The sequence below is a fragment of the Acomys minous genome (genome assembly GCF_964271855.1).
Source record: "Acomys minous genome assembly, chromosome: 19".
NCBI classification, from domain to species: Eukaryota; Metazoa; Chordata; class Mammalia; order Rodentia; family Muridae; genus Acomys; species Acomys minous.
This window is the reverse complement of record NC_140499.1, coordinates 44,055,741-44,261,617: the sequence shown is the minus strand read 5'-3', so window position 1 is coordinate 44,261,617 and position 205,877 is coordinate 44,055,741. Positions and strand designations below refer to the sequence as shown.

Genomic DNA, 205,877 nt, shown 5'->3' with positions numbered 1-205,877 from the left:
GCCAAATAAACCCTGTTCTCCTCAAGTTGCTTTGGTCATGGTATTTCACACACACGCACACACACACACACACACACACACACACACACACACACACACACCACATTTTCCCCAAGACGGGCATGATACCTCATGCTGTAATCCCATTACTTTGCAAGCTGAGGCAAGAAGAGTCATGGATTCCAAACTTGCCTATGCATACTGAGACCCTGTCTAATAACGGAAAAGAGACAGAGGAGGAGGAAGAGGAGGGGGGGAGGAGGAAGAGGAGGGAGGGAGGAGGAAGAAGAAAGAAAGAAAGAAAGGGAGGAAGGAAGGGAAGGAGGGACCAGGAGCCAGGTGTGGCAATAGTCCCAGCACTAAGGAGGTAGAGGCAGAAGGATCAGAGACTCAAGACCTGCCTTGGCTACATAATGAGTTTCCGGCTAACCTGAAGTCCATAAGATCTCGGGGTGGAGAGGTAGTGAAGAGAGAGAAAGAAATAGGATCTGGGGTACCTGAAGAGCTCAACAGAACGATTGGGGGGTGATCAGCTAACAGACTGTGATGTGAGTGATTTTTGTGTGTAGCATTTACACAGAAAGCACATTTTACTCCTGTCATAAATTTAGTAACATGAGTTTCCTAAAATGAAGCGTTGAGTCTCTTATCTACTGTGCCTATATGTATTACATATCACTAATATGTATATATTAGTAAAACTAAATTTTAGGGTTTTTTCCTTCTTTTGCACCAATGCTTTTTTGTGCTTTTGATTTAATCATTTTTAAAAGAACACATTCTATACATGAGCTCTTTAAGGAAGCGTCCCTGAACAGCGCACAAAGAAATTTAGGCCACGGTAATTGCTGCCACCTTGTGGAAGGGTGAAGGAAGTTTAAAATCCTGTTGCTCCCTCAGCCCTCTCTCTGGTGGAGGCGTTCCCTGAGTCAACAGCCCAACAGAACAGGAAATAAGTAGATACCCGGGGGGGGGGGGGGGCTTATTCTCCAGTCCCCTGTGCAGTTCTTCCGACAATATACATTGTTAGAATGTTGCCACAGAAGACAGAACCCTTCTTGGGTGGGGTTCCTAGAGGAAATCAAGAGACTTTCAGGAAAGTCTGGCACCTTAAAGGGTTTACGCGGAGCCAGGCTAACTCCATGTGATGTGGCTTTCTGCTGAGAAATTGTTTCCTAAACAACATTTCCTGCTCTTTCTTATTCCTCACTGGCAAGAATGTTCGCGTTTTCTCGCGCAGTGCTAACAAGCCTCAGAACCTCAGAAGAAGCCAGGAGAGCCTTTATTTTGCCTCTCTGGATACACTCTCCACACACTTTCTTCCTTGTGTCCAGAAGGCTGGCCAGTGTACACGGCCTCTCTCCCTCTATGGTACACTTACTTCCTGTTTTGCTCTGATGATAAAGCGGTGAGGTACCACAGGCAGTAATTTTCAAGGAAGGAGGACCATAGAACTTCTGCTTAGGTCCCCGCTACCTGGGCCTTCTGGGACACACGTTTTCTGGCAATACAGCCCTCAATCTGTCCCTCCGTTGGGCCCTGAGGCAGTCTGAGGGTACTGCTCTAATCCTTATGATTTTCCAAAATCAGACGCACGCTTTCAAAATAATCTCCTCAAAACATATTTTTTTAAAGTTATTTTTAGTTATGTGTGTGTCAGGTAGGGCGAGGTGGGCTCATTTGCACGAGTGCAAGTGCCAACAGAGGGGCCAGAAGAGGATGTCAGATTTGCTGGCACTGGAGACAGTTGTGAGCTTACTGTTGCTGGTGCTGGGAACTGAACTTGGTACCTTTATAAGAGCAGTACACACTCTTGACCACTGAGCCATCTCTCCAGCCTCCAAAGCAGCTTACATTTAATTTTTAAAATTTGTATGTATGTGGTGTGTGTACATGTTCATATGTGTGCACACAGGTATACACATATATGTAGGTGTGGGTGTGTATGTGGAGGTTAGAGGCTGACGTTAGGTATCTTCCTTAATTGCTATCTGCCTTATCTATCCATCTATATCTAGATGGATGTTTACTTTTTAAATATATATATATTTACTTTTGAGATGGGATCTGTCACTAAAGCTGGAGCTGGCTAGACTCCTTGGCCAATGTGCTCCAGGAATACACTTGTCTCTACCTGGCTGTGCTTGGGACAGATGTCTAAATGTTGGGGATCTGAACTGGGGTCCTCATCTTTCACAACAGGCATCTGAGTCATCATCTCCCAAGCTCTTCTCCAAAGCATCTTTATTTGTGAGATTGGTTTCCTTCTTTCTCTCTGATATAAAAGCAGCTAATTAATTAACTGTTGAATATATGAATCCCACATAACGAATGAGTTCAACAATTCAGAGAATGGTGAGCGAATGAACAGGTGTTCTGCGCACACGGAGCGGATAAGGTACACAGAATGTATTAATAACTCATGCAGGAATTATGACATGACAACCAAGGAAATGAGTGACACCATGTGAAAATGTGAATGGAAGCACAATTAAAGAATGACTGCATAAGCCGGGCAGTGGTGGCGCACACCTTTAATCCTAGCACTCGGGAGGCAGAGGCAGTCAGATTGCTGTGAGTTTAAGGCCAGCCTGATCTACAAAGCAAGTCCAGGACAGCCAAGGCTACGCAGAGAGAGCCTGTCTCAAAAAACCAAAACCAAAACAAACAAACAAAAAGAACAGGACCATGTCTTAAATACTTAAACTAGGTTAATCTTAACCAATATCTACCAATATTGCACATACTTTAGGGTACTGTACACTGTTTCCACATACCAATGTATCATCAGTTTAAACATATCTGTTGCCTCACACATTTATCATTTCTTTCTGGTCAAACAAAACAAGACAAAACACCACCACCTAAAAAGAAACCTCTCCTCTAGCTTTTTGACATAGGGATCACTTTTAATGAATCTAGACCCCTACCTTGCCCCCAGGAGGCCCCTATTATTAGAACACATGGTGAGGAAAGGATGAATGAGTGGCCCCGTGAAGCTGGCTGTTTTTTTTTACATGGTTTGTAGAAAAAGGCATTCATGAGTTAGGCTGGGGGAAATCTCTCAAGGAAAAAAGTAAGTTAAATTCTAAGAAAAGCACTGCCAGTCAAGGCAGAGATTTCCTTACAGGAACAGAAAACAAAAGTGGCCTATAGCAAGCAGAAGGAATTAAGCTTTTTTTTCTTCCCTCTGGATAAAAACCAACAATGATTCATGGACTTAGAGCAAGGGAGCCATGAGACAGAAAGCCAGCCAACAAATGCTGCCATTAAAGCTCAACTGAGCCATGGATGAGAGAAGCAGAAAGCATCTAACGCCTTGTCTTGGGCTGGATGGCACAGTGAAAGATGGATGTAGTAATTTCCTCAAAGCTCAGCTCTCATCCATTAAGCAACTGGGTCACGTTGCTAAAAGACCACTTTCCAGAGGACAGCTTCACTGCCCTGTTCTAGACATGATACCCTGGTCAAGACGCCGCACTGCTGTGCCCACGCTAACACACGATGGGGCTAAAACTAGAAGGAATTTAAAAGTCAAAAAACACTGAGTAGTGAGAATTCTGGTTTCTTTAAAAGCCCAGTTATGTTATGTGAATACGGTTTTGGTCTGATCCCAGGTTGGGATATGGGGCTGCTTCAGGTTGTCCACGGCAGCTGACTATGGTTGCCTCATGCTATAATAGGGGAGAGATTTTTGCCAGCTGCAGAAAGGTTGATTCTGGGGACTCTGGAGAGGACACAGATAGCAGAGCCCTGAGAGGGCCTGTGGCAGCCGCTGCCCCTGCTGCTGCTGGCTCTTACAGCTGTGTTTGCCTTCGCTGCTTTGTTAACATTTACTGGATTGTTAGATAGTCTGACAATGAAAATTGGACTTGCCCCTAGAAACCCAGTCCCCCAATTCAGCTGGAAGCAGTCTAAAGAGGCCTAACTCCCCCCCCCCCTTTCCCAACAACCTTCTTGCTCTCCTAGTGTTGGGGTGTTGGAAGGGATTAGGGTAGAATAAGGATTGGAAAGGTAAAAGAACCCAATAAAGTAGCCTCAAAAAGTAGCTACAAATGGCGATCTGCAACCTTGTTTTCTAACTTCCCCCCCACCACCACCACCACCAAGTTCAAGTCCTATTTAATTTAAAAAAAAAAAAAAGAGGAGGAAAAGTGATACATTCATTTAGCTATGCAACCCAGGAAGCTACAATTCTCACACTAGACACTTTAAATTCTGAAAAAGACAAAAGGCTATCATTTGGGGAAAAGATCCTGGCTTTTGCTCTGTGAAAGGTTTGCGTCTGGGTTAAAGAGGACACTGAGGTTAATTGTCCCTTTGGGGCAAGAGATCTATTGGAAGAGATTTAAAGCCATAAAAGTTTCCCAGAAGAAGTAAGGTCTGCAAGGCAAAGTGGAAGTACCTTCTTTTTTTCTTTCTTTTCTTTCTTTCCTTTTTCTTTTTTCTGTTTTGTTTTGTTTTGTTGTTGTTTTTTTGAGACAAAGTTTCTCTGTGTAGCCTTGGCTGTCCTAGACCACTTTGTAGACCAGGCTGGCCTTGAACTCACAGCAATCTGCCTGCCTCTGCCTCACAAATGATGGGATTAAAGGCCCTTCTTATAGGATTCAGATAGGGGGGGGGGAGTTCTATGTCACATTGTTTATGAATAGTCCCCAGCTGCCAGGCTGTCCCTGATTTGTGGTTGGCAGGGGGAGGGGCAGGACTGGAATATTTTGTTAAAATGTGCCCATTATACAAGTGTGTTGGAGGGTGTGCCCCAGCAGGAGCGCTCTGATGGCCTGGAGTTTGGCAACTGGAGCCTGTAAAAGTATATGGTACCCGCCATTCCCCTGGATCTAGGCCCCTGAGTGTCTGTTCTGTGGGTTAGAGGGTCACAGACAGGCTCTCCCAGGTCGGGATGGGGACTTCCTATTCCTTTCCTGCAGCTCTAAAAGGCTGCTCCAAGCAAGCACATCCAGATTCACTTGTAGCCAAATATCCAACATTCTGGAAACCGTATTTCTGAGACTTTTGCTAAGAAAAACATCTTTCTAGTATAAGAAGAGGTAGAACAAAGATGTTACTGTCTGTGGCATTATTCCTACTCATATTTTATCAATTGTATTTATTGGTTTATCATCATCATCCTCATCATTGGTGTGTGTGGGTGTGTGGGTGTGTGTGTGTGTGATGCAGGGATGAGGGCACGCATGCTATGGTGCACTTGCCACGTGTGCATGTGGAAGTCATACAACTATTGTGCTTGGTTGTTAATATCAACTTGCCACTAATTAGAACCACCCAAGTAGGGACTGTCACCTGAAGAACTGTCCTGATGATAGCTATGACCACTGCAGAACTGACTCATCCAATTGTGCCTGGCACCTCCTGGTTTGCAGTCAGATAAAAAAAAAAGACGAGGGAGAAGGAAGTTCATCGTTTGCTCACTTGCCCTTCAGCACTCCCCGTTGCTGCGGCAGCTGATTCCTTCCCTGATATCAGAACGCAGGAGCCCTTCCAAGCTTCCAGCAGCCTGTTAAGACAGCAACTGCCCGCTGTTGGGCCAAGCCTGCAGCAGCACCAGTGTGAGACGACCGCTAGGGGGCACTCAGAATGCTGAGACCCTCAGCCTAAGGACCGAGTAACCCCTCCTGGTGCTCCGTGCTCAGACATGCTGCATGCGGCTGCTGCTGCTGTTGTTTTAAAGCTGACTTAAGAAGTGGGTGATACACACATATTTGGTATTTGATAATGGTATGTATCCTCCCACTGGTTAAGAACCATGACCAACACAACGCGGCAACTTTATGGGGTCTACACTTCCCTTCTACCTTTATGATGTTTCCAGGGATCCATCTTGGGTCTCCAGGCTTATGTGTTAACCACCTTCACTGCGGAGCCATCTCTCTGGCCATGTGCTTTGAGATTTTAGATAAAACAAGGAGCCATCTTGAGCATGGGGTCAGAGACTAAATAAGAATTGCAATTGCATTTAGTCACCGTCTGAGCATGTTCTTTCTATGAAAGAGTCTCCGGGTGCCCATGTTTACTGTGACTGATGAGGTCGGGTATGGAATTTTCTCCTTGTGATATCTTATCAATGCTCAAAAGATTTCAGATTTTGGAGCATTTCAGATTTTTAAAGTCAAAATCCTCAACCCGTATAAGCTGGAAAAGTAAAACGGTGGAAAAGAAAAACGGTATAAATGTCCATTTTTAAGAGACTGCAAAGCCAGGCCTTGGGACTGTGGCTTAATACACACACACACACACACACACACACACACACACACACACATGTATGTATCTGTATGTGGATATACACACATGAGTGCAGGTGCCTGTGAAGGCCAGAGGCATCAGATAGCTCTGGAATTGGATTTACAAACAGTTGTGAGCCTCCTGACATGAGTGCTGGGATTCAAACTCCTATATAAGAGCAATAGAGTTTTGTTTTTTTTTTTAACTCACTGAGCCATGTCTTCACCTTACCTTCATAGTAACTTTACCTATTTTAGAGGTAAGAAAACAGAAGCCCCTAGAGGCCAGTGTACTTTCACAAGCCAGAGATTGGGGTGCGGCTAGTCCAGAGTATAACGCCCATACATAACAAAAGAAAGGGTGCCTAAGAAGTGTGGATCTGGGAAAGCAGGCTACAGAAACTGCACACAGAGCCAGAGCTTGCCTATGGGATGTGGTCGGCACCAGCACACGGATGCAGCTAGACTAACGGCCACCAAATGGTAAAGCAGTATTCTCTGATGAGGAAATTGGTCTTTTGAGGAACTTTCTGTTTTACAATTGTCGAGTTAGGGGCTGGAGCAATGACTCTGTCGTTAAGAACAATTACTGCTCTTGTATGGGACCTGAGTTTAATTCCCAGAACCCATACGGTGGCTCCCAACTGTTTATAACTCCAGATTTGGGAGAGCTGATGTTCTCTTTTGGCCTTTGTGGGCACTAGGGATGTATACAGGGCAGGCAGAGTGTACATGCAGGCAAAAATCTCTCGCACAAAATAAAAATAAATCTTTTTAAAATCTGGTGTCAGTTTAAAGACATTTATTATTTTAATGTGTGTGGGAAAGGAGGCATGTGTACATCAGTACCAATGCCTGAGGGGGCAGAAGTGGGAGTTACAGGCAGCTGTGCATCTCTTACATGGGTATGGGAACCAAACCTGGGTCCTCTGTAAGAGCAGTACATGGTCTTATCCACTGAGTCAACTTTTCAGCCCAGTAGGTGTCATTTCAATGACTTTCCAAGACTTTGAAAATGCGATTGCAGGCTGTGTAGGATAAATAAGTTATATAAGTTAAAGATAGGAAAGATGTTTTCTCCAAGGCTGTCAAATAAAAATAGCCAAAACACTAAGAATGTAACATTTATATAATTCCCGATTGTGTCATGGTTCTTCTTGCTATAGGTAGTTTATTCTACACATGTGTAATAATATAAATGCATATGTAAAAAATAAAAAATAAATAAAAAGAGAATCCTTCGGATGTTATAAACATTAAAAAATATTATGGAAATTCTCTGAACTGGGAAAATTAACCTACAATTTCATTTTCCTAAAAGGAAGATTACACTGAAATATGGTAAGTAATTTCCATGCATTTTCAAATATCATATACACTGTAACAATATGTAATGTTGGCAGTTAGATGTCTTTAAATATAAGAAATAAGTAGAACATTGTGATGGTTTAAAAAAAAAGATAATGCTAATGCTATAAAATCAAGCAAAGCAAAAAAAAAAAAAAAATCAAGCAAAGCTTTAGACAGATGCCTGTTCCTCTCAGACCTAGACACACCTGTGGTCTTAGGTCCGTACAATCCATAGTGGGGTAGAGGTACCTTAATTAACAGTCTGGGGAACTACACTGTTTGGCTTAAGTGCTCCCCTCCTGTTTGACCTCACCGTTCTAGAATCTTAGCAATCCTGGCTGACATCACATAGTCCGGCTTCACAACCGGCTGTCTCGCTGTTTTCAGGGAGCTGGCAGAACTCTGTCAGAGAACGGTAGTCCCACTGGCCCTTTACCACTGCGTCCTTTCTGGCCTTAGTGCAGAGACTATCTGGCCCTCTGGGGAACCACGGTTGTAAGTTCCTAGGCCTTGCACAATACATTTATTCTCATAATTCCTATGCTGAGAACCAACTTAATACCATGCCAAGGAAACTCCGTTTTATTTGATATTGGCTTTTATCATGTCACTGAGTCATCGAAGAGAGCTCTCAGAGACAATATCCTGCCGTCCCTGCCAGATAGTAAGTGCTGACTCATGGGTAAACAGTCACAGGTCAATGAATCCTCCAGCCGATGGCGCATTGTTCTAGTGGAACAACCCAGAGACCCACTCACAATTTCCTGTGTTGTTTCCCCGGGTATAATAGCCAAATCCCACAATTCCATCAGCGTCTAAGCTATTTTTCATTTCAAAGACATAATTCACTTTGAAGAACTGACCCTGGTCACAAGCTCAGAGGCGGTAAAGTGTGAGAAGGCTAATAGGTCCGGAGGGGAAGCAGCAGTATCCCGCGAGAATGTGTTGGGTACCAGGTCACTGGCCATCCTTCTGGCACAGAGGCTTCGAGAGAAAATGCTTTTCCGCCCCCCACCCCCCCACCCCCCCACCCCCCCCACCCCCCCACCCCCCCACCCCCCCCACCCCCGTCCCCCCACCCCCCGCCAGGTAATAAGACTCAGGGAAATCAATTAGATGCTCAGATTCATGCACCAATACATTTCTATCCCAGGTCTCAGGGTTCTTGTTTTCCTGTAAAGCTCTCACTAACGTGAGCACTTCATTGAAACCAAAAAGCCAGTCCTGTGCAGGCAGCCCTGCTACCCTCATAATTAGGGCTGCACCTCGCTGTCTGTCAGCTGTCTGCGGATGCGTCAGAAGGCACGCTGGGCAGGGTTTCAAGGCATCAGCAGCTCGGGAGGCAGCACAAAGACTGGAGAGAGGTCCTTAACCACACCGAGTGTGATAGTGTTTGATGGGAGGATTCCCGCTGCTGCAGACAGATCACAGATCTGAACTCGCACTGCCCCCTGTTCACCTCAACACACCCTCTCCACGTTGGAACTTGGGACCTTTGCATTGTGCTTGACTTTAGGTCCAGGGTCTTGTTTTAGAAAGCTCCTGATGGGGTACCTGGGGTGTAAAGGGGTTATAGCAAACCTTGCTTGTACAGCTTTGGAGGTTAGCCCCTTAGGAGCCTGTGGGGTTTTTTCTGTGTTCGGAGATCTTCCTGTTTAATCTACCATACCAGAAGCCCAGGTAATCAGCTCTTCCTCGAGCTCCTTGCTTCGCTCTGAGTTTTAGTTTTTTGTTTGGTTGGTTAGTTTGTTGTTGTTGTTTTGATGATGGTGGTGAGTGTGTGTGTGTGTGTGTGTGTGTGTGTGTGTGTGTGTCTGTGTGTGTGTGTTTCAAGATGGGGTTCCTTGTAGCTCGAACTGGCTTTAGACTCACTATGTAGTCAAAGATGACCGTGAATTTCTGATCCTCTATCTCTTCCTCCTAAGTGCTGAGCTTAAGTTATGGTAGCAGGGCTTGAACCCAGGGCCTGTGTATGCTGGGAAAACGGTCTACTAACTCAGCTACCTCCCCAGCTCCCAGGTCTTCACTTCTTAGGGGATCAAGGCACAAGTCATGCACCATCTGGATCATGAGTATGCGTGCCTTGGAACACTCCTCATAATATTTCTCCATATGGGTGTTATTCACAGTTGAGGCACCAACGGGACACGGCTCAAGTGTTTCTGAAAAGGAGGTATATGGAAAGAGGCAGGCCAAGAGTGGTGGCACGGCATCTGGGGGAGGTCTGATGGCTCTCCTCCTTCCCGAGGACTGGTCCTCATATGGGCTAAGAATTGCTCAACAGGAAGGCTGCTGCACTTAGTCCGCGGTGCTAAAGGCGAGCTCACTGCTCTCCACTGACTTGGCTTTAGTTAGTCCATAGTTATCTGTTCGCTTTCCTAAAGGAAGTTAAGACTACCATTTTCTCTCTCTTTCCCTCACCACTTCTTCTAGCTACCTTGTTGTTTTCCTTAGATGAACCATCTAAAAGTTTATTTCTCTTTAACACACACACACACACACACACACACACACACACACACACACACACACACCCCAAACCAAAACCTTAATCTGAAACTGAATTGAAGGGGGAAAATCTTTCTGAGGTGACTATATCAGCACCAACTAATGAAATATTTTTGAACTGACTGACAGACACATCGCTAAGGAATAGCTATTCTGGGGCTGCACAGATGGCTCAGAGGTTAAGAGCACTTGCTGCTCTTCCCGAGGACCCAGGTTGGTTCCCAGAATTCACTCACAGTGGTCTGTAACTGACCCTCTCTCTGTCCTCTATAGGTACACGTGTGCAAAAATGCTCATACATATAAAGCAGAAAACTATATGTCTAAAAAAGATTAAAGGTGCTGGAGAGTTGCTTCAGCAGCTATGAACACTCGCTGCTCTTCCAAAGGACCCAAGTTCGGTTCCCAGCACCTATATCAGCCAGCTTACAACCACATAACTCCAACTCCAGGGGATCTGTCACCCTCTCTGAGCTCCATGGTCATCTGCACTTACCAGCACAAACCCATACACACGCACGTGTACACACACACACACACACACACACACACACACACACCTACCTAATTTTAATATACATTATAGCACCAGTGTGATGGTTCAGTAGGTAAATGTGCTTGCTGCTAAGTCTGATGTTCTGAGTTCAGTCCCCAGGATTCACATGGTGGGAGGAGAGGACCAACTCCTTCGAGGAGGACCTTTGACCTCCAGATGTGCATGTATATGTGTGCGTGCTGCTTGCTGCTCTTCCAGAGGGGACATGGATTCAATTTATAACATCCACGTGGTGGCTCACAATCATCTTTAACTCGAATCCCAAGGGATCTTACACCCTCTTTGTGTCTTTGTGAGAGCCGCACTCCCACCGCTTGTAACTCCAGTCCCGGCGAATCCAATGGCCTGGGATTCTGGAAACCAACCTGGGTCCTCGGGAAGAGCAGCAAGTGCTCTTAAGGCCTTCAGGGTACTAGGCACACACATGGTACACAGACAGACAGACAGACAAAAACACCTATACACATTAAATAAATACATTTTTAAATTCACATTTTTGTCATTTCAAACTCATGCACAAATTTTTCTGCCTGTTAAGTTGGGACTCATTTTTTTTTTTTTACAGTGTTCAGATAACTTCTTAAAGGAAATTATCTGGGGTTGCCAATATGGCTTATACTCATTTAAACTTACAAGGAGAGGAGTCCTCATTTTTGTATTGGTGTAAGCAGTTCATTACTTATAAAATTCCTATTTGACAAAGAAAAAAAATCACTGTATAATACCTTTTAGCTGATCCAAATATGCATAACTATATGATTCTACAAGTAAAATCATTAGACATGTCAACGTAAGGACTGCTGAAAAGCACAGTTAAATTTGAATTTCAATTGAACCGTTTCTGGACTCACTATACTATAGCCCATGCTGGCTTCGAATTCACAATTTTCCTGCCTTAGCCTTCTAAGTGCTGGGATGATAAGGGTGCCTCGTCAAACATGGCTCACATTTTCTTCTTAGTTATAAGCATGATACAAATATCACAAGAGGAAAAGAACTACTGCTTTACGAGGGTATGCCATGTTTGCTTTTTCTTTAAAGTTTTGTGTGTGTGTGTTCTATGTGATTCTCTCTCTCTCTCTCTCTCTGTGTGTGTGTGTGTGTGTGTGTGTGTGTGTGTGTGTGTGTGTGCACCTGTGTGTGCAAGTGTGCATATTCACAGAGTCTCAAAAAGAGCATTGGAGGCTCCTCCTCTGTCCTCTCTTCCTACTCCTGTAAGGCAGGAGATCTCCCTAATCCTGGGGTTCTCGTTTTCTCAGCTAAGCTGGAAGCCAGCAAACTCCAGTGGTCCTCCTGTCTCAGAGCTGGGAGCATGTACGCGATACCTGGCTTGTTATATGGGTGCTAGCATCCTCCTGGCTGTGCAAAAGGCGTGGCTTCCTAAATGATTCTTAGCCACTTAGCCATCTATCTCTCCAGCCCCTTACTTGATTTTTCTAATTGCGAAGAGATAAATAAAAGAGATGATGGTTTTAGGACATAGAATAGGCTCACCTTTGCTCATTAAAAAGTGTGAGTGTGTGAGTGAGCGTGTGTGTGTGTGTGTGTGTGTGGTGTGTGTGTGTGTGTGTGTGTGTGTGTGTGTGTGTGTATGATGTGTACACCTGAGTGTATGAATGACACAATTTGAATATGAAAGTAAGAGGGAAACATTGTGGAAGGAACGAGACCCCCGTCAAAGCCCTGCCCCCGCTGGCCTTCCTCCAATAGGCCTCACCTTCAAATAGCCTAGGCTCTCTTAAGTACTTTTTCTCTCTTATTTGCTCTCTTGAGAGTTAGCATATCCTATTCTGTCAAGTCTCTCTGATTCTTCGCTTTGTCTGCCTCTCAATTAGACATCACTTTCAAACATGGGTGCTTCTTTTTTTTTTTTTTTGGTTTTTCAAGACAAGGTCTCTCTGTGTATCCTTGGCTGTCCTGGACTCCCTTTGTAGACCAGTCTGGCCTCGAACTCACAGCCATCCACCTGCCTCTGCCTCCCGAGTGCTGGGATTAAAGGCATGTACCACCACACCTGGCTAACTTTACTTTCGTTGTTGAGGATTTAAAAGGGTGTGTGCTAAGGGCATGTCTGTATTCCAGGCAGAGTAGCCAAGTTGCTCAATTAAAATTCCTCACATATATGCAAAAGGAGTAAAAGAAACTCAGAGGTGAACAGGGTGCTAACTAAAACTCTGCCCAAATGCCCCAGGAGACGAGTCCTTTCAAGATGACAAACACATTTAGAATTGTCAGAAAGATGAGATTGTTCACTCACACAGAGCTTCAGGTGCCCTTGATCTCACAGCTGATGTACGAAATGGGTGAGGCCCAAAGTGGGATGTTTCAGATGGCAATCAGAAGCATTAAAATTTATTGTTCCAGAGGATTTCTTATCTCAGCTCCTCACATAAATTGTGTAAAGTCCCAGGTAGCAAAGTACCTACTCACACACTGGCGTTAGAGCTGTCAAGGCGGCTATCAAGCAGCCATCGCATCCAATAACAGCTTTGGTTACAGGAGAACATTTGAAAGAGAATGTTGTCAAGCAACTGTGAGATGCACAGGTGATTTCACACTCAGACCAATTTGGCGGTATTAGTGAAACTGGAGGTTAGGCCAACCCAGATTGCGATGTAGATCCGTAGGGTATGCACATTTCTAAGAATGAAGACGCCTCGAAATCTGATGCATCCCTTCACTAACGGCCCAGGTTCTTACACATGCTCACTTTATAGCTCCGTAAACTTGTCATGGTGCCTTTTCGACTAAACTGAGATGATACAGGCTGGAGAACGAATGAAAGGAGGTAAGGGACAACCCGTGTACCCAGGAGTTAGAAGGTCATGCCTTCCATCGGCCCCCACCCGCCCCCACCCCCCCACCCCCCACCCCCCACCCCCGTGCACAGGAGCAGCACTTGTGCGCAGCCTGAGCCAGGCCCGCTGGAGGCCGCCAAAGACAGCAGTCGCTAAGGCTGGTGTCACTTGGGCACAGGAGACACCACAGTTAAGGACCTCTGCATCCCCAGGATAACCAGCTTCCGGGATCTTGGGGCAGGGAGGTGGGAACGCCCATAGGGTGACGTCAGCACGCTGCGAAAGCCGGATAGGCGTGACATTAATGTGTCCCGAAGGGGCCAGACTCAGGCGGCTTCAGGTGACTGGAGGGGCTGGCGTGACCTCCACTCGTACTCCGTGCGCACGAGCTCCCACGCACGTATTGTAATGAGGTTTTTTTTTTTCTTCTCTTAGAGTAGCGTAATCTCGTGAGATAATTTGAAAAGTAAATCAAGTAAGGCATATCTACAAGTAAATTTCTCCGTTTCTGCCAGAACTGCAGATCAGGGACTAAGTCTGATTTCCAGCTAGGCAGAAAGGAGAGCTAGTCTATGGAGCCAAGGCCAGAGGTGGGCCCGGACAGTAGGTTTCACCACGCAAAAAGGTGAGGGTAGCAGAGCACAGTGGCTCATACCTGTCATCCCAGCCCGCGGGAATCTGTGGCTTCACCATCAGGAATTCGAGATCATCCTCGGGAGTTCAGGCTACATAGCCAGTTCAAAGCCATCTTCAGCTGCAGGGGACATCTTGAAAAAGGCGAGGACAAACACAGTGCGGCAGCTGTAGCCTAGCAAGTACACTCGCTGGCACCTGCCCAAACCTACACAGTCATTTTTTTAAAAATAGTTTTTATTTTTATCAGAATTACCCTTTTAATTCCTGCAGACTTCAAGTCTGGAATCCAGCCGCACGTCCCCGGCTTCACGTCTGAGCAGGCATACATCTGATTAGACGCTGAGTCAACCTCATAGTCCTTCCGTGGTATGTTCCTCATCAAATGACCTCCTAGTCCTTAAAATTATTCAGGGGTTAATAACTACAGTGCTCACCAGTCGCGTAGCTCACAAAGCATTTCCCGCTGTACCTCTTTCCGGCACATGGCTGCTGAGAGCTGCCTGGGTGTGCCCCACTCTTCTGGCTCTGTCACCTCGAACACAATACTTATTTGTCACTGTGAGGACTGAATGCCAGGACTCTCTTTCTGCCTTTTCCTGCCTAGCAAAGGTGACTTCTGAAATGGTGTTAGTTTAACCCATCAGGGTCACTGAATAATTAGGAGGAGAGACGCCCTGTACTGTCCTATGAGAGACAGAGGCTTCAGGAAGGGGTACATGCATGGACTGATATATATATTTGTGTACATACACAGACTGCTGTGTACATGCATGGACTGTTGTGTACATACAGAGACTGCTGGGTCCATACATGGCTACTGGAATCACAGCACACTCTAGCCTCTTTCAACTAATAACAGACACCTACAGATGTGAACAGAGAAACAAATTTGATCCCTGGCCTGGTGGACCTCGTAAATGTGGGTCTGACCATGTGCTTTTTCCCGGCTTCAAGTTTTTCCATTCCTGCTATTTGGAGAGTAAGATTTTAACCTTTCCTTTAAAAAATTTTTTTTTCTAAAGATTTCTTTTCATTTATGCGTAGGTGTCTGTGTATGAATGCATCGATGGCAGTGCTGACAGAGGCCGGAGGAGGGTGTCCGGATATGCCGAAGCTGGGCCTGCAGGCTGGTTTGATCTACTCAACCAGAGTGGTGGCGATCAAACTCTGGTCCTCTGCCATACTCTTAAATTCCAGCTTACGTCCTTTGCCATATTGCAAAAAAAACCTTCCTTTCAAGGATCATTTTCCCTCTTTCTGTGTGTCCCTATTGGCTATTTACAGTATGGGACGGCTACTTCTCATGTCAATGTGATACAAGCTAGAGTCTTTTTTTTTTTTTGAAGAGGGAACTTCAGTTGAGAAAAATGGTCCCGCAATACTGGCCGGTGGTGCACTTTCTTGATGAATGATTGATGTGGAAGCGCACAGTTCACTCCGGACGGTGCCACCCCTGGGCAGGGGCGTCCTAGGTGCTATAAGAAAGCAGGCTGAGGCAGCCAGTAACCAGTGTCCTTCTATGGCCTGGGCCATCGGTTTCTGCTCCAGGCTTCTACCCTGCTTGAGTTCCTTCCTTGACTTCCCTTTGTGATGGACCTGTTAACCTGGAAATCTAAGTGGAATGTATTTTTCCTTCCCAAGTTACTTCTGGGCACAGCAACAGAAACCCTAACGCAGGTGTGTGTGGAAACACAAGTCTACTCAAGTCCCTTCCAAACTCTGCCCGTCGAACCTGGGACGCCTTCTGCCCTTTCCCACTTTTACGTCTTTATGCTTGTCAAAACTACTTCTCATGCCGCCTGCTGGTAACTCCTAGCACGCTTGCAAACATCTTAATTACACGGTCCAGGTACAGTCTTACTCCTGGGCTGTCTATGAGAAGTTTGTGTTTAAATGAGGGCTAGCTTGTTGGACCCTTAATCAGTAAAAGTGCAGCCAAGCCCATGTGTGGGCTCCTACTGTAACTAATACAGAGTTCAAAGAGTCCGAAGAACACAGCGGTGCCGTGCAGGTCTATAGGTGTTTGCAGGGTTGCCTTTGTTCTTGGGGGTCCTACATGAGAACGCCTGCTTGGTTTTGCTCGCCGCTGGAGCTCCCGTGCCTCGTGGCCGCCATATCTCACTTCCCAAGCTGGCATGTCGCATCTCCCTGAGCGTTCGTCTTTCATGCTTACATCTCTCTTGGCTCTTAACTCAAGAACTGTGTGTACGTGCATGGGAGGGGCCCATGTGTCACATCACCTATGTGGAGGTCAGAAGACAGCCTTTTGGAGTTGGTTTTCTCCTTCCACCTTTGCATAGGTTCCAGGGATGGGATGCAGGCTGCCAGAAATGAGCAGCAGGTGTCTTTGCCTACTGAGCCATCTCACTCATCCTGATTATCTGATTTTAAAGTGACTTGGTGGGTCACCTGAAACAGGCAGAATGATCTCTCTATTTTAATGTCCTAAATTTAGTCATTTCCCCCATACACTGTATAAAGTAACAATCATGTTCTAGGGTCCGGGACTTGAGCTTGGTCATGGGCAAGCATTATTTTGCCTACCACATTCCACAGTTTTACTTGCTTACCTAGTTTGCCCACCCCCAACATTGGCCAACTGAAGAGTTTTCCAAAAAATCATTGTTCAAAGAGTTCACTTAAGAATGAGTGGGAAATACACTATGGAATACTACTCAGCTATTAAAAACAAGGAATTCCCAAAATTTGTGAACAAATGGATTGAGCTAGAAATGATCATAATGAGTGAGTTAATCCAGAAGCAGAAAGACTCAAATGGTATATACTCACTTATATCTGCATACTAGTCCAAGGGGCATGTCCCATGAAAGCCTTCACCTACCAGGAAACTGGGACAGAGGGGAGGACATCCTATTGGGGCTCTAGATGAGAGAAGCATGGGGGAATAGCAAAGTAGAAGGATCCAGAGGGTCCTAGAAACCTAAAAGTAGAACATTATGATAGGCAGATTTGGGCCCAGGGGTCCCGCTCAAACTAAGGCACCAGCCAAGGACAATACAGGCGGTAAACTTCAAACCCCTACCCAGATCTAGCCAATGGACAGAACATTCTCCACAGTTGAGTGGAGAGTGGGGTATGACTTTCACACGAACTCTGGTGCCTTATATTTGACCATGTCCCCTGGAGGGGGAGACCTGGTGGCACTCAGAGGAAGGATAGCAGGCTACCAAGAAGAGACTTGATACCCTATGAACATGTACAGGGGGAGGTAATCCCCCTCAGTCACAGTCATAGGGGAGGGGAATAAGGGGAAAATGGGAGGGAGGGAAGAATGGGAGGATACAAGGGATGGGATAACCATTGAGATGTAACAAGAATAAATTAATAAAAAAATTTTTAAAAAAAGAATGAGTGGGAATACACTACAAAGGCATCAGATGGTGACCAGAGAAGGGACCAGATGAAGTGAGTGTGGCCTGAAGAGGTCCATATCTTTTTTATACCCCCACCCCCACCCCTGAGACAGGGTTTCTCTGTGTAGCCTTGGCTGTCCTGGACTCACTTTGTAGACCAGGCTGGCCTCGAACTCACAGAGATTCGCCAGCTTCTGGCTCCCAGAGTACTGGGATTACAAGTATGCACCACCACGCCCTGCTGAGGCTGTTATCTTAAAGTAAAGGTCACTAAAGCAAAGTTTTTCTTGACTCTCCAGTCCTTCTGGCTCCTGCTCCACTCCCTCCCCACAAGGCTAACGAGTAAACTGGAATGTCTCCTTCTTGGGATGAGTCATAGAAGGGAGAGCCTCTTTCCCAAGGCAATTGATAAGAACCAGACTTGTACTTTCAGCTTTCCCCATAAGTCTGTCTTAGAGCTAGCTATAAAGTAACTCTCTGACCTACTGTGTCTCATAGTAGATTAGGAGACAGCTGGTACAGGAGGCATCTTGCCCCATAGTTAGAGAAGGAATGCCGCGCAGAGTTCAAGAGGAAACTGAACAGATGGGATTTGCTGGGTCTTCCATTCAGTCTAGTAGCATTAAGCCAGACACTTTTTTTTTTAAATCCAGAGTTCTACATGGCTGTCCCTGCTTCTTCCTGAAAATGAACAGTTTTCCCTGAGTCTTCCCCTGTCCTCAGTCTGAAGATGAACCCATTATATAAAACTATGACCAAGTAAACATGTTCTCTTGTTAGCCTGTCCTTCGGTATGAGGTTGTCAGCTGTACCCTTTATGATGGCAGAAAAGGGCTCATCCCTTTCCTGCCTCCACAAAGCCCTGCCTAGAGTTGGACCAGAGTTATTGTGTACTTTTGCCCTCTGATCTGTCTCTTCAAGATCAGAGAGAAGGCTTTATCTCCTGGGACAAGCTAGCTAAGAGCCTTTTCTCCTGTTTTAACAAAATATGAACATATTGTTTATATTAGGAACTTTAACTTTCATCTATCACATATTTTGTAATATTAATTCCCAGGCTGGCATTTGAGCCTTTCCCATGAGGCCTCTTTTGGTGAGACAAGCCAATGTATCACACAACACTGTAGCCACACGATGGTATCTGAGTATCTGACTCATGTTAGATATGTGAGTGGTGACTTTTGGTTTGGGGGGAAAGGGCAACAAAGCAATGTCAGAACTCCATGGCTTCTTCACTTCAGAGTCAGTCTTTGATCATAAGTATAGATGTGTGGTACTTCAGGGAGCCTCTCCATATATTATACTAATGAGTTAAATGTATAGAGAGTCAATTTGTGATTGCCAAATAGGGCCTTTTAATTTTATCATGGTCTCTGTATTTTGCAGTTGAGGGAAGGAAAAAAAAAAGAAGCTTTCTCTTCCTCCCATCCTAAATGTTTTCTTTCTTTTGCTTCTTCTTACATTTCTGATGAATATCACCATGAGTTTGGGTTTTTTTTTGTTTGTTTGTTTGTTTGGTTGGTTGGTTTTTTTTTTTCATTAATTCACTATGTTATAATCCATTACCATTTGTATTTATTTATTATTTTTGGATGTTCCAAACCTTGCCAGACTTGGCTGGCAGAAGGCCTTTTATTTGCTCCCAAAAACTTTTGACCCCCCTCCTGACCCGGTTTCTGTTCTATGTAACAGAGATTTCAGGCTCGCCTTACTCTTCCTTGGCCTAGATTTGAACTGCCATTTCTTCCAGTAGCTCTTCTTTTCTCAGAGGAGAATAATAGGGAAAAACCAAGCTTTACGTCAGAGGGGTGCTTGTTATAGCCAGGAGCCACTGCCTCCTGGCCTTTCTTGTTTCCATTTTGACATGTCCCTTTGTTTGGCAGGATGGTATTTCACCCTGGAAATGTACCTTTAAAAGTCTCCAAGGGAGAAGCATTTGGGCTATCCCAATACTTTTCTATTTCAAATAATGAGGAACCTTGTACCTCCGTTGCCTTAGGTCTATGTTCTTGACTCTTGAAGGAAGATTCCCACAGGGGAGAGTGCTAGACTAAAGGAAAGCCAAATGTAGTTTTGTTCCATTTTGTCAAGTTCCCCTCCATGGGGGAAGATGGGGGAAATGTGTATGACATCTACTGTACAACAAAGAGGCTCACTTATTAGAGGCATTATGTACTTGAAAACCATTGGGTAGATTTTAAGTGTTCTCATCAAGTCCCTTGGCTCGATCAGCCTTCCACAATGTATGCTTGTTTCAAGGCATGGTATACATTGTACATAGGTAGAGTTTTTATCTACCAGATAGGAAACAACTTTTGTGGGTTTGGTTTTTTTTTTTTACATTTTTTATTTTTAAAATGTGTATGTGCATGCATGTGTGCATGTGCACGGGTGTGTAAATGTATGTGTACATGAATGCAGCTATCCTCAGAGGTCATAAGAGGGTATCTGATCCCATGGAGCTGGAACTACATGAAGTTGAGCCACCTGATGTGGGTGCTCTTAATTTCGGAGCCATCTGTCCAGCCTTATCACATAGGTCCTCATGTGATTTATTGATTAAATGTAAATAGGAAGAAAAATCATGTCTGCAAGATATGCACCAGAGGTTAATTATATTTCTCTGCCTTCCTGGCTTTCCAGTATTTTAAGCTACGTTTCCGATGGAAAAAAAATTCAATTTTGTTAAACAACTGGTTTCCTGTTTCTTAGCCATGCTTTGACTCCTGCATACAGTGGAAGATCGTTTGAAAGCAAGAATTATGCCACGGTGTATGAGAGAATTACACCATCACAGACACACAATACAGAATTCTCACCAAGAATTGGGGCTCAAATATATTCTAAAGGCCACAGTTGGTGTTTTTCACAATTAAGGTAACTGAGGGTGGAGCTGTGGCTAAGTGGTTAAGGGTGTATACTGCTCTTGCAGAGGACACGAGTTCGATTCCCAGCACCCTCCTCAGGCAGCTCACAACTGCCTGTAAGTCCAGCTCTGAGGAGATCTTAGGTCACTAAGAATACCTGCACATGCAAGAATATACCCACACAGAGACAAATACATGCAATTAAAATATAAAATAAAGGCCAGTTATTGTGTTATACTCCTTTAATCCCAGCACTCAGGAGGCGGAGGCAGGCAGATTCTGTGGATTTGAGGCCAGCCTGGACTGCAAAGTGAGTTCCCGGCCAGCCAAAGCTACATAGAGAGACTCTTGTCTCAAAAAAAAAAAAAAAAAAGAAAGAAAGAAAGAAAGAAAACTCTTAAATAAAATATATATGGAGACAATGAGAAAATATATAGAAAGGTGTAGGACAGACGTCCTAAAGTTCGAAAGCCTTAAAGCACGTTAGCAGTTTTAGCTTTTGTAGTTCTTACTGTTAAAACTTGGTCACAGCGCCCCCATGTGCCCACACGTTGCATATTTCTGGCCTTCGAAGGGATTTCTCACACTAATGTACTTGAAATGAAAGTTGTAGGGCTATTTCTTTTACACTCGCAGAGTATATAGAGTATGAGGAGGATTGAACAGCTTTTAAGAATCTGTGTTTTGTCTCTGACTATAAAGGTAATACATAATCACAACACAGAAACACAGAGGCTAAGAGGCAAAGGATTCTGGGTTCAAGGTCATCCTAGGCCACAGAACAAGAAGACGGGGAAAAGAGTGGAGGAGGAAGGCAGGATGGCGACATGGCTCCCTCGGTAAAGCCCTTGCGGAGAAGCTGAGCTAGATCCGGGAACTCAAGGAAGGAAGCAAAGCAGAAAGGTGCCCAGCACGCCTGTAACATGAAAAGATGAGATCCCGGGGCTCGCTGGCCAAACCGGTCCAGCTGAGTCGGGAGACCTCTCCATTCACCGAGACACACTCTCAAAAGTAAGCGGGGATGGAGAGATGGCTCGGTGGTTAAGAGTACCTGTTGCACCATCATGGACCAATGTTTCAATCCCAGCAACTGTGTAATAAGAAAGCACCCTGTAAAATGTCTGTACCTCCATCTCTGAGATATTTGATGCCCTCTTCTAGTCAAATGTCCATCCCGTCCCCCCCCCCCCCTCTCTCTCTCACACACACACACACACATACACCAGGGCCAGTGAGATGTTTTAGCTGCTTGCCTTCAAGCCTGAAGACCAGAGTGCAATCTCAGGGACATATATATTAGAAGGAGAGAAATAATAATTTCAAGTTGTCCTCTGACACCCCCACAAACAAGTCATAGCATGTGCACTCACCCCCAAACCACCCCCCCCACACTAAGTTAAATAAGTGTAATTCTAAAAACAAATAAATAAGATATATATCTCAGAAAATAAACAAGGTGGAGAACAATTAAGATATACACTAGTCTCCACAGGCATATGCATCTGTGATAATAATAATAATAATAATAATAATAATAATAATAATAATAGTAATAGTAATAATGTTCTGTAGGGCACAGTGACAGAGGAGGTTAGAGGCTAGGGCAACCTAGAGTGCAAGATCTTGCTACAAGGAATGGAGTGGGGGAGGGGAGATGGAAGGAAAGATGGGCAGGGGAGGGAGAACTGGCTCTCACTGTCCGCTCACTGTACAAAGTTTAAAATACTCTAGCTATCCATAGTGCAACTGCCCGGGCACTGTCCATGTTTTTAGTTTCCACCTAATATAATCGGTTTTTTTTTTTTAAATTTTAAAATTTGAAATCGAGGTGTCTTGTAGAGATTAAATTTTAGGACAAATATAAACTGTATCTTTTGCTTTTAAATGACCAGAAATGAAACGACACGACCAGGAGGCGTTTCCTGTGGTGAAAAGCAAACGGTATCTTGTCACCACAATCTCTCCTGCTCTTTATTAATAGACAACTAAAGAACACAGAATGCTAGTGGGGAAATGCCTCAAAGTAAAAGAAAGCTAAGCTGGTTTCGGAACATCATACCATTTTGTGTAAATTAAGGGGCCTCTGTGAAGATAAGTTTCCTATACTAGGACAATTAATGTTTTCTCCAATGCAAGTAAACACTTATTTTAAAGTTATTTCTTCTGTGTGTGTCTGTGTGTGTGTCTGTGTGTGTGTGTGTGTGTGTGTGTGTGTGTGTGTGGTTGTTTGGGGTAAGAAAGTATGGAACATATAGATTCACAATTAAATGTACTCAATAACTTTAAATTTTTTATTTTTCTTTGAATATGTGTGTAATTGTATGCATACACACCACACGAGTACAGGAACCTATGGGAGTCAGAAGAGGGAATCGGATGCCCTGGAACTGGAGCTGTAGACAATTGTGAGAAGTCATGTGGGTGCTGGGAATCGAACCCTGGACCTCTGCAAGAGTAACAAATGCTCTTGACCTCTGAGTCATTCCTCCAGCCTTGTGTTCACCTACCTTTGAAAAGTAAAACGAAGGAAAGAGAACAAAGAAGAGAAGGGGTTTATTTAAGCAGAAGTAACCCAGACATCCCCAAAATTCCCTTTTCATATAGTGTTGAGGGTTTCACTGCAGGATGTTTTTGTCTGTTTGTTTTAAGATAGGATCTCAATACGTAGCCCTGACTGGCTGGAACTTTCTAAAGTGCAAGGCTCAAGGTATATGCCATTATGCTCAGCCTTCATTTGGACTTTGGAGTTATATAAATATTCTACAAACTCAAAAAAATTAATAATATTAATGCAAAAAGGTAGAATTAAACCTTAAAATTCAAATAGTAAAAAAAACAACTTAAAGTCAGCATATCTATAAAGCTAATCATACACGAAAATCAATGCACATGACTTTTAAACAGAGCATTGTGAATAAGAACAGAAAGATTTACCTTTAGGTAAGCCTTGACTTTCCCTGAGGGAGCTTGCTCAAGCTGGGGGGGTTGGCACAGTGGTTCTGTAATGTTTGGTTGTGTTGTTGTGTTGTAGGACAGCGTAGAGAAAACGTATTGACACTTTGGGGAATCAGGGTTCTGTGTAAGAGAGGGGAGACACAAATAAGAAATCGGTAAAATAAGGGAAAACTTGTTGGTCTGGATTCAGTGCAGAGGTATCAGAACGTGTGTATGTTGCAGGATATTTGATCACAATTATGAACCCCGAGATTGTGTTGTTTACTGGAAAAAAGCTATTTCTAGTTGCGCTGTGGCTCGGCCCTAGCACTCACCTTTAATCCAAGAGCTTCCTGCTTATTGTGAACAGGATTAAGTAAAGTCAACCACAGGTTTAGAGGCAGAGCAAGCAACCAGTTGACAGGGAGCGAACCTAGGAATAACCCATAGAGAGTAAGAGGAAGTCGGGTGCATGGATAGAGCGACACACAGGAAGTAGAAGGAAGGGACATTGAGTTTGAGGGCTTTTTGAGATGGTGTGGAGAAGGAGCTCTTCCTTTTTTCCTTTTGGGGTGTCGGCTGAGGAGGAACGTCAGCTGGGTGCTTTCTCTCCCTCCCTGACCTAGCAGGCTTTTACCCGGGCACCGGGTTCCTGAGTATTTAATGGTAAAATGAAATGATTGGCAGCACTGCCTGCATGTGTGGCGCCAATGGGTTCTTGATTTTACTTATCTACGTCTCCCTCAACCAGTGATCGATGTTCGGTTAAAATGAGCAGATAATAATCACTGTTTGGCTTCTAGATACATTCCCAACAAAAGAGACCAAAGATTTTTGGAGAAATGATTGATTCCAGCGCTGAGGAAGCCAGGCAGGGCAAGTCTCCAGGTAACCCGGAAGAAAGCCCCAGTGTTTCTCAAGCAAGGAAATACTCAGAGAACCTGTGGGTTGGACATATTCACTAGCTTAAAGGGTTTTTTCACTGGGAAAACTTGGGACAGTTTGAGCATCTGAGACTAGTGTCAGGAGAGCACACTGGAAATGTTTCTACACAGAAGGGTTTGCTCTGCCGCGTGTCTTCTCAGAAAGAGGCCAAAGTGAGCACTGCGCAACAGCTGGGGACCCTGTGAGTGGAGGCCTTCCTGCAGCCTTTTTTGAGCCAGTCTGGGAGAATAACTGGAACGCAAAGTTATGGGCCCGAAGCTCTTCTCTGAACTGAAGAAAATGAAAAAGAGGCGTAGAAATCAAAAGACTTTTCTGCCAGGCAGAGGGACTTGTAGCCCTTTGTTGCCAAATTAGAACAAGAGTCCAGTCTTTTTCTCTCTGCATGAACTTCGAAGAGTGTATCTGGGTCCCATGCAATGGGCTTACATGTATGTGTTTATAGACCACGAGGTTTTGATTTTACAAATTGGAATCAATGTATCGACGGAGATCAAATTTTAGAACAAATGCAAACCATAGCTTTTGCTTTTAAATGACCAGAAATGAAACTACATGTGTAGGAGGGGTTTCCTGTGGTCAAACAGTTGGTAACCTGTCACCACAATCTCGCTTTCGTGTTCTTAATGAACAGACCATTAAAGTACAAGGGTCTCTAGTGGGAAAATACCTCAAAGTGAAAGAAACTCAACCTGATTTGGAAACACCATACCGTTTGGTGTCAATTTAGAGGTGTGTATGAGAGTAAGTTTGTTGTACCAGGAAACTGATGGTTTCTCTATGGAAGCAAATACTTATTTTAAAGTTATTCTGCCTCTGTATAGAGCACACGCTCTTTGGCTCAGGCCAAGTTTCTAATACCCAATCATGTTGCACTATTGCTTCAGTCTCGAAATCTAAATGTCCCTTCCATGTGTGGGGTACGGGAAGCCTGCAATAGACAAAGCAGGTGTTCAAGGTCACCACCAAGTGCTCAGCCTAAAGGTCATCCCAGGCCACAGTCTGTTTGCTGTAGAATCCCAGGACTACTTTCCTGCTTTATGGAGGCAAATTCCAGCTCCAGGCAACTGAGTGGTCTGCCAGGAAGCGCGGGATAAGATGAGCAGTGAATTCTTTGCTATGTCGGGCAGCTGTTTAAGTTAGCTGAGGACTGGAAGCATTTGCCGTTTCTCATCTTCCAGTAGAGATTGTGGAGATTGTAGCCATAGAGCTTGAACTCCGGGAACACAGAGGGAAGAGCTTGGATAACATGTACAATGCACAGTGATGAAGGAGGAAGTCAGAGCTGAGGAATCTACAGTTCTGTTGAACGTATTGGGTAGCCAGGGAGAATTTAATTTTTCTTTTTTTTTATTTAAATAATTTATTCAGTTTACATCCTGATTGTTATCCCCTCACTTGTATCTTCCCATCCCCCTCCCTCCCTCCCTCTTTCACCCTATTCCCCTCTTCTAGGCTTGTAGTAGAAGAGGACCTCCTCCTGCACCATATGGTCACAGCTTATCAGGTCTCATCCTGGTAGCCTCCTTCCCCTTCCTCTGAGTGCCACCAGGCCTCCCCATCAAGGGTAAGTGGTCAAATAGGGGGCACCAGAGTTTGTATCTGAGTCAGTCCCTTCTCTCCACACAACCATGGAGAATGTTCTGTCCATTGGCTAGTCTGAACAGGAGGTCTAGGTTTACTGCATGCATTGTCCTTGGTTGGGTCCAGATCTACCAGATCTGGGTCCTTCTATCTCCCCATTCTCCTATACCTCTCTCACCTGGAGTCCCAACAGCAAGTCCCAGCATCTGTCCCAATCCCCAGCTGAGAGAAGACTCTCAGAGGGCATCCATGTTGGGCTATTATCCAATTATAAGTGAGTATATACCATGTGTGTCTTTCTGGGTCTGGGTTAACTCACTCAGAATTATCATTTCTAGTTCCATCCATTTGCCTGCACATTTCAAGATTTCCTTAATTTTAATATCTGCATAGTATTCCATAGTATAAAGGTCCCACAGTTTCTTTATCCATTCTTCAACTGAGGAATATCTAGGTTGTTTCCAGATTCTGGCTATTATGAATAAGGCTCCTATGAACATGGTTTAGCAAATTTTCTTGTTGTGTGCTGGAGCATCTTCTGGGTATATTCCAAGGAGTGGAATAACTGGGTCTTGAGGTAGCCCTATTCCCAATTTTCTGAGAAAGCACCAGATTGATTTCCAAAGTGCTTGTATAAGTTTGCACTTCCACAAGCAATGAAGGAGTGTTCCTCTTTTTCCACATCCTCCCAAGCATGTGCTGTCACTTGAGGTTTTGATCTTAGCCATTCTGATGGGTGTAAGATGGAATCTCAGAGTCGTTTTGATTTGCATTTCTCTGATGACTAAGGATGTTGTGCATTTCTTTAAGTGTTTTTCAGCCCTCCTGTATACAAATGAGAAAGAACTTAGGGAAACTATACACTTCACAATAGCCACAAGTAATATAAAGTATCTAGGTATAACTCTAGCCGAGCAAGTGAAAGACTTGTATGGAAAAAAAACCTTCAAGTTTCTGAAGAAGAAAATTGAAGATGACATCAGAAGATGAAAAGATCTACCTTGTTTGCGGATCCGGAGAATTAACATAGTAAAAATGGCCATCTTACCAAGAGCAATTTACAGATTCAATGCAATCCCTATCAAAATACCTACACATTTTTTAAAGACCTTGAAAGATCAATTCTCAACTTCGTATGGAAAAACAAAAAACCCAGAATAGCTAAAACAATCCTGTACAATAAAAGATCTCTGGAGGAATCTCCATCCCTGATCTCAAGCTGTACTGTAGAGCAACAGTGATAAAAACAGCATGGTACTGGCACAGCAACAGGCTGCTTGATTAATGGAAATGAATCAAAGACCCAGAAATAAATCCACACACCTATGGACACTTGATTTTTGACAAAGAAACCGAATCTATACAATGGAAAAAGGTTAGCATCTTCAACAAATGGTGCTGGTCTACCTGGATGTCTGCATAGAGAAAAATGCAAATAGATCCATAACTCACGCACAAGTAGATCCATGCACAAAACTCAAGTCCAAGTGGATTAAAGACCTCAACATAAAACCAGAGACACTAAATTGGTTAGAAGAAAAAAAGTGGGGAAGAGCCTGGAACTCATTGGCACAGGAGACAACTTCCTGAACAGAACTCCAACGGCCCCAGCTCTAAGGTCAGCAATTAATAAATGGCACCTCATGAGGCTGAGAAGCTTCTGTAAGGCAGAAGACACTGTCAACAGAACAAAGCGACAGCCTACAGACTGGGAAAAGATCTTCACCAACCCTACATCTGACAAAGGGCTAATATCCAAAATACATAAAGAACTCAAAAAATAAAACACCACCAAACCAAATAACCCAATTAAGAAATGGGGTAAAAAAGAAAAAAGAAAAAGAAAAGAAATGGGGTTCAGAGCTAAACAAAGAATTCTCAACAGAAGAATATTGAATTTAACATTCCTAAGCAGATTGTAGGCAGAGCTTGAATAACACTAGATTGCAAAATACTGATGTTTGAAAGGAGGTATGGCCACAAATGTTTTCAAGCATGCCTGTGGATACATGGCGATGGGAGAAGAGATCATGGAGGAAGAGTATAAAGGAGAAAGCTTATCTTTATGAATATACAGGGAGTGGCAGTTTTGGGGTACAGTGTCTACTGTAATAACTGATTCAGGTAAGGGTCAATGTTTTGGCAGTGTCCACTGTAACAACAGGTAAGAGTCATTTAGTGGGAGGCTTTTAGGGAACAAAATACTCACAAGATCTCAAAATATTTGTCATATCAAATGAATTTCAAATTACTTATTAAGAACTGTTTGCAAGCAGCTGAGTGTGGTGGGGCACGCCTATAATCCCAGCACTCAGGAGGCAGAAGCAAGCGGATCTCTGTGAGTCCAAGGCCAGCCTGGTCTAAAAAGCGAGTCCAGGACAGCCAAGGCTAACACAGAGAAAACGTGTCTTGAAAGAAAAAAAAAAGAAAGAAGGAAAGAAAAGAAAAAGAAAAACGAAACAACAACAACAACAACAAAACCCAAAACCGACAACAACAAAAGAACTGTTTGCAGTATGGAGAAAGTTAGAGGACACTACATAAAAAGAAGTGACCAAATGTAAGTGCCGCTGTGATGAGACAAATGGACATTGTAACTTCCTTATGGGTGCAGTGGGAGGTACAATTACATTCATGGAATACTCTAACTAAAAATGCTTGCCCAGAATCCAATTAAAGCATTAGACAAATCCAAACTGTGGGGTATTTTATAAAATACCAGAAGCCAGACCCAGCGGGCAGTCAGTTGTAATCGCAGCAGATTGGGAGCCCGAGGCAGAAGGGTTGTAAGTCTGTGACAGTCCTAACGATCTTGACAGCAACAGCAAGACTCTCCTGAAAAAGAAAATGTGACCAAAAAAAAAACCAAAACAAAACAAAAAACCAAGAGAACATTACAAACTAAAAACCAATTACAGTAGATCCTGGGTCAAACTAATTCTATAATTGATCATCAAGAGAAATTGTTATTATGGGCTGTTAAATAATATTTAATAATTCATCAAATTGTTTATATTGTAATGGCACTGTAGGTACACAGAGGTTGATGTGTTGGGATCATTGCAACTCAGAGAGAGAGAGAGAGAGTGTGTGTGTGTGTATGTGTATATGCATATGTGTGTATGTGTGTGTATGCATATGTTTGTATGTGTGTGTATGCATATGTATGTATGTGTGTGTATGCATATGTGTGTATGTGTGTGTTGTGTGTGTATGTGTGTGTATGTGTGTATGTGTGTATATGTGTGTATGTGTGTATGTGTGTATGTGTGTATGTGTGTGTATGTGTGTATGTGTGTGTGTGTGTGTGTGTGTGTGTATGTGTGTAAAGGGGAAGAGGCAGACAGAGAGAGAGAAAGACAGGCAAGCAGACAGACAGTACAAGATATGACAAAATTGTAATGTTGAGTAGAAAATAAATGTTCAATTTACTTTTCTTTCCACTTCTCTAAATATTTGCATTTTTTTAACTTGAACTGAGTCCTCTCCTTCCTACCTGTTCTAGAGTGACTCAAATTTGGGCACTGGGATTGGTGTAGATGAAAGGTCAAAGGGCATCTGTGAAAACAAGGAGTCTGGGGAAAGGAAGGTTTGGGTGTGTCAGATAGCAGCCAGACACATGATCTAGTTTATTGTGGGTAATTTAACTGTGATGCTTCTTTCCGCAGTGTTCAAAACTCAACAGCTTACCACAAGAACAGTTGTCTCTTATTGTCACGGTTGTAGTTGCAAAAACTGAGTCCGAGTGGTAAACAACAAAATAGTGACAAGGGAGAGTTCCCAGCCGGCTTGGGCTCTAAGTCCATGAGCAGGTTCCTTGTGTAGAAGCACGGGCACTCGGTGTCCTAAGCTGGAACAGGACCACAAGGGTCCCCACTCATCTCTTCTGAAGCCTGTCAAGACATTACTTTGGGGTTCAGGGCATTTTTTTTATGTTTTTCAAAAACCTTCTGCCTTACACATAATTCCAGGATGTAACTGAGTCCCTTGGGTCTTACAGCCTACCTTCAAGAAAGGAAAAGAAAGAAGAAAGTCAGCCAGGCCATGTTGGTGGTTACATTCCTTTAATCCCAACACTCAGGAGGCAGAGGCAGACAGATCTCTGTGAGTTCCAGGCCAGCCTGGGCTACAGAGTGAGTTCCAGACCAGCCTGGGCTACACAGAGAAACCCTGTCTCAACATGCAGCTCTTTCCCAGCCCCAAAAAGTCAATAGAAAGTAGGGGTACTGAGATGGAAGGCTCCCTCAAAGAGGATTTGTGGAATATCTCTGCACTTTTAAATGGATAGCTAGACAATTTAGAGTCAGAGCTGGAGAGACAATGGCTCAGCAGATCTGAGTTCAATTCCTGGGCCCCACATCAGGCAGCTCACAACACCGGCAACTCTAGCTCTGGGGAGTTGCAAGCCCTGTGGCCTCTGTAGGCACCTGCCCTCAGTGCACGTACCCAAACCCGTACACCATAACTTAATAAACAAATAAATAGAATTCAACAGGTTTGAAGACTCAAGAGAAGTGTATCCTAAGCTGGAAAAACAGGAGGTTCAATGACCCTGGGGCCGTCACAAGCTGAAGTGACAGACAGACATGGACGCAGATGTGGCTGCAGCAACAGGCGGTACCAGGTCCTGCAAAGTATAAATGGGGGCAGAATAATATAATCTGATTCTCAACTTCAGAAAACCCTCTGGCCGGGATCCTTGTGGAGGGTGTGGCCACGGATTGAGAGTGGATGGGTTTGCAATATTGTGGGAATGACAAGTGTTCAGAAGAAATGGGTTTTTAATGTAGAGTTGATACTCTTTGCTTCTGGATGTAGGACAAAAAGAAAAAGAGAAACTGTCTTCTGGGTTTTGTGGCTAAGAAGCATCACGGCCCATAAGTCATATTTGGATTATAGAAACAGAATAAACTGCAAAATCTGTACGAGCCACGTATTACTTAACTCACTCATAACACTTAATGGCTATCGTCTATTAAAAGCCTGGAAGTCATAGGACTGGGGTAGGTAACTGCGGTGTGCTGTTGGTAATAGTTGCTATGTTACTGTAAGGGCTTTTCTTTTTTCTTTTTCTTATTTGAGGTAAGTTTTCACGTATCCCAAGATGGACTCAAATTCACTGTGTGGCCAAGGATGGCCTTGAACTCCTGATTTCTCCTGCCTGCACTTTCCTAGTGCTGGGGTTACAGTCGCACACCATGGCACCAGCTTTATGCAGTGCTGGGAACAAACTCTACACTTTAGATTGCTAGACAGGTACTCTACCAGCTGAGCTACATCTCAAATGTCCCCCGCACCTGATTTGCTACAGGGTCTCACATAACTCAAGTTTACCTTGAACAGCTGTTTCTGCCTCCCTAGTGTTAGGGCTGCATGAGCTCATGCTTGGCTTCCTCTCCCCTCCTATGGGGCTCGAACCTACGACTTCACAAACAGTGGTTACCATGAAGCCATGCCCCCAGCTGGTCCCCATATGAATTCTGAGGAAACTAAACCAATAATATTTGTGAAAACCCTACTCTTCTGTTTAAGTCATCTGATAATTACCTTTATATGTGTGTGCTTTTTCAGGTTTGATGTAACTTAACCCAACAATATAAACATTAACATGAGTCATAATGGTTAAAACTGCTGGATGCAACTCCCTGTGACATTATATGGATTTGCTTTAAATACCCACTAGCACTGCCAAAGGAGAATTCTCCCGGCTGTTTCTTTCACTTTGATATAAGTGAAGCAGGTGTGGTGGTGCATACCTGTAATCCCAGCACTCGGGAGGCAGAGGCAGGTGGATCGCTGTGAGTTAAGAGGCCAGCCTGGTCTACAAAGCGAGTGCAGGACAGCCAAGATAGCATAGAGAAACCCTGTCTTGAAAAACCAAAAAAATAAAATAAATAAATAAAAATAAAAAGAGTTTGAGTCTAAGGGGCTGGAGATCTGGCTCAGTGGTTGAGTGCCACCTGCTTTTCTGAAGGTCCTGAGATCAATTTCCAGCAATCACATGGCAGGTCACAACCCTCTGTAATGTGATCTGATACCCTTTTCTGGCCTACAGGTATACATGCAGGCAGAACACTGTATAAATAATAATAAATAAATCTTTTTTTAAAAAAAGACTAGCCTGGGCTACATGAGATGCCATTTCAGAAAATAGTTCCAGACCAGAAGACTTCAATTCCTTTTTGCTCAGGAGCTGCCTTTGCCTGACAGCTCCTGTCAATTCTTCTGTTTCCTGTCCACCCTCCATGCTCCCATCCCCCACCCTGCCTGGGGTCATCTCCAAACCCACAGGCCTAGGTCCAGTGGCCTTCAAATGTGCTTTGATCCAGTCATCCTTGACTGGTGACGCAGTCCTTCCCTCTCCCACTTCCCGCTGCCCTCTGCCATTTTCCGGTCTCTCTACCCACAGGCCTGGTCCAGTTGAATGGCTAATCCAACAGCAGTTCTTGCACAGGCCATCACTAAAGGAAGCCGGGGCATCATACCACAGAGAGTCCACAAGCCTAGGCCGAGTCCCCAAAACCAAAATCAATAGGGGTGGCCAAGACAACCTGTCTCCCGTCAAACTCGCTTGTCTTTATGGAAGCTTTCTCCCTCATGAAAATTGCCTCGATGAACCCCAGGGCTCAGAATTTAAAAAAAAAAAAAAAAAAAAAAGAACAGTCATAAATTTTGTCAAAGAACTCAAGTAATTTAAAGAGGACACAAACAAAAACTTCACTGGACTCCAAGATAATAAAGATAAACTCAGTGATGCCCAAGACAATACAAATACAAGGCAAATGAACCGACGAAAAAGGAAGTATGTTTTGTTTATATTTTACTCTCTACTATGCCCTGGAGTAACTGTACAAGGGAACGTTATATTAGTTAGCTGCTATTTACTTTTGTCTGAAGAGTGTAAGAATTATGCTTCAGCTTTTCAGCCTCGCTGCTTCCAGAAGTCTCTCCCATCACTGCCAGGTCCACAGCACTGTGCTGCTGCTTCTGCCTCAGTGTATAACAGGCACAAGAGAAAAGTCCATGGTATTTAGCATTTCCGTGAATAAGTAGGTTCTGGCTGCTTTTGTCTCAGAAGCAGCTATGTGAGATGACAATTTGCTCCACTATAGGAACCATGTCATAATCTCCATGCTACCTATAGCACCATAGGGTAAACCTTAAATATATACAATACAATTTATTTAGGCATAAAAAAAAATACACAGATGAAGAGCCTAAAAGAATGCATTAGCAGAACAAAGTAAGTCTCAGTGGGTAGCCCAGCTCAATGGTAGAGTACTCACCTACCATGGTATGAGGCCCTGGGTTCAGCCTCCAGCACCATTCCACAAAAAACAAATACACTGTATAGAGGAAATAAATAAAAGTATAATAAAAAAATCAAAGAATGAGTATGCACAGCCTCTTTCATCTATTAGGAAGTATTTAATATCATCTTCAGCTTGTCACCTACTCTTCCCTCAAATTTGAGCGTCTGTGTGTGTGTGTGTTGTGCATATGTCTATGATGTGTGTACTGGTATATACACATATGTACTTTATATATATAGTCATATATGTGTACTATATGTAGTACTCTATGTATAATATGTACATATTACTATATGTGATATATATAATACATATTGCCATTTGTGTGTCTGTGTGTCTGTGTATGTGTGTGTGTGTGTGTGTGTGTGTGTGTGTGTGTGTGTGTACTAACTCATTCACCATGTTGTTGGGTAGAGAAGAGTAAGCTAGGGGAGAGAGTAGGCAGGAAGGGAAGGCTGGCTGAAGGGAAGGCTGGGCTGAAGGGAAGGCTGGCTGAAGGGAAGGCTGGCTGAAGGGAAGGCTGGCTGAAGGGAAGGCTGGCTGAAGGGAAGGCTGACTGAAGGGAAGGCTGGCTGAAGGGAAGGCTGGCTGAAGGGAAGGCTGGCTGAAGGGAAGGCTGGCTGAAGGGAAGGCTGGCTGAAGGGAAGGCTGGGCTGAAGGGAAGGCTGGCTGTAGGGAAGGCTGGGCTGAAGGGAAGGCTGGCTGAAGGGAAGGCTGGCTGAAGGGAAGGCTGACTGAAGGGAAGGCTGGGCTGAAGGGAAGGCTGGGCTGAAGGGAAGGCTGGCTGAAGGGAAGGCTGGGCTGAAGGGAAGGCTGGGCTGAAGGGAAGGCTGGCTGAAGGGAAGGTTGGGCTGAAGGGAAGGCTGGCTGAAGGGAAGGCTGGGCTGAAGGGAAGGCTGGGCTGAAGGGAAGGCTGGCTGAAGGGAAGGCTGACTGAAGGGAAGGCTGACTGAAGGGAAGGCTGGCTGAAGGGAAGGCTGGCTGAAGGGAAGGCTGGCTGAAGGGAAGGCTGACTGAAGGGAAGGCTGGCTGAAGGGAAGGCTGGGCTGAAGGGAAGGCTGGCTGAAGGGAAGGCTGGGCTGAAGGGAAGGCTGGCTGAAGGGAAGGCTGGGCTGAAGGGAAGGCTGGCTGAAGGGAAGGCTGACTGAAGGGAAGGCTGGCTGAAGGGAAGGCTGACTGAAGGGAAGGCTGACTGAAGGGAAGGCTGGCTGAAGGGAAGGCTGGGCTGAAGGGAAGGCTGGCTGAAGGGAAGGCTGGCTGAAGGGAAGGCTGGCTGAAGGGAAGGCTGACTGAAGGGAAGGCTGACTGAAGGGAAGGCTGGCTGAAGGGAAGGCTGGCTGAAGGGAAGGCTGGGCTGAAGGGAAGGCTGGCTGAAGGGAAGGCTGGCTGTAGGGAAGGCTGACTGAAGGGAAGGCTGGCTGAAGGGAAGGCTGGCTGAAGGGAAGGCTGGCTGAAGGGAAGGCTGACTGAAGGGAAGGCTGGCTGAAGGGAAGGCTGGCTGAAGGGAAGGCTGGGCTGTAGTGAAGCTGGCTGAAGGGAAGGCTGGCTGAAGGGAAAAATAGTAACTGGTAGGGAAGTGGATGCTAAGATAAGGCATGGCCAACCCCGTACATTTCTGGAGAATATCAACACTGATTTGAGGAACACTTGCTGTTAAGGAGAGAGTTTCTAATGACAGGAAATTACGGCTTTATCAATTTGCCATACCTTAAGAATGCGTACACTTACTACAGTAAGCACACATTACCCAAGCTTCTAGAAGTTTCCGTATTTTTCCAAACTGTTTTCTTTGAGTTCTGTATCATACTAAGTTGACTAATTCATATTATCATCAGGGACAAATGTCGCATTCTCTGCTTAGGTATCCTGCACTGAAATTAATGAGTGATTTAATTTTAGGACTAAATTTAAAAAAAACACACAGAAATTGTAAGGGAGGCTATGTATGAGGCTTTAGGCGTTTGGTGAAACTCAGGAAGGAACGCTGTCTGGATCTTTACATCACCATCCCAGAGCTCCCTGAAATCACAGACAGATCTTTCTACATGTTTCTTGTATCTGTTACTAGGCTTATTTAGTGTGCATGGCTTCTTGTTTTTCTAAGAACTTTCTTGTTGTAGTCTCCGCATTGCCTAGAGTTCCCCCATCCCTCTCTTACTTGAGATCAAACCCAGAGCATCCTGAATTGCTGGTAAAACTACTCTACCAGGGAGTTATACTCCCAGCCCCGGGGCTGGAGAGATGGCTCAGTGGTTAAGAGCACTGCCTGCTCTTCCAAAGGACCTGGGTTCAATTCCCAGCACCCACATGGCAGCTCACAACTGTCTGTAACTCCAAGATCTGACACCCTCACACCAATGAACATAAATTTAAAAAAATAAAAGAAAAAAAGAAAAAGAAAAAATACTTTAAAAAAAATACTCCCAGCCCCATTCTTGCTCTGGTGTGGTAGAAGCTCACTGAAGACGGAGGGGATATTCTTATCTTTAAAACAACATGGTAACAAACAGCAGAGGCCTTTCTTGGAGTCAGACACCCCTGAGTTCCGACCCTGCCTCTGCCAATTTCTCAGTTAAAATTAATGGGGAAAAAAAGGTGGGGGGAGAGCACGAATTTGAAAAAGAACAAGGAAAGGTATATGGGAGGGCTTGGGAGGAGGGAAAGGAAGCGAGAAATGGTATAATTATATTTTAATCTCAGAAAAATTTTTGAAAGGAAAGAAGTAGTTCACTGGAGAGATGTCTTAACAGGTAAAGGCACTCGCTGCCAAGCCTGTGACCTCAGTTCAGTCCCCAAGACTCACACGGTGGAACGAACTGACTCCTCAAAGTTTGGTTCTGACACCCCCCTATGCCTTAATGTAATAAATTTTAGAACTAGTTTATGTATGTATGTGTGTGCAAGATTTGGCTCATCTTGTTTATCCTCTCTATGTACTATACACCATGTATATAGTGTATATATAGTACATACATGAATAGGATATATAGTACTATACATGTATACTATATATAGTACTGTAGTGCTATATATATGTACTATATACACACATGTTCTATATATAGTACTATATATACCATATACACACATATAGTACACTCACATATATACACACTTACAGAACATATGTGTGTATGTCAGTTCATTCACATCTGTAGACTGATATGATAATGCTTATTTTTCCCCTCTCAGGGCAGTTGTAGACATTAAGTGAGAAGACATGGGAAAGTGTTTGCCTCAATGACTGCTCTACACAGGTTTAAACCATAGGTCACCATCATTATATGTTTTCCTTACTCAGATCATACTATAAAGCACAGAAGGATCGTTGCTGAGCAAATAATAGCTACAAGGAAGAAAGAAAAATGTAAAAGCAATCCAGGGATCCAGGACAGCCTAGGCTACGCAGAGAAACCCTGTGTTGAAAGACAAAAACAACAACAACAACAAAAAATCCAGGGGCTTTCACCCTTTTAAGATTCATTTTCACTTTTACTTACATGTGCATGTAAGTGTGCGCCAGGTATGTGCTGGCACCCAGAAAAGAACTGGGGTTACATGCAGTTATAAGCTCACCCAAAACTAATTAGGAACCAAATTCAACTCGGTTGGAAGAGTAGCAAGTGCTCCTAACAGAGCAGCCATCTCTCCAGCCCCACACTTAATTAAGCCTTTATTTCCCTTTGTCATCTTAAGATCTGTAACCACTGGGGCTGCTGCGGAGCTCAGAGGTATTCTTCTCCTCAAAGGAGGCTTGCTGCAGTGGAGAAGAGCAAAGGGTTCCTTCCAGGGCCTCTCAGAAGCTTGGCTCCTCTCGTGGAGATTCTAACTCCATCAGCAATTCCTTTGCTGCTCACTCTCCCTCCCCATCCCTTGGTCACGACGGCTTTGGAGAATCACCTCGTGATGGGACATTCTGTTGACTGGCCTACCGCCTGTGTAGGGTCCCTGGTAGCTAGACACCCCCTTCAATGCCATCTCATGTGAGGAAGTGTTTCCTCTCTCCCTGGGTGTCTTGTCCTACAATCACAGGAGGCAAATGCCCCCCTTGCTCCAGCCACCAGTGTCATGTCACTTCGCCCAGTGAACTGCAAGGTCTCTGAGAGCCGAGTCTGGCCCAGCTTCCTTTTTGGTCAGTACCAAGAGCGCCTGGGTAATGGGGGTGCTGAACTGAGTCCCCCTGAAGCAGGCCCTGGGGCTGCAGCCTAGAGCAGAGCACTAAACTAGGCTTTGCCCCGCAGGAACTGAGCTGAAGTTCTTTGTTTAAGACTCAGTTGGGGGCAGAGGGGTGTGTGAATATGATCGACAGACATTGAACGAAATGCTCAAAGAATTAATTTAAAAATATATATATATATATATTTTAAAAAAGACTCGTTGAAGAAAGTTACCAACAATAGATTTCAAAAGAGGTGACAGAATAGATTCTGTTTAGAAAACAAAGATTTCCAAATAGAAAACAAAGATTTCCAAAAGGTTAACATTAATCTTTTCCCTCTTTACAATGTAAATTTCTTTTGTTGTGTTTTCTCACCACTAGGGTATTACCCAGGAACAGGGTAGAAAGTCAATACCTGTAACAGCTGGAAACTATTTGGAAAAAAAAAAAATTCTGACTGTATAAGCAAACAGCTATTTAAACTTTACTCTGGTGGTCATACAAAATGAATAAACATTTATGTAGTTCTAAAGATGACTTTCAAATCACCCAACGTGCTACCCTTTTCAAAATTTACATTCTTCAATCTCAACGACCCCACAGTTTGCTATAAAGTTCCTTCCTCCTTTAGCTGAACAGGACGAAAAGCTCCTGAAAAGTTTGCTGACTCGTAACTTACTTTTTCCATTTTACATGGGGGAAATAAAACAGAACTCCCCTTTTCACTTCATCTCTGTCTCTCAAGAAGCTGACACAGTTCCACGGCCTCACTTCTGCTTGAAGAACGCTAAGGTCTCTCTTGTCTTCAGGCGGCTTTTCACAAATTCAGTTAATTTCCTGAACCCGTCATCCAGCCCTTCTCCGGTGACCGCACAGCAGGGTTGCACATACCAGTTCCGGTCGCTGCACAGCTTCTTCACCTTGAACATTCTGGTGATATCCTCGGCGCTCAGAGCTCCGGGAAGGTCTTGTTTGTTGGCTAATACGACGACCGGCGCGTTTTTGATGTGTTCATTCTTCAAAATGTGCTTAAACTCTTTGCGGGAGTCCTCCAGTCGCTGTTTGCCGTCGGAACAGTCCACCACGTACACCAGCCCGTGTGCGTTCTCACAGTAGCAGTCCCAGACTGTTCGCATCTTCTCCTGGCCTCCCACATCCCACACCGTGAGCGTAAACCCGCTCTTCAGCTGGACCATTTCCACGTTGAAGCCGATAGTTGGGATGGTTGCGAGAGTCTCAGCAAGCTTTAATCTGTAAAGCAGGGTAGATTTCCCAGCTGAGTCGAGCCCCAGCAGGAGAATGTGAGCTTGCTTGCCGTCGTGGTTTTTAGAGTTCAGCAGACCCATTTTGGGCTTTTTCCTTCCTTAAAGATCTTTTCTTTTGGCCAGAGACAGTGTGTCCCTTCCTGATCTTGCATGAAAAACGTATAGGAAGAAAGAGAGCAAGTGGCACAGTTGCACCCTGAGAGCAGCTTCCTGCCTTCGTTTATATTGGAGCTTATCGACTTGATTATAGGCAAACTGTTTTATTTGCGCTCCCAGCCAATCCTGAGGAATCTGTGGGAGTAACCAGCAGGTATCACAGTGGCTCAAAGGGGACATTCTTTGTGAGTGAGTAGGGTTAGGAGTGGCCCAGTGCTGTACAGCTTTATTCTCTGAGGTGTAAAAGTTTGGAGGAAATCAAAGACTGAGACATGCACACCGACACTCGCTGCAGAAATGGGCACAGCCTTTTGTTTCAACTAATATAAACTAAACTTTTTTTTTTTTAGAACGACCCTTCTCTCCAGTTGTAAGTAAGTGTGGGGCTGTCCAACTGCCTGGAGAGTTTATCTCTGGGTATCTGCAGATTACCACAGATTACTCACTAGGAACCTCCGAGCCCTTCCTGTTTATCGCAGCCTGGGTCTCAAGAGCCGAGCATCACTTCTTGACTCTTCCAGGCAACGAATTCACACTGTTCACAGAACCAGATCTCCCCAGGGAAATTTTTTTTTTTACCCAAACACTTTTCAATAAAATGGACTGATTAAAGGTGCCAAACTCGTATTTATCTCATCTTCTTCCCAATATATCACCAGAGTGATGGTAAAGGATAAAAGAGAGGTGATAGCGCATGCCTTTGTTCCCAAGCACTCAGGGAGGCAGAAGCAGGAGGATCTCTGTGAGTTCAAGGCCAACCTGGTCTGCAAAGTGAGTCGAGGACAGCCAAGGCTACACAGAGAAACCTTGTCATGGGGGAAAAAAAGAGAGCATATAAAGTCATCAGAGGTTAAGATTTTAACAAATATTCTAGAAGAAGATGAGAGATAACTAACTGGTCTAGTAGGATAGAGTTGAGGCTTGGGGACAGGGGTAGGGTGTGCACTGGACAGGGGTGTTGGGAAGAGTACACAAAAATATTCCTAAAACAAGAAGCAGATAAGATAAAGGAACTCAGAAAACAAAGACCAACTCCTGAAAACTTATTTTTAAAAGTAGATATTTTAAAGCCAGGCAGTGGTGGGGCACGCCCTTAACGCCAGCGGACGCTTCGATTGTGTCTAAGTCATGAACGAAGTAGAAGAAAAGGCAGAGGGGAGGACATGGAAAGTGTGAATACCAATTAAAAATAAATAGATCAATGAAACAACACAAGCAAGGCGTGTGGATCTCTGTTACTCTGAGGCCACTCTGGTCTAGATAGTAAGTTCCAGGCTAGCTCTAGTGCCAGGGATACATAGTAAGACTCATTACAGAAAGAGGATAAATAAGTAAATAATAAAGAAATGAATAGCCCAACGATTTGGGAAGGTGATTGTGGGCAGTTTGCTAAAAGCACTGGGCATTGGCTGGGACAGGTGGTGATGCGGTTGATGTGAAAGTGGGATGACCTGAATCCAGGTCCCCAGACAAAAGCCAAGTGCAGCAGCATGTGTCTATAACCCCAGCTGTTTGGGGAGTGGGGAGGCTGGGTGTGGAAGGTCACTGGCTGTCCAGTCCAGCTGAACCAGCAATCTCCAGAATCAATGAGAGATTACCTTAAAAATTAAAGTAGAGATCGATAGAGGAAGACACCCGAAATCAGCCTGCCCTATGTGTATGCGTACACACACACACACACACACACACACACACACACACACACACACACACACAGCCTTTAGTGATCCATGATAAATATCTTGAGGGCAAATGTGGAATTGTGGGTACGAATTAAGACATCCTTGTTCTAAGAGCATACTCCTCTAAGAGTGACAGCACCAATCGTGTCAACAGGCCCAGGCACATCACAGATGCACATCACGGTAAGGGGAGGGGTGTGTGTAAGTGTGGCCATAGTGTGCAGCTGGTGGGGTTAGGCGAGCAGTGTTGGGGTCTATGTACTGCTGTTGATGTGTAAAGGTAACTTTTACTCATCTGAAGTAATTGTTGTCTCTGAGGCTTGCTGCCTCCGTCTGCTAGCCTAGGCCTAGTCCTGGGAGCGTCTAACCTCCATACAATCTAGCCTTTAAGTTGGGCGAATATCATAGTTCAATGAATAGATGACTTTCTCTTCTAAAGAAGGGAATAGGAAAATTTCTTTCTACTATTTATTGTCCTGAACCCACAAATGTTTCAACATCCTTTGGTCCTCTCTCAAAACACACATGGATTCTCTTGTCTCAGATAAACCCAAGGGAATCAAGCCATTTGATTACTTGCAAGTTGTTCTTAGACTATGCAAATAGGTGGAGGATTGTAATTGAGTCACTGTTGCGCTTTCTAGTGTCAGAAATTTGGGGAGCAGCGAGATGGCTGAGAGAGAAAAGGCACTTCCCACCCATCCTGGCATTCTGTGTTCAGTCCCTGCATCCATATGGCAAAACAAAGACCTAAGTCCTGAGAGCTGTCCCCTGACCTCCAGGTGCACACCCATGTACACACATAAATAAGTAAATAAACATATTTTTAATATTTGTTTAAATGCAGACAAAAAAAAAACTCTCAAAAGTTTTTCTTACCTTGGGCAGAAGAAACAAAAAGGTCCTAAACTAGAAGGTCACTTTGTACTATACCTATTGTGTGGACTAACCAAATGAAAAAGAAACTTACTTCTTGAAAGAAAATGCAGAGGTAACATTGTGAAAATTAAGGTCAGACCATTTCCAAGTTTTCACTTTCCTAGTCTCTTCCTAGGTCCTTGCTTGTCTCCTTTTTCTCTCAAAATCGAAATTTTGGGATTACTAGACTATATTATAGGCTAAAGTAATGTGGTTGTCACAGTCAGGTGGTGGTGGTGGTGGTGGTGGTGGTGGTGGTGGTGGTGGCGGCACATACCTTTAGTCACAGCACTTGGGAGGCAGAGGCAGGTGGATCTCTGTGAATTTAAGGCCAAGCCTAGGCTACACAGAGAAACTTTGAAATTCTTGAGAATTTCACAGAAAAATTCTTGGGAGAAAAAACAATAATTAAAACAAAACAAAACAAAACAAAATGGGTTTTCACCCCATAACTTGGCTTTAGCCTTTGTTTTGTTTTGTTTTGTTTGTTGCTTTATGATGTCTCGCCCCCACACACCTGCCCACTGAGTTGTGTGGCCATACGTACCAGCTTTAAGGTTGTGGATGACATAGTGCCAATATGATCCTGGCTGTTTATACTGATTAATTTAAAAGTAATCCCAGGCTGAGTGATGTAAGCCAGTATCCCCAGCACTGGGGAGGCAGAGGGAAGACGGCGGGAAGGAAGTCTGAGCATACCTAAGCGACACAGATTCTGTCTCAAAGACCACATTCATGCTAACAAAAGTGAGCCGTTCTGCCCAAGTTTACAGTGTTGTAAAAAGAAACAAAAAGACTACTGTATATTTTGGGCTTTGTTGTGTGTTTTGTTTAATGTTACCTGTGCCTGTTTCTGCGTGTGCCTATGTACACGTGAGTGCAGTACATGCGCCTGTTTCTGCATGTGGGTATATACGTTTGAGTGGAGTACATGCTCCTGTTTCTGCGTGTGGGTATGTACACGTGAGTGCAGTACCTGCAGAAGCAGCAGATTCCCTGGAGCTAGAGGCACAGGTGTTGTGAGCTGCCTCGTGTGGGCCGTAGGAACTGAACGCGGATCCCCCATCCAGCAACAAAGAGCACCAAGAGCTCTTAACCACAGAGCCGTCTCTCTAGCCCTACATCATCTCTAAAGAGCATCAAGATATTAGTTGTGGGGAAAAAAAGGAAACAAAGGTACACTTCTTTTATGCTTGCATCATTTTCACTAGAATCTGTACTTCTCAGCAGCAAGGACCTGGGAACTATGAAGCATCGTTGGCGTCTATCATCAAATATAAACAACATTTAAGAGCCGAAAAGTTGCCATAGAGACATCTATATGGCCAAGAGAGTTCATTTTTAAAATTCTTATTTTACTAGAATACCAAACTTAGCAGTGACAGCTTGTTTCTCCTGTTGAAGGTGACTCTGTAGTTTTCTTTCCTAGGATTTGTTGCTAAACAGAAAAAGACATTTTGTTTTGTTTTGTTTCTTGAGACAGAGTTTCTCTGTGTGTAGCCTTGCCTGTCCTGGGCTCCTTTTGTAGACCAGGCTGACCTCAAATTCACCGAGATCCACCTGTCTCTGCCTCCCAGGTGCTGGGATTAAAGGCGTGCGCCACCACCGCCTGGCCCAACAGACATTTTTGAACCGTACATTTGATCTGCTTGTTAGTGTTCTCTGTTTTATTTCTTTTGAGAACCTTTCAATAAAAATAAATAAATAAAATTCATAAGAAAGACATTAGTTGCCATCCATTTGAATCTCGGCATGCCGTTCTGAAAGGTGAAACGCAGTGTTTGCTCACATGATCATGCAGGAAAAGCCCAACTTCAGCCATCTAGGATGTGTCCTAATAAATTACTTAAAAGTATTAAGTAAAAGTGATTATATCTGAGCAAAACTAGGACTTAGAGAAACAAAGACATTATTATTCTATCGCTCTCTTCTTTACCTTCAACAATTCTTATAATAAGCACAAAGGAAACAATAACGGCCGTAAAAAGATTGATATGGTTAACTAATCATATGATTAATATGACTGAGTCCCCAAAGTCCATAAAGGATATACCAAAGTACGAAATCAAGTTAAACACCTATGCAAACAGTTGTTCATGTACCAATACTCCCCGAGGACAGTTTCTGATAAGACATTTCAAAGGGAATTAAAAAATAACTAGGGATGAAGGCAACTGGTAGTGTGAGATGGAAAGCAAATGTTATTACAATTAAAGAGGCAGTGACCCAGTCAGTCAGGCCACCAGCCAATGTGGGAGTGTGGGCCTGGAAAGATGGCTCTAGGTCAAAAGCATTTGGGTCCTTTTATTTATTTATTTATTTTAACAGACTCACTCTTTATTGGACATGCTAACGAAAGAGGTTCAGTCAGAAAGACCAAAGCTCATGTCATCATCCAATTTCTCAGATTCTTCCTTCTTTGCTTCCACTTTCCTCTACTCTGCAGGGCCTTGGGGGGGGGGGCAGACTGTCCCCTGGCTCAGCTCCAGCTGCTGGAGTGGGCCCACTAGCCCCTATGTGCAGATGAGGCTCCCAATGTTGACACTGGCCAGGGCCTTTGCAAACAAGCCAGGCCAGAAGCATTCAACATTGACACCAGCCGTGTGTGTGTGTGTGTGTGTGTGTGTGTGTGTGTGTGTGTGTGTGTGTGCATATGTGTCTTAAGACAGGGTTTTTCTGTGTAGCCTTGGCTTTCCAGGATTCACTTAGTAGACCAGGCAGCTTCAAACTCACAGCAATCTGCCTGCCTCTGCCTCCTGAGTGCTGGGATTACAGGCATGCGCCACCATGCCCTACACCAGCTGCTTTAATGAGGGCAGAATAGGTGCAGGCAAGCTCAGAGACACAGGCCATGTTGTAAACAGCCAGCACTGTGTTAGTCACCTGATGAAGCGAGGAACTCACCCAGTGTTGCCTTACTTTCCTGGGAAGGTCAGAGCACCTTGGCCACAGCTGAGAAAAGAGGCACTTGGGGTCTTGTAGAGAAGTGCGTTTCCTACCATCCATACTGGGCAGCTCACAGTCATCTGTAACTCCATCTCAGGGGATCCACTGCCCTCTGCTGGCCACAAAGGGCATACACAGACTTAGACATAGTCACACACAAACACACATACATACACACACACACAGAGTTACACACACACACACACATACACAAGAAACAGGGCATCCCCTAGGCCCCATGCCACCGCTACAGGGTGGCAGGTTTTCTTCCAGCAATATAAAGTAATGGTCAGATGAGACAATTATTTCCTCAAAGATTCTGCAGTTTCATATTATTCTGTCTTAGTGGCCATCTTCACCTCAGTGCAGCTAGAAACTCCCGGTGAGTTTAAGAAAATAGTTAAGCCTTCCTGAAGCATGAGAGCGCTTGGAGTTCTGGTCCAACACTCTGAAGGCAAGGGGGCGGCTCGGATTCAGCATGGGGGAAGCTCTGGGATTCCCAGCCTTGCTAAGTCCAGCGCAGACTTCACACGCGTTCCTGGCTTCTAGTCAAACTACATCCTTCTCTTTATGACGAATCTGCACAAGTTACTTAGTCTGGGGGCGGGTGGAGTTATAATGAAAAATAAGTGGGACGTGAAGCGGCCAGGTATATGTCAGGTCAGTAAATGGTCAGAGGGAGAGCAGACAGGCTCATATTTTCTGGCTGGCTGAGCTTTATTGGTAGACGCTGTCTTCAGAGTCTAAAGTTATCTCAGTTCCTCAGGGCAGAGACTTGAACAGTTTGTTCTGAGTCACGGTCTCGGGGTATCTCAGTCTATTAAGGTGAGGAAGAAGATGACTTAGTCCATGTCCGCAGGAGCTGACCATGCCGCTGGCCACGCACTAAGACAGATAGGGCACAGTCAAGGATACACACTCCCAGGAGTCTATCACTAGTATCCCCCTTCCTCTGTTTAGGACCTCCCTAAACAGCTCTACCAACGGGAGACCTAGGGTTCAAACATCTGAGCCCACAGGGCATTCTGTTCCTGGCATAAAACCCAGCTCCACCCGCCGTGAGTGTAGGAAAGGGCACCCGTAGTTGAGGCCAATTTATCCTGTTTGAGTTTTTTTTGTTTTTGTTTTTGTTTTTGTTTTTGTTTTGGAGAAAGGGTTGTGTAGCCCTAGCAGTCCTAGAACTCATTATGTAAACCAGGCTGGCCTCGAACTCATAGAGATCTACACGCCTCTGATTCCCAAGTGCCGGGATGAAAGGCTCACTCTGGCTCCTCCATCATTTTTCTGCCTGCTGAAGCTTTTCTCAATACTTCCCAGTTGAACACATCATGGAATTTATTGTGAAAATATTTCATCAACCCCACTATAAAATATAAACAGCTTTGCTTTGTGGAGATAGAGTCTTATGTAGCCTCAGACTCACTACAACATCAACCATGACCTTGAATTTAGGGTCCTCCTTTCCTCTACATTTCACAGGTTGGGATCACAGGCTTGTGCCACCACGCCCACTTGGCTGAAGGAGCAAACATTCAGACTGAAGATCTAAAGGTCATAGAAAGTTTGTGTCATAGGACTGTCTCTCTATTCCATTATTGACATTTTTTATCTTTTTAGTTCTGAGGGTTGACAGAAGTCACTGTTTATGCCAAAAAAATTAGACAAACATTTATTAATTGCCATGCACCAGCACCTTGAAGGATAGCGGTCACTATGCTTAAGAAAGCCTCCTGGAGAATCAGTGACATCATGCCTGGTCAAGGGAGCCTTTCCTGGAGGCTGCATTGGTGCTAAGTGTGAGGCCAGCAAATCATTTAGAGGAGAGGCACTGGAAATCAACACCTTTGTGCTTGTTTGGACCTTGGTGGAGGCTTCATGGAGCCCACAGCTCTCCCACCAGGAGGACATTTCTCTTGTGCTTCCTTAGGGATGTGAACAGACGGGGCCCTGAAGGGGGTCTTGACATCTGCTCTGCTTCCCTGGATTCTCATCTCTGCTCCCTGGATTCTGGACGGGAAACAGTAGGCAGCATAGCCATGATTCTCCTGAGCTGGGACTGTTAGCTCATTGCACTTCCTCTCAGGCTTACTGATGACTGCTGTCTTACTCATCTTCAAATGATCTCCAGCATCCTACCCTCCGGATTTCTAGCATCCCAAGTCTCCAGCGTGGCTTACTCAAACAGCAGGCATGATTTCACAAAGGGAACAGAAGAGACATATCCACCCTGCTGTAAGCCAGAACATCAAATAAACACACATTTTAAAGAATTACTTTACTCCCCTCCCCCCTACTCTCCCCCAAGACAGGGTTTCTCTGTGTAGCTTTGGCTGTCCTGGACCCACTTTGTAGACCAGGCTGGCCTCTAACTCACATAGATCAGCCTGCCTCTGTTATCCCTGAGTCCTGGGATAACAGGCGTGCACCACTGTGCTATTCCCCCTGCAAGACAGGGTGTTTCTGTGTGGCCCTGCATGTCCTGGAACTCACTCTGTAGACCAGGCTGGCCCCTACTCAGAGATCAGCCTGCCTCTGCCTCCCAAGTGCTGGGATCAAGGTGTGTGCCTCCACCACCACCACCACCACCCAGCTTATTTTACTTCAGAGCTCTACTTTATTGTGGTGTGTATGTACATATCTGTACATGTGGGGGTATGTGCACATGAACACAGGAAAGCAGGGATGTCAGATCCCTGGAGCTGGAGTTACAGATGCTTTGGTTTGGAACCAAACCTGGGTCCTCTGGGTGATAGTGCATTCTTTTATCTGCTGAGCTGTCTCCCCAGTCCCATAGAAACAAAATTTAATATAAAAATGACATTAGTATAGTGCTTATACTGAATTTAATAGTACCCACTGAGCCCAAAAAATATAAGGTACTCATCAAAAAAAACCTATGGTGTGTCAACTTAGGGAACCCAGAGATTAGAATGACAGACCAAGAACTTTCACTGAAGCCAGCCACACCCATCAGCATAGAAAGTAGTGGTCCTCTTAGGCAATGATAACAGAAGGATTCCCATCCACAGCAGTGAAAATAACTCTAAATTATGTAGACATTTTCTCACCTATACATGCAAAGAATCTGTATGAAGAAAAGAACACAACGTTATAGCTATTCTTAAAAATAACTGAATACAGGAAGAGGTATAGTACAGCCAAAAACCAAAAACAACAACAAAAACCCAGCTCACTGCTAACCTATGAGTTAAATTCAATCCAAATAAGAAAATAATTGGTTGCAAATATCCCTAGAGCATTTAATCATACAAGTTACCAAACTCTGGAGATGTGGGGAGCACTTCCTCTCAAGGGCAAGCAGGAAGCGGGAGAGAAAAATACATGAACCATATCATATCTGATAATCAAAAGTGCTGTGGGGTGGGGGATGGCTGACTAAAAAGAGCAGGCGGGAGAGGGGACTCTCCAGTGACAAGGCTGAGTAGAGTGAGCCTCACAGAGGAGGTGGCACCGGAAGTGACAGAAGTGAGAGCTAAGGCTGGTCACAGCCAGCCGAGAGACAGAAGAACAGGGCTGCCATTGGAACCTTGTCAAAAAGGGGAATTCTGGGGAAGATGAGACAGCGTTATTAGGAAGGTCAATTGCACAGGACTCGGAGGAGCCAGGGAGGGGATTGGAGTTGATTCTAGATCCTTCTGGGAAGCCCCTGGGCAGTTGTGAGTGGGGGAACATCTCCTGACAACTGTCCTGGCTGCTGTGTGGCAAGCGGGGCGTGAGGGAGGGTAGGCCATGTGGAGCCAGGGAGTCTAGAGAGATGACTGACTCTCAAAGTTGTCCTAGTTGGAGATGACGGCATCCCAGACGAGGGGAGCAGGGCAGGAGAAGTGAAATCTGACCAGACTCAGGGTGTATGAAAAGTGGGAGGAGCCCGAGGGGATTTGCTGGATTGGTGTGAAAGACAGAGGCTTGAGATAGGTCCTGGCTTTGTTTTGATTTTTCTCTCCGTGACAAGGAAATGATGCTGCCATTTACGGAGAGAATGGAGGAGATTTTTAAGAAGAAAAACCAGGGTTAAAATGCCAGGTCTTTAAGAAAACTTGGCAAGCAGACAGAAGAGAAAGTGAACACAACGAAACAAATATAACCATGAAAAATAAACAGGATTTTTAAAAAGCCAAGCCAAGTAGGAAGTATATTGCCTTTTACTAGATAATTTGACAACACACACACACTTTCTTACACACACACACACACACACACCACCACCACCACCACCACCAGCACACCATACACACCACACTTTTTCATAAAAATATTTACAGGAAGTTCAGAGAAACAACTGTAGAGACACAGCTTCAGACACAAACTCTATCTACGCCATTAGGTGTTCTTTAAAAGAACTTATGTCCGTTTTTTCCTTTTTAGGCAGAGGTGGTTACATAGCAAAGAAAGGTTGAGCAACTGGCTGGGGAGGCTGGGAGGCTGATGACATCACAGGTGTCATCTCTAGACTGCCTCCCTTTAGTTTCTTCATGTGAGAACAAGTAAAAATCCAGTTTGCATGTCCCATTTTCACAATTTTGGTCTGTATTGCTTAAAACCAAATAGAATTATTCTTTTTAAAGATTTTTTTAAAAATTAGGGTGTGTGTGTGTGTGTGTGTGTGTGTGTGTGTGTGTGTGTGTGATTCTCCAGTGCGGTAGTGCCCTCAGAGGCCAGAAGGAGAGTATTGGATTCTCCCAGGGAGCTGAAGTTACAGGTGCCCGTGAGGTACCTAGTGTGGATGCTTAAGAGCCAACTTCTGAGAGAGGAGCATGCACTGTTAGGCATGGAGCCAACTCTCCAGCCTTGCTGTCTTTGAGACAGGGTCTCATGTATCTATCCCAGGCTGGGCTGGACCTTCCTACATAGATGAAAATGACCACAAACATTTGATTTTCCTGCCATTTAGTGCTAGGACTGAGGCCACGCACCACCGTACCTGATTTATGCTGGGCTTGTGTGCATGTGGTAGACACTCTATGAACTGAGCTATATTCCTGCCCACCACACAGAATTCTTAACCAAATAGAAGACTTTTCAGTCGTTAGTGTTGGTAAACTTCTACCATACATTTGAGAACCAGACACACCATGGAGTAAAGTGGGGGGCAGCAGCAGAGAGAGATCTAAACCTATGAAAGCACAGTGATAAAACAGATCGAGCTGGGGAGATGGCTCAATGGTCAAGAAAACTGGCTGGTTCTTCCTCCTCAAGACCCAAGTTCAATTCCCGGCCCTCCCATCAGGCAGCTCATGGAAGATTTGGCATTCTCTTCTCCACAGACCCCTGCACCTGTATGCACATATCTATTGGCATCTATGTGTAATTAAAACTAAAATCTTTTTCTAAAGAGAAAGCTGGCGGGGGGGGGGGGCGGAGAAGCATCAGATTATCAATGTGGTAAGGAAGTCATTAGCGCTGTCACCCAAACAGACCTGACAGACCTGGTTTGCTCCCTCTGGGGACAGCAGGAATCTACTTCCCACCTCCAAGTGCCTAAATTAGGATGATGCAGCTGGCGCCACTGGCCAGTGAGCTGTGAATGGAGGTGGAACTGAAGCTTCTGACTCAGAACACTTAATTGCCTGGCTAAGACTACAACGCAGTGACTACTAATGTTTGTTGGAGTGGCTGGTGCATCCAGCTGAGTCCTGGGGCCTGGAAACACAGTTCAGAGCATCTCGTCCCAAGGAACAGGCTGCATGAAGATGAAAATAAAGATTTTGTGACAAGCTACCAAGAATCTAAATTTGTTACTCTTGCATGACCTCATTTCTCCCTGCTGGGAAGAATCACGTAAAATAATGTTCCCAACCACATCGTACTGTGAAATGGTTAAAAAAAAAACACTCAAGTCGATGCCCATGTGCTTATGTGGGAGACCTTGCTAGAAGATATTATTGAAGGGAAAAAGAAATTTCAAAATGCAGACAAGTGCTACTATGTGCACTAACTTATACGTTCCATAAAACTAAAGTATATATTTCTACAAACATAAGCACATTAAAGCCTAGTATATATTTTAAAAATATGCATGAAGTTAATAAGAATGGTTACCCTGGGAGAAGTTTATTTACAACATTTTTTCTTTGTCTTGTGTGTGTGTTGTGATTTTTGTAACTTTAAAATAATTTTTTAAGTTTTTATGTTTTAAAGATTTATTTACTTACTTTAACGTGCATCATTGCTTTATCTGCATGCACACCTGAATGCCATAAGAGGGCATCAGATCACATTTATAGATGGTTGTGAGCCACCATGTGGTTGCTGGGAATTGAACTCAGGACCTCTGGAAGAGCAGGCGGTGCTCTTAACCCGCTGAACTATCTCTCCAGGCCAAAATAATATTTTAAAAGGTATATATGTTTGATCCCAGCACTCAGGAGCCAAAGGCAGGAAGATCTCTCAGTTCAAAGCCAGCTAGGTCTACACAGTACTAGAACAGCCAGGGCTATTCCCTGCCCTAATCCTCTTCTCTGAAAAAAAAAATAATAATAAAGGTCATATGTAAAAGAAAACTGTAGATGTATAGATACATCTTTAAGAATATAAAATTTTACTAAAAAATGTAAATGATCCCAAATTATATGTGTGCATGTGTTGCATAGCTACTCTTCTGTTGTTGTGAAAAAAAATATCAGGACAAAGAGCAACTTATAGAAGAAAGAGTTTATTTTGGCTTACAGTTCCAGGGGGGTTAAAGTCCATGACAGTGGGAGAGCACAGCAGCAGGCAGCAGGTGCAGGAAACTCACTGACCACATCTTTCATCCACACACAGGAAGCTGAGAGGATAAGCAGGAAGCAGGGCAGGGCTATAATCCTGAAAGCCCACCCTCCTGTGAGGACTTCTCAGTGCAGTTCGGTTGCTTCTCCTAAAAGGTCCATAAGCTCCCCCAAACAGTGCTTCCCACTGGAAACTGTGAAAGTTTTATTTGCCAGATTTTGATTTGTCATCTTGGAGGCTTACTGCCTCTGTCTGGTAACCTAGGCCTAGACCTGGAAGCTTCTAGCCTCCACATCTAATCTAGACCTAGGACATTTTCAACCTCTGAGGCTTACTGCTCAATAAGCCCACTCTTCCTAGCTCTTTCTGAACTCTGGCCTGGCTGGTTCAATCAGCTGTTCTAACTCAAGCTCCTCCTCTAAGTGACTGACTCAAACTGGTTTTTCTCAACTTCAGACTGAATTGCTCTGCTTGGCCTCATATTAACTCTGCCTCCCAACTGCTGGAACTAAACATGCCCAGCTAATTTTTTTTAACAGAAAATAAGTCCTTAAATAATAGGTTGCTTATTTTCACTGTTTTTTAAAAGATGTGTTTATTATGTATACAGTGCTCTGCCTGCATGTACACCTGCACACCAGAAGAGGACACGAGATCTCATTATAGATGGTTGTGAACCACCATGTAGTTGCTGGGAATTGAACTCAGGACCTTTGGAAAACTAAATAGTGCTCTAAACCTCTGAGCCAACTCTTCAGCCCCACCGTTTTTATTTATATGAATATTATGCTAGGTTTTTTATTTGTCTGTTTGTTTTTGTCAACTTCACACAAACTAGAGTTACCTGGGAAGAGGGAATTTCTTTCTTCTTTTCTTTTCTTTTTTTTTTTTCCAAGAAGACAGGGTCTCTCTGTGTAACCTTGGCTGTCCTGGACTCACTTTGTAGACCAGGCTAGCCTCAAACTCACAGCAATCTGCCTTCCTCTGCCTCCCAAATGCTAGGATTAAAGGCGTGTGCCACCACGCCCAGCTGGAGGAGGGAATTTCAATTGAGGAATTTTCTCTTTCAGGTTAGCCTATGGGTATGTCTGTGGGGAATTTTCTTCATTGCTAATTGATGGAGGAGGGCCCAATGCACTGTGGGTAATGCCATCCCTCAGCAAGTGTTCCAAGGCTGTATAAGAAAGGAAGTAGAGCAAGCCAGAGCAAGCAAGCCAGTAAGCAGCATTCCTCCATGGTCTCTGCTTCAGTTCTTGCCTCCAGGATCCTGCCTTGAGCTCCTTCTCTGATTTCCCTCAACGGTGGACAAAAAGTATAAAATGAAATAAACTCTCCTCAACTTGCTTATCACAATAGCAGAAAAGCAAAGTAGGACAAATATTAACACCTGAAATTCTTCTTCTGATTCAAAATTGCAAGCCAGATGTACTTGCAATCTGAACACTCAGGAGGCTGGGGTAGGAGAGTCATTGAGAATTTAAGGACAGCCTGGGCTACACAGCAAGACCTTGTCTCAAAACAACAAAACAGAGTTGCACTTGCCATAATCTCTACTATTGCACACAGACATTGTTTTTTTTTTTCCTTTACTTTAGACTATTGCTTCAGTATGTATTCATCTTATTAATGAATATTCAAGAACCTTATTAGATTTTCTATTGTGAATAATGATGTTATGAGTGCTTTTGTTTATATAGCTTACTAAACATTGTTGAGTTTCTCTGCTGTGCCAAGAGTCTATGATGGGAGGCAGGGTTAAACGTACTCAGTTTTCTTAGCTATTTGATTAGTGTTTGCTTGCTTGACTTACTTTCAGCTTTCAATGTTCTTTGCATTAGGTGTTTTCTGTTAAAAGTGTGGAGCTGGATCATTTCTTGAAATACACTTTGATAGTCTTTGTGTACATCCAGAAGAATCTTTGTTTTAACATCAATTCTGATTTATGACATATGTCAGTCATTTTATATTTTTGTTTGACTTCCTTACCTACTTACTTCAATGTTTCAACCTTAAGTTTTTCCCTGAGCATTTCAAGTGTCTTCTCTTTCTTCTTCCTTTTTTAAAACTTTAGCTAGTTTGGAGATTTGTAGATTAAATGATCTAATCCTAGGGGGGTTTGTTGTTGCTGTTGTCATTGTTGTTATTGTTGTTGTTTCAAGACAGGGTTTCTCTGTGTAGCCCTGGCTGCCTTGGAACTCACTCTGTAGACCATGCTAGCCTTGAACCCACAGAGATTCATTTGCCTCTGCCTCCTGAATGCTAAGGATTAAAGTTGTGCACTGCCACTGCCTGGCTAATTCTAGTTCTTAGGTATTTAATGTAATTTTTGGGTGGTGGTGGCACACACCCTTAATCCCAGAACTTAGTAGGCAAAGACAAGCAGATCTCTCAGTTTGAGCCCAGCCTGATCTACAAATCAAATTCTAAGACAGTCGGGGCTACACAGAGAAACCCTATCTCAAAAAAGAATTTTTTTTACTGTAGTAGACAGAACTCCAAGTAGCATCTAAAATTATTTTCTTGGCTGCCAAGATAGCTCAGTGGGTAAAATCTCTTGCTGCCAAGCCTGGCAATTTGAGTTTGATCCCCGGGAATCTACGCAGTTGAAGGAGAGTACTTATTCCAGTAAGTTGTCTCTGACCTCCACAAGCTCATGCAAATTATAAAAGCAAATAATTAAAATGATGGTTCTGCCATCAGATTGTTGATTGACTCATTTCTTGGCAGAGGCTGTGCACAGGAAGCAGTCACTGGACTGGAGATCCAGAAAGGCTTGAGTCTAGGCTCTGGCCCTTGTGAGGATGAGTCACCTGATGTCTGTGCATCAGGTCCACACCCGTCAAGTGTGACTGTGGTGTTTTGAAGTTTAGTGCTCTGGGAAAGGCACTTTCTCAAGTGCTTGTAGGATGTGATGGGAGTTCTAAGTCCTGAATGTTAGGAGGTTCGACATTATTTGGTGTCCTCTGCAGATTTCATAGTTTAATTTTATATAGTTTATCTTAACATTGCTTTGGGTCCCATTGAGTCCTTAAGAGCAGACAGATACTAGCTTAAACCCAGTGCCAGAAACACACGGGATTTCATTGCACTCAACTCCAGGTTTTTAGCTGACATAGTCACAGTCTCCTGAAACACATGGCTGTCCTGGGGATTATTTTGTTTTTGTTTTTGTTTTTTCTAAGCTGTCCTGACAGATAGATGTCTTCACTGATGTCCTGAGACTCTCCAAAGTAAGACAAACACAGAAAATAATAAATGCAAAGCCTCAATATCTTGAAAGTTAGCAGCACAGAAAATTATATAGTCACCAGGGCTGCAGAGATGGCTCAGCTGTTAAGAGCACTGGTTGATCTTCCAAAGGACCCAGGTTCAATTCCCAGCACCCACATGGCAGCTCATAGCCATCTGTATGTTCAGTCCCAGGGAACCCAACCCCTCTCTGGCCTCCTTAGGGAGCAGTGTGTGACTATGTTTGTGAAGGATTGTCTTGATTGACAATTGATGTGGGAGGGCACAGTACACTGTGGAAGGCACTATTCCCTAGGCAGTGATTCTGGGCTGGGTAAGAGAGCTAGCTAAGCATAGGCCAAAGAAGAGCCAGGGAATGAGCCAGTGAGCAGCAGTCCTCCATGTTTCCTGCCCTGATTTCCCTCAGTAATGGACTGTGACCTGCAAGTGTAAGCCAAACAAGCCCTTTTCCTCTCTATATTGCTTCTGGTCAGAGTGTCTTTATTACAGAATGAAACTAAAATAATCCGAATGCCACAATGTTCCACAACAGCATCAAACCAATTTTCCTGGTACTTTCCCTGTCTCCTTGTCCGTGGATATGGTGATGGTGACCAGGGTTGTGCTGTTTCCTGGTGATGTCTGCAATATTCTGTGAGCATGTTATACTGAGGACGCTGTTATACTGTGAGGGGCAACAAGCCTACTTTAGTGACAGACCAGAGGAGCATCCCTGGATGGAAGAACGTTTATTTCCAGGTGGTAGAAAGCCCTCATGCCTAGGCTAGGGTGAGCACACCAAGGTACCAGGAGTCACACTTTAAAGGATTACACACACACACACACACACACACACACACACACACAGAGAGAGAGAGAGAGAGAGAGAGAGAGAGAGAGAGAGAGAGAGACAGACAGACAGACAGACAGACAGACAGAGACGGAGAGACAGACAAACACAGTGACACAGAGACAAAGAGACAGAGGTACCAAGAGACAGATGGAGACAGAGGCACAGAGAGACAGAGACAAATAGACATACGTAAACAGAGACACACACAGAGCCAGGCAGGCAGGCACAGGCAGGCAGGCACAGAAAGATAGGGAGGGAGACATGTAGAGAGAGAGGTACAGAGTGATAGAGACAAACAGACACACACGAGACACACAGACACAGAGAAAGACAGACAGAGAGAGGGGGAGGGAGGGAGGGAAGGAGAAAGAGATTTTAAAAAAAGATTTATTTTATTAAGCATACAGTGTTCTGTCTGCATGTATGTATACCTGCATGTCTGAAGGGGGCATCAGATCTCACTGTAGATGGTTGTGAGCCGCCATGTGGTTACTGGGAATTGAACTCAGGACCTCTGGAAGAGCAGGTGGTGCTCTTAACCACTGAGCCATCTCTCCAGCCCCAGACATTTACATTTTGTTGCCGTGGATCACAGCAAGGTTTGTGCCAGGATTTAAGGCAACCAGGTGCAGAATCCAGGAATTTTGGAAGAGGGCTTAAGGAGCAGTGAACCACATCACCTGAAGAAGCTGAGACTCTTCACTTTGTTGTGTGGACTGTTTATAACTTTAAGATATTAAATTCCAACAGCTTCACGGCTCAAACAGGCTCCTCATCATTTCTCATTCCCAGAGCGCTCAAAGAGGAACAATTCCAGGCAGTCCAGACGGAAGTAGCGGAAGAGACACAAGGTTACTTCCGGTGATACACCAGCTCCTTTTTTTCCTTTTTATTTAGACTGCGACCTTTGCTTGTAGTATAGAGCTGCTCAAACTCCTGGTGAGCCTCCACGCCTCGCTTAAACATTGCTGGGAACTCCCCTGTTAGAACCACCCAGAGGTGTGTGTTTCCATGGCGACTCTAAGCCACATCAGGTTGGCAAAGCCACATTAATCACGCAATTCACAGCCTCGAACAGTAGGCCCTGGTCTGCACCCCAGGAAGGGAGACCTCACCAGAAACCACCCCTGTAGATATCTTGATTTGAGGTTCCCAGACTTCAGAAACAGGAGAAAATTCATTTCTGTCATTTAAGCCACCCAATCTGTGACATTCTGCTTTGACAAACCTAGACTATTCCCAGAAGAGAAATTCATATGTTCTGGGGGACCAAGCTCAGGTTGTCAGTCAGTCAGGCTTAGCAGTGTGTTTGGCCTGAGCTGCCCGGCTAGCCCTAATGTTAGCTCTTGATCCTCAATAACCTAATCTTTGAGTCTACTGTTTGTGCAGGAATTATACAAAGCTATTTTGAAACTTGCAAGTGTTGACTTGGTCTTTCTGTGGCTTGTTTGTTCTGTAAAGTTGTGGAAACAGGCACCCTCCGAACCAGGAATAGTTTCCTCTTCTGCACAAGATGGCAGTGCAGAGAGAAAACAAAAACAAACCCTCTTCTTTTTCACAGCAGAGCAGGCAGGTCGAGTCCCACAGCAAGTCTCCTCTCCTCCAAGTTCATAGCTGAAGTAAAGAGTGGCAGTCAGCCTGGGGTGGGGGATGAGGGGAGGGGTGGGGGGGAGGATCCCTCTCCCTGTTTTTGCTACAAATATTCCAGAAGAATTCAGGAACAGACAGTATGGGGACCCTCCAATGCCACCTGTCTCGGTCTGGCCATGGCAGAAGATGAACAGTACGGTCTTGTGTCCTACAGGCTGCAGGTAATGCTGTTGCAGAGCTGGCTTGCCCCTATGTGGGAAAACCAATTATTCAACCTTCAGGAAATGTTATTGCAAGTCACTTAAACAGCGCCACTATTAAAGAAATGAAATGGTGGCTGAGTGAGAAGGCGCAGCAGGCAAAGTGCTTGCCACACAAGTCTGGGGACCTGAATTGAACCCCAGACCCACATGAAGATGAAAGGAGAGAACCAGCTTCACAAAGTTATCCTGTGAGCTCCACAGTGCACTGTGGCACATACACATTCATATTACACAAACATAATAATAATAATAATAATAATAATAATAATAATAATAATAATAATAATAATAATAATAATAATATTGAAATAGGAGATGCAGAGACAGCCCAGTGGTTATGAGTGATTGTTGCTCTTCCAGAGGACCTGGGTTCACTCTAGCCCTTACCTGGTGGCTCATGTTCCTTTGCAACTACAGTCCCAGGGGATCTGACACCCTCTTCTCATTTCCCTAGACACTAGGCATGCAAGTGGTGCACAGGCATACCTACAGGCAAAACACCTATACCCATAAAATAATAAAAAAATGAAATTAAAGTTAAAATAAATAAAATCAAAACGATGGAAACAAGAATGATAAATATTCAAAACTCAGAGTAAGATGGAAGGAGGAATAATAAGCAACACGGTGATGGTGGCCAAGTCTTACCAAATTTGCTAAGTGAAATCATAGCAGTAATGTTTGCTTTGTGGGTTAGAACATCAAACCAGCCATAACTAGATCACTGGTTCTTGGTCTTCCCAATGCCAAGACTCTTTAATACAGTTCCTCAAGTTGTGATGACCCCAAAACCACAAAATTATTTTCATTGTTACTTCATAACTATAATTTTGCTACTGTTATGAATCACACTGTAAATAAATATCTGTGTTTTCCCATGGTCTTAGGTGACCCCTGCGAAGGTGTCATCAATGGGGTCATGACCCACAGGTCAAAAACCATTGGCCTAGATAGTAAGGCATTGAGAGAAAATATGGTCTAAGATCCTTGACATTTTCTACAAGTGACGATACTGATTGTCAAATGTTAAATATACTACATGCTAAAACTTCTAAGCTGATTGCTGCTATAGCTGCAAAGCAAGGCACAAATAAAGCAGCGCATTGTGTGCCTCAGTTTCCCTGAGTTGGGCGGAAGTCCATAAGCAGGTCAAATGAAGCCTCTGCCCAGAGTCTCCAGGACAGGAGTTGGGTTTTGGCCAGGCTGTGATTCTCACTGATAACATGTGTGTTATTGGTAGAATCCAGTGTCTTGTGGGACAGGCAGGAAGCTTCAGCGCTGGCTGACGAGGCTGCGAGTTTATAGACAACTTACAAGGACTCCACCTTTTCTCAGGCCACCAGCGAAATCTCCTCTGAATCTCCCTCTTCAGAATGCCCTGGTCCCCCATAGAAGTCACCTGACTAAAACAGGCCCACCCAGATAATTTCCCTCTTGATTCTCTCAAACCTACCAAATGTGAGAATGTGAGACTTTACATCTTCAAAACAAACAAACAAACAAAAAAAACCCATACCTTTGTTGTGTAATTTTCACAGTCCAACATATACCCATGAGGAGGTAGGGAGAAAATTATAATCCATGGGGAAATAATTTTATTACATTAAAAAAATTGTGTGTGTATGTATGTGTGTGTGTGTGTGTGTGTGTGTGTGTGTGTATGTGTGTGTGTGCCTACATATGCATGCATGTATATAAGTGTGAGGTAGCAGTTCCTCCTGGAGCTGGAGCTACAGGCGATCGTGAGCCACTTGGCATTGGGTGCTAAGAGTTTGCTGCAAGAACAGCGCATGCTCTTGACCTCTCCAGCCCTAATAAAATAAAATTGTAGAAATCCATCCCGTTGTGGCCTCGCAACTGCAGCTCAATAAGCAGCAGGCTGATACAGGAAGACAGCTCAGAGTTCTAGGCCAGCCACAGCAGCACAGCAGTCAGTCAATCAGTCAATAAGATACACTTAAAGGGCAGTTCAGAACAAACCTACCTCAGGAGGCCGCCATCCTGAGATACATAAGATAAGTACCTGTCTCCTGAAGTTTCTAAATATTTCAGAGAAAGTATCAAATGTCCCATCTGTGAAATTAGCATATATTAATCAAGATGTTTATTCAAATTTTGCCTAATAAAGCACACCCATGCTTCTATTACTGGAGTTTTCCTTTTCTGACTGTAGCGTGACACAGCTTCTGAGCAGGATCTGCTACCGGTTTCCTCCATAGCTGTTCACAATGCATATTGAATCACCACGCGACCCCACAGAAGATTCTTAACAAAGCTGGCGTTTCATTTACATGGTGCTGGAGAGTCTGTTCTTCAACTCCAAACTCAGAGCATTAAGAAATCAAATACGGAATGGTAAAGTCTTATTTATTAGGCACATAGCAAAGATGTCCTGCCTCCTTTTAGCTGCGTAGTCACTCATCCAAACCGGAGGCAAATTGGGCTTAGTCATCAGGAAGGCTAAAAGACAGAAGCTGCTCTTGCCAGGAGTGAGGAGAAAAATAAATCATATTGACTTGGTACCAGGAACCCCCGCTCCGTCGGCAGGTTTGCCTTGACGTCATCAGCTTCTGGGAAGAGAGGCAACCGCTCCCCCAGGCTTCTTATGTAGGGTCAAGTTCATTAAAAAGATCAAGTCGAGGTGGAAGCAAGGCAGCCTGCTGAACACCCAACAATGTTTAATTTATTATTAGTGTGATGTGATGTGTGTGTAAGTGTAGGTGTGCATGTGCCATGGTGCTCCTGTGGAGTGGTCTATCCTATGGTTATGGGGTCAGCACAGGGCAGGAAATAGAATCAATACACATGTTAACCATTACATCAGCCGTAGGGCAGCTTCAAGTCTCCCTCAACTGCATCTGCACAAAGTCACTGTGGTCACCTCTGTCCTACTCTGTTCTGCAAATGCTGGTCTCTGCATCTGCGAGCCACTTGGAGAATTTGTCGGATAATAATTATAAAAGGCTTCTATAGTTAGAAAGCATAATGTACTTACTAGTTCATATGCTACATAATGACTTAAGATGGGATATTAGTCAAAGACAGAGAAAGTACTGTGGGACCCATGTGAAGATGAGACTCAGAAGAAAGCTTTTGTTCAGCAGAGCAGTTAGGTGTTCAGACGGGAGTCTTTCTGCATCTCAGTCTGGAAAGGCATGGGAAAGAGCAAAGTAAGTGGACAGTAGTTAAGGCCTACATAATGGTACTCTCTCCTTGTGCCTGGCATACGCACATATATGTTAATAAGATGTTTTCCACTGACAGCTTAGACCCTAAAAATAAGACTCTGCATAAAACCCCAAATAGTTTAATCAAAATGTTTTAATTATTCAAAAGATCACCTCAATTCCCTGTAGGACTTTACACACCCAAATGTAATAACAGGATTTGCTGAATTATCTCAGATGAGATACGGTTGTCGTGGTAAGAGAAAAATCAATATGAGAAACACAGGGGAGTCCACAAAACAGGTTGTGTGGATAGAATTAGACTCCGGAGTCAGATGGACCCTTGTTGGGAAACTGAGCCTTCTCCTTGCTGACTCTGGCTTTCAGCAAATTATTTAACCCTTGAGTTTCAGTTTCTTTGTCCATAAACAAGATAATATGTTACTGTAAATACCCTCATTTCCCCCTAATATAGTGTTTCTGTAATGCCTTTGAATAAAACCTAAGTCCAATATATTACTGCTTTAATAAAAAAAATTCTGATGAGATTTTGAGCATTTTTCTTGTGGATTCATGCTATACATTTTTGCATTCACAGAGGACCTACCAGAGTTATTTGATGTAGGGGGATGCTCAAAATTGACACTTCCAATGAATGAATTTTTCTTTCTTTTCTTTTTCTTTTTTCTTGTGGCATTAACTGACAGAATAGACTTTACATTCTATTTGGTACCGCGATTAGAAGCCATATTTAAGCTTACAAGTGGAATGTAAAGATTATGTTTTTGTACTGACAAAGTGATCATCCTAAACCTTCATGTTCCTTTTTCTACTTACATTCAGTGTTGGTTTGTTTCCAGAAAGTCACATATTCTGAGAAAAGCTGGATAATAAGGTAACCATAAAATGTTGGGTTAATTACAAAATAAATGAAAGTAAAAATTATATTTCTTATCAGAGAGGTTATACCTACCAACGTCTACACAATACTTACTTGGTAACTATTCCAGTATTGTGTCACGATATTGCACAGCTACTGAAATTCAAATGCAGCAACAGGAGAGAAAATGATTGCATTCCAATAACACACTAGGAAATATGTATTTTAGATAACTTTATATAAAAAGTTTGCACAGATAATGAGACAAAAGTAACTATTCATATTCCCAAAATGCATTATATTAAATTCTCTAAGAATTAACAAAAAGTATTATCTTAGGAAACATATAAAAAATAATGGTAGTAGCTGTGTTTGGATGAGCGCTGGTGCATTTTAATTGTCAACTTTATGTGATCTAGGAGACAGGCCTCTGGGCATGCCTGTAGAGGATTACCCCCATCAGGTTAGTTGACATGGGAAGCTCCACCCACTGTGGGTGATGTCATTCCCTCAGATCTTGGATCAAATAGAAAGGAAAAAGTGACCTAAGCACAAGCTCTCTTCCTTCTGACTGCAGATGCAACATGATCAGCTGTTTCAAGTCCCTGCCACCTTGACTTCCTGGCCATGACTGACTGGGAACCAAAATAAACTCCTTCTCCCTTAAGTTCCTTTTGTCAGGGTGTGCTATTATTGCGGTAGAAAAAAAAAATAACTGAGACCTGGTAGTGGACAACATAAGTGCTTTCCGTCCCCCACTCTAGTTACTCTTTTTTAAAATATAGTTTATTAATTTATTCATATTACATCTTAATTGTTATCCCATCCCTGTATCCTCCCATTCCTCCCTCCCTCCCATTTTCCCCTTACTCCCCTCCCCTATGACTGTGACTGAGGGGGACCTTTTCCCCCTGTATATGCTCATAGGGTATCAAGTCTCTTCTTGGTAGCCTGCTATCCTTCCTCTGAGTGCCACCAGGCCTCCCCATCCAGGGCACATGGTCAAATATGGGGCACCAGAGTTCGTGTGAGAGTCATACCCCACTCTCCACTCAACGGTGGAGAATGTCCTGTCCATTGGGTAGATCTGGGTAAGGGTTCAAAGTTTACTGCATGTATTGTCCTTGGCTGATGCCATAGTTTGAGCAGGACCCCAGGACCCAGATCCGCCCATCATAATGATCTACTTGTAGGCTTCTAGGACCCTCTGGGAGTTTATGAGTAAAGTGAGTTCTACAAAAGAACATTGTGCTGGTTGGTTTTAATTGTCAACTTGACACAACATAGAATCACCTCAGAAGAGAGTCTTAACCAAGAATTATCTAGATCAGGTTGGGCTATGGGTGCTTTTATGGGAGAAGGGAACATTGTCAATCGAGGTAGCAAGTCCCAGCCCACTTCTGGCAGCACCATTCCCCAGGCAAGGATCATGAACAGTACAAGACAAGAGAAAGCTAGCTAAGAGCAAGCAAGCAAGCAAGTCCTGGCCTTGAAGTGCACAAAATGACGAACTGTAGCTTGTAATTGTAAATCAAATAACCCCTCTTCCCACGTTTTTTTTTGGGGGGGGAGGCGTCAGGATGTTTTGTCCTAGCAACAAAAATGAAACTGGCACAAAGCATCCTGAGTGTTTGTTATTGGTGGCAGTCCTAGATCTCTTGAACACTACCTAACATTTTGACACTTTACCACATCATGTTGCTTGACTTCCCAAATGAAATTCTAAAACCTGATATTTCCCAGCATTTCAAGCCCCTACTGGGTTAGCACCTGTAAGCTTCTGGAACTCCGTGGCACCTGGTCACAAACTACCTGAAGAGCGAAACTACTTACAGTTGCCTTGGCGGAAGTATTTTCAGTGCCATGGGTCAGGGGTCAGCAACCAGAGCAGCATCTTCACAGTGCAACAAAGGCTTCTGGGGTTGCTTCTGGGGTTGCTGGTGGCTCCATCTGGAATCTTCCCCACTAACCTTTCCAATTATCACCTGAGTTTCCTCACCTCCATTGAGTTCTCTCCCATTTGACAGCTGGTGTTGCGCTTCAGTCTACAAATGATGAAAAGACTGCGAGCAGGAGAATTTGACTGAGAAAAGGTGGACCAGGTGTGCCCGTGACATAATCAAAGAGCAAACCATTCAACCAGAAGTTCCTGGATTCACTGGTACTGTGCCCGTAAAGTATGTTAACTTCAAAAGGACAGTGTGATAGAATAAAAGAACTCTGGTTGAATGAAATGACATGAAAGTCACCTTTGAGACAAAGCATTTCAGCTCTCTCTTCTGCTGAAGCCACCATGCTGGCCTCAGATTCCAGAGGAAAAAGCTATAACTTATCAGAGTACAGCTCGGCTCAGCTCAGGTATAGAGAGAGGCAGAGATGCTGGTCCAAACACATATGTCAAGTAAACAAGAAGCAAGCCTATAGCAATTTAGAGGAGCAATGAGATTTAGAGGTTAGTCTGGCCAACAATGAGAAGAATCTAAAATTTAGAGTGTAGGGGCTGGAGAAATGTGTCAATACTTAAAAGCACATACTGCTCTTCCAGTGGACCTGAGTTCAGAGTCCAGCACCCATATTGGATGGCTCACAGTCACCAGGAACTCCAGCTCTAGCTGGACTCCCTCTTCTGACCTTTAAAAGCATCTGCATTCTGTATCCATGTACACACAGGCGCACACACCACGCAGCAATCAAGAATAAAATAAATCTTTAAACAGCAGAAGGTGCAGGCAGGTGGTACAGCCTGCAACCCCAGCCCTTGGGAGGTGGCTGTAAGAAGGTCAGCAGCAACTTAAGGTCACCCTACCTACAAAGCAAGTTGGAGAGGCTACATGAAACTGTCTCAAAACAAAGCAAGAAGTAAGCTATGCCTTTCAGTTCCCCCATTTATAAAACAATTCGTGAAGCTGCATATTAGTTTCAATAAAGTTAGTAAACAAAGGAATGCAGTAATAAGACAGTAAAACATTTTTATTGACTGTGGACTTGTCTGCAGAGAAAGATGTGAAAAAAATTGACTGCAGAATTTGTTGAAATTGGGGCTGGAGAAAGGGCTTGGTGGAGGAAGGTGACTGCTGCCAAGCCGGATGAGCCAAGGTCATCTCTAGAATTCAGGTAGGAGAACAAAACTGACTAGTGTATGTTTTCCATTGATTTCCACATGCACATCCCCTCTCCTACAAATTAATTAATTAATGAAAAAGAATGTATTAAAATTGCTTCTGATAAAACTGTAGGTGATAACACTCATTTGAACAGAGTCATCAGTGTCTGCTTCCCTTTAGGCCCCTTTCCTTCTAAAATGCCTGCTTTGGCCTGTACAGTATCTTTTTTTTCTGCTCTTTATTTTATAATGGGTAAAATTCTTTTGCCTGTGATAGCTACTGACAAGGTTATTCTCCGTTTGCCCATTACAGTTCACACTATGCTGCCTGCGGAGAATGGTCAGCAATGGCAGAGGGAACCATCACACAGCTCTGTGCCTCGGAAGACCGGATGTTCAAATGCCCTAAGAAGTGATCAGAAACCACCAAAAAGCATGCTGACTTCCAGGTGTTCATCCTGCTGGCCCAGGGTCAAGAGTGGAGAGTAATAACTTTCCCTTTGCAACAAAGATCGTCTTGTCCTGGGATTGCTGGTGCCCACTAAGACACAGACACAGAACAACTGTCCTTTAACAGCGTCTCACTGCTGTGACAAAACATCTGATGAATGCAACTTAGCAAAGAAGGGTTTGCCTTGGCTCACAGTTTAAGAAAGGATGGTATCTACCATGACCAGAAGTCATAGAGGCTGGAGTTTTAGGGAGCTGGTCAAGTTGCACCTGCAGGCAGGAAGCAGAGAGAGCCAGTCTATGAACTCTAAAGTATGTCCTCAACAGCTCACTTCCACCAGTGATGCTCCATCTTATAAAAGTCACTATAAAACAGCACTGCCAGCTGGGGACCACGTTTTTCAAACAAAGGAGATGGGGGGGGGGCAGAGAGAAGGGGAGAGGGATTTGCATGCAAACCAGAACAGCTGTAAGGAGTTCTTAAAACCCTTGGGTTGTTTGCTCTATAGCACAGATGATTCAATAAGAGAAAATAGGAGTAAAATAGGAGAGAGTCCCTTTGCATATAAAGATCTTCCAAGCTGCCAGAATGAAAAAAAAAATACTGAAATTAAAGCCTGGCAGTAGTGGGACATGCCTTTAATCCCAGCACTCAGGAGGTAGAGGCAGGTGGATCTCTGAGTTCTAGTCCAGCCTGGTCTACAGAGTGAGTTTCAGAACAGCCAGGGCTGCAACAAAAATCCTGTCTCGAAAAACCAAAAGAAAAGAAAAAGTACTGAATTTGATTATTGATGGGATGCCTGTGTTTTTGCAGACATGTTGTTGAGAAAGACTAGTTTTTCTTTCTTTTTTCTTTTTCTTTGTGTGTGTGCATGCATGCGTGCGTGCGTGTGTGTGTGTTTGTGTGACTTTTTATTGCAGCTATGGTTTGAGTCCATCCTTAATTTATAGTTCCATTCTCTCTGGTGGCCTGACGGCTGGCCAAATGCTTTTGTATGTTCCTTCCTGGCGCTGTGGCTTCATACTTGTAAGGTCAATATCACATCAGCGTGCTCTTGGCTACTCCTGTTTTTCAGGGTGTCATATTTGTTATTGGTGGGGCTAGGGTAAGGTCTATGCCCTTTTATAGCAGTGAATATGTATGCAAATGTTCGCTCCTCCCTCCTCTCTCCTCTCCTCTTCTCTCTCTCTCTCTCTCTCTCTCTCTCTCTCTCTCTCTCTATATATATATATATATATATATATATATATATATATATATATATATATCCCTCTCCCTCTCCCTCTCTCTCTCCCTCTCTCTGGTTTTTCTGAGATAGGGTTTCTCTGTGTAGCCTTGGCTGTCCTGGACTCACTTTGCAAGCCAGGCTGGCCTTGAACTTACAGAGATCTGCCTGGTTTTGCCTCCTAAATTCTGGGATTACAGGTGTGTGCCACTGCACCTAGCTTTTGGATCCTCTTATGAAGAGCTCGGGTCCCAGTAACTCAATGGCCGCCAAAGCTGCCTAAGCCAGTGGCTTGTCTCACAGATTCCAAAAGGAAAGTTCATGAACAACAGAAGGTGAGTTTATTATTATAGATTCATGGATTGGAGCCTAAGAGGGAGAAAGAACCATAATATCAGTTTGAGTTAGGCATGAGATCAGTCGCATGGTGAACACAGCTACAACATAGGCAAGTGTCACAGGGCAGGGAGGAGGGTTTACAGAAAAAAATAAATAGAGCCAAGTCGGGGTGGAGGGGTGGGGGGTGGTTCTGGCCAGCACCCAAAAGAAAGACAGAAAAGAAGAAAGAGAGAAAATTACACCTTTTCTGAGGCAGGACTCTGAATGTCAGGCAGACACAACACAATCTCATGGCAGCTTGCAGGGCCTATGCTAGGGCAGGGCAGAATTCTGGGAAGGAAAAGTACACTATCTCATTAAAGGGGTAATTATTCCTCCTATCCTTTTAGTATTGGTTATGGTGAACGTGCCTTCCTGAGGGTGGTTCCTTGTATTGCCGATTGACTGGCCCAACTGGATTAACTAATAAGGAGTGAACCATGGCATATATCTTTACCAAGAGGCAGATTCCATTCTTTTGACCATAGGTTTTCCTTAATAGGCCTGCAATGCTAATGTAACAGGACACAAGCTAGACAGTCTTCTCTTCTTTTTCCTTTGTGTCCTGCTCTGCTTTGGCTAGCACACTAAAGACTTCAGGTATCTCTAGAAAGTTCATCTCTACTGACAGCTCTCAACGGGTTGTTCCATGCGAATCATGGAACGGGAATCAGGAATCCTTCCTGCTACTCTGACCTGTACACCAAGAAGGCCACTTTCCTCTCAACCTTGCACCTCCTTCATTAGGTTAGTCTTAGAACTCGCTGTTGTTTGAGGCTTGAGAAAAGATGGCCTCACCCACACGCAGTTGCCACAGGTCAGCACAATGACGGCTCTGGCCCGTGGGCCAAATTCAACCCTTTGCCTGTTTCATAAGAGCATAGCTTTCCTGGAACACAGCTGTGACCACCCTTCTATCAAGTACATCTGCCTGGGTTCAAAGCAAAGTTGCATTACTGCAATAGAGACCACGTGGGCCGTGAAGGCTAAAATGCTGTTCATCTGGTTCCTCACAGGGAAAGTTTACCGGCCCCCGATTCGGCTTCTCTTGCCTAAGAGCAAGGCCGCCTCAGCCCAAGGATCATCCCAGCAGATGCTCTGTCGTCCCACGGAGAGGAGACCTGGGCTCCTGATAAGCTCATCCTTTCTCTTTCCTGAGCTCTGCATGCCCGTATTGAGGATAGAATTGTCTCACTGAAGATGACAGGATCTATACAAAGTATCACTTTTCTAGAACTGATCTTTGCTTTACCTGGGCAAGTTCATACAAGTTCATATACCTTGGCCCCTCTCTCGACTTCCTTTCAATACCCTCTCAAGCGTGTCCAACTGGCTATGGACTCTGAATAATCCATCTCCCAAAGGCCAACATTAGCCCCTTTTCTATCCGTAGCACTTCCCTTCCATCCATTCTCTTATCAGAGGGCTCTGCCTCGCTCCCCATGGCCATCCCACCCCCATGAAGCCATTCAGCACAGGCTCAGCCCCGACCAAGGCAGCTGTTCTCACCTGGGTTACATATATCTACCCTCAGAACCAGCGCTCCTGTGTCATTGACTAGCAGCAGCACCATTGTCCTACTCACTCAAGCCGAAGCCTTGGAATCATCTTTTACCCTGCCATTTTTCCTTCCTAGCTCACACACTACTTCGTCAGCGTGCCCTGTGAGCTCCGCTTAAAAAACTAAAAGGGGAGCCAGTTGTGGCGGCACATGCCTGTGATCTCAGCACTTTACACGGAAGAGGATCAAGTGTTCAAGGCTAGCCTTGTCTAAATAGGCATTTCTGAGCTAGCCTCACCTACATGAGACCCTAATCATAAATTAACAACAACAACAATAATAATAACAACGACAACAGTACTTAGAAAGCCCAATCGTTGATGCTTATGTCCCCACTCCAAGTTAAGAACCAATTAAAAACAAACCAAAAGATAAATGGAAATAAAACATTACCATGACAACATATATATTACCTGAAAACAGAGTTGTCATCCTTACCTTGTTCTTCTGCCTGCAGGTAAGAAGGCAACATAGTTCTGAATACTCACAGCTATCCAGGCTTCCGTTCAGTCCCAGGCAGAGCCTGGGCCACCTTGGGCATCCCTGTACTGGCAGAGCTAGGCAAAGAGCTGCTCCTTTGATGTTTCACAACGTGGGAATGGGGCCAAACACACGTTCTCGGCATGCAGTGCTGTGGCTAGCTCTGGACCGGGAGCAGGAGCAGCACAGTGTGGTGGCATGGCCCAGTGCCGCCTGCTCTGCGGTCAGTCTGGCACATTCTGAAAGGGGAACGTAAGTCAAAAGGCGACAGGGCTCCCAGAAAGGCACAGGGAAGACCTGTTCTTTTACTTCATTAGGTTTAATCATTAACTAGTGGTATGGCTGCTCTCTTTGGGGGACATGATTAAAAGTCTACTCGAACAATCCTAGTCCCACCTTCAAAGGTCTTCTCCCCCGAAGCCAGGCCTGACTCCTCTGGGAGACTGCCAGCTGGCATTTACTAGAGAGAAGACGCTAAAATGGGTCAGAATACTATATGAATTAAATTCATCCTAAAACCTGTATCCCAACCTGGAAGTGCTTTCTTCTTTTCTGTTTTCCTGCCTGATGCCCACTCACATTATCAGGGCATCTCATCTCAATACACTGGCATTGAGATGAAAATAAAAACATAAAAGTAGGCTAATCGTAAAAATGACAGCAACATAACATACAAAGCTCCAGACCTGAATACTAACTAACTGCCTTCTTAAATGGATTTTCCTGGGAGGAAATTAAAGTTAAAAATTAAATCTGCATGCAAATTAATCCAAACATTTCAGAGGTCAACAGAATCAAAGTCCAAAAAAAAAAAAAAAAAAAAATCTCACTCTCTCTTCCGTGTGTTTGGGAGTTGGAAATTCAAAGAAACTAATGTTGATCCAACTGTTACCCTCCTGGGTTTCTTGTTCTGGTTCTGCCAAGTCTTGGCCAGGAGGGTTTGGCTGTAGGTGGAGCTGGACAGCAGCCTCAGCCTCCTGTCTTCGATGGCACGAATGGAAGTCTTAAAGAGTTTTATAAGATGAATGCCTTTTCATTTTCTTCCATTTGAGGATTTCACAGGGCACTAAAGATTATGTCAGCCTTGAACCAAACCCACCGCATCTAAAACACAAACTAAGATCATTATCTAGAGCCCAGGATTTGTGTGGCCCAGGTCACTCGCAATAATTAAATTGGTAGTAGATAGAAGGAAGTCAGAGCAAAAAAAAAGGAGCTTTGAGTTTCACCTCTCCGAGATGCCAGCCAGTCTGAACAGTTCTCTAGAGTCTAATCTCTGCATGTATAATCTGAACCCCAGCCTGTCCTGACTCGTATGTACATATCTGTTGGCAGGAGTGGAGCTGAGGTCTGTAACTAGGTCTCTTTCTATGATAATAGAATTTAAGACAATACAAAACCCGTCTCGCAAAGTTAGAAGCTCTAACGCTCGGAGGTTGTAAATCATAAGGCTTTATTTGCTTTCTCCTTTTTTTCTCGATTTATCTGTAATCTCTAATTCCCTTTATTCTCTTGAACACCATTCTTCCAGCACCCTGACGCAGGCTGAATTCAAGCCTCATCAATAACCCATGAGCAAACCTTTTCAGGAGCCCGGGGCCAGAAAGGGTATTTCTGTCAGCAGCCGTGGGGCAGGAGCCAGGGACACACAGCCAGCCACCCGCTGCAACCGGCGCCAGCCACCGGCAGCAGCCCGAGCGCGTCTGTTCAGAGAACTCTACTCAGGTGAAATTGTCATTTTCATAGCATTGGTAATTACAGTAGGTGTAATTCTTGGGGCGGTGTCTAGGGGACCCCTTTGACCAATGACTCAGCAAGAAGTAGCCCATTCCTGCCACTGGAGGGCCCACGTGATGATGTAAGATGTTTACTTGACCATTACACACCTTATTATATGATGACTCCATCGAGATTTCTTTCATATGTGTATACGTTGTAGGACACTTCTACAGCACTAGGATTCCACATGGCTTTTCAAAGGCCCTTTAGTGTCAATGGTGCCTCTCCGTGTTCCCTTCTTTAACCTACCTTCATTGTCTCCTTCCCCACTCATCCTTTTACCCTAGTTTCTCCTTTATATCTCTATAACGCTATATTTTATTTCTCCTTCCTTAGACGATCCCCCTCCTTCCTGCCGTGTCTTACTAGCTACATAACCTTTGCTTTTATTTGAATTGACATATACACAATTAAAGCTTAAAAACTACCAACCCACACATTTAAACCAGCACCCACGTATTCAAAAGGAATGCAGTGTTTGTCTTTCTGTATCTGGGCATGGGCTCCCCGAGGACTGGAGTTAGCGATGGCTTTGAGCCACCATGTGGGTGCTGGGGGTTGAACCCTGGTCCTCCGCAAGAACAGCCAGTGCTTAACTACTGAGACCCCTGTCCAACCCCTATTTTTTTTTTCTTTTTTTTGATCAATGAGATTATAGGATGGCTCCAGACAAACCTTGGACAGGATTTCAATCTGATAAGGTAGAACCATAGCTCTCGGGAGTTTCACGAGGGCTGAGATGTGTTCTTTACAGGAAATGAGGTAATATGTGAAATTCCTTGAAAATTGCAGGCTTACAGGTCAGGAAGGATAAAGGCGTATAAGCTTAGGCCTTAGGCACAATTGACTGACGTTTTTTGCGTTCTTTAACAAAATTTTATTCTGCTTATTTAGTTGCATGTGTGTGCATGTGTGTCTGTGTAAGCTAGTGCCACGGTAAGCATATGCAGGACAGAGGACAGCTTGCAGCCATCTCTTCCCTGAGAGTGGTTCCCTCTTAATCTTCCCTGTCTTTGTCTACTGGCCCACCTCTATCACTTCCGGCTAGAAGAGTGCTTAAGGCCATAGACTTTTCTTACAGAAGATACTTTCCTCCTGGTTGTCATATTTGATCCAATTGAAAATCAAAGCTTTTTACTTTTCAAACTCAGGTTGCCAGGCTTGGCAGCAGACATATTTGCCTACTCGACCCTCTTGTCAATTCATCTTTTAACACTGTTTTGTTTTGGGTTTTGGGTTTGGTTTTGGTTTGGTTTTTTGAGACAGGGTTTCTCTGTGTTTAACATTGTTATTTGAAAGATCTCCATTTAAAAAAAAAAAAAAGCATATCCCTGTGAAGCCAACCTGTACAGCATATGTTGTTCATTGCACTGCAATTTGCTTTTAATTTAAATTTTATCTTATTGTTTTATATGCATGGGGGTTTCGCTTGCATGTATGTCTGTGCATGCCTGGTAGCCACAGAATCCAAAAGAAGTGGCAGAGACCAATCTGGAACTCTCAGATTGCTAGTGAGCTGCCATGTGGGTTTGGGAAACAGAACCCAGGTCCTCTGAAGAACAGCCAGTACAATTAACCACTGAGCCATCTCTCCAGCCCCAGCCCCATGTTGTAATTTTTTTTCAAAAATTGTTTATTATTTATACAGTATTCTGCCCGCATGCCAGAAGAGGTCACCAGATCTCATTACAGATAGATGGTTGGGAGCCACCATGTGGTTGCTGGGAATTGAACTCAGGACCTTTGGAAGAACAGAGAGTGCTCTTAACCTCGGAGCCATCTCTCCAGCCCCCGCCCCATGTTGTAATTCTTGACTTTCAGCTGGTGAGAGGCTTCAGCCAGGCTGCAGGATGAAGACTCCTTTCCTCTCAGTCCTTCTTCATCTTCCCTGTCTTTCGATAACCAGCCCACTTTTATCACTTCTGGCGAGAAAAGTGCTCAAGGCTGTGAACTCTATTTAGAGAGGACACTTTTCTCCTGGTTGTCATAGTCGATCCAGGTGAAACAAGAAAAGCATACAAGATTCCTGAACTCAGTTGCTGTCGACGGCTCCAAACTGTGCTTTCTGTTTTACATTCTTTATCTGTGTGTGCATGTTGGGAGGTTAAGATAATAGTTTTCAGGACTCAGTCCCTCTCCTTGTAGGGACTGGTGGAGTGGTGGAAAGCCCCGGCCGGCCTGGAGCTTGGGTTTCTGGTGAGCCATGTGAGTCAGCTTCTCTTCAACTGGCTTCTCAGGTCACTGTCTTCCCCCACCCTTGTTCTCCAGTGGTGAAAAAAATGGGTTCATCTCCAGAGCTTCAGCCCCTGTGTTGTGACTCTGTTCTTCCTAGAATTGGGGCTCCAAAATGTACCCTGGTTGTGATTGGTTCCTTTGCTTTCATATGCATGCTGGGCTGGAGCTAAAGCCTTGGTTTTCTCCTTGCCTTCTGGTCCAAAAAACTAAAAAAAAAAAAAAAAACCAAAAACCTTTTATTGTATTTCTGTAGCTTTGATAGAGATGACCACCTTAAGGAGAAACATAAAATCAACAAGGTTTAGTGGTACCAAAGGCTGTTTTGTTTAAACAGACCTTGGTTCTGGTACTCATGCTGGATAGAGTCGCGGGAGAGATGCTTCGTCAAACCAACAGACTTGCCTGACTTTTGTGTCCATTCGCCACTTAATTTTTCCTCTCTGTCTTGCCTTCTCTTAGTATAACAATTCCATAAATATCTGACACATACGTTGAAGGTGCAGGCAAAATGAGGCTGCTGGCCGCATCCCCGGTGCTGGATTTCACCCAATCGGTAGCTGCTGGAGTGTCTGCCATGTATTTACCTGTTCTCTTCATCTTGAATCTGTTCAAACTCTTTGTAAATGCTTGCTATACCTCTACCGCTGTGGAGCCTTCAACTGGACGGTGCACGGGAGCATCTGTTGGTTCCTGTGTCAGGCTTCTTGTGGCTATGTGGTGGGAGTGGTTCCTGTCAGATGCCACAGTGTCTTTCTTTTATGTTTTCTTAGCCCAGTTGCTGCTTCTGAACCAACGATAGACAAAACATCTTCGGCTTTCCCAAATCCTCCCTTGTTAACAAGAGGGCCCGGACGGACGCAATTCCTCCTTCTTAATGTCTCTGTCCTCACTCTGGGAACTCAGCTGACCTTCCTACAGATCCCATCTCTCCACTGAGCACTCACTCTATTTCCCTCGGCCTAAGGACGTTATCTTTCCTTTATTTCCTTTGTCTTCCTTACCTCCTCTGACCCCCTAGACAAACTGAAAACCCGCATTCTTGGTTTCCTAGGAAAGCCTCATTGCTCCCCTTCTGGAAAAGCATGGAGCTGATCGAGATGGCAGTGATAGGACTGGCGGTCTGTCCACAGGCAAGCCGCACGGACAGAGCTGTGTCACAACTCCTCTCGGGGGATCGCAATACTCTAAAGCACACCAGCAGTATTTCAGACAGTTAACATGGCACTGCCTGCGGATAGCTAGCAATAATGACGTAAGCTCAACCTTTCCTTGCACAAGTCCTTGCTAGCTGGTGCTTGGGTCACGACAATGGTTTCTAACTTGTCACCTTGCCACCATGCCTTACCCAGCAGCAAACCATCTACATGTCTGCAAGAGTAAATTTCAAAAACAAATTGATATAATTTAACTCTGGTGGTTCATGTCTGTAATCCTAGCACCACAGTGGGCAGATGGCAGTGGGGTGGGAGTGTTCCCTGTCAGAAATCAAACATGCTTTCCTTTGGCAGGTTTGGGGAAGACCAAACCGCCTACAGCATATCTGTTTCAAAAAGGAACAAGGAGCCTACATAAGGTCAAAGAGCACTATGAAGAAATGTTAAAAAAAAAAAAACATAGCTCATAAACTACAAGAATTATATTTATTATTCATAGTAATTAGTAAAAAATTAATTACATAGTGGCTGCACACCTTCAATCCCAGCACTCCAGAAACATAGGCAGGCAGATCTCTGGGAGTTCAACACCAGCCTGATTTACATAATGAGTTTGAGGACAGCCAGGGCTACATAGATAGACCCTGTTTTGTGGGGGGGGAAAAAGAAGTAATTAAAATTATATAATATATCTATAAGAGCCAAGAACCTTACATATATAAAGAAGTTTTGTAATTCAACAATAAATGACAATTTTTCCCCCAAATTTTAAGTCAGGCAAATGACTGGAAACTCTCTTTAGAAAAGCCTCTGAGCACAGGAAATGGCAGCATTGTTAGTCACTGGAGAAATGCAAATGTTCTTTATGTCGCTGCGATAATCATCGTGGCCAAAAGCAACGTGGAAAAGGGAAGAATTTACTTGGTTTTCTGGTTACATTGAAGGACGCCAAGGCAGGAAATAGAGGCAGAGACTGAAGCAGAGACCACGGAGGAATACTGCTTAGTGGCTTGTCACAGTCAGCTTCCTCAGCTACCTGTGTTATATAGCCCGGATCCAGCTGCCCAGGGAAGGCACCGCCCACAGTGGGCTGGACCCTCCCACATCACTCATTAATCAAGAAAATACCCCACAGATGATGTGCCCACAGGCCAACCAAATGGAAGCAATTCCTCAAGGGAGATTCCTTTCCCCAGGTGAGTCCATCTTGAGTCAGACTGATTCAAACTAACTCTGACAGTAAGCTAAAATGACAATAGCAAGCTCTGTCGTACCCATTGGAATGGCCACACGTCACAAAACCACAAAATAATGTGTCAAGATGTTGGAATCACTTCCCATTGTTTGTGGGAATATAAAATGATGGAGCCATTTTGGAAAAGAGACTAACAGTTGCGCAAAAAGTTAAACATACAATTACCACATAATCTATTAACTAACTCTAGTTCCAAATAGAAAAGAAGATCATATCAGAATGTTCATGGTCATATTCAAAACAGCCAAGGCATGAAACAGCCCAAACTTCCATAAGCTGATCAATGAAGAGATAAAATATAATATACACATACAAGGAAATATTACTCTGCCCTAAAAAAGGACAAATTATTACTCCATGCTACCATGCTACAACATAGCTGAAACTTAAAAACATGCTCAGGGCTAGAGACATGGCTCCATGGTTAAAAGCGTCAGCTGCCCTTCCAGAGAAACCAGGTTTGATTCCAAGCACCAACATGGCAACTTACAAGTGTCTGAAACTCCTGTTCTTGAGATGCAACACTGTGGGCATGCAAGTGGTGCGCAGACATGCACGCAGGCAAACAAAACAAAACAAAAACCTCTCATATACCTAAAACAAAACATTCTGCTCGGTGAAACTGACTGACTCAATAGGCTATGCTGGGTAGCTTTGTCAGTCGGACACAGACCGACAACACACACCTGGGGAAAGGGACCCTCTGCTGAGGAGCTGCCTCCATCATACTGGCCTGAGGACTCGTCTGGGCAGGTATTTTCCTGATTAATAATTGATGTGGGAGGGCACAGACCACTGGATCATGCCAGTCCTGAGCAGGTGGCCTGGATTGTATAGGAATGCAGACTGTGCCAGGCGTGGTGGTGCATGCCTTTAATCCCAGCACTCAGGAGGCAAAGGCCGACAGATTGCTGTGAGTTCAAGGCCAGCCTGGTCTACAATGCAAGTTTAGGACAGTCAAGGCTACAGAGAGAAACCCTGTCTTGAAAAACAAAACAAAACAAAACAAAAAAGACAGCAGACTGAGGAAGGCACGGAGAGCAAGGCAGTAAGCAGCACTCTTCCATAGACTCTGCATCAGCTCCTGCCTTCTCCAAGTTCTTGCCTTGGCTTCCCTTGCTGAGGGAAATTCAGATAAAATTTTTTTTCTCCCTGAAGTAGTTTTTGGTTAATGTTTATCACAATAAGAGAAAAAAACAAAACCAAAACACTAGAACAAGTTCCGTGTTTCATTTACCTGAAATGCCCAGGGCTCACAAATCCACACAAGCAGGAAGTAACTAGAGGCTGCCAGGAGCTGAAAGGAAGTGGGGAATAACTGTTGATAGGACCATTTCTCATGGAAATGTCCTGGAATTTGCACTGGGGACTGCACCCCTGGGTAAATGCTAGAACAAAAGCCAACAAAGGCCAAAACACAGAAACAAAGCAAAGCAAAGCAAAACAAAACAAAAACAAACCCTAATGAAGATGGTAGATTAAGTTGTACGAATTATATTTCTATTAAAAAAAATTCAGTCAGAATGGCCAGAAAGATGGCTCAGTGGTTAAGGGTACTATTGCTCTTGCTGAGGACTAAGATTTCGTTCCCAGAACACACAAGGCTGCTCACAACTGTCTGTAATTCCAGTTTCAATGGATCAAGTTCCCTACCCTCTTCTGACCTCTGTGGACATGGCACACACAGGATATACTTACATACATGTAGGCAACCCTCATATACATGAGTGTTGTAAGGCGACATGTTTTTCCTACAAGCCCCAAGCTCCTGGGATAATGGCTCATGAGACTCAAAATAATTTTACAAATACCTAAGCCATATAGCTAGGCTCTTCTCTGACTAGTTCATAACTTAAAATAACCCATTTCTACTAATTTACATTCTGCCACATGTCTGGTTACCTCTGCTCAGGAGCCCTGTGTCTGTCTTCCTCGCATCTTACCAGTGACTGTCCGATGCCTGGTTCTTTCCCAGAATCCTTTGTGCCAGCCGGATGTCCCGCCTTCTATTTCCTGCCTCAGCTAGACACCATTAGCATTTTACTGAAGGGTGACGCTTCCATACTGACACAAGAGATTCCTTCTGCACATAAACTAAAGATACCTCAGCAAGATGCCTCAGCTTAGATGCCATTAGCATTTTACTGAAGGTCAACACTTCCATACTGACACAAGAGATTCCTTCTGCACATAAACTAAAGATAAGTACATCTTTTAAAAATAATAAGGGGCTGGAGAGGTGGTTCAGTGGTTAAGAGCACTGCCTGCTCTTTCGAAGGACCTGGGTTCAATTCCCAGCACCCACATGACAACTCACAACTGTCTGTAACTCCAAGGTCTGACACCCTCACACCAATGTACATAGATTAAAAAGTTAGATAAAATATTAAAAGTAATAATAATAATAATAATAAATAATATTCTTAGTTAATTTTTTTAAAAACTTACAACAGGGTTTGGGAAATGGTTCAATAGGCAAATTACTCACTGCCCGAGCCTAAGGACTTTAATTCAGCTCTCTAGAACCGGTATAAAAAGCTGACTGGGGTTATGTGTGTCTGTAACTCCCCCAAACCCCTCTAAGAAGGTGGCGACAAGAAGCTGCCTGGGTCTCACTGGTCAGCCAATCTAACCAAAGCAATGAGCTTTGAGCTCAGCGAGAACACCTGTCTCAGAAAATTCAATGGAGAAAGACACTCGACCTCAACTTCCGGCCCCCTCCCATGCACTCACATATACACCTACACAGTATGAACGTATACGCACACATGGTCACACACGCCTTGCATTGGATCGTAGTCCTCTGCTGGTTTATCTTTCTAGTGGCTCCCCATAGCACCCAGAGTATAATCTTCTCTTCTAACAGCTCCAATATGACCCCTGCCCACATCTCAGACCCTCGTCCTCCAGTTGGATCCCTAACTCCCGAGCCACTTTAACATTTCCTTTCCAGCATCATGGGCTTTCACCTCACACTTAACGTTCCTCCTCCTGCCTGGAGCATCAGCAACCCGAAGCTTCTTATGGCTCCTTCTCTTCATATCAACTTCTTCTGAGGGGCCTCTCTAACCACTCCCGTCGCTGTCTTCCGTGCTACCTGTGTTTCTTTCTGTATAGCTATTATGGTCCATCTTGACTGTCAATGTGAGTGAATGGGTAGATGCCTAGGAGTTTAGTAAAGCACACACTGGGTGAGAGAGTGCATTTCCAGAGACATGGGTGCAATACCTGAGGGGAGGGAAGATCCGCCATCAGTGTGGGTGGCACCACCCAATGGGCAGAAGGCTGATGGAACAGGAGAGAAGTGTGCAAACTGCGTTCTTCCCGAGCGATGGGTCCGCTGGCACTCAGTCAGCAGTGGACAGACAAACCCTCTTCAGCTTTAACTCAGGACTGTGTCATTAGTTGTCTTTTTTTTTTTTTTTCTGAGGCCTCCAGCATGTTGGGTGGAGCGGCTCTGCAGCATGCAGATGGCCTCCGGGGCGTCATTCAGCCTCTAATCATATAAGCCAATACAGTAAACCTCTTTTTGTTAATTATAAACATATCCTTTCTATCCATTCTGTTTCCCCTACGGAGCCCTAATTAATACACTAGCACTTCTCAGTCTATGAATTGTATGTCTGCTTATTTGCTTTCTCATCTGTGAGTACAAACAGGATGGGTTTTTTTGTTTGTTTGTTTTGTTTTTTCCAGAGCTGAGGACCGAACCCAGGGCCTTGCGCTTGCTAGGCCAGCGCTCTACCACTGAGCTAAATCCCCAAACCCCTACAAACAGGATGTTGGAGCTTCGGTCTGCCTTGCTCACTGCTGTAATCCGAGTGCTTTCAATGAGGGGGGAGAACGTCGCTGGTGTACTTTGAATGCTTTGGTATTGAATGCTTTGGTATTTAAGTGCTGACAAAGATGATGTGTTGGAACAAAGACCCCCGAAACCACAGTCCTGGACACATTAGGCCACCATGGGAGAGGGTGAGAAACAAAATGACTGGGCAAAGTTTCCTGCTGTTATTTCCGAATTTGTCAAAAAAAAAAAACAAACTTGTAGAAACTGTTCAATCTGCCCAAAGTTTCCAACACCAGCTAGAGAGAGGGAAGGGAAAACATTTCTCTCTGGAAAGTTACCTAGGCTTTCATAAGTAACCCCTAACCCTTGCTGAAGCAAGCAACCCTAATTAAACTCATTAGGAAACACCCACACCCGTACAGTCATGAACACAAGCACACTCAGGCAAACACACAAACACACTCACCCACACACACACACACACACACATACACAGTGTGTATGTGAGTGTGTGTGTGTGTGTGTGTCTGAAAATGTACAAAAATAATATATTAAAAGTAGGTCAATCATCTAGATAAATAAAACAGTATAATGCCAGATTCTGTTTGTTCCCATGTGGAGAGTCAGTTGCTTGATTTGTGGCACCAGGAAGAGATCAAAGAGAGGGGCTATGGCGGCACAATGGCTTTCCCTGAGATCGCTGCCCAGATCAGCCTCTGGCCTCCAGCTTTGTTCCTGTGCCCGTAAAACACGGGACAAAAGCACATCTGCCTTGTGGCCAAGGAAGAGGACAAGGGTGGGGTGATCTAGCCAACCGGAAACACGTCGGGAGCATGTCAGGGTAGTGGATACCACATGGGCGGCACACCAGGCTCTGTGAAAGGGTCTAACCTGGCCTCTGTATTTCTCTGGAGTAGACTGAAGCACAGGCTGAGAAACACGGCTTAAACAGAGAACACAGGGGGAATGGGTCCTAACCCCTTCTGCAGACGAGGAATGCGTCCTGCTCGTGATTCTGAGAGGATCTATGAGTCAGTCATATGTGAGCTAAACCGTGGGGAAGCGACACCAGGAGAAAAGCCATCTGTCACTGTATGTTCTGGTGAGTTTGAATAGCAAGCAAAAGGAAATGCCTGTACACTAAGTTGGATGAAAAAGAAAAAACCATAAATCTAGTTTATGTTTAGATGATCCAATCAGGAGAAATGAAAAGGCGTGGAGGAAATTAATGGCTAGTGCAGGGCCAGTGAGATACACCTCCATGAGGAAAGCCTGAGACCCGGGTGGTGTCAGGCGAGAACAGACTCTGCAAGCTGTTCTCTGGCCTTCCCGTATGCACCCCAGGACCCCCCCCCCCAAATCTGAAGACTAGCTGGGAAACAGTCTGACAGTCCGAAGGCTTTTACTGTGAACTTGGAGAGACAAGGTAAGTGAGTTTTGGGAGTTGAAGCAAGTGAGCAGAATGCTACAAGGCTACGGGGCCAAACTTCCAGAGCCACGCTGCCAAGGTGTGCCTTGGGGTGTGAATTAGACACACCCTAGGCTGTGAAGGAGGAGCCTAGTGACGGATTATCCAGGTTTGAATTTCCAGAGATGCCTGGTAGGTGGCCTCCGTAGCAAGCCGCCCATACACCCATCCCCTGACTGATGCACTTGAAATGCATCTTCAGCCATTATAAAGCCATCAGCACCCTGCCGTGCCTTACCAAATAACCATTTGTGTGTTTGGGTCTTCCCTTTTGACCTCTATCACATCCTGCTTTCAGGTCTGTGTCTCCACCTTGTCCTCGAGGCTGCCTTGGGCTGAAACACAGGCTACCTGTTGTCTGGCTGCCTAGCCGAACCCTAGCCTTCTGTCAAGGTCAAGCTCACATTTCCCACGAGCCCTTCTTTACTGCTTTTCTTTGAACGCCTAAAATACAATTGTTCAACTATATTCTGACATGCATTATCCACAACTGGTTTATACATTTTTCACGTTGGGAAGCAAAAAAAAAATGGAAGAGATTAATAAGGAGAAAAGAGGCTAGAGAGATAGACTGCTCAGTGGTTAAAGGGCCCTTGCTGCTCTTTCAGAGTACTGTTGTTTGGTTCCCAGCACCCACCTCGTGTGGCTTGCAACTCCCTGTACCTCTAGTTACAGGGGATGCGACACTTCCTTCCGGTCCCTGTGGGCGCATGCGCGCCCCCCCCCCCCCACACAGAGAATACATTTTTAGATAAGAAGAGTGAAGGTCAAGAAGGAACATTCTGGCAGCAGCTTCTGATTTGGGAATGGGTATTGCTGGCCTTTCACTGGTGGAAGTGAAGCAGAGTGGTCCAGAGAGACTCTGGTGCAGGTAGAGAAGCTGGGCTGATTCGGGTAAGCATCCTATGTCCATGTCACTTAGCAGCTCACCTTACTAGTCTGGTACCATGAGGAATGGGAGCGTCACCTAATGAGGCTTACCATGAGCAATCCTGGGCCCCTCTCCTAATGTACTGAATCAGGATGTCTACGGTGAGACCCACAGTCTGTTTTGAAGATCAGTCTAGGTAATTCAACTACACTGCAATGGTTTTTTTTTTTTTAATTAAATTATATTCATCTGGGGAAGGAGCTGCACATTTGCCACTATGTGCGTGAGGAAGCCAAAGGACAACTTGTATAAGTCACTTCTTTCCTTCCACCTTGTGGGTGCCAGGCCTCAGACTCAAGTCCTTAGGCTTGGTGCCAAGCACCTTTTATCCACCGAGCTATCTGGCCAGTTCTTGGGTAATACTAAGAAAAGTACTTCTTTAGAGCATAGAAACCTTAAAACTCACTCTATGAAATTCCCTCTCACACGCACATCACATACCCCTTTTTTTTGGAAAGGGAGGTACCAATTGTGACATCCTGTTTCTTGTGAGGACATTCACTATAATGAACCCCACTTCTGGCCCAGGGCCACTAACTAAAAGGTACTGTTTTAGACAGAACAATGGAAGCCTCCTGGCAGAGCCACCTGGCCTCCTCAGGCAATTAGCTGTCTGTGTGAGTCTACCCAGCCCTGGTCATTATACACAACAGTTCTAGAACTGGGGGGTGGGGGGGTCTTTAGCTTGGAGCTTTATAAAAAAACAATATAACTGCCACTGAAATGGGCTGGATCACCATCTTTAAATGCACAAGCAGCTCACTAATAATACTCATGCAGGACTACAACAAAAACTGCAAAGGCGGTCTCACACACTTCAGTGTCTCTTGACCAAAAAGAGTATGACAATCCTTTCTTTGGTTTTTTTTTTTCTTACACACGCACACATATATATGTAAGTGAACAAGTGTCATTGTGATATTGCCGCATAAATAAATCATGTGCCGGGCATGGTGGCACACGCCTTTAATCCCAGCGGGGCCATACGATAATTCTAATTTCAGATTATCAAAGGACCACCTAGTGATTTCCGTTGAGACTACACTAATTTAGATGCCCACTTGCAGAGTACAAGGGTCTTCCATGCAAGATCATGTGGTTTTGATTTTGCTGAAGGGATGATGGCTTTCTTAGGAAATGTCTGTTCTCATCTGGATTTCAGTTCCTGTTATTCAAACTTTACTGATACTCCTCCAAGTGACACAGTCTCTTTCTGTCACATGCCAGGTTGTCCAGGAATAATTGTTTCCTTAAGATCACGTAAAAATCATTCTCAGATTTGGACTCTGAGATTGTTCAAGTGTTCAATTTTATTTTATTTTATTTTTTTCAGAGCTGAGGACAGAACCCAGGGACTTGTGCTGGCTAGGCAAGCGCCCTACCATTTTGTTTTAGACCATCTCATTTTGTAACTTAGGCCTGGAACTAGAGCCCTCTGCATTGGCCTCCCAAAATCTGGGATCAAACTATGACCCACTACACTGGTCTTCGGTGAGTTTTAGTAAGATAGCCCTTGGCTATGGGGTTATATCTTCTTGAATGCACGATACTAAGCTTACTACTAACTTCTTCCTTGGGGTGGGGGTGGGGGGCTCTCTGCATGCCCTCAGCTTTGTATCTGACACTAGGTCTGTTCTCCCAGACTGAGGTTTTTTATGACATCTGCATCCAGGACTTTGGAGGGAAATTTAACTGCAGGCTGACTGCAAACTGGTTCTGTGGCTCTTAGGATCGGCACCTATGAAAATTTGACAACTAATGCCAAAAGGCCTCTCACAGGGAACCTACTGATGTCCCCCAAAGGATAGTATGTGCCTGTCTCCCCAGATACCACAAAAAGCTTTTTCTGCTCTGAATTTTTTAAATACCTTTTGAGGTTTATTTTCTTTTCTGCGTGCCCATGGAGGTCAGGCCATCCAAGAAAGCGCTGGATGCCCCTGGAACTAGACTTCCAGCTGTTGGGAGCCACCATGTGGGTGCTTGGAACCAAACCTGGATCCTTTGCAAAAAGAAACGCTCCTATCCTGTCCGTACTCTAGACATTTTCAGGTCTTTATGAGAGTTGTCATCGGGCCTCCAGCATCTCTCTGGATGGACCCTTTCTCGCTGTGCAGCCTTCCTCTTCAACGTGGTGCAAGGAGCTGAACTGAGAACTAACTTTGGAACCGGCTCTCACAGGTATGCGCATCAAAGAATGCATAGCCAACATGTGGTAGTCGCAGTGAACTCTCTCATGGTTTTTATTTTTCCAGCTCTGGGGATAAGCTGGGGATCCTCTGCCTGCTTTATTCTTTCTTTTTTTCTTTCTTTCTTTGAAGACAGGTCAAGTTTTCAAATCAGAAGGAACAGAATTTTTTAATTAATTCACTCCATTTTTTAAAAAGAAATTTTTCTGTACAATGGCACGTAGAGTCCTGTGGTATTTACTTTCATAGTTTAAGACATTTTCTATTGCAGGAAAATGTTCATTTCTTAGGCGTCAATAAATGCAGGACCATGAAACTTCATTTCTAGTACAGCTGATGCTCAGAAATTAGCATCTAACATTCAGGTCCTGGAAGCCCACTTGCCTGGGGTTACCTTCTATTGAGATAGTACTTTAAAAGAGCACACATTAACTGGATACTTTTAATGATCAGGCTGAGTAGAGCACCAAGGTCCTTCCAGAATGCATTGAAAATTCTTTTTCTTATGTTTAGTCATATCCTTTGTCATGTTATTTCTTTAATCAAGGAAAAGGGCGAGTTATTTCAGCTTTGTGCCCTAACACAAATAAAAATCATCACAACAGTAGAGTGATTTTTATACGTACAATAGTAAGTGAATATATAGGCTAACCCAGAATAATCTGAGTTAATCAATTTACAGTGTTGGGGCCCGAGAGATGCAGAGTGGTTAAGAATGCATACTGCTCTTGTAGAGGACCTGAGTTTGGCTCCTAGCACCCATGTCCAGTGGTTTACAACATGTAATTCCAGCTCCAGGGAGACTGAAAGCCTCTGACCTCCTTCTAAAACCAATATGCATACCCCCACAAATATATATATATCATATATATTATATAATTTTAAAACAGCAAAAATAAATCTTAAAATTTTACAATGTTAATTTACCACCTATGGAGTTGGAGAGATGGCTCAGTGGTTAAGAGCACTGCCTGCTCTTCCAAAGGTCCTGAGTTCAATTCCCAGCAACCACATGGTCGTTCACAGCCATCTATAATGTGATCTGATACCCTCTTCTGGCCTGCAGGTGCACATGCAGATAGAACACTGTATACATAATAATAAGTGAATAAATCTTAATTAAAGAAAGAAAGAAAGAAAGAAAGAAAGAAAGAAAGAAAAATTACCATCTATCAAGATTTAAATAAATCAATGCTTATTAAAAATTACAAAGAGATATTTTACAGTTATTAATTAGCCTGGCAAGAAGATGGCAAATTTAAGCCTATCCTGGGCTACATAGTGAGATTCCATCTCAGAAAACAAAACAAAGCAAGGTCTGTATCTAAGGTTAGAGACACACAGCTCAGCAGGTAAGACAGCTTGCTGCAGAAGCATAGGATCTGAATTCAAATCCCAGAACCAGGTAAAAAGCTGCATGTGGCGGAGTGTTCCCTGTAAGCCCAGAGCTGTGGGGGTGAGACCGGAAGACTGCTGGCACTTTTTGGCAGTCAGGTTACCTCAAAGGTCAGTGATAGACATTGTCGCAAGACAATACCGGATCCTTTGCTGGCCTCCGTAAGTGCGTCTGCATTCTTTCTGTCTCTCTGTCTGTCTGCCTCATGACCACTATCATCATGTGTGTGCAAAACAAATAGCTTATTTTCCATGTTATTTGGTGTACGTTTTCTTTAAAAAAAAAAAAAAACTTTAATGATAATGGTACTGATATATCCTAAATGAGCAGAGAAGACAGAGGTCAAAGCATGAGAGGTGAGATCAGAGGCTGGGATGGGGCGAAGACTGTTCTGAGAGCAAGTTCACAGTGGCAGAGCAGGCACAGCAAGCTCAGAGAGCCTGCAGGAAGCCGAGCAGAATGCTCCGCCTCTTTCCCAGGCCACTGCCTCCCTCTTAACAGTCCGGTCTAGTTAATGTTGAGCTCAGGAATACAAAAAGACACATTCTGATTGTTGGAGGGGAGTCACTGAAGTCTGAAATGCAATTGTTGGCTTCCTCTCTCTGTCGCAAATTACCCAGCTAACTGGGTCAAATCTGGCCAGTGGGGAGTGAAGAGATGCAAAGCTACTCAGGGCAAAAATTCAAGTAAGAATCTATTTCCATGTCCTTCCAGAGGCTCACTGCGGTGCTGTCTGCTTTTCTCAAATGAAACATGTCTAGAAACACACACACTGCAGCACCAGTTTCCCTTTCACAGATGGTAGGACTGATTCACAGTCAAAAACTACCTGGGGGGAAATTTGCTCCTGTTGTTAGTTCTGATTTTAATAATTCCTGCAGTTTAAGTGACCCCAAACAGAACTCAAGAAGCAAACATTGAATATGAATTTAAAACACAGTTTACAGTCCCTACTATGTTAAAAAGCTGGTCATTATATAATGTTTAATTGAGATGTACCTCAGGTTGGTCTTAAACTCTCTATGTAGTTGAAGATGACTTTGAATTCCTACCTCCATTTCCAGGTTAACCATCACATCTAGTTTCATGAGGTGCTGGGGATCGAACCTAGTACTTTGTGCATGCTAGGCAAGCACTCAACTGACCTCATTCTTTTAATTAATTAATTTATTTATTCAGATTACAACTCAATTGTTATCCCATCACTTGTATCCTCCCATTCCTCCCTCCCTCCCGCTTTCACCCTATTCCCCTCCCCGACGTCTAAGACCGAGGGGGACCTCCTCTCCAACTATATGGTCATAGGCTATCAAGTCTCATCTTAGCCTGCTTATTCTTTCTTTCAGTGCCTCCAGGCCTCCAAGAGGAAGTGGTCAAATATGGAGCATCAGAGTTCATGTCAGAGTCAGTCCCTGCTCTCTACATAACTGTGGAGAATGTCCTGTCCATTGGGTAGATCAGAGTAGGGGTTTGATGTTCACTGCTTGTATTGTCCTTGGTTGGTGCAGTAGTTTGAGCAGACCCTACTGGGCCCCGATCCATCCATCACGATGTTCTACTTGTAAGTTTCTAGGACCCTCTGGATCCTCCTATTTCCCCATCTCCTATATTTCTCTTACCTAGACTTCCAGTAGGATGTCCTCTCATCTATCCCAATATCCTGGTAAGTGAAGACTTTTGTGGGATGTGCCTTTTGGGCTAATGCCCAATTATAAGTGAGTATATACCATGTGAGTCTTTCTGCTTCTGGGTTAACTCACTCAGTATGACCATTTCTAGTTCCATCCATTTGTCCACAATTTTTGGGATTTCCTTGTTTTTTATAGCTGGGTAGTATTCCATAGTGTAAATGTACCACAGTTTCTTTATCCATTCTTCAACTGAGGGACATTTAGGCTGTTTCCATGTTCTGGCTATTATGAATAAGGCTGCTATGAACATGGTTGAGCATATGTCCTTGTTGTGTTTTAGAGCATTGTCTGGGTATATTCCAAGGAGTGAAATAGCTGGGTCTTGAGGAAGCCCTAATCCCAGTTTTCTGAGAAAGCACCAGATAGATTTCCAAAGTGGTTGTACAAGTTTGCATTCCCACCAGCAATAACTGACCTACATTCTTAGCCCCGTATTCAAAGTTTTGAAAACCTTGGCTCCTTCTATTGTTCTATTGAGCAATGAAGCACACAGAATAGGTATTATCTCATTTATAAATGAGAAGTTACAAAGATCTGAGTAATAAAGTTAGTGGTCAAAGGACACACAGCTAGCTAAGCCAAGTCGGTGTCAGTTTATGACCCTATTTATTGCTTCCCATTTTTTTTCCTCATGCTGGCCGTCAGGAATCTCATCTTGCCAGGCACCCAGAATCATTTTATAGGAGCAATGCTCCAAGCTTGACAGAACAGAGGAAGGGAGTGGGGTGTACCTCTCACAGGAGCAGGAAGTCCACCCTGGCAGCTATGTCTTTCTTCATCATACACTATGAAACAATGGGAATTGACTCCTTTTTATCTTTGTGAATTTCACATCATGTACCCTAATCCCACTCATCTCCCCATGCCTTCATACCCTCCCTTTACCCTTGCAACCTCCCTTCCAAAATAAAATAAATTTTAAAAAAACAACAACAGCAACAAGAAAAACACACATCTTTACTTGCAAGTGTTCATTGCAATAAGTCATTGGTCTGGTTCAGGACCTCTGACTTCTGCAACACCATCAATTCTGGCTCCTTGCAGGGACTCCTTTCCATTATCCTGTTGTCCTGTGTCATGGAGATCCTGCAGCTTTGAATCTGCAGGACCAGCATGTGCTTCAGATGGGGTAGATGTTAGAGTGGACCAACTCAAAGCCCTATGTCTGGGCCTGGATGGTAGCTGAGTTGGTCAGCCTGCCCACTGTCCCGCATCCACACCCATGGGGCTAGCTCACCCAATGCCACAGCTGGCAAGGGGCAGGGTCAGCTCTCCTGCTCTCATGCCCTCAGGGCTGTCTCACCTGCGCATTCACCACCAGGGCCAGCTCTCCTGCCTGCCACAGCTGGGGAGGATGGAGGAGTTGGGGAGGAAATTGGCTCTTTTTACAGCCTCACAAAACCACTGGATTCCAGAGAAGGTAAAGGAAATTTCTTACATGACATTTAAAAGTTCTTCAACAAAATGAAAGGATGTTTGAGATCTTGACATTTGCTTTAGAAGAGTGGGTAGCTAGGTAGGAAAAGGCATAAATACACAGGGCATGGGGATGGCTCAGCATAAATATCGAGGCTAGATTATGAGCACAGGAGGCATTATTTAAGTTTGTCTATATGTAGTTCGAAGACTAAAATGCTAATAAATTAACAAAACAAATGATGAAATAGGCGGGGGTAAGATAAGTCAATTGTTAATGGCACTTGCTGTACACCCTGGCAACTACCAATTGATCCCGGGAAGTTATGTCAAGGTTAAAGGGGAGAGCTGACTCCACAAAGCTGTACTCTGGCCTCTGCACATGTGTCATGATATGTGACCCTTGCCCTAATAATACATTTACATGAAGAAACAAATACTGTTAAAATCAAAGCCAGACTCAAGAAGAAATATGGGGTATCTTAAGTTTGAAGACCATAACAGCAATTATTTAGGGGCGAGCTAGCTTGCTTTAATTCATAGATCTTAAGAGATTACTGTTTGAACACAAATGGAAGTAATTTCTGTCTAACGGAATGGTCTGTCAGACTCAGAGTGTGATGGAAGTATTTCTTAAAGCCATCGGGGACTCTGGGAAAAAGGTCTCTGTTATCATCAATATGTGGTTGCCCAGATCATTTGATATATCCTATTCCTGGCCTATAATAAGAAGGAAATCTTGTGGAAACACAGTCCAGTTGGGCCATTGTTCTGCCTCTGTGAAACAGCTGCAAGGGATGACGGGCAATATGGCTGAGGCTTGACAGGTGCTACGGTTCAGATCTGCGTCCCTCAACGGCTCATGGGCCAGGCTTGCCTCCCAGCTGGGCACTACTGGGAGAGCACAGAACTATAAGAGATGGGATCATGGGGGTACGCACTTGAGGAGGATTCTGAGTTTCTCTCCGTCTCTTTTCCTCCTCCCCTCCCCTCCTCCTCCTCCATTCACCCTGTAATGTTGGGGATCAAATCCAAGACCTCATGTGACATCTCTACACCTAGCTTTGTCTTCTTCTCACTCCATTCCTTCTATGCCATTAGGAGATTGCTCCAGCACAAGTTTCAGCCATGACATTTTACCACAAGCCCAGAACAACATGGCCAACATATTAGAGATTCCGTAAATCCGAACAAACTTTCCTAAGTGGCGTATCTCAGCCTTTCCTTACCGTAACAGAAAGGGCACATAACAAGCATGGCCTTCTGATAGATGCAGTGAAGGTTTGATGGACAAATTTTGATAAAAAAAAAATTAATCATCTCTGCTTAGGAGTCTGAGGTATTAACCAAGGCAGAGGTTAGTTATCATAATGCTCCTGAGACTCTAAAACTTAGCTCTTAGGGCCTCTCACTAGTGTAGGTCTCCTAAGGCCCCAAGCAGAGGCAATATTACACTCCAATTTTTAAAAAATATAATACATTTATTATTATTGCATAAATGTGCCTATGATATGCATCTGTGTGAATGCAGATACCCATGTGCCCCAGCATGTGCATGGAGGTCAGAGAAAAACTTTAAGGACTCAGTTCTCTCATTCCACAGCGCTAGGAGTTGAACTCAGCTGTCACTAGGTCTTTCGTTTGTTTTTTTTTTTAAGAGAAGGAGAGGCTGGTCTCTTGTATACCAGGATGGTCTTGAATTTGCTAAGTAACCAAGGATGACCTTAAACCTCAGATCCTCCCAGCTCCACCTCCCAAGGGCTGGGCAAATAGACATGTACCACCAAGCCCAGTTTATATGGTGATAGGGATTGGACCCAGGGCTTTGTGGGTGTTCACAAGCACTCCACCAACTAAGCTCTGTCCCCAGCCCACAGTCACCAATTTCATCATAACAAGTGGCTATAAACACATGAGTTTGAAACATTAAGCATATTTTTCTCATGTCATTTCTAAGAATCAAGGATGGAGCAGCCTGCCTGGGTGGTCTGTACTGGGCCATCTCCTGAGGGCCAGAGACATAGTCAGAGCTGCAGGTATCCAGAGGCCTGACCAGGGTGAATATCTGCTTTTTAAATGGCTCACTCGGCCACCGTCTAGAGACATCATCAGTTCTTTCTCCGTGCTTCTTTTGAACGTTCTCATAACTTGGTGGCTGGGTTTCCCCAGAGCGACTGTCCCTAGACAGATGGGGTTAATGATGTTTCTATATCCTAGGCACAGAAGTGACACACTGTCAGATCTACTGTTCTGTTGGCAAAATGCACCACCAACTCAATGTGTAAGAGGAACTGTGCGAGATCATGAAGACCAGGAGCCAGAAGTAATGAAGAATAAGCCTCACAGTTGGAAGGCCCCTTCCGCTGGGTCTCGGTAATGTGGTCACATCATTTGCTTTTGTAATATTTAGAAAATTAAGACACCTTAATGTTCTCCCCCCAAAATCGAATCAGTATTAGTCCCATTAAACGTATTTTTTTCTTATGGGATCTTACTTGACACTTTTTGAATTATTGCCAAACTTGGTAAAAAAAAAAAAAAAAACTATCCCACAAACCAAAATAGTGTGAAGTCCTGATAGGAGTGAATTTCTCTCTCTCCCTCCTCCTCTCCCTCCCCCTCCCCCTCCCTCTCCTTCTCCTCTCCTCCTCCCCTTCCCTCCCCACCCCCCACCTAGTTTCACTAATGTAAATCTGGCTGGAACTCTCTAAGTAGGGAAGGCTGGCCTTGAACTCATAGAGATCCACCTGCCTCTAACTCCCGACTGCACTACCACACTGGCTTCTAATATATATATATATATATATATATATATATATATATATATATATATATATATATATATATATTCTCATTAATGCTTTCTAGGATGGCTGGCCAAACTAAAGACTTCCTGCTTGCTCAAGTCTATAAATTAATTATGTCTCTATATGCTTCAAACTTCTCATTCATATGATGAGCATAACTGTATTTAATTCATAGAGCTGTGGCAATGATTAAGATAACCTCCCCAAAGTGCCTAGAGTGGGCCTGCTGAGCAGTGCATGCTCCAGGAAAGCTATTTGTTTTTATTATCGTGTCTCTGAAAACTCACCAACCTTAGGAAGCCAATGTTGGATACTTTTAAAAGTATTACAGCAATCTGTAAGTTCAGTGTTCACCTCAAATGGTTGCATACATTTGCATATGTTGGCTAACAATGATAGGAGGCAATATCAAAGACAAGAAACAATGCAACACATAATCATTTACTGGAGGCCGTATTAATGGGTATAATGATTTTGATAAAGTGTTAGTGTATCCACATAAGATAACTCTGTCCTGAACTATGAAACCAACAGCAATTATGCTAGCATCTACCAAGAGGAATATGTAACAATATCCATAATGGCTTTATTCACGTTAACCAAACATGAAACTATCCAAATGCCCTCTGAGGTGTTTGTGAGGCGAGATGAATAGAGTGACAAAAAGAACCATCTCCTCAGCATCATATTGACTAAGGGAATCTAAGAACAAAAATCAGATAGTTCAAAGAGAGAATATTACGTTGGGTGGTGTCCTAGTCGGGGTTACTATTGCTATGATGAAACACCATGACCAAAAGCGAGTTGAGGATAAAAGCGTGTATCTCCCTCACAGTTCCACATAACAGTTTGTTATCAAATGCAGTGCAAGGCAGTCAGGGAGTACAGAGCCCTTTGTGCTCACGGACATCCACTAGGGGAACCTGGAATGGTAAGGAGGCAGGATTTTCCTTCAAGGGAAGGAATGCAAAACCAGTTCTGCCCAGAGGCTGGCGTGCACTTGCTTTCTAGCCTAGTGACCTTTGCACAATACGTGTGTCTGAAGACTTTCCTGCACCGGATCTCCCTCCAGACCCATTCTTCTGAGTGTGTTTATCTTAGTCAATCTACTGAACTTATTTTTAAGGAAGGTGTCACATGTACTCCCCAGAGTTTTGATGTTCACGTCTAGTCTATATTTAGCTTACTTCGTTCCTCAGAGAGACCTAGGTATGTTTTGTTGTGCACGTAGAATTGACTTAATCATCACAAGAATAGTTTTCACCAGATTGTGCTGTGTTTAAATATGCCTAAAATAAACAAGTCGGGAGGCAGACTCCTGAGGTTTGAACCGACACCAGCTACTGAGTCATGTTGGGATGAACTGCTTCTGGCTCATCTCGGCTGCCTGTGTAGGTCAAAGAGTCCCCAGCAAGGCAGGAACCTGGAGGCAGGAGCTGATGTAGAGGCCATGGAAGGACGTTGCTTTCTGACTTGCTTCTCATAGCTAGCTCATTCTGCTTTCTTGTAGAAGCCAGGACCACCTACCCACAGTGGGCGGGGCCCTCCCATATCAATCACTAATTAAGGAAATGCCTTACAGCCTGGTTTTATGGAGGCATTTTCTCAATTGAAGTTTTCTTTTTTCAGATGACTTTAGCTTGTGTCAAGTTGACATGAAACGACCAGCAAAGGTGAGCAGGGAGGTGCGGAGAGTCTATAAGGAGTTGGGGAGGGGGGAAATGTGATCAAAATACAGTGTTTAGAAAAATTTTAATAAAATAAAAGAATTAGAGATAAGAAGGGGGAAATTGGATTGTTCACAATTTCATTATTTGGACTTTGAAATCAGTCGAACAATTAACAGAGATTAAAACACTGGTTATCTTTTGGACAATTCTAACTGGAGGATTGAGCAAGGGAGCCTTCTGTGGTTTTGAATGCATCCTACCTATTGAGCTAAGTAGTGACAGCACAGGTGGATATCAGTTAAAAATTAATCAAGCTTTCAATTTAAGATTTGGATATTTTATTGTAAGCTCTTCTAATAAGACTTCCATCCCTTCTAAAGTTACTGATGGAGAACAAGATGTGGCGCTAGATTCCTGTGTCCCCAGTACTTGGAGATATGAGGCAGGAGGTAGTGAGTTTAAAGCTATAGCAATACAAAACAAAACAAAAGTAATGGCTGGGCTGTGGAGGTGGCTGAATGGAAAGGCGCCTGCTGTTCGCACACGAGGGCCTGAGTTTGGATTGGCATGGCAGCAGGCCTGTAATCTCAGGAAAAGACAGGAGGATACCAGGTGCTTGCTTGCCAGCCAGCCAGCCTAGCCAACTGGTGAGCTGTAGGTTTCAGTGAGAGACAACATCAAAACTAAGGTGGAGAGTGATTGGTTGAGGAAGATACCAGACACTGCCCTCTGTTGTCCATAGGTGTACACACACGAGCATATTCTTGTGCATTCACACTTTCTTAGTTACTTTTCCACTGCTGTGATAAAACATCTCCACCAAAAGCAACTTGAGGAGGAAAGGGTTTGTTTCACCTTGCAGGTCACAGTCCATCAGAGGACGTCAAGTGGAGATAAAAGTGGATATAGAGAGGCCAGGAGGAATGTCGCTTACTGGCTTGCTCTTGTGACTTGCTTAGCCTGCTCTCTTACAGCACACAGGACCATCACCCCAGGAGTGGCATCACCTACAGAGATCTGGGCCCTCCCATACCCAGCATCAATCAAGAAAATGCACCCCAGCTTGCCCACAGGGCCAATCCAGTGGGACAATTTTTCAATTGAGGTTCCTTCTTCAAAAATGACCCTAGCTTGTTGTCAAGTTGTTTGTTATAAAACTAGCCAGCAGACACACACACACACACACACACACACACACACACACACACACACTGTGCACACATAGAAAAGGTAGAAAAAGTAGTGGTATAAAGAACCCCACTTCTGAGACCATTAACATGGGCTTGACAGTGATTGGGAGCTGGTCAAAAGTTCCATTTTGCCAACCCTGTATCTTTATAGTCAGAGTTGCTATGCGGTGATAAAGAATCATGTATTTGTTTTTCACTTTGACAGTTGTGTCAATTTCACTCATCTCAAAAATATTCAAGCACCAGTATTCTGTGAGTGGATAGCATCACTATCAAGGAACATATGAGAAATAGCTCTTGACCCGCAGAGCTCAGTCAGCTGGGGTGTGACAAAGACTAAACCAAAAGCTGACAACTGCACTCTTCTCGGGGGGAGTAAAGGGAACTTCTCTGACACCGGGGGATGAAGCTGGAGCAAAATCAGTCCCTTCAGCGGTGTCCCACAGGCTGAGGACAACTGCACATCCTGGGATGGGAGAGAAGCCCACCGATGGGAGACGCTTCAAGGCCTGTGCAGCCACAGGCAGGAGAAGAGCATGGTGCCAGGTATCTTAGATGTGTTTATCTGCCTCCAGCATGAAGAGAGGATGAGAGGGAAGAAAGATTAAGGAGGACAGACTGGCTGGGAGGCAGCTGCAGCAAAGCGGGCTGTAGGTGAAGGTATTTAAACTAAGATATGAAACTTGAGCAATGGTCAGAAGTGGCAGGACCGGTTGGCTCAGCAAAGGAAAGATGGAGGACAGCAAGTGTCCAGCTTCTGGCTTCAGCAACCCTGTGGACTGTGGTGCCATTCACCCGTACAGAGACTGGATGGAAAGAGTAGCTTGCCACTGAGAGGAAAGTAATGAATTCTATTTCATCCATGCCACGTCGCACATGCCTGTGAGATGCTGAACCGGAGATAATCTGTCTAGAGTTGGTCCTTAGGAGAGGTGGCTCTCTTGAAGAAACCAATGATGTAGCTTGAAGCCAGTGCTGTATAGATATTAATTAAAACCATAGGAACAGAGAGCATCTAAACTCGCTCCCTTGAAGAATGCACACAGTGAGAAGCAGATGACGTTCGGAACACCCAGGAATCCTCCTCAGTGGAGGATCAGCAGCAGAGAAAGAGTGTTGTTCAAAGAACATCGAGGAGGAACAGAGAAAGAAGGAAGCCGGAAGAGACAGTATCAGGAAACTGGGTCTAAAGCAGCCAGGAGGTCGCATCTGGAAAGTCTCTATCACCTTCACAAAAGCAGCAGGCACAGGCTGGGTGCAGTGGTGCATGCCTTTTATCCCAGTACTGCCAAGTCAGAGAGAGGCAGGCAGTCTTCACTACATAGTGAGGTCCAGGCCAGTCAGGGAAACACAGTGAGATCCTGCCTCCTATACACAAAACAAAAAAGGCGCTGGAGACATGGCTCAACACTTACGAGCTCCTGCTGCTCTTGCAGAGGATCCAGGTTTGGTTTCCAGCACCCAGAGATGAAGAAGGTTCATAGCTGTCTGCATCTCTGGACTCTGGGGATCTGACACCTTAAGGTCTGGCCTCTGTGGACACTGGCACACGCATGGTGCACATAAGTATACATAAGAAAACACTCATGCACACATAGTAAAAATAAATCTAAAAAAACAAAACAAAACCCAAAACAACAAAAACCCAGCAGAGATTTATTTGACAAATTTCAGAGATAAAACAGGCTTGCATTAAAGGCCAAATGGTGGGTATACTCAAATACCCACCCCACTCCTGTGCCTCAGAACTGTGCACCCTGGTCCTCTTGCTAATCTGGAAACAAATCAATTAATATCCCAGTTTTAGACAACAGCGCACCTTCTCCCTGGTTTACCCATAAAAGAATTTCTTCCAGGGTACTGGTTAAGCCACAGCATATCTCTGACGGTCTAAGAAACGATGCTTAACTTTTGTATAGACACTGACCACACAGTTAGGAGAAATGACCAGCCATGCCATGAGACCTCTCTGGCAGCTGTGTCCCTGCTGCCGCTGCCACCTTCTGCTGGGTATGTACACATGGACCTAGGATCATAGAAGAAGCAGAAGCCTTCTCATTTGCGCCTGCCAGAAGAGCTGCAAGGCCTCTGCGCTACATTCCTCCGATGTGCTACCTCAGGTGGAGTTAGGGTTTTATATCTGCGTGGCAAGAAGCAGGACCCCTAGCTACATTCCAAGGGAGTCTGGGAAATGTAGTTCTTCCGCTGCCCAGCTTTTGAAGTCCAGAAAGCCAAGCTCTGATGAGATGGGAGACATGTGGAATGAGCCAGTCGCAAGATCTGCCACTGCCCGGCTCTTTTTATTTTATTTTATTTTTTTCTAGTTTGCTTTCTGTTGCTGTGATACAGGCCGTAACTGAAAGCGCCTTGGGGAAGAAAGGGCTTATTTTACCTCATTGGCTGAAGTCTGGCATGGAGGGAAGACAGAGCAGGAAATCAAGACAGGACCCTGGAGGCAGGAACTGAAGCAGAGGCCATGAAGGGGTGTTGCTTGCTGGCTTGTGCTTATGGCTTGTTCAGCCTGCTTTTTTATACGGTTCAGGACCAGTTGCCCAGAGGCAGCACCACCCACAGTGGGATGGATCCTCCCACGGCAATCATTCAATCAAGAAATTGCAGGACAGAATTATCTACAGGTCAATCTGTTGGAGACATTTTTCAATTGAGGTTCCTCTTCCCAGACAACTCTAGCTGTGTCAAGTAGACAAAAAGAAACCACCTGGTATACTGTTCTTATTACGTATCTATTTACCCTTCCCCCCCCCCATACTAAAATTACAAACCACAAATGAGAAATATAGCAACATGTTCCTCCCTCTTATTAAGCAATTATTCCTGGTACGTAAGAAACTACGTGCATCCACTCTCTGAGAGGCAGAGCCTCATCAATAACTTTGTCTTTAAATAATGCTTTTTTCCCCCTCTCCTCTATTACAACTAAGTATCGACACCCTCATATGTGTAGACTAAATTGTGAAGTTAACCACAAGTGAAAAGGGAAAAGAAAAGAAAAAAAAAAGGGAGAGGGAGAAAAATTAAAAGGAAGAAAGTGAAGTCATGAGGCCGTGACTGGTCCTTATAATTTCCTTCCTCCAGGAGTTATGCAACGCTGCCCACACCCTCAGCCAGAAGCTTAAATGATTGGCATCACTGGCCTGACAAGACAGATGACCTAACCTTCCTTCCTACAGGCTCTAAGCATCTTATGACTTGACCTGTGGACCTCCTCCCAACGAGAGACCGGTGGTAAAAGATGAGCTAAGGTCCAAATGTCCCTGTGCCTCCTTCAGTGTATGCCAGAACCTTATCTGCCCAGTTAAGAATAAGAATTAGGCCTCTAAGACAACATAGATGATTGTTTTTCAAATGTGCTGTTTCTTGTGCATATATGATGCGAGGGGGGGGGGGGGTCCACGTATGCCATGGCACTCGTGTAGAGGGCAGAGGACAACACTGGGAGGTCAGTTCTCTCCTTCCACTTTTACATAGGTTCCAGGGGTCACACTTAGGTCGACAGCCATGTATGGCAGGTACTTCCTCAGCTGGGCCATCTTCCTGGCCCAACACACGTAATTTGTTTCTTCCCTTGTTCATTAGGCATGAGAAATTCACAAGGAACAGGTCCGCCTCAATCCCCAGTTCGGCAAGACTGCTCCTGTATTTCATAAGGAAGAGTCCTCATTTTGATAACAAAATTGTTAGAATAAATTACTCTGACTGTCAGGGGCCAGGAGCTGTGGTACATACCTTTAATCTCAGGACTCAGAGCAGGCAAAAAAAAAAAATCTCTGTAAGTTTGAGGGCAGCCTGGCCTATATAACAAGTTCCAGGCCATCCAGGGCTACACAGTGGTATTCTGTCTCAATACACAAAAGCAAAACCAGACAACAACAATAACAAAAACTTGCAGGTGTAGGAAGCCAAAATTTTAGAAATGAATCCTTAGGTTTACCGGTGAGTGACATTCACACTTCATGTGTGTTGGTTCCGAACTCCTGTCGTTTGGTCATGGAAGGTGTACATTGGTACATTCAGACTCATGGTGTCACAGCCTCGTAAGCTGTAGTTTCTCCGGCTGTAGGTTAGCCCGGTGTCCTAACAGCCCATCCATCCACCCCTGGGTGATTCACAACAATGTGAGTTCATTCATTCATGAGTAGTAAAATCTCTGGTTGGAAGAGTGGGTAAAAGGATAGCAGAGAGTTAGGCATTCAAAAGGTCCATATTGATGAAAGGAAAAATTCGACCCAGGGGAACAATAAACCTCTATCTGTAGGAAGCACATGCTACAGTAAGGCAGACTGCTGCCATCTCCTTGGAAATATGTCTGTGCAGTCAACCTGCCACTGGGTGGCTGCTTGACTTTGTAGGACCGGTAGCTAGATCTGGGAAGTTCAGATATTAGTCAACGCAGCAAATATGTTAAGTATTTATGCTTTGATGTAAGTCAGCGCTAATCGAGCCAGTCAACCTTGAACTTTGGTGGAATCTACATTCCTGGCATTATGAAGATTCTTTTTAATGTAACTTTTGTTTTTGTTGTTGTTGTTGGTGGTGGTGGTGGTAGTGGTGGTAGTGGTGGTGGTGGTGGTGGTGGGTGGGGTGTGTGTGTGTGTGTGTGTGTGTGTGTGTGTGTGTGTGTGTGTGTGTTGAGACAGGGTTTCCTTATGTAGCCCTGGCTGTCCTGGAACTCAATCTGTAGACCAGGCTGGCCTGGTCTGCCTGCCTCTGCCTCCCAGAGTGCTGGGATCAACGGTGTGTGTCATCACCGCCTGGCTTGTTATTGTTTTTGAGACAGGGTCTCATTTTGTAGCTCTGGCTGTCTTTGAACTCCCTATATGAACCAGGCTTCTCTTGAACTCATAGATAGAGGAGAAAGGAAGGAAAAAAAGGGAGGGGGAGAAAGGAGAAATGGGGTAAGGAGAGGGAGGGAGAGAGAGAAACCTAGCTGTCTCTGTTTCCCAAGTGCTGGTATTAAAAACATGCACCACCACACCTGGCCTAGTATAAATAATATGTGTATGTATATATGCATGTATGTACAAGCATGTGTGTGTGCATGCACACCTGTGCGTACTTGTGCCATGGTGCATCTGAGGAGATGAGAAGACAACTTTTTGGAATAGCCCTTTAGTTCCATCTTGTTAAGGGGTTTTCATGGCTAAATAGATGGCCTAGTGGGTAAGAGCATATACGGGGGATGCATGAACCTGAACTCGGGTTCTAATATCCACACTGGGAGGCTCACAGCTGCCTATAACTCCAGCTCTAGTGGAATCTTACACCTCTGACCTCCCTCACAGACACCTACGCTCTTGTGCACATATCCACACACACAGACACACGTGCATACAAGTACATTTGTATATCTTTTTTTTAAAGGCAGACTCTCTCGTGTTAATTAGTTAATTAAATTTACCTCCTGACTGAAGTCTCCCTCCCTTCCCTCATCCCAGTCCTTTCCCGACACTTCCCCCACACCCACTCCACCTCCATTTCTCTTCGGAAAAGGGGAAGCCTCCCATGGATAGCAACCAGCCTCGGCATATCAAGTTGCAGTACGACTAGGCACATCTTCTCCTACTGAGGCTACATGAGGCAGCCCAGTTAGAGGGAAAGTGTCCCAAATGCAGGCTGTCAGAGACAGCCCCTGCTCTTGCTCTTAGGAGTCCCACATGAAGACCAGGCTACACAACTGTTACATATGGGCAGAGGGCCTAGGTCTGTCCCATGCATGCTCTCTGGTTGGTGGCTCAGTCTCTGTGAGTCCGTATGGGGCGTGGTTAGATAATTCTGTAGGTTTTCTTGTCATGTCCTTGACTCATCTGGCTCCTACAATCCATCCTTCCCCTCAAGCTCTAACTGCTGTTTGGCTGTGGGTCTCTGCATCTGTAGCCATCAGTTGCTGGGTGAAGCCTCTCTGATAACAGTTAGGCTAGGCTCCTACCTGTAAGTATAACAGAATATTATTAACAGCGTCAAGGATGGGCTCCCTCTCATGGCATGGGTCGCAAGCTGGAGCAGCCATCGGTTGACCACTTTAAGTTTTGCTCCATCTTTACTCCTGTACATCTTGTAAGGCAGGACAAATTGCAGGTGGAAGATTTTTGTGTCTGGGTTGGTGTCCCAACGCCTCCATTGGAAGTCTTGCCTGGTTATAGGAGATGGCTGGTTCAGGCCCCAGATCCTCTATGGCCAAGAGAGACATTTTAGACAAGCCTAATGCACAAACACTTCGGTGTCTGGGGGATGTCTGTTTCGTGCATCTAATTGCAAGAAAGCCGTCTGCCGAAACAGTTTGACAGGTAGCCTCCCATTCCACAGTTATTCACCCACCCTGGACGCAACCTGAAGATGGCCATCTTTCCTCATCACATCTCCTTGACGTAGTCTTGTAATCTTGTTCTCTTCATGTCCTGCCTTGAGCCTGCCTGTGAGTCAATACAGACCCACACCTCAGGACATGAGCTCAAAACTCCAGGAAAAGAAGAAAGAAAGGAAGAAGGAAAGAAAGAAAGGAAGAGAGGAAGAAGGAAAGGAAGGAAGGAAGGAAGGAAGGAAGGAAGGAAGAAAAGAAAAGAAAGAAAAAGGAAAACAGGCCTGGTCAAACACACCGCTGCAAACATAGCACTATGAAAGGGTGGAGTGGTGACAAGAGGACTCTGTGGTTTGCTGTTCACCAGTCTCCTTTCAGGCTCAGTAAATGGCAAGTCCCTGCGATCATCCCTTAAATGAAACTCTAAGTGATCCCTGCCTTATAGTATTTATAGACGGCGGCAGAGCAGAACGCAAGAGCACAGAAAGAAAAGCTATAGGCAACCAGCCATGTTCTGTAGAAGTAAAACGAAGAAACTAGTCATCTCAGGAAAAGTTTCACTTGCGGGGGAAACAAGGAGTAGTAAAAAGAAGACTTCCGGGTTTTGAAGGGTGAAATTTAGCATGTGCGAGAAGAAACAAGATGGAAGGTGCATTCAAGTCGAGGAAACCCTGTGGGCAAAGGGGCGAGAACATGAACAGGCATGAGAAACATCGTAGCCCACTCAGGCGGCTGAGAGGAGGTTCTGTGGAGTGGCTTGTAAGAAACGAAAATTGAGAGTCGGTCACGGTCGTGCACACAGGAGGCAGAGGCAGGCGGATCTCGGTGAGTTCCAGGATAGACAGGGCTGCATAGAGAGACAGACAGTGTCACATAAACCCAGGGTGGGGCTGGGGTAGGGGGGAATGTCCTCACACCTCTGGACACTGACAAGTCCAAGTTTAAAGCATCAGCAAGGGTCCGGCTTTGTGCTTTATGGCTGCCAGCCTTTGGTGAGCCCATACACGACGGGAAAGGCTGGTGGAGTTTCTCCAGCGAGACTACTAATACCCATGATGAGAGCTCTGTTCTCATGACCAGGTCACTTTTCAAATGTCCCCTATTTGCAGGGTTTTTTTTTTTCGCAGAACCTGCTTGAGGTTTACTTAAGACACAGAGATATCTATATTGTGTAAAGCTATTGGCCTTTGCTGGGGCAAGTCTCTCAGCTAGCTCCTGATTCACTGAACTAGCTCCTGATTCACCCAACTTCTCCAGCGTTCCACAGTCTCTCCACATAGTTCTCACTGCTTACCTCCCTGCTCTGGTCTGTCTCCCTTATATCTCCTTTCAGTACCTCCCGGGCTACCAGCATCTTAGTCTGCCAGGAAGTCCCACCCAAACTCCCTAGCCCAGCTCCAGCAGCCAGCTCTTTGTTGTGCAAAAAGCCCCATTCTTTACTCAACTAGAAGCCTGGGGAAGGCCAGCTTCCCCCACTGCAGCTTGCCTTAGTTTTAAAGGCAGGTGAGGAAGTGATATTTACCTATCCTGCTAGCCAGTGTACGGGGCTTCTAACAATTAAGAACACACCTTTTCATAACCAGATAATACAATATTTGTTGGTCACCCCAACAGTTCCCTCTCTTATTAGTCTCATCTAGCCAGACGGTGGTGGCGCACGCCTTTAATCCCAGCACTCGGGAGGCAGAGGCAGGTGGATCCCTGTGAGTTCGAGGCCAGCCTGGTCTACAGGTCTAGGACAGTCAAGGCTACACAGAGAAACCCTGTCTCGAAAAACAAAAACAAAACAAAACAAAGCAAAACAATAGTCTCATCTAGAGGATTTAAGATTTGAATCAGGGGAGACTAAGAGTTCCACCTTAGCTGGGGCTGGAGAGATGGCTCAGAGGTTAAGAGCACAGTCTTCTCAGAGGTCCTGAGTTCAGTTCCCAGCAACCACATGGTGGCTCACCTCCATCTATAACATGAACTGATGTCCTCTTCTGGCCTGCAGGTGTACATGCAGGCAGAGCAATGTATAAATAATAATAACAATGACAATAATAATAATAAATCTTTAAAAAAAAAAAAAAAGAGTTCCACCTCAGCAAATGTGGAGACAGCCAGGCAGTCTACACTGTGGTGCACATCTTTAATCCCAGTACTCCAGAGGCAGAAGCAGGTGGAGCTCTGAGTTTGAAGGCCACTGGTCCAGGCCAGTCAGCGCTACATAGGGAGACTTTGTCTTCAAAATAATAATAGTAGCTATGATAATAATACTACAATGTGCATTAAAATGCTTAGTTGGGGAACATGGCAAAAGGAATGGATGGGTCACACTGCCTTGAAGGTCACCCTGAGCTTTGCATGCACTGAGGAGCCACTGAATGTTTGTGAAAAGGAATAAGAGCTTGTCATGTTTTAGGGGCGTGTCTTGTTATGTACAATGTATGGTGTAAAGATCACAGACTTTGAGGTTAGGCAGACCTAAATTCAAATCTTCCCTTAGTCCCATTAAGCAGAACCACTCTGGGCAAGACACTCAACTTCTATTTTATTCAAGTTCATCAATTCAGACCAGATATGATCAACGAAAGCACTGAAGCTCACTCACGTGGCCCTGCTAGCTCAGTTACAGGAGTTACCCTTATGGCAACGGGCAGGGTCTGTCTTCTCGATTCATGATTGATGTGGGCAGTGTTACTCCCGGGCCAGTGGTCCTCACTAAGGTGATACAGGAAAGCAGGCGGAGAGGCTCTGTCTTCCTTTAGTGATGGACTGCAACATGGAACTGTCAGCTGAGAGAAACCCTTTCCTCCCCAAGCTGCTGTTGGTTACTATGCTTTGCTACAGCGATAGAAACCTAACTAAATCAGTGGCTGGTGAGAATGAGAAGTAATAAGAGCCCAACATAAGTAATGACTGTGGGAACAGAAAGGCATGGACCGACGTTAGACGTTATCTGGTGAGCAGAGGCCAGACTGTCCTAACCTGTATGCAGCAGCACTCAGAACGGTCCTTGATTTTTACGGTACGTGCTTGTCAACACCACACTGTTTATAGGCCAACTTGGTCTACATAGTGATTCAAGGCCAGTCAGTTACATAGTGAGACTGCTTCAAAACATAAAACACATAAATAAATAAATAAACAAACAAACAAACGAAAAATCAAAGCTTAGACCATGCTTGGTGGTACTCAGCTGTAAGGCCAGTTTTTATCAGACAGGAAGCTCAGGAGTTCACAGTTACCCTCATCTACATAATGAGTTCAATGCCAACTTGGGCTAGACAAGGTTCTGTCTCAAAAACCCAAACCCAAAACAGAAAACCCTTATTAGTGAGATAGAGGTTAGAGAACGATTTATATGACATTTTCCCCCTTAAAATTAGTTTTTAAGGCCCACCTTCGCAGTACAGGCGGTGACCACCACTACAGTGAATAAATGTGTGATAGAGAGATGGGAAAGATACAAATAAACAGAGCTGTATGTGCGCTGTGGAGAGAGGTGAAACGGGATGCTACAGGACATGACCCATGACCAAACTAGTGTGAGTGGCCTGCACTGCCATCTGAGGCCATGACAATGTCCTTGTTGGGGCTAGTGAAGAGGGGTCACACTTGGGTCTAGGGTCCTGCTGCAGCCAGGACCTGTGTGGATGTCTCTGGCCCCTGTTACCACTGAGGGCCATGGTCTGGGTTGCCTCTGAGGGCCTTGTCTGAGTCTGTGGGCCTGCAGAAGCCTAGGAGCCATGTTGGTGGTCTGTGCTGTCGCGTGGAGGCCCATGCTCCATGCTCTCACTGACGGTAAAGAGGAAGGAAGCTACTTTTGCAGTGGTGACTATAACAATTGCAGATGCACAGCTGAGAAAGAGGGACATAGAAGGTTTCTATGACAACCCCTACCCCCAACCCTCTACCCCCCAAAAAGTAGCAGTCTAAATAGGAATCCATCAAAGAGGCCTCTTTAAAAGTGTGCTAAGGTTGACCACGACCCCTGGATGGGAGGCCTGGTGGCACTCAGGGAAAGGATAGCAGGCTACCATGATGAGACTTGATACCCTATGAGCATATACAGGGGAGGAGGTCCCCCTCAGTCACAGTCATAGGAGAGGGGAGTAGGGGGAAAGTGGGAGGGAGCGAGCAATGGGAGGATTCAAGGGATGGGATAACAATTGAGATGTAATATGAATAAATTAATTAAAAATATATATGTATATATTTTTTAAGGCAAAAAAAAAAGTGTGCTAAGGATGCTGAAGTTAGCTCTCCACAGTTGATAGCTTCTGGTGGAGGTGCGGGAGGGGAGGATTCAGTTCTATTTAAGGGACAGGCCACTGAGAGTTTGACCGTGCTCCAGTGAGGATGCTCCAGTGAGGATATAGCTAACACAAACCGGACTCTTTTTTTTTTTTTTTAAAGAGTCACAAGGTTGGGGAGAAGACATGGAAGGACTGGGAAATGAGTATGATCAGGGTGCATGTTGTAAAATTCCTGAAGAATCAATAAAAATATGTTGAAAACAAATTAGTTTCAAAACATGATAAAACAGACCTGCACAGACTTAGGAGCAAAATGAGAATGTCATTGGTGACATGGGTGTTTTCCATTAAGAAGGAAGTGAAGCCATGAGTCTGTAGAGCACTGGAAACACTAAGGACCTGTGACTGGCTGTGCGGCTGGTCTCCTGAGGAAGTGGCTTTAAACATCTCCAGGTCAAGGCCTTTCATTTCCCCTTCACAGAAGTATAAAACAGAATTTTCTGAAAGGGATAATCTATTGAATTAGCGTGAGAATTTCCCACTTTGCTCATTAAACCATATTAATGAGCACCATTAAGAGAATTTATCCAGCCGGGTATGGTGGTGCACGCCTGTAATCCCAGCACTCGGGAGGCAGAGGCAGGTGGATCTCTGTGAGTTCGAAGCCAACCTGGTCTACAAAGTGAGTCCAGGGCAGGCAAGGCTACACAGAGAGACCCTGGCTTAAAAAACAGAAAACAAAAAACAAAACGAGAGAGAGAGAGAGAGAGAGAGAGAGAGAACACTTATCCATAACCAGAGTAACTGTAGGCACTGTGATGAAAACTCTCAGGTAAGTGGGGCACAACACAATCTTGCCTCATACAGTGTCAAGTGGGAAGACCCAGTCTAGCCTTACAAATCCCTAATACATTCCACCGAAATCAGATATTGGCTGAGGATTCTGTACCTATGTGAACATGACCCACAGCCTGTGTGTTCAATAGATGTGATTTCTCCAAATACGACACAAACACAAATGGAAAAGTGACTCAACCTCAACCACTCTCCACCTTTTTTGTTTGTTTGTTTTTTGTTGCAAGGTTTCTCACCAATTTGTCTAGACAGAAAGACCCACCTCCAAAAGATCTAACCAAAAGCCCTCTTCTGGTGAAGGTGAGTGTGTGTGTGTGTCTGTCTGTCTGTCTGCATACAACTGTTTGGTATCTTACCAGCCACATATGTCTACTGAGTATCTGAAGCATGGCTGGTGTAAATTAAAGTGTACTGTATTAAAAGAAAGAAAAGAAGAGAGAGAGAGAGAGAGAGAGAGAGAGAGAGAGAGAAAGCCTTAATCCTGGGGTCTCTGGAGGCAGAGGCAGGCAGCTGCTATGGCTGGCAGCATCATTCAGTCATCACTGGGATGACAGACTGCCCTCGGGTTCCTGCCATGTGATTCTCTCCACAGCAGAGTGCACTGCATGGCAACTTGCTTCTTTAAACTTAGCATCTCTCATTAAGACAGAAGTTCCAATTTTAGCTTACAGTCACATACATGTGAACAAGTGCTTCCTCTTTTTTATGTTGTGAACAATTAGGAGCAGTTTCATGTCCCCACGCTCTCAGATGAAAGATATTACCCAAGCTTATAAAGACCAGGAGGCCAAGCCCATAGTGTTATCCTCACAATAAGACACTACTTTAGGATTAAAAGTTAAGGAAAAGTATCACAGTGGTACCCAAACTCTCTGTTTTAGGGCCATTTTGTTTTATATGTATTTATTCATTCACTCACTTTTGATGCAGGGTCTTACTTTGTAGCTTGTGATCTTCACTCCCTCCACTGTTAGGGTTTAAAAATAAATAGAATGACACTCAACAGATCTGATATGGAGAGATTTATTATAGACGCATGGGGAGAGAAAAAGAGAGGAGTTAGAGCCTGAGTGGGCCATGAGGCTAGAGAGACAGAGACAGGGAGGCAGAGAGACAACAAGGGGGCAGGGCAAGGGGTGCCCTTAGAGAAAGGGCAAGAGAGAAGGGCAAGAGTAAGAGAGGGACAGGTGGTGGCTTTGGCCTTTTATTGTCTGGCAGACACCTGGTGGTGGGCAGGCTATGACGTCAGAGGTTGCTAAGCAACTAGAGGCAAATCAGATTGTCTAACGGACTAGCAGATCTGCTGGTGAGTGACCATCCTCTTCCTTGGTGTTGGGACCGTAAGTCTGTACCATCATATCCAGCTCACATTATGTTACTTTAGTTAATGTCTTTTAGATATCTAGAAGAGAGGGGGGAAATAACAAAAATGTCCTGGTTTTCTTTCCCTTCCTTTCCTTTTTCTCTTCAAGACAGAAACTCACTCTGTAGCTCTGGCTGGCCTGGAACTCACTATGTTGAACAAGCTGACCTCAAACTCACAGAGATCAGCCTGCCTCTGTATCTCCAGTGCTGTGCTCAAAGGCAAGCCCATTTTCTTTTTGTTGTTGTTTGTTTGTTGTTCTTGTTTACAACCCTGGATGTCCTCTGTAGTATCTGAATCATGGCCAGTGCACTATATATATATATTTTTTTTCAAGTCTTTAATCCCACCAGTCCAGAGGCAGAGGCTCCCTGAACTCTCTCTACTGATAAGGCTTGTCTCAATCTCAGAGATCCTCCTGCCTGTTATCATTAAATAAATAGAGTGACGGAACAGATCTGATATGGAGAGACTTATCTGAGGGAAAGGAAGTGGAAAGGAGTCGGGACCTGAGTGGCCATGAGGGGAGAGAGAGACTGAGAGACAGTGAGAGTGAGGGAGGAGGAAGGGGGTGCCCACCCATGTAGAAAGTGCAAGAAACGTAAGAGCGGAGAGCAAAATAAAGACACAAGAGAAAGACGAAGGGACAGGTTGGCCCCTTTTTAGTCTGGCACACATGTGAAGGAGGCAAGGGCTGACATCAGAGGTTGCTAAGCAACCTAGAGGCAGGCTGCTTATATACCAACACTGCCTCTGCCTCCCAAGTGTTGGGATGCAGGGCCTGTGCCACCACAGCCTGGCTGGGCAGCCCAGTTATGTTGTTGTTTCTTTTGTTTTGTTTCATTTTGGTTTGGGTTTTTTGTTGTTTGTTTGATTGTTTTTGTTTTTTGTTTTTTGTCTTTCAAAACAGGGTTTCTCTATGAAGCCTTGGCTGTTCTGGACTCACTTTGTAGACCAGGCTGGCCTCAAATTCACAACAATCCACCTGCCTCTACTTCCCTGAGTGCTAGGATTAAAGGCGTGTACCATCACAGTTTTTTTTTTTAATAGAAGTCATTTTCCTTTTTTTCTGAAGGTATTTCTTTCGTGTGTGTGTGTGTGTGTGTGTGTGTGTGTGTGTGTGTGTGTGTGTGATATGTGCCCACATATACACTTGTGTACATGTATGAGGACATACATGTGTGTGCCTGTGTGTATAGGCCTGAGATTGATGTTGCACAGGGTCTCTCATCTGAACCTAGAGCTTGCTGAGATAGCTACTCTGGATAGCCCACTTCCTGCAGTGATCCAGTCAACACCTTCTGCCTTCTACCCAGAGCTGGCATTCCAGGCAGGCTGCCATGCCCACGCAGCATCTGTGTTAAGTTCTGAGGACCCAATATCTGGTCCTTACTTTTTATGCTTATGTGGCAAGCACTTTAATCACATCTCTACAGGCCTAGACATATGTTTCCTATGTAGTACAACATCTTGTTGTCACATTTTTAAAGCTATTTTATTGGGTTCTTATATTCTTCCAACCCATATTCCACCCTAATCCATTCCAACCCCCCAACACTAGGTAGGAGAAAAGAAGGTTAGAGGAGAAAGAAGGTATAGGCCTCTTTAGACTACTTCTGACGGGGATGTCAAGTTCCAAAGGGCAAGTCCAATCTTTGTAGTCAGAATATCCAGCAATCCAGTAATAGTAAACCATAAATCCAGTAAATGGAACATGAGGAACCAGCAGCAGTGGGGACAGCAGCAGGGGCAGCAGCAGCCACCATAGGCCCTCTCAGAGCTCTCCCATTTATACCTTCCCAGAGTCCCCAGAATTAAACTATCTGCAGCTGGCAAAAAAAAAAAAAAAAAAAAAAAAAAAAAAAAAAATCACACCACTCCTACAGCACAAGATAATCACAGTTATCAGCTGTGGACAAACTGAAGCAGCTCCATACCTCACACCTGGCATTAAAACAAAAGCATATTTACATAACATAACTTTTTTGGTTTGTTTTGTTTAAAGAAACCACAATTCTCCCCACAAATATCAGATTGTAGGAAACACTGGCCAGTGCAAGTCTCAAGCATCACTGGCAAGCAATGTGTCTTCCATCTAGGAACTAAAACCCAGAAGTAAGATCTGGAAATATGCAACAATGTTGGTGGCATCAACTACCTTCGGGGAACAGGTCCTGATACCCAGAGAGTCTGGCAGCAGCACAGAAAAACACGTTTACTAGCCCCACAAGAGAAGTGGTACTTGATTGCCCTAATCTCAGAAGTTCAAAGAACTTCCAGTAGAAGGCCAGAGAAAATAGAACCTGTTTTAAAAGAAAAACAAAAAGATGTTCCCCTCTCCTGTCTATGGCAATAATAATAATAATAATAATAATAATAATAATAAATATATATATATATGGGAACCTAGTAATTAGGCAGCAATTGAATCACACATTGCCAGGTTCTTATATAACGAATTTCATTGTGTGCTATACTGGTGAAAACTTTGCTACAGGAACAGACCTTTAAGTGTTTCCTACAACTAGCATCTGAACAGCAAAACTAACAAGTCTACTTATCATGGCCAAATTTCCCATAATTAGTTACAACAAGTCAATATTCAGCAGATCAAGCACCCCCAGTGGGCCATTGTTCCCCATGGATACAGTGGCTCCAGACAGGAAGACCTAGACCTATAATCATCCTCAAAATCAGATGCCTAGAGGCCAACATAAAAGTATACTCAATAACAGCCTGGGCAATATGTGCTCACTAGACCTATCCTACCACATCAGGCCCTGAATATTCCACATAGCTGAAGTACAAGAGTAAGACCTTAAAACCAACTATATGAACATACTAGAGGTCCTCAATAAGGAAATGAGTAAATCCCTTAATGAAATGCAGTAAAGCAAACAAACAAACAATTGGAGGAAATTAATAAACCCCTTAAAGAAATCCAGGAAAACACAAACAAGACTTTAAAATGGAAATAGAATCAATAAAGAAAGGACAGAGTGAGGGAATTCTGGAAATGAAAAATTTAGGAAATCAAACAGACATTACAGAAACAAGCTTCGCCAATAAAATACAGAGATGGAAGAGAAATGGGTACATCAGTCAAAGAAAACCTTAAATCTAAAAAAAGCTACTGACACAAAACGTCCATGAAATCTGGGACACAATGACAAAACCAAGCATAAGAATAGTATGAACAGAGGAAACAAAAGAATCCCAGCTCAAAATTTTCCTAACCTAAAAAGGGAGATGCCTACTGAGGTACAAGAAGTATATAGAACACGTCTTTAATACCAGCACTCAGGATGCAGAGACAGACAGATCTCTGTGAGTTCGAGGCCAGCTTGGTCTACAAAGTGAGTCAAGAATAGCCAGGGCTACACAGAGAAACCTTGTCTCAGAAAAGAAGAAAGAGGAGGAGGAAGAAGAGGAGAAGGAAGAGGAGGAGGATAAAGAGGAAGAGGAGGAAGAAGAGGAGGAGGAGGAGGAGGAGGAGGAGGAAGAAGAAGAAGAAGAAGAAGAAGAAGAAGAAGGAGAAGAAGAAGAAGAAGAAGAAAAAGAAGAAGAAACACCAAGTAGGCTGGTCCAGAAAAAAAAGTCCCTTCACCACATAAAAAAATCAAAACTCTAAACATACAGAACAAAAAAGAATATTAAAAGCTTCAAAGAAAAATGATCAAATAACATATATAATTACACCTAACTTCTCAATGGACACTCTAAAAGCCAGAAGGGCCTGGAGAGATGTGATACAGATTGTGAGACCACAGATGCCAGCCAGTCCAGACTACAATACCCAGCAAAACTTCCAATAACAATAGCTAGATAAAATAAGATATTCTATGATAAAGTCAAATTTAAACATCTATATACAAATCCAGCAGCACAGAAGGTGCTAGAAGGAAAACTTCAACCTAAAGAGTTTTATCTCCAACCATGAAATCAGTAATCTCACACCAGCAAAATTAAAAGAAGGGAAATATACACATACACATTTACACGTACCCTCACACATATAACTCCACCACCAGCACCACCACTACCAGCAGTGCTGTGGTGTATGCCTTTAATCCCAGCACTAGGGAGGCAGAAGCAGGCAGATCGCTGCAAGTTTGAGGCCAGCCTGGTCTACAAAGTGAGTCTAGGACAGCCAACGCTACACAGAGAAACACTGTCTTAAACAACAAAACACAAAAACAAAAACAAAACAACAATAAAATAACAAGAATTAACAATGATATCTCTCAATATCAAAGGTCTCAATTGTGGAGGAATGTATTGTGTGGATGTAGCACCTGTCACTGTCAACAGAGAGTTGATTGGCCAATCAGCTGGGCAGAAGGACAGGAAGTGGAAGGTGGGACTTCCTGGTAGGGAAAAAGGAACTCTGGGAAGGGAACTCCTTTCTCTAGGAGACAAGGAGGAAAACAGACATTTTTTGCGGACAATGGGAGGATAGCTGGCTGCATGGCTCGGTAAGGCAAGGTGGGTGGGTTAACCTAGGTGAGATAGAGTCTTCCCAGCTAAGGCCTCAGTTTTGAAATTTTAAAAGGTCTTAGCATCTTTATTTTTATGGCTTAAAGTCTGCCCTGGGGCCTAGGTTTTTTCTTCACCAGGAGATGCAGCCCATCATCTATACTCAATTCCCCAATAAAGAGACACAAACTAACAGAATAAATATGAAAAAGAAAGAAAGAAAGAAAGAAAGAAAGAAAGAAAGAAAGAAAGAAAGAAAGATCCAGCCTTCTGCTGCATATAAGAAATAGAACTCAAATCAAGGATAAAGGGTAAAGGGTTGGGAAAAGATATTCCAAGCAAATGGACCAAAGAAGCAAGCTTGTGCCACCACTTTAATATCTAACAAAATAAATGTCAAACCAAAACTAATCAAAAGAGATAAGGAAGGACACTTAATACTCATCAGAGGAAAAATCCACCAAAAGATGACGTTTCAATTCTTAACATCTATGCCCCGAACACAAGGGCACCCTTATTTGTAAAACACGACTACAGCTAAACCACATATTGATCCTCACATAGTAGGAGGCTTCAATACCCAGCTCTCACCAATGGAAAGGTCATTCAGGCAAAAACCAAAGAGAAATGCTGGAGCAAACATGCATTATAAGCCAAATAAGCCTAACATATTTCAACCAAAAACAGAAGAATATACCTTCTTCTCAGCACCTCATGGAAGCTTCTCCAAAACTAACCACAGACTCAGACACAAAGCAAGTATCAACAGATATAAGAAAATTTAAAATAATTTTCTGCATATTATTAGACCACCATGAATTAAAGCTGGATATCAACAGGAACAGAAACAATAGAAAGCTTAAAAATTCATGGAAACTGAACAACTCTACTGAATTAAAAATGGATCAAGACAAAAATAAAGAAATTAAAGACTTTTTAAAATTTAATGAAAATGAATACACAACATACTCAAACTTACAAACACAATGAAAGCAGTGTTAAGAGGAAAGTTCATAGCACTAAGCACCTACATAAAGAAACTGGAAAGATCTCATGCTAGCAACTTAACAGCACACCTGAAAGCTTTAGAATAAAAAGAAGTGAGCACACACAAAAGGAGTAGACAATAAAAGATATTCAAGCTGAGTGCTGAAAACAATAAAATAGAAACAAAAAGAACAATACAAAGAATCACTGAAAGTTGGTTCTTTGAGAAAACCAACATAATAGACAAACCATTTTCCAAACTAACTAAAAGACAGAGAAAAGATATCCAAATTAACAAAATGTAAAACAAAAATGGGGACATAACAACACACATGGATGAAATCCGGAGAATCATAAGGACATAATTTTAAAACTTGTACCTCACCAAATTGAAAAGTTAATACTTTTCCCAATAGATAACATTTACTAAAGTTAAATCAAGATTATATTTAAAAAAAAAAATAGAAGCTGTCATTAAAAGTCTCCCAACCAAAAAAAAAAAAAGGGGGGGAGGGGAGTGGGGCCAGGGCCACATAACTTTAGCACAGAATTCTACCAGACTTGCAAACAAGAGTTGAAACCAATATTCCTCAAATTATTCCACAAAATAGAAACTGAAGAAATGTTGACAAATTCATTTTATGATGCCACAATTAACCTGATATCCAATCCACAGAAAGATTCAACAAAGAGAATTACAGACCAATTTCCACCAATTAATGTATATTCAAAAATTGTCAATAAAATACTCACAAACCAAATCCAAAAACACATCAAAAAGATTATCTACCATGACCAATTAGGATTCATCCCAGAGGTGCAGGAATGGTTCAACATATAAAAATCAGTCAATGTAACCCACTGTATAAACAAACTATATGATCATCTCATTAGATACAGAAAAGGTCTTTGACAAAAATTCAACACCCTTTCATTATAGGAATATCATATAGAAAAAATTAGGAGGTCTGGAGAGACTGCTCAGAGGTTATGAGCCTTAGCTGCTGTTGCAGGATATTTAATCCCATTGTGAACCTCAAGACTGTAAACTGTGAAAACTGGTTTCTTGTTTGTTCAGCCCTGGCACATACCTTTAATCCAAGAACTTTTTGTTTATTATAAACAAGTGATTATGGTGTGTTTCAGCAAGCCCTAGCACACAGCTTTAATACAAGAGCTTTCTGTACACAGGATTTAATAAAGTTAAACCTAGGTCAAGAGGCATAGCAAGAAACCAGCTGACAGGGATTAAAGAGTAGGAGAGACTTTAAGTTAAGGGGTATTTATGACAGTGTTGATAAGAAGAAGGGGCTTTTGAACTTTGAGCTAGTAAGTTCTTTGGCTTTTAGCTCTTCAGTTTTTCCTTCTGGGAGTCAGCTGAGCTAGTGAGCTTTTTGGGGTTTTTTTTTTCCTTCTTCTTCTTCTGAGACATGAACTAAGTATGAAGGTCAGCTGGGTGCTTTCCTTGCCTCTCTGAGCTCACAGGTTTTCACCCCTGTATCTGGATCCTAAGTCTTTATTGGTAAAATCAAACATTTGGGATTTTCATTTTTTTAAACAACAAGCTGCTCTTCCAGAGGTCCTGAGTCCAATTCCCAGCAACCACATGGTGGTTCACAATCATCTGTAATGGGATCTGATGCCCTCTTCCAGTATTCATGAAGACAGAGCACTCATGTACATAAAATACATAAACAAATCTTTATTTAAAAAAAGAAATACTGCTCTTCAACAATAGAACTATTATTATTCTCAAATATTTCTGATACATTGGTATACTGTACATTGATACAAAAAGGATTAACTTGGCATATATTAGTATAGATTTTTTATATTGATACAATATTAAAGTAACTTTTGATACACATAATTTATCTATGTTTCAACTCTTTTGTCAGTATTGTGCCTATACAACTCAATTAAAATTTCAATGTAAAATTCTAGTCTTTTTAAAAGCTACAATTAAAAACTGCTTAGGATAATTAAGTAATGCAGATTAACAGTCAGACATCTAAACTCATGGTCATGTCAGATAACTAGTATAGTTTATCACAGAAGTATACATCCTAGGTTAAGAGATAGTTAGAAAGAAGTAACATTTGCCTATTCAGATTTACTATAGGTAGATAGGCAATAATTTTATACTATATAAATGTATATAGATAGATGGTTTTCAAAAACCTCAGGGACCTACAGAACATGGCATTTAAAGACTTTTTTTAAAAATTATTTTAAGGCTTTTCTGGCAATGAAACATGTCAGCTCCTGGAAGCATCTCCAGTCTACCTCAAAGAAGGACTGATATCAACAAACCTCCATTAGGAGATGTCTTCAAATGTGGCAAGGTAGCCACTGGGCAAAGAAATACCCAATTCCCTCGGCATACAGAATGCTTTCCAAAATGGGCAGACGTGGACGGGGAAAGGAAGTCAACTACCAAGCTCTGCCAAGATAAGGTAAGCAAGTCCTTCAGAGTTCCTACTTCACAAATATGTCTGTCAAATATTCTGGGCCAGAAGGCTGAAGATGATGCTCCAACATTTTAGAGAAATTCTGGGGAGCTGTCCAGGCAGCCAGCTGTCTCTGTCATTTCTATAGTTTTGGAAGCTGCTTGCCTGCACTTCCTGCTAACTCAGATAATATTTACTTTTTTCTCAAGTCTCTGATGAAGTTAAACACTAACTAGTCTCACAACTAGGCTTAAGTTGTTTAGGATTTAGAAAACGTTTTAAAAAGATATTTTTTTAGGTCTAAATAAAAGTGTTAGGTTGTTAACTACAAGCTATGCTGGAAAATAATTTGGGTATTAAATTCTGAGCTTATCAAGACAGAATAGATAATGTAATACTTTCTCCAAAGGAGCCAAGTATGGATGGGCTAGGCATTGTAAATGTAACTGTTACATGATAGTTTTCACAATTGTTTCTGGTTTTTGTTTTGTTTTGTTGTTTTTTTTATTTTCTGAGACAAGGTTTCTCTATGTAGCCTTGGCTGTCCTGGACTCACTTTGTAGACCAGGCTGGCCTCACAGAGATCTGCCTGCCTCTGCCTCCCAGAGTGCTGGGATTACAGTTGTGTGCCACCAATGCACCCAGCTTCAAATTTGTTCATACTGTATATAGTTTATTGTTATAAGAGAAAGAGCCTTTTTATTTAGAGAAAAAAGAAAAAGAAAAAAAAAGAATTGTTGGGGTTGGTCTGGGACTGCTCATGTATTTAATTGTTTATTACTGGCTCCTCAAGTTCTGGCTACACCACAGATGCGCACATCCTCACATACACCAAGTGATACTGTGTAACTTTGCTCCCCAATCATCCCTGATTGGTTAATAAATTTGCTGACAGCCTGGACTGGGAAGAAGAAAGGTAGGTAGAACTAAGGTTTCCAGGCTTTGTGGGGTGGGGGGTGTCTCAGGAGGACTATGAGAAGAGGAGGACAGAGAAGAGACAGAGACAAAGAAGAGACAAGAGGTCACTATGGGGTAACCAGAAGCACGTGAGGACAGGCTTGATGGAACAGAAGCAGCCCAAATGGAATATGTGTAAGCATTTGGGATTTTGGATGGGAAGCTGACAAGATAGCTTAAAGAGTTGATAGCTGCCCAGCTCTAGTGCTTTAAGGCTTATTACAAATCTAACAAGTTTCTATGACTTTTATTTGAAAAATAATTGGTTTATGGATAACTGCTGCCATAATAATTTCCTGTATTAATTAATATATAGAATAATTAATTATTTTCACATTTCATGATAAAAGTATTAGAGAGACTAGGGATAAGGGGCATACCTCAGTATAATAAAGACAATTACAGCAAGTCTATAGCCAACATCAAATTAAATGGAGATAAATTCAAAGCAATTCCACTAAAATCAGGAACAAGACAAGGTTGTCTATTCTCTTCATATATATTCAATATAGTGCTTGAAACTCCAGCTAGAGCAATAAGGCAACTGAAGGAGATCAAGGGGATACAAATTGGAAAGGAAGAAGTCAAAGTATTGTTACTTGCAGATGATATGATAGTATATGTAATTGACCCTAAAAACTCTACCAGGGAATTCCTACAGCTGATAAATACTTTCAACGAAGTAGGTGGGTACAAGATTAACACCCCCCCCCAAAAGTGACAAATGGACTGAGAAAGTAACTAAGGAAACATCTTTCACATTAGCCTCAAATAATATAAATTATCTTGGAGGTAACTCCAACCAAACAAGTGAGAAACTTATATGGTAACAACTTCAAGAAATTGAAAAAGACCAGAAGATAGAACGAACTCCCATGCTCCTGGATCTGTAAAGACCTTTCAAGGTATATGTTGAAATTTTGATGAGAATTACTTTGAATCTGAGGATTGTTTTTATAGGATGACTGTTTTTCCAGGTGTTTCTCTCACCCTGGGGGAGGGGAGAGTCCCAGGCAGAGTCATACTCTGTAGCATAGGCTGATCTTGAACTCAGAGCAACCCTTCTGCCTTAGTGTCCCTAACGCTGGGCTTGGAAACCTGGACCGTCCTGCAGAGACTTGTTTGGTTATTTATGCAGGCTGGTGTGTTTGCAATGCGTTATCTGTTTTATTTTCTGTACATCTTTGCTCCTACCACACGTGTATGACCTTAAAAATCGCCACAAGCCGTGACAGTGAGACAGGAAGACATTTACAGGAAGACCCGAAGCCAAACTTCCTAAGCGCTCTCCACTCGGGCCTGTCCCTCCAGCTCCACAGAGAGCACGCTCCTGTTCTGACTTCAAAGTTCCGTTATATAAAAACAAAGCTGAACCTCTGTCTGCTCAACAGGAACAAGCTAATTCTGCGTGTTCCCAGCATCACGATACCAAAAATAAACCAAACACTTCAAAAATCCCTGTCTCTGTTTCATCAGAATTTGATGTCACTTTTTTGTTAGCGCACAAAAAGCAAGCCATATAACAAGAAACTGAGTCGGGGCTAAACTGAATCTGGTTAAACTCTTATCTTTTTTCCTTAAGTTCCAAGCTCAAATGAGCATCATGAGCAAATGCAAATGTGATGAAGTGAAACAATAGAAAAATCTATATGAGTTAGGGAGAAATTGAGTCACACAGTAGAAAAACAGTAGGAAATAGTGGCCGCGAACTCACTGTCCTTAGATCCAGGACCCCAATCACCTGGAAATGAGACTTAGGTGTGTTGACAATGGTACCCTAGTGAGCCCGTGGCTCTGTTGCACTAGTTAATAATCCTATTGAAGAGTAGCAGGCAAAGAACCCTGGGTCGCTTACTTTATCTTCCTTCATGAACTATGTCCTCCAAACTCCACGCCTGAAGTTGCTTTGAAATTCAAATCAGAGCCTAAGACTTAACACAGTCATTAAAAAAAAAAGTGGCTTTTTTTTTCTCTCCTTCAGCTTCATGTTGATTCAAAGAAAAGGAATAAGTTATGCAGACTTTTAAAACAACGTATTAAGGCTAGAGAAACGGCTCTGGGGGTAAAGTGCTTTGCTCCGTGCAAACCTGAGGGCCTACGTTTTGGACTGTACTAAGCCTGATGAGGAGGAGGTCCATGCCTGGAATCCTGGCCCCAAAAGGCAGAGGCAGGAGAGCTGGGGGGAGAGGATTTGCTGGCCAGAGTCAAGCAATAGAAGCGCTCCAGGCAAAGGAGACACACTCTACCACAAGATGAGGTAGAGTTCGTCAACCAAAGAGACACCATCTTGCCCTTTGGACTGCACATGCCCACATGCAGGTGTCTGCACGCTCATGTACACATGGACATATATACACTCAACACACACTCACCATATATGTATATATCTGCACAGACAAATGCACTTACATACACAGGAACATATACATAAGTGTACATACTCAGAGGATGGAATTTTTTTTATTATTATTAAAATCGGGCCAATGAGATGGCTCACTGGTTAAAGGTACTTGTCAAGCATGACCACCAGAGTTTGATCTCTGGTACCCGCATGATGGAAGGAGACAAGTGACTCCTGAAAGTTGTCCTCTGACACCCCCTCACACATGTGTCAAGGCACATGCATGGCCACATTGATACATGTGATTTTAAAATAAAAGTTAAACTAACTTTTTTGGCAAAGCCTAATTTTTTTCTTTAAGAATTTTTAATATCTGTTGACTTTAATACTTTTTTGTTAATCTTAACATTTTTGCTTCTGGACAATAAATTTAAAATAAAAATAGAAGTAGGAACATTATCTAAGGCAGTCTAAACAGAACATACAACCTCTGTATGTAGCTTACATGTCAATGTGGTCACCCTGAACAGTTTGTTCGCAAAGATGGATGGGCCTGACCTGTGTACAAGAGTTTGGAAAGTCTATGCCAGGGCTGTGAATACACTTTATGTGTACCTGTGTGACTCTAGCATACACACACACACACACACACACACACACACACACACACACTCACACACACACACACACACACCAGCTAGGGAATCGTTTCTGATTTTATCCTGGCCCAGACAGCGCGAAACACCACCAGAGAGAGCCATTGTTACTTTCACCATTGTGACAACCTTGTCATTGTTTAAGCCACTTTACAGATGTGACCGCTAAGGCCAGAGGCTTAATCTGCCCAGTGTCCTGGTGAGGTGCGTAGCAGAGCTACAATTTTAACAGATACGTCTCTTTTCAACTTCCTCTTCAATGTTTTCCCCAAATTACTACTAAGCGCCACTAAAGACCACTTTAAAGACTGGACAGGACAGTGAACTTCTAAGAATAAAAGCAAACAAACACTAAAGTCCCTCTAACCAACATCCTTCATTTGCTTCTAACAGAGTAAAGAGTTACATTTTTTGTCAGGTTTCCAAAAGGGCCACACCAGAAAAAGGCCGGCGTAATAAACATTTAGGCAAAACAGAAAACTTTAAAGAATTTAAAAACAAACCATGGATAATGCTTAGCCATGGTGAAGTGTCTGAGAGTGAACCTAGGTCAGAGGATAAACAGGCCCAAGGCTACAGCTCTGAGAGCTTTACAGGCTGGGCAAGTTCAGCCTTACCCCCATTGGTGGATACACAGTAGAAAATATGAACATAAAAATCTACGGGGTAGAATTTACCAAGCTTAATTTTCTTATTTTGTATTAGGAAAACAATAGTCATATTGAGCAAACCTTTTTTTTTTTCCCTTTTTCCTTTAAAAAAAAAAAGGTTTATATATGCATGAGTGCTCTAGCTGCACATACACCTGCAGGCCAGAAAAGGGCATCAGATCCCATTATAGACGGTTGTGAGCCACCACGTAGTTGCTGGGAATTGAACTCAGGACATCTGGGAGAATAGTCAGTGCTCTTAACCTCTGAGCCATCTCTCCAGCCCTGAGCAAGCTTTTAAACTACACACCTTGTAGAAGCCTGTTATAAGTTTACCATCCGATTCTCCTGCTATACGCTTTTCCTTAAGAAACTAAGTTTTTTAGACTGATTTTATGTGCAGGGGTGTTTTGCCTTCATGTATGTAGTGGTTACCTGGAAATAAAGTTCCAGATGGCTGTGAGCCCCACATGAGTGCTGGGAACTGAACCTGTGTCCTCTGGAAAATCAACCACTGAGCCATCTCTCCGTCCTTCAGAATCCATTTCTTAGACATAGTCCTTACACCCTCGTAATGGTGAGATTCTAATTTATTGTAATGTATATGTGCCTTTAGAAAAGACTGTTCTAATAAATTTTGGGTGAGTGTCCACATGAGCATACAGTCTCCATAATATATTATGACACTTGCTGCCACTTGGGAAATTCACTTTTATGAATTCTACAGAAAGAACTAGCCCTCTTCAACAAAGTTGTAGTTCATGTGGTAAGACACTCCAGTCTGGATTGTGAGGACACAGGACTTGAGATTTCATCTTAATTCTCCCCTGAAGTAGTCACAGCATTCTAAAATGAACGTTTTGCATTTAAAGTAAGGGTCATGTATAAAGCCACTTAAAAACACTGATTGTTCTTAAATCAAATCTCTTTCTCACCCTCTGTTAAATTCACTTTTAAAGGTCCAGAGACTCAAAGTCAGCCCCAGTGATGGCCATTTGTGATCCTGCACACAGATGAAGCAGGGGCAGTGTGAGTTTCAGGCCACCTTGGCCATACAAATAGACCATTTTAAAAAAGAAAACCAGAAAGAGTGACCCATGAGGGGGTTCCATGGGTGTCCTGCAAGTGTGTGGACCTGAGTTTGTTCCCTTTGCATTGTGGTTGATTTTAATGTCAACTTGCCACAGATCAGTATCACCTGAGGAGGGAGCCTTACATGTGAAGGCCACCCTACCTGTGTGCAGCATTGCCAGGTAGCAGTTTAGACATAAGGGGGCGTGACAGACTGAAGATCTCACAACTTCTGCTTGTTAACCTTTTTTCCTCCCTCACTGCTGAGTTAATCTGCCCCTCTGCTGCTGCTGATTCCTTTGCTGGTATCAGAACCAGTGTTTCAAGCTTTCACTGTGGACTAAGGACCCCTGGCTTCTGTCCCAGATTGGGACTGCCGCGGGACCCAGTCCTATGGCCTGGGCAAGTGAGTGTGGGTTGTTGGGCCATGGTGGAGCTACAAACACTGTGGAGGCCTCCGGCATCTCGGTTTGAATGAATACTGGGTTCTCGGATCTCAAGTGTGATTCTGTCTTGAGTATAAGTATAGGATGTGTATGTATATGTACATGTTATGTGTATTCACCCCACTGGTTCTGTTCCTCTAGGGCTTGCTGACCAATGTAATATGTAAAGATGGAAGGGTAGTTTCACAAAGCTGTTCTCTGACCTCCATATGTAATGCTGTGGCACATGTTCCTACATACACACGCCATCTCCCCACCCCCCCCCACACACAACACACACACACACACACACACACACACACACACACACACACACACACCCCAATAATAAGTTTTTTTGGTTTTGGTTTTTGGTTTTTCGAGACAGGGTTTCTCTGTGTAGCCTTGGCTGTCCTGGATTCACTTTGTAGACCAGGCTGGCCTCGAACTCACAGTGATCCACCTGCCTCTGCCTCCCAAGTGCTGGGATTAAAGGCGTGCGCCACTGTGCCCAGCAATAATAAGTGTTTTGAAAGAAGTAAAAGAGAGGTGGGGATCAGGGTGAAACATGCAAAGGAACCAGCATTCTTCATTAACCATGCCAACAGCTGCCACCAAAGCCATGTCGAGCTCTGCACTGTAAAATTTCCTTGATTTCTATTACCTTGCTTTTAAATTCTTAGTACTGATTTCTTATGTAACTTCCTTAATATCTTTCACCTCATTTTTGAAAGAAAATGAACATCCTAGAACTCCTTCTTGACTGTTCTCTAGCGTAGCTTTATTGTCTGTATGGATGTTGTTTTACAATTTACTCTTTTTCCTTATAATAATTTCATGTTACATTTTTGATGTGAATTTATTTTTCCTGGACTTTACGAAGAAAGCGCAATTCAGATAGGATCAACAACCTTGTTTAAAAAAAAAAAAAAGCTAGGTTTGTAGAATTGCTTCAACAGTTAAATGCAAGTGATGCCCTGAAGAGGACCCAGGTTCGAGTCACACCTAGGGGCTCAAAATTCTCTGTAACTCCAGTCCCAAGTGTGCTGAAATCCTCCTAATCATGAAGGACACCAGCACATATTCATACACATAAAATAATAAAATAAATCTTTTTTTTAAAATTACAGTTTTTGGGACTAATAAGATGGCTCAGGAGGTACAAGTGCCTCGCTGTTCAGTCTGATGACCCAAATTCAAAAATTCAATCTGCAGGACTATATAGAGGAAGGAGAATATGACACACACATGTGCACATGTGCACACACAAAATATAATTATCTTTTAAAAAATGACAGTTTTTGCTCCTGGCTTTGTTCCCTTAGTATGGACTCTTTAATTTTGACTGCATTTTCAGTCATTCCTCCTTTGTGTAAGATCCCAACCTGCAGTAAATAAAATCGTGGGTCACTTGGAAAATGCCTTGGGATTAAAGCACTGAGGTGCCAGCGGCCTCCTTGGAGGTCCTCTCTGTTTCCTAGCCGAGCAGGTGATGGAGCCTTGGACAGATTCCATGATACATTTCCTTCATTTTTACAACAGGAAAAAGGACAAGAAACTAGGAGAAGGGTGAAACACTGTTTAACACGGTATTTTTGAAAGCTCAGTAAGTAAAATATCCACTAGACCCTTTTTTTACTAACTCACCTTGGAGCTGTGCAAGCTCAGGTCAGTTGAGTTTAATGTCTGGCCGCACTTGGGGTCTCAGGAGCCCACCTGTGCATTTGCAGTCACTGCTTTAATTCACTCTATCAAAAACTCTCACACTCTTTTTGTTTTTAATAGAAAATCCCAGAGAGAAGGTGTCTGCTTAGTGTCCTTCTAAGTACACAGATGACTCCTTTTCCTGTGCCGAGTAGGGGGTGGGGATAGTTCTCCGAAGTATTCACTTTCCTTTTCTAAGTCAATCAGCACTAACATTATTTGCATATACTAAAACATAATCCCCCACTGAGAAAGAGCAAAGGAAATATCTTTAGAAACCATGTTTTAAAACAACAAAATAAAATAAACAAACAAAAACAAAAAACAGCAAAAAGAACAAGGCAGTAAGGTCTGCGTTTGGAGGTCACTGTCAGCGCTTTACAACACCTTGAACACAGGTTAACTATGGAAATGACAAACTTACTGCCTTAAAAGATAAGCTGGGTGGCGGTGGCAAACGCCTTCAATGCCAGCACTCGGGAGGCAAGGGCAGGAGGATCTTTGAGTTTGAGGCCAGACTGGTCAACAGAACAAGTTCCAGGACAGCCAGGGCTACACACAGAACCCTGTCTCAGAAACAAAAACAAAACCAAACAAACAAACAAAAAAGGCAAGCTGAGGCTTAGAGTAATGTCATACATATGTGGCCAAGAAGGACCTGACAAACTCTGTACCTAAAAGGGGCTCAGCGACATCAGCAGCAACAAGTAACAACAATAAGTTGCCATTTCAAGTTAGGAGAGTCGGTGGTGTCCTAGCAAGCTAAGACATTAGAAAGAGGAGGCAGCATAAGATCGGCAGAGTTGAAGCTGAGTTATTGGCCAGTTAGCATCAGGGCAGCAGTCGTGATTGTGCCCTGGTGGTGGAACTGGAGTGCTCCAACCTAGCATCATCTTTCCGAAAGGCAATCAGGTCATGTGTTTAACACTTTAAAACAGCCATATCCTTTGACTCAGCAACCCTACTTCTAGAAATGTATCCTCGGGAGTTAGTGAGGCAAGTACTAAAGTGCTTGCTCTCTGTCATAGCAAATTATCAGAGGCACGTCAGCAGGAGGCTGCTAGATTGACTAAACAAATTATGGCTTATCCACACAAAAGAGCATTCTTTAGCCACCACAAACTACACAATAATGGATAGGGAGAATTGTCACTAAATGAAAAGGCAGGTTGCACATTAGTGTGCAGTATGATCCTATTTGCATTTATAGTGCTTATTTACATTTAAAATAGAAACACAATATAGGCATTTTCTTTAAGAAACTGAAGCAATGCATGGGGCGGGGTGAAATTGTAATCATTTCAGAAGATTATATACTATGCCGTACCAGGCAAGCAATATAATTTACAAGAACCAGTACAAAATGAAAATGCGGAGCCCTTGTTAAAAAACTAAGAATTTCAAGATGGCGGCCATAGAGCATTGAACTAAGCATGGGGCCTTATGTAACTGTATGGGCCACATGTTCATAAAACCAACGATGAGAATACTCAAGAAGACGTGTTATATTATACTACATATTATTTCACGTCACACTATACAGCACCCAATAAGATGTACATTACACTAAGTAGTTGTATATGGGGTGAGTGGGACTATATGTGTGGTCTTTTCCCCCACCTTGCTGTTTTGTTATTTTTAGGGATTTTGACAAAGGCAATACATTTTGTAATATAGGCACTACAAAGTCTATTTAAATAGTTCCTATAAAGAGGTAGCAATTGGGAGTGGTGAAATTAGTTATCTGCCAGGGCACCGTTTGATTGCTCCATAAGAGTGACTCCAAGAGAACCGCCAGGAATGAAGGGCGCAGAGATGGGTGGCTCTTCAAAGAGGTTTCTGCTGGGTGTGGTAATCCCAGCATTTCAGACACTGAAACAGGAGGATCACCATGAGTTTGGGCTACACAATGAGTTCCAAGCCAGTCTGTGCTACAGTGTGAGACTCTGTCTCAAAAACAAAGGAGGCCTGGATATATAGCCCCATTGACAAGAATATTTACCTAGCCTATGTAAAAGCACATAGAGGACTTTAAGGCTCAAAAGTAACAAATGGGAACTAGGTGTGGTGGCGCACCCCTTTAATCCCAGCACTTGGGAGGCAGAGGCAGGTGGATTGCTGTGAGTTCGAGGCCAGCCTGGTCTACAAAGAGAGTCCAGGACAGTCAAGGCTACACTGAGAAACCCTGTCTCAAAAAAAAAAAAAAAAAGTAACAAACGGGTTACTCCTCTCCCTCTCTCCTTTCTCCCCAATGGGGTCTTACAATATAACCCTGGCTGACCCGGGATTCACTTTGTAGACCTGGCTAGTCTTGAACTTGCAGAGACTTACCTGCCTCTGCCTCCCAAGTGCTCTGATTGAAGGCTGGCTTAAAGGAATGCATCACTATTCCTGGCCAAATATGAATTACTTTCAAATAATTTCACATCTTAGTGACTATTAAGAAATACAAATACAGAGTAAATTTTCCTTCCTTTCATATAGAAGACAGAAGTGTAAAGGGGAAAAATCTGGAATTGGTGGCAGATCTGTAATCTCAGAAGTCAGGAAGCTGAACCAGGAAAATTGGTCTTTCTAGGCCACCCTGGGTTACACAGATGGACCCTGCTAAAGTCATTCTATCAGGCCACAGTCACCCTGATACCTACACCACACAAAGACTCAACAAAGAAAGAGAATTTCAGACCAACTTCACTCATGAACACTGATTCAAAAATACTCAATAAAGTACTCGCAAACCAAATCCAAGATATCAAATATAGCACCCACCATGATCAAGTAGGCTTCATCCCAGGGATGCAGGGATGGTTCATGACATATGAATATCCATCGATGTAATCCATCATATAAAAAAACAAACAAACCAAAAAACAAAAAACACACGATCATCTCATTAGATGCCGAAAAAGCCTTTGACAAAATCCAACACCCCTTCAGGATAAAAGTCTTGGAGAGAGCAGGGATACAAGGCCCACACCTAAACATGATAAAGGCTATATACAGCAAGCCAACATCAAACTAAATGGAGAGAAACTTAAATCAATCCCACTAAAATCAGGGACAAGGGTACCCACTCTCTCCGTATCTCTTCAATATAATACTCGAAGTTCTAGCTAGAGCAATAAGACAACTATGGAGATCAAAGGGATTCAAATTGGAAAGGAAGAAGTCAAAGTATCACTACTCACAGACAATATGATAGTATACATAAGTATACTATACATACGTAAGTATAGATAAATTCTACCAGTGATCTCCTACAGCTGGTAAACATCTTCAGCAAAGTGGCTGGATACAAGATTAATTTTAAAAAATCAGTAGCCCTCCTATATACAAATGACAAATGGGCTGAGAAAGAAATTAGGGAAACTACAGCCTTCACAATAGCCACAAATAATATAAAGTATTGTAGTGTGACTCTAACCAAGCAAGTCAAAGACCTGTATGACAAGAACTTCAAGTCTCTGAAGAAAGAAATTGAAGAAGATATCAGAAGATGGAAAGATCTCTCATGCTCATGGATCAGTAGGAGTAACATAGTGAAAACGACCATCTTACAAAAAGCATCTACAGATTCAATGCATTCATCATCAAATTAACAACACATTTTTACAGACCTTGAAAGAACAATTCTGAACTTCATATGGAAAAACAAAAAACCCAGAATAGCAAAAGCAATCCTATACAATAAGAGAACTTCTGGAGGCATCTCCATCCCTGACTTCAAGCTGTAGCACAGAGAAATGATAATAAAAACTGCATGGTACTGGCATAGAAGCAAACTGGTTGATCAGACTGGAATCGAACTGAAGACCCAGAAATAAACCCATACACCTACAGACACTTGATTTTTTACAAAGGAGCCAAAACCATGTAATGGAAAAAAGACAGTATCTTCAACAAATGGTGCTGGTCTAACTGGATGTCTACATATAGAAAAATGCAAATAGATCCATATTTATCACCCTGCACAAAACTCAAGTCCAATTAGATCAAAGACTTTAACATAAAACCAGACACATTCAATCTGTATGAAAAGAAAGTGGGGAAGAGCCTTGAATTCATTGGCACAAGAGACAACTTCCTGAACAGAATACCAACAGCTCAGGCCCTAAGATCAATCTTTAATAAATGGACCTCTTGAAACTGAAAAGTATCTGTAAGGCAAAGGGGCACTGTCAATAGACAGAAACAGCAGTCTACAGATTGGGAAAAATATCTTCACCAATCCTACACCTGACAAAGGGCTAATATCCAAAATATATAAAGAACTCAAAAATTAAACACCAACAAACAAAATAACCTAATTAAAACTTGGGGCACAGAGCTAAAGAGAGAATTCTCAACAGTGGAATGTCAAATGGCCAAGAAGCACTTAAAGAAACGCTCAACATCCTTAGTCATCAGGGAAATGCAAATCAAAATGAGTCAGAGTCTATCTTACACCTGTCAGAATTGCTAAGATCAAAAACTCAAGTGACAGCACATGCTGGCAAGGATGTGGAGAAAGGGGAACTACTCCATTGCAGGTGGGAATGCAAGCTGGTACACACTTTGGAAATTAATCTGGTGCTTTCTCAGAAAATTGGGAATATCTCTACCTCAAGACCCCGCTATACTACTCCTGGGCATCCACCCAAAAGATGCTCCACCATGCAAGGACACTTGCTCAACTTTGTTCATAGCAGCTTTATCTGTAATAGCCAGAATCTGGAAACAACCTAGATGTCTCTCAGTCAAATAATGGATAAAGAAACTGTGATACATTTACACAACGGAATACTACTAAGTCATTAAAAACAAGGAAATCGTGAAATCTGCAGGCAAATGGATTGAAGTAGAAAAGATCATCCTGAGTGAAGTAACCCAGACCCAGAAATACACACATGGCATGTACTCACTTACAAGCAGATTTTAGTACAGGATAAACAGGCTACAATGCACAGACCCAAAGAAGATAAGTAGCAAGGAGGACCCAAGGGAGGATGCTTAAATCTCACTCAGAAGGGGAAATAGAATAGACAGAGGTAGTGTTTGAAAAGAGGGAACAAGGTAGGAGAGGGAACAGAGAGAAATAAAGGTGGAGATCAGACCTGGGGAGAGTGGGGACAGGAGGACAGAGGGCCTGCAGAGAGGAGAGAAGCTGTGGGTGGGGGCATCTCTGTGACAAACTGGAGCCCTAAGACAGAATAGGCCTCTGGGAGGATATGAGAGAAACTATACCTGAGACTCCTAGTAGTAGGGACCGTGGAGAGGTCACCCTCTAACTACACAAGACTCTGGATGGAGTAGGGAGGGACACCAAGCCACCCACAAAAACTTTGATCCAAAACTCATCCTGCCTACAAGACATGCAGGGGTATAGAACAGACAGAGCAGAGACTGAGGAAATGTGCAACCAATGCCTGGCCCAAACCAAGATCCAACCCCATGGAAGAGAGCCAAAAGCCCTGACACTATTAAGGACATTCTGCTATGCTTGCGGACAGGAGCCTATCCGAGTTGTCCCCTGAGAGGCTCCACCCTGCAGCAGTTGGAAACAGAGATTGAGACTCACAGGCCAACACTGGTCCTCCTTCTGCTAACCTAGGTCCAGTCCTGGAAGCTTCTAGCCTCCATACAATCTAACCTAGGCCTAGAAAGTTTTCAGCCTCTGAGACTCGCTGCTTAATGAGCTCACCCCTTGCTTGTTCTTTCTGAGCTCTGGGCTGGCTGGTTCAACTCAGATGTTCTGGCTCAAATTCTTCTCTCAGCTGGCTTACTTAATCTGGCTTCTCTCTTGGCCTGGAATTGCTCTGCTTGGCCTCAGACTGACTCAGTAATCTGCTCTAATCTGGTTTCTTCCCATTTTCTGGCTCATTCTATCTTCACCTGAGTTCTCTCTCTGCAACCCATCTCTCTATTCCTGTCCTAGTAAAACTGCCTCCTCTCTCTCTGAAAAACTGCTTTTTAAGTAGCTTCCTTTTCCTCTCTCTTCTCATGAGAGGTGGGCATATCCTATTCTGCCAAATCATCTCTTATCTGTCACAGTTTCTGCTACTCAATTAGACATCATTTTCAAACATGGTTACTTCCTTCTACAAATTAACTTTATCTTCATTTGTGATTAAAGGCATATACTTACGCTATACCAGGCTGGCTTTGAACTCAGATCTGTTTGCCTCTGTCTCCTGGACTAAAGGCATGTTTGTATTCCAGCTGGATCACACAGACCTAGAAGATCTTTGGATGTGATCACTTGCCAGAACAGCCATCCTCTGAATTAACATTCCTCTACAAGAGGTGACAGTAGCTCCTCAAGAAGACCAACAGAGCCAACTAGCCAGTGCCCAGCGGGTCTTATGAAGTCTAAAACACTAACTAGGGACCATGCATGCATTAGACCTAGGTCTTCTACATAGATGTAGCCGATGGGCAGTTCAGGCTTCAAATGGGTCCACTAGTAAGGGCAGCAGGGGCTGTCTCTGATATGGATTCCTTTGCCTGCTTTTCAACCATTTCCCCATTGACCAAACTGACTTGACAGGGGAAGAGGACAAACTCAGTCCTAATACAACTGGAGGAGCTACAGCGGGATGGGGGTGTAGGGGGGCTCCGCTTTTCTGAGGGATGAGAGAGGAGGGAGGAAGAGTGAGACTGGGAGGAGAGGAGGGAGGGGGCTACAACAAGGCTGTAAAATAAATAAATAAATAAATAAATAAATAAATAAATAGGCTCTGCTTAAAGTAGTAGATAGATAGATAGATAGATAGACAGACAGACAGACAGACAGACAGATAGATAACAAACTACAAATGAGATTAAACTGCTTGCCGACCTGGTGGCATACACCTTTAATCCCAGCACTTGGGAGGCAGCAGCAGGCAGATCTCTGAGTTTGAGGTCAGCCAGGCCTACAAAACAGGAGAAATCCTGTCTTGAGAAACCAAAACAGAAACCAAAACCAAAAACAAAAGAAAGAAAGAAACTAAATTGCTTTGATATTTCCGACTGTGCTAATTGGGCCTGAGAGTCAGAAATTTAGCCAAACAGAAGTATTGCTAGTCATTGGTTGATTTGGTCACCTCTAAGTTAATGTTTTTTGTAAATGGATCTTGCTACTTTGTGGGTTCTTTTTCCCACTCCTTATAGTCCCCCATCCTATTTAACCCCTTATCACTAGAGAAGAGAGAAAGAAGGAGAGAGATAGAGCTCATTGAATCTAATTTCTTCTTTGCTCATAGCTGGTCTTTGCTACTTTGTGTGTTCTTTTTTAACCCCTCACCCTTTATCCCCCTGGTATCACTAGATAGGAGAGAAAGAAGGATGGCGGGGGTGGGGGGTTGAAATAGGAGATAGAGATCCTTCAATCTTACTTCTTTCTTCTTTGAGCATGACTACTAATAAACAGCAACAACACCCTGACCACCAACCACCAACCCCAGCTGTCGGGGCTCTAGCATTTATATGCCCCCTAAAGAGTTCCCAGAGTGCCAAATGTCACACAATTGCAGAAACTACCTACAGCACACAAAACCATGCCTCTGCTAGAGCACAAGGCAAGTCATATAGTCAGCTGCTGCAAAGTAGCCCTATATCTCCACACCTGAGATTAAAACAAAAACGGTTTTTAGGTATCTCTGTGCTTTGTTTATTTGTTTGTTTGTTTGCTTTTGTTTTCTTCTTCGAGACAGGGTTTCTCTGTGTTGCCTTGGCTGTCCTGGACTTGCTTTGTAGACCAGGCTGGCCTCGGACACACAGAGATCCTCCTGTCTCTGCCTCCCTGAGTGCTGGGATTAAAGGAGTACACCACCATGTCCTGCTTATTTCCATACTTTTTAAAGAAACCAAAATTCCAGAATTTTCACTACAGTTTCCCCTTATACTTCTATTTATTAGTAGAACTAAAAAGCTGGGAAGTCTAAGTTGGCGTCAGTATAGTAGCATGTATTCTTCCCTGGAGAACACCAAGTTTCGACTGGATAGATCTCAAGGCTGTAGCCAAAAGACAAGAGTATATTGGAGTGATGTTTCTGTGCATGGTGTCTTCAAATTCTGGCTTCTGTACCCAGGGAGTTGAGCTCAGGCTGGATTTTAGCATCTCCTGTCTCAATGTTTTGTAAACATTGCTTTCCATCATCTTCTGATTTGTTAAATAAAGAGCTGACCAGCCAATAGCTGGGCAGGAGAGGAAAAGGCGGGACTTCTAGGCAGAGTGAAGAAGGAGGTGCCAGGGCAAGACTAAGATGGCCTGTAACAGGCCAGGTGGCTGGGAAGTAGGTCAGGCCAGTATGGTCAGGTTAGAATTGCTTAGTTAGAAAAAAAAAAAAAAAGAATTGCTTAATACCTGCCCAGCTATATTACCTGAAGCTTTCACTAACCATAAAGGTCTCCAGATCATTATTCAGAGCAAGGGCAGGCATAGGAAAAACCTTGCATTTTACAAGAGTACAAGACATTCTCATGTTTATTGATTCCAAATAAGATGGTCTAACACTTCCCAGATTTGTATTCTCAGTTATATGGTCAGCAACCTTTAACAAGTTCTAATGAGTGTTAGAATAAGCGTGTAGGTGAAAGGACAGAGTTTTCCATCATTTGACAGTGTGATGGGGTGAGAAAAAAAGTTAAAAGATTTAACAAAAATTTGTCTTAAGCCTATCATAAGGTCATCTGCGGTAAGCAAGTTTATACAGTCCATCAGGGGCTCCAGACCTTTGACCTTGGAAGCATCTGGAGAATCCACAGACACTCCACTGGAGACCCTCAGGGCTTTGCGTAACATGAACAAAGTATAAATAGAGTGCTGGTAAATCCTACAAGCTGTGCATTTCAAGACTTTTATGTGCCTTGAAACTGTTCACTCTTGCGTCGTTTTAAATTTTTATTTGAGAAGTATGTGTGCATACAGATTACCTTATACGCATGTAGTCTGTACTTAGTCATAGGGACGGAAGCTAACACATGCTCTAAACTAATGTCTGACTTCTATGTCATTACCCAGAGCAGTGACCTGTCTCAGGACCCCAGCCTGTCTTCGCTGACACTATTGAGACCACTCATTTTCAAGAGAAAAATTTCCAGGCTGATGGGCTGTTTTTCTAGTATTCTCAGTTTCCAAACAGAATGTATAATACAGCTGCAAGGCAAGAAGATGGGGAGCTATCACTTCACAACACAACACACACACACACACACACACACACACACACACACACGCAGAGAGAGAGAGAGACAGAGACAGAGACAGAGACAGAGAGACAGAGACATTCAGTTAATATATTTACCCTTTTCATTTCCACATATATTTAGCTCGTTTTTTTTCCTTAAGAATTATAACATTTTCTTTTTTCTTTTCTTTTTTTTTTTTTTTTTCTTTTCTAAAACATGGTCTCCCTGTGTGACCCTGCCTGAAACTTGATATGGAGACCAAGCTAGCCTGGAAATCTTAAAAATCTGCCTGCTGCTGCCTCCCAAGTGCTGGGATTAAAGGCATACACTACCATGTCCAGCCTTTGTATTTCTTTTAAATGATTATTTCAAACACACAAGTGTTTGATAAGGTGTGTGTGTGTGTGTGTGTGTGTGTGTGTGTGTGTGGTGTAAGACTATGGGTGGAACTTAGGGCTTTACATATGTTGGGCCAGTACTTTCTACTGAGCTGTGTCCAGCCATTTGCTATTTGGTTTTCCATTTTGAGGCACGATCAACCCCTCTCCTCTAAGTTAGCCAGGATGGCCTTTAACTTTCCGTTTGTCTCAGTGCTCCCAAGTACCTGTAATTATAGATGTGTGTCATCTGACCTGGCTATATGAGTGATTTAAAAAAAAAATCTAAACATCTCAAGGTAGTTTGAGATTGAAAAACCCAGTCGAGGGATAGAGAGATGGCTCAGAGGTTAAGAGCACTGTCTGCTCTTCCTAGAGGTCCTGAGCTCAATTCCCAGCAACCACATGGTGGCTCATAACCATCTACAATGAGAGCTGGTGCCCTCTTCTGCCTCTGGCCTGCAGTCAGAATACTATGTACATAATAAATAAATAAACCCTTTTAGAAAACCAAAAGAAAAACCCAGTTGGAGGGAATGCTGCTGTGAACGTTTGAGCAGAACGCAGGAAGAACTATGTAATAATAGACTCCCCTTGTAGCTATCACCAATACGAAACAGTTGTACTGACTTCAGCAGTGAGGCAGGAGGTGGTAGCACTGCCAATGGAGAGGTGAAGGTGTTAGTTAGCCAATAAGCTGGATTATTAATTATGTGTAGCAATCAGGAGAATGAGAGTAAAGAATCAAAACTATCTAATGTTTTCAGCCAAAGAAACAATTTGTCACTTTTAGAAGAACTGATAAAACATTGTAACTTAACAGTGCTTAGGGATTTTCCTTCATTGACTTGATTGAAAAGGAATTTCCCTGAACAGGGCAACTAAAAAAAAAAAAAAAAAAAAAAAAAATCGAGGGTGCTGCCAGACGTGGTGGCACACACCTTTAATCCTAGCGCTTGGGAAGCAGAGGCAGGCGGATCGCCATGTGTTTGAGGTCAGCCTAGTCTACAAAGCAAGTCCAGGACAGCCAAGGCTACACAGAGAGACCCTGTCTCGAAAAACCAAAAAAAAAAAAAAAGTGGTAAAATCTGTGTGTCTGTCTTGTTAGTGTGAGAGATGGTTACAAAAGGTAAATCTAGGCCTGGAACCCCATTCCTGACTAAATTTTGGGTGAGCCCTGAGAACCACACCAGAAGGAAGCCACAATGGCCGGCCAATGGGCTGGGATTTAGGAGCAGAGGAACAGGTAAGGAAGAGTATTGTGGATGTGGAGAGTAGACTCTAGAGGGCTTCTCCACCCCAGCTAGTTCCCAAGTAGTTGAGACAGAGACCTTTTTAGAGTTATAAAGGCTTTAAGGCACCATAACTGGGCAGGTATCAACCCTGTAAGCTATTTCACTATTTCTCAGCTACACAGCCCAATGTACTTGTCACAGTTGAGCCTACCTGCTTGCTTCTGCTCCATCAGGCCAGCCCTTTATGGCCACATGCAAATGGTCCTTGCCACCCCATGGCGACTTCCTTCCCTCCTGCTTCCTCTTTTCCTGTTACATCTTCTCCTTCCTCTCTCCTCTCCTTCCGGCCTTGTGGTCCTGCTCTGACCAGAAAGCCCAGGACCCTAAGATCCGCCTACTTCTCTTCTATCCAGTTACAGGCTGTCAGCTACTTTATGTAACCAGTCAGAGACTGTGGTGAGTAAAGTCACACAAAGTCACACACACAACATCATTTTGTGTACATAATAATGCACTCATCTGAATGGCACCCAGATTTGGGGGGGCCAATAATTAGCATTAGAATACACAGCAGCCAGACTAACCCCCAACAGAAAACACATCCTCCCGAGCCATCAAAGAGGTAGAAAAGCACTAAGCGCCAGATTGCATAAGATTTGAACTAATACTAAGAAAAGCAAAATATACTTAAGTAGGTCCGTGGAACTAATCTTTGTGAAGATACAAAGAGAAAGCTGTTTGAGCAAATGCAAGAGAAAAACCAGATGCAGAAAAGAATCCAGAAAAATACAACATAAATCCATTCAGCAATACCAAACCGGTTTTTACTAACTTGGAGATTTCAGTCCTTGAAACACTAGTAGTTTGGCGTACTTATACTTTATTTTACATGACACATCACTGTGATATGTTGCCCTTATTTTATTTTATTTTATTTTTTCCTTAAGGTTGAAACAATCTTAAAATTGGTTGTCATGCCAGATCCAGTAGACCTCCAAGTTGTCCCAGGAAGCAAAATGTCTGATATTTTTTTTTAGGAGTTCAGACTTTCTAAAACAAAGTTTGGGCAAGAGCCCACAGGTTTATGCCTCTCAGGTGATTTTGATGGACTTTGAGGTTTGAGAAGTTGTGTCTTGCACATTTCAGAGCTAGATTTAAGAGGTCCAGCTGAGGTCTGTGTGTGATGCCAAGGAGACGGAGGGTTCATCTGCCAGGAGTGTAGTGTTGAGAGCTCGGGCGGGGAGGGCGGGGTGGCGGAAACAAAGTAGGGCTCCAGCACCTGCTAGTTTGGCGAGGCTTAGCTGGTTACTTAACTACACTAAACCTTAAGCTTCTCATACAGGAAATCCAAATAATAGCTCTCTTCAAAGTAAATTGCACTATGAATACGAATGACCAACTGTCTGTACCTTGCCAGGTGGCTCTGGTGTCAGGATCGGTTCAAATGCCTGCTCTAACATTCATTGCGTGACTTAAATTGATTACCACACCTCTCTATGGTTCGATTTTCTAATTTGTAAAGTGAATACAATTACTTCATAGAATCATTGTAGGAAGCCAATGCATTTGTATAGCTTGGTGTGATGACTCACTCTTACAATCTAAGCACTAGAGAGGCGGAGGCAGGAGGATTAGGAATTCAAGGCTACTCTTGGCTACACAGCAAAAGTTGGAGGCCAGCTTACTCTAACCTGAGAAGCCCTGTTACAGCAGACGGTTAGAAGGCTGCCTTAGCCAGGCTTGGTAGCATGGGTATTAGCCTAGCACTCAGGAAGCTGAGACAGGATATGAATTATAGGCAACCCTTAGCTACATAGTAAGACCCTGCCTCAAAAATGATTGTTACATAGCATTAGACACTGGTTATAAGAGTGACAGTAGTAAAATACCTCATGTAAATAAACTACCCCGGCCTACATTGTAACAGCTCAGTATCTAATAACACTATTATTGTGATTATAGAAACCTTGACTTGTTTACAGTCTATTCTCTTTTCTGTCTTCAAAATAGCCTCTACAGAGGTTTAATTTTATTGATTGTATATGATTGTTGGCCTACACGTATGTATGTATGTATGTATGTATGTGCACATGCATGCACTGTCCTTGGCAGTCAGGGAGAGTGTTAAATCTCCTGGGCCAGAAGTTACAGGTAATGGTGAGCTACTCAACCTGAGGGCTGGGATCTGAGCTCTAGTCCTCTGCAAGAGCAGCAAGTGTTCTTATCTGCTGAGCCATCTCTCTAGCCCTTAGTGCCCTATTCTGATAGATAGTTATATAAGGTACTACCACTGGAAGTGGTGGAATAAAGGGAAACAAAATCACCTAGAACCCTTTTGTTGCAATTCTTATGCATTTGTAATTATTTAAAGATTTAAAAAGTTGTAAAGGCTGGGCATGGTGACATATGCCCATAATCCCAGCACTTGGGAGACAGAGGCAGGCGGGTCACTGTGAGTTCGAGGCGAGGCCAGCCTGGTCTACAAAGCAAGTCCAGGATGGCCAAGGCTACACAGAGAAACCCTGTCTCAAAAGAACGAAACAAAAGAATGTTTTGAAACTCAGGACAGGAAACTTGTCTGAAGTGGGAGGTATTAGGAGGAAGGCCAAGCTTAAATTCAAATTTTTTCTTTGATTAGATAGTCAAAACTAAGTTTGAGAAAAAAGATATCCTGGTGTGATAGCATATACAAGTAATGCCAGCCCTAGAGAGGCAGAGGCAGGACAATCAAGATTTCAGGCCAGTTTTGTCTCCATAAAAAGACTGAGGCCAGTCTGGACTACATGCAACACTAGGTCAACAAACAAAAATTTGGGTATTTCTCCTCCCTCAATAGGATTAATATCAATTTCAAAATAGTCATTTTCTTCAGACTCTCCAAGCTATAAGCCAGAATCTTCTGGAAATAAAAACATGTGCAAGAAGTCCTCCATGACTCACCGACCCACCCCCAACACACACACACACACACACACACACACACACACACACACACACACACACACGCACACACACACAAAGAGAGAGAGAGAGAGAGAGAGAGAGAGAGAGAGAGAGAGAGAAGAGAAAATAAATAAAAGGATGCTACTGTATTAATCCATTTTCTGTTACTTTCTTTTTGTTTTGTCTTGTTTTCAAGACAGGGTTTCTCTGAGGAGTCTTGGCTGTCCTGGTCACTTTGTAGACTAGGCTGGCCCCAAACTCACAGAGATCCACCTGCCTCTGCCTCCAGGAGTGCTGGGATTACAGGTGTGTGCTACCATATCCGGCTCACAGTTTTGAAGCGATTCAAATAGCACAATACTGACTCTGGTAAGCTCCCCTCTTCCACATGGCAGATGATGTAATGGGTGTGTGAGAAAGTCTTATGGTTAGACAGTCAACCAAACAAAATTGGCCAACCAGGCTTGTTCTTTTTTTTTTTTTTTTTTTTAACAACTCTCTTGTGAAGTATCAAAGGGTCCCACAAGAGCTATCTTATTCCTTTCCTAGGAACATTCCTCTGAGGCTGTGGTCAAGCGTTAATACATGAACATTTGGCAAACTACAGTGATTGCCTGTGACTCCATTTTTCTCTCCAGAAAGACGCAGTCCAACTGTAACAAGCACAAATTATATCTTAGTAAGATGTAGCCATGTATAAAATGCCTTCTTCCCTTTACTTAATACTATGTACCATTTTCATTTTGCTCTAGTAATCACAAGAACCCTTCTTCTGACCATTTCTCTCTCTCTCTCTGTCTCCCTCTCTCCCTACCAGAATTTTCTTACCTTAAATCTACCTTCCTTTTTTTTTTTTTTTTTCATTTTATTTTTGAGACAGGGTCACTACAGCCTAGTCTCACCTAGAACTCAGACTTCCAAGTGCTGAGACTACAGACATGATGTGCCACACTTAGGTCTCATCGGTTTGCTTTGGGACACAGGGTTCTCAATGTATCCAGACTGGCTTTAGAATTCTTCCCGAGTCTCCCAAACCCTGAGACTGTAGCATACACCACCATACCTAGTCGTATTTGTAAATATACTAGTGCTCCAACATGTCAACACAGTGTCACCTGAAGTAAATGACTCTCTAGAGACTCAAAATATATGAGGGAGAGGCTCTCCAAGCATGAGGACTTGAGTTTGATCCCAGCAAAGCCAGTCTAGGAATGCATGCCTGTCATCCCAGCACTGGGAGATAAAGGCAGCAGGACCCTGAGATGACAAGCCAGCACACGGTTCAGTTGGGAAATCCTGTCTCAGGACCGTAAGGCAGAGAGCAATAACAATGCGGGACATCTTTCTCTGTCCTCGTTTGCACAAGGATATGCATACCTGGATATGTCCCTGCGCCACATACCCGCCCCCAAACACGCACACAATGAACTTCATCTAAATTTTAAGATCTGAATTCAACTTACATTCACGTTAACCTTCAGTGTGAATTACTTCCAAAGGGCTCATTTGCCAAGGATAGAAAATAGCAAAGACTTATTTGAAAGGCACTATTCTGTGTCCAAAGGCTTTTGTTTTGGTCATTCCTCCCATTATAACTAATCTTCAAGTTACTCCTAAAGTCCTGTAGTTCTCTTTATCCTGAAAGAACTCAGTCCTTTATCCTGTCGAAACTTTTCTATTATACTTTTCAAAACACTTTAAGTGTTTATGGAACATTTGTATCTTAAGCATTCATTTCTGCACGTGGTTCTGCCCAAACAAAATACGCCAGAAAGAACCAAACACCAGAAGTTCCCAAAGGGGTTTCTTCTAATAGGGACTCTTGACAAGTTCAAACACATTCAACCTCCCCGCTCCTTACTTCTGACTCTGAACTGCTCTTGCTTCACAAAATCGCACACATTTGAGGAACTAGTAGTTGGTAAACACACACACACACACACGTTTGTTTTTAGACAGAATATTATGATGTAGCTCAGGCTGCCCTCAAATCCCCCAGACATTCACCTGCCTCTGCCTCTGCCTCCCAAAAGCTGGGTTTAAATCGTGGACCACTATGCTTGGCTTAAATATAATTTTGAATACTCCTCACTCTCTTTTCTGAGCCAAGGGCCTCAAGCGTACTTAGCTTCGCCAAGGAGTTGTATCTCTGTACTTCTTATCTTGAGATGCACACGAAGGTGGGGGGGGGGGGCGGGAGGGGAGAAGAGGGGGCGGGAGGGGGGAATGGGGGCGGGCGGTTGTCACTAAACTGCTCAAAGTGGCTTTGAATTTTCTAGTTCGGGCAGGCCCTGCGCTAGCTAGCTGCTCCCGGTCACGCACAGTTGCTAAGGTTACAAACCGCGTCACCAGCCTGTCATCAGTCCTGACCTCTTCTGAAAAAAAAAATTGAGAGGTTCTTTTTTTATCTGTTTTACTTCCGCCTTTGGTTACAATGTTCCTCGTTAAGACAGTATATTTGGGATTAGCTTCCTTTATCAACAGTCACAATGTTGCATTAGCTACGTCAAGGATCCTAGTCTGGCTCTCTACATATTAATACTTGGTGACCAATCAGTTTAACTTCCCAAGACGAGCTACCCAAAAAGGGAGTATTACGGAAGGATCAATTCTTCCTAAGTTTCTACCTGTTGCGGGCACTTGGTCAGAGGCCCCTTTCCTTTTCCTTCTCTGTCCCTCTCGCTTTCCCTTGAGTTTTCGGAATGCGCGTCACCCTAGTCAGTCCTAGCCCTGACACACTGGCCCTAGGACAGTATGTAATTCCCAGAACAGGGCTAAAGGTTTAGGACCTTGTGTGGAACTTAGACACCTCTTTGCCTTCCAAAGTGAATGAAGCGCTAAAGTAATACCTGATGAGAAAAGAACGAATCCAGAGCCCCAACATCCAAGGCTACCCCGATAGCCGTGCCACCATAACCAGGAAGACTATACACCCTGCCCTTCCTCGCCCGCTCCCGGGTCTGCTTGTCTTTGGCCGCCTGGGGTTTCTCCCTCCGCGCGTGGCCACACCCCTCCGCCCGGGTCCTTTCCTGCCCCGGACTCTCCCTTCCCCTTTCCTTTCGCTCTTCCGCCCCCCGCTCTCCATCGCGCCTTCTGATTGGCCAAGCGCGCCGGAGCCCGGCCGGCCAATCGGCGAACCGGTCTGGCGGCGATGGGCGTGGCCGCAAAGCCGGGCCCTCAGATCGAGGCTGCCTCCCCCCCTCTCAGCCGGCAGCACATTCCGCCGCCGTTGCCGCCGCCGGCCCCGGGCTTGTCTTCGCCGGAGCTGCTGTGGTACCCGGACTCGGGGCAGGAGAGGGCGGCCGGGGAGCGGAGGCCGCGGAGGCCGGGCGAGAGGAAAGGAGCGGACGGGCGGGCGGCGCAGGCGGCGGCCGGCTTCCTGGGAGCGTCGGTGCGGCGCGGTGGTTGGGGCGGATCCCGCGGGGCCCGGGCTGGGGGGGGAGAGTCGCCGGCCCGGCCATGGCGGACAACGAGAAATTGGACAACCAACGGCTCAAGAATTTTAAGAACAAAGGCCGCGACTTGGAGGTACAGTGGGGCCCGAGGCCTCCGGCCCCGGTGGGACTCGGGGTGCGTGTGGAGTCGGGCGGGCGCGGCGGCCGGCATGGCGCTGGGCGGGCGGGCGGGCGGCCGTGACGCGGGCGCCGCGCCGGGAAGTTTGTGCCGGGCCTGCTCCGCCTCCGCCGGCGACAGCGCCCGGGCCCTCCGGGCGCGGCCTAGGCCTGCCCCGCTGAGCCGGCCAGACGGCGGGTGCGGGCGGCTGGAGTGTCGGCCCGTGGCGGAGGCCCGGTAGCGGCGGAGGCTCTCGTTCTGCTCCGGCCCCGACGCCAGGCGTCGCCGGGCGGAGGGCGATGTAGGGAGCCAGCGGCGACCTCGTAACTTCTAGGGGCCAGAGACGCCTCCACTTGCAGGCGTTTTTTCCTTTTTGTTTTGTTTTGTTTTGTTTTTTTCTGATCGCCTAGACTCCGGTTTTACCCCAACGTCCAAACTACAGGAGTCAACTTCTCTGTTGAAAAAGACACCCCCGCCGCGAGAGGCTTCCTGGTGATGCTAACAGTGCCTTCCAGCGGCCTGGGTTTCACTCTGGTCCTAGCTGAGTCAAGATATGTCTCACGATGTGCCCTTTTCCAGTCAAAGGACCAACATCCCCCCCACCCCCCCAACCCCTTTACTTGAGCCTGTCTGCAGACCTCTTTACTCCTCTCCTGAGAAGAGATCATATAGCTTACATTCTTAGAAAGTCCAAATGGTTTTACAAAGCTGTCATCCTCTATAGTACCTTTTCCTCCACCTCCTGGTGGTGGTGTCGGTGAAGAATCCGGTGGGCTGTGTACTGACACCATCACATATTACTTTAAAGGGGGAAAGAAGGCTTCATTGTCTTAGACACAGCTGCTTCCAAGGTTCGATGTATTAAACACACAGATTCTCCCCATTGTGATTTTTTTTAAAAAATAAACTCTTTCCTTCAGTTTTGGGTTGTTTTTTTTTTTAACACAAACCATTCTGAGTCGAGTTTAGCTTTTATGAGAAAGTGGGAAAGTGTGTTATCCCCCTATATGTTTTTGTAACTGATGTTAATACTGCTGTTTCTGAATTTGAGTATTTGCTTGAGTGAGATAGCAACTTTTGTTTACTTTTCACAGTGCCATTCAGTCTTTTCATGTAGTTCGTTCTGTTTTAGGGTGTATGTCCCAAGGTCTGTGTGGACTGTTCAGAGATTGTTTGAAGGTTAATGAAGCTTATTTTTTGTGATCAATTTTTATATTAGAAGAAATTTTAAGTCTTTAAGATTTATGTGTAGAGGTGTTTTGTCTGCATTTGTGTGTATGTGCATCGTGTGTGTGTGTGTGTGTGTGTGTGTGTGTGTGTGTGTGTGTGTCTGGTGTCCAAGGAGACCAGAGGAGAGTGTCCAATCCCCTGGAACTGGAGCTAATAGTTGTGAGCTGCTATGTGGGTGCTTGGAACTTAACCACTGAGCCATTTCTTTGGCTCCCGAATTACTCTTTATTGGAGTAATATACTTTTTACTTACGTTCACAAGAGTCAGCCTTTTAAATGTATATAATTCATAGTTGTCATTAAATTTACATGTGGAACGATTTTTTTTTACTAATACAAATATTTAGAATGAGAAAATCATGTTAGGAAACTACAAAACTGATAAATACCACAAAGTTAGAAATTTCAGAAAAAAAACAGGTAACCAGCCAACCTCTCTAATTCTTTTCTTTTGCTACCTATTTCTAGCAGGTTCCTTGACATGTGATTCACACACTATGCAATTCACCCGTGTAAAGTATTTTTTAGTGTGTTCACATAGTTGTACAATGAGCACCAAAGCCAATCTTAGTATATTTACTACTTCCTAAAGAACCTCTGATATAAGTCATTAGCAGTGACTCTTTTTCTCAGCTATTGCAGCCTAAAACAATGTTTTCACTGCCTTTTTGGAATGGTTCCTATAAATGGAATATAAATCTTACGATATTTTGTGACTGACTGCCTTGAAGGCTCATCCTTGCAGTAACAAGAGTGTTTCTTTCTTAGGTCTGAATAATATTCTTGCCTGTAGTTATACCACAGTGAGTTCATCTTGGTGGACACATGGTTAACCCTTTTGCTTATTTTTATTACAAACCTAGAATGCTAGGTGATACTGAAAATTTACATCTAACTTTTTATAGGGTTGCCAGACTTCCATTCTCCCTTTCCACCCCCCCTCTTGTTCTTTTCTTTTGGCAGGGTCTTACTATATAGCTGTGGCCCAGAATAATCTTACACTCTGAATCTTTCTCGCTCATCCTCCTGAATGCTAAAATTGCAGGTTTGTGACACTTTGTCCATCCTGCCACATTGTTTTTTTTGTTGTTGTTGTTGTTGGGTTTTTTTTGTTGTTGTTGTTTTGTTTTTTGAGACAGGGTTTCTCTGTGTAGCCTTGGCTGCCCTGGATTCACTTTGTAGACCAGGCTGGCCTCGAACTCACAGCAATCCACCTGCCTCTGCCTCCCGAGTGCTGGGATTAAAGGCGTGCACCACCACGCCCGGCTGTTTTGTTATTTTTTTAATGTGGCATTATCACTGCTTCTCTCCCCCAAGTGCTGTGATTGTGTCACCCTACCCTGTTTTAAAGTTATCTTTTTAAAAAGTTTACCCTTATGGGCTGGAGAGATGGCTCAGTGGTTAAAATCACCACCTGCTCTTCCAGAGGTCTTGAGTTCAATTCCCAGCAACCACATGGGGGCTCACAACCTTCTATAATGTGATCTGATGCCCTCTTCTGGCCTGCAGGTGTACATGCAGGCAGAGCATTGTATACATAATAAATAAATCTTAAAACAAACAAAAAAATCCCAAAATATTAAAAAAAAAAAAAAGTTTACCCTTACTATGTATTCGTTGCCACTGTAGACTAATGGGTTAAATACTGAATTTATATAGCTACTATGATAGGTAATTTAAAATTATATAAAAATGCATATTAGACATGTTTTGTGATCATAGTCTCTATATCCACTCTCTAGTGGCTGAATCCATGTATGTGCATTGGAAATTATAATATTTTCATTTTCCTACCTACAAATATGTCATGATTAAATAAACATTATTTTATTTCTGTGACTTACTCAAAATACATAAATGGGGGGTGTTCAATGGTGACTCATTGGGTTTGATCCCCAGTACTGTAGGAGAAAACAAAAACTTCTGAAAGTCGTGTGTACTTGTAATGAGACAAGTACATGTCTTCTTATGTTTTTTATTGATTCTAGACAGTCTGTTGGATTTGTTACATACATGCCTGTATCTTTCCAAAGCCCTGTATGTACATTTTCTCCCCTCCAGATATAGTTACATATACAATGTATTTAGACTATGATATAGTTACTGCTTTGTGTTACATATGTAGTGTATGTGAAATATAACAGACACTAAGAAAATAATGCTTTTTGGGTTGAGTCTTAAGGTTTATGTTTTGGGGGAGGCAGGGCTATTGCTGTACAGCAAGAGTTAGCCTAGTATGTCCTAAGTGCCATTTTAACATTTAATCTGTGCCTTAGAAATGAAATATTTCACATATATGATTCTTACTATTTAAAATCCAGTTTGTATCTTACCATTACAGTATTTCTCTGTTTAGACCAGCTGTATCCTAAGTGCTTATTAATTTCAGGTGGATGGTAGCTACCTTATTAAACAGCATATGTGTAAATATACAACAGCATATAGAGGGAGGTAATTGTAACATTTTGGGGAGAAGTTGACTGGAAATAATAAATATTAAATCTACCAGTTTAATTTTACGTGATCTCTAAGTTGTGTGTAACCTTGGAAGAATATTTAAGTCTTAGGATTCTTTTCATCTACAAAACTGGTAGTGCCTGACTCTTGTTTGTATGAGTGCTGTAGACAGTAGTAGGTTGCCTGAGGAGTCACTACAATTTATCTTTTATGTTAGAGGGAGAGGGGAATCTCATAGGATTCAGTGTGATCTACTTTCTTGTTTTCTTATGTGCAGTCATTTGACTGTTTTTTAGCATTCCCCCCCCCCCCCCGTGTGAATATATAACTTATGTTACTTTGCACTTTATGTCACATTAAAGAGTCATTGTTGAGTTGTCTATTGGAGGGCTATTTGAGCACAATGATGTGATGTGACCCTTCTGAAGTCATAATTTTAAGACTCATAGGTTTCTATATAATACTCATTAGTTTCTTTCAGTATATCACTCCCCCCCCCCCAAAAAAAAAAGTCATGCTTTTTTGAAAGACAGAAGTCAAAGGAAGTGTTTGTATCTATTTGATTTGATGTTTGTTTGTTTGGTTATTTTGGTTTGGTTTAGTTTTTCAAGACAGGGTTTCTCTGTGTAGCCTTGCCTATTCTGGACTCACCTTGTAGGCCAGGCTGGCCTTGAACTCACGGAGATTACAGGTGTTTACAACTGTACCCTGCTTGAGTATCTACTTGAAATAATGTTTAAGGAATTACCAGATACCAGAGTGTGTCTTCTTCCCCACAGTGTGGTAGAGGATGGTCCAGTGCCAGTTGGAGGGTAGTAACATAAAGAAGGTAACATAAAGTATGATATAGGAAATGGCTAGTGACTAAACTGCCAGTGACATTTGTCAAGCAAATTCAGCTCATCTACTTGAAGTTTGATAGTAGAGAGGAACTCTTTCGTAGCATCTCTAATAAGCTTTCAAAGTTTTTATAAGCATTCTAAAAGTTTGCAGGATGAAATAGAGTATAAAATATGTTAGAGAAGTAATTGGATCTTGTGAAAACAACTTAGGCTAACTATGAGTACTAAAATACCACATAATTCTGAGTATAAAATATGTAGCCAGGCTGGAAAGGTTTAATAAAGGTGATGGGCTGCTTTGGTTTTGGAACTAGCTGTGTTCACTCAAAGTGTATAGAGTGAAAAACATTGCTAAGCTATTAAGTCTTATTAACTTTAGAGACTGACCTTTCTCATCACAAATCTTGGAACATATTTACTGTGCTTAAAATAACTACTGTCTATTCTTTAAATAATAGTTCAAGCATGAAACAATATGAGACATCTGATAGAAATATCACTAGGATTTAAATATTTCTTTAGCTTCCTATATCAGTTTCTCTGGTTTATAAGACAACTGACTTTAGAATTGCTTCATTGATATTTTTCTTAAAATACCAAGATGTCCTTGCATTTCATGGTTTACTAGTATGCCAAATGGTGTACTAGTATACACTATTGAGAAGAGTATATGAGTGATTTTGAGAGTGAAAAGCTTTAGGAAAAATACATAGGCAGTGTTTGTTTGGCTTAGCTTTTGTAGACAGTCGAGTCCAAGCTCTTGTGCTTTCTAATATAGTCATTTGTTTGGGAGTGTTTTTATTTTTGAGACAGAATCTCACTGTGTAGCCCCTAGCTGGCCTGGAATTTGCTGTGTAGACCAGATTGGCCTTGACCTCACAGAGCTCTATCTACCTGCCTCTACCTTTGAAGTCCTGGAATATGCACCACTACATCTATACCCTTAATATAGTTTTTTGGGTTTTTGTTTTTTAGTATTTTTTATTTTGTGTGCATGAATATTTTAGCTGCATATGTCTGTGTACCACATGTGTGCCTGTTGTTTGCCAGGGCTAAAAAAGGGTGTCATATCCCCTGGATCTGGATTTACAGGTGATTGTGAACTACCATGTGGGTGCTAAGAATCAAACCTGGGTCCTGGGAGACCAACTTAGTTATTGAGGCATGTCTCCATCTCCATAGGTAGTTATTTATCCTGGACAGTGGTTGTGGGTTCTTAAACTATTTGCAGTGTTCTCTGGGGTAGTGGACATTCACTTAGGCCTGCGCTGAATGAGAATGCATAATCACAATTTGACAGACGTTGCTGATTTGATGCCTCTGGTTTAGTTTTGGCACAGAAATAGGAAGATACTGAGCACCTAAAGGAACTTTATGAGGAACATAAAGTGTGTTCACCAATTTATCTCAGTCTTAGAAATTAAAGAAATTTGTGCTTCTGACTTAACAATTAAGGTGTATCAAAGTCTTCTGTCCTTTTACCCTCTGAGACAGGGTTTCTCTGTTCCTAGACCCACCTTGTAGATCCGGTGGCCTTGAACTGACAGCAGTCCGCTTGCCTCTGCTTCCCAGAGTGCTGGGATTACAGGCGTGTGCCTGGCTGTCTTCTGTATTTTTAATACTATATCCTATCTTATGTTTTTCCCAGCCTAAGGCAGATCTCAAATTTGATCAAAAGGTTTTGTTTGAAGCAGTAGTAGTATATTGTAAAGGTTAGGCATTACTGTTCCTTTCTGCACAGAGATTTTTGGAGTTTTATATCATTTGTGAACTTTTAATACTAAAAACACACCTGCTTTCCCTTAGATTTGGTAAAGTCAGTGTTCAGGGAGACTCCCTTAATCTGCTAGACACTACTGTGAGAATAATCCTTTGAGTGGCACCTACAAAATTCAACAGAGCTGTGTGTGGCATGGTGGCACAGGCTTCTTGGAATCCCATATAAAAGTTTAACGTTTTCAGTAGTCAAGCTGCTCACATTACCAGCAAATGTCTATGACCTGAAAATTATGGCTGTTAACCAGTATGAATTAAAAATATTTTCTGAGGTGAGAACAATGGCTCAATGTCTGATCCTTTACCTGGTTTAGTTGCGGTTACCTCACATCCATTTGTAACTCTAGTCCCGGGAAATCTTTTCTGGACAGGCTAGGCTGAGGCAGGACAATTACTATTGAGTTTTAAGTCAGTCTGATCTATAGTAAGACCAGGGAGGAAGAGAAGAAAGGGAAAAAAGAACAGTATGCGTTTTAGCTCAAAAATCTGTACATGTTTGGGATTTGAGACTCATTGAAGATTCTTTCAATATTTTCCAGTTTGGAAACTAAAATCAGTATTTTTTTTTTTAGGGTGTTTTTGTGTTTTGTTTTTTGAGGCAAGATTTCTTTTTGTAGCCGTGGCTATAGACCAGGCTAACCTTGGACTCATAGATCCACCTGCCTCTGCCTCCCAAGCATTGATATTAAGCCCATGCGCACCTAAAATTGATACTTTTAATATATTGAGCTGGAGAGATAAGTCAGCAGGCAAAAGTGTTTGCCACCAAGCCTGACGAACCTGGGTTCAATCTCTGGGACCTCATGTGGGGGAAAAGAGACGACCTAGCCCTTCCAAGTTAACTTGTATGAATATAAAAAATTTAGTGCAAATAACTTGGCTTCCCCCAAACCAAAATTATTTAATGAAAAGGATGTTCATATTTAACATTTTTTCCATATCTTTGATATCTGGTTTAAGAGAAGACAGCTGAGTGGGGAGGTGGTGGTGCACGCCTTTAATCCCAGCACTTGGGAGGCAGAGGCAGGTGGATCTCTGAGTTCCAAGATAGCCTGGGCTTAAACAGAGAAACCCTGTCTTGAGAGAGAGGGAGGAGGGAGGGGGGAGCTGAGAGCGCGCAAGAGACGAATTCCATATAAATTCCTGAATTTAGCATACAGATGAGTAAAAAAAAAAAAGCAAGATACTTTTTTGGGTTTTTTGGTAGACCAGGCTGGCCTGAGCTCACAGAGATCTTCCTGCCTCTGCCTCCCCGAGTGCTGGGTAAACCGATGTGTGCCACTGCCTGGCTTTTCAGGATACATAATCAAGGATACTTACAGTATAGCTTCAGGGATGATTATTAAATTAAGATTGGTTGAATGGTTGAATCTGAAGCCATATCAATATACTCCTTACATTGTTAGGCTAAGATATTGATTGAACCACAGACACTAGTCTTACTTATACTTCCAGTATATTTATTTGTGGTTTTGTTACATGAATTATTTGGAAAGCATTCTACTGACTAAACCAAACTGAAGTTTTTCAGATCTTCAAATGATGACATGGTTTGTTATGAAATGAAAAGATTTTCTCCCAACCTAAAAAGAGTATTGGGGGGGGGGGGAAGGAAGAGAAAATTCACAATTGCTATTAGTACAATTCAGAAAAATCACTAGTGTTGGAAACATGTCAAGCTTATGGTGGTGAACACAGTTTTCTAAAACTAATTTTTACTTGAAAGCCCAAATTTTAATCATTAACAGTAAATACTGTAAATTGTTTGTCTTTAAGCCATAGGCTTACTTTGCTCATTTAAAACAAAACAAAAATCTGCCAGACACTGAACCAAAATAACCATAATTTCTGTCATTAAGTAAAAATGCTCTTTCTTGGGAAAAAAAAGGTTAGTTAACTCACAACCTAAGTATTCCAAGTTCTGTTTCTACATCTGATTATAGAAGTTACATATTGCTGTAGGAGTGATTTATGTATGCTCCTGTTTTCTCACATAATTAGAAAGAAAAGGTCATATTTAACTGATAAATGTTCTGTGTGTGAGTTAGTTTGAGGCAGGGTCTCTCACTGTGTAGCCTTGGCTGGCTTGTAACTTGCCATGTAGCCCTTACTTGCCTAGAACTCATAAGGTAGACTAGGCTGTCCTTACAGCCCAAGTGCTGATATTAAAGGTTGCACTACTATGCCTGGCATGTATGTCTGTGCACTATGCATGTCTGGTGCTGCTGAAGGCCAGAAGAGAGTGTTGATCTCCTGAGACCAGAGTGGCAGATGGCTTTAAGTAGCTGTGTGGGTGCTGAGAGTTGAACCCAGTTGTCTCGAAGAGTAGCCAGAGTTCTTCATTGCTGAATCATCCCTCCAGCCCCAAGGACATTCTTCATAACTTGCCCTAACTGAAATACAGTGACACCATTACAGTATAATGCTGTTTTATCTTAATCCATGCTAGTGCACTATCAGTTTTATAACCCCCTTGCATCAGTGTAGTATTAACAGACATATGTACACCCACACACCAACACATACATTATTAATGTGTGCTTTGTCAAGAAGATAGTTTTGACCTTAAAAATTCTTTTAAAATGTCTCAGGACCTGTGGCCCCATGGACCATACTTTAATAATCACATTTGTAGTTTATTAACATTGCTTTGTTACAAATAACTGCCACTTACAATTACTATAGACTCTTAAATTTGTTTTTTACCTTTATTGTATGTGTGTGAGTACATGTATACATGGACACAAGTTTGCCATAGCAGGCATGTGAGATCAGTGGACAATTAGAAAGAGTTGATTCTGTCTTTCTACCAGGTTGGTTTGGAAATAAGACTCAGATCATCAGACTTCTTGTTTGTTGTTGATGTTGTTGTTGTTGTTGTTGAGACAGGGTTTCTCTGCTGTCCTGGAATTTACTCTGTAGAACCTCCTGCCTCTGCCTCACCAAGTGCTGGGATTTAAATGAGTGTACTACCACCCCCACCTGGCTTAATGCTTTATGTAGGTTTTGTTGTCGCTCCCCCACAGATTGTAAATTTAACCAGAAAACAGGTCTTTTGTTTATGTGTATGGGTGTTTTGCCTGCATCTATGTCTGTGTACCACATGTGTGCAGTATCTGCAGAGGTCTGAAATAAGCATCAGATTGCCTGGGACTAGAGTTACAGATGGATGTGAAAGCCCATGTGAGTGAAAGGAATTGAACTGGATAGAAGATCAGCCAAGTGCCTTAACCACTGAGCTGTCTCTACAGCACTAGAAAACACTTCCAAATCACACTGTGTAGTAGCCATAATGATTTTCAGGTCAAAAACATTTGCTGGTAATATGAGTAGCTTGACTATTGAAAATTAATTAGTAACAGAACAAAATTTGATTGCTTGCCACTTTACCATAAATTTAATTTACTTTAAACTTAATGTAAACTCTGTGTGATATGCACACGTATAATCTCAGCACTCAGGAGCCCAGAGACAGGAGCATAGTGAAGCCAACATGGTATACACAGTAAGACCCTGTCTTGTTGTTTTGTTTTTAACTTGTAAGATGAATGTAAATTACATTTTACTACGAACTTCATTGAATTTTTATTAACAAAAGTAAAAATACAGTGTTCTCTAATTTGATTATGGACATATGTTCTAATACTAAAAAGCAAATTTTCTTGTTATCTACTGAGTGTATCCTAGGCATCATGCCCTCTGTTATGATGGGGCTGTATCTCTTGAACCAAAACAGTCTTCCTCCCTCTTACAAAAATGGAGTCTTGGTGTCCTTCTGTTATTGCTCTCCTAACTGAATGTGTCAGCTGGCCCTGTCATTGCTCCCAATGCCTGCTTTGGTTTTAATGGTATGTTTGAGGTTCCCCCAAGTAGCAGTTCCATTAATCTGTTTGGGAGTTGTACCCCGGTATCCCTACATTGAGTGGTTTCTGTGTGGTCCTTGGAGATAGATGGCCTTGTTGCTGTTTGACCTGCCTCTTTAACCACTTTGAGCTTTTGGTAGTCCAGAAAAAGAACAATGTTGATCTGATATTTCCACATAGTTATGTCATACCTGGTTCTTCAGTAGATAGTGTGGAAACCCAACTCTGTTTTTGGCTCTCTGGTGGTTGGAAGGCTACTGTGGTCTTTTTGATGGTGTTAAAATTGAAAGTTGCAGAGTCGGCGTGGTGGTGCACACCTTTAATTCTAGTAGCACTTATCTCTGCGAGTTCGAGGCCAGCCTGGTCTACAAAGCAAGTCCCAGGACAGCCAAGGCTACACAGAGAAACCCTGCCCAATACTCCAAGCAGAAGGAGCTGTTTTAATAACAGACCCAGCTCCAAATAGTTCAAGCATAATGATTGATCCTGTTCTTATAATCAGATAAATCCAAAGCAACAGCTGGCATTTTGATTAGAGTCAGGGTCTAAGGATGACTGATGATATAAGTAACAGTATGGTTATACCCTCAATTATGACTCCTGTAAGAAGTTTTTTAAAAATCCCATTTACAAATAGGAAAATATAGCAAAACTGCTCTACATGTAATACACCAGATTTGGGAGATTTCTTTTTTTTTTTTTTTTTTTTTTTGCAAGTTTGGGGGGTAGGAATTAATGTTAATCTCTCAAGCAGGGTTTTATTTATTTATTTATTTTTAAGATATCAGCTAGACATCATCCAGATCGGTTTCAGAAGCTGTCTAGGATTTGCTCCCACAAGATTGCCCCCCTTCCCCACTTTTCATATGCTATTTTCAGGCACAGGTTGTAGCCTTCTGATTGATCTGTAAATTCAGATTTCCATGACTATCCTCCATTGGTTCAATTAGTTTGTTAAAGTAGCTCATAGAGTTCGCTCTCTTGCCCAGAGGTTGAGAGATAAAGATAAGGTTCTTCCCTGAGGCAGGGACAAAACTTAAGTAAGTGTAAGTGTAAAACTTAAGTGTAAGTCTTTGGGTTTGTTTAACAATTCTGCAAATAATACTAATGATCAAGTTAAGCCCCAAATCTCTAAGTATGTAATCATATGCCCAGCCACTGTCATACAAGCATTCTAGTGGCATTCTTTTTTTTTTTTTTTTTTTTTTTTTTGGTTGTTTGGCTGGTTTTTGTTATTTTGAGACAGGGTCTCTGCTTGCTGGGTTTAAAGGCACATGCCACCACTACTGGCTGGTATTCTTTTTGAGCAGTTTCCCTTTGTAACTCAGGCTGGCCTCCAATTTATAAACTTACGATGCCCCTACACCAGCCTCCAGGTTTTTAGGTTATAGGTGTGGTATATGCAATCATGCGTGGCTTCTAAAGACACTTTTATCTTGAAATTCCAAAGATTTTGGAAGATGTGTTGCAGTGGGTGGGAGGAGTACACAAATAGATATTCATAATGTCATTCTGTTAAATGTCTGGAATAAGTAACTGAAGGCAGAAAGTAATTACTGGTTGCTAAGGGTTAGGACAGAGGAAATGAGGAAAAGTGCTTTGGGTGTAGGGCTGCTGTTTGTGGTGATGAAAGTCACCTAGAGTTAGACGGTAGCAGTCATTATGAAAATATCCTACGTTGTATTTATTTAGGTGAGTAAACTGTATATAGTATGTGAGTTTTATTTATAATGGCATTAACAGTGATAACAAAGAAAAAATAATTCAAAGAATGCTTTGGAGTCATGACCAAATTTCTACAACCCAAAAGTCACAGTTGGATTTGTGCAAGCAGCTCTTTGTCACTGGTGTTTACTTATACCCTTCCCTTCGTTGCATGCATTTATTCTGCAGATATTTATTCCGCATCTGTGTCTGAAATTCTGTTATAAGCATGAGCTTAAAGCAGTGAACAGCATAGTCTTAATTCTTATTCTACCAGGTCAGATCTCTCAGAGCCCTGGGCTTAGGCTGAACATGTGGGAGTATTTGACTATTGTGAGCTAGAGTTGTAGTAAACTGCTTTGTTTCCTTAACAAACCTTCAGTTTGAAGGGAAAGAATCCTAAGTGTTTTCTATTTGTTAACTCTTCCCTTGAATAGAAAAGCTTGATCTCTAGAATTAGAAGACTAAGGATTACACCTCATTAGCCACAGATGATTAGGAAAGTGTAATGTTTTCAGCCTTAACTTCTGCATCTAAAAAATTAAAACCCCACCTTTGTGGGTACTTGTTTTGGTTGAACCTTTAATAACAAGAAACCCTCCTTTATTTAGATTAGGGTTAAGTGGGGTAGGTTATTAGGAAAGTTACCAGGCCAGTTCTCACATTATCTATGATACTAAAGGTAAGATTGTCTCTGTGAGAATTCATGAATTTTTACCACAGTGCTTGCCAGTTGCCAAATTAGGTACTAATTTTTTTTCCCTAGCTACTATCTTAGTCTTGGTATTAACATGTGTTAAGTTACTAAAGATAATTTAACTGAGCTTATAAAATCTGCCCAAGCTAAAGAAAATTGATCAATCTTCCTTCCTTCCTTCTTTCCATGGTCTGTTTATAGATAGGCTTTTTTGGTCCATAAATATGGCACCCTTCTCCTAATTCCCAACCAGGAACATCTTATGATATGGAAAGGTAGAAAGTCTCTTTTGGAAAGGGTTGCTATTATAATGATGTTTCATTCTTTTCTGTTCACTTGCTACAATGTTGCAGATTACTGTTGGCTCTCTACTGTCTGATCAGGCTGAGTACTCAGTGGTGAGTGCTTGCCTAGCTTAATTAGGGTCCTGGGTTTGTTTTTGTTTTGTTTTGTTTTCTTCGAGACAGGGTTTCTCTGTGTAGCCTTGGCTGTCCTGGACTGCTTTGTAGACCATGTTGGTCTTGAACTCACAGAGGTATGCCTGCTTCTGCCCCCATGAGTGCTTGGATTACAGGCCGTGCTTGCTGGCTTTAATAGCTTACTATGTGCCACATTTAGCTTCTGAATGCCCAATTGAAACCTTTAAGTTCTTCAGTTTTGGTCTTTATCTACTTTTCCTTCCTGTATCTTCTTTTTTCCTCTAGCTCTTAGACAACAATAGTCCTCTTCTTAAGGCCCTTCACACAAGCTACTTTAGCCGTCAGGGTGCTTTTTCTACCTCCCAAAACTCTGGTGCTTAAAGTTAAAGGAATTTGCATGCTTACTCTATGTCAGTGTCTCCCCAAATGCTGACCGTCTGTTCTGCCCATACCCTCCTTGAACTTTAGAGTTCAAGTGATCCTCTATCAGCCTCTTAAATAGCCAGGATGGATTACTGAGCCTGCCATAGAGTTGCCACTAAAGGAAATATTTTAGGGAATTAATTTATTCTTTTTTGAGATACGGTTTCACTAAGTTGTCCAGGCTGGCTTTGGATCTGAGATCATCTTGCCTTAGCCTCAGAAGTACCTGGATTAGAGTTGTATGCCACCATGCCTGAGTGAACATTTTATAAGAGAGAAAAAAATGTCAGTGGTCTGGTTAGGATTGATAATTAAATAAGATTTTTTAAAATTCAAGTTCATATTTTCCTCTTTGTGAGCGGGTAGTTCATAGCAATTTGATTTTCTTCTGACCCCCCCCCCCCAAATAATGTCTAGTGTCCCTCCTAAAGTTGGAAGTGATCTTTATTATTTAAAACAAAAGAGCTACAGAATTTACGGATGGATATCTATAGGGAGAACTTGGCCCTTGAACAAGCTGGGATTGCTTGGGTCCTGTGGCATGGCTCAGCAGCAAGCCTAATGACTGTGAGTTCCTACGAGGTTGAGCAGACAACCAATACCCACAAGTTGTGCTCTGATCTCCATACACATCCCTGCCATAGGCATGCGCATAGCACATACAAGTGTAATGTAAAGACTAAAGCATTAAGTTAAAGATCAACTTGGGCTGGGCGGTTATAGCACATGCCTTTAATCCCAGCACTCAGGAGGCAGAGGCAGGTGGATCACTGTGAGTTTGAGGCCAACCTGGTCTACAAAGTGAGTCCAGGACAGCCAAGGCCACACAGAATCCCTGTCTCAACCCCCCCCCCCAAAATCAACTTGGACACATTTTTAAAATAACAAAAAAGAAAATTGTGTTGGTAAAGTTATGGGGAATTTAGAATTCTTGTACACTATTGATGAGAATGAGAAGTTATGCATGTGCTTTGGAAAAGTGGTGTTCCTCAAACAAAATAGAATTAGATCTTGGATAGAAAAGTCGTTGTGTGTGGCAAAGAATATTGGACTTGATCCAGAATATCTGAGACTTGACATTCTTAAGAAAGTCACTTTGTCTCTGTGTCTCTCTAAAATGAAGTAATATAAAGCAAAAAGTTTTATTCTTTTCAGTTACAAAATCCTATAATGTTATCTAATTAACATTTTTCATTAAGAGGAGCTGGAGCGGTGACTGGTGATTAAGACCACTGGCTGCTCTTCCAGAACACTCAGGTTCAACTCACAGCACCCACATAGTGGCCCACAACCATCCATAACTTCAGTTCCAAGGTGGGCACCCTCTTCTGAACTCCATGAGCACCAGACATCAAAGTGGTGTACAGACCAACATGCAGGCAACACAGTCATACACGTAAAGTCATAATTTTTAATTAAATATGTTTTCATGTAAAAATAATGAATAGAAGCAGTTAGAAAGGAAAACACACTCTGATAAGGTCTCTAGGACACGTGACAGCCTCTTAGGAGCGAGTTCAAAGGGTTATTGAAGGAAATGACCAGCTTTGTCCAGGAACTTCAAAAACCATACTTGCAGGGACAAAATGCAGATTTTAAGGGGCTGAATGCAAAGCTTGAAGCCCAAGCAGGGAGACTGCAGAGGCAGCCATGAAATTCTCTCTTGCATGTTTGACAGTTGTCTGTTTCCTCCATCTGAGATATGAGGGTGGAGATGGCCCGTGAGATGAGAACAGCTAGAAGGGACACCTCAGAAAACCACTCCCTTAATCAGGGTGGCCTTTAATGCTTATATAAATGGGTCTGTTTTTGCTTCATTCTCTTTCCTTTTACCTTCATGCCTTTATTAATTTTATTATATCTGTTGATTGACAAAACAAAAGCAGGACTGAGAGAAGACACATTGCTGCTGCCCAGCTCTGAATATGTTAAAGCAATAGACAATACAATATATTTCTTTCATAAGAAAGCCACGAGTTTACTTTTATTTTGTTCTTGTAACATAGGAGGAAAGCATTCCTTAATATTTTGATTTTCATATTTTACCTTAAAAATTTTTTTAATGGCAGACTGTTTTTTGATGGGGTCTTGTGTAGTCCTTTTATCCTGGAGCTCTGTCTCTATGGGACCAAACTGACATCATCACCCTTGCAACAGTCCTCTTGCCTCCACCCTCTGAGTGCTGGGATTATGCCATCATGCCCGACTTTAACTTTTTGTTTAAGTGGGTGGATATTTTGATTGTTTCTTTGCTTTATGTTTATTTATTGTACATTTATGTGCACCATGTATGTGCCTAATGTTAGTGGAAGTCAGGAGATAGCATTGGATCCTTTGAAACTGCAGTTAGGGGTGGTTGTGAAACAGTACAGAAGCTGGGAACCAACCCTGAGTTCTCTGCCAATGCTCCTAGCCAATGAGTCATCTCTATTTCTAGGGTTTTGGTTTTTGTTTTTCTGAGGCAGCTTCAGAGTATTGCCCAGGCTAGCCTTTCTCTCACCTGTCTCATCCTTCCTAGTACTGAGATTATAGGCTTGAACAGTTGTGTCCAGTTTAACATTTTCTTTTTAAAGTAGAGTTGTTTTTCTCATCTAAGAATGCAGCAGATCAACAGAGAAATGAGATTCTTCCATAGTCTTGGGTTCTACTGACTTCCTTAATTTGATTAAATCTGATTTCATTTCCTAGTATAGTAACTTTTCCCACTGTTATTTCTCATGTGTTGAGTTTTCTTCAGTCATTTATAACAATTCCTCAACTTTTGTTTCTCCTGTTACAAACATGAAAAGTTTGAAGAAAGATGAACATTCTTGAAAGTAGTAGTTGGTCACTAATCTATTCATCCTACTTTGCTTAGCATAAAGCATTTCGTTGTTGTCCTTGGTTGGCCATTGCTTTCCTGTCACCTTTCCAGTTTCTCCAACAGCCGTCAGCATAGTATTTAAGGTTCCAAATACTGTTAAATGTCTACTTGGTGGTTCAGTGATGTCTACTGTGGGAAAAAACTCTCACTGTAACCCTTCCCTAAGAAAATTCAATGAGGAAATAGTTATTTTCAAACCATAGTTTAATTTCTCAGATAGTATTTATAGGTAGAGATATTAAAGTTCTAATTAGTGCTATTATTAGTGATAAGCAGCCGCTCTAAGTTCTTCTCTCTTAATAAAAATGAAAGGATACATGGAGCTGGAGTAAGCAAAGAGCTTATTCACTTCAGGAGGCTGTTTAACATAGATAAGTTTTAAAGCAGTATAGGAAATAGTTTTAAATACTATGCTTTGAACTGATCCATATTCAGAAACTTAGTCTGCCTTTGCTACTTGATTTACCGTATTAATTGGGCTAAATAACTTGTGCCCACCAAGTGTTTTTAGGTGGTAATGCTTATTTAGGATGAAACCTGCAATTAAAACAAAATTACTCGACTTCATAAAATTAATGCAGCTCTTGGCTTCCTCCTCTATCCTTCCTTTTGACGTTCTTCCCCATGTCCTGCACATAACACCTTTTAAAAACTAGTGTATGTTAATTGTAAAAGCAATAGGCTTCATTCATTTTTATAATGTATACATGTACTTTGATTTGCTATTATCTTTTTTAATCTTTCTTTGTACTCCCTTTGCTCTTTCACACCCTGTAATGGTATACTCTTTTGAATTTCATGCCCCTTCTGTCCTGGATTACACAGATGAGAAAAAATAAACATGTAATATTTGTCATCATGAGATTGGCTTGCTTTATGTAATATAATCTCTAGTTCTATTCATTTTCCTCTAGACACCATGGTTTCGTCCTTTGGCTCAATCAAGCTCTATTGTCTATGTATACCATTGGCTTTATACATTTATCTGTTGATACTGAATCTGATTCTGTGACTTGGCATTTAGTAAAAGTACAGCAGCAAACATGGGTATGTGGGTGTTCATAATAAGCTGACCTTGATTCTCATGGATACATACCCACAAATAGTATTGCTAGATCATATAACAGGTGTGTTAATTTTTTTTCATAGACCCTCCATAGTAACAGGTTTTTCTTTTCTTTTTTCTGTACATTCGTGTTTTGCCTGCACGTATATATCTGTGCGAGGATGCCAGATGTACCAGAACTGAAGTTACAAACAGTTGTGAACTGCCATTTGGGTGCTGGGAATTGAACCTCGTGCCTCTGGAAGAATAGTGCTCTTAACTGCTGAACCACCTCTCTAGCCTTGCCCATAGTAATCATTGACATTCTCACCAACAATGTATTAAGTGTTCCATTTTCCATACATTCTAATCCACATTTGCTGTTTGGTTTTCTTGTTGATAGCTATTCTGCCTGGAGTGAGATGGAATTCTAATGTAACTTTGATTTTTGCATTTCTCTGGTAGTTAAGGATGTTGAACATTATTTTTTGTCTATAGGTAGTTCTTCACTTGAGACAGGATCTTTCCCTATGTTGCCCACATTGTCTTGAACTGAGATCAACATCTTCCTGCTTCCTTGGCCTTCTCATTGCTGAATTACAGTGAGGGGGGTGGGGAGGAAAAGGGGGGGGGAGTGAATCTGCCTGTCTGTCTGGAATATCTTCATCTAAATCATCCTGTCAAGAATTTTGGCTTATTTGTTATCTTAAGTATTTACCTTTGAGACCAGGCATGAGTAACATAACAAGAATCACAGCACTTGGTAAGAAAAGGCGCGTGAATTTCTTATGATTTCAAGGCCAGCCTGGTTCCACAAGCCAGCCGAGATTACATAGTGCGATGCTGACTCAAAAAGCAAAAACAAAACAAAGCACCTTATGTTTGTGTTTCTGTTTTAAGATGCTACTGTGTTCTAGAGCTGGAATTCTGCCTCAACTGTGTACCACAGCAATCCTGTGTATGTATGCACGTTTGAATTAATTAAATGGATAAAACTGAATCATATGTTTAGCATAGTACATGGCACCCAATATTTGCTAAATGTTAGGATTTCTTGCTATTTTACAAACTATATTTTTCTGTCATATAAGAGTACAACCTTCATTTTTAAAACTTTTTAGTAATGTGTGTGCGCACACGCACCCAGACACACCACATCACTCATGTCAGAGAACAACTTGTAGGGGTTGATTCTTCCCTTCCATTGTATTGATCCCAGAGATCCAGCTAAATGGCAAATGATTTGATCTACTGAGCCATCTTGCTAGCCTGAGTACTACCTTCATAAGGATATGAATATACTGTTACCTTTATAGTTTTAGTGCTTAGCAAATACATGGTTAATACATTTTTCATGGATTGCAGCTGGGCATCGTTTTGTTTTTGAGATAGTGTCTCATTATGTAGCCTAGGCTGGCCTTCAACTTACAAGCCTTCCTGCCTTGATTCCAGATTACTGGCATTATAGGTGTGTGCCACTATATTCGGCGGAATGAATCCTTTCTAGAAAGTCTAAAATAATGATTTAATATGTCAGTGGTTTGGGTGGGGAGGTTTTATATATTTTACATAAATGGTTTTACATATTTTAAAATTTTTAATAGGTATAAAGTTGCTAATTTTAAGTGTGAATACAGTTTAATGGTTGTTAACAATTTCTCAAAATAATGCAGCCACAAAATTTGTCCCCTCCCTCCCTCCCTTCTTTCCTTCCTTCCTTCCTTTTTCTTTTTTTGAGACAAAATTTCTCTGTCTTGGAACTTGCTCTGTACACCAGCCTGGACTCAAATCAAGAGATCTGCCTGCTTCTGCCTCCAGAGTGCTGAGATTAGAGATGTGGGCCACCACTGTCTGGATTTAATATTTAAATTTTTCATTTTTATTTCTTTTAACATTACCTATGTTAACCCTCCTGAGGTATGAATGACAGGCTGAATGAAATAAAATAAGTTTTATTTTCTTGATCCTTTATGTAATTAACTTTAAATGTTTTAAGCTTTTTCTCTAATGGGAATAAATTTTAATTAGTCTAACTTTTTATTTTGCCCAAGAAAAATATAACTACCAAAATTCTTACAATATGTTATATCACAAATTAATTTTAGAGTTTCAGAGAACTGTGTATCGGTTGAACAGTGACTTGAAAATTAACAAGAGTTAGGTAGTTACTAACTGGAAATTATTAGGTAGCCATTAATAGGAAAGTATTAGACCCTGTATTCCATTAAGAGCAGGAGACATGTTTAAACTCAGCATAATGATATAAACATGATAAATATTTTTAAGTTAAAAGCCATGCATACCTTTGAGAAAGAAATAGTATTCTGGATTATGTATGACCCAGTTGCTTGAACTTTTTATGACTGTTGTCTTTTGCTTCAATTTAAGATTTTGTAACCATATGACAAATTAAAAATTACAAATTGTTTTTAAATCCTGCACTGAAGTTTACCTGCAACCTCCCAAGTTTGTATTTCTTCCCCCCATTTACATCTTTTATACTTTGCGTATCTCTATGGCTTATGAATAAACCTTTGGCCAGTTTGGCAGCTCTTTGGGATTCTGATTGACAACACTGCTTAGTCCAGTGTGAATTTTGTGAATTCACAACCATTACTACATGTAATATGCAAAGCCTGATTTCTAACATACAAGGAGACTTAGAGCTCTAAGAAGCCTTATATACTCTTTCACAGAACCTCAAATATAAAAGTCCTTGGTTTGAGATGGGTTTACCTTTGGTTTACACTGTCATATCTGTACTTTGCAAAGAATTAATTAATTAATTCATTCCTTCCTTCTTTCTTTCTTTCTTTCTTTCTTTCTTTCTTTCTTTCTTCTTTGTTTTTCAAGACAGAGTGTCTCTGTTTAGCCTTGGCTGTCCTGGACTCGCTGTGTAGACCAGACTGGCCTTGAACTCAAAGCGGTCTGCTTGCCTCTGCCTCCCGAGTGCTTCAGTTTTCATATTTGCATGAATATATAGGAAGAGTAAGCTTTCTTCATTTTCAGGTTGTAATGTTTAAGTAAAATACTAACTAGATCTTAAAACTCTCAGTAGTTCATAGGTGATTATTCATTTTGCAGTACGTAGTGTGTTAGCATTTTTAAAATTCAGTCAATATTATTAAAATCCTTATCTGACCCCAAAATCAGAAGACCGGAGAATAAAGTAATGTTATCAAAAATTTGGGCAAAGTTTTCAGTACAAATTAAGACAACTGAGAAGAAATAATGTCTATCTTGTTATCTCATATAGAGAAAGGATTTATATTGTAGTATACAATAAAGTTGTATAGTGATTTAGAATATGATACATTGTATGGAGAAAAATTAAACGTTATAGTATTTAGATGAAGAGTTGGTGAAGGACTTGAATAAAGAATACTGAACACTGCAGATGGCAGGGAAGAACATTCCAACTTGATAAGACCTATACACAAGAAGTATCTACGTAATGTACTTACTTATTTAAGCCTTACTGTAAATGTAACAAATAGGCTGAGTATGGTCTGGTGGCACAACCCTGTAAATCTCAACTGCTAAGACTAAGGTGACAGGATAACAGTTTCAAAGCCTGCTTGAGCAAGTGTGAGGGTATCCTGAGCAACATAGTAAGACCCTGTCTTAAAATAAAGAACACAAATAGAACTGGAGATAAAGTGCTTGCTTCACTGTTTGAGTGTGGTGTTACACACCTTTAGTTCCAGCACTCAAGCCAGTGGCAGGTAGATATTTCTGAGTTCTAGGCTAGCCTAGTCAACATAGTGAGTTCTAGGCCAACCAAGACTATCTAGTGAGATCCTGTTGTAAAAATCTACCCATTCTGTAGATGGGGAAACTGAACTGTACACACACACGCGGGGGGGGGGGGGGGGCGGAGAATGTATGTCAGAGAGTGTAAAAACAACCCTACAACCCTGATCCATCTTCTTGGGAAATGCTATATAGCAATATTGAGCCCTCCTATGAGTGTGTGTATTTAAAAATACTATATCAGAAGATAAAAATTTGATTTTTGCCAAGCTGCAAAAGGAGACCATATGTAGTATAGAAAAATTAGAGCTATGGATATTATTGAGTTTACTCTGATAAGATTAAGTAGGCTAGGGAAGAAAGAAGATGGAGGAGCAAGACAGAGGGCCAGAAGAGATGGCCCAGTGGTTAAGAGCACTTGCTTAACTCTAATAGAGGACCTAGGTTCTTCTGTTCCTAGTACCTACATGGCAGCTTTAACTCCAGTCAGTTCTAAGGGATCTAATGCCATCATCCTACCTCTCTGGGTACCTACAGACATGTGCATATATACACTCAAATGTGCATGTGCACACATTCACATAAAATAGATATTTTTTTTTTAACTCGAGAGATACATATTAGGCATTTGCAATGGTGTTAGAGAGAGAGAGATGATGATAAATTGGCCAGAAGAGTTGCAGAGGAGATAATGAAAGGAAGTAAGATTTGGAGAAGTGAATATATAATTTGGAAACATCTTAGTAGATGAACCATTTTACTAAGATGGAACTGGAGTATGTTTGTGAAAGATTAGAAAATGAAGTTTTGGGTGAAAGTGTGAGAAAGCTTAATGTACAGGTGGATGGAAACAAAAAAAGTTTTTCTCTGGATGGTAGTATATGGGTAAATTTTTTTTTTTTAATTTTTGTAGACTATGAGAAGACAACGAAATGAAGTTGTAGTCGAATTAAGAAAAGTAAGTATGGCTACTATTGGTATTTTGAGAAATAGTTCTGATAACAACATATATAGAAAATACTAAGAATTATATTTTTTGTAAAACATGCAACTTGTTGTATAACAGAATTGTATTTGTTGAATATAATTAAGCTTTTTCAATATCAAATGCTCACTTCTCTTTTTCTTTCAAACAAATTTTGTTGCTGTTTAAATCTGGAAAGCTATTAAAATTAGCCAATTAGAATTTTCCCAATTTCCAATAATAGGTATGAGCAAGGTAACTTTTTGTAAGTTTTAATTACTTGTATAAAGTCTAAGTCATAGAGATACTCTTAAACTAAATTGTTTAGTATTAATAGGTAATAGTTCTGATTTTTGACTTGTTACATATTAGTTTCATCAACTTTTTAAATATTAAAATAGACTAAAATTTAGTCTATACTTGTTTTTATTTGCTCTAAATATTTTAAGTAAAATGTAAATGATCCTTGGTTTTTGTTGATTTTTGGCTGATTTTGAACTGATAAGCTTTTGCTTTGACTTTGCTTTTAGGTGATAGATGCTTCCAAGTGATGTGTAAAATGATTTAGTACTTTTGAGTAAATATATGTATATTTGATTCTGGCTTAAACTGCACTATCCACTTTAGTAAAACTTTTGTTTTTACAGTAATTCACAGCTCATTGGAAATGAATAGTGTTGTGGTTTGGGATTCAAATTAGTGTTAAATCGGTGCTTATTTCACAATTTAATTTTTATCTTTTGGATTTGTTTTATTTACTTTTATTTTTTGGTTTTTCAAGACAGGGTTTCTTTGTGTAGCCTTGACAGTCCTGGACTGTAGACCAGGCTGGCCTTGAACACACAGAGATTGACCTGCCTCTGCCTTCTAAGTGCTGGGATTAAAGGTGTACACTACCACTGCCTGGATTGTTTTTAGTTTGTAGGCACAGGGTTGCTTAACTTTTATATGAAAATAGTTAACTGCTTTTTTTTTTTTCTTCCTTATCTGGAATTCTTTGACTTTTTTTCCTTAAAGAATAAAAGAGATGAACATCTCTTAAAGAGAAGGAATGTACCACATGAAGATATCTGTGAAGACTCTGACATAGATGGTGATTATAGAGTGGTAAGTTATCTTATGCTGGTAACCTAAAACTTGTAGTGGAAGATTTTCTATAAACAGAGTTCTTAAAGATTACCTTTTGACTTTGTTTTCTCTTTAACTTCTTTCCAGCAAAATACCTCTCTAGAAGCTATTGTTCAAGTAAGTTGGGTTTTATTCACCTTTCTCTGTAATCTCTGGACTAAACAACTAATTATTGTATATCCATATGATAAATTGTTTTACTTTTGTTTTTATAGAATGCTTCAAGTGATAACCAAGGAATTCAGTTAAGTGCAGTTCAAGCTGCTAGGTGAGTTAAATGATCAAATTCAAGTTCTTCAGGCCTCTACTTAGGTAGCTAAGGCTTCTAACAGTGCTGATAGTAGTCAAACAGTAAATTGAGTTATAAGCGTACTGTATTGTATACACACACACACTCACTCACACACTAGTGGTTTTTGTTTGTTTAGTGCCAAGTCATTTGCACATTTCAGTTGTGAAACTTTTGTTATCATATTTTTAGGAGAAAGCCAGAAAAACATAGTGAGGTGCTGAGGAGAAAGCTCAACCTGGAAATGGAAAGTGCTTGCTGTGCAGGCACAAGAACCCAAGTTAAGTCCCCAGAGCCCATGTAAAAAGCTGAACATGTAGTGCTGGCCTGTAATCCTAGTCCTGGAAGTGGAGAATAGGCCTGTCCTTGGGGCTCCCTCACCAGTCAGCATAGCCAGTGAAAAACCCTGTTTGAAAACACAAGGTGGGTGGCTCCTGAAGAATAGAAGCTAAGATTGACCTCTTGCTTTCACATATATGTGCATGCACATAAAGGAATGCACACATAAGAACACACATACACCTTTATATTAACTAGTATATTGAGGAAAACATTTCGTGCTATAATACAACATAATTGTATTATATTTATGTATATATTTATGAATATAGAAGGATTGTTCATATAAAAGTATCATTTAAACAAGTTACTGGTTCTAGTTGATAAGATTTCAAATTGCAAGAAGTTTTCATAGAGCCATGATCTTATCAAATATGTGACTCTTTTGTATTTTATTACATGCCCTACTTATGTGTGTTTACCTTAACTAAGACAAACGGGGGAATTGTAAAGCTTCATTATTGTGTCCCATAGGCTAAAGAACTTCTTAGAAACAGTTTAATATAAGGCCGATCTTACTTTGGAAAAGTAAGTCTATGTTTGTAAGAAGGATGATTAATTGTGGTCAAAGTATGAACTGTGGGTTCCAGGGAAATCCTGAGAAAATTTCAGGGATATGTAAGATTAAACTGATTTCAAGATAATTTTAGGATTGACTATTTACACTTCTTCACTATGTTGACAATGTTACTGCAAAAGGAACTATAGGTAAAACTATTGAAGCCTTAACACAAATCAAGGCCCTAGCACCAAAGTGATTTCCTAGTCTATTTTGTAGATAATATACCCTTATTATCAGATGAGAAAAGCAGGGTCTGGAGAAATGGCTCAGTGCTTAAGAACATTTGCTGTTCTTACAGAAGACCAGGTTCAATTTTCAGCACCCATATGGCAGCTCATAACTGTCCATAACTACAGTTTTAGAGGGCCTGACACCTTTTGACATCCTTGGTCACAAGGCATTTATGTGATGCACAGACACACATGCAAGCAGAAATATCATATACATAAAATTAATCCTTAAAAGTTTAAGTAAGATAAAAGTCCCTGATTTCAGCCAGGTGTAGTGGAATACACACATTCAGGGAGCCAGAGGCAGGGGGATTTCTGTGAGTTGGAGGCAAGCGTGGTCTACAAGGCTAATCCAGGACAACCAAGTTACACAGAGAAACCCTGTCTCGAAAAACAAAACACAAAACAAAAAGCTCCTGATTTTTATCTATTATATCTTTACACTTAATGTTCTAAAGCATCCTTGATTGAAAAAGATTGAGATTTTTCTCCACTTTTAATTTATATTTGTGTTAAGGACTATATTATTCATGATACTGTAAGATTATAATAGACTATTTTTATTTTTTATAGAAACATTTCTTGTATCCATACAGCATATTCTGATTATATCTACTTCTTACTTCCTCTAGTTTCCCTTGACTTCCTCCTCTACATATCCCCTTTCTAAACTTCATGCTCTCTATTAAAAAAAAAAAAGTTCTTTAAATAACCTGAGTCCAATTCGTGCTTCCCATTATGTATGCCCACAAGTGTGAGGCCATCAACTGCTGCTTCGGTAACCTGTCACTGGCCCCACCCCCAAGAATAGATGACCAGCTCTCAGTAGCCATCCACTGCCCCCAGCTTCTTTGCTAGTGGTGAGGCCTTGTGAGCACCTCCCTCATCTGTGCTGGAAGGAAAGCTTGATCTTGTGAAAGTAACCATAGCTGCTGTGAGTTTATGAGTGCCATTGTGACCTGATGACACCATTTTACAGCACTGGTTTTGGTCCTCCATCTCTTACATACACTCATTGCCTGCTTCTCTGATGTTCCCTGGTCTGTGAAGGAAGAGCATGTTGATAGCGGTGTCCTGTTTTTGGCTGAACACTCAAACGTCACTTATTCCTAATACTTTGACCAATTATAGGTCTCTGTAGTAACCATTACAAAAAAAAAGAAAAAGAAAAGAAAAAAAAAAGAAAAAGAAAGAAACCAAAAAACCAAAACCCACTTCTGATGAACCTCAAATCTATGGATATAAACATAATTAGAAGGCAATTTGGCAGCATGATGATTTAGCCAAACTATATTTGTAGGTTTCCCCCTAAGGCCTAGGACCTCCCTAGCCATGGGCTTTTGACCAGGTTTACAGTACTTTGTATAAATTCCCTTCTGTGGAACAGGGCCCAAATCTAATTAGAAAGCAGCTGGTGGCTCTGGTTAACAGTCAGGCTACGATTGTATCAGTGGTGCATCTTCCTGGCATGTCCCATGCTGAGTCCTGCACTGATTACAACCATTGGTGTCTGTTTCCTCTACCCCACCCCACGCCACAGTAGCCTACATTGTACCTTCCCACACTATGAAAACTAGTTAATACAGAAGAGGTTTCCAGGTCAGTTCCAGATGTCCTGGTAGCAAAGTGTAATACATTTTCTCTTTAAGAAGTTTAGATTCGGGCTAGAGGTTAAGAGCACTGACTCCTCTTCCAGAGATCCTGAGTTCAATTCCCAGCAACTACATGGTGGCTCAGGAAACGTCTATAATGAGATCTGATGCCCTCTTCTGGCCTGCAGGTGTATATGCAGACAGACCAATGTACATAATAATAAATACAATCTCTCTCTCTCTCTCTCTTTTTTTTTAAGACTTTATATATAGAGAGAGGAGATGCAATGGTACTAGGCTTCAATTAGGTAAAGTGCAGCTATTTTATGCAACAGTTAAAAGATAAGACAAGGAGTTTTATGTTCATAAGATAGTAAATAAGCAACTATCCCTGAGTTTATATAGGGTTTATTAAACCTTATCTTTATAGTTATACAGCAAGTTCCAATAAAGAAAAGGTTTGTGTTAGGACATTCAGTACAGTTAAGCCTGTTGTCTCTCACATAGGAAAATAGGCACCAAGCTTTTATTTTTATCCTCTAAGTTCCATGGAAGCAGACTTTATCTTGCTTTCCTTAATATCATTAGCATATCTTGAGTATTTTCTTATATTGTTATATTTATTCCTTTTTTTAACTTGCAGAGATAAAAAGCGTTGGGTTTTTGTGATATTTAATAGTGTATAAAGTGGGATGAGTTGAACACTGTGATCACTTTAAACACACTCTTTAGATTCTTTGTATGGCCTGCTGTGCATAAGTTTGGATATTTTGAAAAACCTCTTCCTTTTTTGTCAAAGTAAATGTTACTCTGTTTGTCTACCTTTTTTTCTGAGTTTAGTGGCACACGCCTTCAATCCCAGCACTGGGGAGGCAGAAGTAATGAGTTTGAGGCTAGTGTGGTCTATATAATGAGTTCCAGTACAGCCAGGAAAAAATAAAAAATAAAAATATATACATAAGCAATAACTTTTTAGTTACCATATTCAGAATTGTGGTGAGGGAATAGTGTTATACTAATAAAAGTGGCAAAATATCTACCATATTTTTCTAGTTATTAGCCCTATTTGTAAATTTAATTTATTAATTATTTTTTATGATTAGAGAAAATATTGCATTAAATGAAGTGTAATAAGTAACTTCCAAAGTGTATACTTCCATCTTTTCAGATTTACAACAATATCTATATCCAGTGTGAAGTTGAATTTAATTGTAGTAATACATGTCACCAACCTGACATAAGGTATCTATCTTGCAGGAAGCTTTTGTCCAGTGATCGAAATCCACCAATTGATGATTTAATAAAATCTGGAATATTGCCTATTTTAGTTCATTGTCTTGAAAGAGATGACAAGTAAGTATATAATTATTATTTTAAATTACAATCTTTGGAAAGGGTAGATATTCTAGTTTAATCTTAAAAAAAAGAAAAGACTCCAAAGGTAGAGGCAGGAGGATCAGGAGTTCAAAGTGACCCTTGGCCATACATAATGAGTCCATGGAAAATCTAGATACTAAAGACCCTGTCTCAAACAAAGCAAGCACAATGATGTGTGCATGTAATCTGAGAAGTCAGGAAGCTCAGTTCAAGGCCAACCAGGGCTTTGTAAAGAGATTTTCTTTTAAAAAGAAAGAAATGGGTTATGGGATAGAATTGAAAGTTAAAATCAAAGTAGAAATGAAAAACAAATTCAAATGATTTGTAACCTGGAACTGTGAAAACTGGCATGTTAAGTACTTGAAAATTAAAGAATAATATGAAAGTGTCTTAATAAAGATGTCTGGCTTTCATATTGAAATGCTTGGGTTATGTTTTTAAGGGTAGATGGATAAATAACCTTTTGAACAATGTTTCAAATACTAGAAGGAAGAAATGATTGGTAGACATTTAAGTGGTGTGAAGTGTGCGGTGTAAAATCACTTGTTCTTTGGTAGTCCTTCTTTACAGTTTGAAGCTGCATGGGCTTTGACAAACATTGCATCTGGAACATCTGAACAGACACAAGCAGTGGTTCAGTCCAGTAAGTTGTTAATTAACAAAGTTGTGGGCTTTCTCCCCATTGATAAAAAATAAACTGTGTTGGCCAGGCATGGTGGGTGGCACATGCTTTTAATCCCAACACTTAAGAGGCTGACGTTGGGAGATGATGAGTTGGAAGCCTGCCTGGGCTAGAATAATGAAAGCTCGTCTCATAAATAAATAGATCCATAAAGTACCTATATATCCATATAGACTAACGTTTACCCATAGGGTATAGGGTTGTCAAAACAGCTGCCTTAAGAATGTTACTTTACTCATTGTGTTCTATTGACTGGTAAACTCATTCAGCAAAGTTCTTTTGATGCCTTTCTATATGATTTAGAATAGGTGGGCAGATACTAGTAAGCATTTTACCTTTGACACATGTGGTGTTACTTAGAAATTATCTTAAATCCTACTAAAACCGGTTTTGTATTTTGCATATAGAATTAACAGGTTGGGTAGATATTGCAGTTCTGTCACAGTGCCATAGTCTCTTTCACTCTTTTACTTGTTTTACTTGGTTCTTATTGAGTAGAAAGAGGCTGAGCTCTTTTGTTGTTACTTGTTTTCTTTTGTTAAAGCAGGGCCTCATTGTAGCCCAAGCTGGGCTCAATCTCACTGTGTTAGGTACGCTACCCTTGAGCGTCTCATCTTCCTGCTTCCAACCTCCTTCTAACTAGGTATTGTGTGCCATTCCCAGCTAGAAAAGGGCGTTGGATTTGTTTCTCGTTGCTGTCTTGTTTAGTATCCAAAACTAAAGGATAAAGGAGATATATTTATTATGAGCATGGTTGTTCTACATACATATAAATTATGTAGTGCTCTTTGGAGCATTGTTTGAACACAGAAAGAAGAGTCCAGTCAGAGGTGTGATGTTATGCACTCAGATCTGTGGAACTAACTTCTTTGTTTATTGTACACTTAGCCAGCTTTAGAAGCTCTCAGCGTGCCCTGAGAATCACTAACCTAATGGCTTATATAGTGCTAATTTAAATTTTCCTGTCCAAAAGTTACTTAAGCAAGACAAGATGGCTCAGCAGGGAAAGTACTTGTTGACAAACCTTATGACCTGACTTTACTCCCTAGGACTCACATAGTAGGAAAGAACTGGCTTTTGACTTATGCACACCACACACATACACAGCCATTTATACCACATACACACCTATACCCTACACACACACACACACACACACACATACACTCGTTCTCTCTCTAGCTAAATGTAATAAAAAACATTTTTAAAAAACAGAAATTGCTTAAAAAGCAGGCTTTCTGACCTAGTTTGAAGGTGACACTTAACTCAATAAGGAATTAATTGTAAATTGGGATTCAATTTGGGCTAGACCATAGTACAGTGGTGGAACATGAGGGCAACTTGTAGACTGCACTCAGTTCAGTCTCTGATGCCAAACAAACAATTGCAATTAAGGCCAAGTTTAATTTGGAATTATTTATATGGTAAAATTTGATGCTGGTTTTCCTGTCAATTATTTCAATAACAAAATGATGTTTTAAAATGGTTGTGATAGGTTCTGTTACATTTTCTTGGGGTCTCTGCCAAAAAACAAAAAATAATTGAAGGGCCTTACACTATCTTCATTTTCAATTCTCTTTCAGATGCTGTGCCACTTTTCCTGAGGCTTCTGCATTCACCCCATCAGAATGTCTGTGAGCAGGCAGTGTGGGCATTGGGAAATATTATAGGTTTGTATGGAACTTGGAATGCTAATCCAATAAATTGCATAAATCATATACTAGCCAATAAAATGACTACTAGTGGTTGAGAAGTAATTTCTTGTCATTTCTAGTTTTTGTAACATTGCAGAAAAGTTTTAATTGTGACTGTATAAGTGTAAAGCAATGATAAGCAGAAGGAGCATATTTGTTGCCAAAGTTACAATGATATCTTTTTGTTGGTAGTCAACTCTTAATTATCTAAAGGATTATAAAATACATACATCATTTAGATTTTGTTTTATATTCGTGCCCACTTTATTAACTTTCCTCATCTAATAATAACAATAGGCAAACTTTAAGATAGCTTTTCTTTTTTGTTTTGTTTGTTTTTGTTTTTCAAGACAGGGTTTCTCTGTAGTCTTGGCTGTCCTGGACTCACTTTGTAGACCAGGCTGGCCTCAAACTCACAGAGATCTGCCTGCTTCTACCTCCTGAGTGCTAGGATTAGTTTTTCTCTTTCTCTTTATAGCATACTTGAGAAATCTAAAAACTTTTTATAAAGAGATTAAAATTGACTAATGTATAAATTATAATCCTATTGTTATGAATTAACAGGAAGTATCTAATAGCCTAATTAATTGTTGAACATTATAATCATTACAAATAACGTAGGAAGAGTATTTATTACAACCTTAGTATTTTAAGCATTTGTTTTAAACTAGAGGTATTTTTGTTTGTTTGTTTATGGTTATCTGCCTTCAAATTCATGATCCTCCTCCCTTAGCTGGAGAATCTATTCCCCAGCCCCAAGTTCCCGGGATTGCAAGACTATATCCCCATGTCTGTTTACAGAAGGCTGTATTAACCCAAACTTAAAAATTCAAAGAACTAATTCCAGCACAGAGGAGGCTGAGGCATGAGAATTGCTGTGAGTTCAAGGCTAGCCTATACTACATAGCAAGACCCTGTGTGAAGAAAATCAGAGAACTGTTGCTGTTCAGTGGTGGTACACTTTTAATCCTAACACTCAGGAGGATGCATCAGGTGGATCTCTGAGTTTGCAGCCAGCGTGGTCTACAGAGCAAGTTCCAGGAGCCAGGGCTACACAGAGAAACCCTTTCTGAAAAATAAATAAATAAAAATCATAACTAATAATGGAAAAATAATTCTGAAATATAGCTTTGAAATGTTTTTAAAGGTCTCATTTATTTGAAAAAGAAGGATTTTGGAATTTTTTTGAAATTATGACATTGTACTTTATGTGTACATATATGTGTGCATGTTTGCCTGTGTACTGCAGCATACATGTGAAGATCAGAGAACAACTGAGAGCATGGCGTCTTTATTCCACGTGTATTCTAGGTATTGAAATCAGGTTGTTAGACTTGGTGGCAATACTTGTACTCACCAAGCCATCTCAACAACTCTAAACATTTTTCAAGATTCAAGATTGTTCTTAAGTGGAGTGTTTTGTTTGTTTTGAGACAGTTATCCTGCTGTGTTTTCCAGGCTGCCTTTGAACTCACTATGTAGCCCAGGTTGCATTGAGCTCAGCAATTTTCCTGCCTAAGCTTCTTGAATTCTGAGGTTTCAGGCATGTGCCCCCACAATTGGCTGCATATTTATTGCCCCTTTCTAGATCCAACCTGAAAATATTATGATTGGAGGTGTCTGTGGGCAGCTTGCTCTGTAAACTTGCTAGTGTAGGGTTCACTGCTCTTAAAAATGACGTTGCATATCTAGATGCCTCCCTCCTTGGCTCTTATGCCAAGCTTTAGATATAAAGCTGTTAAAGTAGTGGTTCTCAAGCTTTTTAATGCTGCCATCTTTTGCCACAGTTCCTCATGTCGTGGTGACTCTGCAATCACAAAAATTATTTTTGTGTTACTTCATAACTGTAATTTTGCTACCGTTAGGCATCATAAATATGACATGCAGGGTGTCTGATATGTGTGACACCTCCCCACTCCACAAGGTGTTGCAACCCACAGAGAGAACCATTGTATTAAAGAAACGTAATATTTTTGTTTTTATTCTATTTACATTTTAGAATTAATTGAAATACATCACCAGATACTGTAGTACAAGAAAGTAGGTTTGTTTTTCTTGTTGGGTTGTTTAGTATTGCTTTTGATAATAGTAGGTATCATGTAGCTTAGGCTGACTTTAAACTCATTATGTAGCTAAAGCTAGCCTGTTTCCATTCTCCTGACTCTACCTCCAAAATGCTGGGCTTATACTTGTACCAGCACACTAGACCTTAATATTGTGTCATGGCAAAAATATGAATTATGCATACATTTTCTCAATAGTTATTTAGACATAATCTAGTATTAATTTGAAAGCCTGTGTTTAACTAAATATCATTGAGGTGACAGCAACATGTTTGTTCAAGGTATTTGAAAGAATTCTTAGGCTGCCACACCTTAGGGGCATAAATGCATCCTCTAAGTGAGCAGCTTATAAAGGTACAGATAGATACAAGTAATGTGAACATGTCTTTAATGTTAATTCTCTTAGTCCAAAGACCTAGAATGTCTACTTGTTAAATTCCTAGTAATTTTATAAAAAGAGGTACCAAGAGATTAGGAGCTGCATAATTGTACCCAGTGCTTTATGTTTTCTGAAAAAGCTTAGTGTTGATTTATCTTACTAAATTAATCCTTTCTACAGGTGATGGGCCTCAATGTAGAGATTATGTGATAAGTCTTGGAGTTGTAAAACCTCTACTTTCATTCATAAGTCCATCTATTCCTATAACATTCTTAAGAAATGTTACCTGGGTTATGGTCAACTTATGTCGCCACAAAGACCCACCACCACCAATGGAGACAATTCAGGAGGTAAACCAAAGAAAAAATACTTAGATACCTCTTTTTTGTATTTTAAATCTGTGTATGTTTAAATGGTACATATTTCTCTCCTCAGATTCTTCCAGCTCTTTGTGTATTAATTCATCACACAGATGTAAATGTGAGTAAATTCTTCTCTTTGTTTACTTACATATGTATGTGTGTGTATATACACATATGTACTGACTCCCACTATGATGGAGAAGAAACATGAAAATAACATGTAGTTGTATTTTCTCATACTTTACCTTTTCAAGAATTGAGGTACATATTTGGTATATTTACATTTATTCTGTTTCTTATATGACAAACTGTAGCTTCAGTGAGGCATCAAACCTATCATAAACATGCAGTTAGTTATTTCCTTTCATTATCATGATTGTTAATGACCATTAGGATTACCCTGTCTAGGAGCCTGACTTTTGAGTGTGTGTGTGTGTGTGTGTGTGTGTGTGTGTGTGTGTGCGCATCAAACTATGAAAACCTGCTCCTCAGTTCCATTTTTCAACCTTATTTCTCTAATAAAAGCTAAGTTCTTCAATTAAATGTAAATTTCAGTGTGCCGTTTTTCAAAGATTGCAAGAATGTTTATAACTACTGGTATATCGAACAACTTTGCTGTCTTTTTTTTTCCCCACTTGTTTACCTACCACAAGATGCGCTTGTGCCTCAGTTTGCCTCAGTTTTTTATTTTTAACAGGTCTTGAATATTCATTTCTCATTTGAATTTTTCTTTTTAGGACTATCTTTCACAAATACTGTATCATTTACTAAATAATATTTACTATATGTATAGCCTTTTAAAATTAGAACTAGTTGTTCTTAATTCAGCTTTCATAGAAGTAAAAAGAGAAGTTATATTTAGTTATGATTAGAAAACTTAAAAGCTTTTGTCAGATACAAATATGTAGGGGTTTTAGTTTGATTTGAAGTAGAATTTGGATCTAGGTACGTTAATAACTTGTCTAACATTGGTCCTTTAAAGAATGTATCAGGTTTTTATATATAGTCATGAGCAAATAACTTGAATTTTTTTTGTCTTTAGCCTATGGTGAAGCTCCAGACAAAGATTGTGATTTGCAAATTGAGAAGTAATTGTTTTACATATGTTGATATCACTTTTCTTTCATTTGGTGTTTTTGTTTGCTTATTAAGACAGTCTTACTATTTGGCCCAGACTGGCCTCTCTCAAAATCCTTCTGCCTAAAGTTCCCTTATGTATCACCATAGTTGGCTGTTTGTTGGCTTCTTTTTCTTTGGGGGAAAAGTGTATATTGTATTTTCAGAACTTTATTTTTTTGAATGCCTCCATTCTCACTCAGTGTGTAACTGAGGACAGCTTTGCACTCTTGTTCTTCCTTCCTCATTTCCTGAGAGCTTGGTTATAGGCATGCACCACCATGGCCAACTGCTTTCTGAAATTTCTAAAGCAACTGTGAAAATGCTGTTTGCCCCTTCTGTAGCATCTTGAGTGTCTTACCTATAATATTGGTTAGGAATTGGAAAGGTTTTAAACTTCTGCTTTTTGATACAGACTTGAAAGGGTTTTGGAGTTCCAGATATAGGTGCTACTCCCACGGAGGTTTTTGGTAAACAATTGTGTTAGTCACAATTTTTCTATATATCACATTTTATTGTTTACCCTACGTCCTTTGGCCATAGTTTGAAGTAGGGGTTAAAATAAAAAGAAAAGTAAAATACATGACTTTGTGTGTCATAACATCGTCATCATTATAAGTTAATCACAAAGCCCCCCATCTCCCACAGTAGCAGTTATATGAAGTATTTTTTTCAAGAGTTACTATTTTTATATATTTCTTGTCTTAATTATTATCTGTGGTTGGTTGGTTGGTTGGTTTTCTATTTAATCTTCTATGTAGTTTGCATGTATAGTTTGCTGAATTAAGTTTAGAAATTGATCTGGAATTTGGACTATAATAACTTACACATCTTAAATAAAGTTACAGGATAGAGATTGATGTTCTAGTGAAGTGAGGCAAGAAGGGAAAGATCTCTTCTTGTATATGTATTAGGAAGTATTAAAATGGCCACTGTGGTGGTGAACACCTTTAGTCTCAGCATTCAGAAGGTATAGGTGGCCAGATCTCTAATTTGAGGCCAGCTAGGTCTACAGAGCAAGTTCCAGTGTAGTTAGAGCTACACACAGAGAAACCTTGTCTTGAAGCCTCCCTTACCCCCCCCCCCCAGAATAAAAAAATATTCAAATGAGAAAATATTAGAAGATTTGACTTCCATTTTACTTCTTAGATATTGGTAGATACTGTCTGGGCCCTGTCTTACCTTACGGATGCTGGCAATGAGCAGATACAGATGGTAATAGACTCCGGAATAGTTCCTCATTTGGTTCCTCTACTCAGCCACCAGGAAGTTAAAGTTCAGGTAAGTTCGTTTTAACTCAGTTGGGTTTTTCTCACCACTAATTGCTTTAAGCATGATATTCAATGACTAACAGTTTCAAGTTTTTAAAGGATATTGTTCACCGAATAATGTAATGTGCCTTTGATGGGAAACTAAAAGTGGAGAAAATGAGATTGAGTATTGCAGTTCATTCAGAACCTTCCTTACCCTGCCACACAGGGAGACTCCACTGTGAAGAACTGATTTCTAATCATAGATTTAGTGTAGCGCCTTGCATGGCATCTGAAACCATTCTTGTTTGCTTTTTCTACTCCTTTCCCTCCATCCATTTTCACTCATCTAACAAGGGTAGTTAACACTGACTTACTGGTTCTGAGGTAAAGGATTTGAACTGATAATGTGCAGGTTAAGGTTTCTCTCTCTATTTTATTCTGTTATTTTTTAAGTCCTTTCACATACTCCTTATCTCAGTGAGCCTCCATCTAAAAAGCAATATATATATCAATAAAGCAATATATATATATAATTAGCTCAGATGTACAGCACTTGCCTCACTTGTACAAAGTTCAGCCTCTAATACAGCACGCACATACATGCATACACATGCACACATGCATGCAGACACTCAAACACACAGCAATAGTTAAACTGTAGTGTAAAGGAGAATCTGTAAGCCTTCCCTACCTATTTAAGGTAAATAATGAGTTTTAATCTTGTAATGGCCTAGAATCTGCAGACCAATTACATAAGGAAAACTGTTAGCCTAAGTTACTTTTTCTTGTCCTTTGCTGGACATGAGAATCAACCATGAAACTTAAAGGAGAAAAAAAAAATTAATTTCCCTTCCTTATCCCCTAGTGATTAAAGCTATTAAATTTCCTACAAATTTAAGCTAGCTCTTTAATAATACTAGTGTGTGTGTGTGTGTGTAACAATGGAGATAAATTTAAATTTTAAAACGTGCTTGAGTAAAGTGCAAACATGAGGACCCAATCTGAGATCCTCAGCACCCACATAAAAGCTAATGTGGCACTTTGTACCTGTGGCAAGTAATAGAGGAAAACACCTAACACTACTTTCTCAAGCTCATGCACATGCATATACAGACTAAATAAAAGTAAAAAGAGTTTCTTCTCTCAAATTTATTACTTAGATAAAAAATAAAAAAAAACAGCCAGGTGGTGGTGGCCCACACCTTTAATCCCAGCGCATAAAGGCAGAGGCAGGTGGATCTCTGAATTTGAGGCCAGCCTGGTCTACAAAGTGAGTTCTAAGACAGCCAGAGCTACACAAAAAAACTCTGTTTCAGAACAACGGCAACAAAACAACAAAACAGCTAATTCAGAAAGATTTCACCAAGTTTTTCTTTTCTTTTCTTTTCTTTTTTTTAAGATTTATTTATTATGTATACAGATCTTGTTATAGATGGTTATGAGCCAGCATGTGGTTGCTGGGAATTGAACTCATGACCTTTGGAAGAGCAATCAGTGCTCTTAACCTCTGAGCCATCCCTCCAGCCCCACCACCAAGTTTTTCTTAATGTGATTTATTGTAAATATTTTTGTTACGTGTTCTTAAATTTGCATCTTTTTATATATGTATGTGGTGTACACAACACATGTATGGACAAGCCAGTATGCATCCATAAGAAGCCAATGGGGACGTTGAGTGTACTATCTATATTCCCACTGTACCAAGATCACAGTGGACACATGAACTTAACTGGCTCCTTAACGGGGTTTCTGGTTGATTTAGCAAGAACTCTATCTACAGAGCCATCACCCAACCCCAAATTTACATCTGATAAGTTTGTTGTTTTTTATTTTTGTTGTGGTTTGTTTTTGTTTTTTATTTACCCTGGGCCTAGTAGCACAGTCCCATGATCCCAGCACGGTAGTAGGAAGATCACATAGCTAGCCTGAGCTACATGAAACTGTGTACACACACACACGCACACACACACATTCTCCTCTCTCTCTCTCTCTCTCTCTCTCTCTCTCTCTCTCTCTCTCTCTCTCTCTCTCTCTCTCTCTCTCTAACAGAGTATATGGCTTGAGAGCATAGCACTTGGAGTTTTAGCTAGTCCTCAGAGAAAGTTAATCTTTTATACTTTATCAGTAACTAACATTTTCAAGCTTCTCAACTTTGATGTCATGTAGACTTCATCTATATCCTTACTCCCCCTACATTTAGACATAATTATAATCTCATGTAACATTGTTTTATTTATCCTATATCTTCAAAAATTAAGACTTAAAAAGCGGGGCTAGGGAGATGACTTAGCAGGTAAGAGTACTAACTGCTCTTCCAGAGGACTCAGATTTGTTTCTAAGCACTCACATGACAGCTTTCAGTGTTTGGTACTCCCATTCCAGAGGGTACAACACCTTCTTTGCCCTCGTGTGGTACACAGACCAACATACAGGCAAAACACCCATACACATTTTAAAAAATGGATAAAATATTTTCAATTTTCCAAGGAAGACATACAAATGGTCAGTGAGCACCTGAAAAAGATGCTTAGAAACTTTAGTCGGTAAGGAAATGTGAGTTGAATTGGAAAATCACTCACATTCATAATGACTGAAGTTAAAATGACAACAATATAGACAAGGATAACATTGCTTATGGCAGAAAATACAGAGTACAGTGTTGCCTAGTATTTCTACAGTTTTGTGAAGATTATGGATATGCATTTATCCACACAGAAATTTGAATACAAATGCGTGTAGCAGTGTTATTCATTAATAGCCCCAAAATGGAAGCAAACTGTAACCAAACAGCTGATTATTATTTGGCAACAAAAAGGAATGTGTATCATTAAGTGCCCGTGCCATGTTTATATGAAATGTGCAGAATATATAGATTAATAGATATAAAGATGCTGGTTGCCAGGACCTGGGACGGAGGACAATGTTGATGACAGTTAGTAAGTACTAAATGTCTACTTTTGAAAGTCATTTATCTTACAAGAAGAAAAATTAACAGCAAATAAAAATTCATTTTTTATTTTCTTTATGGTAATAATTACTGTCTAGAATTGCCCTTTTATTGATACCAATTCTCTTGAAGTAACTTAAGCTACACACGGCCTGGAGTTTATATATTTCATATTTCCACTATTGTCCCTAGAGCAGTACTTGAAGTCGAGTAGGTGCTTAAAAAGGATAGGTTAGTTGTAGTTAAAGAACTGCATGAGGAAATGAATCTATTTCAAGTCACCTGACACTGATTCACAAGAGTACTTAACATCAAGCATGTCATTGAATCTTCTGTTTCAGACTGCTGCACTGCGAGCTGTGGGCAACATTGTCACTGGGACTGATGAGCAAACACAAGTAGTTTTAAACTGTGATGCTCTTTCACACTTCCCAGCACTCCTCACTCATCCCAAAGAGAAGATTAATAAAGTAAGTATTGTTTTTGTTTGTGGAAATTGGTTCTAAGGAATGTTTTGATTCAAACCCAGAGCCTTTACCATGCTAAGTATATGCTCTACTAGTGAGCTACACCATCACCAACATACTGCTTTTTTGGCTCTCTTGGAAATGATGAAATAGAGATACTTGGGTGTTGAATGTTGCTATGAGTGGAAATTTTTTATACATATAGTAGTTCTCTTAGTTTAATGTTTAATTGATACTTAATAGTGTGAGTGTGTGCATGCATGTGTGTGTGTGTGCGGTGGCTATGAAAGGGGGCACTGAATGGTGATGCTGATATTGGAGTGCATCTGAGGCTGTTGTAGAAATGACGTGGGTTGTTGGTTACAACATTGCCGATGATTATAACCCAAAAATAGCTCACCTAAGTAGCCCAGCACCCTAAAATCTCTAACAGGCTCATTAAATGTCCTGTGATCTGATCCAAGAGTCTAGTGTATGATGGTGTTTATAATGCTAATTAGTAAATTGGTAAATATAAGTTTGGTTAAATCCTAGTAATATCCTCCATTGGATATCAAATATTTTTTTATTACTAACACAGGTTTTCATATTGCATTTATTATCTTTGAAACTTGTGAAACACTTGTGACCACTATCATCCTAGCAATAATTTAGCATCCTTGAGGTGTTAAGGGCAGCATTCAAAAATCTTTAAAGTAGACTATCCAACAACTGGTTCCACATTTAGCTCTTGAGAGAACTGGTTCAATGACTTTTATGAATAAGGACACTAAAATAACCCACTTGCATTTTTTATGTCTTCATTGTCCTGGCTAATTAAGATTTATCTACTGGGATAGGATTGTTAAGGTAGACAAAAAGAGTAGAATAAAGCACATTATTTGAGAAAAGGGTGTTGAATCTCATTTGCAGTAGTTTTAGGATTTATATTTTTATGACATCTTCCTTGGTATTTGTTCAACTGTGTTTCTTTTGACTCATACTGCTTCCAAACAGCATTGCCTGTAAAATTATTTAGAAGGGTTAGCTCACTGTGACTTGAATTAGAAGCCAGTAGTGATTTGTCCAAAGAAAATGCAGAAAGGTAGTACTAATTTGTAAACTAAAATGCAATATGGAGGACTAGGCATGATAGCACACACCTTTAATTTGAGCCCTTAAGAGACAGAGGCAGGTGGATCTCCAGGAGGTTTAGGTTAGCCAGGCCTACACTTTTACTCAAATAAAGACTATTTTTTAAATACAGAAGGGAATAGTAGAATTGAAATTTCTAAGATTTTTTATTACAGACATGATTTAGTAATAAAATAGCTGAAACACTAGCTGTTGGATTCTGTTTCGTTGCTTGGATGTGGGTTTTATTTTTTCTTAAGAAATACTGAAAGCATCTTGTTTCACAGGAAGCAGTGTGGTTCCTCTCCAACATCACTGCAGGAAATCAGCAGCAAGTCCAGGCAGTAATTGATGCCAATCTTGTACCGATGATAATACACCTTTTGGATAAGGTAAGAAAATATGTATCAAAGTAAATACTTTTCTGTTTAATAAGACACTACACCATGGCATGAATACTACAAAAAAGGTGACTGATACTAAAACTTTTGAACCCAACAATATTATATAGTACAAATGGTTTTTTTTTTTTTGAAAACTCCTGTCCCTTCTTTGTCCTTACTCTTCCTAGAGAGCCATTTCTTTGAAATTAACTTAAAACAAGTAGCATCATTATTGATAATAAATGCTGTCATACTGTTCTAAGAATTTTCTAAATCCTACCTCTTTTAATATGACAAGCTGAACTGGCAAGATAACTCATTAGGTAAAGGTAACTTAACAGTGATCCTAGGGACCTGAGTTTTATCCCTGGAACCCAGATGAAGGGAGGAAAGAGCCTCTTTACAGAATCTCTTCACAGAATTTTCTTCACAGAATAGTGTCCAACACAGGGGTTATCACCATTTGACAGATGAAACTATTGCATGAGCAAATCACTTGCCTAAAATCCAGTGGCCAGTGAGTGTGCTATTGTGTGCCATGTTATTCCTTATGCTCATTAAGATTTGGAGAAAAGACTATTTTGTTTTCAGATAGTCACTGACTTTTGCTTAGATTCCTTATTTTATTAGAGTGGCAAAATGGGGCTGGAGAGGCACTGACTGCTCTTCCAGAGGTCCTGAGTTCAACTCCCAGCAACTACACGGTGGCTCACAACCATCTATAATGTGATCTGATGCCCTCTTCTGCCTGGCAGGTGTACATGTAGGCAGAGCACTGGATACATAATAAATTTTTTTTTAAAGTGGCAAAGTAATGACTTACTAATTCTCCTATTCTTTTGTGTATTAGCCACAATTCTTCAGGTTTTTTTTTTTAATTAAAATACAATTACATCACTTTCCCTTTCCTCCCTCTTACCAGTAAACCCTCTCCAATTCCTCCCATGCTCCCTACACCATCACACATTGATGACGTCTTTCTTTAATTATTATTATTACATGTATAAATACTTAAATTCAGCATGCTAAATACATTTTTGTTGTTTGTGTGTACACAATTTCAAGGCTGACCATTTTGCATCGAATAACTAATTCAAAAAGATATCCTTGGGATAGGCTAATTTTCTGGAGCTCTTTTGTCTGTGGATGGGACACCGTGAGATGTTAACTTGTGGCATTAATATAACTTGATATCAGTATTGTTTAGGTTGTCTTCAGGCTGCCATAGTATCCTGGTATCATGGGCATTAGCCTCCCTGTTACTTCTAGGAGACACAATCTCACACCAGACGCTGTGGGTCTTCTGGCTCTTGCAGTCGTTCTAACCCCTCTTCCATGGCGGTCCTTGACCCTTAGGTGCAGGAGTTGTGTTGTAGATGTATCTGTTGGCCTTAGATACTCCATAATCTATTGATTTCTACACTGTGGCCAATTGTGGATTTCTGTGATGCACTTCATATGCTGTGAAGAAAAGTTTCTTTGAAGAGGAGTGAGAGCTACACTTACCTGTGGGTATAAGGATAGATTTTAGAATGTAATTGGGATTTTGCTAGTCTAGGGAAGTGGCAGTAGTCCGAGGCAGCTGACTAAGTTTCTAGTACCAAGCATGATTTCTCTCCTGTTAGCAGGTCTGAAGGCCCGGTGAGGTAGCTATGGTTACTGCGGGCATGAGTACCATTCTTGTACAATAGGGATATTTAACCATGTTGGTGGTTATTGTGGTTCATAGGTATCACATGGCTGGATAGGACTGTTCGTTGCTTCCCTCCCTTGGCAGTGTTCATGCTTTCTAGTACTATGGAAGCGAAACCACAGGAAGGAGGCTTTTAGGCTAGATCTGCCTTGAGTCTTCATAGTCTTGTGTCCTGATGTGTGAGATGTCATCAGAAATGAAACTTAGCTTTCAGCTACTGAGGGGTACAAAAGCAGTATCCTATATTGTTTGTGTAGTCTCTTGAATTCCTCTGACCAACCACTCAAATAAAGGTTTCTCATGCCAGGTTTTTTGCTGTAGTCCATGCGCTAGCCAAGTCCCTTTATAGTGTCCTGGTTAGGTCATGTTGTGTACTCACATCAGAGGATATAGAGTTAGGAGCTGCAGATGAGAGAGAACATAAAGCTTTCGTCTTTCCTGGGTCTGGTTTACCTCACTCAATATAATACTTCCCACTTCCATCCATTTACCTGGAAATTTCATGATTTCATTTTCCTTGCAGCTGAATAGAATTCCATTGTGTATATGTACCATGTTTTCATTATCTGTTCATGTGTTGAAGGGCAGTTAGGCTGTTACCATTTCCTCACCATTGTAAATAGGATCAGTGAACATTGTTAAACAAGTATCTGTGGAGTGGGATGTCAAGTCCTTTGGGAATATGCCAACAAGTGTTATAGCTGGGCAATATGGTGGATGTACTTTTAGCTTTTGTTAGAGTTATCCCTGCATATTGTTTCCAGAGTGGCTACACAAGTCTGCATTTCTACCAACAACAAATGAGGATTCTTCTTCCCCCACATCCTTCATAGCATTTGTTGTCAATTGTTTTGTTGCTCTTAACCATTCTTGCATTTCCCTAATTGCTAAAGATGATGGGTGTACTTCTTAGCCATTTTCATTTCTTCTCTTGAGAACTCTGTTCAGAGCCCTACCCTTTTTTAATTGGGACATTTCTAGACCCAGGTTTTTTGGTTCGTTTTGTTCTTTGCTGGATTCTGGATATTAATCCTCAGTCAGATGTATTCCTAGCAAAAATTCTCTCCCACTCTGTGGGTTTCTTTGATTGATTATTTCCTTTGCTATACAGAAGCTTTCTAGTTTTATGAGACACCACTTGTCAGTTGTTGGCCTTAATTCCTGAGCAAATGGAATACTATTCAGAAATTCCTGCCCTACACCTCTATCTTCTTCTAGCAGTGTTAGCATTTGAGGTTGCAAATGGAAATCTGTGAACCACTTGAAGCTAGTTTTTGTGCAGTTCTGATTGCATTCTGTTGCATGTAGATATCCTAGCACCATTGGTTAAAAATGCTCTTTTTTTTTCCAGAGAATATTTTTTAGCATAATACTAAATGTCTATAATTATATGTGCTCATATATGTTTTGGTTTTTCAAGACAGGGTTTCTCTGTGTAGCCCAAGCTGCCCTGGACTTACTTTGCCAGGCTGGCTTCAACAAACTCACAGCAATCTGCCTTCCTCTGCCTCCCTGAGTGCTGGGATTAAAGGTGTGCAACATGGTGCTCAGCTGGGTTTTCTCTTTCATTCCATTGATCTACATGTCTGTTTTTGTGATGGCTCTATATTGTTTTTTTAACTATAGCTCTATAATATATCTCAAAAGTCAAGAATAGCAACCTTCCAAATAGTACTCTTTTGGCTCTGGGTTGCCTTGGCTGTCTGGCATCTATGCTCCATATGAAATTGAAGAGTTTTTTCCTCCCTAGTTCTGTGAAGAATGTTTTGAATATTTTTATCGGGATGGTATTGAATCTGTAAATTATTTTGGGTAGGATGGTCATTTTCACAGTATTCAACCAGTCTATGAATATGGAATGTCTTTCCAGTTTCTAGTGTCTTTCTTAATTTCTTTTTTTTTCCCCCAGAGATTTGGGGAAAAAATTTTTTTTTGGTAGAGGTCTTCCACCTGAAACTTTACTGTCTTTGATGCTATTGTAAGTGGGACTGAGTCCATGATCTCTTTCTCAGCATGCTTGTTAGTGGTAGATAGGCTACAGATTTTTCTAAGTTGGTTTTATATCCTGCCACTTTGCAGATGTTATTTCTAGAAATTTCCTGATAGAATTTTGGGAATCTCTTCTGTATAAGCTCATCTAAAAATATAGAAATTTTATTTCCATTCCTATTGCATACCTTTAATTTTCTACTTTTGCCTAATTGGCTCAGCGAGTGCTTCAAGCACCATATTGAAAGGATGGAGGTAGGGGATAATAGATAGTCCTGTTTTCATTCCTTATTTTAATAGGGTTGCTTTAAATTTTTTCTCCATTTAGAGTAATGTTGACTATGGTTTTGTCTTACATAGTCTTTCTTAGGTTGAAGTATGTTCCCTCCAGTTCTGCTCTCTCTGGACCTTTTATCATCAAAGCATGTTGGATATTGTCAAAGGCTTTTTTCTGCATATGGTGGATGGTGTTGATAGTTGCCTGTATTTGGTTTGCTAGTTTTTTATTGAGGATTTTTTTGACTCTGTTAATCAGGGATATTGGTCTGTAAATCTGTGTGTGTGTGTGTGTGTGTGTGTGTGTGTGTGTGTGTGTGTGTGTGTGGTCTGTCTGTCTGTCTGTCTGTCTGTCTGTCTGTCTTGTCTCTTGTCTGTCTTTCTTTACTTGGGTTTGGTATTAGAGTAATCTTGTCTTCATAGAATGTTGTTATGAGTCTGTTTAGGTTGTTGACTTCTTGGTTTAATTCTGGTGTTTTAGTTGAGCCTAGAAGTTCATCAATTTCTTTTAGGTTTCAGCGTAATAGAGTACAGGTTTTTAAAACATTCTCTTATAATAGTGTGAATTTCTTTAGTGTCTTTTGTAATATTTCTGTGTTCATTTCTAATTCTATTCATTTGAGTTGTCTCTTTTGGTTGGTTGGGCTAAGGGTCTGTCAATGTTTTTTTGTTTTTTTGTTTGTTTGGTTTGTCAGCTTTTTGTTTATTTTGTTGTTCCTTTTGTTTTTCAAGACAGGGTTTCTTGTAGCCTTAGCTATCCTGGAACTCCTTCTGTAGATCAGGCTGCTCTCAGACTCATAGAGATCCTCCTGCCTCTGCACTGAGATTAGAGGAGTGTACTGCCACTGCCCAGCTTGAACCAGCTCTTGTTCATTGATTTCTTGCATTGTTGTTTCATTAAATATTGTTTTGATTTTCAAAAATTATTTCTAGTTGTATATTAAGTTGTGGTTTGGTTTGTTGTTATTGTTTTTCCAAATACTTGAGTTGCATCATTAAGCCATATATTTGTACTCTTTCTAACTTTTCAGTGTAGAAACTTAGAGCTCTAGAGTTCTCTCATAGAGCTGCTTTTGGGTTTTTGTTGTTGTTGTTGTTGTTTTGTTTTTTGTTTGTTTGTTTTTCGAGATAGGGTTTCTCTGTGTAGCCTTGGCTGTCCTGAACTCAGGTTGTAGACCAGGCTGGCCTTGAACTCACAGTGATCCTCCTGCCTCTGCCTCTCAAGTGCTGGGATTAAAGGTGTGCGCCACCTCCCCCAGCCATAGAGCTGCTTTTAATGTTTCCCAGAAGTTTTGTTGTGTTTTCATTTCGATCCAGGACTTTTTTTCCCTTCTTTAACCCATTCAGTGTTGAATTGTTTAGTCTCCATGTATTTATGCACTTACTAGAGATTTGTTTGTTATAAACTGTAAATTTTATTTCATAATGTTCAAAGATAATAACATGGTAGTATTTTGATTTTCCTGAATTTGTTAAGATCTGTTTGTAGTGTGGCTGTTATCTATTTTAGAGAGGCTTCCATGGGCTGCTGAGTAAAATGTGTATTTATTGGTGTTTGAGTGGAATTTTGTAGAATCTGTTAGGTCCATTTGATGTATAGTGACTTAAAAAAAAAAGATTTATTTATTTATTTATTATGTATACAATGTTCTGTCTGCATGTCCACCTGCAGGCCAGAAGAGGGCATCAGACCACATTATAGGCCGCCCTGAGCCACCATGTGGTTGCTGGGAATTGAACTCAGGACCTCTAGAAGAGCAGTCAGTGCTCTTAACCTCTGAGCCATCTTTCCAGCCCCTGTATAGTCATTTAATTCTGAAGTCTTGTTTTTTTGTTTTGTTTTGTTTTGTTTTATCTAGATGTCAGATAGTGGAGAAAGTGGGAAAAAATAATACTAGAAAATACTTACAAATAATATTGGGTTGATGTTAATCTGTTTCTTTTATTCCAGTAGTATGATTTCTGTGGGGCACATATGTTTACAATACTACTGTCATCTTGGTTAGTTGTTTCCTTGATTACAATGAAAATGTCCTTTTTGTCTCTTCTTAGTTTTAGTTTGAAATCTATTTTGTCAAGATATTAGGATGGCAGTACCTACTTGCTTCTAAAAACCGTTTGCTTGGAATACCTTTTTCCATTCTTTCATTTTAGGGTGGTACCTATTTTTAGAGCTGAGTTTTTTGGTAGATAAATTATGATAAATTTTGGTTTTGGTTCCATTTGGATAGCCTGTTGATTCAATACTTGGGACCATTAATATTTAAGTACATTATTAAAGATGTGTGTTGATTATAGTCATTTTATTTTTCTGCTTTTGTGATCTTAGTAATGTTTTATACTTTATTAATTATAGTTTCATTTGTTGTCTTAGAGTCTCTTCCTTATGTGTATTCTTCTCTTCAGTTTGAAGCACTGCTTCCAGTATTCTCTTTAGGGTTGTTGTTGGACATGAATTATTTTTTAAGACTTTTATATAATCGAAAGCTTTTTCTTTATTCTTCATCTGTGGCAGATTATTTGTTGGGTACGATTAGTCTAGCTAAGTTGGCAGTCATGTACTTAGTAATACATTGTTCCAGGCTCTTCTTGCATTCAAAGTTTGCACTAAAAAATTTGTTGTTATTTTTGGTGGATTTTCCTTTAACTATAATTCAGTGTGTGTGTGTGTGTGTGTGTGTGTGTGTGTGTGTGTGTGTGTGTTTTCTCTTGCAGCTTTCAATACTTTTTCTTTATTCTCTATATTTAGTGTTTTAACTATGATAGGCCATGAGGAGTTTGTTTTCTAGTCTGTGCTCCCTGTATCTTTGGGTATGTCTTTCCTGAGTTTGGGGATAGTGGGGGGATTCTTATCCCTCATCTGTAAATGTAATTTGAAGATTCGACCTTTGTATAGTGTTCTACATTTTGTGCATATTTCTTTCCTGTGCCCTGGGCTGAAGAGGTGACTCAGAGATTAAGAGTACCGGCTGCTCTTCCAATGGACCTGAGTTCAATTCCCAGCAACCACACGGTGGCTCACAGCCATCAATAATGAGATCTGGTGCCCTCTTGTGGCATGCAGGACTACATGTAGGCAGAATATTGTATACATAATAAATAAGTAAATCTCTTTTTAAAAAATTAAAAATAATTTTAAAAAGCACTGTGTCTTGATGTTTATCTAAGTAATTCTCACCAAAAAACATTTTACAGGACTAGTGAGTTTGATGGGACACATACTGTTCTTGTGATACAACCTGGGCATATGGACTTCTTTTAGTGGTTGTGTGCCTGAGATGGGGGCCTGGCCTGTCTTAGATTATTGGGTCAGTGCAGGAGCTGTGTGACCAGTACTAAGCCTGGTAAAGCTGCTACATGAGCTGTTAGATTGGACCAGACAAAGATGCCTGGATCTAGGCTTGTGAATATGCAGATGGTAGAGCAGAGAGAAGAGTGGAGCGAGAAGTGGCAACGCACCCCTCCCAGGCAGAGTCACTGCTGCAAGTGTGGCTTATGGGTGTGGATGCGGCTGCATGCAGAGGAGGAATGGAGAGAGGAAGGTGAAACTTTCCAGGCAAAAGGGCTCCAGAAGTAAGCGGGTTTATGTGCTACAGGTCTGGGGCTAGACTGTGGATACGGAGGTTGAGAGCTGTTCCTTATTGACCATTGCTTGTTTCAAAATGAGTTCATAGACTGGAGAGACGTCAAAAGGACAAAATAGAATTCACATAGGAAAGATAAGATAAATGCTTGATTCTTTCACCTTATTAGTCATATGTTCTGACAAAAGAAACCAGAGTAGATTTTTTGGCATATAAATAAGAAACTCAGATTTTAATGTATATTTTGAAATTTTTAGCCTATTTCAGTATATGTGATTCTTTTGAAAAATCAGTTTATCCTTACATAGCCAGTAAAAATTCTTAATGTTGGTACCTGTGTCATTTTTACATCACCCAATAGTTTTTTAGAACATTCTGCCTCTTAGATATAAATATTGTCAGGCTTATCTTAATGTAGATTTTGACCTACCTCTGGAAATAATTATTTGCTAGGGTATCTCAGTTCCTTTCTGTAAAATAATGTATTTAAGAGTCATAGTTTAAGTATAAAGATGGGGGGCTGGAGTGATGGCTCTGCCATGGACCACCCCAGTCAGGTATGGGGGTCCCTGAGACGAGGGTCCTCGAAGACTTGGTGGGCAAGGAATCGGCGGTGACAGAGACAAACAGAGGCAGTTTGAATCTGAATGTGGTTTGCAGGCAAGCTGTCTAGATTATTATACACATTTTGAAACAGGGAGTGTTTTGTGGTTACATTTTCCATGGAGTAGATTCAAGGGGGTCAGTGAAGCAACCAGGCATATAGAATACATAGTACAAAGTATATAGTAATAACATCATTGTTTCTAAGTCATTAACTTGGCACAGGCAGATATTACATTCTCAGGTTGAGCCAGGGGCTGGAGACAGTCCTCAGTAAGATTAACTTTTTTCTGTTAGTCAATGTCTGACACCTTTTCCCCATTGATGACCACTCATCCATCCTTTCCCTCCTACACTCCTGTATAGGAGAGAGGTGGACAAGGTGTAGTAGTCAATCTATAGGGTCCTTTATATCTAGGAGGACACCAGAGACTGCCCTTCAATACATATGCCACACCATATGAAGTTTTCTATTGTAGGAATTAAAATTCTGCTTTTGTTTTCACTTTTGTCTGAGTTACCTTTTCCTCAAATCGGCTTTGCCTTTGGTAAAGACCCTTCATTTGATTGAGGGTTTTTTTCAACCACCTCCTTTTGTTGTAATTCATTGAAAAACTTCCCCATTGTTTTACTGTTCTTAAGAACTTTCAGGATGACTAATAATAAACTAGGTGCATTTGGAGGAGGCATCAAAGGAGGCGACTCATTCTGTGGTTTCTAGGCTATTGCTTTGTCCAGTTCAACCCCTGTCACCATACCCTTGGTCACCTTGTTGTTGCCTTGAGTGAGAAGAATAATAGAGCAAAGAAGAAGGAATACCAGGAAGCAAGTTGCTATCAACACTCCAAGGGAAAGAATACCATGGCGTTTTCCCGGAGACTCCCTTTTTGGGGTTGTCACCTCAGGTCCGTGGAAGAGCATTGTCACGTGGACCCTGCTGGAGGTGGCATGGCATGGCTCAGCAGTTAAAAGCACTGGCTGTTCTTCCAGAGGACTTGGGCTCTATTCTAAGTATAGAGATGATGATTGTTGAATATTTGTCATTATTTCTGGGGGCTTTAACCAACAAAATAAGTGAAACATGTTTTGGTAGAAGATGAAAGATAATGTGCAAATAAGAATTTATAAGAATTTAATCATGAATGAAAAATGGCTATCAGATGTTTTAGGATATTGCTAGATATGGCATATTCCTATAATCTTAGCTACTCAGAAGGCTGAGACAAGGGATCCTGAGTTCTAAGACAGCATTGGCAACATAGTAAGAGCCCTGTAGGGGGCACCAGATCTCATTATAGATGGTTATGAGCCACCATATGGTTGCTGGGAATTGAACTCAGGACCTCTGGAAGAGCAGCCAGTGCTCCTAACCTCTGAGCCATCTCTCCAGGCCCAGAAAGTAAGTTTTATTTCTGTAGAATAGGTTGGCTTTGGTTCAAGACTTATCAATCAGTAAAAATCACACATGTATATAATGTCCCTCCAGAGAAACTTGGAAATAAACAACTAAAAGCTAGGGGAGGGAGATGGAGGAGGGAGGGTGGGACTAGGAGGAGAAGAGGGAGGGGGCTATGACCAGGATGTAAAGTGAATTAATAAATTAATAAAAAAATTAATTGTAAGAAAACAACTAAAAATAATTTTAGAAAATACCTTTCAAATTTACCCTGTGTTCTTGTTTTTGTTTTTAAGGGCGATTTTGGCACTCAGAAAGAAGCTGCTTGGGCCATAAGTAACTTAACAATTAGTGGGAGGAAAGACCAAGTAAGTTGAATTTTTAATTATTTTTCAAAACCAGTAAAAATAACAGTATAGGCAATTATATCTTTATATTTAAGTGAATCATTATTTAAAATAACAGAATACTAATTTTGCAGATGGGTTTTGGTTTTAGGTTCTGTGTGCTCTGTGTTTATGTGTACTGTGTTTATGCATGCACACAAACACATGCTGAAGACTGAACCCATATGCTAAGCCTGTGTTCTACCACAGATGCTCCTCCAAACTCTGTTCTGTGGTTTGTTTGTTTGTTTTTAACATATGCAGGAAAGTGTCTCCTTAACTTTATATACTTGAATTTCCTAGAAGAGACATGTTTTTCTAGTAGTTATAATGCTGGGCATTGAACTAATAATAATATTGAGAAGTAACAGACTTTTAAGATTAATATAGCAGAAACTACATTAGAGATTCTCCTAAGAAATGAACAACTGCAAACAAATTCACTAGCAGCAAAACAAAGGAGAGCGTAGACTCAAGTCATATAGCTGGGACTAGGAAGCAGAGGGTGGGGATGGGGCGTACACATACGTACGTACACACACACACGCACGCGCGCGTGCACACACACACACGAATGTAGGGGGCAAAGGTATAAATGTAAGGAAACATCCAAAGGGTAAAGCTTAGCATTGTACACACAGAGAGAGCAACACTAGTACTAAATAAATGTCTCAGATCTTCTCCATAGAACAGATAATAATAAGAGTAAATAAGGAGTCAAATGGCAACTGATGATTCATTTAAAAAAAAAAACTTAATTTAAATGCAAATATGAAGGCTGGGGAAATGTTAAGAACCTTTGTACATAAGCGTGAGGCTCTCATTTTAGACGCCCAGTACCCACTGAAAGCCAGATGCTGCTGCTTGCACCTGTTACTCCAGCACTGGTAGGTGGAGGGAGACAGGGAGTATCTTTCAGCTTCAGTGAAAAAATGTTGTGCTCCAAAGTTAATGAAGACACTGTCCTAAGGGAATAAAGTATAGAATAACAAGTTAGTACACCTCTGTCTTCCTCTGTTGTGTTGAAAAAATGGCCTCTCACCGTTCTTGAGAATGTTAAAACACCTCTGAACTAGCAGGTACTGTTACTTGAGCAGTCATTTAAAGTATTTAAAGCATTTTTAAATATTTTAAAAATATCAGTCATCCTCGTGGTTGATTTAATAATTTCTTAAAACAGAAAGGATATTGGGTAGAAGAAAAAGAATATTGTTTAACATGAAATTGAATCTTTACTATTTTTATATTACTCCTATCTCTGCCCTCCCACATCCCTTTCTCTGCTAAAGTTTAGAAAAATAAACCTGCTACATTAAGGAGTTATTTGATTAATAATGTAGTCTAACAAGGGAGAGATGAGTTCATGCTTTTATGCCAGAGTTTGGAAGTCAACATATTTTAATTTTTAAAAAAAAAAACCAGTTGACCTTTATTATTTCATGGTATCCTTATTTTTCAGGTGGCCTACCTTATCCAGCAAAATGTTATTCCACCTTTTTGCAATTTGCTGACTGTAAAAGATGCACAAGTTGTGCAAGTAGTACTTGATGGACTAAGTAATATATTAAAAATGGCTGAAGATCAAGCAGAAACCATAGCCAATCTCATAGAAGAATGTGGTGGTAAGTTTATTATGAGGTGTAATATACATTTTAATGTTCTTTTTGTAGCTTTCTTTATTTTCTGAATAATAATAGTATTTCTATATTTTTCTATCTTAGATAATCAAATAAAAATAAAGTATACTATATGTGTACAGTCTTGTTTAGCCTTCTGTATATTCTTAGGGAACTGAATTGTTGCCATATAATTAAAATCCGTGGTAAAATAGTAGGAAGGCAGTACTGGTAGGTAAACAAAACAGCTCCTGAATATATATATATATATATGTATCCTTGAGTATTTTCCATATAAACATTTTAATGAGTAAAATAATTTTTATACTAATATAAAGAGAATTTTGAGCATTACTTGCTTTACTAGTGGCAAGGAGCTTGTGTTTTATAAATTCCAGTGGGTTCTCTCATAAAGAAAGGCAGCCTGTTGGTACATTTTATCTAAGTGTTCTATATTCAGATGTCTGGCACATGAGGCCTTTGGAGACAAGAGGTAGAGAAACCAGTTAGCAAGTGCAGAGTGAGCAGCGTACGGTAAGTGAGGGCAGCAATAATGTAGACAAAGGGAAGGACAACAGGATTCCAGAAGTGTGAGGTGTTCGAGATTAGACTGAGAGGAAGAGAAGCAAGCTTTCTTAGATTACAAGATTGTTGAATATTGAGAAAGAAGAAAGAATTGTGGATGAAAAGTTAAGGAAAGCAATTATTAACTGTTTTGAGTTTTAGAAGTCTGTGAAATGTCCTTATACAATTGTGCAGGCATTTGAATTTTGTGTCTGTGAAACTCTAAAAAGTGAAGATAACAAATTATAAGTCTTTAGCAGTATGTAAAGTCCTATGTAGCAACTAAGTTTTTAATACAAGAAACACCAAAAGAAGAGTGAGTAGTGACAAGCTCTTAAGATAACTTCCTCTGTCCAAGGGATGGGTAGGGGAAGAGTACTTCATGGGGGAAATAACTTCCCTTCATTTCAGCAGTCTCAAAATTATCACTCCTATAAAGATTATTAGTAAGCTTAGTATATATGTGATTTTTCTTGTTTTGGTTTGGTTGTTTTGTTTTTGGTTGTTTGGTTGTTTTTTGAAACAGGATTTCTCTGTGTAACCCTGCCTGTCCTGGACTTGCTTTGTAGACCAGGCTGGCCTTGAACTCACAGTGATCTGCCTGCCTCTGCCTCCCAGTGCTGGGATTAAAGGTGTGCGCCACTACGCCCGACCTAATTGTGCTTTTTAATGTCCTGCTTATGACTTAATAAACATCCGAAGGTTCAGTTCTCCTTCCCTGAAATACTGTGGTTGACTTGATTATTTTCAGTGAGCATCACAGAATCATTGTATTTGCTGCTGATGTCTTCAGTTTCTTTTTCATACATCTATAATCAAAAGTCTAGGCAGGTGCTAGAAAGGGGAAGGTGTGTTCATCTATTTTTAATAATCAAAAGTAATTCTACACTATTGTGAACATTGATCTATAATTTACCTAGTTGATGTCACGTTGTTAATGTTTGCATGTGTTGCTGAGACTGTTGGTCTTTTAAATGTAACTGTACATAGTGTCTCAGTGTAAGACTCAGCAGTGGAAGAGACCCTTAAAGACTGTAGCCCAGAAATCTTACAATATGAAGATTCATTATGGGTTTCAAGGTTGTTATAACTTCTTGTACATTAATTGCCATTGTTCATTTTTTAACATTTCTTGCAGGACTGGAGAAAATTGAACACCTTCAGAATCATGAAAATGAAGACATCTACAAATTGGCCTATGAGATCATTGACCAGTTCTTCTCTTCAGACGATGTACTTAATATATTTATACTTTTCTTAGTTTTGTATGCTAAGCACAGCTGAGTGAAAGAATATAGTAAACTAGAATGTATACATGTGTTTAATTTTTTGCAATAGAAATATAATAGCTATATGACAATAATACTACTTTCTTTGAAAACAAATTTTAGTATTTTTAAATTACCTTCAGGATTTAGAACAACAAAAAGATAGGAAATTTTGTTACACTGGATAAGCTGATTTCTTTCTAGTTCTCATACTTTTAAATTGGTACTAACATGTGTGTAAACAAAACAAGAAGCAGTGATCCCAAGCATGCTGGCATCCAACCGTACCCCCTGCTTCGGAGCTAATGCAGGAGGAGGAGTAGGGATCGGAGGCTGCTTTTGGCCACATAGTGACTCCAAGGCTAGGCTGGACTGCGTGAGACCTTATCTCCAAAAAGAAAAAAACAAAACCAGTACTACTAGTATAGCCTGCAATAAATCCTTTATGACGTTAATTAGTTAATCCATATTTTCAGATGTAATTTTTATTGATAGTTAAAAACAAATAAGGTGAAGAGACAAGATAAGAATAGTAAATCATTGAAATGAAAGGTGCTATATATACAATATGTGACATGGTACACAAAATTAACATTTAGTCAGAGTGCCATTAAATTATAATTAAAGAATTGTTTATTTGGTTGGATTTTGTTAGAAAATGTTTTGCTAAATATGCCTGGCTATCCTTGGACTTTGAGCAGTCTTCCTATCCAGCATTCCAAGTGTTCAGATTGTAAGGCATGTACCACTATTCCCTATATGAATTATTTTCCCAACTTTTCAGGAAATAAGTTTCAGGGCTGGAGAGATGGCTGGGGGTGGGGAGTGTTAAGAGCACTAGTTCATCTTGCAAAGGACTCAGGTTCACTTCCCAGCTCCCATTTGGTGACTCATAACCATCTGTAGCTCTAATCCCAGGGAATCCAAGGCCCTCTTCTGGCTTCATGAGTACAAAGTACTCAGGTGCTTCACAAACATACATGCAGGGAAAATACTCAGGCACATAACAGCTGGTTTGGGGTTTGTTTGTTTGTTTGTTTGTTTGTTTGTTTTAAGAACTAAGTTTCATAGCACATTGCCACATTACTAAAAGCAGTAAAGACTTAGGCCATTAGAAGTGTTCTCATTGAGACTAGCAAGAGGTTAAATGATGATAGTCTGACTTCAATCCCCAGAATCATCCTATGGGATGGAAGGAGAGCATTTACTCTCCCAAGCTGTCCACCGACCTCCACATGTACACCATGTTGCATATGCCACACACAATAGACAGACAGATAGATGCAAATATAAAAAATAGGCTTAAGCGTTAGCTCAGAAGTTAAGAGTACTTACTGTACTTGGTTGGTTGGTTTGTTTCTAACACCCACGTGGTGAATCTAAACAAATAGAAAAAGAGATGTCCTCACTAAATCCTTTTTAAATATATAACTAAATATATCATAAATAAAATCCAGACTGCAGAAGATAGCTTTAATCCTCTTACTCTATCTTCCTCCCTCCCTCTCTCCTTTTTTTCCTTCTCCTCCTCCTCCTTCCTCTTTCTCCTTCTTCCTTCTACTTCTTCTCTTCTTCTTCCCCTTCCTCCTCCTCCTTCATCTTGTTTTGTTTTGTTTTGTTTTATGAGACAGGTTTCTTTGTGTAACAGCCTTGGCTGTCCTGAAACTCATGCTGTAGACCAGGCTGGTCTCCAACTCCCCAAGATCCACTAGCTTCTGCGTCCCGTGTGCTGGGATTAAAGGCATGTGCCACCAACCACCTGGCTAATCATGATTTAAAATTGAAAAATTGGAAATCCTAATTTGTAGTTAGGAATAACAGAGTTATACATTCTAAAAGTATAAATGGAACATTTGCTTCCTGCTAATACATGTTTGTTTGAGGGTTTGGGTTCTACTTTTTGAGACAGAGTCTTTCTTATTGTGTGGCACTGGATGACCTGGAACTCACCATGTAGATGAAACTCAGCAAAAAGTGGATAATAGTTCTTCCACTTTCCCTTCCCAAATCCTGAGGTCAAAAACCTGTGCCACCAGGCTTGAAACTTTTCTTTCTTTCTTTCTTTCTTTCTTTCTTTCTTTTTTTTATGCTAATACCACTTTCCTGAGTATAAGAGAAGTTACAGTGAGTACCAGTGTTTGCCCTCTCAGTTTGGAATGTGGACCATTTCCAGTTTACTGTTTGAGTAAGGAGTCTATCTCAGATGTTCTTGTTTCTTCTCATCCCATAAGGAAAGGCGTTTATACAATGTTTGATTTTTCTAAAGGATGGCAGTGACATTTTTGGCAGACAGTCACCATTAGATATGGTCTACAGTAATGGAAGTGTTACTATAATTGAGTGTTTATATACTTTAAAGCTAATCTTCACATTTCCCCTCTCTTTTCCTTCAGATTGATGAAGATCCTAGCCTTGTTCCAGAGGCAGTTCAAGGTGGAACATTTGGTTTCAATTCATCTGCCAATGTACCAACAGAGGGGTTCCAGTTTTAGAAAGATGTTGTGGAAGTTAGGTACAATGCAGCACTGAGACATAAATATATATATACACATATATATAAAAAGGTTTGATCCATCAAGCTTGGCTCATGGGATCTGCTGCTGCATTAAATCGGGAGAGATAATGTGAAGATTTCATTTGGAATCACAGAAAATGCCCAAATGAGGTCAAGGTGGCGAGTGGGTGCGAATGAGAATGAGTGGCAGTGTACGGAAAACTTGACACGAATGCTTATTTAGGTTGAGAGTAAAGGGCTGCAGGTCACAGGTCTTCAGTGCCTGAGAAAGGAACATTGACTTACTCTATCAATTGAAGAGAAGTGAAGCGCTGTCATCATCAAGCCTTGTAAGCATAAAAGCGATGCCCATATAAGTCAAGGGAAATGAGCCCAGGCCTTGCTGTGAAGCAGTGTGTGAATGGACAGTGTTGAATGAATGTCTGGCTCTGTGGTAGAGAGCCAGGTTCATCTTTCAAATCTAGGGCTCTTCACGCATGAAGCAGACTCCTAGTCCTGGAGTGACTGTGTACGAGAGTATGGTTGTGGTGCTGTATGTGGACGCATGCAAGCTTGATTTGCCTTCAGGAGGCTGATAACAAACCTAGTAGATCATCAAAGTGAGATCACAAGTGTTAATGTACACTGGACATGAAAACAAAGACCGGTTTAGCAGCAGACATTGGTTTACTCTGCAGCCTGTGTTTTCTATTCTCCCTCTACCTTCTTCCCCTCCCCCCTTTTAATTTAGTTTTATTTACTTTACCTAGTATGGCTTTTTTAGTTGCTTCTCAAGTCAGAAAACTTCAGGAAGGTTTCCTTGTGCATTTGCACCAGATGAGTGTTTGATGCTATGAAAAGCTTTCCATATCATCAAAACTAATTTGTGTAGATTTTTGCATGAAAAAATCATAAATTTCCCTCACAATAGACTGTGTTGCAGTACACAAGTTGCCATAATAGTATAAAATGTGCTTTAAAAGCCATTCTTTTCATTTTCAGAGATAACATAAAGACCTTTGCATGAGGTAAATCTACAGCATAGTTCATTTTTAGATTTCGTTGAGTCTTGTAAAGAAGAAGTTTCAGTTGTGATAGAATACCGTGCTGTGTTTAAATGTTAACTTGTTTTCAAACTTTGTTTTCTATGAAAATGATATGGAAACTTCTAAAATGGAATTTGGTGCATATGTACTGCTGAATAAAGACCGATGAAGAGGTTTGAGTAGATGTACAAATCAAGTAATGGTTTGAACACCTTTAATAATATGCCGAATCTGTTGAATTGTTTTAGAATCTTATCTTAGATGTAGGCAGCCATGAACAATCTATTTTGAGCCACTTTAGGGAGAAAACTTTGTATTTTTAAAACTTGCATAAAAGTTATGCAAGTGGTTTTTATAAATTGGAATAATGCCTCAGTTTTGAGGTTATGCACACTAAATTAAATATGTCATAAATTAATTTGTACAAAAAGAACTCTTTATAAGGTGGCTCATTGTAGGAAATCCTGTGCCTTCCCCTTTGAGCACAAGTGTTGCATGAACAACAGTTTGCTATAAGAAACATACCAGGTTAGCCACCATTAGCATCTATATCTACTTTGTGTTTAAAAATCAACTGGTAATTCTGAAACACTGTAGAATTGATAAAAATTATTTTGTGATCATAACTCTTTGTTGAACTAGAGTATTTTTGCAGCATTCCTTGTCATCAAAAACATGGTTAAAGTTTAAAACTAGAAGCAGCAGAAAACTAGCTTGTAAAATTTATTCAAGTAGAGTACAGGCTAGGCTGTCTTGGGGAAATAAACATTAAAACTTAAAGCAATGTTTTACATGGGGTGTGTGTGTGGTGTGTGGATTTCTTTTTCTATTTAATGTTAAGTTAGAGTATACCTCAGTGGCTTCTCTTAGCTTCTTGTCTGTCTTAAGCCTTTTTCATAGAACCAACATAAAGACATAAGGTCTGTGATTTCATTCTGGGTATATTAGTATTTCGATGCACAGCACTTGTTCAGTTGGCACCATCTATACTTGCCCTGTCTCCCTGTTGACACCAAGGTTTTGCCTTCCTTCGTTTTCTCAAGTCAGTAGGACTAAGAGACAGCTTAAGTTATGTTTTAAGTATTGGCATAGCCAACATGTGGCTCCAAATGATAGATTGCATACAAGGCCTTTTTTCTCCCAGAAAGATTGAATTCTGGGAAGATGAACATATAACATCTTATATAGTTACTATTTTTTAGTAAATGGTAATCAAAGAGCTTGTAATTGGCCAGTTAATAAAGAATAGCTATCCATATATATAAAGAATTCTGGAAGATAGCCGAGGCTGGTGTCATCCCTACAGTCCCATCTCTCGGAAATCTGAGGCAGGAGGATCACCAAGTTAAAATCCAGTCTTGGCTGTATTATCATAAGATCCTGTTTCAGAAGTTAAAGCAAAATGTGTGGGAGCAGTACTCATGTCTCTTAAGGGCTACCCGAAGGTCTGAGTTTGTTTTTAACTGTGATCTAGAGGACACTGATTTTTTTTTCTAGAATTCAAAGGTGTGCTTTTCTATATCTGAAATTTGTCCCATATAAACACAACTTTAAAAAATTTCTCCAGTGATCTAAGAAATTGATTTAATTTTATCAAAAACCATTATTATATCTGATAAGAGAGAAAGAATAGTAAGTCTAATAATCTGAATGTTCTTGTTTTTCATGTTCTTAAACTGCAACTTTTGACACCAAGCACCTCAAGTGCTACAAAGTAAGAATATTGTATTAAGGTGTATGAGTAGTTTATTTTATAATTTTGATTTTGAAAGGCATCAGTAATTGTATAGTATGGTGAAACAGATATTTTCCATATTGTTCTAGCTACACATCATTAAAGTGCACCTGGGAGAGTTTGGTTATGTTTACCTTGATACTGCACTTCATAGGCTAAAGGTACTTTTTTCTTTTTTTTTTTCTTTTCTTTCTTTTCCCTCTCTCTCTCTTAAGGTCTAAAAGGACTGAGTTTGTTGTAACATCAGTATAACTTGCAGAAAACTCATTTCCAGTCCTCTGTTGTTTCAGATTCAACGAAAAGTTAGGAGTGAAGTTTTGTCATTTAAGACTAATTGATATATAACTAATTACCTCAAGCTTGTTGCCCTAGAACATGACATATGTCTGCTGTTTGACAGTTTTACACGTCAGGGATCTAGGAAAAGTTTGGCTAGGTCCTCTGCTCAGGGCCATACAAGGCTGCAGTTTCATATGAAGAGGGGGCTCTTGCTGTGTGCTCATGTGACACAGTCCATTTCCTTGTAGCAATAGAGCTCCTGGCTGCTCCCTTCAAGACTACCAGGAGAGTCTCTGATCTCAGGGGAGGCCCATGCCCTGTTAAAGGGCTGGCTTGGTAAGATCAGGTCCCTCATTCCCCAGGGTAATTTCTCTTTTGTTTAAACTCGAAACCAAACTAAGTGGATACCGTTGTTACACTTGAAAATTCCCTTCACATTTGATGCATTCTGGCCCGTGACAGGAGGTATTGTTCATTAGGTTAACAAATCCTGCCCTCTAGTGGGAAAGTATTGTGCAATGTGTGTATAAAGTGTTGGGGGCTGTTGTATAGTCTACATGTCATTAAACTATAGTGTATCAGAGTTGGAATAATTTAGAAGTGATTACCCCCTACATAGTATGACCTACGTATTTCACTAAGGTTACCTGTGAGAACCCATCAAAAGCTCTGGCTCAGCTTGCCCCCAAAAGTACAAATACATGCAGTTTGCATATAGTGTTGGAATTTCTAGGAATTCCTAAATTGCAGAATAAAGTGATCTGTCCTGACCCTCTTGAGAGTTGTGAAAAGAGGATTTGTCCAAAGTCGCATGTTGCTAAGGACCAGGTTATGGCCTAGATTTGTACTTCTACTATCATGCAATGTTTTCAGTTCCTATTTAAATTTGTAAACCAATGCAAAAAAAAAAGTTTATGCAAATACTCAGCTTCAGTCAAACCTTTTTAATATGTAAAATTTACTTTTAAAGTATTGCCAACTAAGTTAGAGCCCTAGATATCTGAGTGCTTTTATACTTTTATGTGGCTACTTATTGGTAAGATTTATTAACTGTCGCCCAATAATTTAATATAAAAACCCAGATAATTCAATATTATCCGTACACTCTACTAGCAAATCTATGCCTAAAATTTAGCCTTTAAATGCTTTAATTTTGAATTTCTTAAACACATTATTAAAACATTCTTTTTAGGGCTGGGGATACAGTTCAGTTGTATGATAGTTGTCTAACATGTGAGGAGCCTTGGATATATACTAACTGCAAATATATGTGGGAAAGGTGTGTGTGTGTATACACATATGAATATTTGTATGCTTTATTTAAAATACATACATGTTGTTGCATAGGTGTCCAAATTAAATCACAGTGCACATTGATGGCCATAGTACAAACTTTAAAAAAAAAAAAAAGCATGAGTTCTCACTATATAGCTAAGACAGGCCTCTATTTCCTTTCTCTGCTCATACCATCTTCCTCCTCAGCATCCACAGAAGCTGAGGTCATGGGCACATGCCACTACATTTTTCTGTGTAATCCACATTAACTCTTAATAAAGCCTAGCACTGTGATCAGAAGTAGTTGTCTACTGGATTTGTCTTCTATTAAATACTGCATTAGTCATATATTAGAATAATAGAATTAACAGTCTGCCCCCCCCCTTGGAAACTTAACCTAGCAATAACAGAAGGTTTGCTCTGGATGTCTGTGTCAAGCTGCTCTTTTTTCTGATAAAATTAATAGCTTTTGCTTTCTGAGACCAGCTTAGTATACAGGAAAGTGCCTCCCACCATGGGACTGCAGCATTCCCTTGTGGTTGCTGATTCTCTCTGCCCTGTTTCTTGCCTTTCTCCAGATTTCATCTCCCCTGTATCGCAAAGTATCCTGCCTTCCACACTATTGCTTCTTCTAGTTGTAACCTTTGCAAAAAAGAAAGAAAGAAAGAAAAAGAAAAAGTGGGGCCTGGTGAGATGACTCACAGGGTAAAGGTGCTTAACACCAGGCCTGATTGAAGTTGCATCCCCAGAACCCACATGGTAGGAGGAGAGAACTCTTCAGAGTTGGCCCCTGACCCCCACGAATGCACGCTACCATGCACATGCGTGTGTGCACACACACTTAAAAAATAAGAAATTGCCTTTTCTAATTATATTTTTTCTATAACTCCCAAAGCTTGTATCCTATTTTCCCTACCTGTATTTGACTTCTGACTTGGATAGCTCTGTTGATCTGGTTTTGATCTCTTAATAATTCAATACTCAGACTGGGTAAGTTCTAAAGGGATTCACATTGGGTCCAAGGTCAGGGACTGCATCTAATAATAACTGTCCTCTGGTGATTAAGATCATCACATGACAAGAGGTTGGACACTTGTGTGTGTGTGTGTGTGTATGTGTTCTTTTGCTTGATGTCTTCTTATCCCGCAAGCCTTCTATTATGGAGGCTTTAAAGATGATGGATGCTCTCATGACCTTGCCTAACCTTATTGTGTTCCAAATGCTCCACCTATAAATACACCATTGTTGGATTAGATTGTTGCCCTTAGTACCTCAGAATGGGTAAAGGCTTGGGAGACAAACAAAAGCAGTATCGAGTGAACTCTTTGATTTATAGCTGCTAATTTTACCCACTTTCCTCCAATTTGCTTTTGCTCCTAATTTGAAACAACTGTTAGAAATACCCAATAATCTACATGGTTTTGTGTTGAGTCCAATCTGTGGTTACTTGGATTCTAGATAATTCCCTCAGTGTCCCTTTCCATTCCTCTGAGCCCTTCCTCATTAGTATACAGCTGCCTTCTCTCTCCCTCTCTCTCTCTCTCTCTCTCTCTCTCTCTCTCTCTCTCTCTCTCTCTCTCTCTCTCTGTGTGTGTGTTGAGTGTGCTAAACTCCACTGAGACACATCCCCGGCCTGCCCTTTTACTGTTTGGGGATATAGTAATGCTATCTAACTTGACTAAAAAGAGTGTCTTTTTCCAAAGAAAAGTGTAAGCTTTGCATAAATTGGCTCATGATTGATGCAGTCCTAGATAACCTCTCCTACAGTATTAAGGGTTTTACCTTTGTTCAACTCTGCATGAAATGTAGCTATCAGATATTCTGGAAAGCCTCTACCTCTAGCCATTTCCCTTTTGCTTTGCCAGTGTGCTGCCTTGGTGAACAGGTGAAGTCTTCAACAAATCTAGTAGCCCCCGGTATTGCAGCCCCCTGTGTAACTCTTCAGTTCTGCCACATCTGTGTTTTCGTAGCTGGCCTACTGGTCTTTAACACAGTGGCATCTCTGAACATTTAACCCAAAGCATACATGTAATAGAGCTGGTGCAGAAAAACTTTTATTCACTTTTGAACCAGTTGCAGATTGTCATCTAAAATAGTAGCTTTGTTCTGGTCTAAATCCACTGTTGTTAGAGGTGCTAAAAGTACTGCAAACTTTGTCTCATTATCCTATCACTGTAGTGCTTATGCTCCCTGGGTGCGGGGAATAAGGCAGAACTTACTTGTATCCTGGTTTTTCTCAACTCCACTCTTGTCATGTTAAACCTATGTCCTTCAGGAAGACATCCAAGGCTATCTACCATCCTTGCCATCCCCATTAACTCTCATTTTGCAATATGTGTTCTATGTCGATGGTGATTTTTCAGTCTGTAGTGTCTGTTCACTCATTGCTTTCACGCCTGCGTTTCTCGTCTTTCTCCCGCTAGATTGTAAGCTCCTCAAGGGCAAGGTCAGCACATCAGCAGAGCTCTGTAAACACCATGAACGTGCCTGCATTCCATGGGCACTCAATAAAAGTGTGTGATGATGATGCAACTTCTCACATGACTACCTAAAAGTCTTTTCAACTTGAATTTTTAAAATTCCCCTTTACCTCAAGTCTAGGAGACTTTCTGGAGGAAGGAGAGAAACATTACTCCTTCGTAAATGAAAGCTTGTTTCCATTTCTCCATGTCCAGTCTGGTTGTCTGGTATTCACAGGATATGGTAATGGGTACCAACTTATATACTATGAAGCAGAGGTAACCTTAATGGTACAACTCTGCTTTGAAGTCTTGCTTATTGGAATGGTTTTCCATTGTGATACATTGTGCACAAAGAGCCCAAATCATAAAGGTGAGTGATCTGTATAGTATGAAATTATTGTTGCTGTGGTGCCAATGGACCACCTCACCACATAATTACAAGTTTGCCTGGACAACAGTGCACAAGTCCTCTGCCTGTGTAGCCACTTACGTACAGTACTTCTCTGTGTTACAGTTCAGTTTGTTTTGAGGCCCATTTTAGACAGTTTTGCTTTGTGACTCAGAATGGCCTCAAATATCTTCCTTCCTCGAACTCTCAAGTGCTAAGATTACAGGTATGTTCTCTCATACCCAATCTGTGCCGTACACTTCTTGGAAAGTGTCTTTATGAAAGCTTTCGTACTCCCACACAGGTTTTAGAAGAGGAAAGCAACATGGCTGTGCTTCAGTGATAGAGCATTGCTTAATATGCATAAGGCCCTGAATTTAGTACCCACTAAAACAAACAGGAAATAAAGCTAGTCCAGCAGGTCAGAGGCAGGTAGATCACTGAGTTCAAGGCCAGTCTGGTCTACGTGGTGAGTTCCAGGTCAGCCAGAGCTACGTAAGGAGACCCTGTCTGGAGGTGGGATGAGGTGGAGTATGTATATTGCTGGTAATAGCAAGACTCATGTAGCTCATTGCCAGCAACATAAAATGTTTGATTTTTCAGGGGTTTTGTTTGGGTTTTTTGTTTGTTTTTGCCTCTTTGGGCCTACAAAACAAACCTGAGTCTTCTACATGCTAACAAGTGCTCTATGCATGAACCACACCCACAGCCCTACAAGTACTCTATAATGAGTGAATGTATGGGAGGAAAGGATGGATCCCTAAGCCAGATGGGAAAGAGGTGTGAGGAAGTCTCAGCGAAGGGGAGGCCTAAACACTGATAGCAACAATAGGCAGAAGATCCAGGGTGAGCAAATACATATTTCAAAGCTGTGGTTTAGGAATCTTCAGGGATGTCATCAATTTGGTCTTTAAAGTGAGTATTTGGTTGTAAATCAATATTGAAACAATGAAGACCAAAAGCTCTGGAGAGAGGAGCCTTTTTAGAGCAGTTGGTCGTAAGAGTGGACTAGGGGCAGCATTGAGTTTGAAAAGGGAAGTTGGGTTATTTTCTACACTTGGGGGTGGGGCGGTAGTCAGCAAGTTTTGTTGCAAAGCTCCAGATCCAGTTTGTCATCCTTTGAGCTACCATGTTAACACTTTTTCATAAGATGGCTCAATGTCAAACTTTATCCTGACTTTAGTGAAGCTCCAACTGCCTTTTGTTTGTTTGTTTAAATCTCTGGAACCCAGTGGCCCTGGGGACCATCTTCTGTGCTTTCAGGCCATACTTTCTTGAGAGCAGTTCAAACAAGCCACTTCTGCTGGGTGACATATAGAAGTGATGAAAATATTTATGCTTTATTTGAAGGCTAACTTCATATTCCAAATTAAGGTAGAGAAAACTTTATAAATGATACTTCAGGAAATCAGTGAAATCTCCATGTATAAGCTCAACTAGAAAGCCTGTTTAAAACGACCAACACTGCACAGACACCTCATGAAAAATGTATTGTTGATTTTCAGCATATTAATCACAAATATCTACAAAAGATTTTAGATACTTGGCCATTAAAATGGCTTGCTGCTGCTGCTAAGGATGCCTGGTGGAATTAACATGCATGATGGAATACTACGCTCAACATTTTGAAAGTATTGGCACGTTCTTACGAAATTACATGTACACTTTGCCTTGCAACCAAACAATCCCACTCTTAGATGTATACTCAAGTGGAGTGAGACCTTTAGCCACATACACACCTGTGCTTGAATACTTGCAGCTTCGTAGTCCCAAGTGTTGAAACTGGAAGAAGTTCGTTTGGTGCATCAGTGTAGTGCACTAGCCTCTCCTGTAAGAAGAAAAGGGATACAACATAAGTACAGTTCAACAAGGGTTATGCTGACAGTAGGCGTCGCACTGTGCTACTCACTGAAAAACGGTTCTTGCCATGCAATAGGGAAGCCGCATGTCTGACTAGCAGGAGCCCAAGGGAAGCGAGGGAGGGCCAATAAATTTATTTTGTTGTGTTTTCACAACTGTGTTTCGTTGTGGAATTCATAGAACTACATCTAAAAAGTGTAAAGCTAATTTTATTGTTAACTTTTTTGTTGTTGTTATTTGAAAAAGGCTTCACCTTCTAGCACAAGCTGGGTTCAACTTTTGGCAACCCTGCCCCTATCATAAGCTGCAATTACACCATGATTTATACTTCTATTTTTAAAATGCTACTGTTGATAACTGAGGAGAAGCTGAATGGTAGATCACTTGCCTTAAGCTTGATATGGGGGCATATGAACAGAAATGGTATTTAAATTAAAAGTTTTTTTAAAAGACATTTAATAAATGGGTTAAAGAGAAATGGATTCTGATGGACAGGGACACTGTATTAGATCTTTATGATTTTATTGGATTTTGGTTCTTTTGTTGTTGGTGGTGTTTTTGTTTTGTTTTTTGGTTTTTCAAGACAGGGTTTCTCTGTGTAGCCTTGGCTGTCCTAGACTTGCTTTGTAGACCAAGCTGGCCTCAAACTCACAGCAATCCGTCTGCCTCTGCCTCCCGAGTGCTGGGATTAAAGGCGGGCACCACCACGCCTGGCCCTGAATTTTGGTTCTTTTGAGACAGGATTTCTCTATGTTGGCCTGGGACTCTACGTAGAGCGAGCTGGTTTCGAACTTAAAGCAGCCTTCCTTTCTCTGCCTCCCTGCTGCTGGGATTTTAGGCAGGAAGCAGAGTTTACATTTCAGAAGAGTGCGAATGTTTTGTATGTTTTTCCATAGTTATTTTGCCACCACAAGGTGGCAGTATTAAAGGCTTTATATGAAGCACGTATTTTGCAAATTTGTCCCATGACATGTGTTATTTTGTATTTTCTAAGGACTCAACCGAGGATAGAAAACATATGAAATATATTTTCACACACAGTAGCATTTTGGGGAAGCCACATATTTTCTTTTACTTCCTGATTGAATCTTTATCATCTGTTTGTTGCTTTTGCTTTCATTAAAGAAATACAGCCCATGTGAGGAAAGAGAAACAGTCTGAAAGGTTGTGCTGAAATGTCTCAGCCTCCTCTCCCACTTCCATTGCCTGCAAGGCCACATCCAGACCTTGAAAGGATTTACTAGCATCTTCCTCTAGTTCAATCTTTGCCAACTTTTTTTTTTTTTAAAGACATAGTCTTACTGTGTATCCTTGGCTAGTCTAGAACTCACAGACCAGGCTGCCTTCAAGTTGTTTGCCTCTGCAGCTGGTAGCTTTATTTTTGTTTAAGGTTTTGTGGATTCTTGTTTTGTTTTGTTTGTGGGGTTTTTGTTTCGATTTTGTTTCTTGGTTGGTTTGGTTTGGGTTTTGAGATAGGATTTTTCTGTGTAGCCTGGTTATTCTGAAACTCACTCTGTAGATCAAGCTGGCCTCAAACTCTGAGATCTGCCTACCTCTGCCTTCCAAGTTCTGAGATTAAAGACATGCACCAACACAACTGGTTTCTTTTTCTTTACTTTTTAAGCTTCTGAATTTTACCAACTTTAGATACTATGCTTTAATTATAGCATGAAAGGCAAAAGACTGAAAAATTGAACTCATTAGTAATTCTATTCCCTATTTTTAGAATGCTTACTTTTAAAATTTTTTATTAGTTCCTTTTCTCCCCCCTTTCATCCTGGAATAGGGGATTTCAGGTCTTGGACATGCGACGCCAGCATTCAGCCAGGAACTCCATCCCCAGACCCTGACTCTACACATTTACTCCTATCTACTGTATCGATTTTTTTTTTGTAATCTCTGAAGGCTTGGTTATGTAAAGAGGGTAGCATCATTTCCTCACCACTCTTGCCCTTTTCTATCTCATCTCACAGCTTTTGTTTACCTTTTAAAAATGAGGGGCTGGAGATGGCTCAGCAGATAAGAACACTGACTGCTTTTCCAGAGGTCTTGAGTTCAATTCCCAGCATCCACAAGGTGACTCACAACCATCTATAATGT

The 205,877-nt window shown here is 41.8% G+C and overlaps 2 protein-coding genes and 2 long non-coding RNA genes across 7 annotated transcripts; 2 read left to right on the top strand and 2 right to left on the bottom strand.

The window, feature by feature from the left end:
* Positions 1 to 7,998: 7,998 nt before the first annotated feature.
* LOC311590670 lies at positions 7,999 to 18,065 on the top strand. 2 transcript variants are annotated; one of them, XR_014776955.1, is made up of 3 exons: positions 7,999 to 8,256; positions 14,360 to 14,455; positions 15,134 to 18,065. It is a non-coding gene; the product is annotated as an uncharacterized lncRNA (long non-coding RNA). The 2 variants fall into 2 exon arrangements; XR_014776956.1 differs by lacking the exon at positions 7,999 to 8,256 and adding an exon at positions 13,744 to 13,858.
* A 4,479-nt stretch (positions 18,066 to 22,544) lies between these two features.
* ARL14 (ARF like GTPase 14) lies at positions 22,545 to 38,747 on the bottom strand. Of its 2 annotated transcripts, XM_084768738.1 has the most exons (5): positions 37,942 to 38,747; positions 28,510 to 28,625; positions 25,969 to 26,615; positions 23,265 to 23,405; positions 22,545 to 22,833 (listed from the first exon to the last, which is right to left on the bottom strand). In XM_084768738.1, the coding sequence occupies exon 1, from the start codon at positions 38,606 to 38,608 to the stop codon at positions 38,030 to 38,032; it is 579 nt and encodes a 192-aa protein (XP_084624864.1). In that variant the 5' UTR covers positions 38,609 to 38,747; the 3' UTR covers positions 22,545 to 22,833; positions 23,265 to 23,405; positions 25,969 to 26,615; positions 28,510 to 28,625; positions 37,942 to 38,029. The 2 variants fall into 2 exon arrangements, with proteins under 2 accessions (XP_084624864.1, XP_084624863.1); XM_084768737.1 differs by lacking the exons at positions 25,969 to 26,615; positions 28,510 to 28,625 and having other exon boundaries at positions 22,550 to 22,833.
* A 16,706-nt stretch (positions 38,748 to 55,453) lies between these two features.
* LOC311589964 lies at positions 55,454 to 63,028 on the bottom strand. Its single transcript, XR_014776707.1, has 3 exons — positions 62,939 to 63,028; positions 61,054 to 61,095; positions 55,454 to 56,878 (listed from the first exon to the last, which is right to left on the bottom strand). It is a non-coding gene; the product is annotated as an uncharacterized lncRNA (long non-coding RNA).
* A 42,756-nt stretch (positions 63,029 to 105,784) lies between these two features.
* Positions 105,785 to 201,604, top strand: KPNA4 (karyopherin subunit alpha 4). 2 transcript variants are annotated; one of them, XM_084768735.1, is made up of 18 exons: positions 105,785 to 105,820; positions 113,577 to 113,796; positions 160,837 to 160,881; positions 161,905 to 161,994; positions 162,103 to 162,132; positions 162,231 to 162,283; positions 166,285 to 166,380; positions 166,962 to 167,047; positions 168,670 to 168,756; positions 171,403 to 171,572; positions 171,658 to 171,702; positions 173,850 to 173,981; positions 177,242 to 177,370; positions 178,768 to 178,872; positions 188,701 to 188,772; positions 190,250 to 190,412; positions 192,109 to 192,203; positions 194,632 to 201,604. In XM_084768735.1, exons 2-18 carry the CDS (start codon positions 113,596 to 113,598, stop codon positions 194,728 to 194,730), a joined length of 1,698 nt encoding a protein of 565 aa, XP_084624861.1. In that variant the 5' UTR covers positions 105,785 to 105,820; positions 113,577 to 113,595; the 3' UTR covers positions 194,731 to 201,604. The 2 variants fall into 2 exon arrangements, with proteins under 2 accessions (XP_084624861.1, XP_084624862.1); XM_084768736.1 differs by lacking the exons at positions 105,785 to 105,820; positions 113,577 to 113,796 and adding an exon at positions 138,444 to 138,827.
* The last annotated feature ends 4,273 nt before the right edge of the window (positions 201,605 to 205,877 follow it).

Bases quoted from the DNA above. Each gene is read 5' to 3' on its own strand.
- ARL14 (XM_084768738.1), bottom strand. From the start codon at position 38,608: ATGGGTCTGCTGAACTCTAAAAACCACGACGGCAAGCAAGCTCACATT.
- KPNA4 (XM_084768735.1), top strand. From the start codon at position 113,596: ATGTCAGCTCCTGGAAGCATCTCCAGTCTACCTCAAAGAAGGACTGAT. The intron at 173,982-177,241 runs GTAAGTTCGTTT...CTTCTGTTTCAG, and splicing joins ACCAGGAAGTTAAAGTTCAG to ACTGCTGCACTGCGAGCTGT. The intron at 177,371-178,767 runs GTAAGTATTGTT...CTTGTTTCACAG, and splicing joins CCAAAGAGAAGATTAATAAA to GAAGCAGTGTGGTTCCTCTC.